Source organism: Rhinoraja longicauda, chromosome 32, assembly GCF_053455715.1.
Source record: "Rhinoraja longicauda isolate Sanriku21f chromosome 32, sRhiLon1.1, whole genome shotgun sequence".
Lineage (NCBI taxonomy): Eukaryota > Metazoa > Chordata > Chondrichthyes > Rajiformes > Arhynchobatidae > Rhinoraja > Rhinoraja longicauda.
Genome location: NC_135984.1, coordinates 17,049,075 through 17,337,432, shown reverse-complemented (window position 1 = coordinate 17,337,432; position 288,358 = coordinate 17,049,075). Strand labels below are relative to the sequence as shown.

At 41.7% G+C, this 288,358-nt stretch overlaps 3 protein-coding genes and 1 long non-coding RNA gene across 11 annotated transcripts in view; 3 read left to right on the top strand and 1 right to left on the bottom strand.

Annotated features, from left to right (window-relative positions):
• The window catches only part of LOC144608834 (opioid-binding protein/cell adhesion molecule-like), a 1,854,101-nt gene extending 1,820,988 nt beyond the window's left edge, over positions 1 to 33,113 (top strand). For 4 of the 7 annotated variants that reach the window (XM_078427009.1, XM_078427010.1, XM_078427011.1 and 1 more), the window contains 2 exons: positions 27,515 to 27,550; positions 32,007 to 33,113. In XM_078427009.1, the coding sequence (XP_078283135.1) occupies positions 27,515 to 27,550; positions 32,007 to 32,110 (140 nt within the window). In that variant the 3' untranslated portion in view covers positions 32,111 to 33,113. Of the gene's footprint in view, positions 1 to 9,320; positions 9,357 to 27,514; positions 27,551 to 32,006 lie in introns of all 7 variants that reach the window. The other 3 variants (XM_078427012.1, XM_078427007.1, XM_078427008.1) reach the window with 3 other exon arrangements.
• A 46,002-nt stretch (positions 33,114 to 79,115) lies between these two features.
• LOC144608728 (uncharacterized) lies at positions 79,116 to 206,317 on the bottom strand. Its single transcript, XR_013549230.1, has 3 exons — positions 206,198 to 206,317; positions 168,310 to 168,453; positions 79,116 to 79,211 (listed from the first exon to the last, which is right to left on the bottom strand). It is a non-coding gene; the product is annotated as an uncharacterized LOC144608728 (long non-coding RNA).
• On the top strand, positions 97,766 to 175,341 carry LOC144608726 (otoancorin-like). Its single transcript, XM_078426757.1, has 25 exons — positions 97,766 to 97,804; positions 109,868 to 109,970; positions 113,164 to 113,198; positions 118,893 to 119,059; positions 119,397 to 119,563; positions 122,090 to 122,220; positions 122,839 to 122,975; positions 124,325 to 124,436; positions 125,301 to 125,516; positions 129,523 to 129,690; positions 133,001 to 133,144; positions 133,642 to 133,697; positions 134,742 to 134,847; positions 135,261 to 135,379; positions 143,909 to 144,047; positions 156,464 to 156,657; positions 156,765 to 156,858; positions 158,531 to 158,675; positions 159,748 to 159,929; positions 164,412 to 164,564; positions 166,001 to 166,149; positions 167,705 to 167,844; positions 168,332 to 168,429; positions 169,551 to 169,692; positions 172,934 to 175,341. Exons 2-25 carry the CDS (start codon positions 109,907 to 109,909, stop codon positions 173,002 to 173,004), a joined length of 3,129 nt encoding a protein of 1,042 aa, XP_078282883.1. The 5' UTR covers positions 97,766 to 97,804; positions 109,868 to 109,906; the 3' UTR covers positions 173,005 to 175,341.
• A 19,182-nt stretch (positions 206,318 to 225,499) lies between the features above and the next one.
• LOC144608712 (uncharacterized) lies at positions 225,500 to 268,433 on the top strand. Of its 2 annotated transcripts, XM_078426735.1 has the most exons (7): positions 225,500 to 226,157; positions 247,292 to 247,358; positions 248,125 to 248,203; positions 251,341 to 251,634; positions 260,514 to 260,558; positions 262,954 to 263,045; positions 265,696 to 268,433. In XM_078426735.1, the coding sequence occupies exons 3-6, from the start codon at positions 248,137 to 248,139 to the stop codon at positions 263,016 to 263,018; spliced, it is 471 nt and encodes a 156-aa protein (XP_078282861.1). In that variant the 5' UTR covers positions 225,500 to 226,157; positions 247,292 to 247,358; positions 248,125 to 248,136; the 3' UTR covers positions 263,019 to 263,045; positions 265,696 to 268,433. The 2 variants fall into 2 exon arrangements, with proteins under 2 accessions (XP_078282861.1, XP_078282860.1); XM_078426734.1 differs by having other exon boundaries at positions 225,502 to 226,157; positions 262,954 to 268,433.
• Positions 268,434 to 288,358: the final 19,925 nt, after the last annotated feature.

The following is a 288,358-nucleotide window of genomic DNA, read 5'->3' as shown; positions in this document are numbered from 1 at the left end:
CTGAACAGTTTCACTTGTGCATAACCAAATCCTTTTGATCAAAGTAGAAACCAGATTCATTTTTACATTAGCAGTGAGTTAACTGATTTCACCTTCAGCACTCACGACTCGCACTTAATATCCTTTTCCCAGGGACTCTTAATAACCTTTTGAGGGGAATTCAACTTGATGTTTGCTGTTCTGAACATTAGTCAGCAATCCTTCCTAACAGTGATTGAGTCCTACACACACTTTGACTGCAGACAAAACCTTGGTTTTTCCAAGATTTTCCTGCTAACATTAGCTATAAGGCTTACACATACATAATTGTCCCTCAGCCAATTTGTGGTGAGATTGGAACAATGCCCAGCAAAGAAGGCTACTTAAAGAAAGGTAGAATGAAAATGATCAAGAAAATTAATAAAAAGAAAATCCTTAGCATTAAATTCTACTTTGCTGGTATTTTTTCCCTGCTTTGTGAAAAGCAAGTTATATGTAAGTGACCTGACCTGGTTTTCATTCTCAAGCCACACACAGATTGCATGGTATTGATGTTAGCCTCATGTAGTAGATACTGGATGGGAACATGGCTGGATACAGATTAGCATTATCAATAGATCAATCGTTTTAAGTGACGTCATTTTTTTGGTTGGTCTTTCATAGCCAAACACCAAACCAACAGTCAAACATTGACAACAATACAAGAGAATAAACCCACTTCTGGTCAATAATTATTTTGCCATTATTATGTCCTTGACAGAAAGGTCATTTTAATCACTCTGAACATTATACATTTCCTGCCTTTTATTATAAGCCACTGATCCCCTAAATTATCAGCCCTTCATATTTCCATGGTTATTCTTTTGAATATTAAATAGATGTTATTTTTGATGATTTTGTAAATATTACATTGCCCTAATTATGTTGATTTTAATCACTTAGTCTATTAATATTACAATTTTTAAAAAACAGAATATTTCTGCGTTACTCAGTGTGTCAAGAAACATCTTGGGAGAGAGAGAGTTAACATTTAAGATCAGTGACTTTATCAGAACTGAGAAAAAATCAAATTCAAGCCAGTTTTACCTTGTAGAGGAAGAGAAGGGGTGGAGAGAGTAGAAGGAAGGATTGTGATTCTGTGTAGAGAAGGAGGATTTGAATAAAGTGCATGGTGTTCAGATGTGATACTGTGATTATCACAAGAATGGATACCAAGTTAAGTGGATGTCTACTTCAGATAACGTCCTGTACAGACATACAATGCTCCAATAGTTCATTATGTTTGACATGGAAATCTCCAAAATCCCACGACATTTTGAATCACGCAAATTCGATTAGTAGAAAAAAATCCATCGGATGGAATTTCATGGTGCTAGGGGTGTCATAGTTGCTGGAAAATACATCAGCCATTTAATCCTATCTCATGCAGGAATTAATTGTGACCTTGCTAATTAGTACGGTGGACTTCCAGATCACAGGATAACTAGTTTTGTCAGAGTAATTTTGAACAGCAGTTAAGTTTTCTGTTGTGAAATTCTGTCCTGTTTCTTAGTACTTGGAATTCACTCTGCCATAGATATTTGCACCAGGCATGTAGTCAATAGTTGGGTTTTTTGTTGTTGAATAAAACGTTTAAATATAAAGTTAAAGGTGATCTAAATTAACCCACCAAATCACCTTGTCTAAATATTAATTATCGTTGAAATAATTCTCTGAGTGGCAAGGAGTGCTGAGGTGAGGGAACAGCTTGTGATATTGGCTTGAGCAGCTCAGTGAGATACAAATGAACCTTCTGCCTGCTACACCGTTAAATTCTGCAGAGGAAAATTGGAGACCAACGTCAGGTGATAGTTATTTAGAATTGAAAATATTTCCACGTGCCATTCAGTATAAAAAATGGAGCACGCAATGATAGCAAGCGGAATCCTGATAACTAAGGGTTGAAATGCAAACATTCAGGATGTCTTTGATTTAAATTTAATATTTAATACCACCGGCTGCAGTGAGAGTGATGGAAACTGCCCCATGTTCTGAGCAGGTGGGAAAATTGATGAGGTATGCTACAGACTTTGTCTGCATTAGGAACAAAATCCTGCTTCAGTGCCTGTGGTGTTCGAAGCACCAAAGCTCAGTAGGCTTGGAATTAATTTTGTTAGCTGTCAACAGTAATATTGCTGATCAATTAAAATGCAATGTTTTCGGCTGAACTTCTACGCAAAATTGCTTTTCATAATCGGATTGACATGCTTCAAACCCAAGGTTTCCTGGCTTGGCGATCTTCAACACAGTCACTGGTTCTCAGTTCAACTTTATTCTCGAACTTGATCATTCTATCACTCTTTAGAAATATTTCAGTTGAAAAGGTCATAGCAGGAAGCTGGGCACAGTACGTGCTTCACTGACATTTCTCGTAACTGCTCGGAAGCTGTTGCTTTTAATTGCTCATCACCCCAGGAGGACAGAACTCTCCACCTAACACCTGGTATCTTCCAAGATCACTTGTTTCAACTTACCGACATGGTAAATTAGTCACACAGTGTAGAAAAGTACTCTAAACACCATTGAGTCCATGCCAGCCATCAAGCACCCATTTACACCAATCCCACACTAATCCCATTTAATTCTCCCCACATTTTCAAGATCTCAAAATAGATCATGTTTAATGATGGCCATTTGTTTTATTTCTAACATGTCATTTAGATTTTAATTGAACTTCCATCCTTACATCTATTATTAAACAAATCTACAGAAGGGTCACGAACCACGAAACGTCACTTATTCCTTTTCTCCAGAGACGCTGCCTGACCTGCTGAGTTACTCCAGTATTTTGTGTCTATCTGCAATATAAACCAGCATCTGCAGCTCCATCCTACACATTAAAAAGGAACATTTATCCGTGATAGGATTAACTCAGTGTTTCTATTCCTCAATATGGAGTTGGGCTTACTTGAAAGGATAGGCCTTATTCCCTGGCTCAACACTGATGGCACAGGAAGTTATCATTCTCTTTTTACATTTTACTGTCAACTTTTCAGCAAATCTCAAACTGATACTCCTTCTGCTTCTTGTGATGGATTCCTGCCTCTATTTTCAATACAAGGAACAATTTGGGCAAAATAAATCCACCATTTTGAACCTTGTTGAGCTCCTGTGCTTGGGGAGGGGGGGCACAGCATTTCAGATGTTAAATGGGAACATTAACAACCTTCGTTTTATTTTCATCAGGCAGCAAACACTCTCAACCTTCTGCCCTCCCATCCTGAAGAAATACTAACGAAAGTATTGTCCTTCACTATGTTCATTCAGATGTCATCAATCAAACAGCTCCCTTCCTAACAGGTCCACCCTTCCTTGGTCAATAGACAATAGACAATAGGTGCAGGAGTAGGCCATTCAGCCCTTCGAGCCAGCACCGCCATTCAATGCGATCATGGCTGATCACTCTCAATCAGTACCCCATTCCTGCCTTCTCCCCATACCCCCTCACTCCGCTATCCTTAAGAGCTCTATCCAGCTCTCTCTTGAAAGATCATCTATTGCTAGCCCTGATTTGTTCTGGCCTTTTCCTATCTCCAGTTCCTTCCCCTCTACTTTCAGTCTGAAGAAGGGTCCCGACCCGAAAGGTCACCCATCCTTTTTCTTCACGGATGCTGCCTTGACCCGCTGAGTTCCTCCAGCACTTTGTGTCTATCCCCTCCCAACAATATTGATTTTTGCCAGATATGGTGAATTATCCTCCAGAGCATCGGGTTATGGAAATCGTGTGATCTTACACCTCTGACCTGAGGTCAATTGTGATACCCTTATTATTTCTATTTCTCTATATTCTTAATATTTCACATCTCATCCCATAAATTAATCCTTATGTAGGAACAGGCCATTCAGCCCTTTTAGCTATTCTGCTGTTAAATAATGACTAAGCTTCGTCATTTTTCCCTTTGCACTATAAATGGGGACGCAAGACACTGCAGAGACTTGAACATAGAGCAAAAAACAAACTGGTGGAGAAGCTCAGCAGGTAGACAGTATCTATGAAGGGAAATTATAGATGATGTTTTGGGTCAGGACCCTTCTTCAAAACTCAAGAAGGGTCCTGACCTAAAATGTCATCTAACATTTCCCTCCACAGATGTTGTCTGAACCACTGAGTTCTACCAGCAGTTTGCTTTCTGCTCCAAGAATTTAAAATTTAAAAAATTGTAAATTGTAAATTGTAAAAAACCTTTATTGTCACTACACAAAGTACAGCGAAATTAAAGCAGTCCAGATGATGCAATCACACACAGCAGACAGTACAAAGGATAAACCTTTATCCATAACAAGCTAAACCTAATCTACTGAATTAAACAAACCGACCTCTAATACAATATAGACAAAACAATTACAATACGGTCGAGGCAGTGTACAGTGCAATCAAGACAGCAAGTTATTGCACAGCAATGAGAGCTAACATATTGCAAGTGTAGGTGTAGCAATTGACAATGCAACCTCATGGAAAAGCATAGCTCTTTGTGGAAAAGTATTCCAAACTTCTACCACCCTCTGTGTAAATTTCTACCACCCTCAACTTAATAATTTGAAGTCCAGTTCCAGTTTAGACTCGCTCCAAGATCCAGCTTCCCCATTGAACTGAAGTAGTTTCTCTCTATCCATTTTATCAGTTCCTCTTAACACTTTGAAAACTCATCAAATTAGTTCATATTTGAGTCAATTCAAGAGAATCTACCCTGTTGCCCTATAAGCCAACTCCTGAAATACAGATATTTTCTAATGGATTTTTATTAAAATCTTGTCAAGATCAATATGTTCGTGTAAAAATGCAGTGCTCTCAATGCTCAAGGTATAATCAGAACAGAACATTGTGTAGGTCTAACATAACTTCTCACCTTTCCTTTCAGGACTCTTGATATAATGTCCAGCATTTTCTGAACCATTTTAATTATTGTCCATAAGGGTTCATGATCCATGTTCTCTTTGAAACCCCATTCATTTTTACTAAACAACATTTAGAAAACTCTTAGTTCATCTTTGTTAAATCAAGTGTGGATGACCATTGATAAAATCCATGACCATAACTTTGCCCACTCACTCAACCCATGAATTGTCTCTTTGTAATCATTTCTTCTTGTTCAGCTCTTAATGTGTCCTCAGGAGAACCATTCTCCTTGTGTTAAATGTTATGTCTGTTTTAGATTCTCATCATCCCACAGCGCCATCCCCTTACCATAAGGATGAATGGCCTGCCCTCTCCCAGGTTCTAGCCTGTTTTCCATATTGCCAGGAGTAATCATGAGATGCATACGAGTGATTGTTGTGACTAAAGCAGCACAATTTCAGCCTCTATGTAGGATAGCTCAACTATCTCTTCATAACGTTGCAGTTAAGGTGAAAAATTATAGGGGGGGCTGCAGCCACAACCCTATTTTCTAACACATCATTTTATAGCTCTGTGCTGATCAATAGGTATTTCAATGATTGCCTTTGAGTCTCAAGCCTATGGAAAAGGTTCTGTATACAGCACCTCAATCTTGATGATAAGGTGATCCATAAGTTTAGTTTAATCTAGTTTAGTTTCATTTAGTTTAGAGATACAGCATGGAAACAGGCCCATCGGCCTACTGAGTCCACACCGACCATTGACTACTCTTTCTATGATATCCCACTTTCACGTCCTATATACTAAGGGCAATTTACAGAAGCCAATTAACCTACAAACTTCCACGTCCTTTGAATATGGGAGGAACCCAAAGCACGCAGTCTGAGGGAAAATGCACAACCTCCACACAGGCAACACCCAAGCTTAGGATCGAACCTGCTGTGAAGCTGTACCACTGCGGCAGCCAGAAGTAAACCTAGACCTGCAGTTCTGGTGCAATTTGTAAATGCAAGTTCTTCTCATCCCCACTACCCCCAGAGTAATATTTTTCCGTTTTCCGTCTTTTAATCTAATGTCCTAGATTCCACAGCCGAGGTAAGTGAGTCTGAATGTCAAACAGCCTGTAATAAGTACTAGCAACCCTGTCTGTGGGAATGCTAACTGCTGAAAGCTTGAACCACTAAGGCACCCTGAGGAATAATACTAATCAAAATTGTTATTTCCAGTATCCTGAAAGAATTTGTCAAGGGATTCTTCGAGACCAATGCGTCAAAACCATGAATTAATGATTACAATGTACAGTAAATGTACCGCTGAATTGCATTTCATTGTACATCTGACACAGAAATTTTGAAGGGTAATGTCTTCATGAAAAAGTGATTGCAAACCTTTCATTTGTTTCCATACACAAATTGTATTGCAACATGTGTTATTTAGATCCAAGGGCAAGATGATGAAATGATACAGGGATTGTCTGGCATTTCTCATTCTTAAAAAGAAAAATACAATCACCAAGGCTTTTTCATAAAGATTGCTGCTCTCAATCAACAACAACAAAAATCTATCTCATCATATTCTGTTGACCTTGGTTTGAGGGAAGCATAGCTTTGTAATTGAAATTTCTGCCATGCAAGGCAGTCAGAATATGTAAAACATCTGGGGCTGCAGTCTCCAAATCAGCTCAATAGCACCTCAGCTGGAGAAAGCAGACAATGCTGTTAACACTCAGGCAGCATCTGCAGAGCAGAAACGAAGTACTGGACCAGAAATGTTAACTATGGAGAATCATTGGGTGACGTCACCACCATTGTCCCACTGAGTTACTCCAGCTATTTGTGTCTATCTTTGGTTTAAACCAGCATCTGCAGTTCCTTCCTACAGCTAAAATGTTAACTGTTTCCTTTTCCACATCTGCTATCTGATCTGCTGAGTGTTTCCAGTATTTAAACAGATTTTGAGCATCAGCAATGCTTTTGAATTTCACCTCAGTTGGATCTAGGCTGATATTGAGCTTGTCCACCACAAGGCTGGATAAGTTGCTGGCGGACACACCAATTGCATGTTTGCCTCAAGCAACATGTGATCTCAAGACCACAACTCAGTTAGCAACATTTACTGATGAACAAGAGATGCATCATCACAGTGGTCGTCAGTTGGAAGGGTGGGCACGGATGACGTTGTCTCTTTTGGAAGGATCACCTTCCAGTGGAGACAACACAACGTTAAATTCACGTACCATTGCTTGCTGCCACTTGAGCCCTTCCTTTCTCCAACCCTACTCCCAGCCTCTTCTCCCATTCCAGGAAAAAGGACCATTTGAAAACAATTCAGCCAACTGATGGTCTTCAGCTGGTCTTTTCAAATACATCCAGCACATCAAATACATATATACATGGATTCGGTTGCAGTCATATTTCTAGGCCATCTAGGCCTCACCTTCCTGAGTGTGCCCCATTTATCTTTGGATGCAAACTGAACCTGCACTATTACAATTGATGACTATCCTTCACTTTTTTGTTCAATATGTAGGTCTCACTGTTCAAGCCAGGAAGAATAGGTACTTAGGAAACCCTTTCCTGCCCAGTTTAGTTTAGTTTAGTTTAGCAATAGTTTACATTGTCAAGTTCATGATGACCTCCCTTAAACTTTGTGACCACATCATTCCGACAGCCAAAACATTGTTAAAACAGAATCCTCCGGACCTGTTTGCTGTTGTCAAGTGATTGAGTCACTTCATTTTCTTTTCAAAGTGTCTGTTTCTTTTTTTGTATTCATTTACGATACGATACGATACAATATAACTTTATTTATCCCAGGAGGGAAATTGATCTGCCGACAGTCATAAAAGCACAAAATACACAAAACACAAAATACGTGAAACATGAAATTAAAGTGATGAGTGGAAAGGCTTGGGGAATGTGCAAAGATTGGGTGGGGTGGGGGTCGGTCTCAGTCTCAGTCTACCCCACAACAGAAGGGGGAGGAGTTTTAAAGTTTGACAGCCAAAGGGAAGAAGGATCTCCTGTGGCATTCTGTCCTGCATCTTGGTGGAACCAGTCTATGCTCATGAGGTCAACTTCATCATAAAATAAATCAAAGCAAATTTAATCAGGTGGTGTTATGGTGGAACACACCGTAACCTGAACCCAGTGTTAAGATAAAAAGGCTAGTTGGGTTCATGAAAAAAATGTAACCATAGATTTCTTGCCACCTTTCAAATCTGTAACATCATCATATCCCTAAAGCAGACATGAATAAAATAGTAAAAAGACAGAATTTACTGGAAATTCATAGTGGCTGCAGTCTGACTTATATTGCTCTCATAATAAATAAATAAATATATTTATTGTATTACAAATGTTATCCTGTTGTGCTATTAAATCTTGCTTTTTGCAAAAATCAGCGTAATCGGCAACAATTTCCACCTTCTGCAGATTATTAGTACAGAAACAGCAGGGGGTACCGGAGCTAAAAATAGTTAGTGAATAAACCTGTTTGTTTGCAGCTTGCTAATGCTTTAGGTACTGATGAGATTAAGTCTGAGAAATAAAATTTTAACATTTATCCTTCACTTGGAATTTAAAATATTAACTCGTAAGCAAAACTCTGAAAGTGTCTATGCTGCCCTTTATAACGATGTCTTTGTGCAATTATCGTTTGCTGGTATATCGAATAGTTATCTAAGTTGTGCAGCTTTTTTGGGTGTGAATGGGTAAAAGCACCCTTGGAATGATTTGCAGATATTTTGTTCCCTTTCAGGAAAAAAAATGTGCATTTGTGTGTCCTGATGAATTTTCACTTCAAAAATGTGCAATCCATGACACCTCTGGTATTCAGCAAAATGCAGTGGAAACTAATGGTACTGCAAAAACCTCAGCCAGTATCAACCTGGGGCGCTGGATGCTGGGGCCAAAAACAACACATACTGTTGCCTCCATTCACAACCAGTATGTCACTGGCACCCTCCAAGCAAAGCAGGGAAGGCAGTCCTGATTAAATTTCCAGGTCATTGTTGCTCAATATTCAATTGGCATACTGTGGATTGAAATACTAATTGTGAAGACAAATGGGTGGGATATGGACTCATGCACGAGCACCTCTCCAAAGAGAAATGCTTGCCTGTGAAATGGTGTGATATGGATGGCATATTGTTGTTGAACCGAAGGTGTTAACTCTTTGCTGCTAATTGGAGTTATGATTTTTTTTTCCCAGTTCAGATCCATGATGCACCTTCATGAGCAATCTGTAATCTTCATTATGTTTCAGGTTCATTTTATTGCATGTGTGTTGCCATTAGTATCACTTTGCTGCTCAGTTCCATGACTAAGGATATGTAAACTGTATTTTGTGGATTTCTTTTCCTCCCTCCTTCCCTTCCTTCCTTCCTTCAATTCTTCCCCCTACTTCCTCACCCTTCCTCTCCCCGCCCCTCCTCCAACCACCTCACCATTTTCTCCGGTTATAGAAGTAAATGAGCCCACAAGCTCGACCCAGATTCAAGGTCAGTACGGAGCACTCTCATTTCTGTGGCTGCATCTTCTCCACTTTTGTTCTCTATTGCATGAGGGGACGGGGGGGGGGGGGCTCTTTCAGCACTGCCAGGGGTTTCATGCAGTCAGCAAAGAAATATATAAAGTTACCTTGGAAGCAAAGAATCAACAACAACTCATAATTTGACCGGGATATTTTCTTCAGAATATTTTCCTTACTACTTGCAACAAGAGGAGTGGAATAATGGTTCTTAACCCATAAAAGTCATACCCCTTTACAATAGCTGTAAATATGGTTCAGATTTAACTGTTCTACAACTTATTGTGTGTGTGTGTGTGTTTAAAATTTAAACCGTATGAAACATCAATATATTTTCATCTTGTACCAAGGACTGCTGTATAATCAAGGTTCTACGGGTGTTAGGGACTGATGTGTTAAGCAAAACTCTTTGGCTGACTACCATTGTTTTCAGATGGCCAGCATTAGATGGCAATGGAGACCCTCACAATAGAATGTTTCTCCGTTGTCTGTTTAAGGCTCCATCCTGACTGCTTGAGCCGAACCTCCATTTTTGCCACTTATTAAAAAAATCGCCTACTATTAATCAGAATTTATTGGGACTTTAGTAATTTTTCATGTGGGAAGTGAGAAGGCACAGAAGCTGAGCAGAGGGTTTCTATAAGCCTTATGCAAAATTCACTGATGCCTTGAGATTCATGTCCTGCATAACATAGTAAAATCCACTCCGATTATCTGTGCAATTGTACAAAAATACAATAAAAACAAACCTATAGTGATGGCTGTGTGATTCTGGCTAACATGACACTTGCTGTGCTAGCAAGGAGCTTAAAGGACTCTGTCCCTGACTGCCACTGTTGAGCAGCAAAAATGACCATCATGGAAGTAGGGGAAAATGCAACGGGTGGCTAGAGATGGTGCATAGTGACCTCCTGTGCATCTGGCAACCCCCCTGCCCCCCTCTATTAGTGATCTAAGCTGATCAACTCCAGGAGTTGTCAGAGGTGGCCCCCAAGCCACGACACATTGGTGATCGCAGCAACACAGAAAATAGGTGCAGGCGTAGGCCATTCGGCCCTTTGAGCCAGCACCGCCATACAATAGACAATAGACAATAGGTGCAGGAGTAGGCCATTTGGTCCTTCGAGCCAGCACCGCCATTCACCGTGATCATGGCTGATCATCCAGAATCGGTACCCCGTTCCTGCCTTCTCCCCATATCCCTTGACTCCGCTATCATTAAGAGCTCTATCTAACTCTCACTTGAAAGCATCCAGAGAATTGGCCTCCACTACCTTCTGAGGCAGAGAATTCCACAGCTTCACAACTCTGAGTGAAAAAGTTTGTCCTCATCTCCGTTCTAAATGGCCTACCCCTTATTCTTAAACTGTGGCCCCTGGTTTGGGAATCCCCCAACATCGGGAACATGTTTCCTGCCTCTAGTGTGTCCAATCCCTTAATAATCTTATATGTTTCAATAAGATCCCCTCTCATCCTTTTAAATTCCAGAGTATACAAGCCAGTATTCAATATGATCATGGCTGATCATCTAAAGTCAGTACCCTGTTCCTGCTTTCCCCCCATATCCCTTGATTCCATTAGCCCTAAGAGCTATATCTAACTCAACACAACAGCACAACTATTGCTCTGGTGCAGTTTCAGTATTCCTGACCATTGCTGTGACATTGCTTATTAATGTCAGAACGGAGAGCCATTAGCTGGTGTCATTATGCCCATTCCTGCATGATGAGGAATCAGCAATCGGTGTTGTTTACCTCCAAAAGTTCCAAGTACTGCAAGCTGAGGAGGAAATGTGCATCTATCAATCCCTCACTTCAGTTGATATGTGCCTTATGCTAGCCAAGCATCAGCCATGCTGTGTGAGTTGAGCACTGATTTCCCAAGGACTTTAGTTCACATGGATGTGACCAACTATTGTGATGAACTGCTATGGTGTTGTAATTGTGCACATGGATCCACTTTCTCGCGTAGAATTCCAATTTGATAGCAAGTCAAAAACCATTCTAAGAGGCCGTCAGGGCAAACATAACTCTTACCAAAAGGAACTAAAACAACAGAACTATTTATTATGAGAAGCAAAAATTACTTTAATAAATGAACATGATATCAAAACTTCTGATGAAATGAGTGTATCTAAAAGATCTTATAGAATAAAATTCTCAGTGGCATGCTGTGTATTATATTTCCTTTCCAAAATTCAGTTCCATTAACTTTAGCGGAGTCAGATTTTGGATGCAGAATCATTTGCAGATCCTCTGCTCTATTACTTGTGTTGTGTCTGTAACCATGGACAGGTTTCCACCTCTATCCTACACTGGAAATTCTTGCTGTTTAAGGATAATACGTTGAAAGAAAATAATACTTCCCTTCACAGACCATATGCATGCAATCAACTTTATCATTCATTTTATCCAACTCATTTGTTTAACTGTGGAAAGTGCTCTAACCAAAATTTTTACTGGCCCTAAACAGAAGACATTGACCAAACTTCCACAACTTTTATCCATCACATCCAGTTTCATCACTTTTGTTTTCCTTATCATTACAGTCGTATGAGAAAACATCAATTAAAAATTTAGAGAACAATCAGACTCGGTGACACCCTCAACGCTGCTGCAAATGTTTGATTAATTCAGTTTCCACAAGTCAGCAGAGTATGAATTGTGTGTAGAATTATCGCATATCCAGCAAAAACAGTCTGAAGAAGGGTTTTGACCCGAAACATCATCCATTCCTTCTCTCCAGAGATGCTGCCTAACCCACTGAGTTACTCCAGCATTTTGTGTCTACCAGCAAAATAGCATCATACTTGCACTTTCACATTCAGCAAGTCATTAATGCAATAGCTTAGAAATATAGTGGCCTCTGTTTTCCAATAGATTTCACAAACTACTTTGTTTGGACATCAATGGTCTACGTGGAAGTGCTTCAAAGCAAAGCGCCATTGTCCCCAAACCACAATCAAAAACTTGCAGAAGGCTAATGCTAAACCTAAAGCTCAAAGTTACATCACTTTAACAGTTGGAGTGATTTGGGATTCCCTTCACAGACCCTAAAACATTCCCATCACTTAATAAAACCTCATGATATGAATTCATAAGTGTTATGCATTGCACTGATGCATCCGGTGATCTGACTAAAACTTACATGAATGAAGCAAATGACCAGAATACAATTTGGGTACGGCAGTAAAATCCAATGCATAAGTTGAACCAATGTTTCATTGGTTTCAGCGAGGACTTCACTTGTAGGAAATGTTTGGTTTGAAATAGTGTCGTTTTGTTAAAGTCAATAATTGAAAGAAAATGTTGTGAAATTCTTTTTATTCCACCAAGAGACCCAATATTATGGCTTCCATTTACAGTTCAAGTCAGATTTGAAAATGTCAATAGAAAAATGTTACATTCTACCACAACTAATTTTATTAGATCAACACACTGATGTGCCAAGTCTGACCTTGCTCTCCACATTCTTTTATTTCAACTCTTTCTATAAATACTTTGCACATGGGCTTGTAGACCAGGCTTCAGTGTGGCTCCTTTCCCCCTGTCCCCTTCTTTTGGTTGTGAGTTGTGTAACTAAGTAATTCATGAACTAAAGGTTGCCACAGTGGCACAACAGATAACACAGTTCCGGAGACGTGGGTTTGATCCTGCCCTTTAGTGCTGTTTTTGTAGAGTCATAGAAACATAGAAACATAGAAAATAGGTGCAGGAGTTGGCCATTCGGCCCTTCGAGCCTGCACCGCCATTCAATATGATCATGGCTGATCATCCAGATGAGCAACCTGTACCTGCCTTCTCTCCATACCCCCTGATCCCTTTAGTCACAAGGGCCATATCTAACTCCCTCCTAAATATAGCCAATGAACTGGCCTCAACTACCTTCTGTGGCAGAGAATTCCACAGATTCACCACTCTTTGTGTGAAGAAATGTTTTCTCATCTCGGTCCTAAAAGACTTCCCCCTTATCCTTAAGCTGTGACCCCTGGTTCTGGACTCCCCCAACATCGGGAACAATCTTCCCGCATCTAGCCTCTCCAACCCCTTAAGAATTTTATATGTTTCTATAAGATCCCCCCTCATTTTCCTTCTCATGACTGCATGGCTTTCCTCTAGGTGCTCTGGTTTCCACCCACATGTTGAAGGTGTGCAGGTTGGTAGATTAATTGGCCTTTGTAAATTGCCCCGATGTGGGGGCAGGGCTGGCGGACAAATGGGTGTTTACGGGAAAGTGCAAGAGAATAGATTATGGGAAATAAGTAGGGGAATGAGGCAAATGGGAATGTTCTGAGAGCTGTCAGCACAGACCTGTTGGACAAATGCCACCCTCCTAGCTTGTTAGGAAAAAACAAAGTCTGGGAATTTCAACTGGGGATGAATTTTGATCAATTTGTCCATGCTTGGAGAAGGAGTTCAACTATTAACCTTATCTCTCCTCCTCAAATCTGCATACGTTGATCAGGACACTCCTCACACTCTTCCACTCCTTGGGGAATCATATTCATCATGTCCAGTCTTTCCTGCTTACTAAAATGCTCCAACCCAGGGAACATCCAGGTGAATCTATTCTGTAATCTCTCTCATAGAAACATAGAAAATAGGTGCAGGAGTAGGCCATTCGGCCCTTAGAGCCTGCACCGCCATTCAATATGATGATGGCTGATCATCCAGCTCAGTAGCCTGTACCTGCCTTCTCTCCAAACCCCCTGATCCCTTTAGCAAAAAGGGCCACATCTAACTCCCTCTTAAATATAGCCAATGAACTGGCCTCAACTACCTTCTGTGGCAGAGAATTCCACAGACTCACCACTTTCTGTGTGAAGAAATGTTTTCTCATCTCGGTCCTAAAAGACTTCCCCCTTATCCTTAAGCTGTGACCCCTGGTTCTGGACTCCCCCAACATCGGGAACAATCTTCCCGCATCTAGCCTCTCCAACCCCTTAAGAATTTTATATGTTTCTATAAGATCCCCCCTCAGTCTTCTAAATTCCAGCGAGTACAAGCCCAGTCTATCCAGTCTTTCCTCATATGAAAGTCCCGCCATCCCAGGGATCAATCTGGTGAACCTTCTCTGTACTCCCTCTAAGGCAAGAACGTCTTTCCTCAGGTTAGGAGACCAAAACTGCACACAATACTCCAGGTGCGGTCTCACCAAGGCCCTTTACAACTGCAGCAGAACCTCCCTGCTCCTAAACTCAAATCCTCTTGCTATGAATGCCAACATACCATTCGCTCTCCTGCAGATACATTGTATGGCGAGACAACCTTTGGCTGTCGGATAATTGTTTTCTCGTTACTTTCCCAGTGTAGAACCATCCTTTTAAAATATAAGAGCAGTCAATAGGTTCATCATTCCATTGGTATCAATGGCCCTACTGCTCTTCACACGTCCCATATGTAGGAGACATGAGTGTGGGAGGCGTTGTCTCGTTCTTGCTGGCACACGTTTTCCAGACAGGTGTCATTGTAAAGTTGACAGGAGCAGCAATTCAAGACATTTTTTATTTTACCTCACTCAACCCAGGAATGTTAAGGTCAATGGGAGCACACTCACCTTCAAAGAATTGAGAATTTAATTTGGATCTGTTATTTTGGTGTTCAGCTTCAGATGAGAATAAATGAGTCAAGAACGAATGATATTTAGGGTTAACAAATGATACCTTGTAAATATTGAACAAATGTAAGATTATCAAAAGGTTTTATGTCTGCGTACAAACCTTACCTCAGTGTTTACACTTGTTTCAAGTATCTCGAAAGACCAGTGCTGGAGCCAAAGCTATGAATGTCTTAGTTGAAAGGACCAATGTTACAGAGTTGTGTGAGAAAAGTTGATGTGAGAAATAAGAGGACTGCAATGGAACCTAACCGTGTAACTGAGCAAGTAGGAAGGGTTGGCAGATGAAATGCTGGGCTGGTAATAACTCCAATGAGAGAAGTGCTTCTGTAGGGAATGGCTATGCATCTGCATTTTGATATTCAGCGCACCTTTGCCTAATGGGTCCATACATTGTATGACACAAGTTGGAGACATGTTGGAAAATGTAGGCTAGTGGCTCGGACCTCTCAATGCATCACTTGGCGCTCAATGGCACCCAGTAATGGTACCTGAATTTCTCACGCCTGGGGGCTGGATGCACTTCACACCTGCCCCCTCAGTTTATGTCAGGTTCCCATTTGGATTGAGTCAGAAATCACCTTTAAAAAAGTACTCTCGGGTTAATTCTTTACTTTTATGTTTTTAATTTCACTTCATATTTTTGTTTTAAATGAAAGTATTTTTTCTATTCTTTAATTATCTTAGTCAGTTTAAATGCCTCTGGACATCAGACATTTATAAATAGTCAACGTGCCTTTGATAGCAACCTGCTCACAAGGGCACTCGGTGTAAATTATGTCGGAGTGGGGTCTTAGGTTCTGCCAGATCTCCACCTGTGGTCCTCTTCATCTTTGGAGGAGTGAAGTCATCAGCGTATCATATTTTACAGGAGCCAAGTGTAGTCGTAGGGTCATAGAGTCATACAGGGTGGAAACAGGCCCTTTGGCCCAACTTACACACGCCGACCAACATGCCCCATGTTCACTGGTCCCACCTGGCCTATAACCCTCTAAACCTGCCTTGTCATTGTGCCTGTCCAAATGACTCTTAAATATCATGATAGTACCTGCCTCAACTACCTCCTCCGGCAGCTCGTTCCATACACCCACCACCCTTTGTGTAAAAAGATTAACACAAACATGACCTAGCCCATATTGAATTTTAGTCTGAAGAATTCAAAAGAGAATATGTTTTAAATGGCAAAAAACTGTTGAATTTTGTTACTCAAGCAGGTCTACGTGATTTTGTGCAGGAAAGCAAACTTGCAAGTGGAGAAAATAATCAGGAAGGTGTGTTTGAAGGGAATAGATAACAAAGAGTAAATAAATTTGGCCTTCAACATAGTGCAATAAGAAGCCACTAAATTGGTTCCCAGCAAAAGTCAAGTTGAATTTATTATCATAGGCACAAGGATGGTGAGATGCAGGCACAATGGAAATATTGTTTACAGCAGCATCACAGGTATATAAACTCAACACACAAAAACATAATTAATACATGAATTTTTCAAGGACAGTGAAAAGCCAAAGACTGCAAAAGACTTTAGTGCAAAAACACTGTTAGAAGACAAGTCCATGATAGTGCAAGAGGAGGTCCATAGCATTCCATTGTCAAGATTGGATGAGAGTTGTGCAGATTGGTTCAAGACCTGTTGGTTGTAGGAATGTATTGGAAAGAACTGCAGATGCTGGTTTAAATCGAAGGTAGACACAAAATGCTGGAGCAACTCAGCGGGTCAGGCAGCATCTCGGGAGAGAAGGAATGGGTGACGTTTTGGGTCGAGACCCTTCTTCAGACTGAAGAAGGGTCTCGACCCGAAACATCATGGATTCCTTCTCTCCTGAGATGCTGCCTGACCTGCTGAGTTACTCCAGCAGGTTGTAGGAATGTAACCGTTCTTGAACATGGCGGTTTAGAACTTCAGGCTACTGGATGTTCCAATCCGATGGTAATCCCATAAAGGTTGTCCTACGAGGGGAGATCGAGCAAGATGAGCCTGTTGTGTTCAGAGCCATGATTGTACCTGGATGATTCTCTTAGCCAGCCTAAGGAGTTGGTCATTTTGGAGAGAAATATATTTGCCCTGTTTGTGAATCTTTGGACTTCACCATCCCTGAGGGCTGTGTGTGCTTTAGGCTGAGACTGGAATACATTTATTCACTTAGGGAATAGAAGGACTTGAAGATCAGGTCATCAGACTGACTCGTGGCTTTCTCCGATTCCTATTTTTGTGTTGATATTCTTGTCTTCTCATTCACTACTTCCAAATTGGAATGGGCAGGAGCATTCCAGGTCATAACTAACCAAAATGACATTTATACTGCCAGCAGATGCTAGTAGATGTAACTGTTCAGTGCAGAATAGTGTTCTGTACCTCTTGAGAAGTGAAGGCATGTCTTCCAAATGCTAAGAATTTAAATCTTTACACAAAAAAAGTGATAACGGAATCTTTGATCACCAACATGTTCAGAAGATACCTGGAGGTTTTACCAACCTTGACACTGCATTGACTTTGCACTTCACACAGTATTGATTAAAATGTCCTTTTATCAACTCCTCCTCCATTTCTGCCTACTTCATAAGTACCAAACATATTATTTTCCAAATATGCAGAAATGCATAACAGGAACTGAAGCGTGCGAGTTAAAATAAATCCTATCAACGTTATTCACAATATTTAAACTTGATTAATTTAATCGGGATTATGAATTCAACATACTATTTTGGATAATATTTTGGATAAACCATTCCACTGCAAGTTCATTCTGTTGGAACTGCGCTCCAATATCAGAGTAACTTTCAATCTATTTAATGCTTCATTTACCTTGTGCATTGGGCTCTGTGAAGAAAAGCAGAAATTATGTTTTAATTGTAATTTCTAGTTGAAAATTAATCCCTAAAGCTTCATTTATTATGTCAACTACATTCTAGCATGTCATATTTTTCAAAGACATATTGTCCCAAGATTTAAACACAAGATATAAAGTTATTTTGGAATAACGTGAAATAAATAATTTTTCAAATCATTTGAATAGGTGAATAATTAGCTAAATCAATAATCTCAAGGACTGAGATCACCTGTGAATGCAACACCGCTGATTGATCCTTGCTTATTAGATTTAATCATGTTACAACTCCTGACCAAACATTTATCATTTGAAATTCATATTTACAGCTTTAAGAAAATAATTTTAATCAAAAATACAGAGAAGCATCTTTTAAAATAATCCAGTATTAAAGAAAAAGCATCAAACTTAGTTTGGACATTTGGACAGGTTCATGGATAGGATAGCTTTAGAAGGATATGGGTCAAACACAGGCAAGTGGGACTGGTGTGGATGGCATGTTGTTCGAAATGGGCAAATTGGGCCAAAGGGCCTGTTTCCACACGGTCTGACCTAAAAATATGCATTATCTTCTAAACCATGTGTGTATTTGACTAGAAGGCTTGGAAATCAGAAAATTAGGAGTTTGCATGTCCTCCGGGTGCTCTGGCTTCCTCTCACATCCCAACGACGTGCAGACATGTAGGTTAATTGGCCTCCGTAAATTGTCCCTAATCTGCAGGGAGTGGATGCAAAAGTGGTGTAACATAGAACTAGTGCGATCGAGTGATCAATGGTTGGTTTGGACTCAGTGAACAGAAGCCCGTATTTCCATGCTATATCTTTAAACTAAACCAAACTTATCATTTAGAATAATATAACAAGTTTTTCAGAACTAACATCAGGGATGGCACATGACACTAAATTAATATATCTTAACATTTTCATCATCTTTACCATCAGAAAAATTGTTGTCTGATGTGATGGCGGTCGTTATTTTCCCCCATTTTACTCAAAATTCCAGTTTATACACAAACATCTTGCTTGTTTGAAATAATATGCCTTTGGCAATTACTAAATTTGGCAGGAAGACCATTTAAAATGGTCCAATAAAGACCTGTTTAATTCAATCTCTCAATTAAAGCCTTTGTTAAAGAAAGTTGAAAGGAGAGTAATTCATCATAGTTCATTGGTGTAAATCTGAAGAAGGGTCTTGACCCGAAACGTCACCCATTCCTTCTCTCCAGAGAAGCTGCCTGTCCTGCTGAGTTACTCCAGCTTTTTGTATCTATCTTCAGTTTAAACCAGCATCTGTCATTCCTTTTTGCACACTCATTGGTGTTAATGTCAGTTTAAGTTTCACCTGCATATATTTGGTCAATTAAAGTGAAAAGCAAAAAAGTTATCTGTCTTTGATTCAGGTTTGAATTTACCATGCAGTTAAGTTAAGAAAAATGTGAGGTTTACATTTTGGGAGGTCTAACGTGGGTACACAGTGAATGATAGGGCTCTGGGTAGTGTTGGAGAGCAGAGGGATCTAGGAGTGCAGGTGCATTGTTCCCTGAAGGTAGAATCGTAGGTAGATCGGGTGGTCAAAAAGGCTTTTGGCACGTTGGCCGTCATCAGCCAGAGTATTGAGTACAGAAGTTGGGAATTCACGTGGCAGTTGTATAAGACATTGATGAGGCCACATTTAAAGTATTGTGTTCAGTTCCGAGCACCATATTATAGGAAAGATGTTGTCAAGCTGGAATGGGTACAGTTAAGATTTATGAGGATGTTGCCAGGACTAGAGGGTCTGAGCTATAGGCAGAGGTTGAGTAGGCTGCGACTCTATTCCTTGGAGCTCAGGAGGAGGAGGGGTGACCTTATTGAGGTGTATAAAATTATGAGAGGAATAGATTGGGTAGATGCACAGAGTTTCTTGCCCAGAGTAGGTGATTCGAGGACTAGAGGTCATAGGTTTAAGTTGAATGGAAAAGATTTAATACGAATCTTTTTCACACAAAGGGTGGTGGGTGTATGGAACAAGCTGCCAGAGGAGGTAGTTGAGAAATGTCTTAACATTTAAGAAACAGTTAGACAGATACATGGGTAGGACAGGTTTGGAGGGATATGGACCAAACGTGGGCAGATGGAACTAGTGTAGCTGGGACATGTTGGCCGGTGTGGGCATGTTGGGCCAGAGGGCCTGTTTCCACAATGTTTCCTCAGTGAATCTTAGTTATGAGAAATGCATCCAATTCACCAGTTTTCTTTTGTGGAAATGGAAGCAGATGTTTGGACTTATGTGAGCTAAAACTTAATGTCCATTCGGTGCATTATATAGTCTCATCAGCACAGTGTACTGCATTTCATTTCCAAGTTCATTCTATTGAAGTCAATAGGATAAAACTCAAAGGCAGAGTGTAATACAGTGACCTGACTATATTGTGTAATTAACACTACCAACAAAATATGGATTTCAAAGTAGTAATATTTAAGAACACAGAAATCAAATGAGAAAAAATACCATTCATATCAAATTCCCTTCCTTGCTATTTTAGCAGAGTCCATTATATGTAACAGACAAAATAATTCATATGGGTGTATCAAGTCTTCATACCTTAATATGTTACACACAATTCCATTATTTCACCTCATGTTTTGCTGAACTTTCGTGATATAGCATACTCTGAAGTATTTTTAAGACTCTGATAAGGCCAATAGTATACAGAACTTTATTGTCATTCGGTACAGATACCGAACGAAATTACAGCAGTCACAGAACACAACAAAAAAGAAAAGAACACAGGACACACGACCCCAACACAAACATCCATCACAGTGACTCCAAACACCCCCTCACTGTGATGGAAGGCAACAAAACTTCCACTCTCTTCCCCCCACGCCCACGGACAGGCAGCTCGACCCCTACCGAGGCGACCGACACGCACAGCCCCCGCAAGGGGATGGAAGGCCCCGCGGCCGAGTCGCACCGGGCACTGAAACGTCCCGCGGCCGAGCCGCGCCGGCGATGTTAAGTCCAGCGGCCGAGCCGCGTCGGGCGATGGAAGGCCCCGCGGCCGAGCCGCACCGGGTGCTGTTAAGTCCCGTGGCCGAGCCGTGCCGGTGATGTTAAGTCCAGCGGCCGAGCCGCGCCGGGCGATGGAAGGCCCCGCGGCCGAGCCGCACCGAGCACTGAAACGTCCCACAGCCGTACCGGGCGATGGAAGGCCCCGCGGCCGAGCCGGGCACTGTTAGGTCCCGCGGCCGAGCCGCGCCGGCGATGTTAAGTTCAATATTGAACTAGTTGCTGGGAAATAGGTTGCCATGACATGATTTAACTTACATTTATCATCTTTCTTCACTGGGAGACAATTTTACCATCAGTTTATGTATAAAACCTAATCTAGTTGCACAACATTGTACATGGGTCCAGTGTTATGTCATTTCACCCCATTGCATAGGGAAACTTTGCTCTATAAAGAAACAATTTGCTTCTGAACAAAAAAATATCAAGCTATTTCAGTTCACTCAGCTATATTACGGCTATTTATTGCGGCAGAAATATTTGCTTAGCATTTGCAGTAATGATACCCTGTCAGTGAAGAAAGTGGTACCTTAGGTGGTGTCGTTTTTGCTATTCAACTAACCTGTTATTTTGTTCCATTTCTGTCTGTCCACTCAATCTCATGGGGCCTGGGAGCATTCTGCTTTTTAATCTTTCATTTTCATCATGTGAGTAATCATATAACCATTTTGTCCCTTTGTAATTCCATTCCATTCCCTAGACCCGAAAACGGATAACTTGCAGGCACGCAACCTTTGACTTGTTAAAGAATAATTGTATTCAATTTTTCTCCTAGTTGGAGTATACCTTTAGCTTACATTAATGGCTAATTCGGCGAATAAAATAATAACATATTTACCTCCGGACTTATGAACCCAGGCTTCTTTACCTGATAATTTTTTGTTTTTAGGATTACTTTCTTTGATGAAAACTATTGGACTTCTGCTTTTATTTTGTTCACTAAAAAGAGACAGTACTGCCTATTCATTGATCCCTGGGATATCAAATTCTCTATTTAATAAATAAATTCAATTTTTCAGATGTGGTATTTCTAACAATAAGAAAATGCATTCTAATTATCATTAACTTGTCAATTATCTTAGAATTATATTATTCAGGTTGGGATTGTTCAGCTAAAAATATAAATAACTGCATTTTAAGTAAACTAAAAGTGTACTTTTTTTCCCCTTCGGACATGTGGAAAGAATAGTAATGAAAGGAGGGCTGTCTCTTTAAGATTGGTTTCTATGGCAGTTTGCTGACATGAATTGGCTCCTAAATGTTCTAGCTAGTGAATATAATGTCATGTTGTTAACCTGCTTTTCTTCCCACTCCTCTTAAAAGTAACACATTGTGTACTGCTGAGAGATGGAAGGAAATGGCTGACACTTCAAGTGAAATGGCTAACAACCTGTAATCAGACTGAGACCTCAAGTTCCATTTAGATCTAACATGGCTGAATAATTGTTAGGTGGGGGCTGCACATTACAAATGCAGAATTGTAGTTCATTGACACAACCATTGACACACCAAAATTCAATGCCCATTCAGTGAGCTACTCTGATACATCAGGTGTAGAGAAAAACATAGATCAAAGAAAGCCAAACAAAATCAAACGGTTCATAACTCTTCTTAGGCCCCCCTCGGTCATGGCTGACCATGGGTGATGCATCCTAATTGGCTGCTTGCTCCACACCTCGGCTAGAGCAGTGTGGCTGAAGAGAACAATGCAGGAGTGACAGTCTCTGTTGCAAAGGTCACATTTGTGTGTGTATAGCTCAGATGTTTAAACAATGTGGATGAACCCATTTGTGGAAACATAACATTACTAATTTCATAAAGAAGCAAGTAAGAACCTGCACATGGTGAAAAATATGGCTCTGGTTAAATATTCAAATATTTTATGTTTGCCTATGTTTGATTGCTCTATTGGAGATGTATAATAAGAATAATCTATGGATTTCATGGCAGCGAGAAAAAAAACCCACAGCATTTCCCGATGTATTCTTTAGTCATCTTATGTTCAATTTTTTAATATCATGCTTGCTCTTTCAATCTAAATTCATAGACTTGCAACCATAATTTCAGAAAATGCAATAATGATATACAGGCCATGTGTATCACACATTTTGAAGCTGTTTTAGCCCATTTCCTTTCATCGTTGCACTTTATTTGCAACCCTTGATATATATTCTGTACTAACACATTACCAATTGTTGAAATCATCATTCTGGTCTCAAATCATTTGATTTGACATTCCAAAGACAGTGACCTAATGTTTATGCTGCCCTCTGTTAGCCATCTTAGTTCTATAAACATCTCCCATCAATATTCCTGTTCGTTGTCATCATTGAAAAGATTGTTTCTTATTTCCTGTCCCTGAGCTAAAATCAAGTAAGCTATATTTCATAATGATGCATCATTTTCAGCACCTGAATGTGCCATGCTCCCATATCAGCCTACATCATGCATAAAAATAAGTTTTAGCATAGGAAGAACAGTCAATTTTGTTGGTAAATTGAAAAAAGGATTATCAGGGGATCACACATGTATTGTGCTTGTGTGTGTTTTTTTCCCCCCTGATTCCAAAGTTGTCTATTACGTTTTCATTCACAATCAAAGATCGCAACACACTACCCAAACAAAATCCCCATTGTTCCCAGGGAATATCTGGAAATTCCACTGGGATCCTGCAAATATTAGTAAAATGTTCACAATAATGCATTTTTCTCCTTTTTTTAACCTATGTTTTCACCTCAGAATTTCAATGGAAAAGTAGTCAACAGAATATCTACTGAAATAGCATCACTTGGGATCAACCTGACCTTGGCCTGACCACACGATATGTCTTAAATTCCACATCATTCGCTTAATTTAGCATCAATAAATGTCCAATAAATCACTTCAATAACTCCATATGCCCAGTATAAATTCAACTGAATGAACCAACTCATTGTTCTGTTCCTGTAAAACTTGTGATGTAGCAACATATGGAGGTTCAACTCCACCTGTGACATTCAGCTGTCTTGAGTTTAAAGTCAGTGAACTTAAAGGGTAAGTTCACTTGCCTACATAAATCATAACATGATTAAATCATAACAATCAAAACATAAAACATTGGATACATTTCTAGCATCAGTCAGCATCAGATCCTTACTGTTTGTCATATACATTAACACATTGAATATGAATGTAGGAGAAATTATTGGTATATTTGCAGATGTCACAAAAACTGGTGGTATTGTTGATAGTGAGGAGGAAAGTCTTGAGTTACGGAAATATGTTGACCAGCTGAGAGCAGTGACAATTCAATTGTTCAATGGTACATTATTGCCACTCCTGATAAGTGCAAGATGCGCATTTTGCTTTTTGCATTTTGACAGGTCTAATATATCCCACAAATGTGGGACAAAGGAGAATAAAGAGTAACAAGTCCATAAATCTGTGAAAAGGACAGAAAGTCAGGTCACATGCACGTATGATGAGGTACAGTAACAAGGAAAATCTTGCTTGATGCCGCATCACAGGCACATAGAAAAACATTTAAAAAAACACAAATTATATATAAATTACACATAAATTCTGCAAAATGGTGAAAAGTAAAAGACTGCAAAAACTAAAAATAGTGCAAAAATGACTACAAATACCATTGGTCTTCATGGACATGGTGGGCCAAAGGTTCTGTTTCTGAGCTTTATCTCTATGTCCCTTTCATTAGTGGTTTAGTTTCTTCATTCTTTGAAGACAGCTAAGCATTCTCCCCCACTCCCTCTGCACCCCTGTGACCAGGAACATCAGAGCGATACATAGAACAGCTTCCGATTAGCAACTTGGTCAAAAACGAACATGTCGAAAATATCACACGATTAATTGATGATGTGAATTCTCAGCCTTCTGAATTAAAGTCAGCGGTTTAAAGTAATAGACAACTCTTTAATCACATTCTAATGTTAATGTGGTTTTATTAAATATACTTATCACAATTTAAAACTATGTGTTGCAAAAGATTCTAAATTTGACAGTTTGTGTTTAAGTTTTTATTAGCAAGATTGTCTTAAAGCTATCAGAAAGCATCTTACATTTTGGTACATGATGTAATCTTTGAAGGTCCACTTCTGCCACTTAATTACTATGTATATTGATTTAATTTACAAAAAATCTTATTGAATTGCATCCATTTCATTCATAACTGTGCTTGGACAGCTGAAGGATATTTAAATAAATGGCCACGTTTATTGGATCTGAGCTAGTCAGGAACAACATAATTTCCTTTAGTATTTTCACTAACTCAACAGTAAACGTAATATTTGAATTTTAAAAATATTTCAAAGCTAAATTTTAAATGAAAAGCAAATTTACCTTTTACTGATGATTCATGTTGTCTGAAAAATTGTTTGGGATGCAATGACAGTGCCGATCTTTAGTTTGTCCACTTTGTTGGAGGGACCCAGTTCTTAAAATCTGATTAAAATCTCTGCACCACCTCCAGTAGGTTACGATTCTGTATGTTTGTCCCCGAGAAGATAAGAAGAGTCTCGACCCAAAACGTCACCCATTTCTTCTCTCCAAAGATGCTGCCTGTCCCGCTGAGTTACTCCAGTATTTTGTGTCTACCTTATATCTTTCAATACAGTTTTTTAAAAACGCGTCCTAGCATGGACATTGATTTGTGCCATTTCTGATATTATTCTCTTAGTGTGCACAGCAGCATGGAAATGATTCTTATAAATTATTTAATGCAGATAACACTTCGGTATCCTTGATGAGGTGGAATTTTGTTTTGTGTTCTTGAGTTACCACGAACTTAGCTGAAACTTGCCCAAAATAATGCAATTTATAGCAGCCTGTGTCTAAAACGAAACGCATCTCATTTAGTTTAGTCTGCAGTTTCCAATGGTGAAAGCAAACATGCCATCCTTTAATAGCACATTGTTCTTATGGTGTACTGGACACTATTTCTTAACAGCTATTCACTTTAAAAATATCTAACATGTTGAGAAAAGGAACCTGTAAAATCTAACAGATATCAATCAAATTCTGGCCTTGGTAAAGATTTGTATTGCAAGTCCAGGAGTGTAGCATCATTACATCTAGAGAGCAGCAGGTATCCTACATAACCTGTCCCATATTTTAACCATAATAGTGGTTCACGCTACAGGAGCCCATGGAAGAATAGAGGTTGCATTGATTTAGGATGGAATGGGTGCAGGATGCAGGGAAAAAAAAGATGTGTTTTATATCTATGGCAAGGATCCAATTCAATTTTATGTAGAGAGAAATTCCTGTTGTTTAGGTAAGTGTTTCATTTAACCATTCATCTGTGTTTTTCCATTAAAGAAAATGAAAGTTGGTGCAAACTGAGATTAATAGCACCTGCAGAGCAGTTTGCTCAGAGTTAAATCAACAATTTTGGTGACGAAAGGTTGAAGCTGTCAATGGTGACATTTGGAAGCTAACTACATGCTGTTTGGAGTGGGGAAGTTAATACGAATAAAGAATCAGACATTTTAAGTAACAATTTTTGCCAACACATCTATTAATTCAAACTTTGCTTATATTTGCATAATTTGCATTGATATTGTTGCGAACATCCATTTAAAAAAAATGATTTGTCATAGTTAAAAGAATATAGATACTTCATTACAATCAATCTTTCAATGAACGTTTTATAACAATTTTGAATAAATTTGCAATCAACTTTTTCTATTGACAAATCTCCATTCTGCCTGCAACCTGAAGTAATACATGCTTCTTGAATTGAATATCCAGTTCTTTAAATGTCATTGTAAGAGTCCGGAATCACTATGTAACAGAAGACCTCACTGAGCTTTCCACAGCCTACATGTTTTTTTCAAGCAATAGCAAACAGCTATTTGTTCCTGATAACAGTTTGATAGAACAGCCCCTCCACAAGAAAGGGAACCCTCGAGAGCCCACAGGTTGAATAATTAACAGAGACGTTTTTTAAGCATTACCCCTTAAAATGCCCATCTATTATTGAGTGAGTGACGTAATCAGGATGTTGGCACCACTCCTTCTGCTAAAGACATGGGAAGCAGTCTTAACCAGACACTTCAAAAAGGGAGAAGAGATCCTTCTCTGGTGTTCAGTTAGCCCTCAATTAATTACTTCGCTAACTTTGTGCTAAACCGAATCCTATCATTTTCTGCGGTATGGTAAAAGGTAAATGTTGCTGGGGTATACAATACCAAGGCATATTCTGAGATACATTCTAATATGTCAGACTTATAGCTAGGCTGTTCTCTCACTTAAGATAAGCAGAAAATCAGGATGCCTCCAATTGTTGGAATCTTCACCCAGAAATAGGTTTAACATCTAGGTGGGTTAATGCCCAGATATTAGCTGTTGTTTCATTTTGGGTTGCCATTATTGGTAAGGAAGAATGGGATTGATTGCTCTTGTTTTGTCTACAACACATAAAATAATTAATTTGGGTTTCTCAAAAGTGCCTTTCCAAGCACTGGACTTTCGATTTTTGAATGCATGTATTTAGTTCTGGATTTTATCATCCGATGCATCATATGACTAATACTGAAATCCTGTATTGAAGTTTCCTCCACACTCTTGTTGCAACTTAGTTTACATTTAAATTGTTTATCATAAGCTTTTTGCTTTCTTCAATTTTTTTTTTAGAAGAGAAAACTTCTGCAATTCTTGCAAATTGGAAAGGTTTGTAAAATGAAAGAAGTTAAAAAATGCATGAAACAAATTATAACTGCACTACAACTTAACAGTCTCTGTGAGTTCTAAGAATGCTAAACTAGATGCTGGTGATCAAGCAAATAAATTAACATATTAACAAAATAAATTGGTCTTCAGTACCTATACTGTTGTTGCCTCTTTAAAGCTTCTAAGTAAATTTGCTCCATTAATTAATTCCCAATATTCAAATCCCTTTAAAATGTCTGTTGCTTTGTAGTGTTTCAATCATCTAGTCCAATTAGCACAGTTGTAGTGACCTGGTTTAGTCATTTAGTTTGATGTGCTGAATGCATTGTAAACATGTGCATGTATGTGTTTAAAGTTTTCATCAGTAGCAATGGATCATTTCGGATTGTGAATGAAATTATTCGAAATTATCATTTTGACATATTGCTTTTTTTTTAAATTGTGTTTTAAAACATTTTTCATGGAAAGTATTTACAGCCAAATCCCCTGGTAAGATCAACCAAGAATTTTTAATGATTTAGGAGAGGATTGATCTTGCTGGGCATGGTTTGGTTATTGATAATTTATTTTTACCAATGTTGTATTATAGCATATCTTTAATGTTACTCGGTTGCCGGTTTTCGTAGGTTAATTTAAAATATATTAGATATATAACAACATGTAATAGGGTTTATGGTTGAGAAATTGCTGGAGAAACAATGGCTTGTTTAAGATATCCCCCCCCCCAATATTGTTTTAGAGTTTAGAGACACAGCGCGGAAACAGGCTCAATTGGCCTACTGGGTCCGCGCCGACCAACGATCCCCGCACATTAACACTATCCTATACCCACTAGGGACAATTTTTTTTTACATTTACCAAGCCAATTAACCTAAAAACCTGTACGTCTTTGGAGTGTGGGAGGAAACCAAAGATCATGGAGAAAACCCACGCAGGTCACGAGGAGAACATACAAACTCCATACAGACAGCACTCGTAGTCAGCACGCGGGTCACCAGTGCTGCATTCCCTGTAAGCCAGCAACTCTGCCGCTGCGCCACCGCGCCACCGACATATCTCCCAGTCATCTCCCACTCCTAGTTGTGTACATGAAGGAATGTGTCCTGAATTGCAAACCACCACAAGCTGCTGGTTAATTTTTGCTGCTCCATCACTTGCAATACAGATCCTTAATGTCTATCTCAATAGAGTGTGCAGAAATAGGTGCTTTGGGAGTATTTTTTAATCTCTTATTTCTTTTTTGTGTCTTTTTTTCCCTCCGTCTCAACAGCTTCCCTTTCATTGCCTTCGATTTAATTTCTCTCCGCACTCTGTTTAGCTCTATTTCCTTCATTTTCTGGGTCATGCCACCTGTCCCCCACTGTCACATTGCATTGAACAAGGTTACAGGCCGCTGGATCCAATGTTCAAGAGGTCCCAGATGTGCCTTTGACCTTGCTGTAATGTTGTCGAGTTGCATTTCCCAGCAGCTTGCAGTGCAAATGTGCAGTGACTCTAAGGCCGAGATAAGCATTTTCCAATTCACTGTGCCTGGCCAAGTCAAACTGCTCCAGCAATAGCTGAACCATTGTGGAAGAAGAGTCGCTAGCTTTGAAATTGAACAGTGGGGTAATAGGCCCAAATGCTTAATTGATTCTCCTTTGACAATCAAAGCTAAAACAAATATTGAAAGTTAAATTACTTGTTTCATTTAAACACTTTGATATCTCTGCTGCAACAGCAGAACAGGGAATTTTAGATCAACCCCATATGCATTTGTACCCATTGTTGCCACAGCGTAATTTGTGTCCTTACGATTATCACTTACTGTTAAATTATCTTGACATTGTCAGACATGCCTCTATTTTGTGGCATGAGGTAACTCATGTTACTTTTTCCCTTCATTGCCTATCACTAAAACAGAGAGACTTCTTTCATTCTGCGTTTTAAGGATAGTACACGAAGGTAAAACATAAGGCTGAAAGTGCCATTTAGTCTGTCAATCCGCAAAGCACCTTGTTAAATTGCTATCATTCTGATGCTACGGTAAGAATGGATTTTATATAGTAACATTGTAAATTGTGTTTCTACCAAGAATTCTCATAATCCTTCAATATTGACATCAAAATGTAGTCACTGAAAGGCTTCTGAGGGTGCATTTAAATTTTCAGAGGGACAGGATGCACTCAGTCATCAAAAGCCCAAATTGGCCACTGGTGCACACAACATTTCCCCCGTGCCCTTCATTATTCCAGCTGCCGCTACATATAATAATCATACTTTTCCTTTCAGATCTTCTCTGATAAAATTCCACAAATGTCCCTGAAAAAAATGACCTAATTGTTTGGACTCTGAGTTGGTATCGAAGAGGAAGTCCCATTCATTGAACAATGTCTGCTAAAGATTAGTATTTAATGCCATTGGCTGCCTGTGCCTGTTATTGGATTGGAGATGATTTACCACCTATTACATAGTAAGCATCTAAGCAAAAGTAAGAGGAGGCTTTCTGGGATCTTCAAGTAAGGTTTCTGAAAAAACTGTGAGTGCCCTATACTTAATTAACAGATATTTCAAACTGAATTTGTTAACATTTCATTTTGAAATGTCCCGGAGTGTGATAGAATCAGTGAAAACAACTTTTGACAGCAGCAAGATGTCAGAGACCATCAGAGTAGTACTGTGTCAAAGAGTCACAGAGTCTTACAGTGTGGAAACAGGCCCTTCGACCGTACTTGCCCACACCAGTCAACATGCCCAACCTACTTGCGTTTGTCCCATATCTCTCTAAACCTGTCCTATCCATGTACTTGTCCAACTGTTCCTTAAATGTTGCGATAGTACCTGCCTCAACTACGTCCTCTGGCAGCTCGCTCCATACACCTACCACCCTTTGTGTAAAAAAATTACCCCTCAGGTTCCTGTTGAATCTTTCTCCCCTCACCTTAACCTATGTCCTCTGGTTCTCGATTCCCCTGCTCTGGGCAAGAGGCTCTGTGTGTCAACCCGATCTATTCCTCTCATGATTTTGTACGCCTCCATAAGATCACTCCTCATTCTCCTGTACTCCAAGGAATAGAGTCCTAGCCTGCTCAACCTCCCCCTATAACTCAGGCCCTTGGGTTCTGGCAACATGCACCCTTTCCAGCTTGACAACATCTTTCCAATTACATGCACCTGTGGTATTGGCTTAAGGGTGTGGATGGGATCCAGCCGAATTGGCCCACCACATCAGTTATTTTTCAGAAGAACTCCTGTAAAGAAATATCCATCAAGAGTCAAAGGAAATCTGACCACGCACATCATTTTGTTCAAGTCTTCAAACTCTTCTATCATGCATCTTAATAGTCCAACCGAAATTGTCATGTGATTTTATCCATTAGTCAGCTATCTAGAGCTATCTTTTACCCCTAATGTATTTCAAGTGTGTCCCATGAGAATCTTAGCTGTCCACACTTAGCAGACAGGATTATTGAGGTGGGGAGTTTAACGGGTGCCTTTTTTGTGTGATTTCTTACCATGTTGATTAATTTTATTGCAACACAGAATGAGACTCGAATAGATGGAGAAAGTGAGAAAGACATACTAGATCAGATTGCAACTCATCTGTATGGTTTGAAACTTCGAACATAGAATAAACTATTGCTTCCTACCTTAACATATTAAGGAAGTGGAACTAAAATTTGCTAACAAAAGCCCACACACAAAATGCAGTAACATTTTAAATACCTAAGTTTGATGCAGCTGAGAGTTGAATTTATGACCCCAATTTGATTTAATTTAGGATTTTCACAGTGAAATGTAAAACGTCAAGTATTATTCCAGAGGTGAAGGGAATCCAATAGATTGACTTTCTGGACAGTATTGAGATACAAATTTCATTGCCAAACACATGTTTTAAGCTGCTATTTTTGCTGCGTGTGTGTTGAACTGGTGTTGTTGAAGCAGAGTTCAACATGTGTCACCTCATCATGCATTTTGGTTTAGGTTAATTAATGTCACACGTACCGAGGAACAGTGAAGAGTTTTGTTTTGCATGCTGTCCAATCAGATTAGATAATACTATACATAAATACAATCACATCAAACTCAACTTCAATAGAGAGAGCAAAGGGGAAGATACAGAGTGCAGAATATAGTTCTCAGCATTGTAGTACACCAGTCCCATAAACAAAGTCCAATGTCCGCAATGGGGCAGTGGTGAATTGGACAGTACCCCAGCTAATGGAAGGACTGTTCAGCAGCCTGATAACAGGGGGAGGAAGCTGTTCCTGAGTCTGGTAGTGCACGTTTTCAAGCTTCAGTGATTAATGACGAATTTCTGTCCCACGATGTTCCTCAACATGCAATGATTTCAAAGCTTGTAAGCACCTCTCAGAAGCAATTCGGGGGGTCAGGCTGAGTTGCAATGTGCATCACAGTGAGCTGCAAACGATAGCGCATGTCATTAAGCTGGTAATATGTGCTTGTCAATCCACAGGTCCCGGCACAGTGCTTGACGGGAATAACCGTGCTTCCGCAGGAATGACTCCGTCACTATGGCTACTGGTGATACTCTTCGTCCACTTCCTCTTCAAATTTTGACGTGACGTGCCCCCACTGAACAGCGCACTGCCTCTAACCCGAACAGAACAAATAAACTTTGCCCATCACAGACTGTGCACAGGCTACAAAACATCGCATATAGGTTCTGTGCTGACAAGTATTTGTTTTTTTTGTGAGTCCATACTGATATTTCCCCTCTGTTGGCTGCAGGGCGCTGGTGCATAATTGCTGTCGAACTGTTAGTTCGGTTACTGTTGATTTTCCAATTTTTAATCCTCCACATTTTAGCTGATGTAGTGTTTACATATTTTATGCTTTTAATGATGTTTATTTATGCAGGTACCTTTCCCTCACGTACGTAAAGCTGTCTGTGGTTTTACTGGGTGGATAATATAATTTACCTGTATACTATTTGTAGACTACCAGTAAATAATGTAATATGCCTGTAGACCATTGGCTAATTAACAGGTGGACTATAGCCCATTGGCAAGCTGAGCAAATGTTTAGCAGATAAGCTGCACACTTATAACAAAAGGGGCAGTTTTACATTAAAGTTTAAGGATCTTTATCTTAGAGCAATTCTATTTCAGAAATATATCTCACTAACGTTTAGGCCCATATCGACTATCACCATAATATATAAATTGTGGAAACTAATACAATTGTATCCGTCATGTACGTTAAAGTAAATATATAACTCCTCAGTTTCCATTTGATTGTGTATTATGTGTGCACATAACCATATTTCTGCACTGGATCCAATATACTTACAACATTTGCTGAAGGCTTTTCCAGTGCAGCAGTGGAATTTGACCAGAATTGATAACCAACCACAAGGTAATGCGAATGACCATTTGAAAATGCATCCTGGCAAAGCCTTTTCAGCATCCTGTACTATTGGTGTCTCCAAGTTTCTGTGTTACTAGTTTATAAAAAGGGAAGCCATGTGATTGCTTAAAGCTGCAGTATCCCTTTTATTTTGTTGGCATGATGCATTTCAATGCAAAATTAAATGTAAACAATGGTACCCGTTTAAAAACTACTTCTGGCTACGTGAGATTTTGTTCTGATTTATTTGTTGCAGAAGATGGTTGGAATAATCTTGGAGGTAATGTTAGACATCTTGCACTTCAAATGTTTGCAGTTATTTTAATCGAGCTGTTATTGTTCACTTTTCATTTATTTAAAGTTGAGATATCTCAATTTGAGGGGTAGACAGTATGATCAATTGCTGTTCTCAGTAGCCTCAGGCAGCAGATTATGGTGTGCTTGTATCACATGGTACACATGTTGACCCTGTCACTAGCACCAAACACGTCACAGAGCAGTTCTACTTTCATGTGAAATTCTGTTTCAATCAACAAAGCCAAATTTTGAAAGCAGAGTACAATGTACAACTTCTACTGTGTCACTCGGTTAGTGCTACTTTTTATTTTGGGATGGAGATGAGGAGAAATTTCTTTAGTCAGAGGGTGGTGATTCTGTGGAATTCTTTGCCATAGAAGGCTGTGGAGGCCAGGTCATTAGATATTTTTAAGGCAGAGATAGATAGATTCTTGATTAGTAGAGGTGTCAGAGATTATGGAGAGAAGGCAGGAGAATGGGGTTAGGAGGGAGAGATAGATCACCCATGATTCAATGGCCTAATTCTACTATCCCTTATGACCTTACTGAGATGATGATTTTCTGGGCCGTATATATCCCCCCACAATATGCCTGTACAAATCCAAGCTAAGTGGAGTATGTTACATTAAACGTTTGTTCCTTCGAAGTGCTAGTCTGAGCAAATTCCAGACCTGGCGAGAAATAATTTGTTTCCAGAGGTAAGAGATGTGGCATTAGGTAGGTAACAGGGTCCTGTTAATATTATCCAGGAGCTGCCTTAGTGCAGCAGCATCCTTTCCATTTTAAATGATATCAAAACTGTTCAATTGTGTAGGATTTAAACATTCAAGTATTCAAATACACACTTGAGAAAAACACAGTAACCTCTTGCAGACTTCCGGGAAGTAATGCAATAGCTGAGAACAAGTAAAATCACTCAAAGTTCAGACTGTGTCTCTGAAATTTATTCCTGGAACTGCTGACACGTTATGAACCAGGCCCTGTCTTGAACTGCGCTGCAAATCATCCCAATTTTAAAATGTTAGGTGCAAAATCGAGAGTTCGCTTTCAATGTCAAATACTAATATGTGCTATAAATTGCATCAACGAATTCTGAAAGTAATAATAAATTCTACACACTAGCTTAAACTTTCTGAACCATATTTTAACCCCTTACATACCTTTTTTTGAGCTGATTGGTGAACAGATAGAAAGTATGGTCCCACAGAATCCCACAGAATTAAAAACAACGATGTAGATTTGACTAATTTACTTACTTCAGACCCATGTAAAAACCTTGAATCATAAAGTAGTTATTAATGAAACTCTAATCCATCATATGAGTTGGCCTATTCTATGTTATTATTCATTTCAGTTCTGAAGATGAAAGATTTTCTTTGACTTTATGACCACTGTCCTGTTTTTGTCACATATTAAAAGTGGCTGTTTGCAGCAAGGGAACAGGGCACAATGCTGAACATTGTGAACTTCAATCGGATCAAAGCACATGTGGCAAAATTGTGCCTGCAGAGTGGAGCGAAGGAAGTCATAAATAAAATGAGCGGCGTTTCCTTTTGTGGTAAGTTAATGCGGATTTTCTGCTCTTCCTGTTTTCAAAGTCACCCCACACTAAACCCACCTTTCCTCGCAAAGACCACAACTTGAATGCCAACTCCTCAGATACTTCAGAACAACTTTGCAATGAATGAGATTTGTACTGGCTGAGTACAGAGAGTTGCTTGTTGCCTCTCAACATTGCCCAGTATGGTAGGATTTCAAACCTCTCCATTTAAAGAGGTATAGATGGAGATGTGTCACACGCCATGACACCTTTGGCATCATCCTAGTATTTAACCTCTGAATAATTTCAACACTGAACAGTTAGCTCATTGTTTACCCCAAAGCAATTGGTGCTGCTCCGTTTTCAGATTCCTAATGCAGGATATTTTCTTTGCCTCCACAATGCCTGTTGTGACACGATGATATACATTCTGCAAAAAGGTGGTTCAAAAATCCCTACTCATTGGGACAGATGTGAGATTGAAGTGAAGTGAAGTGATGAATTGATGTTAGGGATAACGCAGGAACTATCTTTATATCAGAACGTAAATACCTTTTATAGAACTTGCTATGCTCTTGTTGTTGACATAGTTTCAGTAGCTGTAAATTCCTCACATTTTTGTATAATGTTCTTTGAGGAGCGATGTAATTTGAGTAGCCCATTACTTTTTCTCAAATATGACACTTTTCAATGCACATCCTACCAACTATAGTTTTAAAGTCATGCAAGGCTCCTTGCTTTTGTCGAGAATAAATATTTAGTTATCATTATTGGTCATTTTCAGAACTGCTTTCATCAACGGTCTTTAAATTTACATACAAGCATAAGAAGACTAATTACAATTCTAAAAACTGCCAGATTCTTTATGTGCATTAGAACGAGAGAACAGCTTCATTTATTTGACATTTAGCTGGATGGATGTTGCAATTTTCTTTCCAGATGGCATGCTCTGACCTGGTTGAGGTTTATCCTCATTTTTACTTGGAACAGCTAACAAGATGTCACTGAGAAGGAAAATCTAAGCTTACTTAGTTATTGTTTTAGTTATAAGCAAACTAGGCAAAAAAAAATCAACCTGATTTATCTCCCCCACTGGGGGAGATATCCTTGGGTTTAGCAATCTCAAACTGATGTATCAGTGAGATAGTTGGGATCCATAACCAAACCAATGTATAATTGCAAACACTTTATATTTTGTATTTTGCTGAAGTGCAATGGCAGGCTGCTAACAGCTATTCTGCAACTTACATCATGAATAAGTTACACAGAAAATGATAAAAAAAGATCCAACTTCATAGAATGCTCACACCACAGATCGCTTCAATGCAAGAGGAATCTTGGTCGAGTGCACAGACCTACCTTCGCCCCACAGGCCTACAAATTCTTTCGACTCGGATACCTAGCCACCTTCTTAAATGCTACAGTTGCCTCCACTGCTAGTGGTGCAATGCATTTTTAGACTGTAGTTATCATCTAGAATCATCTTCATTCTCTATCCCTTGGTTCTTGATCTCTGTTTCTCTCCCCCTGCACCCACATGTACCCTTTATGATTTTAAATACCTTTAACAAATCCTCCTGAAACATTGTCAGTTCCATATGTAACAGCCCCAGTCCATCTACACAACTAAGTCCCACATCCCTGGAATCAGTTTAACAAATTTCCTCTGCACACTCTAAATTCTTTACATCTTTCTGACTAGTAGCACCCACAACCAGTTGTGGCTTGACCTCTGTTGTATAAAGGTCCAAGATGACACCTGATTATGTCGCTCTCACATGCTATCCCCCTATTTATAGAGTCGAGGATCCCCTTTGTTTTTGAAACAATTTCTCGACTTGCCCTGTCACATGCAGTGAACTCTACAGATATGGTCCAGATCTCTCAAGTCTTATATCCCTTTCAAAACAGTGACCTCTAATTTATATTACCTCATTCTTTCAATCAAAATTCAACAGCATTGTGACAGATCACAGCATTACTTGGCATTTTTCATATATTCACGTAGACGGCCGTATCTATATCGCACTGAAGGCTTTTATTCTCATCCTCGCACTTCACTGTGCCTCCAGGCCAGAAGGGCAGACATGCCTTCGTCTCTGCTTCTTTGTCCAACCTTAACCAGGGCAGCAATTTGACTCCATACAATTGAGAGGGAAACGTAAAAAGCAATCATTCTTCATCATTTTTATGCAGCAACCTCTGCACCAAATTTGTACGTTGTGACCACAGAATCAAGGTATCTAGGAAGTTCCTTCATTGAGTAGTTTGCTTACAAATTGCCTCTGTGCAGGTGAGGGACAGTGGCTCTTGTGCTGGTGGAGATGTACCACGGGAGAGCTTATGAACCTTCAGCAGAGGAGGAGTGAAAACTATTGCAGGGGATGAAGGAGATGGGTGTCGATGTGCGGAAACTCTGTAAAAAGAATCTTCAGTTGGACAATGGAAATTCTGGTCTTTTTTATTATTTGAATGGCCAAATATTTCAATGCCCACTTGACATGACTACATGGAAGTTTCCAATAGTCTTTGGAAACTTAAATATTATTTCTGAAAATATTGTAATTTAATCATTTTTCGGGCAGTTCTTCCATGCATGAGGTGCAGTTTGGTGAACACAATCTCTCACTTTAGTGTGTGGGTCAAGCAAGTTATTTGTGTGTCTAGAAAGGGCCAGCAAACTGATTTGGCAGCCAGAATGACTGGCCATGGATGGTGGGTCCTTCTCAACATATGGCGTTGGCCTCAGTTGGCCCAGAACCAGCTTTTAACTGCACATGAAGTTGCTATAGCTCTACCGCCAAACCAGCAGAGAAATATGTAGGGCCGAAAGGCATGAGTACATCAGCCACTTCTTTTCCTTGTGGGTTAAGGAGGAACAACAACATTGTGCAGATCACACAAGGAAAGATTAAGCAACGTGGACACACCCCATTCTTCCAATTGCACAATGATTACTGGCAACCAAACTTGCTGTTGAATATCTCAGTGAAACTACCTCCCCAGAATGGGTGGTAGTCAAGTCAGGTACTTGAGATTAAAAGTAATCCTTAGACTTATTTCTGGAACAGTGAGTGTGTTTTTTTTAGCTCACTCCCATGATACCCATAAACATGACAGGGCATTCCAGTTGGGGTAATTTCCTTGTTGGACTGTCCATTGGGAACGGATGGATGGGGCCAGGTGCTCTCCTACAAATGCAAGGAAATTAGAGAATGAGCCAGTGCAGGCTGTTTACTCTCAGTGCTTTTACTCAAGTTTATGAACTTCATTTGAACTTTAGAGAGACTCACTGTCCATTTTTACTTAGCGGGGGCTGAGTATATGGAATGAGCTGCCGGACGAGGTAGTTGCGGCAGGTACTATAACAATATTTAAGACACTTGAACAGATGTATAGTAGGCAAGGTTTAACGGGATACAGAGAAAATGCAGGCAAATGGGGCTTGCTTAGATGGGACATCTTAGTTGGCTTGGACGAGTTGGGCTGAAGAGGCTGTTTCCATGCTGTGTGACTTTATGTGCAAAGAATCAGAAAGGACATTGGATATCACCCAAATTCAGATGATTGGCTTTCATATATTTCTCCAGTTTTTCTCTCCCTAATTCAGAACTGCAATTTCACCTCCAGATTTCTTAAACAAGATTCTCAAACAAAGTAAATACCCAAAATTGATCAAGATATTGAGAGCTGCAGTTTACAATCAGGTAAAGACTTGCTCTGCTTTGAGAATGCACTGACCTCATAAATGCTGTAAAGTTTATCCGCACTTCAGGATGCCCCTTTGAACTTTATGTAATGGAAAGGATGACTGGGCTTACTGAAAGAAAATTCACATAAATCACGTTTTAAATGAGCGTTGGTGTCTATAGAAACATACAAGTTGGGAAAGACTCGATCCTAAAATCAAAGCAGGCACATTTAATTCATGGCCAGTCTAAGTGAAGCCATGTCAGTTGCTTTACGCTGCAAACAAAATGGCAGCATGGGAAATCTTGGCAATAGTAGGAATATCTCGCTGGTATGTAGTTGGAATTGTATCATTTTTGTTCAGATTCTAACCATTGACATTTCACTCCACAGCTCAATTTATTTTGTATCCTTGTGCTCATTTACAAGCTGCTACAACCTTTTTGATGTTTACTAATGTAGGGAATGGTTGTGCAATGATAATGAGGGTAAATTCCCTCGGAGTTTCTGAGTCTTTCTGCTAATGATACAGCATGCAGGTTAAGAAAATGGTATGGAAATTCACCCATAACTGCAGGCTGGTCAAAAACTGGATAGGATAGTGCTGAGCAGTATAAGTTCAAGCAGCTCACTGCAACCGCCAGGCTTAATGCTATAAAACTCCCTGTGGTGTTGAACACACTGATAAAAGATGTTCATACACTTGATTTATTTAATGCCTAACATGGAACAGTTCATATTATACACTTTGTAAAAATTGTAGATTGTGGCTGGGAGTTTGACAGGACTGCTGCACAACCACCAATACATTTTTGTATCCCATCAACAGCATGTCTGAATGTTTATTTGAGATTAGTTTAGAGATACAGCGTGGAAACAGGCCCCTCAGCCCACCGAGTCCACGCCGACTCTGGGGGCAATTTACCGAAGCACGTTTTTTGGAAAGTGGGAAGAAGCCGGAGCACCCGGAGGAAACCCACGCGGTCACAGGGAGAAGAGACAAACTCCGTACAGGCAGCACCCATAGTCAAGATCAGACCTGGGTCTCTGGCACTGTAATGGCAGCAACTCTACCCCTGCGCCACTCGGCCGCCCACAGTGATTATACATAAGTCTGGCTGAGCAATAGATATGTACACCTGGCAGATGGTGAACTTTATTAGAATACATATGTGCTCTCTCGCTTGATCCATCTTTTAAATCCTGATGCTCTCAATTGTCATAAAGATCTACACCAACACCCAGTAGAAGCTGTCGTGAAAAAGATAAAGACCCTTCCATAAGTTTGCTTAAATCCATTTCCAGGTATTAATTCTATCTTTCCACAGAACAAACCTGATACTGAAATAATATCAAGCTGAAAATATCCTCTGTACCCGATTTGCAGATTGATTGGTTTGAGATATTCTCTCAGGTAAAGCCATTTTTTGAACTAATAATATCTGTGTCTCGTTGCAAGAAGACTCCACTGTACTATAACTCAACTCATTAATTACATAAACATAAAGAATCCCAGTACTGAGCCCATTCTTGTTAGCTATTAAATGTGTTCTTCATGCAGTCTATAGCACATGGTCACCATCACAAGATTAGCTATGACATTTGCTCGTGTGCCCACTCTGATTCACATGCACTTAACTTGCAAAGCAGTCAGTTGAGGTGAATCACAAAACATAGTGAGGGTGTAAAGAACCATATACATGCTCAAGTGGCATTTGAATCAGCTCCTGTTCTAAAAGTTCAAGCTTTAGTTTAAATGAGTCCAATGCTCTTAACAAATCTATAAAGTGCAGGGAGCATATTTGAACAGCAAGGGTCAAATCTCCACTCATTTTGATCATGGTTAATAAAAGGTAACAAGCAAAATGAAATATCCCTCCCACTTTAATCTGGATATCCAACATTAAATTGGGGCACATAAAAACAATTGAACAGATAATAAGGCCAGAAAATAACATCAACTGATATTCCATAGAAAGCAAAGCTAAACACAGGTCTCAAGGCCTGGCATCGCCACTGTAAGAGTAATGAGCGATTGACCTATGCATTTTGTTGCAGATCCATTTCATCACATCTCTGGGGTGTGCCCTCAATCCCACAGCTGCATATTCCAGAAAGCGAGATCAGGAGAGATAGGTGGAAGTGATCACCAGGTAACAATTACAACCTCTCCAAATGGAGTTTAAACCTGGGAAAGTTTATGATCATCATGTTATTCTAGAGGAAAGCTTGTTGCCATCATTATTCTTCAGGATCTTGGTGCTGTCCAGTGAAATCAAAGTCTTTTTGTTGATCAGTGTCAAGATCAATTTCCATGATCAGCTGTAGAATTGATAATGTCATGGTGGTGCTACGAGCTATGATGCAATCATAGTCCACTTAATAATTGTGACCAGGAAATGTGAGCATATTGTTCAATTTGGCTAGAACTACATTTATTTTGTATTTGGTTCAGATTGTAATTTATTTCTGAATTATTAATATTTGACAAAAATATTGACAACGTAAATTCATCGACTTTTGATATCTGCCAAGAATTAGTAATAACATTGATAATAGCTGCATTTTAAAACTCGGGTGTAGTCATCTCTATTTTTGCTCCTCTAGATTTTTTTTGTTTTAAAATAATAACTACAATGTGCTCCCAAATGTTTTTGTTTGTTTATTCCTATCTCAAGAGGGTCTCATTTGGTTCACTCAGGCAAATTTTTGTCCCATTTTCCCGCCCACAAAGTGTATAATGGGAACGCCCCGCCATATGGTACTGCATGGATTTTGTAAACAATCAAGGCTGTTAGGCCATGCTAAAGGATATTGAGAATATTATTTCCCAATTAGCCAGTCATTTCTCGAATCCCATCATATTCCTCGATCTGATGCCACATGTCAGTTTATAGAATAAATTGCAGTCATCATCAGTCCTAGAGAATACCACTTAAAGAAACTACATAAGTTCATAATTGATAGGAGCAGAATTAGGCCATTCAGCCTATCAAGTCCACTCCGCCATTCAATCATGGCTGATCTATTTTTCCCTCTTAACCTCATTCTCCTGCCTTCAAACTCACATTATTGTTAACATTATTATGCTTTAAATAACAATTTCAGGCCAGTTCTATAAGTAAAAAGGATTATTAAAACATTTTTAGTTTTAACTGTTGCTTAGGACTTTTCCGGAACTCCATGATGTTTTGTATCCAATTTCCTTCACATAAATCATATTTAATCGTGAATTATGTCACCAATCCCCCTCCCTGTGTGTCATGGCTGATGCCACCATCAATGACTGAATTGGTCACTCACTTAATTCTGGCTCAGGTAATATTTATATTCAAGTTCCACTGCAGAGACCTGAACACAGAAATTGAGAGTGATTGCAGTGCAGTACCAGGAGTGCTTTGTGTAAGAAGGAACTGCAGATGCTGGTTTACACCGAAGATAGACACAAAATGCAGGAGTAACTCAGCGGGACAGGCGGCATCTCTGGAGAGAAGGAATGGGTGACGTTTTGGGTTCCCCTGCCACCCATTCCTTCTATCCAGAGATGCAGCTTGTCTCGCTGAGTTGCTCCAAAAGTACTTTGTTGTATTACGGGTATCTTTCAGATGAAATATTACAACATGACCCTTGTCTCACTATTATTTTGAAGAAGAGCCATTCTATCCTTAATTAACAGTATGAAAGGTGAAATATTATCAGGTCTTTATCTCAATGGTGTAATTCAGAGGAATTCCAACAACCAACTTCTGTCTGCATTGAGTTGCACGTTCTCCTGTTGCCCATGTGAATTTACTACAGTGCTCCGGTTTCCTCCCACCTCCCAAAGTCGTACAGGTCGTAATTGCCCATAATGTGTTGGGGAGAGGTAGAATCTAGGGGAAGTAAAATGGGATTAATGTAGGATTAATATCAATGCACAGTTGATGGTCAGTGTGGACTTGTTGGGCCACAGGTCCAGTTTCCTTGCTCTATCATTCCACGACTCCACAAACAATGACTATGTAAAATAAAATACATCTCTAGCTGGAAACTACGTTCTTTGGTCCTCAACTCTCACAGCCAGACAGTTCTTGGGGTTTTCATTCTCAGTCATCACCCTGAAGGTAGAGAAGTTATTTTTAAAATGTACAGATATGCATCTGATGTATTTTGTAGTCATTGACTCATTGTATTTCGTTGTCACCTCTGTTTTGAATATCATTTGAGCAAATCGATCATTGCATTACCCTGTTCTGCTTGTGGAAACACAGACATGAGCTAGGAAATGGAGTTTCAGCACATTATATTACTGGAATTTTAAGTCTGCCCAAAGTTTTGGGGATTAACTAAAAATCAAAGTTCTGCGGTTGTTGGAACTCTAAAATTAAAGATGCCATGCACTGTAATACTTTGCATCTGTGGAGAGAGAACACAATCAAGGGTCATTGACCTGAAATATTTAACTCTATGTTTTCTGTCCAGAGTTGCTGTTTGACCTGCTGGGTATTTCCAGCACAGTCTTTCTTTGTGTAGAAAGGAACTGCAGATGCTGGTACATACCGTCTGTCTTTGGTCATCTAGTGGGTGTGGGCAAGTTGGCCCAATCGACCTGTTTCCACGCTGTATGACTTTATGACTCTTGCTGGCTTATAGTGAATTGTACTCTTTTGAAGTGGTTGCCCACTCCCAAAACACAAAGTCTATGATTTGACTTCATTTCTGCAATGGATTCGGTTGCTTGCAGAAATTTACTTGCCTTTGATGCAATTCTACAGATGTGACAAGGAAGTAAAATTTAAAACAAATGTGCAGAAAGGATTACTTCATTCAGATTTTGGTCACTGTTATTTATTTGCTGCTTATGCTGAACAGAGGCTTTAGTTGGTGTTTGTTTTAACAATGAATTAAATCAAAAGTGTCCAAATGGTTTCAGAACAAATGCAAATCAACGTATGCTGACTATGACTGTGGGAGATAGTTTTGAGTCATCTGCACTTGGCTTGGTGCTGCCTTAGATTATTTGCAGAGCAGACTTCGAGTGCAAGACAGAGCACAAAGAAAAGGACCTGCAATGTCACCGATTTAATAGTGCTAATTATTTAATTTCACATTATCCACACCAGAAGTAATTCCACCACAACTAATTAACACATATGCAAAGAAATACTTTGGGAGAAATTATACTTCGATTTTAGAATTAGTTTTACATATCTTGTTTTTTGCTTAATCAATAATTGTGGCATTAATTGTGACAATAATTGGGATAGGAAAGGTTTAGAGGGATATGGGGCAAACGCAGGCAAATGGGATGAGTTTAGGTAGGGCATTGTAATGGCTGTTTCTATACCATCTCAAAGTACCACTTCGATAGCCATTACTGCTCGGGGATGAAATGTAGGTATAGCTTACGCACATGTCGCACGTAGCCATAACACAATGACAATAACTGAATTAAGCATAAATGGCTCCTACAGGCATCTTGGTTGACATGGACAAGTTGGGTTGAAGTGCCTGTTTCCTTGTTGTATGACTGACAGAAATGGCACATCAGAGACATCTTTGTGCAGATATCATAAATAAGTTTACAAAGTACTGTTTAGAAATGTTCCCCCCATTTTTCGTGAGCAAATCATACATACAATTGTGCATAACCAAGGATAGTTTGCACGAGCTATCATTTTCGGGTGAAATTGTGTAGGTTAGGAAATTGACCTGATCACTTAGGCATGCTATTCTTCATTACATGTCTGTTTTGTGAGGCAAGATTTTTTCACACCGAGAGTGGTAGATGCCTGTTACACACTACCTGGGGAGGTGATGAAAGAAGATATGATAGCATTATCTAAGAGACATTCAGACAAATACATGAACAGGCAGGGATAGAGGGATACAGACAGAATGCACACAGATGGGATGAGTTGGATTGCCATAATGTTGGGTAGAAGAAACTGTTCCTGTCTCTACTATTCAATATCCTATGACTGTTGAGGTAATTTAGCGGGTTAGGCAATATCGCAAAAGAAAATGGCTGGGTGACATTTTGGGTTGTGACCTGAAAAGTCACCTATCCATGTTTTCCAGAGATTCTGCCCAACCCACTGAGTTCTTGAGTAACTTTTTGCCTTTTTTTAGAAAACACACAGTTCCTGCTTGAGGCATGAAAGCCACTCTCCCTCATCTATTTGAGCATATTTTTGGTCAATTTTGTTTTGTTGTTATGAAGGACTCTGATGCTAAAAACGTTACAGATTTCACACCAAATCGGTGAGTGTACATGTTTGCTCTTTTGCTGCACATTGTACATAAAGGAACTCCAGCCCCGAGGTTTGCCAGCGTTGCATACATTTTGAAAACAAACTGCATGTCAAAGACACTGTGCCCACTAAGTCATGAAGAGTAATATTTCCTGAAGACATACGTTCACTGTCACAGAGAAGCATTCGCAACGAAGCGCTCCCAGACAAGTTAGTGGATAGCTTCAGTTGAAGACCCATTTGTAAATCCCGCAATTTTAATCTTCCAACAGAACTGAGGAATTCATCTCTGTGCTAATACACATCACCTCTCCAGCAGTAATGAGAATAGAGTAGATTAATTTGTGTTCAGTTGCGCTGTTGACTGGTAATGTAATTAATTGTTTCATAAAGGAGAGAGAAAAGTTTATTAAGTACTACTTGTTGCAATTTCCTGTTTAAAGCATGCCATCCCATTTTGGAAGGTAATACAAATGGAACTATGGGTTTTGTAGGCTGTTTTGATGGTGAAAATAGCAGAAAAAGAGTTAGACAAGGCTGCAATGAGGAAATTAAGGAAGGAGACGTTAAATTGAAATTAAAAAATTAGTTTCATTTGTGATTTTTTTTAAAGTATTACTTTAGCTGTATTCCAACCATTATATCGCAAAAATATTGGTACCTTGGGTGAAATGAGTGGGTGAAAATAATATTGAGCAGATGAAACTAAGTAGGGGAGGTTTTTTCCCAGCAGGTTATCAGATGCAGTGCAAGCAACACCTTCTCTCTGTCCACCTGATGTATTTAGTTATCCTCGTTGAAAGTTGGGAATATTAAAATGCATTGAATTCCTGGCAATATTCTTGGTCACTTGGGCAGCTCGACAACTGAGGGGGCAAAACATTCAACAAGGCATCTAAAATTGACGGGCATTTTGGCACAAGCAACAAGAGGAAGGAAAGAAATACGGTGTACAGAGATGGTGGTGCAGCGGGCAGCAAGGTGGCACAGCGGCAGAGTTGCTGCCTTACAACGCCAGAGACCCGGGTTCGATCCCGACTACAGGTGCAGTCTGTACGGAGTTTGTCCATTCTCCCTGTGATTGCGTGGGGTTTTCTCCAAGATCAGTTTCCGAAAACGTACAGGTTTTATAGTTTGTAGGTTAATTGGCTTGAGTTTGTATACTCGGTCCCTAGTTTGTCTGGGCTTGTGTTAATCTGCGGGAATCGCTGGTCAGTGCAGACTTGATGTGCCGATCAGCTCTAAAACCCTTCTTGGGTTACGGAAAATCTGACTTTAGATAAATCCTCGGATAAAGTACAGAATGCAAAGATGACCCACTGAAAAAGTCAGTGCTCCCCCCAAACTCTCCTTCAGGTATAAAAATAATATTACGAACCCCCAGCCATCTCTTGCGAATACAAACTTTATTAACCTGCCGCTAGTCTTTTTGCTGATCAGCAAATCAGCTCCTCCCTCCATCACGGCTGCATTGAGACAAACATTTGCCACAGTTCTCTGGCTGGTAACAACTTATTCCACCTGTACTGATCTACGATTTGCATATCGATACCGAAGGCTAAAGATTTCATATTGCGATTTTGGGGGAAGTTGTTTGATTTTGTCACAGAAAATTCAGTTTATGGACAGTTCTCGGGAACAAAGCCCTCGCGTATCCCGAGGACCCCCTGTATTTGAAGCTGAAGAATACAGCCAGTTGCAGTTGGGAAAAGTGCCTGATCTGCACACATTTCCCTTTCTGTGATTAGTACTCCCTTTAGCTCCCTCTGAAATTATCTGCTTTGCAACTCTGAGGTAAAAATGATATTAGGGTGTTAACCGTATCAACTGAAACTTATTTTGCATTCATTCCTGTTTACATGTACCAATTTGAATGGTGAGCTGGGTATGGGTCAAGAGATGATCCAGATGGGTCAATTCTCCGTGAGATTTTGTTCCTCTGCGCCTCAGTTTTTAGGTATAAATAAGGAGGTGGCTAGATGAAAATTGAACTCAATATATTTCTGCTGGTCTAAAATTTGGAACTAGTGTCATTGAGAATGATAGAAATTTAACATCAATCAGAAAAAATATAAAAGTCAAGAAGACTTTTTTTTTTATAGATACTTGTATTGTTTTATTTGTGCGTTTATCTGCAGCTCTTCCAGTATTTTGTTTTAGGATAATATCGAGTTACTGAAAAGTGGAAGCCCCACTTAAGATGATCTATCATTCTTTGATGAGTTTTGACAAGTGTACTCAGCTTCCATTCACGTTTAAGCATCAAACGTGTACCACCCACTGCATTAATGCCTTCACAATTAAGTTGCATATAAATTTTGCTTCTGAAATAAGTTTAAAATCCACAAAACTCACAACTCTGCTATATTAGCAACTGGAATTTAGAAAACAAAGGCATCCATACCCTTGATGACTCATTATATCTTATGCATTTCAGCTTTCAAATGGTCTTGTTTGTAAAAAGTAGAATGAACTACTTTTCACTTAAAACACCAAGTGTGTTGAGTTTGGTGCTAAACAGGTGTGAAAGTATCAATCACTCAAATCCCTATAAATTTGGTTCTATAAAGCAAAATGTAATTGGTAACTGATATTATTACACCTGTTTATCACTCGTGACTGTAGATGTAATTTCTGCCTTTACCCCACCACTGAATGCTTGGTGTCACTGAAAATGGCAACTGACATACATACTGGAAATGGGACAAGATAAAAGACCCTGTCATGGGATTATCATTCAACTCAGACCATGACTAACTTTTATTGAAGGTTAAATCAATCATGGCAACAGGGGTAGATTTGAATTTTCTTTGCAATCACAGCTGACACCAGTCCAGGGTCAATAGGGGCCATCCATCTACCATCATGTAATCTCCTAACCTGCCTCCCTCTTACAAGCTGAACAGCACGCCTCATCAGCTGCTACTGTTCATCCTGCAAAGTACATTAACAGGCTGCAAAGACCCCTTTGATCACTTAGAATCTAAAGCAATAAGATATACCTTCGAGTGCAGAATTACTATCCACATTCCAGTACTTGCCTCTTCACACATCTCAATGGCCGTATGTTTACACCTCCATCTACTTAACTACACTGTACATAATAGGACGGTGCTACCCACGCAGGGAAGCTCACTTGTAGTGTATACTATGTATTTTTTGAGTTCCCAAGGAGAGTAAAAGCAGCAGCATATCACAACTAATTAATCATCTAAACACTTTTTAATTGCATGCTAATTATGATATAGATATTTTTAAAGATTATATATGGTGATATGTGTTAGCTTGCTCAAAGACTGATAATTTAAAATTTAACTTGTTCAACCTGAAGAAAAAGCCACGCAAGCTTTAAATGAAAATGGTTTCAGTGCACATTTTATTCCGGCTGACATGAAATATAACCACAAAAGAACAGTGTTCTGTTACTTAAGATGAGGGGTTCTTTTGTGACAATGTTTTTAGATATGGTTAACTGCAACGACTAGGTTCAGAAGGGAGTCACGGTAATATTCTTAACTGCAAAGGTTTAGAGGTGGATTATTGCAACATATTGAAGTTCTATCTACAATAATGTCAGCTGCTTCTACTTGGTTTACAGTTGTTCGCAGAGCAGTCTTACCATTGCCAATGGATACATCGCCAAAATGTTAAATTTCATAATCAGAAAGCTAAGTTTTCAACCTGAAATTCACTATTATCACTGATAAATTAGCTCAAACCTGATGTGTTTTACGATACTGTCTTTGAACAAAATTCCATTGTGTCACAATATAATTGTCCAAATTTGCTATTGTGGTTATATTTTGTATATTATATTAATGTCATTGCAGTTCTGTATTGGGCACAAATTAATACAATAATCCTGTGTTATACAGTGGAATTTTTACTGAGATTTGAGACGGTCTTCTTGTAATGTATCTAAAAAGTTTAATGTTTTCTGATTGCTGAAGTATGCTATACAAAACCTCTCCTCTGTAAAATAATGCTTCATTGTTTCCCGTGTGACAGATGTACTGCTGTTAATACTACCATAGTCGTGTTAGTGTATGTTTTAATGAGGATGCAGTGTAATTGTCATACAATAACCAACCCTCTAATAAATATGTCATTTTCTGATGTTCTTTTTATCCTTTTCTTTATCTTAATTTTTGTTGTTGTAAAACTCAGGATGTTCATGTAAGACTAACCACTCTCGTAGGGGGAGCACCATTCTGCAAAGGGAAGGGGTTACTCTATGTAAAAAAAAAATTAAAAATGTGGCAAGGATAGCCCTTCACTGAGGTGCACCAGCTCCTATGATGCTGCACGAGTTAATTTTTTTTAATAATGCACTCAGTTTTGGACTGCGACAATTTTCAGTGGCTGCTTCTGTGCATCGTACCTCTTAGGCAACTCTGTGTTAAGTGGATCGTGATTGGTGGCTGTGTCGTTCTTTCTATGGAGAAGTAAAAACTGGGTGTGTTATGAGAATTCTGTGCAACAGGTCTCGAAAAAGGACGTTGCATACTTTCACATATATCACTGTCTATGACCTAGTGCAATCTTTTAAGACGATTTACTGCATCTCACTCATTGCTAAGGTTAGCTAAGGAAAATTCAACTTATCTATGTATCTTTCTTTCTCCCCCTTGTGACTGCTATATTATAGTTACTGCTAATGTATGAAATGAGATGTGTATAAATTTTGAAAAATGTACGAAATAAAATGGAAAATATCTTCATGACATTTACAAAGTTTGGTGTGCGTATTTATTCGTGATGCCCATGGTAAGTGGGTGACTCCTTCTGATGTGTTCACACTTACAATAGACAATAGGTGCAGGAGGAGGCCATTCCGCCCTTCGAGCCAGCACCGCCATTCAATGTGATCATGGCTGATCATTCTCAATCAGTACCCCATTCCTGCCTTCTCCCCATACCCCCTGACTCCGCTATCCTTAAGAGCTCTATCTAGCTCTCTCTTGAATGCTTTCAGAGAATTGGCCTCCACTGCCTTCTGAGGCAGAGAATTCCACAGATTCACAACTCGCTGACTGAAAAAGTTTTTCCTCATCTCAGTTCTAAATGGCCTACCCCTTATTCTTAAACTGTGGCCCCTTGTTCTGGACTCCCCCAACATTGGGAACATGTTTCCTGCCTCTAACGTGTACAACCCCTTAATACTCTTATACGTTTCGATAGGATTCCAATTAGCTTCCAATTAGCTTTGCAGTGCAGTTAGTCCAGTTGCATGGATGTGCAATAAAATCGCAAAACTAACTACTGCAAAATGTTAACAATAGGCTGAGTCCACCTCAATTTCTGAGCAGCTGTACCTGAGCATGTGGACAAGATTCTTTATAAACTTTACTTTACATCCTTAAACTTTATTACCAGCCTGGAATCTTTGGTGCCAACACCAAACCTTTTGGTGCTTGGGGAAAAAACTCACACTTTGTTTCTGGTTCCAGCACTGAAGTCACCAGAGGTAACCAATCTCAATGATATACTTGCAAGATCGCTAAAGAGAAGGGCCCCAACCTGAAACATCACTTGTCCATTCCTTCCACAGATGCTGCCAGACCTGCTGAGTTACTCCAGCACTTTGCGTTTTACTGATCAGTATGATTGGTTTATGAATTAAATAATTCATGGAAAGAACCAACAGCATGGATACTCAGTAAAGTAAACCATTTTAAACCATTGCAATAATTTGCTGGCAATTTAAAATGAATGATATCAATAAAAATATATACTCTTTTAACAGATCTAAAGTTCTATGAGTTTGTGCAGCAACTAGATATAAACAATAACATGTAAATGTTTTGCTAAACCACAGATTCTGTTGCCATAGCAGTAACAATCTTATTACCAAAATTAGATTGAAATGTGTTCTTACTCTGGATTATTAGGAGTATTGAAAAATAATTGCCCAAACGTCATTGAATAAATTCTAATTCACAATTTATGTTTGATGAGACTTGAATGTAGACTTGAGATTGCCAGTCAGAGCCATAAGGCTGCATTAACCAATATATTCTTTGATACCATTGATGCAGACACACTTCTGTTTACTTACCCGAGTGACCCTTCTTCATTTGATAGATAAAGTCAGCAGGTCCCTGTTCATTTCTTGATACCTGTATGGACTTTCCATGACCAGCATCTGACTAGTTATAACAACTATGAAGCAGAATAAAATGTTCTGAATTTGACACTTCATTGGCAATTTCATGCAGTGGTTATTATCCATAAAGGGTAAGACGGTGGAGCGATTACAATGAACCCAAGTTATGTTGTTCATGTCTATCTGACACTTGGCTGTGATCTCAGCCATAAGAAAGCAAACACGATAAGTGTACTAATTGCCGGGGTAGGTCAAGCCTTTTAAAATTGCCACTGAAAAGTTATAGGCCAAGCATTTGTTTAAATTACTTAAATCTGTTTTTAGATGCCTCAGTCACGGTTACAAAACAGTCTGGAATTATTTAATTGCACTGTGCAATTGAAACTTGGCTGAAAGCCAATGTTAGAACACAGAACATGGAAGAGTACAGCACAAGAACAGGCCCTCGTAAACCACCTCTGGACCCTGTCCAATGCCAGCACAGCCTTTCTCAGATATGGGGCCCAAATCTGCTCACAATATTCCAAATGCGGTCTGACCAGTGCCTTGAAAAGCCACAACATTACATCCCTGTTTTGTATTCTAGCCCTTTTTAAATAAATGCCAGCCAGAATCACCATGCAGTCCTTTTTAACGTTCCATTTTAGATGATCTTTAAGTTCTGTCCTCTCGTGCCCTGAGCGAGGACACAATGTGCTGGAGGCAACATCTCTGGAGAACATGGATAAATGACCCTGGGTTGAGACCCTTCTTCAGACGATGTTGACCCGAAATTCTTGCTATTGAGGGCGTGCAGCGTAGGTTTACTAGGTTAATTCCTGGAATGGCGGGACTGTCATATGTTGAAAGACTGGAGTGACTAGGCTTGTATACACTGGAATTTAGAAGGATGAGAGGGGATCTTATCGAAACGTATAAAATTATTAAGGGGTTGGACACGTTAGAGGCAGGAAACATGTTCCCAATGTTGGGGGAGTCCAGAACCAGGGTCCACAGTTTAAGAATAAGGGGTAGGCCATTTAGAACAGAGATGAGGAAAAACTTTTTTAGTCAGAGAGTTGTGAATCTGTGGAATTCTCTGCCTCAGAGGGCAGTGGAGGCCAATTCTCTGAATACATTCAAGAGAGAGCTAGATAGAGCTCTTAAGGATAGCGAAGTCAGGGGGTATGGGGAGAAGGCAGGAACGGGGTACTGATTGAGAATGATCAGCCATGATCACATTGAATGGCGGTGCTGGCTCGAAGGGCCGAATGGCATTCTCCTGCACCTATTTTCTATTGTCTATTTTCTATTGTCTATTGAAATATCACCTATCCATGTTCTCCCGAGATGTTGCCTGACCTGCTGAGTTACTCCAGCACTTTATGTAGTTTTGGGTATTAACCAGCATCTGCAGTTCGTTGTTTACCTGAGAGAGGTTACGTAATGTTTCGCCTGGGCAGCTTGCAGCCCAGTGGTATGAACATCGACCTCCAACTTTAGATAGTTTATCTGTCCCTCTCTTCCCCTCCCCCTCCCCAGATCTCCCTCTATCTTCCTGTCTCCACCTATATCCCTCCTTTGTCCCGCCCCCCTGACATCAGTCTGAAGAAGGGTCTCGGCCCGAAACGTCACCCATTCCTTCTCTCGTGAGATGCTGCCTGACCTGCTGAGTTACTCCAGCATTTTGTGAATAAATACTTTCGATTTGTACCAGAATCTGCAGTTATTTTCTTATACGTAATGTAAATGTCGGTTCCAAGTGTCCATCCTCCATGTAACTATGCTGGAAATAGCCTGAAGCAAATTAGGAGACTTTCCTATCTGATTGGCTATATATATATCATATCATCATATCATATATATACAGCCGGAAACAGGCCTTTTCGGCCCACCAAGTCCGTGCCGCCCAGTGATCCCCGTACATTAACACTATCCTACACCCACTAGGGACAATTTTTTAATTTTTTTTTTTTTTAACATTTTACCCAGCCAATTAACCTACATACCTGTACGTCTTTGGAGTGTGGGAGGAAACCGAAGATCTCGGAGAAAACCCACGCAGGTCACGGGGAGAACGTACAAACTCCTTACAGTGCAGCACCCGTAGTCAGGATCGAACCTGAGTCTCCGGCGCTGCATTCGCTGTAAAGCAGCAACTCTACTGCTGCGCTACCGTGCCGCTATAAACTTGGAATATTTAATATGAAGCATGAGCTGGGAAGAATTAGTAGGATTTTTCTTTCCATACAAAATATAATGAAAAGGCAAATATTTAAAAAGTAAGTTGAAACATTAAAGCATTGAGCTGGGAAAAATTAGTAGGATCTTTCTTTCCATACAAAATATAATGAAAAGGCAAATATTTAAAAAGTAAGTTGAAACATTAAATCATTGAGGTCATGTACAATACATTTCCTGAAAACGACGGTTGAAATAACATCCTCAAAAGAACATCATTGTGCAAGAAAACTATTTGATGTTTATGCAATAATATTATTAGTGATGAGATAGTATGCTTGAACATTTCAGGTGCAATCTCTGATTCAAATTATTTGAAAAAGCTTTTGAAATATTTTCAAAGGTGCTGTTATTTTTCGATGTTAGCACTTCCATGGTTTCAGTACAAGTTTATTAAGTATTTTACCACCAGCGATAGAGTAAATAGTACAGTGGAATTAATCAATTAATAAAGGAAATTAAGGAAATGGTAGAAAGGTGGAAAGAAGGCCGATAACAAAATCTGAGAAGCTACACGATGTGGGACTGAACCCAGAGTCAACATTATTGTAAAGCCCAACTCCCATTATTGCTGAAGCCACAATGCAATTAAATAATGTGTTTGAAAAGTACCTGAAGTAAATTAAAAAGGAATGTTTGAACATCCATAGTGGGACCTGTTTTTGAACAGGTTTTGAACAGAACAAATATTCACTTCAACCAAACCGTGAGCTGAATTTTCAGCGATGGCTTTAGACCAGTCAAATGTTTTAAGGCAAAATGCTTTTCAAATTCCTCAACACATTGACAAAAAACATTTCCATGCCAATATAATCTGTTCTACACCTGATGTTGAATAACAACTGCCATAAAACTCAAATCAGGCCACCAGGAAGAATTCACATTTTCATTCTTTTAACTCAGTGATCAATCTGCTTTGTTTCAGACTAAACCTGCCACAGTTATTGGTTGAGGAATTGTTGGAGTCAGATTTGTGAATCTCGATGGTGCATCTGCTTTGGTTTGCTGTTGTTTTTGCTTGTGTTTATTTTTGAGTTTATTTTCCTTGAAAGAGCAGCACATTGGTAATTGGAAGGGTGGAAGAGACCCAAGATAATTACAAGGACGTGGGCAGGTCAGATTAGCATAGATGGGGCATCTTGGTTGGCATAGACAAGTAGGGCCGAAGGGTCTTTGTCCATGGTTTATTACCACTGAGGAAGTTTATTACCACTGATCACATGGTTGGAGCTGTGAACTTATTAGTAGTTTCTGGGTCGTCATGGACTTCATCTAAAGTTCTTAAAAGAACTTGCCAGTGCAAAAGTTGATGTGTTGGCATTTGTCTTCTAAAATTGCATAGATCCGGATGTTTCTGTTTGATTTCAAAATAGCAAATATAAATCCTTCACTCAAAAATCAAAGAAGGCAGAAAGGAGGACGCTACAGGCCTGTTAGTTTAACAACTGTCATTGGGAAAAGGTTAGAAGCAATTATTATTGTCGCTTTAGCAGAGTGTTCAGAAAAATTCAAGGCAAAAGGGTAAAGTCAACATGGTTTTGCGAAGGGAAATCATGTTAACCAAGATACTGGATTTCTTTGAAGAAGTAACGAGTTATGCGTAAAAAGGGATGTGTTGTTGGGAACTAATCCATTTTTGAAACATGACAGGCATGTTGTTTTGATCAAGGTAAGTTAATTTATTGGCACTTAAGTTCCTGTATCATTATTGTCCTTGCTGCATTTAGTGATATTATTAACCATTATGCATTCACCTAAGTTTATATGTGCCTTAGAATTGTTGGCCCTTTAATAAATTGAAACCTACAATTAGTCTGTAAAGTTACTATAGCTCTTGTCTAGAATCTACATTCTTCTGCAATTCCACTTTATTCAATTGAACATTGTTCCTAATCCGCACAGTACATAAAATATCAAGTTTCGGTATCGTCCATTAAAATGAGTGGATGGAAACCTAATTAGTTTCCAGAGCTTTAAAACAGATATTTCTGGGACTAGATTTATGGATAAGAGTGACGTTGGGAATTAGTTTATAGATAAGGATGATGTTATAATGTCTTCAGTTAATTTGGCTTGGTTTATAATTAATCAAAACTCACTGGATGATTGCTTATTCTCATCAAATGGCACAGTGGTAGAGTTGCTCTCCTACAGCGCCAAAGTCCTGGGTTTGATTCTGACTATGGGTACTTTCCATACGGAGTTTTTACGTTCTCCTTTTGACCACATGGGTTTTCTCCAGGTGCTCCAATTTCCTCCCACACCCAAAAGAAATACAGGTTTGTAGGTTAATTGGCTTTGGTAAAATTGTCAACTGCCGCTAGTGTAGGATAGTGCTAGTGTATGGGGATCACTGGTCGGCGTGGACTCAGTGGGCCACAGGGCCTGTATCTCTAAAGTCAACGGTGGCGCAGCGGTAGAGTTGCTGCCTTACAGCGAATGCAGCGCCGGAGACTCGATCCGGACTACGGACGCCGTCTGTACCGAGTTTGTACGTTCTCCCCATGACCTGCGTGGGTTTTCTCCGAGATCTTCGGTTTCCTCCCACACTCCAAAGACGTACAGGTATGTAGGTTAATTGACTGGGTAAATGTAACAAAAAATTGTCCCTAGTGTGTGCAGGATAGTGTTAATGTGCGGGGATCGCTGGGCGGCGCGGACTTGGAGGGCCAAAGGGCCTGTTTCCGCGCTGTATCTCTAAAGAAAAGTCAAAGTCTTTGTGCTGTTTAAACCAGTAATCACCTCCACCATTGAGACACTTCCTTCAGAGTGCCTTCAGAGTGTTTTATGCTCTTTAACAACAGGCAGTCTAAACATCTAGAAAGGCATCTCTATTGCCACCTCCCATCCAACCAACAAGATCTCCACGCTGTACAACTTTGAACAATTCCCAATTCAGTCAAGATGAATCACTTTATTGGCAGCTTTCAGAAGTACACTGAAGGTAATTATTTCTACATCTCCTGAAGCTACCATAACTTGCACAGCTTTGTCGTGGGTAAGCTAGAATTATTGTGCATTGGCAAAATCCAAGCTCTTAAATATCTTGTCTCCATTCATCCATTTAATATTTCAGTAAGCAATTTACTGCCATCAAGGGAATTGTTGTACATTGGGCTTTGCTAATTCAGAGCAAAAGGGAACAAAATCATGAGCTTCACATGGAACAGGATGGATTTGTTACCAGAAAATGGCAAGTTTCTTGCACAAGAAGAGGATGCTGCACAAAATGCATAGCATGGTATGGACCAGATGAACACAGAAAATCAGGTTGGCTCACGTGCAGCTGGTAGCAGCTGCTGCTGCCTCACTTTGTCAGAAGCCTAGGTTTGACCCTGACTTCATGAGCAGTCTGTGTGGAGTTTGCACGTTCTCCCAGTGACCATCTGGGTTTCCTCTGGGCACTCTGGTTTCCTCCCCACACCCTAGAGACGTGCAGGTTTGTAGTTTGACTGTAAATTGCCCCTAGTGTGTAAGGAGTGGATGAGAAAGTGGGATAACATAGAACTGGTGTGAACAGGTGATCGATGGTCAGCCTGTATCCATGCTAAACTAAAACAAAGTAAATTAAACTAAACTAAATACTATCCACAATAAAAGATCAAAAGCTGCGAGTTCATGCTTTGCATTTTCGAAGTTCTTCACAGGGTACAAGTTCAACCCACGCTGTTGGGATTGTGGAGGAGGTTTGGAAATTGAAGAGGAACAGCTTTGACCCGCATATGTAAGCATTTATGTTAGCAGAATAATGCCACCGGATTTGAACACATTTGTTTTACTCTCTAAGGTAAAATAATTTGTGCGGTTTAAACATTGTCTGCTCATTCTAGGTTATTCCACGGCTTTCATGGTACAACTCTGGTTTAAAGTACCTCTATTTCAGCTCCAGCTGTGGATTTTTAGTTTATAAGCTGCAAAGAAGAAATTGCTGGTGACCAAACCACTTAGCATTAATCAAATGATTCCCACCTGTTAAGAATAATTAATGACTGTGAGAAAGAAGCAAGTCGAAACAGTTGCTTTTTTTATTTCTGTTTTCCACCATTTGAGATCACTAATCTTGAACGTTTTCACCCCAGTTGTGATCACGGTATTTGTCATCCCATGAGAATGATTCTGATGATTATTCAATAAATCACTATCGTACAGCTTAATTGCAAATAGGGTCAGAGGATTGCAGAATATGCAGTCCTCCTGCAATGCAGCCTGCAGCCTGCACTGTAACTTTGATGGCCCCATGTAGGTAGGGTTCAGGGCTGCTGGAAGTGTAGTTAGCAAGGGAGGCAGGCAAACAGGTCAAAGCAGCCAATGTTTCAAATCATTCATCTATCACAGTGCTCGAGGTGGTTGCAGTCAGTGGCAACAATTGCCGTCGTTCTTCACTGATTATCAGAATAAGTATTCATTTATTCACATACGATGTTCCCTCCAAAACTCCCTGGTTCCTTCCCACCCAAACCACACCCTCCCCAAGTACTTTCCCCTGTAACTGCAGGAGGTGCAACACCTGTCCCCTTTCCTCCCCCCTCGACTCCATCCAAGGACCCAAACAGTCTTTGCAGGTGAGGCAGAGATTCACTTGCAACCTCCTCCAACTTCATCTACTGTATCCGCTGTTCCAGGTGTCAACTTCTCTACACCAGCGAGACCAAACGCAGGCTCAGAGATTGTTTTGTTGAACACCTCCGCTCAGTCCGTCTTAACCTACCTGATCTCCCGGTGGCTCAGCACTTCAACTCTTCCTCCCATTCCCAATCTGACCTTTCTGTCCTGGGTCTCCTCCGTTGTCAGAGTGAGGCCCAGCACAAATTGGAGGAGCAGCACCTCATATTTCACTTGGGTAGTTTACATCCCAGCAGTATGAACACTGACTTCTCTAACTTCAGACAGCCCTTGCTTTCTCTCTCCATCCCCTCCCCCTTCCCAGTTCTCCCACTAATCATACTGTCTCCAACTACATTCTATCTTTGTCCTGCCCACTCCCCTGACATCAGTCTGAGGAAGGGTCTTGACCCGAAACGTTACCCATTTCTTCTCTCCAGAGATGCTGTCTGGCCCATTGAGTTACTCCAGCATTTTGTGTCTATCTTCAGAGACATTCTTCAGAGTGGTTTAAGAGCAGGATATAAGTCTGAGAATCAGAACGTCTGTGAGTTGTCGAAGATGCTTCATCCATAATGTTGCAATAATATTCACTCAGCTAAAGTATATGACCAGTGGCAGTATAACTCCCTGATGGCCTCAATTCTATTACCATGTGTTCCACCCAGTGAAAATAGCATCATCAGCCACTTTGCTTAATTTTGAATTATTGATACTTTCTCCACCCTGAAAGGATTGCTGTCAGCACCTCCTGTTTAAACTTGTCAGTGTGCATTGTGGTGTGTGTATATGGCTGATCCATCATGTGCCTCGGCATCAATTTTCTTTGTTTCCTACAATTTGAAACTCGGTGCCTATATTTTTGATCCTGGTTCTTGATGTGTGGCTTCGAAGCAAAGAGACAATTGAATGAACATATTAGCCCTGCCACCCGTACAGCACATTTCCATACAACGAAGAAAACCATTCGGTCCATTGGGATGATGCCAACACCCAGAACAAGTCAAGTCAAGTCAAATTTATTTGTCACATACACATACACGATGTGCAGTGAAATGAAAGTGGCAATGCCTGCGGGTTGTGCATAAAAAGAATTACAGTTACAGCATATAAATAAAGTTAATAAGTTACTATTAGTGTCGACAAAAATTTAGTCTCTGGGGTTATAAAAGTTGACAGTCCTGATGGCCTGTGGGAAGAAGCTCCGTCTCATCCTCTCCGTTTTCACAGCGTGACAGCGGAGGCGTTTGCCTGATCGTAGCATCTGGAACAGTCCGTTACTGGGGTGGCAGGGGTCCCTCATGATCTTACTTGCTCTGGATCTGCACCTCCTGATGTATAGGTCCTGCAGGGGGATGAGTGTAGTTCCCATGGTGCGTTCTGCCGAACGCACTACTCTCTGCAGGGCCATCCTGTCCTGGGCAGAGCTGTTCCCAAACCAGAATGTAATGTTGCCGGACAGGATGCTCTCTACAGCCCCAGAGTAGAAGCAATGAAGGATCTTCAGAGACACTGAATTTCCTCAGTTGTCTAAGGTGGTAAAGGCGCTGCTTAGCCTTACCCACCAGTGCGGCAATGTGCGTTGCCCACGTCAGATCCTCTGCGATGCGGACTCCCAAGTATTTAAAACTGCTCACCCTATCCACAATCGACCCATTTATCTCCATTGGCATGTACGTCCTTGGATGTTTAGCCCTTCTGAAGTCCACAATCAGCTCCTTTGTTTTAGTGACATTCAAGGGGAGGCTATTGTCCTGACACCAGAGTGCCAGATCAGCCACCTCCTCCCGGTAGGCCTTCTCATCGTTGTCGGAGATCCGGCCCACCACCACAGTGTCATCAGCAAACTTGATGATGGAGTTTGAGCTGAACCTGGCCCCACAGTCATGTGTGTACAGTAGGGGGCTAAGGACGCAGCCCTGGGGGGATCCTATGTTCAGGATGAGGGAGCTAGATGTGTGTTCCCCCATCCTGACCACTTGGGGCCTGGCAGTGAGAATGTCCAGGACCCAGGCACACAGAGGGGTGCTAAGCCCCAGTTCCAGCAGCTTCTCAACCAGTCTGCTGGGGACTATTGTGTTGAATGCTGAACTAAAGTCAATGAACAGCATCCTCACATAGCCCCCCTGGCTGTCCAGATGAGAGAGAGCGGTGTGTAGAACCTGGGAGACCGCATCATCCGTGGACCTGTTCGGACGGTATGCAAACTGTAGTGGGTCCATGTTGCGAGGAAGGAGGGCGCAGATGTGCTTCTTGACTAGCCTCTCAAAGCATTTCATGACAACCGAGGTGAGGGCCACCGGTCGGTAGTCATTTAAACACGCTGGAGAGGCATTCTTTGGCACCGGTACAATGGTGGATCTTTTGAAGCATGCAGGGACCACGGACTTTGCCAAGGAGAGGTTAAATATTGTGGTGAGCACTGGAGCAAGCTGAGTAGCACAAGACTTTAGTACTCGCCCAGATACCATCTGGGCCTCCAGCTTTCCTCGTGTTCACATGCGTCAGAGCCCACCTCACCTCATGCTCGGACCGAGAATGTGTGCACATCCCCGGCGGTGGATCCCCCTCCAGCCTCGCTAGCCAGCGCCCCTTCGGTGCTGTTTTAGACGGCGAGCTGGTGGTGTTACCCGTCTCAAACCGTGCATAAAAAGAGTTCAGGTCATCAGCTAAGGAGGAGCCGGCACTTCCGGTTGAGGGGTTGCTGGACCTGTAGCTAGTTATAGTCCGTAGCCCCTGCCAAAGGCGCCTGGTGTCCTGCTGCTCCATCTGTGACTCCATCTTGTCCCGGTACCTCCTTTTTGCATCCTTCACTGCCCCTCGCTGTCGGTAGGACTCTCCCTTGTAGTGGTCCATGTTGCCGGATGCCAGGCCGGAGTTGTAAGCAGCGGTGCGAGCATTCAAGGCCACGCGAATAGACCTGTCCACCCAGGGTTTTTGGTTAGGGAAGATACTGACCCTTACCGTGGGGATGATGGTATCGGCTATTGTGGCAATGAAGTCCATAACCGCTTCCGCAAACTCATTTACGTCTCTGGAACTTGCTTGGAACATGTTCCAGTCGACTTTGCTCAGTGCATCCTGCAGCATGGCCTCTGAATGGTCAGCCCACCGCTTTACGTCCCTCGTCACTGTCGCTTCCCGTACTATCCGTTGTTTGTACACATCCATCAATTTCATTCTCCCACACTTAACTTGCAAGAAGAGATACAACAGCAATATTTATGAGGCGATCAGAGAGATGCGACCATGCACAAGAACATACAATTAGTTTAATTTGCCATCATGATCTGTGCAGACATTTCGGGCTGACGAGCCTGTTCCTGGATTCTACTTTTTCTCTTCTGTAATTCATTCTCTCCCACACACCCATCAACTCCCCCTGATTTTCTTTTTGGCACCCAACTATAGTGGGTGCAATTTACAGCTGCCAATTAATCTACCATCATACCTTTGTGATACGGGAGGAAAATGGAGCAGACAGTGAAATCATACAAACCCTGCCCAGATAGCACCTGAGGGAGGAATCACATCTGGGCCGCAGGAACTGTGCAGAACAATACTGGCTGGAACTAAGCATGGTGTGTCTGCAATATTGTTGACTTGGAATTCTAAAACGGACACCTAAGTTATAGTGTATTAGGGGGCGGGGGTGGGGGGGGGGTGGGGGAGGGGGGACATCATCCTTGCATCCAGCTTACCAAACCATAGAGGAATCTTATAACTACAGAACGTATACTTTGTCTACTCACCCCCTCTCCCTCTGGCAAAACTGTCATCTCTTGAACTAGTTTAGTGAATCTTTGCTGTACTCCCTCATCCTTTTTAGGTATGAAAGCCAAACATGTACACCATACTCCAGGTGTGGCCTCACCAAGGCCCTGTATGCAGTGCGTGTGAACTAATTTTAAAATTGACTCCAGACGTTCAGGGCGATTCCATCCTAAATCCATCTGTGTTTCCCTCAGTCAAGCATTTTTGTTTTTTTGTTCCAGCGCAGCTAATGAAGGAATTCCATTCCTGGACTCAGAACATTCAACAACACTGCACAGAAACGGGTCCTTCAGCTCATGATGTCTGTGCCAAACACAACGCCAAGATAAAGTAACCTCATGTGCCTGCATGCGATCCATATCCCTCCATTCCCTGCATATCCATGTGCCTATATAAAAATCTATTAAATGCCACTATCATATCTACCTCTACCACCACCCTGGCAGTGCATCCCACCACACTCTGTGTAAAAAAAAAAACTTGCCTTGCACGTCCCCTTTAAACTTTGTCCTTGTGCCCATTTCACCCCTATGCCCTCTCCTCTTTAACATTTCCTCCCTGAGGAAAAATGGTCTTGAGTGTCTTGATGAATGAAAATGAATTACAGATCAATGAATAAACGACTAACCTGTACAAATTTGAACTGCAGAACAATGAATGCGTTGTCTGCCAATGGTCATTTTTAATGTTTCTGTGATTCGTTTATAAGTTATGATGCCATACCATTACAGCTTGCTGCAATCTACGTGGGTGGAACATTACTCACTCTGATCGTACAGGTGTTTATCTTCTCTGGATCTTTCTGCACTTTATTGATCACGGTAAATGAATCTGTGTGATGACAAATGGAAACCACACCCGCACATCAGGATGAACAACAACCATAGCGTGCCGTGCCGTGCCTGCATGGCACGAAGCATGATCATGTGTGCAGGAAGGAGCTGCAGATGCTGGTTTAAACCGAAGATAGACACAAAAAGCTGGAGTAACTCAGTGGGACAGACAGCATCTCTGGAGAAAGGGAATAGGTGACATTTTGTGTCGAGACCTTTCTTCAGACTGAAGAAGGGTCTTGACCCGTTGCATCACCTATTCCCTTTCTCCAGAGATGCTGTCTGACCCACTGAGTTACTCCAGCTTTTTATGTCGATCTTCAAAGCATGATCATGCCGAGAATGAAAATGTAGATTCATTTCACAACAGAAATTTTTACTGTTTACTTTTGATGTGCTGTGCAGAAGCTGATTGAAGCTTAATGCTTAGAAGATACCACTGTCAGAGGCCATTGGTTGCATGCTACCCTGATTGTCTTCACTGAGGGTCACAATATTTACTCTCTGCCCTCTGATAGCATGAAGTTTCTCCCTGTCACAACATGCCGCACAGAATGGCTCGTGAAGAGGAAACTGGGCTAACTGTCCCTTGAAATTATGCCTCTGATCAGGATTTTCTGGAACTACCACATCGGTTCATGATAAAGACAAAGAAAGAAATGCTTGGATTATGTGGCTGCTTATAATAACACAAATCTGGGCTTGCAATACTGTGACAGTCAAGTCAAGTCAAGTCAAGTCAATTTTATTTGTATAGCACATTTAAAAACAACCCACGTTGACCAAAGTGCTGTACATCTGATTAGGTTCCAATGGAAAAAAAATGAAACATACAGTAGCACGCAAACAGTTCACAGCGCCTCCTCAATGATCCTCAAACGCTAGGGAGTAGAAATAGGTTTTGAGCCTGGACTTAAAGGAGTCGATGGAGGGGGCAGTTCTGATGGGGAGAGGGATGCTGTTCCACAGTCTAGGAGCTGCAACCGCAAAAGCGCGGTCACCCCTGAGCTTAAGCCTAGACCACGGGATAGTGAGTAGCCCCAAGTCGGCCGACCTGAGGGACCTGGAGTTAGAGAGGGGGGTTAGAAGATTTTTGATGTAGAGGGGGGAGTGTCCATTTAGGGCTTTATACGTGAATAGGAGGAGCTTGAAGTTGATTCTGTACCGTACAGGGAGCCAGTGGAGAGAGGTCAGAATCGGGGTGATGTGGTCCCTTTTACGGGTACCCGTCAGGAGTCTCGCTGCGGCGTTTTGGACCAGTTGCAGGCGGGACAGGGAAGATTGGCTGATCCCAGTGTATAGGGAGTTGCAGTAGTCTAGGCGGGAGGAAAAGAAAGCGTGAATGATTTTTTCTGTGTCGTCGAATTGGAGGAAAGATTTGATTTTAGCTATGGTTCGAAGTTGGAAGAAGCTGGCTTTTACCACAGCGTTGACTTGCTTATCAAATTTTAATGCAGAGTCAAATATCATGCCGAGGTTTTTGACATGCGGTTTGACTAGGCAGGATAGACTTCCAAGACTGCCTGTTATCAATTTGATGGAGTCGGGGGGGGGGGGGGGGCGAATAGGATGACCTCAGACTTGCTCTCATTTAATTGGAGGAAGTTCTGTGCCATCCAACATTTTATGTCCTCAAGGCAGAGTAAGAGGCTGTTTAAATTTGACTGGTTGTTGGATTTCAGGGAGAGGTAAAGCTGAGTGTCATCGGCATAGCAGTGGAAAGAAATGCCGTGCCTTGAATGATTTGGCCAAGGGGGAGCATGTATAGAGAGAAGAGAATGGGGCCTAGGATGGAGCCTTGTGGAACTCCGCAGGAGAGGCTAGCTGGAGCAGAGGAATAACTGCCTATGTTGATGGCGAAACTCCTATCTTTGAGGTACGAAGCGAACCAGCTCAGGGCAGTGCCATCAATGCCAACCGCGTACCGGAGACGGTCAATAAGGTCGTTGTGTACCTTCAACAAGGCAGACTCTGTGCTGTGGTGGGCTCTGAAACCTGACTGGAAACTTTCCAGGATGGTGTTTTGGTGCAGGTAGGGCACTAATTGGTTTAGAATAGCCTTTTCAAGGACTTTTGACAGGAATGGCAGTTTGGAAATGGGTCTGTAGTTGCTAGGCAAGGTGGGGTCTAGGTTAGGTTTTTTCAGTAGGGGCTGGACCACCGCGTGCTTGAAACTGGTTGGAACAGTGCCAGTGGCCAGAGAACTGTTGATAATAGAGAGGATGCTGGGACCGGCTATTGCAATGACATCCTTCAGAAGGGCAGTGGGGGAAGGATCAAGGGGGCAGGTTGCAGGTTTCATAGCGGAGACAAGCTTTGCAAGGGAGGATAGAGTGACGGGTTGGAAGCAGTCCAATTTAGATGAACAGACTAGTGAGACAGCTAGGTCACGGGTGGGAGGGGAAATGTTCATTCTAATGTTCTCAACTTTGTTGGTGAAAAATTTAGCGAAATCTTCGCACTTAGCAGGGGACCCAACTAAGCGGGTACTGGGGGCGGGACATATGACAAAGGTAATTGTTCTAAATAGGACCTTGGAGTTATGAGAGTTTTTGGAAATAAGGTCGGAGAAGTATTGTGCTCTAGCAGATTTTACTGCTTCCTGGTATTTGAGAAGATTGTTTCTCAGAATTTCGAAGGAAATTTGAAGCTTGTCACATTTCCACCTCCTTTCTGATTTTCTGCACTCCCTTCTTAGGGCTTTGGTGGAGTCATTGAGCCACGGCCGACCTTTGGGCTTAGGCTTTTTCATTTTAAGGGGAGCGATAGAATCCAGGATGGAAGAGCAAGTGATATTAAATAAAGAGGCGAGATCCTCAGTGCTGAGATGGGGGGGAGAGGCCTCAATAGTGCAGATGTTGGGGGCAGCTGTGAGAGCCTCGGAGAACTTACTGGCAGTCAATGAATTTATGTCGCGGGAGTAGCGAACAGGGAGATGAGATTTTGCGGGAGATAAAGGCAGAGATGCGTCAAAAATTATAGCGCTGTGGCCCGATAGACAGGCTTCAGTAGTTTCAATGTTGTTGATTGGGAATCCGGACGATAACACTAGGTCGAGAGTATGGCCTAACTTGTGAGTGGGTCCCGTGGTGTGAAGAGTCAGATTGAAGGACTCAACCAGGTGCATAAATTCACTCACAAGAGGCTTAGTGGGACAGCAAACATGAATATTAAAGTCACCAAGAATCATGATCCGGTCAAATTTGGGCAAAATGCTAGAAATCAGATCAGCAAATTGGGTGATGAAGTCCTTATGCATTTTTGGTGGGCGATACACAAGAACAATTAAGAGGGGATAGGCTAGGCCTACTTTAATTAGTTGCACCTCGAAACTGGAGAAATGATCAGCGTTCAGGAGGCGGCAGTTGAAATGTTTCTTAAACACAGTGGCTAAGCCCCCACCGCGTCCGGAGAGCCTAGGCGAGGTGAAGAAGTTACAGTTATCAGGACAGAGTTCCACGAGTGGAGCAAGCTCACCAGGGTTAAGCCAGGATTCTGTGAGCAGTAAGAAGTCCAATCCACGGGTGATGAAGAAGTCGTTGAGGATGAAGGTCTTGTTCTGTAGGGATCTTGCGTTGATCAGGACCACTTTAGCAGGGACAGCAGGGACAGCAGGTGAGCTTGCTGGGAGCCCACGGGCCGGCAGTCCAGGGCCCGGGATGATCGGTCGAAGAGCGGCATACCTGAGCTCGAGGGAGCGCCGGTGGATGGAGCTGTAAGGTCGACCAGGTCCGACTTCGCAGCGCTGGGCGAGGTAGGCCGCTGTTGGATGAGCGCGGGCGAGGTTTTTTAAATTTTCGAATGTTTACCCTTTACTTGGACTAGGAAGGAGTGCATGGCACTGTTTTAAAGAACAGGGGAGTTTTATCCTGTGCTGTGGCCATAATTTGTCTAGCATTTCTGTGGGATTGGAGTGAAAAAGACCCAAAGTGCTGGAGTAACTCAGCAGGTCAGGCAACTTCTCCAGAGAACAAGGATAGGCCATGTTTTGGGTCGGGACCCATCTTCAGACTCGGGGTGTGAGTAAATGGGTGCCTAATGTTCAACATGAACTTGGTGAGCCTGCTGGCCTGTTTCCATGCTGTATGACTCCCAGACTCTAAGATAACCTGAGACACTTGGAAGAAGTGGTTGCCTGGTCATTGTCACATTGCTGTTTGCGAGAGTTTGAAAAGTACAAATTGCCGACTGTGCATCCTGGATTTGAACACTTCAAATACACTTATGAACGATAATGTAGTTTGGGACTTTTTGAATTCATGATGGGATGAATTTAGCTGTAAATTTTTATCAAAATCTAAATACCGATGTTGGAATTCTAAAAATAAAATAGAAAATAATGGAAACATTCAAGAGGTCAGGCAGCATCTGTGGAAAGAGAAACAAAGTCAGTGCTTCAGATTCAAGATTCTTTGACAAAACAGTTCTGTCAAAGGACTTCTGACCGGAAGTGTTGACTAGTTCTCTTTCTTCAGATACTGCCTGACCTGCTGAGTTCTCCTGGCATGTAGGTGGGTACTGATGGCATAGTGGCTCGGCTAATTGAATGCTGCTTCGCAACGCCAGAGATATAGGTTTGATCCTATCTGCGGGCAGTCTCTCTGCGACTGCGTGGGTTTGTCCAGGTTCTCCAGATTCACTCTGCATCACAATGACGTGGGTTGGTAGGATAATTGCCATCTGTAAATTGCCACTAATGGACGAATGTGTGGGTGTTGGTGAGTAAGTGAGGAAATCCGTGCGGCATTTATTCTATTAGTTTATGTTTTTATTTTAAATGTAAACCTTCCTTGTTTTGAAACCAAAAATTCACAGTGCATTAGAATGCACCTTATTTCAGTGCAATAATTACTCCAAATCAACACTATCTTGAAATAAAGATACACAACACTTCATTTAAATTTAAATGCATTTTCACTGCTAAGCTCCTTCACTGGTACCTGAGCAGCTTTATTCAATATAATAGTGGGTGAGTTTGAAAGCTTATTTGTAAATTGATTATTTCAGTCAGTCACTTGGCAAGTTCATTTTTCAACAGGAGATCTAAACGCTAACAACATTTTTTAGGTGTATTTCTAAAGTGACAATTGATTTTTTTTTTGTATGAACAATCGTGGGACCTGTACAATGGCTCACAATTGAAAACAAAAATTGCAAAGATCATCAGAGTAGAGATTGATCTATCTTTGTGTTATTCATATGTTGTTTGTCAGCCTTTTGTCAATTGTCGCTCCCTCCATACCGTTGACTGATACCCTGTCTTCACCTGTGAAAGCCAGCACATGAACTACAGAACAAAAAGAGACTAAGAAACAAATCTTACAAAAGGCTAGGGTTATGACTGACTACACTTCTAACATGTCCCGTTTAATAGGTATCATGTTTCTTTGTAGAGATAGCTGGTCATTATTTTGAACATCCTGACGTCGGAAAATGCAACAAACTTTATCTGGGATAAGTTCAGACCCATTAATTCTCATTTGAAACTAGAGCTCATTTGTCTTCTTTCTGACCCTCTCAAGGAGAAGTTCACCTTTTGTTTTCAGCTCAATTTAAAGTTGCAGCAGAGTTGAACATCAGGAGGCAAGTTCCACCAATGGTCAATATTATTCCACACACTCCTCATCAATCTTCTTCTTCTTGCGTTTGAGGCAGCAGAAATTATGTAACGCCCTCTAGGCGCTGTAGCCAGTGCAATGTGCTGTTGTCAAGACCGTGAGATCTACCCCTCCACCAGGTCGAGATTACACCGTCTTCGGAAACATTGCGAAATTCCCATGCTGTCAATGCTTCTCCGGCGTCCTAATTTTTGCTGAAATCACTGACAAGTCGGTAAGTACTTGAGAATTTTGAACTATAACATCTTGTATGGGTTACTTAAAAACCAAGCTTCACTGTAACAAGGCATAAACTGGATTTACTTCCAGTTTACTAATAGCTGTATCAAAAAAAAGATTTTTTTTAAGTGGTTAAGTGGATTTTTGTGAAAGGTGTGTGGCATTCTTTGAAAATGTACGGGAGATGCATATCTGGTTTCTGGGTTGCATATCTGGGTTGGAGCCCTCTTTAAATGTAATGGCTGAGGCCATAAACATCGCAAAAATTCCCACGCTTACCTGACCGTCAAACTGTCGCCTCCAATCTACCTGTCAAATGTCCTGGCGGTAAATAAAGTGGTTAAACACAAGCAGTTTATGGTATTTTGAAATGACTTTACCTATTTTAATATTATGTGCTTCTAAATGCATCTAAGAAAACCTATCAAACTTGGGGACAGCATGCTACAGCGCCCGCAATAAGCAACGATACCTGGCGACAAGCCAGCTGTCGCCGAGAAATTTCACTCCGGATGATTTCTCAGCGACGCGCTGAGATCCACTAGGATTTTTGGAAGACTCCTCACGATCATGCCTGCGACACCCTGGCGAACTGTCGGCGACAGCCTAGTCGTCGGCAGTCGCCTTAAAATCGCCTAAATGGGACAGGCCTTTTAGTTTAGTTTAGTTTAGTTTAGTTTAGTTTAGATTAGTTTAGTTTAGTTTAGTTTAGTTTAGTTATACAGCATGGAAACTGGCCCTTTGTCCATGCTAGTTCTGTGTTAACCCACTTTCTCATCCATTCCCTACACTCTAGGGACAATTTACAGAGGCCCAATTAACCTACAAACCCGTATGTCTTTGGGATGTGGGAGGTAACCCATGCGGTCACAGGGAGAATGTGCAAACTCGACAGCAACTCAAGATCAGGATCGAATCCAGGACTCAGGCGCTGTGCGGCATCAGCTTTTGTGTGCCGCCCATTTTGTGGATGGCTTTGAAAACATTTTTCTAGATTCAGCCTTCTGCACAATCCAGTTGATTCCACAATCGTAAAATTTCCCCTGAAAATACAAGATACCTGGAAATGTGAACAGGAATGCAGAACAGAGCAATCTACTGCCAGAGGGAGTGGTATAATTGTAGAAAAGGTCATCTGCAGAAGACTACATGGGCCAATGTGTTCAGGAATTAATTCAACCTGAACCTCAGCAAGGAATTCAACGTACAAGGAACTGTACTCATGAACAACTGTGGGGTAAAATCGCCACCAAGAAAGCTACGGTTCTTAAGGATAGCGGAGTCAGGGGGTATGGGGAGAAGGCAGGAATGGGGTACTGATTGAGAACGATCAGCCATGATCACATTGAATGGCGGTGCTGGCTCGAAGGGCCGAATGGCCTACGCCTGAACCTATTGTCTATTGTCTATCAATTGACTACATGGTGCACACTGACCAAAAGCAAAAATATTACACTCTAATAGAGAAGGAGGTATAAGTGATTATCTTCAGCGTTGCAAGGTTTCATTCAACATCACTCAACATCAGGGTGGCATAGTGGCACAGCTGGTAGAATTGCTGCCTCTCAGTGCCAGAGACCAGGGTTGATCCTGACCTTGGATGCTGTCTCTGCTGAGTTATGAACTTATGGTCAAAAAGGTTTTTATCACAATGGCCTTTATCAGTGCGAGTGTTGAAAATAGAAGTTGGGAGGTCAATTTGCAGTTATATAAAACGTTGGCGAGGTCACATTTAGAGTATTGTGTTGAGTTTTGGGCAAGCACCATGTTATTGGAAAGATATTGTCAAGCTGGAAAGAGTGCAGAGAAGATTTATCAGGATGTTGTCAGGATTCGAGGGTCTGAGCAGGCTAGGACTCTATTCCTTGGAGTGAAGGAGGATGAGGTGTGATCTCATAGAGGTGCACAAAATCGTGAGAGGAATAGATTGGGTGAATGCACAGTCTCTTGCCCAGAGCAGGGGAATCAAGAACCAGAGGACATAGGTTTAAAGTGAGGGGGGCAAGATTCAATAGGAACCTGAGGAGTCTTTTTTTCACACAGAGGTGGTCGGTGTATGGAACGAGCTGCCGGAAGAGGTAGTTTAGGCAGGTACTATCGCAACGTTTAAGTAACATTTAGACAGGTACATAAATAGGATATGTTTATAGGGATATGTGTCAAATGCAGGCAGGTGGGACTAGTTTAAGTGGGAGATGTTGGTCAGTGTGGGCAATTTGGGCTGAAGGGCCTATTTCCACACTGTATGACTTTGACAGGCCAGACCTACTGCCGCCACCTCTGGCCCACACAGCTTTCTTGGCCACTTCCTGGCTGTGCCTGCCACTGCCACTGACTTTCGCCTGCACTCTGGCCGCCCGCAGACCGCAACCAAGGACTCTCCTGATCCACGACTCACCTCACCTGGATTGCAAGCCAAGTTCCAGAATGAGTGTCTGAAGAAGAATCCCGACCCAAAACATCACCTATCCACGTTTTCCAGAGTTGCTGTCTGACCCGGTGAGTTAATCCAGCACTTTCTGCCCTTTTGTGTATTAACCAGCATCTGCAGTTCTATGTTTTTACTACTTACACAAGGATACTCCCTTAATCGGTAACCCCTTATTTGGTTATAGTGGACAATCAGGAATAACGGAGACCAGAAGACATGGGTTTAAGGTGAGGGAGGAAAGATCTAATAAGAACCTGAGGGGAAACTTTTTTTCCACAAAGGGTGGTAGGTAGATGGACGAGCTGCCAGAGGACATAGTTGAGGCAGGTACTATCACAACATTTATGAAACATTTGGACAGGTAGATGGATAGGAAAGGTTTAGAGTGATATGGGCCAAATACAGTCAGGTGGGACTATGTAGATGAAGCACATTGGTCGGCATGGGTAACTTGGGCCAAATGGCTCTGTATGACTCTATGACAACATTTAGACATTGAAAACACTTTTTGTTTTTGGATAGATGTTTCAGAATTTTAGATTTGTGAAAACAAAAAAATGCATCTTTGATCCTCTTTGCATTAATATTCTTTAATTATTTAACAAATTTCTGACCATTTACTCTTGGAGAGTAAGGGACATCAATTGAGCTCCAAATCAGAATTAAATTTCCAATTAATCTGTTTATTCAACACCTGCATCTATTTTAGACCCTTTGCCCTATCACTGCTCAGAATTGTATTTTAACCTGACAAGCTTGTTAGATGAGAAGTTTAATATTCTAAAATGCTGTTGTTCACCAGTGGGATAATGTTAAATCTCAGACGGTATGTTTCTCAGAATATCTGTTACAATAGCCTAAAATTAATCAGCCAGACCAGGTCTTTGATCACACATTTCCCCAACCAAATTAATATGAGAAAAGGCCAAAGTAGATGTTAACTGACCTGTATATATCAATTTACATGCAGAATAATCCCACATCATCTTTTAGATTAACAAATTCAATTAAATTTAATGGTGTGGTTGAGATGGTTACTGAGAACAGTTCTCTTCTCCAAATGTTGCCAGAACTCTGGAGTGTGGATAATGACAGGATGTATGAACATGGCAACTTCTAACCTGGCAGAACACCTCACCTGTACCTCCTGGCAGGCAACATTGCCCAAGTGCTGAATCGAATTATCAGCGTAATATGTACAGTCTGATCCTGGAAATTGATCCACAATCTCTTGATTTCATGCGTTCCCATTACTTGCATTTAACATTGATGGTCAGATCTTTGAGGGCCCATATGCATATGCTCCCAGTGTTTGTTAGTATTTGATTTATGTTGTATGATGAGTTAATATTTGCTGGATTAAGTCAGTGTTGACATAAACAATTATGCTTTCCTACCTGATTCCAGCTACTCATAGCCTGGACCAGGTTCGGTTCAGATTAATATCATTCATTTGTTAGAGTTGCTGCCTTCCAGTGTTTTCAACGCTAGAGACCCTGGTTTGATTCTGGCCTCGAGTGCTGTCTGTATGGAGTTCGTACGTTCTCCCTGTGACCGCGTGGGTTTTGTCCGAGATCTTCGGTTTCCTCCCACACGCCAAAAACGTACAGGTTAATAGGCTGATTGCCTTGGTATATGTGTAAATTGTCCCTAGTACGTGTAGATAGTGGTCGGTGTGGACTCGGTGGGTCGAAGGGCCTGTTTCCTTGCTGTATCTCTAAACTAAACTAAACTAAAATATCATTAACGGCAGGAGTCTCAGTCCAAAATGGAGAGGGAAAAGCTCGTGTCTCCTCTGATGATAGAAAAATAAAGGCATGCTGAACTGTTGGATGAAGAGCACCAGTGTGTACAGTCCTGTAAATGGTTAAGACTCCCATGGTTAATTTAACTCAGTGAATGTATTTCAAAGATCAGTGTATTGTATTTATTCACAAAATGCTGGAGTAACTCAGCAGGTCAGGCAGCATCTCAGGAGAGAAGGAATGGGCAACGTTTCGGGTCGAGACCAGCATCTGCAGTTATTTTCTTACACTGCCCAGTGTATTGTATTTGCTCATCAATGCTGATCCCCCCTCCCATCAGCATTTATTTAGCCTGGGCAAGGATTAAACATACCCTGGTACCTTATTTGTTTCCAATGCACGTGATGATATTCAGAGTTTGGAATTTTCAGCTAATCCTCTCGCAGATGCACTCTACCAAACATCTGTACATAAACCACGGGGCTTATGTTATTTGTCACTCCAGAGACGTGCATTGTCATTTCAATGAGGAAAGTAAAGAATCCGTCAATTCCCACTTGTGTTGACAACCACAGTTGGGGAATTAACAGACTGATAACAAACAGGAATTACTGCATATTTCCTTCAGATTGAAATGCAATGAAAATATGGTTGTTGACATAATGATCTCTGGTATTAAGTTTAATTGGAAATTCAGTGTTGTCAACACTAATAAGCTGCAAGAGAGTCTCCTGTCTTTTTTATGGAAGAATAGCAAAACCCCCAGCAGATTAACTTTCTAACGATAAATGAAAAAATAAACTATTCCCCGCGTCGGCCTTTCTTTGTCGTAATTGAAAGTTCCAAAATGCAGAGCTCTCATTTACTTTGGGCCCCATGTCTTCTGCTTAAATTCCAATGGCCTGTTCTTACTCTCCTTTCCATAAGCATGAGGCCCTACATTTTTTTTTTGTGGCCCATATCCATCTAAACCTTTCATAGAAACATAGAAACGTAGAAAATAGGTGCAGGCGTAGGCCATTCGGCCCTTCGAGCCTGCACCGCCATTCAATATGATCATGGCTGATCATCCAATTCAGTATCCCGTACCTGCCTTCTCTCCATACCCCCTGATCCCTTTAGCCACAAGGGCCACATCTAACTCCCTCTTAAATATAGCCAATGAACTGGCCTCAACTACCTTCTGTGGCAGAGAATTCCACAGATTCATCACTCTCTGTGTGAAAAAAAACTTTCTCATCTTGAGATTATCCATGTACATGTCAAAATGTCTTTTAAATGGTGTTAGAGAACCTGCTTCAACTCCTCCACTGGCAGCTCGTTCTGTATACCTACCACCCTCTGTGTGAAAAAGTTGCCCAACAGGTTCCTATTAAATCTCTCTCCTCTCACCTTAAATCTATATGGTTCTTGATTCCCCTACTCCAGGTAAAAGGCTGTGCGTTTACCCTATCTATTCACCTGATGAAGTTATACACCTCTGTAAGATCACACCTCATACTCTAAGAAATAAAGTCCTAGCCTGCCCAACCTCTCCTAATAGCTCAGGCCCTCAAACCCTGGCAACATCCCCGTAAATCTTCTAAAGTAGATGGCCAGTGTACAAAAAGCTCCCAGTTACATGTATTTCAATTCCCCGTCCCATACGCACACTGACCTGTCTATCTTCCACCTTCTCCACTGCCAAGATGAGATCCAACACAAACTGGAGGAATAGCATCTCATGTTCTGACTGAGTAGACTGCAGCCCCCATCCAAGGTATGAACATTGAATTGTCCAATTTTGGATAACTCTTCCCTCTAGTGTATAGTGTATGAGAAGGGATCAAATTGCAGAATACAAGAAATACAAAAAAAAAGAAAGCATTATCACATGACTAACATGATGCAGATCCAAAAGTTACATTCAAGATTCATTTTACAGTAAGTAGCACTTCGTACAAAGAATGGTCAGAACCTGGATATTTTTTGATTTAGAGATACAGCGCGGAAACAGGCCCTTCGGCCCACCGGGTCCGCGCCGCCCAGCGATTCCCGCACATTAACACTATCCTACACACACTAGGGACAATTTTTACATTTTTACATTTGCCCAGCCAATTAACCTACATACCTGTACGTCTTTGGAGTGTGGGAGAAAATTGAAGATCTCGGAGAAAACCCACGCAGGTCACGGGGAGAACGTACAAACTCCGTACAGACGGCGCCCGTAGTCAGGATCGAACCTGAGTCTCCGGCGCTGCATTCGCTGTAAGGCAGCAACTCTACCCTGCACCACCGTGCCGCTTTGTTGGTGAAGCTATAGCAAAACTGTGGAAAAATTCGAACCAGAATTTGAGCCAGAACCAGAGTTTTCCATTGAAGAATGAGTTAGAAATCCTGGATGGCCTAACACACATCAGTAATTGTTTTAATGGTTTAGTTTGTCCATAAACAATGTGTCCCTTGGTTACCCGGGAATATTCATTCCAGCAATTTAATAACCTCCTTTATGTCAGGTAATGAAACAACTGACATTCCATTTGCCTCAGTCACTTCAGTCATAACAACTGTAATATGAAGCACTAATGAGTTCATAATGAATGCTGCAATCATGCATTATAACTTTTGCTATAGAACTTACCATGATCTGCAATTGCGATTATAACTACTGCATATCTCTCATGAAACCTGAAGTGCAATGAGTGCCGTTATTCTCCAAGGTATTGAAAATGACAGATTACCCAGTGTTATGGAAGTCACAGTTGAATGATCACATTACAGTCCATTATGAAAGTGGCATCATCCCTAAGGGTTGAAAACAAAGACAGACTTTATCACACTACAGATTCTCATCGCTCAGTATTTTCATTTCAGACCAGGGCTCAGGATCGACAACAAGGAATTATTATCTTTTCCGATCACTTTGGACATGATAAGATAATTAGGGGATTGGACACATTAGAGGCAGGAAACATGTTCCCAATGTTGGGGGAGTCCAGAACAAGGGGCCACAGTTTAAGAATAAGGGGTAGGCCATTTAGAACGGAGATGAGGAAGAACTTTTTCAGTCAGAGAGTGGTGAAGGTGTGGAATTCTCTGCCTCAGAAGGCAGTGGAGGCCAGGTCGTTGGATGCTTTCAAGAGAGAGCTGGATAGAGCTCTTAAGGATAGCGGAGTGAGGGGGTATGGGGAGAAGGCAGGAACGGGGTACTGATTGAGAGTGATAAGCCATGATCGCATTGAATGGCGGTGCTGGCTCGAAGGGCTGAATGGCCTACTCCTGCACCTATTGTCTATTGTCTATTGTCTATTGATGGTCCCAATGGTTTCACTTGATCATACATTTCTGTGCATTTGTAAGGGGCATTAACACAGGTTCATTCAGATCATTTCATTGCAATCATTAGCTCGTGGTTATAATCACTGCATCATCCAAAAGCTTTCGAACTATTCAATAGCGCTTCAGATCAGCTGCCATTTTGTTGTCATTAATTTTGCCGCCTTTGCAACATTCCTCAAAAGAAAATCACAATATTTTTCTGACCATTCAGTGCGAGGACTGCCAGGGCACTTGATTTAGTGGGGTTTGTAACAAAGAAAAAAGGCAGGATGTATTTAATTTTTGTCAGAGATAGGTATACATTTTTCTCATGTTTACGTCGAATGGGCAGAAACATATAGTATATTTGCAGCTTACAACCCATGCATCTCCCCTCTGGCCCCCCCACCCAAGTCATTGTTCTCATTGTAACTCGTTTTTCACCTGGTCCACAGCTAACAATGACCTGTTTCCTTTATCATTGTTACTTTTTTTTACATATCTTTCACTATCTTTTACATATCAATCCAATTCTCTGGATGCTTTCAAGAGAGAGCTGGATAGAGCTCTTAATGATAGCGGAGTCAGGGGGTATGGGGAGAGGGCAGGAACAGGGTACTGATTGTGGATGATCAGCCCTGATCACATTGAATAGCAGTGCTGGCTCGAACGGCCGAATGGCCTACTCTTACACCTATTGTCTATTGTCTATTTATCTCTCTATATCACCGTATATATCTCTTGTTTCCCTTTACCCCGACTCTCAGTCTGAAGAAGGATCTTGAACCAAAATGCCGCCCGTTCCTTTTCACCACAGATGCTGTCTGACCCACTGAGTAACTCCAGCCTTTTGTGTCTATTTTAGGATATTTGTTCATTAGTTTCAGAGAACATATAACATCTAGCATAAATAGGCCCTTTGGCCCACAATGCCCATGCCAAACATGATACCAAGTTAAACTAATGTCCCGTGCCTGCACATGATCCATATCCCCCCATGCCCTGTTCACCCATGTGCCTATCTAGAAGCACTTTAGACACCACTGCAGGCACCTTACACTTTAGATATGCATACTTGATATCCTCATTTTTAGAATAGTGCGCTTGCCTAAATACGACTAAAGTTTCATTTACCTGCTCCTGTTTGCGGAATAACGCACTCAAGTTTATGCCTGGCACCTTATGGCGGCGTGGTCGCGTCTGTTGCCTGGCATATGTTTGCTTTACGTGCTTTTTGATTTACACGCTCCTTTCCAAGCTTATAACCCCTGTGTAAAACACAAGGTGCCTATTTCACATCTGCCTCCATTACTGCTCCTGGCAACACGTTCCAGGCACCCACCGCTCTCTGTCTAAAATATCTTGGCCTTAATATCTTTTTTATGAAATTGGCTCCTCTCACCTTAAATGACCACTGGTTGGCAAATATTGTTCTACATTACTGCAGGGGAACTTTGGAATCTGCTTACCGAGCACAATTTCAGCCCATGGATGTTCATCCTTGTTAATCTCACCACCATAGTTAGGCGATAGTTTGCTCTCTGACCAAACATATCACTTTCCCACTAATAAGCATTATACTCTCATTCTATCCTCCTAACTTAATTTCTTGTTTTACCTCTTTACATCTTTTCCTCTGTACCTCCTTTCAACTTCTTTCATTCAGTTAATTTTCTCTCAATCTTTTCACTGTGATGTACCAAATTGCTCCATAATTTTAACCTAAATTTAGTCTTTTGAATCCCAGATGTCTATAAGTTTTCAGGAAACCACCCTCATCTGTGTCCACCTATTACCTTCCAGTCGATTTGTCCTGCCTCTCCTCTCTCCCAGCTTTCTTCCCCCTCCCTCCCCCCCCCCCCCCCTTATAATCAGTCTGATGAAAGATCCCGACCTGAAACGTAACCGATCCATGTTCTCCAGGGATGCTGCCTGACCCATTGAGTTACTCCAGCACATTGTGTCCTTTTGTGTAAATTATGAGGAGCTCGATAAGTAAGAGCCAACTACCCTGACCTGTGCTTCAAAAGAACTCACTACCCCAAAACGTTAGAGACTCCTCCACACTCACCACATTCAAAACATCGCTGAAGTCTCACCTGTTCAGTACTGCCTTCAACCACTGAAGGTCACCTCACCTTCTGTCTCCTTTCTCTGTTCGTTTATTTATTTACTTATTTATCTATTTATTCATTTCCCTATGTTCTCTAAATCTCTGTAAAGCGTCTTTGAGTATATGAAAAGCGCTATATAAATAAAATACATTATTATTATTATTATTATTAAATACAAATATGAGTGTAAAAGGGGAATTGAATTGTTTAACAGTTTGAGTTGGCAAGAATGATTATCATGTCATAAGGAGATTTCTGTTCCATTTTCCAACTGATATTTTTGTTTTGTAATACCAAATGTAGTGCAGATGCTGCAAGAACTTCAAACATTGAGCAATTTCTGAACTCCATTTATGGAAGTGCATCATGTTAAGGAGAACTTACCCAATACCCAATATCAGGGTTTTACTGTCCCAGCTCACACTGACAACACATTAGAAAGGCATGAGGCAAGAAAAACAGAAAGTGTTGGAAATACTGAGCAGGTCAGGTAGCACCCACACAGTTAGAAACAGAATGATGGTATGGTAGTTTATTTGTCACATGTACCGAGGTACAGTGAAATTCATTTTTGTATACAGTTCAGTACGTATCACCAGACAGAAGCACTTAGATACATATTACATCGCAGATACAGTACAAGTGTATAGCAGTAGCACACTGAGACAGTATACAGAGAGAAGAAGGATCTCGACCCGAAACGTCACCCATTCCTTCTCTCCAGAGATACTGCCTGTCCCACTGAGTTACTCCAGCATTTTGTGCCTATCGTCAATTGAAACCAGCAAAAGCAGTTCCGTCCAACACAGTGTACTGATTTGTCAATTTGGTTCCATTTTGAAGTCCCAGTTGCTGTAAGTGCAGGCGTCTTGGCCTGACCATGAAGTCCTGTTATCCAGGTGGCGCTGCAGGGTTGGCCTGGCTAAGTCTCGCCATTGGTGTACTCCGCCGCTGCTCCACCGCTCCAGGCCGCTGTAGACCGCATGCAGTCCATGTGCTCGGCCTCTTGGATCGGTGCCAGGTCCAGCCGAGCCCCAGGCTGCTGCAGGGCCTCCAGTGGCCTACCCCACCATCGAGGCACTGCACACCCTCATTACCGGCCCCAGCGTCCAACTCCTTCCACTCTAGGCAGGAGAGCCGGGACTTCCAGGTGGGTTCCCGGTCTGTGGGGCGGGTCCTCGATCCACGGCGGGAGCGCCATGCCTTGCAGGTGGGTTCTGGTGTGCGTTGGGCAAGTCAGGTGGGTCCTCCGTTGGCGGCGGCGAGTACCCGGACTCTGCCAGGCGAGCTGGACCTTCCAGGCGGGACCTCGGTTTGCTGGACGCGGTTTGCCGGTAATTAATTTTCAACTATCTGCCAACCAAAAACTCCTTGCACCTTTACCCACCTATCACTTGCCGGACTTTGTCCCATCCCCATCTCGTTTCCATCTTTCTACTTACGATCGATCTGAAGAAAAGTCACAACCCGAAACATCGCCGAGTGATATTCTCCATTGTTGCTTCCTGACCCGCTGAGTTACTCGGGCAGTTTGTATCTTCTTTAACGGTTTCAGTTTGATGATCTTGCATTTTTAGAAGGGAAGAATTGCTGCAGTTCAGAGGAGAATAAATAGTGAAAATGCTGACTACGTTGATATATACATTTCATTAAATGATATCTCTGTTCCAATATTTCTATGTTCCAAAATCACATCACCAGGTGACACAAGGAATTACAGGCGTTGGAAACTTGAGCAAAGCACCAAGTGCTGGAGTAAGTCACCGGTTTTGTATCGGTGGCAGTATCTGTGAAGGGAATGGATGTGCAACGTTTCGGGTGGGGGACCCTTCTTCAGTCTGAACAAAGATCCTGATCCAAAATGGGGCTTATCCATTCCCTCCACAGATGTTACCTGATCTGCTGAGTTATTCCAGCACTTCGTATTCTGCTCACATTACTTGGCGGTCAAAGGTTCATTGTGCCTGTGGCCAACTTTGCTAAAGGGGTACTCATTTACTTAAAGATGACAAATATCTTAGGTTGTGTCAGTGTTCTTGGATATGTTCCAGCTCACTAAATTAGGGTGGCATGGTGGCGCAGCGATAGAGTTGCGGCCTTACAGCATCAGAGACCAGGGTTCGATCCCGACTATGGGTGCTGTGTGTACCATGTTTGTACGTACTCCTTGTGACCACCTTAGACAATAGGTGCAGGAGGAGGCCATTCGGCCCTTGGTTTTCTCCAGGTGCTCTGGTTTCCTCCCACACTCCAAAGGGGTACAGGTTTGTTGGTTAATTGGCTTTGGTAAAATTATAAATTGTTCCTCGTGTGCAGGAGAGTGCTAGTGTACTAGATCACTGTTCGGTGCAGAGTCAGTGGGCCGAAGGGCCTTTTTCCATGCTGTATCTCTGGTCTAAAAGTTTAAAGTCACATTCATATTGGCAGGCTTCAGTTTCACTATACAGAAAATATTTATCAGAGTGGTTCCAGAAATAAGGCACTGCGGCCCAGTATAGTGCATTAGGAAGAGCCGGAAAGGTTCTCCCCGGAACAGTGATTGAGAGGATATTTGATAAAAGTGTAAAAGATTAAGGATTATTCAAAGAATGAATAGAAAGTGTTCCTATTTATAGAAGATTCAAGGACTAGGTGACACAAATTTAAAGCAATGGCCAAAAAGGAACATGAGGAATGTTTATTCTGTGCAGAAAGTGATAGAGTTAGAAATCACTGCCTACAAGGTTGATGGAAACAGTTAAACAAGGACTCAAAGACAGACACAAACAGCTGGAGCAACTCAGCGGGACAGGCAGCATCTTTAGAGAAGGTATGGGTGACGTTTCAGGTTGAGACCCTTCTTCAGACTAGTCAGGGAAAAGAGAAACCAGAGATATAGATGATGATGTGGAGAGATAAAGAACAGTGAGTGAAAGATGTGCAAAAAAGTAATGATGATAAAGGAAACAGGCCATTGTTTGCTGTTTGTTGGGTGAAAACGAGAAGCTGGTGCGACTTGGGTGGGGGAGGGATAGAGAGAGAGGGGAATGCCGGGGTTAGTTGAAGTTAGAGAAATCGATGTTCATACCAAACAAGGACTCGCGCCATAGAAGAAGTGGATTGTCATGAGAGCAAATTATTTGCATGGCTATATCGAAAACAGAATTACTTTATTAATTTGCTCTTCAAGGATTAATTGTTCTCTCTTTTTCTCTGCTTCAGTCTTAAAGTCAAATTTAATAATGCCTAAATCACATTAAGCATAGGGTCTGATGGCTTTTGGAATTGAGGCATCAATTTGTTTTTAAATAAAGGAGATATTATTTTAGAATGGAAAATATGCAAACACATTTCTCATAAGCTTTAGAGTTGGATGAACTCAGTACAGGTGCTCTTACTTCATTAGTCAGGAATCATGGAATAAAACTGCACAGAGGGAGGCCATTAGGACTGTGCTGAATCTTTGTAAACAACAGACCAGTTAGATAAAATCTCGACTTTTTTCCCCAAAGTCTCCGTAATTTCCCTTCCTCCCAGTGCCCATCCAGAGAAATTGTGAAGAGTTAGCACAGAGAACTATTTCACGTGGTTGGCAGCTCTGTGTAGGAATCTTTGTCCAAACGTTGAAACGCAGCCCAACAGGTTAAAGTTTGAAAATATTCCAGAGAGTGTACATTTATAGAAGTTGGTACTGCAATTCTCTTCAGCAAATGGTAACTGGATATGCCATTTTGTTTTTAATTTGCTTCTGAGATTGGTAGATTTTATTATTCAAATGCATTATCTGCATTAACAACAGCAGGTGTGTATGGAATTAGATCACTGAGTAGCCATTTATTCACAAAATGCTGGAGTAACTCAGCAGGTCAGGCAGCATCTCACCTGCTGAGTTACTCCAGCATTTTGTGAATAAATACCTTCGATTTGTACCAGCATCTGCAGTTATTTTCTTATACTGAGCAGCCATGGTCTCTTTGATGACACTGAAGTCCAGAAGGCTCAATGGTTTATTCAAATGTTTCCAAGTCCTAAACTGTGTTTTCTATAAATTTAACATGGATTTTGTGGTTTTATATTTAGTGTGCTGACACCTACAATTCAAGATTCAACATGTTGTAATATCTGCTCTGTTAATTTGGCCTGCCACCTTCACAATGTTTGTGCAAGAATAGCTTTTTGTTACCTCTTTCAAATAGTATCATCTATTTTGTATTGTCTCTCCTCAACTAATGGAATGTATCACCCCACACTTTATTGTGTGAATTACATATCCATCTCCTCCCATTGCTCCATCCTATGCTTCTCATGTTTTACAGTTAATACTGCACAGGTATCTTGTCTGGTGTCAAACATCCTACTTTTACCACGTGACAACGATGGCTTTGGCTGTTTTGTGTTTGCTAATGTATGTTTGGTGATTTGATACATTAATGTACTGGCTGATTGAAGGGATTTAACGTTCAATTGATTTCATTGTCAACTTCAGTTAACTTTGGGGTAAACATGGTTTGCCAGGAAATGGAATGCCTCTTGCCTTATTTTTCACGCCGAAGAAAATGTGACAGAAGACTTTTCAGACTGAAGAAGGGTCCCGACCTAAATGACACCTACGGTAAGAGATACTATCTGTCCCGCGTAGTTACTCCAGCACTATGTGCTTTTTCTTGTAAACTGACAGTTTAGAAAACAAGCAGTTAAATTTAGTTTAGTTTAGAGATACAGCAAGTAAACAGGCCCTTCGGCCCACCATTTCAATGCTGACCATTGACCACCAGTTCACTCTAGTTCTATGTTATCCCATTTATGCATCTACTCCCCACACACTAGGAACAATTTACACAGGCCACGCGTTACACAGACCGGAGTACCCAGAGGAAACCCACTTGATCACAGGAAGAATGCTCACACAGACAGTCACCCAAGGCCAGGATCAAACCCGGGGCTCGGGCACCGTGATGCAGCAACTCTACAAGCTGTGCCTCTATGCTGACCCACGGTTCCTTGTGTCTACCATTAGCTTTGTCCTGCCCCCATCTTTCTTCCAGCATTCTCCCCCCAATGACAATCAATCTGAAGAAGAGTCCTGACCTAAACATCACCTATCCCACGTCATCCGGAGATGCTGCCTGTCCCGCTGAGTTACACCAGCACGTTGTGTCTTCTGAGGCATTTGCACTGGATAGGGGACAACTTACTTCGGTGGCATAGCGATGCAATGGGCAGAGCTGCTGCCTCACTGCCTGAGACCCAGATTCAATCCTGACCTCTGGTGCTGTCTGTGTAGAATTTGCACGTTCTCCCTGAAACCCACATGGGTTTCCTCTGGGTGCTCCTGTTTCTTCACACGCCCCAAAGACATGAGGGTTTATAGATTAATTGGCCTCTGTAAATTGCCACCAGTGTGTAGGGAGTGGATGAGAAAGCGAGATAACATAGAACTCATGTGAATGGGTAATCGATGTTCAATGTGGACTTGATGGGCCTGTTTCCATGCTGTATCGCCAAATTACTTCCACTCTGGTTTTGTCAATTCTGATGTGGCTGATCAGGCTTTGTGAGCCTCTGGGTAAATAACACTGAATTGTCCCTCGTAACAAATTATTCCTGGATTACCGTCGAGGTAAGAGATTTTAAAAGGAACTCGTAACAAATTATTCCTGGATGAAATTTTCAGATGTCAATGATACTTTGAGATTGATGGCAAACCATCATTTAGTGTGTGGCATCTATGAGGCATCGTTACTTGACACAAGATAACACTATTCAAAACTAGGGTTAACTTTGCAGTTTATAGAGCAGGTTCTTCAGCTAAAGCGTCTTTGTGGTGGATGGGACCATAATTTGCCTACAAAAGTCATTTAAAGTCATTTATGGTCCACAATGTCTGCCGTTTCAATCAGTGGCTTCCAACCCAATTAGACAAACCTATTTGCATACCGTTGATCTACAACACCTTTTTATGATGATTTAATTGCTCAGCACAATGCATTATTACTCTTGGTCCCTATTTATTTTGCCCTAATTATATGATGGATGAAAAACAATTATCTCTTCAATATCTCCTGAATGGAACTCATTTCCATCTTAATGAGGCTCCGCTGGCTGCAGATTGAAAGGCACAGGCCTATAATTGATAAGTTTAGTTTACTATTGGTGCTCGTACGGAGGTACAGTGAAAAGCTTTTGTTTGCATGCTATCAAATCAAAGAAAAGACAATACATGAATACAATCAATTATACCGGCCGCACTGCACAGATAAGGGATATAGGTGCACCATTTAGTGCAAGAAATAACACTGAAGTCTGATAAAGTCCTATCAAAGATAGATCATAGATCTCCATGGAGGTAAATGAAAGGTTCAAAGGGTATTTTATTGTCACATGCACCAATTAAGGTACAGTGAAACTCGATTTACCACACAGTCATACGATAAAAAGCAACAAAACACACAACTACATAAAAGTTAACATAAACATCCACCACAGCGGATTTCCCACATTCCTCACTGCGATGGAAGGCAATAAAGTCCTAATCCTCTTCACTCTTTATTCTCCCGCTTACGGGGCAGTTGAACCATTCGCAGTCGGGGTGATCTACGCTCCCACAGTCAGAGATCGAAGCCCCCACATCGGGGCGGTGGAAGCTCCCGCGATCAGGGCGGTCGAAGCTCCTGCGGTGTGGAGCTCCCGAAGATGATCCCACACTAACTAGCGAGCTCCACGATGTTAATGTCCACAGGCTGCCGCGGTTGGAGCTCCAAGATCGATCTCCGACAGGGACCGCCAGCTCCACGATGTTAATGTCTACAGACTCCCGCGGTTGGAGCTCCCAAAGTCAATCCCCAACAAGAGGCCGCCAACTCCTCGATGTTAGGCCACAGTACGGACGGAGATACGATACCGAAAAAAATCGCATCTCCGTCGAGGTAAGAGATTTTAAAGGTTTTCCCCCAACTCCCCCCCCCCCCACATAAAACAAAGCTAACATCATTTTGTCTACTTTGTCTCATTTCTGACTCCCATTCTCCCCTATTGTCACTCTCTTGTCTCCTTTTCATCTCTAGCCTTTGTCCATCGCCCCTCAACTATATCTGCCTGTCACTTACCAGGTGTTGTCCTGCTCCCATCTCTTTTCCAGTTTTCTCCCCGTGACCACAATCAGTCTGAAGAAGGGTCTCAACCTGACACATCACCTATCCCTGTCCTCCAGAGTTGCTGCCTGAACCATTGAGTTACTCCAGAACTTTGTTCTTCACCAAATTCCAGCATCTGCAGTTTCTTGTGTCTCCAGAAGTTACTCATATGATTTGCCCTCAACCATGAATTGGTTTTGCACAAGTATTTCGAATGGTCTAATCAGAGAACCACAGAATTGCGCTGGTCGTTAGGATTCAATAAAAACATAGCACGAAGACCACGATTGGAAGTTAATAAACAAGGTGTGGCATTAATTTAAAATCTACTGTGAGTTCTTGCTCTCCTGTCTAATTTTCCAGAGACCTTGCTGAGGATGTTTTGACCTGATTGATAGATTGTATTGATTGAAAGATAAAGCATGGAAACAGGCCCTTCGGCACACAGATTCCACATGGTTATCCCTCTGGGTAGTTGGTCCTGATCATAGCTGGAGCAGAGATGAGGAAGCACACGTATGTTTCCTCAGAAGGGAAAGGATGCATCAGCTCCTCTGATGACATACCTCACCATCAAAAGCCAAACTGCACAAAATTGAGTTCCTTGCCTTTGATGGTTGGGTATCAAGAGGTAAATTGCATCAGGCTGTTGTTCATCGAGAACAGTTCAGCATTCAACAAATCACACACATGGGGTGCCAATGAAAATTCAGCAGAATGTGTCGACTCTGATCGGTTTGATTCAATCCCTTAATGTCGTGTCATACAAGGTTTGTTGTTTCATTGCTTAATGTTGCATTCATATATCATATCATATCATCATATATCTACAGCCGGAAACAGGCCTTTTCGGCCCTCCAAGTCCGTGCCGCCCAGTGATCCCCGTACATTAACACTATCCTACACCCACTAGCGACAATTTTTACATTTACCCAGCCAATTAACCTACATACCCTTGTTTCCTTCCAAGGGCCTCACATTACTTGAGAGGCACCAAACAATGAAGAGTTCCATGTGTAGGACTGGAGTGCAGATGCTGGTTTGCTCCGAAGATAAGACACAAAAAGCTGGAGTAGCTCAGCGGGTCAGGCAGCATCACTGGAGAAAAGGAATAGGTGACATTTTGGGTTGAGACCCTTCTTCAGACTGAGAGTCAAAGGAAAGGGAAAAGAGAGATATAGAAGGTAAATGAAGGATTCTAAATCATTTTTAAATATATACAACGCAGGTGCAAACAATGAATCGAGTATTTGCTAAATCACAGAGCTAGGAACTATCTTGCAACAATGTTCACATTGCTGTAAACTGTTCAGATTTACAGCTTGCTCTCAGTAAGAAGGCTGTGAGTTTGAGTTCTACTCCAGAGACCTAAGCATGTAATCCCTGATGACACTCGAAAGTAGTATTGAGTGCTCCGTCATCGGGGTGCTCCGTGTTCAGGGTGTGCCATTTAAAATGAGGCCTTATTTGCTGTCAAGCAGTGGGGAGAAAGACTTCCTTTGTATTTGTTGAGGAGTTCTGTTTTCCCCAGTAGATTGGGCTGTATTTTTCCCTCAATTAATGTTCCCAGAAAACTCAGATCATCTGATTATTAGCTTATTGTCATTGATAAGGGTGTGATGCCTCTAGAGTTTTCTTCATCAGAAGGATGAACAGGCTCGAAAAGTTCTTCATTGATCGCAAGGCCGTGAAAAGCACTTAATCAACCCTCTTCCCTTCTCTCCATCCCTCCCTTGTCACAGTTCCCCAGGTGATGGTGACACAGGAGATGTACTCGCATGTGACATAAATAAAATATCATTTACCATGTTCTTGAACTCTTTGTTTCCTGTTGGGTGGGGCTTTATGTTTTTGAAAGGAAGAACAGCCTGTGGCTTAAAGGTTCCTTCACAGTTACATTGCATCACCAAGATTCAGAAGGTTCTTATTTTCCCACGGCAGGTAGTGTATTGTCATTGGTTTTTCTGTGCTGTGTCTGGATAATTTAGCTTGATTACAATGAGGATACTTTTTTGAGAGAAACGTCCTGGTTTTTATAACAGAATGTGAGTGCGTTAGTTGTTCAATGAAATATTGCCGTAAGTACGAGAGTGAGTTGTCTCCAGTTTTACCTGAATTGCTGATATGACTTTGATTGAGAGACTAAACCTATTGAACAGATGAAAAGGTTCTTGTCATTTATCTTTTGGCCAGTTCGTCAGAGAAGTTACACCCTTAAACAGCTATACAGTTTCAACCTGTGTTTACCGTTGTTGCTATGTTTCTTAACTTCAAGCAACTTTTGAGCAGAGCTCCCTAGATTGACATGGGAGAAGGTCACATCAGACATAATTCTTTCCCCCATTCTTCTCAGCTCGTAACACTGTGCCTAAATAACTAATTTACTTTACCTTCGACTTTAGCGTGGAAACAAACCCTTCAACCTACTGAGTCCGGGCCAACCCACCCCATACGTGAGCACTATCCTACACACCAGCGACGATTTACAATTTACAGAAGCCAATTGACTTCTTTGGAATGTGGGAGGAAACTGAAGCACCTGGAGAAAACCCACGTGGTCTCAGGGAGAAAGCATAAACTCCGTGCAGACAGCACCCATAGTAAGGATTGAGTAGGGGTCTCTGGTGCTGTAAGGCAGCAACGCTATCGCTGTGCCAGTGTGCCATTAACTAAATAGGATGGTCATGCAAGTCTTACACTTCACAGTATCTATCTTAAATTCTGGAACAGCAAATCCAGCGTTCAATGTTGATCAGTGTGAGAAGACTCTGCTGAGAGGTGGGACCGCCCACATTTCAGAAACCAAATGAGAACATCTTCCATGCATATAGAGACGAACCATAAAATAATCCAACCATTGAATGTGTCTGATCAGATACCTTATCAGAGACTTCAAAAAAGAAGTGCATGTGTATTGATCTGCAGTTAGCTTACACTTATTGAATGTGATGCAACCAGCTCATCAAATCCATCACACCTTCACCTGGCCAACACTGGACCTACCAGGCAACGCCCAGCCTGAGGTAATTTGTGGCTGGCCCTGTCTATCCTGGTCTTTTCTCATCTCCAGCTCTTCACCTCCTCCCCCTCCTTCACTCCCCACCCCCTACTTTTAGTCTGAGGAACGGTCCGACCCAATTTATCACCAATCCTTTCCCTCCAGAGATACTGCCTGTCCCGCAACGTTACTCCAGCATATTGTGTCTCTCAAATTCACCTGAGTTTGGAGGTTTAGATTGATGCAGATCCCAGCCCAGACCTGCTCATCAGTTAACTATAGCTAGTCTCTACTTCTTTGAGGCTGCAGGGGATGGTGGAAGATTTAACAATGGCTACCTGTCATGGAATAAATGGGGCTAGGTTTTCAGTGCTGCACTGGCATTCTTGGATGAGATAATCGCACATAGGAAAGAGGTTTTGTATTCTTAGGGGTCAGGGAAAACAGATATCAGGACACGAAGCAGCAGAAGAGATAATGGCCACGGTAGATGTCAGATTGAGTTTAGTTTAGAAATGGAGCGCGGAAAAAGGCCCTTCGGCCCACCGTATCCAGGCCGACCAGTGAACACCGCACATTAACACTATCCTACACACACGAGGAATGATTTACACTTACTCCAATCAATTGACCTATAAACCTGTACAGCTTTGGTGTGTGGGAGGGAGCAGAAGATTTTGGTGAAAACCTACACGGTCACGCGAAGACCGTACAAACTACGTACAGACAGCACCCGGAGTCGAGATCGAGCCCGGGTCTCTGGCGCTACAAGTGCTGCAAGGCAGCAACTCTACCGCTGCTCCACCGTGCCGCCCGATGGTTGCAAAATGGTGCCAGAACATGGCGACTCTTTTCATGCTGGTCCCACAGGAGGGTCTACTGACATCCACCACAAGTTGGAAGTAACACAAAAAAAAGTTCAATGTTCTTGCTCATCATGGTCACTAATTCTGTGTCAAATACCATTGTTTACGAACTGCACCACAAATCTCTCTACCGCAGCTCAACGCATAAAGAGCTTTTCCCTGCTCCATCAATCATATTTTGACATGACCATAAATATGCTAAACCTAGTCTTCACCTGCATAGCACGTCTGGGCCTTTTGAGTCACCTATGTTGTTTACAAATTCAGGAGTGTGGTTGTCAGAAGCCCCTTAGTTTGAGAGCGATGAAGGAGTCTGGGCCCCCTGAACTATTGGGGATGGAGGACAAGGTCCCTTCGATGGCAAGGTGGTCAATACCTGTGATGGACCGGCAACATGCACCATGTTCTCCTTCTATCTTGGGCATTCATAGTTAATAAACCAGGCCAGGATGCAACCACTCAGCCTGCTCTCCATTGTCCACTGTATACTGTACACTTGGAGAAGTGTGAAACCACCAGATTCAGGGACAGTTTCTTCCCAGCTGTTATCAGTCAATTGAATCATCCTACCGCAACCAGAGAGCAGTGCTGAACTACTATCTACCTCTTTGGTGGTGCTTGGACTATCCATGATCGGACATTGCTGGCTTTACCTTGCACTATTATTCCTTATCATGTATCTATACGCTGTGAATGAATCGATTGTAATCATGTATTGTCTTTCTGCTGACTGGTTAGCACGCAACAAAAGCTTTTCACTGTACACGTGACAATAAACTAAACTGTATTCATTGTATCCAACTGTGTACTCTGCAACATGTCAGATTTCCTAAAACATGAGGAAATGGAGCCGTTGGTAAACTGCTGGAACACTGGAATCAGAGATCTGCATGCCTGAAAGCTTGAAGCTGTTCACTCTCTCCATCCCCATCCCACCAGTGACGACAGGTTCATGGACCCATGCCTTTCCCTTCCTGAGGTCAACAGTCAGCTCCTTAGTCTTGCTAACTTTGAGCATGGGATTGTTGCTCTGGCACCAATCGATCAGATTATCGATCTCCCTCCTATCCCTCCCCTTCATAAGTTAAATGGTAGTGATGCTTTTGTTTGCCTGATATTCATCTAATGTCAGCTTTTATATTAGCGTTGTGATCAATCAGAGATCAGACCTGCTTTTAAATAGGGAATCAATAATTTAATCTGATGAATTGTCAGCTTGGTCAGAGAAGGGCTCCAATGTCACCTCCTACACTTTTCTTTGCAAGTGTAAGACGTGATTGAGGGACTGTATAGTGCAGAGCCGATGACACAGCAATGTCTAAGGTCCATTCTGCAGACCAAAGCCGAGATCCTGCCTCAGTCGATGCTTGAGCAGGCCATTTGCTTGTTCATTCAGGCCACCATGGTATCACGGCGTACATTACGCTCACACTGCCATGTCCACATAAGCTGTCTTACAGAGACGAGACCTAAACTGTCAGCAGGTAACCACTCCCTTTGGCTGAGGGCCTAAATGCTGATGGGACTGCAGATATCAGCACAATAAAGATACATTGACTGCTGTCAGGATACTGAGTGATGCAGGATTATCCAGAGATGTTTACCAAACCCTTAAATTGTATAGAGATCGCACTGGCAGTATTTATTTTATGACTTGAAATACCTGCTATATATAGTCCGCAATATACATTCTCCCCGTGACCAGTGTGAGTTATCCTCCCACACTCCAAAGACGTACAGGTTTGTAAGTTAATAGGCTCGATATAAAATGTAAGATTTGTCCCTGGTGCAGTGTTAATGTGCGGGGATCGCTGGTCGGTGCGGTCTCGGTGGGCCGAAGAGCCAGTTTCCATGCTGTATCTCCAGAACTAATACTAAAAACGAAATGATGGAGCCTTGCACGGCACTAGTCTGCACAGAGATCGCTATGTCTTGCATGCCAAAGGAACGCTAACAGTAAATGGAGATAAATTTCTGCAGGCAGACAACTTTGAGGTGAGTGCTTGTTGTGCTGACCGTATAATAACAGAAACCTTACACCTGGATAATGATCCATAGACTTTATTAACTACATAGCAAGCACGACCTCACGCCTGCACGTTCCACTTACACTAACCCGAATCTCACAAGCAGTGGTCACTCAAAAGCTAAAGGGGCGTAACTACAAAAGCATGACACATAACATGAGTGACACCATTACACTAATCTACAGTGCTCCACTGTCTCTTCCCACCAACATCTCCAAATGTTCTTTTGGTTGACGTGCAAATCAGAGTGAAAAAAACAAACAACACTGGAAGGTGTAATCTGCAAAGAAGTAGTAGTGAAGGGTCTCTCCGTAGGGTTCCTGCTCCTAACAAAATGTTTGCAACGTGGTCTTCTCATAATCAATACTGTTTTATCAGAGAGAGAGAATCACAATATCATTTGGCCTCATTGCCAGCCCACAAACTGGCACCAGTTACATTACCTTATTCACTGATCAAGGGACTACAGGAGTGTTTGTCTCATCTTGTTGTGGCGAGAACTAATGTTTGTTGGTCTGATCACTACATAATTCACTCTGTAATCTCCCTCGACATGCCCCCAGATACCTACAACAACAGCAAACACTGTCACAGAAAAATCATTCTGGGACAGTGAAAGCGTTGGTATTTATCTGTGACATTGGTGTCGTTTTGTCAGGCCACGTGGAGAATGGTGATGAGTGCCTGACAACTTTTGCATCAAGCTCTCCTTCCAAGGCAGAGTGATGCTAATTATGATTAGACAAAGAAGGACAGACACAAAAAGCTGGATTAACTCAGCGGGACAGGCAGCTTCCCTGGAGAGAAGGAATGGGTGACGTTTCGGGTCGAGACCCTTCTTCAGACAGTGTCTATCTTCGGTTTAAAACCAGCATCTGCAGTTCTTACACATTAGACAAAGAAAACTTGGTTATCACCTAAGGAGTGACAATCTTAAGAGTAAATGTAAGGCTGGAACTTTTTAGGGACAGGTATCTGCAGGGTATTTTAGGTGAATACAATCAGAAACCTAATGTGGTGCATGGAGAATGCATTGTTCAGCATTGACATTGGCTGAATGTGATTATTGTTTGTAAGACCAGAATGGTCAGTGCAAAGGGTGCGGCACAATGGTGCTGCAGTAGAGTTGCTGTTTTACAGCACCAGAGACCCGGGTGTGATCTTGACTACGGGGGCTTGTCTATACGGAGTTTGTACGTTCTCCCCGTGACTTGCGTGCATTTTCTCTGGGATCTCCAGTTCCCTCCCACACTCCAAAGACATGCAGGTTTGTAGGATAATTGGCTTGGTATAATTGTAAATTGTCCCTACAGTGTGTAGATAACATTAATGTGCGGGGATCGCTGGTCGGTGCAGACTCGGTGGTCCGAAGGGCATGTTTCCACTCTGTGTCTCTAAACTAAACTAATTAGAATGTGGATGCCTGGGGGGAGACTTCAGTGGTTGTAACTCCAAGTGCGATACTGCTGGATGAGATTGTGGCAATGACCAGATACATGGACAATGTGGCATCAAATTGAAGTGATCCAAACCTCTAGCGGAATTACAAATGCATCCAGTGTGGAAGGGAAAGGCAATGTGAAGATAATATACTATCACTGGATTAGGTTCTTTGAAGATCCAGTAAAGCAGTCACAAATGTCAAGATCCCTGTGAGAATCGAGCAAAAGTTCCTCAGAAAATTTGACCATGGCCAAAAAACAATTGATTGAAAATTCACATGTATTTTCAGGTTCACTTATGGGGGTAACATTGATCATGATTGTCATAGCTGCATATTCAAAATGGATAAAAATATTTCCGAAGGACACTTTTATATCATAAGCGGATTAAATCAAATTTGAGAATTGCTTTTTCTACTCATGGCCCTGGAGAGATGCCTGTGACCAGCAATGGAAGCATGTTCACTTCTATTGATTTTTCCCAAATTCTTCAGAAGGAATGGAGTCTGTACCATTGGTTTGGTAGAAACGATTGTGTGAAAAACAGACAGCAAAAGATGATAAGAGGTGAAATTGAGACAAGATTATCTTTCCACCAGAATACATCCTTGTAACAACAGAAGATAGAACCGAAGAGTTACTGTTGAGCAAATAGAAACATAGGAAATAGGTGCAGGTGAAGGCCATTTGGCCCCTTCGAGCCAGCACCACCATTCAATATGATCATGGCTGATCATCCAAAATCAGTACCCCGTTCTGGCTTTTCCCCCATATCCCTTGATTCCCTTAGCCCTAGGAGCTAAATCTAACTCTCTCAAACATCCTGTGAATTGGCCTCCACTGCCTTCCATGGCAGAGAATTCCACAGATTCACAACTCTCTGGGTGAAAAAGTTTTTCCTCATCTCAGTCCTAAATGGCCTACCCCTTATTCTTAAACTGTGATCCCTGGTTCTGGACTCCCCCAAATCAGGAACAATTTCCCTGCATCTCCCTTGTCCAATCCTCTAAGAATTTTATGTTTCAATAAGATCCCCTCTCATCCTTCTAAATTCCAGCCAATACAAGCCCAGTCGACTCATTCTTTCATAATACGTCAGTACCGCCATCCCGGGAATTAACCTGATGAACCTACGTTGCACTCCCTCATTAACAATAGTTCCTTCCTCAAATTAAGAAACCAAAATTGCACACAATACTCCAGGTGCGGTCACACCAGGGCCCTGAACAACTGCAGTAGGACCTCCTTGCTCCTAAACTCAAATCCTCTCACAATGAAGGCCAATATGCCATTGGCTTTCTTCACTGCCTGCTGTACCTGCATGCTTACTGATGTACAAGCACACTAAGGTTTCATTGCACCTCCCCTTCTAATCTGACACCATTCTTGTTCTTGCCACCAAAGTGGACAACCTCACATTTATCCACATTATACTGCATCTGCCATACTTGTTCCCACTCACCCAACCTATCCAAGTCACCGTGCAGCCTCCTAGCATCCTCCTTGCAGCTCACACTGCCATGCAGCTTTCCATCATCCATAAACTTAGAGATGCTACATTTAATTCCCTCGTCTAAATCGTTAATATATATTGTAAACAACTGTGGTCCCAGCACTGAGCTTTGCGGCACCCCACTAGTCATCGCCTGCCATTCTGAAAAGGACACATTAATTCCTACTCTTTGCTTCCTGTCTGCCAACCATTTCTCTATCCATGTCAATACCCTACCCCCAACACCAGGTGCTCTAATTTTGCACACTCTTGTGTGGGACCTTGTCAAAGGCTTTTTGAAAGTCCAGATACACCCCATCCACTGGCTCTCCCTTATCCATTCTACTTGTTACATCCTCAAAAAATTCCAAAAGATTAGTCAAGCACGATTTCCCCATCATAAGTCCATGCTGACTTTGACCGATCCCGTCACTGCTTTCCAAATGCGCTGCCATAACATCTTTAATAATCGACTCCAGCATTTTTCCCACCACCGAAGGAAGGCTAACTGGTTTATACTTCCCTGTTTGCTCTCTCCCTCCTTTTTTAAAAAGTGGAATTACATTGGCTACCCTCCAGTCCACAGGAACTGACCCAGTCGAGAAAACTTTGCAAAATGATCACCAATGCATCCACGATTTCTAGGGCCACCTCTTTGCGTACTCTGCGATGCAGGCCATCAGGCCCTGGGGATTCATCTGCCTTCAGTCCTAACAGTTTGCCCAACACCATTTTCTGACTAATGTGGATTCCCTTCAGTTCCTCCCTCCCACTAGATCCTCAGTCCCTTAGTATTCCTGGGAGATTGTGTCTTCCTGTGCGAAGACAGAACCAAAGTACTCATTTAACTGTTCTACCATTTCCGTGTTTTCCATTATAAGTTCACCAGTCTCTGACTGTAAGGGGTCTACATTCAGCTTCACTAATCGTTTCTTTTTTACATACCTAAAGAAACTTTTACAGTCAGCTTTTATATTTCCTGCAAACTTTCTTTCATGCTCTTTTTTTCCCCACTCTTAATTAACTCCTTTGTCGTCCTCTGTTCAGTTCTAAATCTCTCCCAGTCCTCTGGTTTGCCGCTTCTTCTGCCCAATTTATATCCCTCTTCCTTGGCTTTAACACTATCCTTGACTTCCCTCGTCAGCCACGGTTGAGCCGCCTTCCCAGTTTTATTTTTTTCACCAGGCAGGGATGAACAATTTCTGGAGTTCATCCATGCGTTCAACATGTGTTTTCTGCCCTTGGCTATTTTGCGGTTCTACCCATACAGATTCTACCCATACAGCATCCAAGGTAATGTCTCTCCTTGCTATTGCATGAATCTCCTCTTTAACCTGCAATGCCACCCCACCTCCTCTTCCTTTCTGTCTACCCTTCCGGAATGGCGGGACTGTCATATGTTGAAAGATTGGAGCGACTAGGTTTGTATACACTGGAATTTAGAAGGATGAGAGGGGATCTTATCGAAACGTATAAAAATTATTGAGGGGTTGGACACGTTAGAGGCAGGAAACATGTTCCCAATGTTGGGGGAGTCCAGAACCAGGGGTCCACAGTTTAAGAATAAGGGGTAGGCCATTTAGAACAGAGATGAGGAAAAACTTTTTTAGTCAGAGAGTTGTGTATCTGTGGAATTCTCTGCCTCAGAGGGCAGTGGAGGCCAATTCTCTGAATACATTCAAGAGAGAGCTAGATAGAGCTCTTAAGGATAGCGGAGTCAGGGGGTATGGGGAGAAGGCAGGAATGGGGTACTGATTGAGAATGATCAGCCATGATCACATTGAATGGCGGTGCTGGCTCGAAGGGCCGAATGGTCTTCTCCTGCACCTATTTTCTATTGTCTATTGTCTAATATCCAATACCCCTGCATGTTTAGCTCCCAGCCTTGGTCACCCTGGAGCCATGTCTCCGTAATTCCAACTATATCATATCCCTTAACTGCTAATTGCACATTCAATTCATCCACCTTATTTCGAATGCTCCTTGCATTAAGGCACAAAGCTTTCTGGTTAGTTTTTCTTATCTCCCTTCTACCTTTTGCTTCTGTCCTCCTTTTATGGCCCTCTGTCGCCTTGCATTGGGTCCCATCCACCTGCCCTGTTAGTTTAGTGATCTTTACTACACTCTCTTTCCCGTTAGCTGCACGGATACACATCCATGGTGTTGACTCTAACCCCCCACTTTTTTGTTTAAACCCACCCATGTAGCACTAGCAAACCTGCCTGCCAGAATGTCGGCCCCTTTCCAATTAAGGTGCAACCCGTTCCCTTTGAACAGGTCACCCCTGCCCCAGACGAGATTCCAGTGATCTAGAAATCCAAATCCCTGCCCCCTGCCCCAAATTCTCAGCCATGCATTCAGATCCCCTATCTCCCTGTCCCTACCCTCGCCAGCACGATGTACTGGAAACAACCCAGAGATAACCACTCTAGAAGTCCTGTTTTTCAGCCTCCTATCTAGTTCTCTATACTCACGCTGCAGAACTTCCTCTTCTTACCCACGTCATTTTTGCCTACATGCACAACTACTTCCAGTTGCTCACTTTCCCTCTCCAGGATGTTCTTAGTTTAGTTTAGAGATACAGCGCGGAAACAGGCCCTTTCGGCCAACTGGGTCTGCGTCGACCAGTGATTCCCACACATTAACACCATCCTATTCCCATGAGGGACAATTTTTACATTTACCAAGCCAATTAACCTACAAAGCTGCACGTCTTTGGAGTGTGGGCGGAAACCGAAGATCTCGGAGATAACCCACGCAGGTCATGGGGAGAACGTACAAACTCCGTACAGACTGCTCCCGTAGTCGGGATCGAACCCGTGTCTCCGGCGCTGCATTCGCTGTAAGGCAGCAACTCTACCGCTGCGCCACCGTGCCTGAGGTCGGTCAGAATGTATTTGGATCTTGTGAGGCCAGACTGTGTGTCCACAAAAGCAATTCAGAAGTTTCAATACGACATTGGAGTTTGTGATTTACACTTTGAAGTAGATGATCTTCTACTTGCTTTCAATGTCACATACGGAATCTGGTTTCCAGGAAGGATTACTGATTGGACTGGAAAGTTGTGACTTGTGGTCATCTCACAAGATGAAGTGTTGTTAATACAACACGTAACATTCATTACACGTAGCCGGCGTTGTCTCAACACGATGATTTTGTGCTGAAACTAGAGGTCTCCTCAATTTCTGCTGTGAATGAATGCAGATGTGGAGATGGTCGAGTGCTATTTGAGTTATCACTACTCTCGCGGCAATCTGAGCTGAACTGCTCTTAATGGGCAAAACAAATCACCAGAAACATTGAGTTAGTAAATCAGGAAGTATTCGTTTTAAAAATTTTATATTGAACATCTGATAACTCAACTGCAAAGCTTAGCTTTGGGTACCTAAGACCCTGAGCTACATTGATCTTGATAGTTGGATCTCTGAAAAGAAAAATGGAAAATCAAGAATAGAAGGCAAATACTAATTACTGAATTTCTGTTAAGTATTGCGTTATATTTCCAAAATTTTACCGAGAGAAAATATATTGATTTGTCCCAAGACAGGCAACATTTAATTTTTGCCTTCAAACAGAAGCCCCAGAAGTGGGCAGGAAGGAACTGCAGATGCTGGCTTAAACCGAAGATAGATGCAAAATGCTGGAGTAACTCAGCGGGACAGGGAGCATCTCTGGAGGTGAGGAATGGGTGACGTTTCGGGCCGAGACCCTTCTTCAGACACTTCCGCAGAAGTGGGCTTGCATTAGAACATGATGTCGGGTCTTGACAGCACAGTCTGAGGTGCAAATGGAAAGCTCACCCCTGCCACTGCAGAGGAGGTGGAAAGCTGCCAGTCAGGTCATTTTTTACAGCATCAGGTGAGTGCACTGAGAAACAAGACTGGGCTGTTCAAAAGTAAACAGGTGGGGAATGAAGGTTTCTTTGTCCCCCACCTCGGCAAAGGAATGGAGCAACAGAAACTGCACGGTCTGTCACAGCGTTGCACAACTTCAGACCTGTCTTTTGTGCAGGTTAACGTCATGCTTTGAAAGTTGTATAAATGGGAGGTGTTTAAGGATGATGATTTGACCAAGTGTATTTGCAAATCAGACAAACTGTGCGAGAATATAAAGCTCTCTTCTCATCACCACACCCTATCTCCTGGCAGGTAGGTGCAAGTAAACGCTGATCTGCCATCAGCAAGCCTGAAACAGAGAGGATTGAACCAGCTCTGAAAATTCACTCTCACCACAACCACCACAGGAGGTAAGTCGAACATTGCAGCTTTTACTTAGATAAAAAATAAAATTATTATTAAAGTTGAGATGTACTCTGAATACGCAAATTCAATAATGTGGCAATTGCAGTAAAAAAGATAAGACAAACAGACACAGACTCCACAAAAGGAGTTATTTACAGAAGGCACTGTCTGGGTTGAATGAATGTAGCCATTATTTTATGACTGATTAGCTTAATATAGGTCCTTCAGGTTGTTTGTGTTGAACTCACCACTTAGATTCAGTGGGGGCTTGTTCCAAAAGTTATTCACAAGGGGCATTAATCGAAAAGCATCCAGTTTTTTTACACAATGGATTCTTAATGTCTGACATACACTGTCTGACATACTGGTGGAAGTAACTTCAACAAAACCATGCTCTTGGAAGGTGATCAAAAAAAAATTCAGGTAGGCAGATGCAGGAGTTTTTAAATGTAATGGCTTTTAGATGCAAATGTTAAAACAAAGCATAATCATAAGTGCATATACATGTGTTGTTAAGATATTTAACAATATTGAGGGAAGGAATGCTAAACTGCACAACCCCCCTGTTTTCACGGTTAAAGAGAAAGAGACTAATTGAGTAATTGAAGAACTGCTGTGTAATTCTATTCGTGTATATACATATTTTTATTTAAATATATATTTTACTGCATCACCCAATGCAACAGCATGTTTTTATAATTTGTTGAACAAGCTTGAGGGAAAGTTTAATTTTAAAAATATATATATATTCTGTACCTTAATCTGGCTGCAGAAAGACAAAAGGACTTGGCTTCTCTTTGTACATAAGATGTACCTGACATCACCCACTTTAATGTAAGGGTGGGGAGCGGGTGCCGAAAATCATGAGTTGTGCAAGACTTTTAGTTCATTGTGAAACGTTGCCCAGTACTTCATTCTGTTCAAAGAGATATTAGTGTATTGTTACTCTCTGATTCGTCATAAGCAGTGATCACAGAGAGCTTGTGATTCTCTCAACAGCACTTTAAGTTCAAAATTTAAATTTCACATAACAATACCGGCCAATGTGCCTTGGTCATTAAACAGTATGTGATGCACTGAAATCCATTGAAAATGGTGAAAAACTGGATTGGTTTGCACTTGTTTTGCACTTTTCTCACTATATAGGAGGCCATTCAGCCCAACGAGTCTCTGCCAGCTCTGGGCAATCCCATCAAACTTATCCCCCCACTTATTACCCTGTAACCTGTTCATTCTCACCCATCATCTCCATCCTGATTCTCCTGTCCCCATCTACATTGCAAGTAATTTACAGTGACTAATTAACTTGCTCACCAGCACATCTTCAGTTCAGTTCAGCTTAGTTTTTGGTCACGTGCACCGAGGTACAGTGAAAAGCTTTTGTTGCGTGCTAACCAGCCTGCGGAAAGACAACACCTAAAGGGATCAGGGGGTATGGAGAGAAGGCAGGTACGGGTTACTGAGCTGGATGATCAGCCATGATCATATTGAATGGCGGTGCAGGCTCGAAGGGCCGAATGGCCTACTCCTGCACCTATTTTCTATGTTTCTATGTTTCTATGATGGAGGGGGTGAGCTGTATTGTCCAAGATGCTCTGCAGTTTGAGGAACATCCTCCACTCCAAGACCACCTCCCATCGATCCAACTCCGCCCCCAGGACGGAGCCAGCCTTCCTGGTGAGTTTGCTAATCCTGTTGCCATCCATGGCCTTCGCCCTGCTGCCCCAGCACACCACAGCAAAAGAGATGGCACTGGCTACCACCAATTGGTAGAACATCTGCATCATCTTACTACATTAGAAAGGAACAAATAAGTTGCAAAGTAGGTGGTTGTATTTAAACCCTGGTCTTGAATTCTTTCCTGTGTTTTATTCAGTGGGTTTCTTTTAGCTGAGCAATAATTAATCCACAGATTACTTTAACACTTTGGTCACTGCTGATGAGAGATGTTTATTTCAAGATTATATTCTGCTTTATCGTTTCACTGTACGTCTGGGTACGCGAGACAATAAACAAAACTGAAACTTAAGAGGCAGCTCAATAGCTGCAGAAACATGCAATGATCGATCCTGAAAGTGTAGTTGGTATCAGCAATGGTCATCGTGTGTTTTGGCGACCATTAATGGCTGGCCGCATATTTTCTGATGAGACTCTCTGGCATACTTTGTTTGCTCAGATTCAACTTCAAATGCACATGCCGTGAGTCCTGTCTGAGGCCACAGGAAGAGGTAATGGAAGGTTGTCAGTCTATTGATTCTGGAAATTGTTGAAAAGTTTGCCGGTGAAACTCAACTTTTCCTGTTTGTTTCCATAGAAACATGGCAAGTCTACCATTTGGGGCCAATTGGCTTTCAATTAGTTGAAACCCCTATTGTTTGATTATTTCCGCCCTTCCATTACCACTAAGGAAAGCAGTCCTGTGACCAAGCCGCCATGATTTGCATCAGTGGTTTATTGAACTCGGACAAAGGCTGCCCTCGAGCAAGGTTCTCTTCTGATCCGGGAGACGGATATGAATAGCAAGGGTTGCTGACTGATAATTGGGAGTGGCTATTGTAGCCTATGGGAGCTGAGATTGTTTGTACCCTGCTGTTGTCAGTGAACCTCCAGCCCCCAACACTACACGAATCAGAAAACACAGACATAGGAGCAGGATTAGGCCATTCGGCCCATCGAGTCTGCTCTGCTAAACGCTCCTTGATAATAAAAGATAAATTAAAACTGTAGAAATTGATATGAATATTTTTAAAACCATAATTGTTACTAAAAATCTAAAATAACTTAATTTTAAAACTTAATTAATTAAACATATTATATAGTGAAATAAATAGCAAGAGTTTTATGATGAAGGCTGATAATCTTTTGTGCGCTGGTACTTTTGAAGGCTGGCACTTTTTTTAACATTGTTGGTGACTCTTTTATGTGCTTTGTATGTAAAAACAAAGAATTTCACTGAACCTAGGTACAAGTGACCATAAAATATAAAGTATCATCATTACAATCACTTTTAAATTGGAGCCACACAAGGCCAACCAGGACGAATGTGAACCCAAGGGTCCAGATAAGATATACATCTTTGGCTCACCAACTCATTGAGTGAAAGAATGCCTCTGGATTCAAAGTGGGGAGTTGGTGGTTAAAGAAAAAGAACAGTTGATATATGTTAATATGGAAAATATGTACAGTGCTACTTTTTAATGTTAAAATGAAAATTAATTTTGCCGTTCAGTGCGATTCAATAAAATCAAAGACATTCCTAAATCAGTTGTTATGGTGACTCCCCTCTAGACTGGATGCTAACATCACAAACTACAACCTGGGAGCTGGCCCAAGTTTTAATGTTGCAGGCTTTAAGTTTTAAAAGGAAATGTCAACCACTCACAATAGCTTGAGGCCGGGGCAGGTGCAAAGTTGTGAACCCTTTGACAAGTAAATCATCAAGAACACCTCAACTTATGTAGCCTCACAAGTCAGATTATGTATTGAACTCCTTTAGACTTTAAAGATAGAGCACAGAAATAAGCCCTTCAGCGCCAACGAACGATCACCCCATTCACCAGCACTATCCTGCACACTGGAGACAATAGACAATTTTACTGAAGCCAATTGACTACAAACCAGTATGTCTTTGGAGTGTGGGGAAAAAATACTTGGTTATGGAGCTAACCCTTGTTAGCCAATGTGATGCCATTCCAAGTGGGCAGATCAATGACAGACAACAAATAAACCTCGAGGCCTCTAAATGTTTCTAATGGCGCAATAGCAACATTTAGAAGGCATTTTGAGAGACACATGAACAGACAGGGGTTGGAGAGATACAGACAATGTGCAGGTAAATGTGCAGTTTAAATTGACATCTGGATCAATCGCCAAAGATATCTCGGGCTGAAGGGCCTGTTCTTCTGCTATGCTGTTGTATTGTTACTGAGAGCCATGGAAATGGCTCAATAAATCATAGTCATTACATGACCGAGGATGTGGTTAAGATACTGCGAAATAAGAGTTCCTCATGTCATGGTCTGTCAGGGTATTGCAAAAGTGTTTGTTCATTTAATTATATTTTTTCGCTGAAATCATCAGCACCTTGTGAAAGTACATTTTTCACATTAGAATTAACAAACAGGACATCCCTACAAATGCATTAATGAGACTCTTCTTCACAGACTGCAGCTGACCTGAGCTTTTTTTGCCAGGCAAATACAGGAGCTATAATCCATTGCTTACTCATGACTGTGAGAGAGTGTGAATTTGTTTTCAAGTCGATAATAAATGACCGTAGTGAGATCTCCACACTCTCATTCAGAAGCCTGGATGAAGGATGCAAACACAAGAGTTTATTTTTCACCACAGTAAGTTCTGTTCAATAAATAAAACAGAATTTCTGAGCAGACAGAGCAGTATGAAGAATAGCTCCGTACTTTGTGCAAAAGCGCGCACAAGTTCGGCTGAGAAGGAGTGAGGTGGACAGTTTCGTGCAAAAATCCCAAATGGAGAATGAAGTACTTGATGCATAGATAGGCACGCCAGTAAACCATCAAGGTCAAGAACAGCTCTATTCATGAACCGGGCTTTACCAAGAGCTTGCAGCCTGTCCTTTCTTGCTTGGTCAAGTGAGCTGGTCTGCTCAGCATACCTATGGGATTCAATCATCTAGTGGCATCATTTGGAGGCCGGGCCAGAGACCTGGGTTCAATCCTGACCTTGAATGTCCTTGACCTGTTTGTATTCTCCCTGTGACCACATGGTTTCCTCCATGTGCTCTCGTTTCCTTCCACATCCCAAAGACATGCAGGTTTGTAATTGGCCTCCTTCAATTGTTCTTGTTGTGTAGGGAGTGGATAAGAAATTGGGATTACACAGAACAGGTTTGAAGGGGTGATCGATGGTCGGCGTGGACTCACAGGGTCAAAGAGCCTGTTTTGATGCTGTTTCTCTAAACTAAAGAGGGGATCTTATAGAAATATATAACAATTTTAAGGGATTGGACAGGCTAGATGCAGGAAAAATGTTCCCCATGTTGGGAGAGCCCAGAACCAGGGGTCACGGTTTAAGAATAAGGGATAGGACATTTTAGACTGAGATGAGGAAACACTTTTTTACCCAGAGAGTTGTGAATCTGTGGAATCAGCCATGATCATATTGAATGGCGGTGCTGGCTCAAAGGGCTGAATGGCCTACTCCTGCACCTATATTCTATGTTTCTATGTTTCTACAATCAGGGCGGTGGGTGTATGGAATGAGCTGCCAGAGGAAGTAGTTGAGGCAGGGACTATCGCAACACTTAAGAAGCTATTAGACAGGAACATTGACAGGACAGGTTTAGAATGATGTGGGCCAAATCCAGGGACTACTGTAGCTGGGACATTTGGTCGGTGTGGTCAAGTTGGGCCAAAGGGTCTGTTTCCACGCTGTATATCTCTACGACACTATGACTCTGTAAAACCAATTTTCCCCATTAACATCGCTCAGGACTTAAAAGGGACTCCAATAGGGGCAAGAGACTGACCGTGTTCCTGTAGCGGTAATCAGCCACCATCCGTGTTGCGAAAGTTCCATCAATCTATTGGCAGCAATTCCGTCTCCTCTCTTCAGATGTCAGACACCTCACCAGTATTCATGCTCCTGACAGCCAGCCAGCTGAGATGCTGCCTTTGGGGCTACAAGGTTGGAGTATATGGGTGGGCTCTCTTAATTCAGAGGGGTTTGAAGACACTCTTCCCCTCTTCCATGGAATGACAACTGCCTTTCCCAACCCTAAATCAACCACCCAGGTGGTACTGCTAGAAACCGAGGAAAAAGGCCAGCACTAAGAGAAGTGAGGTTTAAAGTTGTTTGCCACATAAATATTTGTTTTAACGATGTGGTCAGGCATTTACCGTACATTCTGAAAATAGGGAAGGAAACAGGATACTAGTGGTGAATGGGGAACTAGGCATTGTATACATTGGTGGTGCAAGCTGATGTTTTGGTCAGAGAAGATCAGAAAGCTGCTTTTGATGTTGTGCTCTCCCCTTCATCTTTCTCCTGTACCTTCTATTCCACAGTTGCTCTGCCTTTACTTACTGCCTGGGGCTGAATCTCTAGGATTTCTAAATTCACCATCTCACTTTGGGACAGAGCAAATCCTAAAGACTACTCCTTTGGTTACTGCAGAGACTCTCGAGCTTCCTTGTCCAGAGCCCACAGTTCGAACTCCTGAAACAGACCATCAAAACCTCTAATTTCTAGATTGTTTCCTTTATTAAGAATTTACATTATAATCCCCTTTTTTTTAACCAGAATGTTGCCTGGATTAGGGGCTATTAGCTGCAGGGAGTGGTTAGACTGACTTAGTTTGTTTTCTCTGGAATACCAAATGCAATGGGGAGACTGGATAGAAGTATGTAAAATTATGAGCGGCATAGATAGGGTAGACAGTCAGAACCAAAGATACTAGAGGAGCAAGATAGACCACTCGACCCTCGTCATGGCACCATTTTAGTAGGCAGAAACTTGCAGAAACATTTTTAAAGAAACATAACCAAAATCTGTGAATTGATAGATGAGATATATTCTGCATTTTAATGGTATCATCACACATACTGTTCCCCCAAAACACTGATTACACTGCGAGAGGCAGAGCGAACGATGGGTTTTACCTACTAAAATGGCGGACGTTACACTCCTTTGCGTAATACATTTCAGTACAGGCGATTTCAACGGAGTGGTCCATCTTGTTCCTCTAGTATCTTTGGTCAGAACCTTTTTCCCAGGTTGGAAAAATCAAATATGAGAGGGCATGGGCTTAAGGTGAATGGGGCAAAGTTTAAAGGAGATGCGTGAGTCAATTTTCTTTTACACAGACAGTGTTTGAAGCAGATACAATAGTGGCATTTAAGAGGATTTTGGACAGGTCTATGGTTCTATAAGGATATGGATTATAGACGGGTAGATAAGAGATCTTCTTGGCACCATATTCAGCATGGATATTGTGGGCTGAGGGGCCTGCTCTTGTGCTGTACTGTTCCATATTCTATATTCCCTTATCAAGAGTTTACATTCCTCAACAAACAAGCTAATGGCATTGTACGTGTTCACTCTTCAGTCATTACTAAGGTAATGCTGTAGTCACTCGTACTAATATGCATATCAGTACCATGCCTTCCAGGTTTTGTAACCTGAGAATGGTTGGTTCTACCATGACCAGATGTGGCTGTTTAATTGATATCTGACCATGTTGTGATCAATTGCAAGTCAAGTCAAGTCAAGTCAATTTTATTTGTATAGCACATTTAAAAACAACCCACGTTGACCAAAGTGCTGTACATCTGATTAGGTTCCAATGGAAAAAAAATGAAACATACAGTAGCACGCAAACAGTTCACAGCGCCTCCTCAATGAGCCTCAAACGCTAGGGAGTAGAAATAGGTTTTGAGCCTGGACTTAAAGGAGTCGATGGAGTGGGCAGTTCTGATGGGGAGAGGGATGCTGTTCCACAGTCTAGGAGCTGCAACCGCAAAAGCGCGGTCACCCCTGAGCTTAAGCCTAGACCGCGGGATAGTGAGTAGCCCCAAGTCGGCCGACCTGAGGGACCTGGAGTTAGAGAGGGGGGTTAGAAGATTTTTGATGTAGGGGGGGAATGTCCATTTAGGGCTTTATACGTGAATAGGAGGAGCTTGAAGTTGATTCTGTACCGTACAGGGAGCCAGTGGAGAGAGGCCAGAATCGGGGTGATGTGGTCTCTTTTACGGGTACCCGTCAGGAGTCTCGCTGCGGCGTTTTGGACCAGTTGCAGGCGGGACAGGGAAGATTGGCTGATCCCAGTGTATAGGGAGTTGCAGTAGTCTAGGCGGGAGGAAACGAAAGCGTGAATGATTTTTTCTGTGTCGTCGAATTGGAGGAAAGGTTTGATTTTAGCTATGGTATGAAGTTGGAAGAAGCTGGCTTTTACCACAGCGTTGACTTGCTTATCAAATTTTAATGCAGAGTCAAATATCATGCCGAGGTTTTTGACATGCGGTTTGACTAGGCAGGATAGGCTTCCAAGACTGCCTGTTATCGATTTGATGGAGTCGGGGGGGGGGGGGGGGGGGGGGGGGGGGGGGGGGGGGGGGAATAGGATGACCTCAGACTTGCTCTCATTTAATTGGAGGAAGTTCTGTGCCATCCAACATTTTATGTCCTCAAGGCAGTGTAAGAGGCTGTTTAAATTTGACTGGTTGTTGGGTTTCAGGGGGAGGTAAAGCTGAGTGTCATCGGCATAGCAGTGGAAAGAAATGCCGTGCCTTTGAATGATTTGGCCAAGGCGGAGCATGTATAGAGAGAAGAGAATGGGGCCTAGGATGGAGCCTTGTGGAACTCCGCAGGAGAGGCTAGCTGGAGCAGAGGAATAAATGCCTATGTTGATGGCGAAACTCCTATCTTTGAGGTACGAAGCGAACCAGCTCAGGGCAGTGCCATCAATGCCAACCGCGTACCGGAGACGGTCAATAAGGATGGTGTGGTCCACTGTATCGAACGCTGCGCTGAGGTCGAGAAGGAGCAGGATTGCACAGTCGCCGGTGTCGATGGCGAGAAGCAGGTCGTTGTGTACCTTCAACAAGGCAGACTCTGTGCTGTGGTGGGCTCTGAAACCTGACTGGAAACTTTCCAGGATGGTGTTTTGGTGCAGGTAGGGCACTAATTGGTTTAGAATTGCCTTTTCAAGGACTTTTGACAGGAATGGCAGTTTGGAAATGGGTCTGTAGTTGCTAGGCAAGGTGGGGTCTAGGTTAGGTTTTTTCAGTAGGTGCTGGACCACCGTGTGCTTGAAACAGGTTGGAACAGTGCCAGTGGCCAGAGAACTGTTGATAATAGAGAGGATGCTGGGACCGGCTATTGCAATGACATCCTTCAGAAGGGCAGTGGGGGCAGGATCAAGGGGGCAGGTTGCAGGTTTCATAGCGGGTTTCATGTAAGGATATGGATTATAGACGGGTAGATAAGAGATCTTCTTGACATCATATTCAGCATGGATATTGTGGGCTGAGGGGCCTGCTCTTGTGCTGTACTGTTCCATATTCTATATTCCCTTATCAAGAGTTTACATTCCTCAACAAACAAGCTAATGGCATTGTACGTGTTCACTCTTCAGTCATTACTAAGGTAATGCTGTAGTCACTCGTACTAATATGCATGTCAGTACCATGCCTTCCAGGTTTTGTAACCTGAGAATGGTTGGTTCTACCATGACCAGATGTGGCTGTTTAATTGATATCTGACCATGTTGTGATCAATTGCAGCACAGAGAGTTGCTTTTGTAGGCTCCTTATAAACTGGGTGAGTTTTATTTGCATTGCAAAGACACCTACTCCTGCAAATCACATGAATTACAGTTAAAAAAGTCCTAACATGCAACAGAGGAGTCCCATTGTTCAATCAGGTCTCACAGAGTAGATCAGGGAACAGAAGTGCTGTACGATCCAGCCACTGGCCTTCTTGATGCTGAATGGTTAATTACTTGGAGGAAACACGAGGAATTTAGTGCACCATTGAGCTTCAAACTTCTTGCACTGTTGTTAGATCAATATCTGCCTGTATTTTCTCCAAATCCCCAGGCCCGAATCCCCATCAAATGAATGGGAACCTCCATCCAATGCCTGTCCAAGATCACCTAGACACATTCCCAAGTGTGTGATGTTCTGTGATGGAGTGGGGTGACACACAGACGCACATATCACCTGGCTTGTCTTAAATACACGGCTTAAATCTGTGACTCACTTAACTGGGATACCCGTGACTCAGTGCGGAAATGTGAGGCTTAGTCAGGACATTTCAATCCAAGGGGTTGCAAATCTCACAAATCTCTCTCCAAACTTCGCGATTCTTACTCCTGGTGACCTTGCTTTGAACAAGGGTGTGTTGTTATCATTTTCAGGGAGGGCCTTGATTCTGTTGTAGTCATCTCAGATCTCAGTGAGACTTTCATGCTTTTCCCCTGGACAAATATCACACGAACCATTTAAACAAAGTTCCAAAATGCAGCATAATGATGCTGATGTCGAGGTGATATATTAAACTCTCTCCCACTCAGCTGTGTTTATAATTAATTATGATGGCAACTTTGAAAAGTTGCATTAATCTCAGTCTATTGTATTTCCTTTATTTTTGTAATGTTTATAATACTATATATTAGTCCTATGGTTACTATTATATGATTACTAGTTAGGTTATTATTATATCAGATAGACACAAAAAGCTGGAGTAACTCAGCGGGGCAGGCAGCATCTCTGGAGAGAAGAAATGGATGATGTTTCGGGTCAAGATCCTTCTTCAGACTTCTCCCATTCACTCTTCCCTCATTCTTTTTTTTCTTTTTTTTAGATTTTTAGATTTAGAGATACAGCGCAGAAACAGGCCCTTCGGCCCACCAAGTCCGTGCCGCCCAGCGATCCCCGCACATTAACACTATCCTACACACACTAGGGACAATTTTTACATTTTACCCAGTCAATTAACCTACAAACCTGTACGTCTTTGGAGTGTGGGAGGAAACCGAAGATCTCGGAGAAAACCCACGCACAAACTCCGTACAGACGGCGCCCGTAGTCAGAATCGAACCTGAGTCTTCGGCGCTGCATTCGCTGTAAGGCAGCAACTCTACCGCTGCGCCACCGTGCCACATTTTCTCCAGAAATGCTGTCTGTCCTGCTGAGTTACTCCGGCTTTTTGGGTCTATCTTCGGTTTAAACCAGCATCTGCAGTTCCTTCCTACACATTATTATATAAGATTTTGGTTAGTCAGTCACACCCCACTTTAATTTTAGTTCCTAACTGCAATTGTTATATTGGGGACGTATTTTGTGTAGCACAGAATGTCCCCTGGAGGACATGTGGACACTGCATGTTGAGTTACCTGCTACCGTGATTGCCTGTGACTAAAGCAAAGTAAAAAACCCAACCTGTAGCTCGATTATTACCCACACTCCAGAGTGACTGGTGTGATCAACACCAAAAACATACGGTTACAATCAGATTAGAAAATGCTCAACAGATCAGAAGGCATGTGTGCAAGGGGAAACAGGGGGAAGAGAGGCAAGAACTGAAGAAGGGTCTCTCCCCGAAATGTCACCCATTTTGAGATGTCAAGAAGACTCACCATGTTATCAGCAAATTGCGTAATAATTCAAAGTGGGTTAAAGAGTGGATATAAATTAAGTTGCTTCCTTAGCTTTCCAAATGCAGTCCGAGGCACATACAAATGAGACGAGTGTCTGTTTAATACACAATTGCGTTGATTTATTAAAGAAGTGACTGTGGCTTTAAATTGAAGGCTACATTTTTTTACTTTTCGAAGTAAAATTTAAATGAGTAACACCATTTAGAGAAAATACTTGCAAGGCAATTGATATTTTTTATAGACTGGCTGTGGAATTTGCAGAATTGCTCATGCATCAACACAAGAAATATGTCATTCCAAAAAACCGGGGAGATTTCAGCCTTTGCCCTCTGAAAATACCTCACTTTATTCTTAGCTCCTATACCTGTCTTCCATGCAGTAATATTATATGACAAATACAATTCAATTTTCCCACCTGACAAGTAATCTCTTGCAATTCGAATTATTTTGTTGGTTTTGTGTAACATTGTGTTATTAGATTAAAAAATTTCAAACCATTGTTTTATTTTCATGTTATATTTCATTTCATCGGCGTAAATATCGAATGCCTGCAAAATGCATTGCTACTATTATTTTTGATTTGCTGAAATTATCTTTCATTTAGCAAAAATGGGGCTCAAACAAAAACTAACAAGTCTGGCCAAATAGTGGTTTACATCGGAAATTAGTGCTGGAACAGCACTAATTTATTATTAGTCTTGCGATTGATATTTAGTACTAGCAGCTCAAAGGAAAATCGCTCTATGTCACAGATATGCCACTATTACTTCTATTATTATTAAGCTTTTATATTAAATATATATATTGATTTGAAGTTCAATGTATGTGACTTCCTCATAAATATTTTAATTACTTATTGAAAACATATGCCAAGTTACTGTTTCTGATTAATTTTATTTGTGTTTGCTTTGTCATCCTTTATTCGATCAAGGTTTCGCTGTTACCGTCAAAGTTTGGAGTGTCTACAAAAATGGGATTGAAATCTCATGTCGTTGTCTTCACTTTCTGCTTGTGCTTGATCAGTCTATCAACAGGTAGGACATGGTATTCATCTGGCGGAGTGTTGAAGATTTATAATATAATTCAGTTCTGGCAGCACTGTTGTAGAGTGTTGATCTTTCCAAAATATTTTATTATGTCTCTCATTCCAAACTCTATTCAGCTTAACTCAAATTCATCTCAACTTTGAAACCAACTGTTCAGGGTTTGTTCACTTCCCCTGTGAGGGGATGTGTGCATGTGTTTCCCTTGGGATTCCGCTGGTTAGAAGGTTAATTGGCAACTATAATTTATCCCCAGGTAGGTTAAGTTCAGAGAACCAAGGTGGTAGGAAAAATGGGTGAGGAAATTGAATTGATGGGATTGCTCTGAGATGGGTACAGACCTGAAGGGCCAAATGTTTTCCATCTATGTAATGAGAAATTATAAAAATTTGCATTTGATATCCCTTTTCTATTATGTTTATGTGGCTGATTTTGGGTGAGCTAGGTCCAATAAATCAGCAGCACCTAACAATCCCCTCACATATTGTATTTGTTTTCTCTCTCACTGCCTCTCTCTCCCTCTGCCTCTCTCCCTTGTCGCCTCTCTCTATCTCTCCCCACCTCTCTCTCTCCGCCTCTCACTGACTCCCCACCTCTCTCTCTGCCTCTCTTTCTCTCTCTTTCTTTCTCTCTCTCTCTCTCTCTCTCTCTCTCTCTCTCTCTCTCTCTCTCTCTCTCTCTCTCTCTCTCTCTCTCTCTCTCTCTCTCTCTCCTCTCTCTCTCTCTCTCTCTCTTTTTTTTTCTTTTTTTTTAAATGTTTCGGGCAAACAACACATACAGAATTTCACAGTAGGTGGAATGACTAATGACTCTCCTCTACTTCTTAACCTTATTTTTCTTCTTCCAATTCTGTAAAAAATGTCTGCTTTTAGTGTTGCCAATAGACCACATGAGAAATTCTTTACGCATGCTGACAGTCTGCGATTATTGGATTGTGAACAGCCAGCCATTAGTGATAGGACTCTCTCTCTCTCTCTCTCTCTCTCTCTCTCTCTCTCTCTCTCTCTCTCTCTCTCTCTCTCTCTCTCTCTCTCTCCCCCTGCCTCTCTCTCCCCTGCCTCTCTCTCCCCTGCCTCTCTCTCCCCCTGCCTCTCTCTCCCCTGCCTCTCTCTCTCCCCTGCCTCTCTCTCCCCCTGCCTCTCTCCCCCTGCCTCTCTCTCCCCCTGCCTCTCTCTCCCCCTGCCTCTCTCCCCCTGCCACTCTCTCCCCCTGCCTCTCTCTCCCCCTGCCTCTCTCCCCCCCTGCCTCTCTCTCCCCCTGCCTCTCTCTCCCCCTGCCTCTCTCTCCCCCTGCCTCTCTCTCCCCCTGCCTCTCTCTCCCCCTGCCTCTCTCTCCCCCTGCCTCTCTCTCTCCCCGGCCTCTCTTTCTTTTTCGGAATATCTTACGCTTATATTTTTTATATAAAGGCCATGCTCTCACCAAGGCCTTTTGGATAAATAGTAGCCTCTTAAGCTGGTTTAATTTTGTGGTTGAGCTTAACCAATAGGGTTTGGGAAAGGAAACTTAACCATCATCCCTTTGCCTGATCATCATGAGGGAACCTCTGCTAATTTGCGCCATTCTTGAGGAAAGAATCCAATTTGGTGATGCGCATTGTCTGGGTGTTGCATGGGCCAAGTCAGGGACGAAACCCAAGTGAGGACGTCTTTAATATATGGAATTTAAATGATTTCCAAAAACAGCCTTCAAGAAACAGATCACCCCAAAAATCATGCAATTAGCTTGGTAATTCCTCCATTTAAATAAGTCTCAGTCAACCAAAGTAACTCAGAAATATCCAAAGCCAAATAAAATATTTGTTTAAATGCTCATCAGCTAAAATTCTCTGTGTAGGAAGGAACTGCAGATGCCGGTTTAAATTCTTGACCTTAAACTTCATCTGTAGTTAGTAACATAAGATGTGCTATATTATCATACTATCATGTTGGACTTTGCCTCAGAAATTCATTCCTTTAAAGTCATAAAGACTGAATTATGAGTGAATGCAACACACTAATATATGGCCATGTAACACCTTTCAAAAGAAGGAGAAGGTTTTCAGCATCTGTACTTAAGATATGGTCACTTTATTAAGCCCAAGCACAAGTGACCCTCCTAGAATCACAAATAATTTCATACAATTTTCTTGTTTTAATGCACGAGTTTTACCCCAGACGCATCAGATGTCTGCATGGTAACTCTTCAATTTAATGTAACTACCCTACACAGCCACAGAGATAGGGAATGTACAGAAAAGCGTGGAAATAATTATTTTCCTATTTTATGGAATGGGAAAGTTCAGCGAGTGGAGAAGTCAGTTAAATGAACCTATTGGATAAGAGAACTGGGAGGAAAAAGAAAGCAATGTGAACAAATGCACAACTACATCTTTCTTAGAGGGCTTTCTCTACAACCATCATAGTTATCATGCCAGATGTGTTCATCTGTTGATCTTCCATTATGATCAGCCAAAATTATTTTTGAAACATTCTATTTAAAGTTGTATTTTTAGTGCAATGAGGTAACATTAACACAAAAAAAAGGGTTATTTTAAAAGTCGCAGAAGTCCACTGGAAACCTAAATGCTTACTTGGATCGGGGGCACTCCAGTTCTTACAACATGTGGATCAGATTTTGGTCTTTGGTCTTTTTCTTTTCCTTTGAAAATGGCGCCAAAATATGATGACTACGTTTGTTGGTTGTGCAAAATAATTTCTGGGTGCACTGTGTTGTGCATACGTGACAATAAAGAACCATTGGACCATTTATTCGTGTTCATATGTCAGTCTGTGGTTCATATTAAATCAATAACATATAGGAAGTACTCGGATGTGCAAGCTGAAATGAATTTTTCACCGGTCCAGATCTCTGAACAGTCTTCCTTTGCTTTGTAAATATCTGTTTTGACTGTAGTTGATGTTATTATTGACATTTGTTTCTGGAGGTAAAATGCAGGTAACTGGAATAATATACCAACTTTGGCCCACTTCTTCAGGCAGTGTGTTATCATCCATCACATTGTCACTGAATACTGTAGTTGTTACTTACTCTATATAGATTAGAAGATTAGAGGACCTCTGAATCTTTTCAGCATGTAATTCTGCAGACATGTTTATGTATTACTAATACATCATTGAACAACAGTATGTGAATAACAACTGCTTTGAGATTTTTCTCACATCCGTATCTTGTTTGACATTCACAGTGGTTTCTGGAAAACGTGGCAAAGGCCCAAGAGAGGTAAAACAATTTACTCTAATTTTACGATAAAAGGAATACTTGAAAAGGAATGCTGCATTTAATCTAATGCATTCCAAGTGTCATCTCCCGAGATGCTTGCCTTGGTTTTTACATGTGTAAAAGCTGGCTCAATAAAAAGGAATCATTTGATTGTCAACAATACTGTACCACTCAGTCATGTTTGTTTTGCAAGCAGAATTGAGAAAGGTTCCCTTTGTATCCCGACTCGTTGACATCAAGCCACAGGCAAGCACGGCAAATATATTATGTAGGTACTTCATTTCCAATCGGAGGTCCACCATTCCTGGATGACTTCAGGAATGAAAGGCACCTTTAATGTGACAAGATGCTCTGAGGATCTTCATGGGAATTAACTGGTAAAATAAAAGTCACTACATACAGTTAACAGAACAATTGAAAGCTGTGGCAAGCACTCTAAGGGTTGATTATTGATGATACCTGGAACTGCTGGTATTTTAACAATAGTCATGCACTTTGCCTGTCAAATTGTGTTGATTATAATGTAATGATTGCAGTTTTGTAACAGTGAATAATCACTTGGTAATTACAGTGCTCATAAAGCCTGGAAAACTGCCTGCAAGCCTAATAAGATAATAACAGCGTGCAATTCAAATCAGCAATAGATGTGTTAAAATGGGTGTGAAGTTTTAGTATACAGAAAGCGTAGCTCGATAGCTAACTGATGGCCATCACCTTTCCTTTAAAGAAATAATTGTTTGAGAGCCCTGAACTTCAGGCTACATTCTCACCAACATATTTAGGTTGCACAGCGTTTCACTTCAATGCTTGTTACTCAACAAAATGAATTCTTGTAGCTTTTCAAAGATTTCATTAAATGTTCAGAAGCCAGTTTCCTTGGTGACAGAGTTGGTAAGTAGACTTCCTTTCTGAGCGAAGACGGGGGATCTGACTGCAGAGAAATCCTTTGAAACATTCAATTTTTTTAAGTTGGTGTCTGGTTTTTACCGTGCAGAATGCATTGTGAATTTCCACCTTTTAAGAAGGTACCTAGTTTAATTTCCACTCAGCGCTGTGTGCTGAGCTAGATGAGTGGTCGAACCGCCTTTATAATGATTCCACAATGATACTAGGTAATAATTAGGCTCGGGCATTATGGCTGAATCCTGTGTATCCAGGTTACTCAAGCCTGGAAGATGATCTGCACAACTTGCATAAGAAACTGTTGTAAATCACGTTAATACAATATTAACCAAATCTGCATGATTCTGGGAGTGATAACACCCAGAAACGTAAAATTGGGTAACTCAGCAGGTCAGGCAGCATCTCAGGAGAGAAGGAATGTGTGATGTTTCGGGTCGAGACCCTTCTTCAGTCTGAAGAAGGGTCTCGACCCAAAACGTCATACATTCCTTCTCTCCTGAGATACTGCCTGACCTGCTGAGTTACTCCAGTATTGTGTGAAATAAATACTTTCGATTTGTACCAGCATCTGCAGTTATTTTCTTACACTGTAAAATTGGGTAATACAATACAATACAATACAATACAATACAATACAAACTTTATTGTCATTGTGCAGTGTACAAGTACAGAGACAACGAAATGCAGTTAGCATCTTAACCAGAGTGCATGTGATGGAATAGTAAAACATATAATATATACATATATGCACAGTAGTGGTAGTGGAAATTTCGGTGAGCGAGATCAGTCATTGATTGTATTTACAAGTATCTTTTGCAAATTGCGCAGATCAATTTATATAAATTCTCTCAATGTTTTTTTCTGGCACCCAACTCGTGCACTTTATCAACAGCAGTGCAAAATCCAAAATTCGTTTCCGGCAAGAATCGCATTGATTTGAATGATGTTCGCTCACCAAAGAATATACTTTTAATAACGTTGAAGACTCAAACCAAATGTTTTGTTTCAAGACAGTGACACATCTTTCCGATAGTATTCTCCAGAGTTCTGCACAATTCCCTGCCTTAATTTTCATTTGAAATGATTGAAACTGGCTTCCTAGTGACAACACCACCAGCTGGTTTCATGAGGAATCTTCAGTTTAAATGGCAGACAGACCGAGCCACCTTCCAGGATGTTGATATTGAAAGACAGAAAGAAAGAGTTTCAGGCAGGCCAGTACTCCTTCAGATTTAAGTTGCACAAACACTAAAAAAAACTTGCAAAAAAAACCCCAAATGGTTCCAAGTTCATCACATCAGAAGTGAGCGCAACAAATAAAGGAGAAAGACACCAAAGAAATAACATCCAAAACCTCTTCATGTTTCCTCACAGCTCTGATCTCGAGAAGGAGCCCTGATAAGATCACTTCACAATACAGCCTGGGTGGGGTTTTTTTTACACTTCCTGAGAAGTGTTGACAAGGAATGGGTTGGTGCCACAATGTTGGAGAAGATGGTGGCAGAGTCCTTCCGGGAGACAGGGGTGCTTGCACAAGCTTTTTAAAAACAATTCACAAAGAGTTTAATTGATAGAGATAGATAGATTCTTGATTGGTACAGGTGTCAGAGGTTATGGGGAGAAGGCAGGAGAATTGGGGTTAGGAGGGAGAGATAGATCAGCCATGATTGAATGGCGGAGTAGACTTGATGGGCCGAATGGCCTAATTCTACTCCTATTCCTTATGACCTTATGACCTAACTTCCATATGTAAATGGTATTTATCAAGTCAATTTGAGTTTGTAGCGGCCAGCTTCTCGTCTAACTCAATTAGCTCCCAAGCTGCCACTTGCATAGACCGGGTCAGCGATAAGCGTAATAACTCGAACAACTAATAACAGAAATCCTCCCAGACGTTTAATAGTTAGTCTTCTTTATTTGAAGGTGCAATAAACATATTGGCATATCTCTTGTCATCGACTGGTTATTAATTGCTAGGTAAAATTCCATATCTTACCACAGTCTATGCGATCGTTACGAATTGCCAGATATAACTTCGACACAGTTTGTATTAATCTTCTAGTTAATAAAACTTACAGGCGATTACATCATGGCTGACAAATCTTTTGGCGGAGCTTCTAGCTGACCCTCTGTCAGCACCTCCCAGCTCACCCACTCTCCCAGCACGTACCCAACTGCCCGTACTCTGGCTCCGCCCAGCCCCTACGTAAGCATTGTATTAACTCTATAGTGTCCAGACTACAGCAGAATGCAAGGTAATGATATTAATAAGCAAAAATAACTAATAACTGCAAAATGGCTCCTACAGAGTTGATTGTCCCATGTGCAAGTAAGGTGAGGTGGAGGTACAATGAGAATCAGTAAGTTACCAGGAAGACCTGTTGAAAGTGCGAATGCAATCATCGCATTCATTGTTATCAAGGGATCCTTACTTGAGCTCATTTTGACTTTGGCAAGGCAGGCGAGAGCAGCAAAGTATCAAAATCCATCATGGTCTCCCGAACCTCAATAGTTGGGTGTAGCATGCACATGTGGGGCTGAACTGAAGCCATCATGCGCTCATTCCATGACATTTATGACAATGACTGCCTCATGCTCAATCACCATGCAAGAATTTTTGTTTTTTCATACATTACTCTGCTCTGCAATGATAAAATGTCACGATGAGATCCTAGAAGAATGTGCACCATTTTTTGTATCCTGTGAGCTAATTTTCGAAAATGGCAGAAATAGATGCTGAAAGTCACCACTGATTTCAATGCACCAGTTGAGGAAAAGGCTATTTGAAGATCAAGATCTCAGACTTGGCACAAAACTCTTAATCCACCAGTTATCAGTAATCTTTGGGCTCTATGCTTCCAGGATTTGGACTACCTTTAGTGGATACTTTGGAAAAGTACCACTATTACCACTCTCCACAAAATCCTCTGAATTCACTGTTCAAGCAAATGACAAGCAAATTAATGTCCTTTTTCAGGCCATCATCCACCTAGCCCTCAATTAGACTCAGCCATTAATATTCAGTAGGACTTGTAGACACATGGAATTCAAGATGCCAGTTTACGAAAAGTGCAGTTTGAAGAAGGCTCCCGACCTGAAACATCACCTATCCATGTTCTCCAGAGATGCTGCCAGACCCCATTGATTTACTCCAGCACTTTGTCTTTTTGAATAGATCTTCTTGATGATCTGCCTGAGTTCATGAAACAGGCATTATATTCTAGGTGTAAGAAGGAACTGCAGATGCTGGTTGAAACCCGAAGAAAGACACAAAAACCTGGAGTAACTCAGCAGGACAGGCAGCATCTCTGGAGAGAAGGAATGGGTGACGTTTCGGGCCGAGACCCTTCTTCAGACATTATATTCTAGCTCCGTTGTGAGAAGAGACAGAGGAAAAGATCCTATTTTGTGTTCAAACCTCCTTGAAGAAATGCAACCATCTTCACTGACTCCTCTGAATCTCTGGCTACTGAACATTAGTTTGGAGAAGGAACATGCAGCACCTTCATGTTCATGCATCAGGAGCACATGACATCCCATTAAAAGCAAGAGAAGGAGCACACCACTTCACCAGCTCCACAACTGTCTGCACCTCCTGACCCATCTGTGGAAGAATTCACAGGGAACAAAATGGCCTCATTTGACAACACAGAATCCTCAAAATGGGAACCATTTGTCTTCAATCCTGAGGGAGGTCTAAACGAAAGATATCAAGAGAGGTTGTCCACAAGGTTCCTCGGGCAAGGTTTCTGAGAGTGAAGGTGATTCTGTTGTTGACATTGAAAACCGTAAACACATTTGTGTTTGTTCACTATTTGGGATTCAACAGGCAGGCTAATTGTATCCTGACATGACTGTTTAAGGGCTAGTTCGTGAGGTCAGAAAGATGAGGAAAGATATTAATAATGTGTGAAATTTGACTCCTATGCCCGGTGTTCCTAAAATGTTACAGAAGCCCACCAGCACTGTTCCAAAACTGGTTTCAGGAAATTTCATGGTTTAATTTCAGTGCTGTTTAAAACAGTATCAAGTAAATTGTTAAAATTATGTTAGCATCAGAAAACTGATACAGGTGAATGTCCATGCCTCAGATATGCCCAATTCCCTTGACCTGACAGCACACATGCAATTGTAACTAAGAGTGGGTAACTTTGAGAAGTTAAAAACTGAGGGCATCATTAAGGTGGCGCAGCGGTAGAGTTGCTGCCTTACAACGAATGCAGCGCCGGAGACCTGGGTTCGATCCTGACTACGGGTGCTATCTGTACGGAGTTTGTACGTTCTACCCGTGACCTGCATGGGTTTTCTCCAAGATCTTCAGTTTCCTCCCACACTCCAAAAATGTACAGGTATGTAGGTAAATTGGCTTGGTAAATGTAAAAATTGTCCCTAGTGGATATAGGATAGTGTTAATGTGTGTGGATCGCTGGTCGGCGTGGACCCGGTGGGCCGAAAGGGCCTGTTTCCGCGCTGTATCTCTAAACTAAAATCATATTTGTGCAACCTAGCACTGTTAACTGCTAATTAAATGGAATAATATACTGTGGGATGAATTTCCTCTGGGGTCTCCCTGCTTCAGATTTGTTAGAGATCTGAACAAAATGGCATTTGTGGCAACATTAGCAAAATCTAATTAAGGTGGTTGGGGTACCTCTAGTAATCACTTGGGTAGTAGGTGCAGCGAGGAAAAGACAAAAACACAACTATTGCAATTATGCATTTGCCTACCTATGAATTTCCAAGGATATTTGAAACATTTCTATTTAACAATTTGTGCATTCTAAAATGTAGAGGTCAGGCCGATGTCGTGGATGGGAAGAGGATCTAAGAAACAACCTCACTGTTCCAGGAAATATCAGCAATTTTCTTGAAAGCTTCAATGGCCCCATAAGCGCTCTGAGTCCGGGCTGTGTCAAATCATTCAGTCTGAATGTTAGTTACTACAACCTGATGAAACTGTAAGTATAGCAGGCAGGTCTGCCTGCAATAAAATGCTTTCAAATGTAGGGCAACCCATTATGTTAAAAATTTGTATTTTCATCTTATTGTTATTTTGGACTTTTGTTTTCAATCGTTCCTCAAACCCATGTGTAACTGGTTCCTGCATCATCACTGAATGACCGGTTAAACCATTCATCAATCATCAATGTGTAAGGAACTTGATCTTCCTTAAGTATCTTCACCAATGACACATTAATTTGTTTAATATTTTGAGCTATTGCCTTCTTAAATAAAGTGGATTAATATGTTTTTACTGTGTTGTTGTATTGCTCACTCATTACTGTTTCATTGCAGAATGATGGTCTTAAATGAAGAATATGATGACCTTATTCCTGGTACCAGGAAGCAGATTTATAAGTGGGTGGAAGATATTTACACAAAATCATCAGGACCGGAAGGAATGAACACCATGGACCCATCCGGTGGTGAAGGTTCAAAGCCTAATGGAGGCAAAGATAAAGGTAATAAAGCAACAAACATGGACTGGATCAATAGAATGATTGAATGAACACCCACATATAAAATTCCTAAAATGGTGCCCATCTCTCAACATTACCCAAAGGCTTCACATTTGAAATGTCACGCTTAAAATATCGCACTTCAACTGAGCAAGTAGGAAAGAGGAAAAAGGCAATTATTTTCTCTGTCTTTTTTCATCCTGCGTGTTTGGCTGTCGTCACAGGCAGAATGTGTGGGATTAATACATGAAGATTACGCACAGCAATCACTTTCTAATTGACCTCATGATGTGATAATTCCAGGCACTTTCTCACCAGAAATTTCATCCAAATAGAAAAAAATCAGTTTCACTTTAGCAACAAAGCATTACAAAAGTGCTTCTGAGTGCAGTGAGGATTAGTTTAATTTACAACTTTATATTGCGAATTATATATCTTTCTTGAAATCTTCATGCATTGTCACGTTTATAATGTAACAGTAATTATAATCTTTATACAGACTGAAGTCTTTCACGTAACTAACAACACTTGTTGTTGCTGTCATTCCCGTTTGTTGCTTATTATGCTCAGCTTTTTGGGAATTACTTTTCATTTATATAAATAACTTTTAAATTTGAGTAAAACACAGTGCTGGAGGATCTCCAACAGCCCTCTCTCCTGTAGTATTCTGCAGTTTGTTTCCATTATGTTTATCATTTCAAGATCAGCAACTTCACAGTTTCCCATTTTATTACCCACGTGCCAACATTTTTCCCAATCAATTAATTTATAAACATCTTTTTGTAATTTACTTGTTTCCATCTTGCAAATAGCCTTCCTACCTATTTTTATCTCATTCGTCAGTTTGGTGACTATATCTTTGTTTCGTCCCTCTGTCATTAATACATGCCACTATTGTATTTGCCTCCACCACGCGCTCTAGAACCCTGCCATTTTCTGTGTAAGCAAACAACTTGCCCCACCCAACTCCTTTAAACTTTGCCCTTCTCACCTTAAAACTATGCCCTCTAGTCTTTGACGTTTCCACCCTGTGACCCTATCTATCCATCTCATAACTTTATATCCTTCTCTCAGGTCTCCCTCTAACCTTCGGCATTCCAGAGAAAGCTATCCATGTTTGCCCAACCTCTCCTCTTAGCTAATATACAGTACCTTGGTCACTTTTTGTGTGTAAAGACCATGATGGAGTTAGTAAGGAACTCGAGTAGTACACACTTCGTGTCATGTGTGTAGGACAGAGCTTTGTGGTTCAGGAAGGCCTGTAGTGGAAGGGAGGAAGAGTCTGACCATCAGCAGCTGCCGGGTGGGGTAGGACCTGATGTTTTCAAGGAATTACTTGGCCTCAAGTAATGGAGATCTGCAGAGAAGGGAAAGGGATAGAGCAAGTTCAAATTCCAAAGCGGCCTACCTACAAGTTACCCATTTGTGCCACATGCCTCTAACTTGCAGAGAAGTCGGTGTAAACACACTGCTGCATTAATGGTTCTTCATGGGCCTTGAGTCAGCAAAGGAACTATAAGCAAGGGGCATTATAATTCTAGCTACTTTTGTACATGGGCACCTACACACAGTCCACAGGCTGAGATACACAACAAAGTACAAATAAGCATGTGATTTACCATGAGAAAATTTAAGGGAAAATAGAAAATTCCCAATTTCCTTGCGAATATGTCCTGTTCACTTGTTACTAAACTAAATTCAAGGTATTTATTCACAAAATGCTGGAGTAACTCAGCAGGTCAGGCATCATCTCGGGAGAGAAGGAATGGGTGACGTTTCGGCAGAAAGGTCTCGACCCGAAACGTCACCCATTCCTTCTCTCCCGAGATGCTGCCTGACCTGCTGAGTTCATATCATATCATATATATACAGCGCGGAAACAGGCCTTTTCGGCCCATCAAGTCCGCGCCGCCCAGCGATCCCCGTACACTAACACTATCCTACACCCACTAGGGCCAATTTTTACATTTACCCAGCCAATTAACCTACAAACCTGTACGTCTTTGGAGTGTGGGAGGAAACCGAAGATCTCGGAGAAAACCCACGCAGGTCACGGGGAGAACGTACAAACTCCTTACAGTGCAGCACCCGTAGTCAGGATCGAACCTGAGTCTCCGGCGCTGCATTCGCTGTAAAGCAGCAACTCTACCGCTGCGCTACCGTGCCGCCGTTGCTCCAGCATTTTGTGAATAAATACCTTCGATTTGTTCCAGCATCTGCAGTTATTTTCTTAAACTAAATTCAAGAATCTTCTGTGTTTCCTGCTCTCCTTTGCAGCTTGCTAAACAGAATGAAGCAGTGATTGTGGCCTGCTTAACTTGCAAATGCACTTCCAATATCATAACTTGGTTCTGAAATGCTTTGAAATGTGCTTACGAAATAAATTAAAAAAAAATACGAGTGATATCTGCTACATTTTGAAGAAGGACAAGGTGTTATTAAAAAGTTGATAAATCAATCTCCATTCTGTCATTTTTAAGCCTGTTGCAGTAATCATAATCATGACTATTTCTCTCTGCTTCTTCTCAGGTAAAGGGAAGGGTAAGGGTAAGGGTAAAGGTAGTTGGATCACCCTCGATGTGTTGAAAATACTTGGTCGATTCATTGTCCAAGCACCTACTTCCACTTTCAAGGGCATTGCACGAGGTGAAACTAGCACGGTAAGAATATTTTCAAAATAACTAGACTCGGATTTTAAATGTTTGGAGTATTCAGAAACTAGATTTTCAATATTGAGTAAAACACAAAGATTTTGAAGAATTCAGCAGATCAGGAAAAATCTGGGGGGGGGGGGGGGAGATAGGATAGACAATATTTTGGGTTGAGACCCATCTTCAAACTCAAGGGCGGCCATGATGGCGCAGCGGTAGAATTGCTGCCTTACAGCGCTTGCAACGCCAGAGACCTCAGTTTGATCCCGACTATGGGTGCTGTCTGTACGGAGTTTGTACATTCTCCCAATGACCGCATGGGTTTTCTCCGAGATCTTCGGTTTCCTCCCACACTCCAAAGACTTACAGGTTTGTAGGTTAATTGGCTTGGTGTATGTGTAAATTGTCCCTAGTGTATGTAGGAGAGTGTTAATGTGCAGGGATCGCTGGTCGGTGCCGACTCGGTGGGCCGAAGGGCCTGTTTCGGTGCTGTATCTCAAAAACTAAAGCTGAAAAACTAAAACTCAAGTCCCGATGTTCAACTGAAAGCATCGTCTGACCACTCCTCAACCCGAAACGTCATCTGATCAAATTTGTCTAATCCATGTAAAATATGACTGTTTACAGATATGTCAGCTTTTCAACTCTTCATCTGACCTTTTGGACAAGCTCTTTGATCTCAAACCAGTGCAAGCTCGCATTCTCTTCGAAGGACTTAATGCATGTGGCAACGTTAACATCAGTGAAGATGCAACAATTGCTAAGTAAGAGTATATTACGTTTGTCAATTTATAACTTTATCAGGCAGTAATTTTTTTTACTTTTACCAGACCTGGGTATTTAAAGGGGCATTGACAATGAATAATTCATTGGGACAATTTTGTTCCATTTTAAATCTGAGTCTTTTTCCATTTACTAGCTGTAAAAGGTACAAGATGATACCAGCGCATATTAAGGCAGTAAATTCTCTTGAAAGTTATTATCACCTTACTATTATGTGATCTGATCATGATATGAAGGTTCCATGTCTTTTATTGTAGAAAAAAAGAACTGCAGATGATGGTTAATACACAAAAGAACACAAAGTGCTGGAGTAACGATGAACAGTCTCAAGATGGGTCTCCACCCAAACCCTCGCCTATCCATATTTTCCAGAAATGCTGTCTGACCTGCTGAGTTACTCCAGCACTTTGTGTCCTTTCCTGTTTTTTATATAAGTTCTGCTTTCACAAAAATCCTTAATGCAGCGGTAGAGTTGCTGCTTTACAGCGAATGCAGCGCCGGAGACTCAGGTTCGATCCTGACTACGGGTGCTGCACTGTAAGGAGTTTGTATGTTCTCCCCGTGACCTGCGTGGGTTTTCTCCGAGATCTTCGGTTTCCTCCCACACTACAAAGACGTACAGGTATGTAGGTTGATTGGCTGGGTAAATGTAAAAATTGTCCCTAGTGGGTGTAGGATAGTGTTAATGTACGGGGATCGCTGGGCGGCACGGACTTGGAGGGCCGAAAAGGCCTGTTTCCGGCTGTATATATATGATATGATATGATATGATATGAAAGCAGTATCCCACATAACAATAAATCCATCTGTGTCAGATGTTGGAGTCAGGTGTCAAATATAGTATATTACTTAAATAATGTGTACTTAATGGTAAGAAATAACATGCTAAGCATAAGAATTATCCTCATAATTTATCGTTTTATAAAATAACCACATACCATATGCCCTGCTAGGCATCATAATGTCTTCCACAATGAGCTGAGGCATAGGACCTAACGAGCTTCTACCCTAAGTTATGCCTCCTTGCCCAAATGCTGATTCCTTCCTGCTATACTTTCAGAGCTGTTGCATTTGGGTGCATTGCAGAACTCTGTGTAAGTGAACAATTTGAGAAATTCAAACTCCAATAATTTTTGCTGTGAAATCTGCATGAATTTTCAAAATAACTTTCTGAATATTAATCCAATAATTAATTTGATTAAAAAGGGTTCTAGTCCATTAGGGAAATTGCTCTAATGTTCGCCTATAGGACAGATTTTATTTTTTGTGTCTTTATGTCTAAATCACATTCTGAGAGTAACCCAATTTTTTTTGTCTCCTTTATCGCCAGGCTTGGTCAACTGACATGTTTCTACCCTGCCAAGCAACTGAATATGCTTAATATGATGGCATTAAAGAGTTTGCAGACCAAATTGCTCAACTGTACAAAGAACTTAAAGGAGGTGAATGCGTTATGTGTGATGTATTGGTAATAGACAATAGACAATAGACAATAGGTGCAGGAGTAGGCCATTCAGCCCTTCGAGCCAGCACCGCCATTCAATGCGATCATGGCTGATCACTCTCAATCAGTACCCCGTTCCTGCCTTCCCCCCATACCCCCTCACTTCGCTATCCTTAAGAGCTCTATCCAGCTCTCTCTTGAAAGCATCCAACGAACTGGCCTCCACTGCCTTCTGAGGCAGAGAATTCCACACCTTCACCACTCTCTGACTGAAAAAGTTCTTCCTCATCTCTGTTCTAAATGGCCTACCCCTTATTCTTAAACTGTGGCCCCTTGTTCTGGACTCCCCCAACATTGGGAACATGTTTCCTGCCTCTAATGTGTCCAATCCCCTAATTATCTTATATGTTTCAATAAGATCCCCCCTCATCCTTCTAAATTCCAGTGTATACAAGCCTAATTGCTCCAGCCTTTCAACATACGACAGTCCCGCCATTCCGGGAATTAACCTAGTGAACCTACACTGCACGCCCTCAATAGCAAGAATATCCTTCCTCAAATTTGGAGACCAAAACTGCACACAGTACTCCAGGTGCGGTCTCACCAGGGCCCGGTACAACTGTAGAAGGACGTCTTTGCTGCTATACTCAACTCCTCTTGTTATGAAGGCCAACATTCCATTGGCTTTCTTCACTGTAATGAATGAGATATCACCAACAGTTTATTTTCATTCCAAGTGTCCAATCCTAACTTGAATGAGGGCCATGTTACATTTCAAAGCCAATCTAGTTTTTAGATTTCTGTCAAGAGAACGTGTAGTGTATTTTCTGATGAGTTATCCAATATCAATGTGTTTCTACAGATCTATCAAATGCTTGTGGCGAATGTTAATGCCAATGATTTGACTGCTGAGAAAGTTAAAGAACTGGGAGCTTCAGTGATTGGATTGAAAATCAGTCAAGTGTCCAATATCTCCAACGAAGCCATTGCAGGTGCACTTAGTCAACTGAAGGATATCAAGGGGTGGTCCAAAGGTCAAATCAAGGTTCTTGTCAAAAAGTACAACAAAATAACAGAAGTGAGTATGAGTTGTTAAATAACTGTCCTTACTGTGTATGTAATTCCACTTCATTGCTCTTGAACATAACATAAGAAAAATCGGGAGTAGGAGAAAACTAATTGGCCCTTCAAGTCTGTTCTGCCATTAATTAAGATTAGGACTGATTCGATCCCGGTCAAAATGCTACTTTTCCATGTTCCATACAACCCTCTTGCCCCCTCTCTTGTATCTGTCTATTGCCATCTTGAATATATTTAATGATCTTACCTTTATAGCTCTTGGGGTGAAAAAAAATCTAAAGAATCGTGACCTCCTGAGGGAAGAAATTCAGGATGCCTTATTATGAGAATAGGTCCCTTGGTTCTAGATATTCCTCAAAGGAAATACCCTGTCACCATCCATTTTGACATTTCCCTTCACAGCCGAATATGTTTCCATTCAATCACTTCTCACTCTTTTCAACTGGAGGAAGCTCAGATCCAAACTGTTCAACCTTCTTTCATCTGACAGTCTTTTAATTCCAGAAATCAACTCAATTACTTTGTTCTGCACTGCTTCCGATGCAAGTAGATGTTTCCATCATTGCCAGTACATATTACTCCAGGTGTAATCTCACCAGTGCTGTGTAGAATTCATCAAAACATCCTGATTTTTATCCTCCATATTCCGTACAATAAAGACTAAGAATCCATGAACTTTGTTGAATATCTGAAGTTCCAATGTGTCAACCGTTTTAAGGTATTTAAAGTACTGCGATCCCGAGACACCCTTTATAGCCTCATGAAATAATAATGGGTTTTTTTTCATTCTACCTTCCATGGTGAATAACTTCACACTTTCCTCCATCACTCTGCACTTGATAACGTCAGGCCCACTCACTCAATGGGTTTGTAGCCTTTTGCTGCCATTTTGTGCCCTGGGAAATTCTCATGCTATTTTCCTTTCATATACCAGGCTGGTTCTACTTGTTTGCCTTACGATTTTCAAACACATTGGCTATGGATTCCAGCATTTTCTCAAAAACCAATATTAGATTTATAATTTATAATATTACATTTATAATGTCTTCCTTCTTATTGTTCGACTCGTTTCTCACTCTCAAATTAACTTTGAAATTCTCGCCTACTATGATCACTATTCCCCAAGGGTTGCTTTTTATGAGATTGTTACTTAATTCTCTCTCATTGCACAGTGTGAAACCTGGAATAATCTGCTCCCCGGTTGCACTGCTCTGGTAACCGCCCCATGTATGGTCAATATCCTCGAGGCTGCCTTCACCATTGTGTTTCATTTATTCTGCATGATAATTAGATCAAAACACAAATATTTTTTTTTTTAACAAGCCACCATTATTTTTTGATTAACAGTCTCCCCTAGAGGGTAGACACAAAATGGTGGAGCAACTCAGCAGGTTAGGCAGCATGTCTGGAGAAAATAAATGCATAACAATTTGGGGCGGATCCGTCCTTCCCACAAAATGCTGGAGTAACTCAGCCGGTCAGGGTATCTCCATTCAGAAATGGAGGGAAGCTCCATTTGGGTTCTCATATGCTCCTCTTACCCTTACTATTTTTTTATTTCCATCCAAACTGATTCGATGCTTTAGGCTTCTGAGCCAAAGTCATTCTTCAATACAATACAATACAATATATCTTTATTGTCATTGTACAGGAGTACAACGAGATTGGGAATGCGCCTCCCATACGATGCAATAAATTAATTAGCTAGTCAGTGTTACTTTAAACAACCCAATGAAACAAATGAGAACAGTTTTAAAACAGAATAAAGTGCAAGTAGATCTGTGCCGGTTCACTGTGCGATGTGACCATCCGGCTCAGCAGGACCGGTTCATAACAGCTATGGCCCTGGGGATGAAGCTGTTCCTGAGTCTGGAGGTGCGGGCGTAGAAGGCCGTGTAGCGTCTGCCCGATGGTAGAAGTTCGAACCGACTGTTGCAGGGGTGTGAAGAGTCTTTGTGGATACTGGTGGCTTTTCTGAGGCATCGTGTGTTGTAGATGCCCTCCAATGCTGGTAGCTGTGTTCCGATAGTCCTCTGAGCTTTGTTCAACTCTGCTTTGTTATCATCCTTGTCAATAGAGATACCTCACCGCCTTTTCCTCCCTGTCTGTCAGAATATGCAGTCCGTGGCTGTGAACTCTCCTGCTTAACCTCTGCCTAACAGACTATTTAGCAGCCTAGCATGGATAAAGTTTAAGAAAGCCAAGTGTGAGGACTTACCAGCTGCTCATCGATGCTCCCTTTTTCCTTTGACCACCACCTTTTGACAACTGACATCTCTGTTCCAATATTCGATCAGCCCTGGGTTGGACTGACCACCTTGCTGCTCCTCCCAGGTCTACTGTTTAGTTGCACCTGTAGACCCTGCTCACCGTCACCCCTACCTCACCAAAGTCCCCGCACTCACCAAACCTGCGCTCCAATAACTCTTACAACCAAACTGCGGGGTGTGACAAACTTCGCTCATCAAGGTAAAATAAAACGCGAAACTCTGAAAACTTTCTCTATGTTGATCGCATTTGAAAGATTGATTCGTTGTTCAGGTCTAATCAAACTTTGAGTAAGAGATGATGATCAATACATTAGGAGTACTAGAAATTCAACCCCAGTCAGTACCACAAAACTGAATAAAGGTTGCTCAGCTATAATGCAATGGTCACGTTCCAGAGAAAGCTTGTGTTGTAGAAAACAACATTGTAAAGACAATTGTGTCAATGGGGGAAAAGGTGTTACAGACTTGTAATAACAAAGTTATTTTTCCACAGGATTTTCAAAGATAAAGGTATTTTCAGTAGCAACAAATGTATTATTGTTACTGCAAGCTAAAAATACTAATGCCTGTAGGTTCAACGGAAGTGAATGCTTGTCATTTTCTCTGTCCACTTGCAGTTGAAGTAGTAGCTGTGTTCTTCAGAGGCAATGGTGTCTGGTTACTGCAGGGTGCTTACATGGAAACACGTTTTTTCCCCTATACTGTTTAAATCCAAGACAGGTTTTTTTTCTGCCTGTCAATTTCCAAAGTAACTTTTAAATGGTTCCCCAGTTCCTGATTGAAATTGTGTTATAACCAATTCGGCCTGGATAATGCAAATAATATTCCTTAATTCATCACTCACATTGTGTCCAACTCATGCCAAGGAAACATGCATTGTAGCAGGACAACCTGTGTGTAGTAGCTGCACTATTCTGCTGACAAAATTCATCGCATTGAAATAAAAAGAATGAACTTCAGAGGCAGAACATAATGCTCAGCTATCATTGTATAACATGCAAACCGCTCTCAATAAGTTTATAGATGTGATTTTATTTCTGGCAGAGTTTCATACTTCAGGAAATTCCTTTGTGTACGCTGATTATTACCATACAATAATTCTGCAGAATAGTGCAAAAGCTGAAAATTGGAGATTGAACCAGAAAATAATGGAAATGCTGAGCAGATCAGACGCTTCCAAAGTTATAAAACTGCATAGACTACAGTGAACTTTTATCTATCATGAAGTTGTAAAACGCACCATATAAATGCAAGTCTTCCTTACTTCAGTGATCATCCACAATTGAAAACAATCAGCTATCATACATTTAATCAATGGAATTGTTTAAACATGGCTTGACTCTCCCTTCAGCCATTTCAAACTAGCCAAAACAATGAAGAAACTGGCAGATTATCTTAACGTATTTCATCTGAGCAGGTGGACAGGTCAAAGAAGGTGCTCCCAGATATTCTAACGTGAATATATCCCAAAAGAAATACAATTTCAAATTATTCATTGGATGGTGCATTACCTTTAATATAATTCCTTTTGGAAAAAAAACAGTGTGTGAGAGAATGAGGTGCATGGAAAACATTGCAAAAATGAAAATCAGTGACATAAATAGTTTCATCCTGGACTCCATTTGAATAATTCATAGCTTTGCCGTTCCATTCCAGTATATCATTTTATTTTTTTCTTCTCAGTTTGAGCAACATACTTAAAAAAATAATATTGATGTCTTTTCTCTCCTGCAGATCACAGTTAAACAATTGCAAAATCTAGGTGTTCTCGCCTCTGGTCTTAGCGCAAAATCATTTGGCAAGTTCAGAGGTCGGGAACTTCTAGATGCTTTTTCTCAAGAGGACGTGGCAGAGTCTTCAAAGGTCATGTTGCCGGTGCAGAAGAAGACAATCATTAAAGCGGCAAGTCTTTCTTTGGATTTGGCAGCTGAGGGGCTGTGTCTCGTGGAGTGGGTTTGATCTGCAATGCGGGAGATTGAACTTGTTAAGAATAGGGCGGGACGGTGGTACAGCGGTAGAGCTACTGCCTTACAGCAGTAGCTTACAGCAGACCCAGGTTCGATCCTGTCCGTACGGAGTTTGTACGTTCTCCCCGTGACCTGCGTGGGTTCTCTCCGAGATCTTCGCTTTCCTCCCACACTCCAAAGAGGTATAGGTTTGTCGGTTAATTGGCTTGGTATAAATGTAAATTGCCGATAGTGTGTGTAGGATAGTGTTAATGTGCGGGGATCGCTGGTCGTTGCAGACTCGATGGGCAGAAAGGTCTGTTTCCATGCTGTATCTCTAAATTAAACTAAATGTACTAAACTAATAATACACATTGATGAGCTTGCAGCAAATGAGTTCCAATAACCAAATTAACGTGAACTTGCTTATTATAATGAAAACCAATATATAATTTGTTTCTTTAAAGAAATATTATTTCTTTATCTGCTTTCTATTTTTGAAGAGATAATGTAGTTAAGGTTGCCTATCTGTTGGCCTTCTGTCTCTCACTTTCCATCATAAACAATTGAAACACAAAGTGCTGAAGTAATTCAGTGAGTCAGGCAGCCTCTGTGGAGGGAATGAATAGGAGACATTTCGGGTCAAGACCCCTAAACATAAGATGCTGGAGTAACTCAGCAGATCAGACAGCATCTGTGGAAGGAATCGATAGGTGACATTTTGGGTCAGGACCCTAGAAACAAAAGGTGCTGGAGTAACTTAAGAGGTCAGACAGCATCTATGGAGGAAATGTATAGATGACATTTCGGATCAGGATATTTCTAGCGTGCATCCATTCCCTCCACAGATGCTTCCTGATCTATTATGTTACTTCAGCACTGCACAAGATTCCAGCAAATGGCAGTTCATTATATCTCCATTAAACCATTGAAACCCGCACTGGAGCAGAGATCAATTTATTTTATGAGTTTGTCATTAGTATACCAAAAACTAATCTCATACTCCCTCTTCTCAACGAATTAGCTCCATGGTGCAAGGGGAACCAAGACTTTGTCTTTTTCCATTGCTTCAAATAATTAAATGTTTTCTCTTAAAAGATCAAAACAGTCCTGGCTCCTCTCGCACCATGGAGCTAGTTAATTCCACTCACTACTGTGTGTAAATACATTTCTCAAACCATTGCTCCTCAATTTAGTATCAATGTTCATGTAATCCAACCTCACCACGAAACGGAAATAGTCTTCAGCAACGATATCAAATGCTCAGTTGAAAATATGTGGGAAGGAACTGCAGATGTTGGTTTAAGCTGAAGATAGACACAAAAAGCTGGTCAGACACCATCTCTAGAGAAAAGGAATAGGTGATATTTCGGGTTGAGACCTGAAGAAGGCAATCGACTCGAAATGTCACCTATTTCTTTTCTCCAGAGATGCTGTCTGACCCACTGAATTACTCCAGCTTTTTGTATCTATGCTCAGTTGAAAACGTTTGATTAAATCATCTTTCCCCCTGATTAAACAGATCCCAAGCTGAAACGTCACCTATCCATGTTCTCCAGAGATGCTGCCTGACCTGCTGAATTGCTCCAGCACTTTGTGTCCTTTTGTGTACTAACCAGGACTTGTCGTTCCTTGTTTCTACTAATTTCTCATATTACTTTCTATGATATATAATTTTCCAATCTGTCGCCAATATCCTGGAAGGAACATGAGAACCTTCCTGATCAAACATCAACACTCAACGATCCAGGTTTAGGATGGGCTGACCCATAATCTGTGCTTGTGCATGTCCCCTGCGGTTATCCCAAGGCCGCACTTTGTGTGGCTCTGTGGGTCCAATTGTCCTGGAGATCTGGTGGCTGCAACCACCCCCTGAGATGAAGCAACTGGGCCTCAGTCAGAGCTCTAAATTTATTGTAAATATTAAGATCAAGTAAATTAAAAGAAATAAACCCTTTACCAACATTGCATTTACTATGTAGGTCGGTGCTTTCTTTCTAATACTAATACAGCACGGAAACTGGCCCTTCAGCCTAACTTGCCCAAACTGACCAAGATGCCCCATCTAGTCACATGTCCCTCTAAACCTTTCCTATCTGTGTATCTGTCCAAATCTTTTTTTTTAAATGTTAATATAGTACCTGCTTCAACTACCTCTTCTGGCAGGTCATTCCATATACCCATGATCTTCTGTGTGAACCAAGTGGCCTCTCGAGTTCCTATTAAATCTGGATGATTTTGCTACATGGTTGGCACAAAACTAAGACATCAAATGCATCCAGCTTCTTGGTTCAGGTCTGGATGGTTGCAATGTGCAGGCTCAGAAATCAGGAACAAGCTGACCCATGCACAGAGTTACCAATGGGTTTCTCTGGAAACTGGTGGCCCAGTGCTTTGGCAGCCTCAGTAATACCTTGAAGAACTTTGATTTTGTTTCTTATCTTTGGCACTCAAATCTTTGGCATTTTCTTGTCCTTTTTGTGAATGTATTTGCGGGCATCTAGTATGTTTAGGGAATGTTAACATTTGAACTTTTAAGGTTCATCTGTCACTTATTTGCCCATTTTATTAATTCTGCCTTTGAAAATTATGTTGCATGCACTTCTTCCTTTTGCTTTAATAAATATTCTACTTGGGCATTACCAGTAAATTTTAAGACTGTAGAAAATGCCCTATTGCATAGTATCATATTCCAGGAACTAAAATGCTCCTTGCACTGACCCGTGGGGAACATTCCATCCAAATCGTCTCCTGTCAGAGTAACATAATTACCCCCTCCCGCCCCCTCCCCTGGCATCAGTCTGAAGAAGGGTCTCGACCCGAAAAGTCACCCATTCCTTCTCTCCCGAGATGCTGCCTGACCCGCTGAGTTACTCCAGCATTTTGTGTCTACATAATTACCTCCAATGTGTTGTTTCCTGTCCATGAATAAAATACCTCCTCGCAAGGTTATGTTGCCTTTTCTATCACCCACCTATTTCTTTTCCTGATGAGTGCTTTGGCCTAGAAATCTGTGTTCATCCAACATATGGGAAAGCATTTTGGCAACCAAAGATTGCTGCAGCAATCCTGGTGACCAAGGTAACCAAGCAAGGTTAGCCATTTTGTGCCACTGGGTTTCCAATTGCATATTGGACATTCATCTGTGGTAAAGGTCTCATAGCCAGGAAACCTGAAAAACTGCATCTGACGGATAATTCATCCATATATAGTCAACTCGCCTTTCACCGAAACATGAACTAATTGGACCTCTTTTCTTTGTACAGATCTTGGACTCAGTGCAAATTGATTCTGTTCTGGGATCACTTCCCGAATCACTGGTGCCACAGATTCCAACAGACAATTTGAACCAGGCTGGCAACATCAATCTAGAATTCTTGAGCCAAGACAAGCCTTGGAACTTGGGTCAGGTAAGACAATGCATCGGATGGGAAAAATTGCAGCAAGGGGAAAGGGATATCAGGTTGAACTCAATACACAACACAGATACGATGTTGACTCCAAAGAACCATTAAACTGCCCAAAACTCAATTTTAGAGTTTTGGAACACATACTTCCCCATTCACAAGGGAAACTTGAAGTGGTAGTGTAGTCAATTGGGAAAGCTCACCATCCTTTGAATTTATGACATTTAAATTGTATGTTTAAAATGCTGCTTGGGATTGACACCATCTCTCCAACCCCTTTCAATTATAGGTTTCCTTCTCTTTACTATATTGAGAAAAAATGTAAGTGTTCCATTAGAAATTGTTACACATTCACGGTGTTATCCTGGATGATGCCCAGAGGTATCCTGCCTCTGAATTATTTTACGATTAAGGATTGCAGTGGTGTTTTCATTTCTGAATGAAAATTGTATCTCTCCGATTCTCCTGAAGCTAACTTGCCTTCTTTCTTTTTCCCCTAGTCTGTTTTATTAATTAATCATGTTAAAAGCCAACTCAACAAGCCCCAAGATATCAGGTAAACCAAACAAAGCTCCTCTGGCTTGTCAATGATGTTTATCATTTCGACAGATGGGGTTCAAGAAATGACTAGTTTTTAGAACTTTTGCCGCTTGGTAAAAATTTTTTATTTCACAGTTGATTGATAATATTTGCTTTAAGAACACAACATTCAGAGAAGTAAGACTGAACAATATGTTTGCATTTTAATTGAAGCATTTTAAAAAGGGTAAATTACCATACAGTTTATTGACTTCTACTGTATGTGCATGGCAAGGTCCCAAGAATAATAACATAATGAATAATCGGGGCGTGTCAGAGCTGAAGGAGCCATCCTTCACGCTAATTATTCCAGGGAAGTTTTGAATGCCTTTTGCAACCACAGGAGCAGGGAAACAAGGCAATATCTCAAAACAGAAGCTGAGGTATAGCAGCTCACCCAGCAGAGCATTCCCTCAGTCTGACATCAGTTTATCAAGATGGACACAAAAAGCTGGAGTAACTCAACGGGCATCTCTGGAGAGAAGGAATGGGTGATGTTTCAGGTCGAGACCCTTCTTCAGACCTGTCTCTCTTTGATTGTGGCCCAGGGATGGTGAAAGTCAAACATGTTGTGATAATAATTAAAGAAGTGTTATTCCATATGGGTTTTGCCAAGGTACTCTGGCTTTCACACATCCAAAAGATGGCATGTCAATTGGCCTCTGTAAATTGTCGCTGGTGTGCGAGTGAGTGGTAGAATCTGGGGACCATTGACAGGAATGTGGGGAGAAGTTTAAAAAGGGAATAATGTGGTCTTAGAGTGAATGGGTGTTTGATGGTCAGTGTGGACTCAGTGGGGTGAAGGGCCTATGTGAATGATATATGACTGACTCTGATGTCTCCAGGATCCTGTGTGCATGATGCATCTGCAGGAAATTTGCACCAGATTTCAATTCTGCTTTGGTTTTCCTTGAAATGGGATCACGTCAAAACATAGCACAGTGCGATCCAATTTCTCGGTATTGGCTTCCAGTGTCCTTTGTTGTTCTGACTAAAAGTATTTTTATCTTTCATGTAAAAGTAAACTGAAGACTGCTGCCAAAGGTATTCCTTGTGCTCTCATTAACTCACTGAAACCTGATGTGTTGAATGCCCTGGCAAATAACCCACATGTTTCCATTAATCAGGTAATTTTATGTCTCTAATTTGGAATTAAGTTGCTGTTTTCATATTCAATTGTAAAACAGCGTGGAAGCAGGCTAAACAGACTGGTGTATGCTGACTTTTTTGTTCCGGCATGACATGGAAAGAGGCCATTTTAACCATCTAGTCTGTTAGGAAGGGAGGAAGAATACACAACGACCTGAAATTGGCTTGTAACAGTGGAAAATATTGCTTTTGTATAACATTCCTGGTGTTCCCCCTTTAAACGAACAAAAATCCTTAGCTTGAGATTGCAACGTTTAATATTTGAATAAGTTACAATATTTTTAATATTGTGGCAAAGTTTCACATTTTGCAATGTAACAGATCATCTCAGCAATAATTATGTTTGCAACACCTCTAATGCATATTGTGACACTCTGTGTGTAATTTACAGATTCGCTGTGCTGCCAGCAAGTTCTTTATGGAGAAGAAGATCAGTCAATCAAATTACTTCAGGTCCCTCACAAGGGAAGGCATTAATGAGATCCTGGCCTCATACTTGATTTTTGAGCCGTAAGTAATCCGTACATTCTTTCCTCGAACTCACCTTTCTTGTCAAATAAATAGAAAAGCAATAAGACACTTGACATCCCTTTTTTGTGGCTTGGCCAACCTGATTTAAAGATTACACTTCATTCTCGAACACCATAATTTCTTGCACCTTAACTTTCATTTGAAGGTCCAAAGTACATAAACGCTTTCAAAACTGATATGAACACGTTTCCCCATTCTCTCCCTTTCTATAGTTCCATCAAATTGGTGACCTGCTGTTTTGGCTTCTCTTCATGATCCAGCCTCTCAATAAACCCAGAGAAGATTCATTAGATTGATTCCTGAATTGAAGGGAAGACAAATGAGAAGTTGATCAGGCTGGGCCATAGCTCAATGGATTTTAGATGAAGGAGAAGTGATCTTACTGAGGCACATAAGATTCTGAGAGAGATTGACAGATTGGATGGTGTGTGAGAAATATGAACAGAAAATGCCGGGGAACACTCAGCGGGCCAGGCAACATACATGAAAAGAGAAACAGACTTTACAATTCAGGTGCAAGACACCTAGTCAGAATTGGGGAGACGAGAAAACAAATTAGTTGTGTGTGCATGCGATGAGCCGGACAAAAGGAATAACTCTCGTCGAGTTGCTTGGGGATAAGTTTCAAGGTTGTCTGCTCAATGGCCAATCAGAAAGAGAAAATTATCAAAATCTATGAAATAAGGGTAGTTGGTAGTGAGAATGCCAGCACAGTCACGTGAATGTTGTAAAATGCAGAGCATGCCCATTGGGCCAGGTTGTGCTAACTGGGAGACAAAAAAAATATGGGAATGCCATGTTGTGGTTAAGGTTGAATGAGACATGATCTAGATCAAAGGCCAAGCAAACCTGAGGGTCCAAACAGCCTATCCCCCCTGCTCCATGTCCATGCATCAATGCTTTCATGTCTCCAATTGTTGCGAGCAAGGCAGCACCTTCTATTCCCAAACTGCTTGGGACTCATGTTTAAATGAGTCTGAAATGTATAAAGTGATACCAATCATCTCTATTTGCAAAGAGCAATGTGTCATGGAATTTCTCAAACTGGTTAGTTTAGGTTTAACTCATTGGATTTGCTTCAATCTCCTGGGCACTCGCTTTGTCTTAAATCGTAATGTCGTCAAGATTTGGCTGCATTATAGCTTTGGTACATGAGTCGAAGTGTGACAAGCAACTCACAGCAGGTGGCCCCATGTGATTAGGAGAGTGCCAAGAATGCAAAAAAATGGCATAGATGCCAGAGAATGGCAGCTACATTGAAAGCCAAATTCAATAGCATTAATAGAATCAAGGGGATATGGGGAGAAAGCAGGAATGGGGGTACTGATTTTGGATGATCAGCCATGATCATATTGAATGGCGGTGCTGGCTCGAAGGGCCGAATGGCCTACTCCTGCACCTATTTTCTATGTTTTTATGTTTCTGTGTATTGCACGAATCAAGGGATATGGGGCAGAGCAGAAAAATGTGTTTGCAGTAAAAAAAAACAGCCATGTTTATGCTGAATGGTGGAACAAGCTTGCTTGGAAAAATAACCTTTGCCTGCACATTTTACTTATGTTTAATCACAAAGATTAAAACATTTGCAAACTTAATTTACCATCAGCAAGCCCATGGAATTAATTGCCAGTTTCACAAGAATTCAACTGTGGTGTAAGCAGAAAAAAAATCAGCACAATGCTTCAAGCAAATTGGTAGCATCCACTTCCAAAAATAAAGATCTTTATTTATCCTGAAACTTAATGTATAAATTATTGGCTGTGTAATGATCTTGTTGATGATCATCAGGTTAAAAGGCTGTTTTAGCTCCTAAAAGATGTTGCCTGTAACGTGATTGGTGGGAGGTTGGGGACCATGGGTGACTGCCACTGCTCACAGACCAACTGGAATGCATTTCAACAGGTCCAAAGTGGCAGCATGTTTCTAAATGCTTCATGCTGCTCTATTGCGAGAAGGGGGGGGGCAAGTGAAGCTACTTACGCAGGGTTCTCCGTGCTGGCCTGACAACTATTTGGGGAGCAGTGCTGTTAAAACAAAGCTGTTATTCATGGGAAGACCACCTCAGTCTGCAGTACCTCTCAGGACATGCAGTTCAGTGAATTACGTCATTCCACCCTGAACTGAGGCAGATTTGCCATTATCAATGAAAATGCAGAAATCATTAGTGAGTGGCGGTCCCTGGTGGTGAGCCACGCGTGGTGCAAACCCTCGGCTCGGTGGGGGTGGGGTCACGCAACTTGGAATGGGGAGGAGTGGCAGTTGGTAGTAGAGTTCCAGGAGGAGTTGAACTGGTTGGAAGTTTGGGGAGCTGTATGGTGCTTGAGGAATAAAGAAAACTTTGCTTGACACTCGTGTCCCGCTTCATTGGCTTTGCTTGACACTCGTGTCCCGCTTCAAGTGCAAGATAATTGACAGCCAGAATCATGGTCAAATTTCCAGTCATGTCATTTGATTTGGAAATCTGCCCCATTACATAAGAGAACCAAAACAGTACAGAAAGCATGCTGATAAAACAGCATCATCCTATGTGGAAACTCACGTTGATATAGTTACAGGAGCTCCCAAATTTAATTGATGCAATTTGGAATTTTGCATTAATACTTTGGAAGGATATGCATAAACATTTATAAACCCTGTAAACAGGATTCTGGAGACATCCATCCAGCCAAAGATACAATGTTAAAGGGGAAGTTTCAATAAAACAAAGAAGCAATGATAGTAGATGTATTAACATTCTTTAAATCATTTTGGGTGCAGAGAGAGATGATTGACAAAGACTAGGATGCAGTCGCTGTAAATGTCAGCAGAGGAAACCAATCTAAATTGTGTCACCCATCAGTTGCAGAGCCTGATGAAAAAGTACAAGGAATTCTGCCTCTGGTAAATATGATTAACATGAACTTGTAGCGCAGTAGTTAGAAAACAACCTGAATATGCAGTGAGCCAGATCATGTAGATAACTTCCAGAGGTGGGCAGGAGGTGGGCAGGAGGTGGGCGAGGGAGGGGATGGAATAATTGTAGCTCCAGGGTGTTAGTGACGCGGAAGTCAAATCAGGGAGGAGGCGAGTTTAATGCAAGACCAGATTTTAACACTCCTTTAACTAGACTGGTTTTCCAGATCCAGTCTGGAATAGTGCTAATTCCATAAAAACAAATCAATCTTGCAGTGGGATCTTCAAATAGGGCACAGTTTATTTGCAAATGATGAGTGACTATCTGTTGCTTTAGCCATGCAATACTTTGTATACCATATTGAGGATTTTGTAAACTGCACAGCATCTTGAATGCTGGTGCAAAAATCCAATTTTTTTGGTCAATTTATTTATTCTGTCAATTATATTTTTGTTCTTGTTGTCATATCTGTGCATATGCACAGTGAAATCCCATCTCTGTTTTCAACAACTGAAAACTTAAAATAAGTTTCTCTCTACCTGGTGTTAAATACCAATCAGGCACATCTCCATGCAACCGGACACCAAGACCAGCTTTCTTTGGCTAGTTTAGTTTAGTTTAGAAATACGGAGCGGAATTAGGCCCTTTGGCCCACCAAGTCCGCGCCGACCAGCAAGACCGCCCCGTAGACTAACTCTATCCTACAGACACGAGGGACAATTTACAATTTTACCAAGCCAATTAACCTACAAATCTGTACGTCTTGGTGTGTGAAAGGAAACTGGAGCACCCGGGGAAAACCCACGGGGAGAAGGTACAAACTGTACAGATAAGCACCCATAGTCAGGATTGAACCCGGATCTCTGGTGCTGTAGGGCAGCAACTCTATCGCTGCGCCACCGTGCAGCCGTAGAATTCAAACCAATGCACTTCACACTACTCATCAATCGTACTGTTCAAAATCAGATACCATCATTATAAGAACAATACTTATTTTCATTCTGTAAAATACATCACAGACATTTATTGATTTATTGCACAATAATAATTGACTATTTTCTAATGTGATAAACAGCGAGGAACACTTAAACACATGAAAATTCTCCTGCTAAAATATGTGAAACATCCTATCCATGAAGCATTTCCACATTATACTGGTGCATGAAGCATTTCCACATCATAGTGGTGTGGCTTATGATAGATTTGTTTGGTTTTGATTCATGCTACAAAAGAAATTTGCCTTAGGACCTCCAAAATGAATCAGTGTTTGCTTTGAGAATTAGAATGCACCAGCCTAATGTAGCATCACTGAAGTATGATAGGGTGCATTGTTCAATTAATATTGAACTGCATCATCTCCATCAATTTTATTTTGCCCCCGATGGCATTAAAGGTGAATCAATTTAAACCTTGAATTTACATCGGTACTAAGTTGCACAGAATGTCACTAAAAATGTTTCCATGGTAACTAAGGATAAAAACAATGTGGAGTTAGTTGATAAAATGATGGAACAACATACCATTCAATTGTGCCCACTCAACACCTAATGGAGGCAGAAAGCACCATGGAATTTCAGTGATTTTGGTGCAGGAGAGCAGTTAGCAAGCTGATGGTTGATAAAATCCAGCAGGCAGACTTTGTATGCGTTATTTCCAATTTATTTTTGGAACCAACAGTAGATTCCAATTTTAAAATATGTCAATTACACTGACGCCTTGAAATTAGGCCACCGTAAAGGTCATTGTTCCCACGTTTGTGAGAATAGACAAGTTTTTTAAAAATGACAAAAAAAAGGTAAAACATCTTAACATTGCACAGTTATGAGTTAAATTGAACTCTTCATTACGCTTAAGAGTTGTCAGGATATTAAAAGCTGATTGATCCCTCCCTGTTATTCTTACAGGGGATCAAAATATGCAGAAGACCTATGTAAATGTGAACTCAGATGATGTAGAGGTGAAATTGCTCGAGGACAGTGATACAGAGCACGCAACGTTAAATCTACCGCTCTTTGTCACAATAAAAGTCAAAACTAGATTAATGACTTGGCTGAAATAGCAGGAAGAAATTCCAGGAAAGTGTATGTCATACATCTTCAATATTACTCCTCAATAATAATTTCAAGGCCAAAGAATATGTACGAGTGAGACCGGTAGGTTTAAGATGAAGGCTAGAAATTCCTTTGACAACAAACATGGTGATGCAGTTGAAAATTGTTTTAATCCAGAGCAGATTGTTAGTTATGTGTAGGAAGGAACTGCAGATGCTGGTTTAAATCAAAGATAGACACAAAAATCTGGAACAACTCAGCGGGTCAGACAGCATCTCCGGAGAAAAGGAATAGGTGACGTTTCGGGTCGAGACCCTTCTTCAGACTGGAGAAGTGTCTCAAACCGAAACGTCACCTATTCCTTTTCTCCAGCAATGTTTTCTGACCCGCTGAGTTGATCCAGCTTTTTGGGTCTATCTGCAGAATGTTATTTAGTATATTTCTGGCCGCCTTAACACCTACCGAGGAATTATGTATGATATTTCAGCAATATTTCTATTTGTCCCTGCAACTCTTTTCAGGCATGAAACTTCCCAAATAATTGCAACGCTAGCGTAGTATGCAAATGTAATTTCCAATGAGATGTTTAGCCTTGTTGGTCTCAAAGACTAACAGATTTCACCGGCTCCATTTCTTGTGAAGGGGTGCTATTTGAAGGGCCAATCCTTAAACTGCTCTCTTCATTCCCATTGGCATCCGTGACTTCGTATTCAGCCTAACCTAGGCAAGTACATTGATAAATGTACCTGGGGAGGTGAAGGTCAGTAACTTAGACAGCATTCCTGATCATCGTCCCTATTCTATATCGACTACACTTGGTCTTCTAAACGTGGAAATCATTTCCCAATTATTCCGTGAACTTCAAACTTAGTTGGCAGTTTCTAACGGGGACTTTATTAATGCCTTCTGAAATCCATGTTTATAATACAATATGTATCCTTATTTCTCTGTCCATTTCCACAGATGCCTTTTCAAAAGGTTGAACTAAATTTATCACCCATGACTTAGTCATTGCAACTCCATGCTGGAATTCACTGATCAACCATAAATATTGATATCTCTCTTTTAATTATTGAATATTGTAATTGGTTAACAATGAATATTAGACTTAACCGATGTATAATTCTTTGGTGTACTGTTCTCAGTTAAGTGACAGGCATAAACTTGCCAATTCAAAGGAATGCACCAAACTCATAGAAACCTTTAATTTTCCAATTTCAGGTAACCAACAGCTCATTTTTTCCTCTCTCGCAGTCACTCACATGCTTTCTTTCTATTTTGTTCATTTTCCTGTCCCCTCACCCACTTCCACTTTATTTCACCTGTCCCCATTTGTTTCCACAATGATCATTTACCAGTCTCTGTCCCACCCTGCCCTTGTACTGCTGTACACTGGCATTAATAGACCTGATGCATGTCCCCACCTGAAATGTCGTCATATATCTTTTGCCCCATAGACATTGACCGACCTGCTATTCTTCCAGCATTCTATTTTGTGTTCACAGATATTTTAGATGATTTTTGTAACTTGTACAATATCTCTCACGTGTTTGTACACTCTTGGTTGGAAACCATCTGGTCATAGGTATTTGGCTGTTGTAAATATCATTATTATCCTTTGCTATTAATTTGCTTATCATATCATATCATATATATACAGCCGGAAACAGGCCTTTTCGGCCCTCCAAGTCCGTGCCGCCCAGTGATCCCCGTACATTAACACTATCCTACACCCACTAGGGACAATTTTTACATTTTACCCAGCCAATTAACCTACATACCTGTACGTCTTTGGAGTGTGGGAGGAAACCGAAGATCTCGGAGAAAACCCACGCAGGTCACGGGGAGAACGTACAAACTCCTTACAGTGCAGCACCCGTAGTCAGGATCGAACCTGAGTCTCCGGCGCTGCATTCGCTGTAAAGCAGCAACTCTACCGCTGCGCTACCGTGCCGCCCTGATGATTTCCAACCAAGAGTGTACAAACACATGAGAGCATTGTCGGTCAAACCATGGAAGTTTGTCGGTCAAACCATCGAGGTTTGTCAGGCATGGTGCCCCATCTTTGGCTTTAAAATAACTGGGTCAGTGTTTGTTTTGTTGTGACTGGTACCTCTGTCCTCCCACTCTCCCGCTCAGCCCCTGGCCTCACCATTGAGTCCATTTGGAGATCCTCAACCTGAGCTGAGGGTCCAGGCTTGGCTTGGCGTACAAGCAGCAGCCCCTTTCATTTGACCCGAACTCACTAACCTTCATAAACAAGACAAATGTGGAAGGCACAGTGGTGCAGCAGGTAGTGTGGTTGACCCACAGATCCACCAACCCTTTGTGCTTTATCTGCCGTTTGCAGTAGCTCATAAATTTCCTGATCCAAAGCAAGTCAAACAAATATTGAGAATTTAAAAAACCTGTTATTTCTTCCTTCAAAAAATATTGTTACCCTTCTATTTTAATCTGTTTTCACAACACAGTTGTAGCTTCGTTTTAATAACAAATGCTTGAGGTGGCAGTCAATGTGGAAATAAACTAACCTTCCCCTGGCTCAAATGTTCTCAAAGGACGATAATATTTAATTAAAGAAACATGAAAGGATGTTATGAAATCAGATACTATTACACAAACTCTTTCTTTTTTTTATATTGTATGCAATTATTTCAACCATACATTTTCCTTTTGTATACTCCAACAAGGAGACACAAATTGTAGCATAAAATAATGCTTATACTGTGATAGTTAAAATTAAACAATGCAATGGGAAACGTGGTTTGTTTTCTATAAGTTTGATGCAAAATAATATTGATGGGACTTCAAAAAAAAATTTAAATGTTTATTTGAACCATTTATAATATGCATAAAGTGTTGAAGTAACTCAGCAGGTCAGGCAGCATCTGTGGAGGGAATGGATAGGTCACATTTCACTTTGGAACGGATCCGAAACGTTGCCTATCCATTCGCTCGAGAGATGCTGCCTGACCCGCTGAGTTACTCCAGCACTTTATGTTTTACCCAAGGTTCCAGCATCCGTATTTCCTTGAAATTCCAACATCTTAGCCAATCCACATGTTCTGATACTGTCTTGGTGAATACATATCCTTTTTTTGAGAACTTTTCCAGCTTTTTAGAAAGCGCCACGATGTGCTCATTCACACTGGTCCATTAAAACTCAAACCTCTTGTAGTCCTCCTTAACTTTGAAACCCACACAGCTGTGTTTGTACTTAGTCAGTTTGTACTTGTGCTCAGTCCTTAACCGTTTCAGCTCTTTGCCTCTTTTCACAACTTTCACAGTCACCTCTTAGATTCTCTGCCTTCTTCCCCACTTAGGGCAGTCCTTGTGATTGAGGATGATTTGATTTAACTTCAGTTCTGTAGGTTCTGAGGTGGAGAATTAGGCCAACGTTAACAATAGTAGATTTGTGGATGCCACAAATTGGACGCTTGCTCGTCACCTAACCCAATACTTCCTTCCTATTGTCTAATATTTCCTATTGCAACTTTCCCCAACTGCAAAAGTGTAATATAAATACTGCCTACAATTGTGACATCCATAAATTATTTGTTTCAGGCCTGTTCCAGAACTGAGGGATATTCCAATGTCTCTGTGCTCCAATATCGTTGACCTGATCAGCCAGACCAATATATCAGTGTTGCCCCTAAAGTCAGAGAGACGTAGAGACCTTTTCAACTATGCCATGAAATGCCTGGTAAGTGTGAGCAGAGTTATGAGATACAAACAAAACCATTGCTGCAAATATGTTGTGGTAAAACTATAACAATAATTGGAAATTGGATGGTGTTCATCCAAACAATAATCATGTGATTTGTAAATTGCACTGAGTGTGTAGGATGTGTAACCGGAATAACATAGAACTAGTGTATGGGGGATCGTTGGTCGGTGTAAACCCACTGGGGCAAAGGGCTTATTTCCATGCTTTATCGCTAAACTAAAAAAAACGTATCTATTGGTTTATGGAAGAAATTCTGGCTAAACATTTGAAATTAACAGAATGGTGTTGGAGCTAATTGAAAAGTAGATTCCAACAGTGTCACTTACTTATGTCTAAGAAAATGGCAAATGTTAATGTGAAGCACAGAACGACCCATATCAAAATCTGTGGATAAGTCTGTTTTAGGTATTCCCTCTGGTTTGAGAACAGATTCATTAAATACATCCTTGCCCCGTTTAACTGTAAATATATCATCCCATTCTAATCTATACTTGTGAATGGACCATAAAATGTCACTGCTTTTAGATAGAGAAGCAAGATTGATGCAAAAGACTGAATCATGCTACGGAGATATTCTTTAGCCTATTGTTAAACCTGAAAGGGTACCTCTAGTCTGAGAAGTAACCATGGATTTGAAGATGCGGTACTTTGCGAATTAGTTAAGGCAAAACTGGATTAACATAGTGGACCACAAATGATCCATTGACTTTACATTAAAAAATGATGCTACACTGAATAAAATAAGCATCGAGTAATGATATTTGAAAAGTCAACATGTGCCACTTTAGTCAGAACTGTTTTTGAATTCTGGTTCCTTCCAGGACGATTGTTGAGATGTGAAATAGTGACCACGTGGCAGACATACTACTTCTGCTCACAAATCAGAAAGCATTTGAAAAGATGAATTAGCGGATGTGTTTGAATGCTTTTCATATCATATCATATCATATATATATACAGCCGGAAACAGGCCCTTTCGGCCCACCAAGTCCGTGCCGCCCAGCGATCCCCGTACATTAACACTATCCTACACCCACTAGGGACAATTTTTTACATTTACCCAGCCAATTAACCTACATACCTGTACGTCTTTTGCTAGATTTGATTCTGTAATGCCACTGCATATCAGAACCGTAATGTAGTGCAATGTTTGAAGTATAACCCAAAGCTTTAATTCTGAAATGCTAAAGACAGATGGATCATTTGGGGCAGAGCGTGTTCCAACTAAACAAGGAAAATAGTGTCCATCTGGAGGTGTTTCAGTTCCCAGTATTGGATTTGATGGCTTTTAGACTGCACCACTTGCGGTAAATATTCTGTAAAAAGCCTGTCAGTTTATGTATTTCATTATCATCAAATTTGGCATCACCTGATTTGGAACTATAACAGTGTAGTCAAACAATGTTCAATAAGGTATGATCATTGGAACGAAAAGTCGAGCATGGGTTGAATCAACCAGATGGGTTCATTCAATTCTAGATAGACAAGAATGAGGAAATCAAGGAGATGAGAAATTTATTCCTGTTTCTGAGACATATTTTATTTTCATCATCTGGGATAAAACAAATATTAATCAGCTACTTTTTAAATGATCTGTGAATCTTCCTTCTTCATTTTTGCTCCTTTGCACATGCAAGCAATGCTGATCATTGCTGATCACTGGAGAATGACAGGTTCTCAATTAGTAAGGGTGTCAGGGGTTATGGGGAGACGGCAGAATTGGGGTTGAGAGGGAAAGATAGATCGGCCAAGGTTGATGGGCCAAATGGCCTAAATTCTGCCCCTAGAACTTATGAGCTTATCATCTAGGACACAAATGGGACACTTATGAGGTTACATGTGGTCACTTAATCTTTTCTCCTTTTTATGGTTCTGTGTAGATTTTGAGCAACTTTTAGTACCTTGGCTTATTTTTGTCATTCCTTGGCATGAAGGAATATGGGTTGATGACAATCTGCTCCTACCTCCTGGCCATATTTGATTTTACTCAGGGCAATATGTTTGAGTGCTTTGATTCTAATTAGACAATAGACAATAGACAATAGGTGCAGGAGTAGGCCATTCGGCCCTTTGAGCCAGCACCGCCATTCAATGTGATCATGTCTGATTATTCACAATCAGTACCCCGTTCCTGCCCCTTCCCCATACCCTCTGACTCCGCTATCATTAATTGTCTAAACTGCAACTGGAAAAAGAAAGTGATAGTCAAAGAAAACAGAATTCATTAAGTAATCTCATGACTATTTGTATTTTTAACAAGTGATTCAAATGTTTTTTAAAATACTTAAAGACATTACGAAAGAACAAATTCAGGGAGAGAAAATTAATCTCAGCGAATTAATAATTCACGGTTGGCATCTGAAGACAATGAAAGTGAGTGAGAATCGGTGGTCCTGAATAAATACCTTAATTAGTGTCCTCTTACTGAATCACTAATTAAAGCACTAATTAGAAGATGCAGTTACTGGGTTTTGTACTGAAAATAGGTAAACTCAAAACCAAGCAGGTTTGCTGATGCAAAAACATCTAGACTCTAAAAGATGTTTAATTGTGTGATAACTCCTTGCACCATAAATGTTTTTTCTTGGTTTATTTTAACATGTTAACATGTTAGTTCTACCTGGTGACTAAGGTACCATTATGATGCCTAAGGCTGGAATGATAGAGGCCTGTGAACAGAAAATCAGTGCATATTTAATGCTGGGGATATGCCAAGAGATATTTATTCAGGGTTATGGTTCCTTGATGTTCTGCATAATGGAGTACTGATTTAGCCAACGTTCTGAAAAATAGCGAAACAAGGAACTGCAGATACTGGTTTTCAAAAGAAGACACAAAGTGCTGGAGTAGCACAGTGGATCAGGCAACATCTCAGGAGAACATGGATAGGCGATGTTTAATGTCGGGACCCTTCTTCAGACTGATTTGCCATCATTCTGAAGAAGAGTCCCGACCCAAATCATTGCCCACCCATGTTCTCCAGAGGTGCTGACTGACCCACTGAGCTACTCCAGCACTTCGTGTCTTCTTCTGAAAAACAGAACTGATGTATGACAGGAGGACACAAGTTTTGAAATAAGAGCAGCATCATGCTTGACTGCAATATCCTGTATTGTCAAAAAGCCTGATAATAAACCTGAGATTATTACCTGATGGGATGGATGCTTTCATTTCATGCCATTTTGAATAATCATGCCATGTTTGAACAACAGCTTGCAAAGATATCAATCTCTTTGCAAGCTGTTGGAGTGAATCCTGTGAAGTTTGATGGTTTCCTTGTAAACCACTGGTACCGAGAAGTTGTGTGTACAATAGACAATAGACAATAGGTGCAGGAGTAGGCCATTCAGCCCTTCGAGCCAGCACCGCCATTCAATGCGATCATGGCTGATCACTCTCAATCAGTACCCCGTTCCTGCCTTCTCCCCATACCCCCTCCGCTATCCTTAAGAGCTCTATCCAGCTCTCTCTTGAAAGCATCCAACGAACTGGCCTCCACTGCCTTCTGAGGCAGAGAATTCCACACCTTCACCACTCTCTGACTGAAAAAGTTCTTCCTCATCTCCGTTCTAAATGGCCTACCCCTTATTCTTAAACTGTGGCCCCTTGTTCTGGACTCCCCCAACATTGGGAACATGTTTCCTGCCTCTAATGTGTCCAATCCACTAATTATCTTATACGTTTCAATAAGATCCCCCCTCATCCTTCTAAATTCCAGTGTATACAAGCCTAATTGCTCCAGCCTTTCAACATACGACAGTCCCGCCATTCCGGGAATCAACCTAGTGAACCTACGCTGCACACCCTCAATAGCAAGAATATCCTTCCTCAAATTTGGAGACCAAAACTGCACACAGTACTCCAGGTGCGGTCTCACCAGGGCCCGGTACAACTGTAGAAGGACCTCTTTGCTCCTATACACAACTCCTCTTGTTACGAAGGCCAACATTCCATTGGCTTTCTTCACTGCCTGCTGTACCTGCATGCTTCCTTTCAGTGACTGATGCACTAGGACACCCAGATCTCGTTGAACATCCCCTCTTCCTAACTTGACACCATTCAGATAATAATCTCACACTTATCTACATTAAACTGCATCTGCCATGTATCCGCCCACTCACACAACCTGTCCAAGTCACCCTGCAGCCTTATTGCATCTTCCTCACAATTCACACTACCCCCCAGCTTAGTATCATCTGCAAATTTGCTAATGGTACTTTTAATCCCTTCATCTAAGTCATTAATGTATATCGTAAATAGCTGGGGTCCCAGCACCGAACCTTGCGGTACCCCACTGGTCACTGCCTGCCATTCCGAAAGGGACCCATTTATCCCCACTCTTTGCTTTCTGTCTGTCAACCAATTTTCTATCCATGTCAGTACCCTACCCCCAATACCATGTGCTCTAATTTTGCCCACTAATCTCCTATGTGGGACCTTGTCGAAGGCTTTCTGAAAGTCGAGGTACACCACATCCACTGACTCTCCCCTGTCAATTTTCCTAGTTACATCCTCAAAAAATTCCAGTAGATTTGTCAAGCATGATTTCCCCTTCGTAAATCCATGCTGACTCGGAATGATCCTGTTACTGCTATCCAAATGCTCAGCAATTTCGTCTTTTATAATTGACTCCAGCATCTTCCCCACCACTGATGTCAGACTAACTGGTCTATAATTACCCGTTTTCTCTCTCCCTCCTTTCTTAAAAAGTGGGATAACATTTGCTATCCTCCAATCCACAGGAACTGATCCTGAATCTATAGATCATTGAAAAATGATCTCCAATGCTTCCACTATTTCTAGAGCCACCTCCTTAAGTACCCTGGGATGCAGACCATCAGGCCCTGGGGATTTATCAGCCTTCAGTCCCATCAGTCTACCCAAAACCATTTCCTGCCTAATGTGGATTTCCTTCAGTTCCTCCATCACCCTAGGTTCTCCGGCCCCTAGAACATTTGGGAGATTGTGTGTATCTTCCTCAGTGAAGACAGATCCAAAGTAACGGTTTAACTCGTCTGCCATTTCTTTGTTCCCCATAATAAATTCCCCTGCTTCTGTCTTCAAGGGACCCACATTTGCCTTGACTATTTTTTTCCTCTTCACGTACCTAAAAAAACTTTTGCTATCCTCCTTTATATTATTGGCTAGTTTACCCTCGTACCTCATCTTTTCTCCCCGTATTGCCTTTTTAGTTAACTTTTGGTGCTCTTTAAAAGAGTCCCAATCCTCTGTCTTCCCACTCTTCTTTGCTATGTTATACTTCCTCTCCTTAATTTTTATGCTGTCCTTGACTTCCCTCGTCAGCCACAGGTGTCTTTTACTCCCCTTAGAGTCTTTCCGCCTCTTTGGGATAAATTGATCCTGCAACCTCTGCATTATTCCCAGGAATACCTGCCATTGCTGTTCTACCGTCTTCCCTGTTAGGGCCTCCTTCCAGTCAATTTTGGTCAGCTCCTGCCTCATGCCTCTGTAATCCCCTTTGCTATACTGTAATACCGACACTTCCGATTTTTCCTTCTGCCTTTCCATTTGCAGAGTAAAACTTATCATGTTGTGATCACTGCCTCCTAATGGCTCTTTTACCTCTAGTCCCCTTATCAGATCAGGATCATTACACAATGTAAGAAGGAACTGCAGATGCTGATTTAAACCGAAAATAGACACACCAAGCTGGAATAACTCAGTGGGACAGGCAGCATCTCTGGAGAGAGGAATGGGTGACATTTTGGGTCAAGACCCTTCTTCAGACTGGTTAGGGATAAGGGAAACGAGAGATATAGATGGTGATGTGGAGAGATAAAGAACAATGAATGAAAGATATGCAAAAACGTAACGATGATTAAAAAAAAACAAGCTATTGTTAGCTGTTTGTAGGGTGAAAATGAGAAGAATGAGAAAATGTTGTCACTGAAATAGTACAATTGCATCTGAGATCTTGTAGATTTCAATTCATGGGCTGGAGATTAGGCAGCAAAGGAGGGGGCAAATGTTTTTTCTTTATTACCTTGCTTCCGATTAATATTTAAAATTATTTCTAGGTAACTTTCTGTGTCTGATTAACAGTTTTTAATTTTTAAATCATGTGATTATCTACAATTTTTATTATCACCAATTTATTTGATAATTTACATTTTTTAAATTAATTTCAGTTTTAATTGTTACTGAAGTTTATGCATGTCAGAAACGTTCAAGAACAATTAAAATGCCTCATGGCTTTAACGGGGAATAGATGTTGCTTCACTGATGTTGACGGATGTTGGAGAATTTTACAGAGGCGTGGCATGTGCGCCATCCACAAATTGGTTGTCAGCCAGAACTTGCTGCCTTAACCTGAGGCTAAGGGCAGCCAGTGAAATCAGCTCACCATATGCAGCCTGGGGAGGTGAGGGGACTCCCGGTTAGGTCAAACATGAACCAGTCAGCAATCCACGTACAAGCAAATCAGAGACAGCACAACAAGGATCTCAGCACTGCTTGATTTAATTAACAACTCTTAGTTAACAGCTTTAATGATTCTTGGTTGAGGGGCAGGGATTTAATTAACAATTCACTCCAACCTCATCTATTGTTCACCTGCACCTCCTCCAACCTCATCTATTGTATCCGCTGTTCCAGATGTTAACTTCTCTACATCGGCGAGACCAAACGCAGGCTCGGCGATCGTTTCGCTCAACACCTTCGCTCAGTCAATAGACAATAGGTGCAGGAGGAGGCCATTCGGCCCTTCGAACCAGCACCGCCATTCAATGTGATCATGGCTGATCATTCTCAATCAGTACCCCATTCCTGCCTTCTCCCCATACCCTCTGACTCCGCTATCCTTAAGAGCTCTATCCAGCTCTCTCTTGAATGCATTCAGAGAATTGGCCTCCACTGCCTTCTGAGGCAGAGAATTCCACAGATTCACAACTCTCTGACTAAAAAAGTTTTTCCTCATCTCAGTTCTAAATGGCCTACCCCTTATTCTTAAACTGTGGCCCCTTGTTCTGGACTCCCCCAACATTGGGAACATGTTTCCTGCCTCTAACGTGTCCAACCCCTTAATAATCTTATACGTTTCGATAAGATCTCCTCTCATCCTTCTAAATTCCAGTGTGAACAAGCCTAGTTGCTCCAGTCTTTGAACATATGACAGTCCTGCCATTCCGGGAATTAACCTAGTAAACTTACGCCGCGCGCCCTCAATAGCAAGAATATCCTTCCTCAAGTTTGGAGACCAAAACTGCACACAGTGTTCCAGTCCGCCTTAACCAACCTGATCTCAACACTTCAACTCCCACTCCCACTCTGACCTTTCTGTCATGGGCCTCCTCCACTGTCATAGTGAGGGAGGCCCAGCGCAAATTGGAGGAACAGCATCTCATATTTCGCTTGGACAGTTTACAACCCAGCTGTATGAACATTGACTTCTCTAACTTCAGATAGTTCCTCTGTCCCTCTCATTCCCCTCCCCCTTTCCCAGATCTCCCACTGTCTTCCTGTCTCCTATGACATCCTATCTTTGTCCCGCCCCCTCCCCTGACATCAGTCTGAAGAAGGGTCTCGACCCGAATCGTCACCCATTCCTTCTCTCCTGAGATGCTGCCTGACCCGCTGAGTTACTTCAACATTTTGTGCCTACCTTCGATTTAAACCAACATCTGCAGTTATTTTCCTACACATCAACATTCAAAGTAGTCTTGTGAGTCTCGTTGTCTGTAACTCGTTTTCACCTAGCCCACAGCTAACAATGGCCTATTTCCTTTATCATCGTTACTTTTTAGCATATCTTTCATTCATTTGTTCTATATCACTGTCTACATCTCTTGTTTCCCTTTCCCCCGACTCTTAGTCTGAAGAATGGTCTTGTCCTGAAACATCACCTATTTCATTTCTCCAGAGATGCTGTCTGACCCGATGAGTTACTCCAGCTTTTTGTGTCCATCTTCAGTTTAAAACCAGAATCTGCAGTCCTTTCCCATACGTCCTAAAATTTGTTTCAGTTATTTGTACAGGTGGTTCTGCTGTAGGCGTGTTTGTAAATAACCATGCACTACAGAAAACCACATTCTCAGAACAATAGTGTCAATGGGGAAAAGGGAGTTAGGAGCTAAAATGCTTTGGGCTCACAATATATATTTTTAAATTACGGTCTTTCTAATAACAATATGCTTATTTTATAACCATATAACATATAACCATATAACAACTACAGCATGGAAACAGGCCTGTCCGGCCCTACCAGTCCACGCCGACCATTCTCCCTGACCTAGTCTCATCTACCTGCACTCAGACCATAACCCTCTAATCCCCTCCTATCCATATACCTATCCAATTTACTCTTAAATAATAAAATCGAGCCAGCCTCCACCACTTCCACCGGAAGCTCATTCCATACAGCCACCACCCTCTGAGTAAAGAAGTTCCCCCTCATGTTACCCCTAAACCTTTGTCCCTCAATTCTGAAGCTATGTCCCCTTGTTGGAATCTTCCCCACTCTCAAAGGGAAAAGCCTACCCACGTCAACTCTGTCCGTCCCTCTCAAAATTTTAAAAACCTCTATCAAGTCCCCCCTCAACCTTCTACGCTCCAAAGAATAAAGACCCAACCTGTTCAACCTCTCTCTGTAGCCTAAGTGCTGAAACCCAGGCAACATTCTAGTAAATCTCCTCTGTACCCTCTCCATTATACTGCACGTTAAAGGTACTAAAGACTGTATGTTACATTGTTTAATAGAATATCAGGCACACATGTCAATAGAAGCAACTGCTTTGATACTGGCAGTCTGTTTTCTGAAAAGACAATGATTCCTGATTATTGTAGGAAGGTTATGTGGAGACAGTTTGTTTTTTTCCAACACAGACATTTTTTCAGATGGTCAATCTCCAAAGCAGGTCTCCAGTGTTTGTCTAGTTCTTGATTGAAATCATGTTAAAACCAACTTGATCTATTTAATACCAATAGTGTTCCATGATTCATCAATCTTATCTCGTCCAATTCATGTTGGAGAAACACACCTTATGGCGGAACTGTACGTACTATTACTTGAAATGAAACAATTTGCTACTGTGAACCAATTGAGGCGCCTTTTTTGTTCCTTAGTAAACAGAGTTAAATTGTCTACTGTGAAAATGCTTCAGGTATTTATGTACTATTTAAAAGACATTTGGACAGGTTCATGGATAGAAAAAGTTTAGAGGGTTATGGCAAAAATGCGCACAGATGGGACTGGTGCAGATGAGGTTGATGTGGGCAGGTTGGGCTGAAGGGCCTATATCCGTGTTCTACTGCTCTATGACTCTATGCTTGGGAATTCCATGGATTAATCTGGATAACTGCTTTGATATTCACAAAGATTTATAAATTGGACAAAGGTTCTGGCATTTTCATGACAAAGATGGGCCAAATGGCCACCATCTACCTTGCGTCGTACCGTGATAAAATGGCAATCAAAGAGGAAATAACACTGCTTTCTGTCATACTGACAGCATTATATTTGAAGGTTATGCCATTGAATACCACAGAGGAAACTAACACATGGTGTAGTAGAAATTTAACTTGGGTGGGAACACAATTTTCAAATGGAATCAAAATGGAAGTAGATGTAAATTATGTTTCTGGGTCTGGGATTTTGCCACCCAATTTGGGCAACCATCCTACCCTTAGAATCTGTTATCTGATACCTCAATATATATAGTCAACATTTATCCAAAGGACAGCACGGACACTTTGGCAGAGAATCACAGTTAGCAGAGATCAATATTAAAATATCTCACCAATTCATGTCTGTGATAAGTTCATAGACAAATTAGTGACTTGCCAAACATGGAAAGTACAATTAGCTTTAACAAGGTAAAGATTTTCACACTGCTGAGAATAATTTATTCCCTTTAAAAAATTTAACTAATTGCACTAATTCAGTATGGGGTGTTTGTAAACCTTCAATGTGTAATCAGTCATTGCAAATCTTTTATTTATGCAGCATAGGATTGAGCCAGCACAAATGTTTTAATTTGTGACAGTAACCCTACATATTTGAATAAATATAAATTAAAAGTCAATTTTTAGATGGAAGTTGGACCAATAACACATTCACTTCATTTATGAGGTTGGCTTACATGATTTATTTGTGACTTTACAATGAATATTGTATCACCTTTGTTCCCACACCTTAATTAACTCTGTGGGCATTATTAATGGTTCCATTGCTCGGAATCTGATTTAAATTTAAAATTATGTTTAATTGCAGCAAATTATTACCATGTTTTGGATCCCACGTTGCAAAAGCCATTAATAAATCATGCTGATTTTTGGAAAACAAAATAGAAAACTGATAATATCCATGGTATGCAAGACTTGTGCTCATTTATAAGGACAATAATTAACTAAACATCATAAACACAGCTGTCATGATTTTTTGGACTTGTTGAGTTCATCCTAAAACTGAAAAGGAAAGGGTATTTACTGAAGTAATGTGATGAAGCAAGGACTGAACCGTGTTTCAGCAAATGTTGTTCCAGCAATGCAGGTTCGAACATACATAGAACAGTGCAGCACAGGGACAGGCCCTTTGCTCCACAATGTTTGTGCCGATCATGACGCTGTGAGACTGATCTCATCTACCTGTACATTATCTATATCCCTCTATTTCCTGCACTTCCATGTTGCAATCTAAAGCCTCTTAAATGATATTATCTTATCTGCCTCCACCATCACTCCTAGAAGTGGGCTCCAGACCTTGTATTCTTCATGACTCTATAACTAGTGGGCTTGGGGTTACTTTAAACTATGGCGGCACAGTGGTGCAGCGGTAGAGTTGATGCCTTACAGTGCCAGAGACCCAGGTTCGATCCTGACTATGGGTTCAGTCTGCATGGAATTTGTATGATCACCCTGTGACTGTGTGGATTTTCTTCGGGTGCTCCGGTTTCCTCCCACATTCCAAAGACATACAGGTTTGTAGGTTAATTGGCTTCTTTAAATTGTCTCTGGTGTGTACGATAGAACTAGTGTACTGGTGATTATTGGTTGGCATGGACCTGGTGGGCCGAAGGGCCTGTTTCCACGCTGTATCTCTAAACTAAACTAAACTAAACTAAACTAAACTAAAACACAGGTTGCTGGATGAACCTAATGTGTCAGGCTAAGCCGTTAAGTTCCTCCAGTACTTGGTGCTTTGCTCATCCTTCCCAGCATCTGGAGTTTGTAAATCTTACTAGTTTGGTAACTTTGCCAAATGATGTCTTCATTTGATTTTCATTTAGTCTTATCACCAAAATGGATCATAATATTTTCATTGCATTTAGTTCATAATAAGACTGTATTTCTCACTAGAAATAATGACCATTCAATGGATGAAAGCAAGAGAGACCATTTTCAGAAGAGATCTGATATGGAAAGGCCATTTGTAACTAATTTCTGGCACAAATTGTCCCTGTGATGCATTGCACTCAATTCTGTGTTTGCCAGCAGTCTGTGAGGGATTTAAGTAACCTTTGAATTGTTCCCAATTGGGAGCCGGATAATGTACTAAATCCCCTCAGTTCAGTTCCTCACAAATCGTGGAAACAATCACAGCATGACAAATCCCTCGGGATAGTCAAAACCTGTCCAAAAGGATGAAAAATATTGATTTCAAAGTAGGAAATGAAATTCGATTTTCTGATTTGGCTTTATCTGCTGTAAAGTCAAAACTAGGGCTGAAACTGAGTGAATTTTAATCGGACTTGCTATATAGATGGTCCTCAAAATGTAAAGTCCAGCTTCTGGTGTGCTATCACACATCATTCAGCTCCTGATCTATGTAACCTGTCCCTCTTGAACCCGGTCCGTATCCTTCAGGTACCAGTATCATGGCCTCACTTGCTTCCCTCCTAACTCTCAATGCTCAGTCAACATGTCTCAACATTACAGTTTTAACATGAAAGAAGGACAGCACAGTGGCGCAGCGGTAGAGTTGCTGCCTCACACGCCAGTGACCCAGGTTCGACCTTGACTACAGGTGCTCTCAGTGTGCAGTTTGTACATTCTCCCTGTGACCGTGTGTTTGTTTTCCCGTGATGCTACAGTTTCCTCCCACATTCCAAAGGCATGCAGGTTTGCAGGTTAATTGGCCTTTGTAAATTCCCTCTGCTGTGTAGAACGTAGAACAAGTGTGCGGGTGATCAATAGTGGGCCGAAGGGCCCGTTTCCACCCTGTACCTCTAAAACTAAAACTAAGGGAACATACTGTAAGTACCATAACTGTGAGCCCGAAGCTTAATATAAGAGTTGTAATGAATCAGTGGTAGAGCCACAATGGCGGCACAATGGTGCAGTTAAAACAGATGTTGCTTCACAGCAACAAAAAAATCTTGGTTGAATAACTTGCCATTTGTCTTATTTACTGATTTTATTTTCTTGTTTGTTAACAGAATCTGACTGCTTCCTCATTGACTGAAGACCAAGGTACCAGCTTGGGATCCTTAGTCTGTGAATTCAATGCTAAAGAAATTAAAACCTTGAATAAAACTGTCTTCCTTGCACTAATTCCTCAACTCCGTGAATGTGGGCGGTTCACTAAAGAGCAACAAAGAGCTCTCAGAGAAATGATCGTGTTAGCCTTTCCGTAAGCAAAATTATTTTCTTAGTTTGTTAAGATATTGTTAGAGTTTGCCAAGCTATTTGTTCGTGATCACTTTGAGTGTGATGCCAATATACTTTTTTTAAATCTAGGCCTCTCTCAGACTGGACAGTGGATGAATTGATTCTGTTGGATGTCTTGCTGACGGTTCTAACACACAATGATTTTAAATCCATCCCCAGTAATGTGAGTAGGCTCTACTACTGGCCTCGCCATAATTAAATGACACCTAAAACCTATATGGTACATATAGCCACATGTATTGAGTGCAAAGATCTTAAGTATCAAGTGTCAAACAAGTTCCAAGAAGCTCCCAGGGGCAGCATGGTGGTGCAGAGGTAGAGTTGCCGCCTTACAGCGCCAGAGACCTGGGTTCGATCCCGACTATGGGTGCTTGTCTGTACGGAGTTTGTACGTTCTCCCCGTGACTTGCGTGGGTTTTCTCCGAGTTCTTCGGTTTCCTCCCACACTCCAAAGACGTACAGGTTTGTGGGTTAATTGGCTTGGTATAATTATAAATTGTCCCTAGTGTGTCGAGGAGAGTGTTAGTCTGCAGAGAGTGCTGTCGGCGCGGACTCGGTGGGCCGAAGGGCCTGTTTCCGTGCTGTATTGCTAAGCTAAACTAAACTAAAGTGTGAAAAGCCAAATGTGATTACAGCCCTAGACTGTTGAATCACCGGGAATGGGTTTGAGTGGGAAAGATAGACCAGCCATGATTGAATGGTGGAGTGGACTTGATGGGCCGAATGGCCTAACTCTGCTCCTAGAACTTATGAAACGTCCCCCCTTGGCCAGGATGACATCTATGTCAGCAGGGAGAAGAGCCATTCACATGTGTCGAGTCCAACGATGAGAACATTTGAGAAAATGTATCATTGGTTCTCAAACTTGTGATCTGAAAACAATATTTTGTAATTCTATAATGATTTTAGTGTAGAGAGAGAGATTCCAAGATACAAACTCAAACAAAAGAAGAAAGAAAAACAGATAGCAAACCATTAAAATTAAAAGCACAAAAAAAAACCCAATAGCTTGTTCAAACACATGCCAATCGTACGGGTGAGAAGGGCATTGTGGTCTCACACATGGTAAAGGTACCTATCATTGAAAAAGAGTCAGGAAATGGTGTGTAGTTTTGTAATAAAGGTTCTACTATCCATGACATTTCCTGAAAATATAAGAGAGCTTCGGACTTATATTATGAAAGGATGCATCAGATAGCATCATCGAGTTTCCTCCTTGACTAATATATGGAATTGTTGTTGCTGCAATTCCCTGACTCTTCTCAGCCTTGTTTTATTTTGTTTGTTTCTTACTTACTAAAATTAGTGCAGCGTTTTCCACATAATCTAACCAAAGATTTATGAAGATTCCACATTACATGGACATTTTTATAATTGATTGAAAGATACAGCATGGAAACAGTCCCTTTGGCCCACTGAGTGCACGCTCACCATGGATCCATCCACATTATGTTGTCCCATTTACACATCCACTCCCTATACATTTGCGACCATTTACAGAGGCCATCTAACCTACTAACCTACATACCTTTGGAACGGGGGGAAACCAGGGCACCTGGAGGAAGCCCACGCAGTCGCAGGGAAAAACATTCAATCTACACACAGACAGCACCCGAGGTCAAGATGGAACCTGGGTCTCTGGTGCTGCGAGCCATCAGCTTCTCCAGCATTCTCCCTGAATATCTTACAGGCTTTATCTATTTTCTAATGATGTCCAGTCATTGTATCCACATGACTGTGATATTTTTGTAATATGTAATATTTTGAGGTGCAGTCAATTATCAATTATTTATTGTAATATGCATTTTAATTGTAATTGTTTGCATTTTCCCAAGGATGACATCAAAATAGCTCTTGAGCAAATCCTTTCTTCTCACAAGCCTGGTCTTGATAAGTGGATCAATTCCTCTTCACTTTATTGGAAGTTCTTCGATATCCTGACTAAGAAAACAGCGTCTAACCGGAAAAAACGGGCATCAGGTGTGTATCACGTTGTGAGCAGAAACTTCATGGAGAAGGACAGCAAGGAAGCACCAGTTTCGATTTAGTTGCAGCATGGAAACAGGATATTTGGTCCGCGCCGACCAGCTCGGGGCAACTCTCTGATCCAAGCAGCATTCTGGTGAACCTCTTCCGCACTCTCTCCAAAGCCTCTACATTTTGCCTGCAATGGAGCAATCAGAACTGCATGCAATACTCCAAATGCGGCTTAATTAAAGTTCAATAGAGATCAACTCCTCGATATGTTTCTATTTCCCAGTCTCTGCTGTTACAGTGAGTTAAAAAGCCCCAGCATATTAATTAGAAGCAGAGTCGCCACAGTATATGTGCAACTCACTGAAGAATGTTCAAATCACTAAATCCTTTGGAGAGGAAACCCACCACCCTCATTACCTGGCTTACACATGGCTCCAGCTGTCAATTAAAGATGGGCAACAAATGCTGGCCTTTCTATCAACACCCAGGCCCCAAATTGATGCCCAGACAGATACTTAGGGGGACATTGTCTCCCTTTGAACATACTTATGGAATCTCTGAATAGTCTATTTTACTTTAGCTTCCAAGGATATCGTGTGTGTTCTTTTTGCTCTCCTGACCTATGCCTTAAATGGATGCAAAGGAAGATTAGGGTTCTATTTTGTGGTGCTCTATGCATTGTCAAACAAGCCTACATTTCATCATATCATTATATACATACAGCCAGAAACAGGCCTTTTCGGCCCTCCAAGTCCGTGCCGCCCAGCGATCCCCGTACATTAACACTATCCTACACCCACTAGGGACAATTTTTACATTTACCCAGCCAATTAACCTACATACCTGTACGTCTTTGGAGAAATAAGCCATAACAAACCACCTCTACAATGCCTTGAGAACTTGCCTTGTACCTGACTTCTGGTGAAGCTGATGGTTAGATGCTGGGTCAATGTGTCTGAGATCCTGCTTTACATTTTCAAGAATTGAGAATTTAGTATAGGATATTTTCAGAAAAAAGAATCCTGCAAGGTTGGTTACTGTCTTCTTTCTCTAACTGTATTTATTTGACTTCCAGACTGTACAGTGACCCCAACCTTAATGCAAATTGAAGCTCTCCGTGAAGCAAACAGTATGTGGAATGTGGAGCAGTTGGGTTGCATTTCAGTTGAAGACTTTATAAATTCTCTGGACACACTGACTGAGGTCACAAGCTTCAGCACTGAACAGCTGAAAGCTTTAAAAGCAAAGGCCATGCAGGTGCGTAATTGGATAATCCACAGGTCTTGGTTGGATGTCCTAGGTTGGATCTACATGATAATTGTGAAGATATTTGGAAGGCCTTGGCCACATGGAGTCCTACAGTGTGGAAACTAGCCCTGCTGCCCAACTCTTCCATGCTGATCAAGATGTCCCATCTACACTCATTCCACCTGCCTGCATTTGGCCCATATCCCTCTAAACATTTCCCAGCCATTTACTTGTCCAATTGTTTTCTGAATGTTGTTATATCATATCATATCATATATATACAGCCGGAAACAGGCCTTTTCGGCCCACCAAGTCCGTGCCGCCCAGCGATCCCCGTACATTAACATTATCCTACACCCACTAGGGACAATTTTTACATTTACCCAGCCAATTAACCTACATACCTGTACGTCTTTGGAGTGTGGGAGGAAACCGAAGATCTCGGAGAAAACCCACGCAGGTCACGGGGAGAACGTACAAACTCCTTACAGTGCAGCACCCGTAGTCAGGGTCGAACCTGAGTCTCCGGCGCTGCATTCGCTGTAAAGCAGCAACTCTACCGCTGCGCTACCGTGCCGCCTCAACTACCTCCTCTGGCAGCTCCATCACCCTCTGTGTGAAAAAGCTACCCCTTAGCTTCCTATTAAATCTTTCCCCTCTCACCTTAAACCTGTGTCCTCTGGTTCTTGATCCCTCCACCCTGAGAAAAAGATTCTTTGCACTCACCCCGTTAATTCCCCTCACGGTTTTAACCAACTGCACAAATACATGACTTGTCATCTGTGCCAATGTGGGTTTTTATGAATTTGAAGGCCACCTTGGTGGAAATGGGATAGTCTTTTCATCAAAATGGTGCCAACAGTGAGAGAAAACTCGGACACATGAACTCACTATCACATACTTGGACTTTGTGTCCCCTTCTTTTAAAATTATCATCTTCAAGCATGGCTTAGTGTCATCTTTGAACACCAGGTCTTCCACAAAAAGTAAATCAAAAGCACGGGTTCTGAAGCCCAGAAAGGCTCCAGTGCAGAAAGAGTGATCGAGGATTCCTGATGCTGTTGCAAATTCCAAAGCTCTGCCAACATAAATGCACCTCCTCAATCAACTCACTTACTTATGTGACAAACACAACAGTTACTATTCTCGTATCTCACCAAGGCTGAAGCCATCAATCAGGTTATACACATTCTGCCCTACTTCAGTTAACATCTACCTTTTCCCACTGAATAATCCTGGACAGAAAATGAAAGAGAAATTGTCAATTCCGTGCCTTTCAGATGGCATTTTTATGAGAGTTGCTGAGATATTAAAGCAGTTCAGAGTGACAAGAGGAGATAGAAATGAATAATGAGGTGCCGATGCAGTTTAGAGCAGAAAACATCAATGAAGCGACTGAAAAAATAACTGGTAGCCCTGGGCAATAATTTGTAGCTAATTGAGTATGTGATTTAGATTGGCTATTAAGTTTGTAAGTCTGATTATGATGATATAAAACGATTGCTGCAATAAAGCAACCTGATTTGAATGGCAATGGGGGTAGTTTTATAAAAAAATCACAGAGATCAGTGTCAGTCGATGAGAACCTCCCTTTTTGTACCAAAGGTGCTTGTTTTAAAAATGAGGCTAATTTAACGCTATATAACTAATTGTACTTTTATCAAAAAGAAAAGCACAGTCAATACTCTAATATTTCTTATGATGGAATAGATGATAGCATGTTAATTAAAGTATGAGGCATGAGACAAGAATTTAATTCAAATTCCTACTGTGTAGTTCATCACAATTCCAATGAGTGAATTCAGGAGACTCATTTCACCATTTATTTTGTATTATGTCAGGCGAGCTCAGTGCAGAGAAACTCATGGACAGGAACATAGGAAAAAAGAAGAGGCTATTCACTCCTTTAATCTGTCCCACCATTTCATTAGTTCACATGTACCTTGGATTTATATTTCTTGGTACCCCTATCCAATTTTTAAAAACCTGCTGGATGTCAATGCCGAATGACCTACTTAATCAACATTGACGTTGTGTTTTTGGGAGGGAGTTCCGTGTTTGCAGACTTCTTTGGGTGAGAAAGTCCTTTCAATTTGAGAATGTACTTTATTTTTTCTCTTTCGAATAGCCTTGATCTAATGTCGAGTGCGTTCAATTCTTTTGAAATTACCAAAACCAGATGAAATATTATCTTCATACCTGATCTGAGTAATATTTGAATTTTGAATGCCTCAGTCCAATCACCAATCAACTTACCAAATGGAAACATGACTGAATTTATAACTCTCTTCATCAATTAGCAAGTTTAGTTTTGGTAACTGAGGTTTGGCTGAAGTTGAGCCAATACAGTATATCCTTCCTATGGCACAGGAAACACCCATTCCTCCCCTCCCCTTCTACTTACATTCTTTCCTCTAGCGTCACAATTTGCAACTCTTCAATCATTTTGTCTCACAACCTCTGTCTGTTCATCACTAGCCTTTGTCTGCGTAACAAAAAACCCATCACCTGTATCAACCTATTACCTGTCAGGCTTTGTCCTGCCACTCCTCTCTTCCAGCTTTCTTTCTCGCCCACCACAAACAGTCTGAAGAAGGCTCCCGACCCAAAACGTCACCTATCCATCTTTTCCAGAGATGCTGCCTGACCTGCTGAGTTGCTCCAGCACTTTTTTCTCTTTTTGTGAAGACCAGCATCTGCAGTTCCTTGTATCCAACTATGTGTTGATTTGTATGTACTCTGTAAAACTGCCTATTGTAAAAATTGAGCGGCACGGTGGCGCAGCGGTAGAGTTGCTGCCTTACAGCACCAGAACCCGGATTCGATCCCGACTATGGGTGCTGTCTGTACGGAGTTTGTACGCTCTCCCCATGACCTGTGTAGGTTTTCTCCAAGATCTTTGATTTCCTCCCACACTCCAAAGATGGACAGGTTTGTAGGTTAATTGGCATGATATAAATGTAAATTATCCCTACTGACTGTAGGATAGTGTCAATGTGTGAGGATTGTTGGTTGGTACAGACTCGGTGAGCCAAAGGGTTTGTTTCCACACTGTATCTCTAAACTAAAACGAAACAAAAATGTATTAATATGAACTGCAGTAGTGGAGTGGTTATAGGACTGGAGAATCCTGAATTAATGAAGTGGAGAGAGTTCAAATCCCACCGTGGTAGCCAGGTAATTTAAATTCAGTTAATTAAGTAAATCTGGAATAGAAAGAGAGCATCAGGAGTGGTGATTATGAAAGTACTGATTGCCATAAATACCCATTTGATTTTACGATGACCTTTCCAGAAAGAAATGTGCCATCTTACCCAGTAGAGCAATTACACCTTGGGTCTTAGGAACTGCATTAGGTAATAGAAATGTGCACTTTAACAAAAGTATGATGCATTATGCAGTGAAATAGTGCTGTTGAAAAAGGGAGAAGAATGTTGTGAAATTTATCTGTGACAGTGGAGAATATAAAGGGGTTAATGAATTGCAAACCTGCTTCACAATAAATAGAAGCAAATGTAAGTCATTTAAGAGAGTCAAGAGTGCTATATATACCGCCATTGGAACATTGGCATTCTCACTGCAGCAGCGTAACATCCCATACATACTGATACATTTAATAAACAAGAAAAATCAAGAGATAAATAACCATAATACTAGTGCAAAAAAAAAGGAAGATCATAGTGCAACCAAAGACATAGTCCACAGAAGTTCATTGTTGCTGAGGGTGGTGTGATGTAATGTTCAAGAGCCTGATGGTTGGTGTCTAGTTATTCTTGAAACTGGCTGTTCATTCATGGTAACTAAGTCTGATCTTTCAACTCATTTGTCACTTCCCTGTGCAAACCCCATATCACTTGATTTCCCCATATATCCAAAAATGTTGTCTCTTACCTTGAATATAATCAGCAGCTGAGCTCCATGGCTCTCTTGATCCGTGCAGTAAAGATTTTTACAAAAGACTCTCCAAATCTCTCCAAAGACTTGATAGATGCAAGTAACTGCATATTATGGTTTACAAATAAAGACACAAAGTGCTGGATAACTCAATGGGTCAGGCAGCATCAGGTCAGCATCAAGCACTTTGTGTCCTCCAAAGATTTGATGTCTTCCGCATAAAGATATTCCTTATTTTCAATCCCGAATGGCCACCGTCTTATTTTGAACTTTCTTATTGTGGACGAGAATAAAGCTCGCCAAATCTATCCGCTAATCTCTTAAGAATGTGTATGTTCCAGTGAATGATCATTTCTCATTCTTCTAAACTCAAGAGAATATAGAAATAAAAACAGAAAATGCTGGAAACATTCCGTGTATCAGGCAGCTGCTGTGGAAAGAAAGTGTTGATGATCAGTCTGAAGAAGGGTCTCGACCCGAAACATCACCCATTCCTTCTCTCCTGAGATGCTGCCTGACCCGCTGAGTTACTCCAGCATTTTGTGTCTACCTTCCTTCTGTTGTGTTTATAAATACTTCTGACTCTTGTTTCTTCAGGCCTATGGCATGAATATCAGCAGTGAACAGCTTGCTTCACTGGAGAAGATCACACTTGGATTTAGTGATGAGGAAGTCAAGAAATATTTCACTGACCCCGACATTGATACCATCGGTGCAATCTCAAATTACATGGAGTGGGCCAAGAGTGAGGTTAGTGTCATCTTCTCATTCTTCATTCGTCACTTTGGTCATGGAATTTTAATGTTTTCTTTTGGACAACGGCCATATTTAGAAATAACACAGAGTTGCAATCTGAATTTAAATTGGTCAGAAACATAGGAACATAGAAAATAGGTGCAGGAGTAGGTCATTTGGCCCTTCAAGCCAACTCAAGCCATTCAATATGATCATGGCTGATCATCCAAAATCAATAGCCCATTCCTGCTTTCTCCCCATATCCCCTGATTCTGTTAGCCCTAAGAGCTATATCTAATTCTCTCTTGAAAACATTCAGTGAATTGGCCTCCACTGCTTTCTGTGGCAGAGAATTCCACAGATTAACAACTCCCTGGGTGAAAAAGGTTTTTCCTCATCTCAGTCCTAAATGGCCTGCCCCTTATTCTTAATTGCAATGGGAAAGGTTAAAAGTAATGAACCTCGTTACATGTTTTGCTTTGGTTACTAACGAGCAACAGACAACATAATTTTTTCAATGTTACTCAACCAAAACAAATTACCAAAAGACACTGCTGTTGAGATCAGGGAAATTTGGGTCTTAGTTGCCTCTGGGCTAAGATGCTGCATTGGAACCCTCCACCTGTTATAGATCATGCCTGATATTATCCCATTCTTTTGCAAAAGGGGGAAAAAAAATAATTTGGTGGGATCCACAGTCACTCGTTACTCCAAGAATACACCCGCAAAGTTCAGAGGCATATCGTGCAGGGATATATCTGGGTAAAATTGGTTTAAGAGGAGAAATTGAGTGATCAGGTGTGCTTATTAAACATCAACCTTCACTGCCATGAAGGGGAAGGTACCTGCCATCCATGGTTAGTGAAGTAAAGGGCAGTAAACTGAAACAAATTAAGCCCCACTCCCACTTTCCTGCAACTTAAATCTAACTTCACTGTGTCCTGATGAAAGGTCATTGACCTCAAACATTACACCAGCCTTATTTCCCTCTGCATGATCTGTACTTCCAGCATTAACTGGGCTATTTTATTTAGGGCCCATTCAAAATACTGATGACTTTGTTATCAGCGAGAGTCCATTTTTTTTAGAATTACAAACAAATGTAAAAATTGAATAAGGGGTAGGCGATTTAGGACTGAGACGAGGAAAAACTTTTTCACTCAGAGTTGTGAATCAATGGAATTCTCTGCCACGGCAGGCAGTGGAGGCCAATTCACTGGATGTTTTCAAGGGAGAGTTAGATATAGCTAATGGAAAATGGGGAAAAAGCAGGAACAGGGTAATAATTTTAGCTGATCAGCCATGGTCATATTGAATGGCGGTGCTGGCTCGATGGGCCGAATGGCCTCTTCCTGCAATTATTTTCTATGTTTCTATGTCCTGTTTATAGGTTTGTATTCAAAGTCTTAGATGAATGGAGTGATGATTTACAGAGCTTTTATTTCTTTCAGTTTTCCTCACGGGCCAACACAATTGTGAAGAACTTTGTGAGTGGTCGTGCATACAGTAATCTCAGCAGCACGGAACTGGTTGGACTGGGTTACTTCATTTGCACCATTAGTCCAGATCAGATCAAGACCATTTCCATTCCGGCCTACAGGTAAAAACAACTCCACAACCACCAGCCCTCTGAGCTAGTCATTAAATGTATTAACAATAAATCTGCTTGAGTATTAGATACATGGATCAGACTCCCACCGAAGCGTTCAGTGTGACGTTAGGGATTTTTTTAGTTAAAAGAGCTGTTTGCCTATTGTCAGTTTGAAAGTTGAATGAACGAATGAATGAATGAATAAGTTTATTGGCCAAGTATGTGCATATACAAGGAATGTGCCTTGGCGCTCTGCTCACAAATGACAACACAAACATACAGTTGTTGGAGGAAGTGCAGGGTACTTTCAATCAGGATCAAATCTGATCAATTTTGATGCAATTAACAGCAGAAAATAAACCATCTAATCTGCAGAAAATATAAATACATGAGCAAGAAGCAGGCTTTTTAGCCCCCTTGAGTCTAATCTATCACATAAAGAGATGATGACCAATCTACCGTTCCTTTAGACAATAGACAATAGGTGCAGGAGGAGGCCATTCGGCCCTTCGAGCCACTGTGATCATGGCTGATCATTCTCAATCAGTACCCCGTTCCTGCCTTCTCCCCATACCCCCTGACTCCGCTATCCTTAAGAGCTCTATCTAGCTCTCTCTTGAATGCATTCAGAGAATTGGCCTCCACTGCATTCTGAGGCAGAGAATTCCACAGATTCACAACTCTCTGACTGAAAAAGTTTTTCCTCATCTCAGTTCTAAATGGCCTACCCCTTATTCTTAAACTGTTGCCCAGTTGATCTCCCACATCAGTTGATTCCTTGACTTTCAAAATTATTTAAAATCTTGGGTCTTAAAGATATTCAACAACTTCTTTGCTATAATGTTTAGGATTACTTCACCACGATTGTGGTAGTGATTTAATTGCTCAGTTCATTGTCATCTTCTCAAGATTGTCATCTTCTCAAGATTCAAGATTCAAGATTCAATTTATTGTCACACGTACCAATTAAGGTACAGTGAAGTTTGAATTACCTGGGCAGCAAGGAGACAATAATGTAGAGACATCAGTTGTGAAGAAGGGTCCTGACCTGAAAACATACCTGTCCATGTTCTCCAGGGATGCTGCCTGACCCGCTGAGTTCCTGTAGCACTTTGTGATGTTTTTAAAGACTTCTAAGTCCCATGAGAGAATGAAATAGCACAGACCTCCTTGGATACAAACTACAATGAAATTCAGAGCCGACTTTCTGCTTCACCAGTGTATCTCTGTGCTAGATGATTCAGTGTTACAAGACCAGTTATATTAGTACAGAACTGAATTAGTCGCAAGAATGGCACCCAGCTCCAGCGTTTTTATACTCTAGACCATCGTAAATAAATGAGAAAAGTTTTTTAAAAAGAAAAATGTTTTAAGATTAATGGAACTCATTAATTTCATTTGCACATTCACATCACACCAATGAAATTATGTGTTGGATTTATTTATATTTTTAGAATTGCCGAGCGTAGGTTTTGCTTAACTACTTCCCTTAATGAAAATCATCTGTATCGACCGTGGCAGACAAAAACATACTCTCACAGATTGTTTTTCTTGTATTCCACAGATTTGCAGCCAGGGATATTGGGAACAAAATGTGTCCGAAAGTAGAGACACTCACTGCTTTGAAGGTCAAAGCAGTCGAGGCATTTTCCAATATAAAAAGCTGGACTGGGGCACAGCTACAGGAGATAGGAATTGTAGCAGGTAATAACTATGTCAAAGATGATATGGTTAATTATAAAGAAATGGAGTGTTTGGTCCAACAGTTCCTTTTCCATGAGCTCCACCCTCTGACAAGTAAATGTTTCTGATCAGCCTTACTGATCCAACTCAGACATCCTCAAAGCCATTTTTCTATCTTCCACCTTTCCAGTTTAATCTTCAGTACTGACAGTTCCTGTCGCTTCCACTAACTATGGACATTAATTCTACGGCCTCGTACCTCTTGTTCACTGGAGCTTCACTTTTGGCCAGGGAGTAATTTCAGAGAACTGGCAGGAACGATTAAGCTTCCAGCACTCCAGTAAAAGTTAGCTGGGGAATTAGTCGATAGATAGCTTCCCTACCTCACAAAACAAGTGACCCATCATTCTATGAACTGTGGAAGTGGGTAAGCTGCAGCACTGCAAAAATACTGAAAGTAATTGAATTATCAGATCATGAGCAAACCTTGTTCCTCTTCTCTTCGTAGCTGGGTTGACTGCAGAAGAAGTACCCAAGCTGAACCCATCTGCTGTTTCGTTCCTGACACCAGGCGCTGTCTCCGACTTCCCTCCTAAAGTTTTTTCGGCAAGTATCTTCATCATATCCTTTCTATGGGAAACGGGATAATTGAAAAATTTAAACAAATAGGAAGTGTGTGACAATGTGACTGTCTCTAATCAAGGTTGAGAAACACTTTACTTTTAGTTGCTTTGAAACACACTGGGATCTATTTTATGGAACTGACTGGCAGGTTAGTCGACCATTGAGGTATGGGAGAGACCCGACCATTTCAAGATCTTGGGCCTTGATGAAATCATGGAGTTGAGTTGTGGAGTAGCAAGTGGACATCCTGGACGACTCAATGTTTGAGGCCTCAAGACAGTCCGGGACAACCACATGAAAGTGAACTTGTGTGGGAAGGAGTTACAAATTGCGTGATTTATTTTCTTTTGCTAGGGTTCCTTGGTTCCATTGACCAGGGAAATACCGATGGCCCTCATTTTGCCAATTCCAACCCAATAACCATCTAAAATGGCATCCAAGATCCCATTTACCTCTTAATGTAATGGCAGAAACCAATAAAACTTAGCGAGATTAATAGGTCGCCAATTCACGAATGCACAATTTTTACCTTCGCTGAGGTGAAATTTCTGTCCTTTTATTTATAAATAGAAGTATTCTTAGAGATGCCATCGTACGGTGTTGCCTGCCATTTTTTTGTCTATTATGATATAGGGGACCTCTTAATTCACCACCCACTCCACTCCACCTCTAAAGCCATTGATCCCCACCTCTTCCCAAAGAACTAAGGTAGTGCTGTTGCAATGAAGAAAAAAATGCATAGGGCGGTAATGAAGAAACATGCAGTCAATCCTTTCCTCAAAGTGTTTTTCCATATGTTCCACCTAAATTAATGAAATAAATCAAGTGCAGGAAATCTTATCTCACTGGGTCTTTTCTTTGGTTGGCAATGACAAAGGTACCCAGGCTTTTCCACAAAGTAACAGTAACTGAAACTCTCCTGCTAAGGTGTGAAATAGGTCAAGGTACTGTTCAAGCTTGCATTTTGCAATAGTAATATTTTGCAAGATGTTTATTACAAATGGGGACATATTAGTCCAAAGTTGTCTTTACCAACTCAACTATAGATTGAAAACGTTGCTCTGATTTTACTGATGGAAATGTCTGTTCTCCCAACCAACCAGGCTATGACTTCTGGGCAGTTGAGGAACTTGGGGCCAGAAAATTATGGTGCTGTAACTGAAGCACAGAAAGCAGCGTTGTCAGAGATGCAATTGAATGCCTTGAATGAAAATATTGGCACCACACGAACCACGGGTGGTGCAGGTGAGCACTGGAATATGAATTGTCTCAATGTTTTGAAAAGCTTTTGCATTTGCAAGGAGCAGAGTTTGATTATAAATCCCAATTGGTCTCTTCCCAAAATTGGTCTTTTCTGAACAGCACTGCAATGAAATTATGGACTGAACTTGCATTACTTCTGAGATGAGGTGAAAAAAAGCAAGCCTTCCAACCCTACATTATTTGGTTTAGTTCAGTTTAGAGATACAGTGCGGAAACAGACCCTACAACGCACCAAGAGCGCACCGACCAGTGATCCCCGTACACTAGCATTATCCTACACACACGAGAGACAATTTTCAATTTATACAAGCCATTTTGCCTACAAACCTGTATGTCTTTGGAGTGTGGGAGAAAACCGGAGCTCCCAGAGAAAACAGGTCACGGGAGAACATACAAACTCCATACAGGCAAGCACTCATAGTCAGGATTGAGCCCGGGTGTCTGGCGCTGTAAGGCAGCAACTCTACCGCTGTGCCACCATGCCGCCCACTACGCTGCCTTGCCACCCACTGTTTATCAAAGTAACAATACTCCAAGAGCCTTGTCTGACTAATAGTCCATTCACTTTGCAGCTGTGCCTTTCAGTACAGATTTATGCATTTGTATTTCTTGACAGCCGCTTGTAAATATTGCAGAGTACTAGGATGCTGCAGCAAAGTAGCCATGTTTAAAGAGTTGTCTCTAAATATCAAAACCTTTAAGTGCCTGAGAATGTAAATGGGCAGGATAGATTTGAGTTGAAAGCTAGCATTAGGTAACACTTTGCTCACTGTGCATTTTGATGTCCATGCAGTTCTGGTGGCCATTATGATCGTTAATCCTTCATTAAAATGAATGACTAAAAAGCTTCACGTTATGAATGTTTCATTAAATAAGAGACAGTTTTTTTTTAAAGCTGCACATGCTCTTTAAGGCACTTTGAAGTCTTTGAGTATTCCTTTGAGTGTGTCAGCTGCCCTTAGTCCGAACATATTAATGCACATTTTCTAGACTTCAGTCATCAAGCTCCAGTTGAGGGAAGACGCTTGTGAAGCTAATGTTTGGAAGGCAAGCAGCAAGTTATCATTGATTGTAATGCAGGGATCCAAACAATTTACAGGCCAACCCTTTCTGGGTAAAATGTGGGTTGTAGCGATGCCCCTCGAAAAGCAGAGACAGACTTTGCTTCGTCCTGTTTCTTTAATGAAAATATGCGGAGCTGGAGATGGGATTTCAATCATTGAACTGCCACCTCTGCCCACGCATCTAATGTGATCTGATTGCAATTGAAAGAAAGAGACAAGGCAAGAGCAACTTGTGCTTACTTCACCCATTACTGAGCCATCATTAAAGGAATGCACATGCACATCAGAACTGAACTCAGCCCATGTAAGAAAAGGAAAGCCTTCTTTTTTGAAGTTCAGCCGTTTTTTTCATATGAAATAACAGCTGAATTATGTTGACATTTTATAACAAAACTTTTCATTTTTGTAAATTGCATTGCCGATTTTAAATTCAAAACTGCTTCATTCGTAATATTAAATACAATTGGTAAATGGGGAGAAGGCAGGAACGGGGTACTGATTGAGAATGATCAGCCATGATCACGGCACGGTAGCGCAGCGGTAGAGTTGCTGCTTTACAGCGAATGCAGAGCCGGAGACTCAGGTTCGATCCTGACTACGGGTGCTGCACTGTAAGGAGTTTGTACGTTCTCCCCGTGACCTGCGTGGGTTTTCTCCGAGATCTTCGGTTTCCTCCCACACTCCAAAGACGTACAGGTATGTAGGTTAATTGGCTGGGTAAATGTAAAAATTGTCCCTAGTGGGTGTAGGATAGTGTTAATGTACGGGGATCACTGGGCAGCACGGACTTGGAGGGCCGAAAAGGCCTGTTTCCGGCTGTATATATATGATATGATATATCACATTGAATGGTGGTGCTGGCTCGAAGGGCCGAATGGCCTACTCCTGCACCTATTGTCTATTGTCTATTGTCTACCTTTCCCTATATTCATCCATTCTCTAACAATGTGTCAATGCCACTCATGTTCCCACCTTAAAAAATCAACCCATGAAGCTTTTGAGGGGTTTTACCACAAGGCCCAGCCATCAGTTTACAGTGGCTGCAAGACTCTCCCCTGTGGTCCTTCCCCACAGAGCATTTGCATTGCCCACCACTTTGGCATTGTTATAATGTAAGCCATTAAGTAATCCAACACAAATTAAAGCTTTATTCTTCTAAGGTTGCCATGTCCCACCTTGCTTGTCCTTTCTGCTCACGTTACAATAAAGGTTGATGAATGATTGCAGAATATACATAATTGTTTTGGAATTTGTGCCCAATTGGCATTGCTAAACCGCAATATGATTGCAGCAGTACTTGGCATTGTATCCAAAATGTACATCTTTTGAGCTCAATGGAACTGAATTTTGGAGCAGGACTCTGAATGCTGTCAGTGGCAGGCAACATGCCCACTGCTACAGTACCAACCATGCAATAATTTCCATGCAAAACTATTTTTAGAATTGGAGTTATTAATACTTTGGGGGTTTTTTCCCCCCGAAAAAAATGTGCATAGTGATGTGTAGCAAAGGACTGCAAATGCTGGTTTAAACCAAAGATAGACACAAAATGCTGGAGTAACTCAGCGGGACAGGCAGCATCCCCGGAGAGAAGGAATGGGTGATGTTTCGGGTCGAGACCCTTCTTCAGACTGATGTCAGGGGAGTGGGCGGTACACAGATAAAGTGTAGTCGGAAAGTGTGCATAGAGATGCATTTCCATTGTTTATTTTTTACACTCTTATGTTTTCATGTGACATTTGTAGTGTCATTTTATTTCAGAGCTACTTTTGCTGTGCAAATCTCATCCACAATCTCCACATCGAGTAATAAATGCAATTCTGACAAGTGTTAATATCACAAATTCTCCAAATACCAAACATAAATTAGATCCTCACATTGCAATGATTGTCCACAAGATTAATCTGCCCTTCATACTTGTATAAAGCCATTTACCTTTCCTTGTTTATTTTTAAATTAATATCCCAGTTAGTCGAATGGAAACAGATTGTGGTGGTATCAGGCAGGATAATAAAGTCAGTCACCTTATTTGCAACAAAATGGAAATTGATTGGTCTGGTTTGTTCTGCAAATATTAAGTATTAAAATGTTATTACAGACTAGCCCACGCTTTTCCTTCAAACTTAATGCTCTGGTTTTTTTTTGTTGTTTCCGATCAGGCGCTATTTACTGGAATCCTGTGATCATGTTGACCCTTCTGGTTCTCAGCTTGACCGTGGCACTCCATTAACTTGTGAATTGAAGATACTGGAAAAGTCTCAGTCGCTCGGCAATGCATCAAGAAAAACAACATACAATCACCCATTGAAATTTCAGGTTAAATTTACAAACTGCGAGATAATTGGATCACCTTGAAAAAATGTTGCAGGGCAAGAGATGGAATTTCTCCTGTAATCTACCAAAAATGAAAATATTGAACAGCACAGCCTGTGAGCAACACCGAATTAATTCTAAACGGCTCTGCTCAAACCATGCTGGAAAGGACCTTGGACAAATAAGAAAGAAATGAAAACTATTGAAAGGGAAATGGTGCATTCCAGTTAATGCATTCAACATGCAATATGCAGGATATTTTTTATTTGCAAGTGCATTATAATCAGTGGATATTAAAATAAAAACCTTGTAGTTCATGGTCATTGTTGGACAAAGATTGCATTTAAAATAGGAAATGAATGCTATTTAATCCGTGTGAATTCCTCAACAATTTTTTTATTGCCTGAAGGATTTGAATAACCATTTCTTTCACCCTGATGTTTTTTTCCCCCCACTAATTGGCTAGATGTTTTTATCCTCTCTGTTTTGATTTTTTTTCAAGAGAAAACACAACAGTGTTGTGATGGGGTGGGGATAAAGTTGTGTGTGCTGGGGGAAAGGGAGTGGGTGTGGCTGATGGGGGAAACACTGATGTCTAATCAGAATGTCCAATCTATAATGGACACAAAAAGCTGGAGTAACTCAGCGGGACAGGCGGCATCTCTGGAGAGAAGGAATGGGTGACGTGTCGGGGCGAGACCCTTCTTGATCTGCCGCCTATGTCTACTCTATAGATCGTGCATCTAGAGAAAACCTGGTAGATCACCTGTCCATTGTTACCCTGAATTTTGTGGCAATCTAAAACTATCAGAATGTTTAAAAAAAATAATTATATGAGGTTAGCCTGTGTATGCATGTATGGTGAAGGCGGACTTTCTCCATTGATTAAATGAAAATAAATCTGACCCTTATGAAGCTTGGATTGCGTGATTCAGATAAAAGACGTTTGATAGGCTGACGGGAAAATAAATGTAGATTTAGTAACTTTAGTTCTTCACTCGACCTGCCGACCAAAGAAGTCCAGTCTAACCATTGGCTATGCCACCTGTGTGCCATTTATTCCACTTTAATGTCCAGAGCATTCTCAACAGAATAGAAAATATCATCTATCTTGTGCAGTCTAGCAAGTCCTGTTACCATGAGTAGTAAATGTATGGTGAATTTGTATAATGACATGCTATCTGGTATTTGGCACATATTAGCCTAATTAAAATATCCGGTGAAAACCTCTATCAAAATACCGGACAAAGGATTGATATATAAAACATTTGATGTTCAGTCATCTAGCCACTCACCAACCATCATTATGTTGCCAAATAATGAAAATCCAGATTAATGTTTATACCGTTAATTATAATGCAAAATGACAACATTGATTAGAGCAGATTGCACCAGGATAATCTTTTGTTAAAACAATGTAGACTCTGCTTTCAATGTAGATTTAGGTAAGGAGCACAATTCACAAGTGATTACTTCTAAGGGCTAAATAAATTTGTATATTGATTTTCACTTATGCTGCATTTGTGTTTGCAGAATGTGTTTTATGCCAAGACAGAGGACAATGTTTTCTCTCCGTTATTTTTAAATGGCCTCAGTAGAATGTTTATTTAGTTTGATATTTGTGTTAAAAAAAATGACCAAAGGCCCAGTGTCTGCTCAAAAATGGATTCACATGTTTAAGCCTTCAGTCTGAGGAAGTAATTGTTTACCTTGACCTTTGAAGTAGAGTCACTTTTGGCCTTTTGTCTGCTTAATGCTTTTAGAGAAAAATAATTTCAAAAGACAGGAAAATATTGAATTGGATTTTTCCAGGTCATATATTTTGTGACATCAGGAAAGTATTCAAGCATAGTCACTGAAGACTGTTGGCTACTTTCATCAGTAATAATGATTAGAAAGTGATTGTGGCCAAATGAGAGAATGTTTAAATACAGCATGTGGCCTTAACAAACTGTTTGCATCAAATGCTTGTCGTTCATCTGAATGGATTGGATATACTTCTTTATGCTGATAAATCTGAATAAATGCAGAGGCAAGTTAAATCATATAAAATATAAAGAAAAAAACGATCAGACAAATCCTAACCAGAAAATATTTCAACGTGACCATATTATTTCATATACTTACGCAGAAGTTCTTTATTGTATATGTGCCACTCCTTTGTCATAGTATTGTTTAATAATAATAATTGAGATTAAAAATTCTGTTGACCAAATTATGAGATATTATTGCATAAAATGTTTCAACTATTAATTTCATGGGCCACACACATTGTTTAATGTTTTTATTCAATTGTGATCAAAAGTACATTTGTGTCTTCTAAAAAAATAAAGATTTGGACATGAAGATTATAATTATCCTCTGCTGTAATTATTACTGGTATAACAGTTATTCAATTTGCTTGCTCAATCAATACTGAAGTGACTGTTAATGAATTAGTTCCTCTTGACCTTGTTGCTTTGCTGTTTGTTCATTATTTGCAGGTTTTCTAATTGTCATCCAATTGATTTTGTTTTTTTATTGGATTCTCAGAGATCAAAGTTGTGTTCTTATAAACTTTCAGCCATAATAAAGGCAAGAGCAGTCCGAAGTGCAATTGTGAGATGCCAAGGAAGAAGTGCATTGAAGTTTTGGTAGAATTTGAATGGCTCTGGATGGCATTGTGATGGAGTTCCTGTCTCACAGCACCAGAAACCCGGGTTCAATCCTGACCTCTGGTGCTGTCCGTGTGGAGGTTACACGTTCTTCCTGTGATCGTATGGGTTTCCTCAGGGTGCTCCGGTTTCCTCCCCTATTCCAAAGACGTATGGGTTCGGAGGTTAATTGCCCCTCTGTAAATTGCACCCTAGGATGTAGGATAGAACTGGTGTATGAGCGATCACTGGTCGACCTGGACTCGGTGGGCAGAAGGGCCTGTTTCCACGCTGTATCTCTAAACTAAACTAAACTCTGTGCCGGTTGAAGATTTGGAAAGAGCTGTTGACTTTAAAATGATAGCCCCCTTTTATATCTTTTATCTTTCACTTAAGTTGTTGTTGACAATATGATTATGTGAGTGGGAAGGAGATTGGCAAGAATAAATTATGAATATGAATTAGTAGAATGTGTGGGAGTAGTGTGTTCTGTGTCTGAACATTAGCATGAATTACACAGAGGTTCGGTGAAATACAGTCAGTGAAAGAGAACATAATTATGAATAATTTAAATGGGAGAGTGAACCATTACATCACCACAAATGGATCAAAGAGAAATTTTAGCAGCTGGGACTACAAGCAAGTGATGGTCACCTACGGCTTCTAAAGTGAGAATATCAGATAAATCGGGTGCCTTCCTTGTTGCTGAATGCTTTACCTGCTTTCTCGCACTTTAGATAAAGAAAAGAAAGCTTAAGAGTAAAGCTCGTTATGGAAAATGAAACCACATTCCTTGCAAATCAAAGAAACTGCAGATGCTGAAAATTTGAAAAACAATCCCAAGGAAATCTCTCCACAGATCGGGCAGCATGTGTGGAAAGAGAACAGTGAACATAGAACGGTGCAGCACAGGAGGTATGTAACTGTTAATGTTTCATGCAAAGGAATTTTCAGAATTTTGGAGGAGAGAAAATAAGGTTTTGTTTAGTTTAGGAGAAAACGGAAGATGCTGGTTTAAATCGAAGGTAGACACAAAATGCTGGAGTAAATCAGTGGGACAGGCAGCATCTCTGGAGAGAAGGAATGGGTGACGTTACGGGTCAAGACCCTTTTTCAGACATTTTGTGTCAACCTTTAGTTTAGTTTAGTTAAGAGATACAGTGCACAGACAGGTCCTTTGGCCCACCAAGTCTGCACTGACCAGCGATCCCCACACATCAACACTATCCTACACACAGTTGGGACAATTTACACTTATACCAAGCCAATTAACCTACAAACCTGTACGTCTTTGGAGTGTGGGAGGAAACCGAAGATATCAGAGAAAATCCACGTGGTCACGGAGTTGGATATGTACTCCGTACAGACAGCACCCTTAGTCGGGATCGAACCCGGGTCTCCAGTGCTGCAAGGGCTGTAAGGCAGCAACTCTACCACTGTGCTTCTCAAGCGGCGTGATGCGCACACCTATGGAAGGTAGGGTCTACAAGAGTGTGGAAGACAAGAGAGATTACACATTAAAGGGTTGTCTTATCGAAACGTATAAGATTATTAAGGGGTTGGACACGTTAGAGGCAGGAAACATGTTCCTAATGTTGGGGGAGTCCAGAACAAGGGGCCACAGTTTAAGAATAAGGGGTAGGCCATTTAGAACTGAGATGAGGAAAAACGTTTTCAGTCAGAGAGTTGTGAATCTGTGGAATTCTCTGCCTCAGAAGGCAGTGGAGGCCAATTCTCTGAATGCATTCAAGAGAGAGCTAGATAGAGCTCTTAAGGATAGCGGAGTCAGGGGGTATGGGGAGAAGGCAGGAACGGGGTACTGATTGAGAATGATCAGCCATGATCACATTGAATGGTAGTGCTGGCTCGAAGGGCCGAATGTCCTCCTCCTGCACCTATTGTCTATTGTCTATTGTCAGGACCTGCTGAAAGCAGGTGACAAAAATGTTACTGAGCAACAAAGAATAGCGTTGGAAGAAGTATAAATAGGAGAATGCACAGAAATGTGCAATCACCAGCAGAAGTGAGAAGGGGGAAGGAATTCTGTACGGATAATGGTGAGGCAAGAGAGATGAAGAGCCTCACAGAGGCCTTTTCATTCCTGATCCTCTGAATTCCTCAGGTTTCCTAACAGCTGTGTACTTCAGTAATAATAGCACCATGGTGTTTGGTTTCATCGTCCATCAGCTACCTCTTTCACAGAGCCTCATACTCCTTCATATAAAGGGTCACAGGTTTCATCCTGTATTAGATATTGCTGCAGCACCCGTGAAAAATCCTTAAATCATTTGCAGACATCATTGTCTGTATTCTTTGGTTATAAAACAGAAATTGGAGTAAAATATTTTTCTAGAACATAGAACACGGTAGCGCAGCGGTAGAGTTGCTGTTTTACAGCGAATGCAGCGCCGGAGACTCAGGTTCGATCCTGACTACGGGTGCTGCACTGTAAGGAGTTTGTACGTTCTCCCCGTGACCTGCGTGGGTTTTCTCCGAGATCTTCGGTTTCCTCCCACACTCCAAAGACGTACAGGTATGTAGGTTAATTGGCTGGGTAAATGTAAAAATTGTCCCTAGTGGGTGTAGGATAGTGTTAATGTACGGGGATCACTGGGCGGCATGGACTTGGAGGGCCGAAAAGGCCTGTTTCCGGCTGTAGATATATGATGATATGATATGAACAGGGACAGGCACTTCTGCTCACAATGTCTATGCCGCACATAATGCCATTTTTTTCTCATCCCTTCCTGTTGCAGATGATCCATCTCCCCCTGTTCCCTGCATATCCACGTGCCTATCTGAACGTCTCTTTCACTATTTTCCATGCTTCACCACCTCACCTGGTAGCTCGTTCCATGCATTTACCACTCTCTCCATTAAAAACACTTGTCCCGCAAATTACCTCAATTTACCCCCCTCTCTACATTTCTGTCCACTAATTGGCTCCGTTAACTCTCTCTATGCCTCTCTTCTCCTCAAGGTATTTGCAGTTGGCTGGGACAGTTCTGCAGACACTTGGTACTTTCCATAACTTCCCCCCTGGCCATTATTCTTGTGCATGGCCTGACAGTAAACTGTCAGTACGCTATTCAACCGTGGAGAAGCATCACTACTGAGGCAGCATTTGTCGTCAGTCAATGTCTGCACATGCACGCTGTGGCTGTGATGAGGAATGAAATATCAATGCTGAAGTGGAATGAATGAGTTATTGACTACGTCAGTGGCCATAGAACTCGCATCACATGGATCCTGTTCAACAGAAGGTTTATGTGATGGAACTGTTCCCCACATACACATATCTCTAAATGACTCATACTGCAAACTCCCAAATCAGGTGTATTGCAGCAGATGGTAGAATTGAAGTCATCTAATGCCACACCTTCAATCTTTGTTAATATTAGTATTGCACAAACGCTTTGTATATCAAAAACAGAATAATTGACATCAATATGATACTAGGATTTCATTATAAGAATGCTTCTGGATTCAACCTTACAATATTTGATACCTTATCAAGTAAACAAGTTGACAAATTTTGCACTTGGTTTCCTTCTGATGTTTTTTTTTGGAAGCAGTTCTCTTTAACGAGAAGGTCCAACTCAAGCTGACAGCAAAGGCATTGCAGAAAGGCCCCAAAATACATCTCCTCATCTTTTTATAAAGGGAATTGGAATTTTGCCATGAATTGTCCATCATAGTGTCCAGCAGTTTAAGCTAACTCAAAATAAAGTAAATTTAAACATCCTCCGCTGCTCCAGAACCCCTTTTAGTTTAGTATAGTTTAGAGATACAGCGCAGAAACAGGCCTTTCGGCCCACCGAGTCCGCACCGACCAGCGATCACTGCACACACACACGAGGGACAATTCACAATTTTACCAAGCCAATTAGCTGACAAACCTGTACGTCTTTGGAGTGTGGGAGAATCTTAGCTCCCGGGGAAAACCCAGAAGATCAAGGGGAGAAAGCACAAACTCCATACAGGCAGCACAGAGTTTTCTTAATCGAACCCAGGCGTCTGGCACTATAAGGCAGCAACTCTACCCCTGCACCACCGTCCCGCCCTTGTGAGCTTTAGTTCATGTTCAAACAAGTCCTTCCAGGCATCTTTCAAATTGGAACACACAAGAATAATTTGCATCTGTTTGGTTACTGCTGTAGCAGGTTCAAAAAACATGGTGATTGCTTTTGATACTTAGGGTGACTTAGGCAGAGCATGTCCTTACACCTGTGGGGATAGATTAAGGTATTTGCCTGAGGCATGAAGACTTTGACAATGGGGCTATTTCCAATTATTTAATCCTTGGGCTCCACCATTTCTTTGCCTCACATCCTTCTCACAACTACCCCACCCAAATCCACTAACCTTATTGTAAACAAAACACGTCACCCTTTAAACTGAAGACACATACCAGAAAGCCATTCGTTTCAGTTCAAATTGCATCATTTCAGGTCAATTTATTTGTCTAGGCCTGAAAATGCTTTGTAGCTTGCATCTTCCATAATTAAATGTGTAGGATAAAAAACTGTTGTGATATTGTTGGGACTACTTTGTGTATCCAATAACTACTTTGTATGGCTGTGTATATAAGTGATGGGTGTGATTAGGCGGTCACTCTGGATTCAGGCGGCCTTGGAATAAACAGCCTGGAGTTAAGCTCCACCATGATAACATCTTAAACATGTGTACTCGTGGTCCTTCCAGAGTCACAACAAAGGTACAACAAGTACCGGACCACGAAGTACAACATGGTGGCAGCGGCTTGGTGTTTCGCCTAGGGAGGGAATGAAGCATGCCCGAGCAGAAAAGGTTAAAAAATAAAAAAATTAAAATTTAAAAAAAGAGCCCTGAAGGGAAACAAAACGAAAGAAAAGTTTCCAGCTCGGTACGGGACGTTTGGAGTGCATCCCGACAGGGCCAGTGTGAGTTGGTATAGTTACCTGCTCAGTAGTCGGCGCCGAGTTGCCGACGTGACGCTGCAAGCTGCTGGGGGAGGTACGTGTAGGCTCACGTCGCGCCCCAGCACCTGTGTAGGCCCGAGATTAGAAGCCTGCGACTGCTTCGCGGGGGAGAGACCGGGAGAGCCGACACACACGGAGATGTGCGGTGACCGGGGAAGACCGACACCCATGGAGGTGTGCGGCAACAGGGGAAGACCGGGAGACCGGACACACACGGAGATGTGCGGTGACCGGGGAAGACCGGGAGACCGACACACACGGAGATGTGCGGTGACCGGGGAAGACCGACACCCATGGAGGTATGCGGCAACCGGAGGAGACCGGTAGACCCGACACCCACGGAGGTGTGCGGTGACCGGGGAAGACCGACACCCACGGAGGTGTGCGGCGACCGGTAAGACCGACACCTATGGAGGTGTGCGGTGACCGGGGGAGGCTGACACCCACGGAGGTGTGCGGCAACCGGAGGAGACCGGGAGACCCGACACCCACGGAGGTGTGCGGTGACCGGGGAAGACCGACACCCATGGAGGTGTGCGGCGACCGGTAAGACCGACACCCACGGAGGTGTGCGGCAACCGGGAGAGCCCCGGAGGAGACCGACACCCACGGAGGTGTGCGGCGACCGGAGGGGGTCGGCGACCGGAGGGACCGACCACCCGCGGAGGTGCGGCGGCCGGTAAGGCTGAGGCACTAAATACTCACCCAGGCGCGTCAACCGTAGTCGGGACGGCCCTGGGCCCGAGGCAGCGGCAGCGCGTTGGAATTGCGCGGCAGCTGCCGGGAGCACCTGTGAGTGGAGCCGGGGAGCACCTGTGGGCGGGGCCAGCGGCAGCGCGTTCGAAAAGTTGAGCGACAGCTGCCGGGGAGCACCTGTGGGCGGGGCCAGAGCGCACTGCAGCGGAGGCGCGATCGCACCGCGATTACAGCAGTGCCAGCCCAGCAGTGCCAACCCAGCAGTGGGAACCCAGCAGTGGGAACCCAGCAGTGGGAGCCCAGCAGTGGGAACCCAGCAGTGGGAGCCCAGCAGTGGGAGGCCAGCAGTGCCAGCCCAGCAGTGCCAGCCCAGCCGTGGGAGCCCAGCAGTGCCAACCCAGTAGTGGGAGCCCAGCAGTGGGAGCCCAGCAGTGCCAACCCAGCAGTGGGAGCCCAGCAGTGCCAGCCCAGCAGTGGGAGGCCAGCAGTGGCAGGCAAATCATGGTGGTGGAGCATCTAGAGCCTACACTACGTTTGATCTACACAGCACGTCTTCTTGAGGGGAAGATATGGAACAAAATGAATATTTTGTGTTTAATGACCTGTGTAGTGATCTGTGTAATGAAAGCTTAACGTATTATATTTGATGCTTTTGTATAAATGTATATATCTGTGGAGTGACCACACGGAGTGAGTGACCACACGGAGTGAGTGACCACCCGGAGATGAGTGACCACCCGGAGATGAGTGACCACCCGGAGATGAGTGACCACACGGAGATGAGTGACCACCCGGCGATGAGTGAAATTCTGCAGAGGAGTGACCACCATGATGGCGAAAAAAAGCAATTGTGTTTAATTGTGTTTAGTTGTGTTATTGGTTTTGTTTGCAAAAAGCAATGGTGTTTTGGTTTTGTTTGTTAAATATATTTTAGCCCTCGAATGGTAAAGAAAACAATTTTATATAAGACAAGGGGGATGTTGTAATATATAAGACAAGGGGGATGTTGTGATATTGCTGGGACTACTTTGTGTATCCAAGAACTACTTTGTATGGCTGTGTATATAAGTGATGGGTGTGATTAGGCGGTCACTCTGGATGCAGGTGGCCACGGAATAAACAGCCTGGAGTTGACCTCCAGCAATGTAACCTTTTTACACAAGTGTACTTGTGGTGGTCCTTCCAGAGTCACCAAAGGTACCGGACCACGAAGTACAACAAACTGCAGATGCTGGTTTAAATCGAAGGTAGGCACAAAATGCTGGAGTAACTCAGCGGGACAGGCAGCATCTCTGGAAAGAAGGATGAGACCCTTCTTCAGAGTCTCAAGAAGGATCTCGACCAGAGACGTCACCCATTCCTTCTCTCCAGTGATGCTGTCTGTCCCGCTGAGTTACTCCAGCATTTTGTGTTTACCTTCCATAATTAAATACTGAGTGGAGGAAGACACGAGAGTGGGAGGAAAATGGATCACAATTGCCTGGAGAAAATGTGCTCATTAAAGAAATACAATTACGAGCGATCTCCTTCCAGGTTCCACAGTGAAAAATCAGTGAGCAACAAAGAGTTCCCCTGTGGGGTTTTCTTAATGTAATAGAGGAAGTATTTTCATACCGAATCAAACAAAATCTATTTCTTTTTAGCAGTTGAAAGAATTTTTTTCATCAACAAACAGGATTATTTATGTGAAAGGTTGACATGGTGACGCCAATCGGGTGCTGTGCTAATGTGGCTCAACTGCTTGAAGGTTTGGTTTTAAACTCATAATTTTAAACCTGATTTTGTGGTTTTCTGGTATTTTAAACTTGCCTTAAAATAATAAAACAGATGCGGCACGGTAGCGCAGCGGTAGAGTTGCTGCTTTACCGCGAATGCAGCGCCGGAGACTCAGGTTCGATCCTGACTACTGGTGCTGCACTGTAAGGAGTTTGTACGTCCTCCCTGTGACCTGCGTGGGTTTTCTCCGAGATCTTCGGTTTCCTCCCACACTCAAAAGACGTACAGGTATGTAGGTTAATTGACTGGGTAAATGTAAAAAATTGTCCCTAGTGGGTGTAGGATAGTGTTAGTGTGCGGGGATCGCTGGGCGGCGCGGACTTGGTGGGCCGAAAAGGCCTGTTTCTGCGCTGTATATATATGATATGATGATATGATATGATATGATATGTCGATAAGGCTAGCCATTAACTTTCCCAGGAATGATGGTGCAAGTACCCTGCACACACAACATGCATTTGTGCACGCGCGCGCACACACGCACACATACCCATGCGCCAACGCATGTCCACATTCACATGCGCTCACACATGCCCCACACCAGCACACGCCCGCACACAGCACAAACCCATGCACGCGTGACACACGTGCATGCGTGGGCATTCTCACGACACGTACATGCACGAACAACACTCTTCCACTGTAGGTACTGATACGTTACGTCCTCTCTAAATGCCACTCTGATCCCAATCACTGGCAGACAGTACATACAGTGGAAGAGTGTTGTTCGTGCATGTAAGGTTGAATCCAGAAGCATTCTTTATTAAGGTGATATCTTATCCGAAAAGTGGTCCAAATCAATACTGGAATTCAAGACCTGATCTTGGAGATTTGATAACACTTCAAGTACCTGGAAGAGGTTTCGCCCAGACGATTTCAAATCTTGAAATGTAATGCTGCAGTGAAGTTAAGTCTGCATGTGACAGAGAATTAGTCAGGTCGAGCGAGATCTCTGAGTGGACCTTTATTGCCATGTAAAGGCCTGGCTGTAAACACCAGTGAAAATAAGAGCTCTGAATGAGACGTCCTCGAAAACAAATGCTGGGTGAAATTTAGTTTAACACGAACTGAATGGAAGTAATGGAAAACTCACCTCGAGGAATGCAACCTGCCGTAGACGTTAAGTCGTGCTGCCCTTTATGATTAAATCCGGAGACAAATGAAAGTTACCATCAGGATTCCACAGGCATTGTAAGCGGAATAAATTTTGATGTACAGTTTAATTTAAGGTGAAGGTGTTATTATTGCAATTGAATATTCTCCTTTTCCATAATGGTCCCCGAAGAAGATGTGGGAGAGAAAAATAAATTAATGTACTGCATTTGTGAAATGGCACCTTCACTGCTTGAAACGTTTGGTTCATGTCTTCTGAAAGTATATTTTTAACTTTTATCCAGGCGGGAATTGCAGGCAGAGATCAAATGATAAATAATGAAAACCGACAAAGTTTCGTGAAGAGACTACGAACAGAACAAATCAGAAACTTTTTTTAGCATGGGCAGCTCATAATTTCAATAACCCAGGTTCACTCCTGACCTTGAGTGTTGGTCGTGTGATGTTTCCACATTCTCCGTGTGATCCTCCACGTTTCTGCTGGTTGCCCAAGTACCAAAGGCATGCAGGTTGGTAGGCTATTGTAAATTAGCCGTCATGCAATGGGTACCAGGAAAATCATTGGGGAGGGTTGATGAGGTTGTGAGAGGAAAAGAAAGCGGATAAGTGCAGATGGGTGCTTGGTGGTTGGCACAGATACAATGGGGTGAACTAAGTGACCCTGCACTATATTACTGTTAGTCTGTGACTGTTTATTTGATATTTGTTGAAAAATGGGTCAGAGTTACAAATGAAACAAAGGCACATGAGTTGGGCCCAACAAAACAGTTTTTAAAATCAAAAGAGCTGAGAGTTTTGTTCAAATTATGGGATATAAAACAAATTAGAAATCTGAAATAAAACAGAAAATGCTGGATGTTATTAGTAGGTAAGTAACATGTGTGGAGGAAGAAAGATAATTTGTTCCAATGAAGATATTTTACCTGATATATTCTCTTTTTGTCTTTCCAGAGAAGATGCCGGACCTGAAAATGATTTAATGTTTTGTCTTCTTCTATTATAAAAACCATGTGAATTTTCACAAGCTAATCTAATGGTACCAAGTCTTAAAATCGCTTCAGTTATGAATCAAGCCTGCAGAAAATTATTATTGTTCTGGTTATCTCTCAGAGTCCTCCTTGCCGTGGTAACCATGTGATTGTGACAAATTCAAAATGAATACTTTCAACAAAAATATTTGCCGTTTGCTAATCTCCAAATGAGCTGCATGGCGGTGCAGCAGTTAGTGCGGCTGTCTTACAGCTCCAGGGACCTGGCTTAGATTCTGATCTGGAGTTTCTCAGTGACCATGTGGGGTACTGCTTATTGTTCTAGTCTCCCCCCCCACTTCATGAAGGCAGTTCTCATATTCACATCCAAAAAGCTCAGTTGACCCATTGCGTTTATTCTGGCAATTCCATTCTGTCACTTGTTTCCTTGTAACCTCTTTTCACTCACATATCCATCAAACAATCCCCCACTATCCAATTCTCCTGCAATTCACCTATACAGGGATAATTTGCACTGGCCAATTACCTACTACCGAGCAAATATTTGGGACTGTGAGACAGCTGCAATGCCTACTATGCCACCCATGTTAATTGGCATAGGTAACTTTTTTCTTAATGTTCGAAGAGGCAAAGGGGAGTTGCTGGGCATTGAAGGTTTACGTTCTTCTCAATTTCCAATACGTTGCTGGGCTAATTGAGAAAGATTTCATGGGAATCTAGGGGACAAAATGTTTCACACAGTGGAGTGAGTATATAGAACTAACTGCCAAAGGAAACAGTTAAGGCCCCCCTGACATCAGTCTGAAGAAGGGTCTCGACCCGAAAAACGTCACCCATTCCTTCTCTCCTGAGATGCTGCCTGACCTGCTGAGTTACTCCAGCATTTTGTGAAACAGTTAAGGCAGGTACAATAACACCATTTAAAATACATTTGGCTAATTACAAGGATAGGGGTGAATTTGAGGGATATGGGGTAAACAAGAGACTAGCTTAGATGAGGCATCATGGTTGGCATGGACATGTTGGGCCAAATGGACTGTTTCTTTTAAAAAAAATTAATTTAATTTTTTTTTAGAGATATAGCGCAGAAACAGGCCCTTCGGCTAACCGGGTCCGCGCCGCCCAGCGATCCCCGCACACTAACACTATCCTACACCCACTAGGGACATTTTTTACATTTGGCCAGTCAATTAACCTACAAACCTGTACGTCGTTGGAGTGTGGGAGGAAACCGAAGATCTCGGAAAAATCCCACGCAGGTCATGGGGAGGACGTACAAACTCCGTACAGACGGCGCCCGTAGTCAGGATCGAACCTGAGTCTCCGGCGCTGCATTCACTATAAGGCAGCAACTCTACCGCTGCGCCACCGTGCCGCCCTTCCATGCTGTATGACTCTATGACTCTCCAGGAATGGGGCAGATTTCTCTGCTGTGAGGTGTTTATGAACTTTTGGGTCAAAAGGTCTCCTTTTGTGTCATAATAAAGAAGTTAATAAAAATTCTAATCAGGGGCTTATGTGGTGAGTCAAAATTATGAAAGATTGTCTTTGTCGCTTCAGGAGAATGTGTTTACTTTGGGGGAGCAGAGCAACATAAATTTTGCAATAATCAATTATTTTCTGTCTCTTTCAAATTACTCACAAAGGTTAATAATGAATTATCTGACTAAGGTTCAGGCACAATCAATAATTCAAATATAGATGGAGACAAACCAGAGAGAGATTTCAGGGTAAGAAGAATGGTTAAACTATCACCACTATAATGAAAGTTTGAATGAAGAAGTACACAAAAATATAAAAATAAAAATTGCAGAGAAATGTGCTGTCCATTAAGGAAGAAACTTTAAATAGGATTAATTAGATGTGGGGGAACACAAGACTGCAGATGCTGGAATCTGCAGCAAGAAACAAACTGCAGGAGGAAATCAACGCCTCGTGCCGCATCTGTAAGGGAAATGGACATTTATTTTTGGTTCGAAACCCTTCCTCTGTCTATTTCTCTTCCCTGTTCTGCTGAGCTTTTTACAGCTATATATTTTTTGCTCTAAATAAGATGACACAGATGGACTAGAGAAGCTGGAGTTGTTCTTTCTGAAATGGAGGAGGTCAAGAGAAGGGCCTGATCGAGGTATTTAAAATCGTGAATGGCCTGGACAGAATAGATGGAAGGAAATCTGTTCTCTTTGCTGAAGAGGCCAAGAAACGGAGGACAAAGATTGAAATTGATTGGCAAAGAAAATGGACTTGAGAAATTATGGTTTTATGCATTGGGATCCGGAATGCATTGCTAAAGTTAGTAACAGATAGAGTTTCAACGATGATATTGAAAGAAGATGGAGAAACACTTGAACGGAAAGAATCTTCAGGGCTAGGGTGAGAAGGCAGGGGAGTGGAAGCAGCTGGGTTGCTTTTACACATGGATATGATGGGCAATAGGATATGGATTCAATCAGTTGCATGTGTAGCACTTAACTTCAGGAAAGTGCCAGAACAAGCAACACAGCCCCATGTAATCACGTAGATGGAATTGACACATGGCTCCAGTGCGGTAACCCTGGAGATTTTCTCATATTAAGCCCTTTGTGTGTGCAACTTGTTATTCTTACCTATGATTGGAATGCTAATCTGCCATTTGCAGAGGCTCGGTGAGAAAGCAAAAAGTAATGCACGGATAACACACAAAGGCTGGCGAGATGGGGAGGAAAGCAAGTTTCCAGGCAAATTGTAAATTAAACTAACGTCAACAGAATTATTTCTCTCTCCAGCATTACAGAAAAAAAAATCGACCTGAGAATATCAATATTAATCCCAATTAACAACTTTTTAAAATCTGATGCTGAACATTGTAACTGGATACTGGAATTTCAATAAAGCAAAACCAAGAAAGCATGTGTGATTTTGAGAGCAGAATCCAATTATACTTTTGTGCCTGAGAAAATATGTGATGAGTTTTTAAAAAAAAGGAAATGTTAACTGCTTTCTTTGAATTGCACGAATCATTTCAAAGGGAAATAATGAGCCTTAATGGACGAGTTGACTTTTGCAGCAATTGTTTGAAATAAATCTTTTTTAAATGTTATTGTTTTACTAATAATCAACCATCAAACATCAAGCAGGAGATACATAAGGAGACAATGAAATTTAAAAAGAATTCTCAGTATGGACAAATAGATTCACAACTTTTATACAATAATGATTTAAGTCAGTGTTAAAGGAAAACAGTTGTCAGCTGCCAGTGACAAATGGCACTGCAGTAAGCACACGGCAGAACACTGATGCTGTGATCTGTGGCACATCAATTTGACATTGTCATTCTCTAAATAAACTCAAATAAAATCGCATGAAACGGAAACTAAAAAAATTAACAAGGCCAAAACAAGAATAGTGAAACTTAAATTACTTTGGTTGATTAAAATTGACCTGGTATGTGAATGATGAAACTCAGACCAAGGCTGAGTTCCACCCTTGAGATATAGTCTTAACCTAATGAAAGTTTTCAGGGCAATTAGTTCTCTTTGTGAAAGGATTAAGAAATGATTAGGAACAATTAGAATGTGTTTTGGGTTCAGCTCCTCGATGACATTTGATTATCTGGAAAAATATCAATATTGGCAGCTTTGATTAAAAATAACGTGCTCTTCGAAGAATGTTCATGTCTCTGGGTCTTTCTCTCGCAGTACCTGTTGCTCCAAGCGTAATGCCTCCTCTTTAGAGGAGAATCTGGAAGGTTATCTTTTGGAGTAAGGACTAATGCAAGAACATCGAACTTCAGTATGACAGACTTAAAGCTAAATGTTGAAAGGTTACACCTTGGATGTATGGTGGATGGTTGAGACATGAATGGCTTGGAAAACTAAACGTCTGAAGAAGAATTCTAAGCCAATACACTCCCTCCACAGATGCTGCTTGGACCGTCGTGCACCTCCAATAGTTTGTTTTTGGTTCAGTAAAGCACATCTGGGTTTGGGTACTAATCTTCTTGAGCTGCTGCAGCGCGAACATGAAGATATTCAAATAAGGTACTACATAATTTTAGCCCAGAAGCAACAAAGAATCTCTGATATATGTAACTCGGGAGTATTTATGCTGGAGTAACTCAGCAGGTCAGGCAGCATCTCAGGAGAGAAGGAATGGGTGACGTTTCGGTTCGAACTCGGGAGATGTGTTTCCTGGAGATAAACTTGTTTGTAGGGAAGGACCATGATTTTGTTGCCATGTCCTTGCATGTGGTAGGAAATGTTTTTAAGAACTTGATGCAGCTAAAGAAATGTTGGATAGTCATTATAATACATTTTGTAGGTTGTCCACATTTCAACACCAGTGATGGATGGTGTCTCAGTAAGATGTCTGCTCAATGCTGTATGATATGAAGATTTAAATGTCAATCAATCAGAATAGTGGTCCTGACTTGTTCTTGACTTGCGCTCTCTTTGTGGAAAGCTTTGGGAAGTCAAGAGATGAAAAGTCTCTGTACTTGCGACTATACTGATTCTGTATTTCATCAAGCTAAGTGTCTGCATCAAAAGAAGACCATAAGACATGGGAGAATTAGGCCACGCTGCCCGTCAAGTCTGCACTGCCATTCAATCATGGCTGATCTATTTTTCCCTCTCGACCCCATTCTCCAGCTTTCTCCCCATAGCCTTCGATGCTCTTTCTAATCAAGAACCTATTCAACCTCTGCTTTAAAAATACCTAATGACCTGGCCTACACGGCCGTCTGTGGCAATGAATTCCACAGATACACCACACTCTGGCTGAAGAAATTCCTCCTCATCTCCATTCTAAAGGTATGTTCTTTTATTCTGAGGTTGTGCCCTCTGGTCCTAGACTAGAAACATCCCCTCCACAGTTAGTAATGCCCAGGATGTAGATGATGGGGAACTGGGCATTGGTAATGCCATTGAATTTTGATGGGCAGTGGCTAGACAATCACTTATTAGTGCCAATCAGATGCAAAGGTTATTTGCCATTTATCAGCCCAAGCCTGAATATTGTTGAGATCTTATCTTATTCAGATGGAAGTCATTTCATTCTCTCAGGCACGTTGATGACACTCATCTCCTTACTGGGCTAATGGTGATAAATCCGCCCCTTAATGCACAAACCACCCTTGACTCCACCCTTGATGTGTTGGACTCTGCTCATTATTGCCAAAGGCCACGTGGCAAATTGTTAAATTGCATGCAGCTTAGCACATGTCCATCTTTTGCATGTATTGGAAAGTAAGGGCATGGTGGCGTGGGGATAGAACTGCTGCCTTACAGGGCCAGAGACCTGGGTTCAATCCCGACTGCTGATGCTGTCTGTACAGAGTTTGTACGTTCTCCCCGCGACCTGCGTGTGTTTTCTCTGGGAACTCTGGTTTCCTCCCACATTCCAAAGATGGACAGGTTTGTAGGTTAATTGGCTTTTGTAAAATTGTAAAATGTCCCTCGTGATTGTAGGACAGTGTAAGTATGCGGGGATCACTGGTCGACGCGGGGTCGAAGGGCCGAAGGGACTGTTTCCACACTGTATCTCTAAACTAAACAAAACTAATGCCAAACAAGTTGGATATTCAAAACTTGGGTTGAGCATATTGATTGAGCATTCTACCATTATATATTTTTGCTGAAGTTAGGGTTTCAGTCTAGGAGCATTCAATTCTTATTGTTACAGCCTAGGCTAGAGCTAGGAGACAGTAATTCAGGGGAATGGCTTGCTCCCCCAGTTGCAAACTATTGGTAATAAGAATGTGGCAGGAACCCCCATAAAAACATATATTTGATCTGATTTCATGGCCATGGTATAGGACCTGACCTTTTCCTTGAATGGATTTTTTCCATTGTTCATTTGAAAGATGTGCAGCAAAAACTTATTTTTAAATCACCTTTACTGGAGATCTTGTTCACAAAATGCTGCAGTAACTCAGCAGGTCAGGCAGCATCTCAGGAGAGAAGGAATGGGTGACGTTTTGGGTCGAGACCCTTCTTCAGACTGATGTCAGGGGGGCGGGACAAAGGAAGGATATAGGTGGAGACAGGAAAACAGTGGGAGATCTGGGAAGGGGGAGAGGAGAGAGGGACAGAGGAACTATCTAAAGTTGGAGAAGTCAATGTTCATACCACTGGGCTGCAAGCTGCCGAGGCGAACAGACCCTCCCTTTACTGGAGATCTTGTGCCTTACTACATAGACCTCAGTAGTTGACGTTGCTTCTGAGCCTGTCTAGAAGGAAAATCCAGGCATAAAATCAAAACTAATACAAAAATATACCGTATAATGTCATATAGATCTTGGAGCACTTCTAGTTAACTGAAATAATGAAGGGCTGAGACAGCAGCTCTTTCAGGAAGTAATGATGCATGTAAGTATAATGATTAAATTGAGAAACTATGCAGGGCTAAATCTTTAAATCCTATTATCATCAAAGCAAGGTTTAGTTGAGGAATGTGATACTCATTACACTTATGGACTGTGCAAGATTTAATTGTAGATGATCACACATTTGTTTTATGGTTTCCTTTCTTTCATTACTATTGTTGATGAAAAACCATATGCAGTTAACAAGAATTGTGGCAACATATCATGAGGGTACAGTTTTATTTATTTGTAAATGTTTTGAATACCAAGATTGTATTAACCCTTTACTGCACGTCAACATTATTTTATGCGGTATATCAAAATTCTATTAGTTGAGCTGACGAAAGATTGCTCTCGTTATCACTTATTTGATCGCAGCCATGCAACATAATGATGTGAATTAAAATAAAGTAAACAATCTTCAGTTATATCATACTTGATAAGAATGGCTGTCACCAAAGTGATATTCTTGCTTATATATAACTAGGAAATGAGGCAGTCTCTACATAAAAATTACATTGAGTTACATCTCATATATAATGCTAAGACAAGTAATTAGGAAAGAGATGATTCATACCAGACTTTATAACTCACCTGCTGTTTGCCTCCACTGATAATGGCAGTATATGGAGCTGCTGCCTCACGGTGCCAGAGACCCGGGTTTAATCCTGATCTTGGGTGCTGTCTGTGAGGAGTTTGCCTGCTCTCGCTGTGATTCCATGGGTTTCCTTAAGGTATGCCAGTTCCCTCCAACGTCAAAATAGGGTGTGGATTGACTGGCTAAATGGTCTCTGTAAACTGCCCAGAAGGCATAGGTGAGTGAAGGAATCTGGGGAATGTTGGCGAGAATGTGAGGAAGAATTCAAAGTAGGATGAATGTAGCATTAGAGTCAATGGATGTTTGGTCTGAGCAGAAGGTCCTGTTTCCATGCTATATCACCCTGTGACTCCATCACTCTGCTGCACATTATGGAGAAGCATTCAAATTCTGAAGCAACCTCTGAATTTCTCATAGATTTGTTGTTGACACTACTTTATTAATAACTTCTCAGCAGTCACATGATCGATTTTCTCTTTTTTTCTCCATAGAACATAGAACAGTACAGCACAAGAGCAGGCCCTTCAGCCACAATGTCTGTGCCCAGACCTTCACTTATCTATCTGCTTATAACCCATATACATTAATTCCCTGCTTATCCATGTGCCTTTCCAAAATCCTTTTAAATACCACTAATGTATCTGCTTCAGCTACCACCACTGGCAATGCATTCCAAGCACTCACCACCCCCTGTGTAACAAAAAATCTGGTCTCCTTTAAATTTTGCCCCTCTCACCTTAAAGCTATGCCCTCTGGTATTTGATTTTTTTTCCATTTTGGGAAACAGATTCTGACTGCCTATCTTATCTATGACTCTTTACATGCTTCTATCAGGTCATCTTGAAACCTCTGGCATTCTAGAGAAAACAATTCAAGTGTGTTCCTCAGCTAACAGCCCAAATCCAGCCAATTAAGGGAAGGTTGGTCATTTGTATATCCTTTTCTACAACTGTTGTTATCCTTTTCTCTGTCGAAAGACTTCATGCCTTTCGATTGACAATAAAATGCAGTTAGTCCCATCTTCGTACATTCTAAGTATATTAACATTGTGACCATTTTACAACCAGTTATGTAAACAAAAACATAGATAATAATCATAATAAAGGGACTGTAGTGGAGAGAACAACGGTGACTAAAACAATAGGAAATTATAATGCAAACGTGTACTATTAGGTGGACACACAAATTCCTCCTTACGCTCGAGAGTAATGCAAGTTTGATACCTTGCTGTCAAAGATAACGATCATGATATATAAAGAAAATTGCCACCATTTTACTTAGAGAATAGCTCAGAGCAACCATATTGATGAAATATGCAGAGCAAGTGTATTGATGAAAACTAAACGGAACGGTTACTGTATTGCACAGAAAGTTCAAAGTTTATTCATTTCCAATTAACAGTAGAAGTGCAGATGCCATTAATTACTGAGGCATTTGCAGCTGAAGAGGAGAAAGCCATTGCCTGAGGTTGATTGGTGTAACTGGGAAGATAACCTTGCAGAATTGTAGCACAATAAACTAAAAATACATTACATGGCTTGAAGGGGCGTATTAATAATCAAAATAGGGGATTTTCATAACATTCGAATGGCATGAAATTGAAGTTTTTTTTAACTCATGGCTTCATTTAACTGGAAATCTTGTCTAGAATGTATTAATAATTTTGCTGTTCCCAAGTTTGCACAAACTCTTGTCTCTCTTGGAACTCAGTCAGGTGGCCTTTATTGAGGCTTTGTTCATTGCTGCTCTCAACTTCAATACACCAACATCACCCGTTGGGATTTTTCTTCTAAAAAGACTTAGCCGTCTGAGATTATACCCTGTGGGCAACTAGGGGGAGTCCAAGTTCCAAACTTCATCAACTTCCAGTCAAACAAATAAACTGCCTTCAGCTACGTTTCTCAGATGTAAAAGAAAATAATTCCAGCAACTGTTCACAAGACGCTGCCTAGGACATTTGGAGTGCTGTGTTCAGTTACAGGAAAGATGTCCTTAAGCTGGAAAGAGTGCAGAGAAGATATGCAAGGATGTTGTCAGGACGAGGCTCAAAGGTATAGGGAGAGGTTGGGCAAGGCAAGACTTTATTCCGTGGAGCGTAGGAGGAATAGGGGAGTATAATACCATGAAGGGAAAAGATAGGGTAGATGCACAGAATCTTTCACCCAGTGTAGGGTAATCAAGAACCAGAGGACAAAGGTTTAAAATGCAAGGGGAGAGATTTAATAGAAACCTGGGGGGCAACTTTTCCACATAGAGGGTGGCAGGTATATGGAACGATCTGCCAAAGGAAGTAGTTGAGGCAGTTACTATAACAAAACTTAAAAGATATTTGGATAGATACATGGATAGAAAATGATTGGAGGGATATGGGCCAAATGTGAGCAGGTGGACTAGCATGGATGTGGCATGTTGGTCACTATGGGCATGCTGGGCCAAAGGGCTGGTTTCCACGCTGTATAATTCTATCACATCTTGGATACATTGGTATGTTTCACAATGGGGATGACATAGATGCAAAGATTCCACTTGATCTTGCTTTCTTATATGTGCTTTTTCAGGATAACGGAGATTGCACAACTATAGATCTCAGCTCCCTCGTGAATGGGTAATTCAAAGGCATCAATCTCCTGAAACTAGACAAATGGTTTGTGCAAGCATAAAAGCAACACTGACACTAAACCGAAGCATTAGACCCCAATAAACTCAGCATTTTTTGGAAAATCAAGTTGCTAGGAATTCGTTCAATTGCTGTTGCAGCTAATATCAATCTCTGTGGTTAAACTCCAGCATGATCTGAAAGTAATTAAAATCTCTAATAATTGCTTGCTGTTCACCTTGCCCGCCGTGCCTGTGTCTAGCCCTTCACACCAATTCAATCTTCCCTTCAGGCTGTGAGAAATCAAAAACCCAAACAATGAGATTAATAAGCAGCTGGAACTAGGGATCAAGACCATCACCTTTTTGATGAGCCATTTCATCTTAACCATCAGAGCTGCACCTTTGAAGTTTGATGCGAGTGTTTTTAACCTGTGCACGAGCCTCTCAGAAAATGCACTTCTATAAATTATTTTGATGTGTGATTAAAAGACTTAAATTGCCAGCCACTAATGACGGTGAACCTCTTTTTCATTGTCAGCATAGCTCTGAGGCAGCAATATATTTAAGCACGGACTAGGAGCAGCTTGGGTAGTTGCAATCCAAGAGACACCTACTGCTCATTCCCCCTGAATATGGATTCGGGCAACATTTTAAAACATACTATAACCGAATCCTGCTGAAGCAATCTCCGTTCAATTTGCATTTTACTCATTTTCTTTTCAGCAATGCAATCCAGCGGTAACACTGCCTCCTTTCCTCGGTCATTGCTATTCTGCCTCCGTCCAATTTAATTTCAGATTAATTGTCTGACACTTTCTCTAGCAGTTTATCTGGATTTGCATTGGGATATGCCTGTGATTATGATTATGGATACAAGTCAGCTGCAGCCTGCTGGCACCAGGGATAAGACACTTTGCCACTTTCAGTTTTACTTCATCATTCGCCCACCTGTAATTCGCATTGTTTACCATGGAGATAATAACATGAATAGATGTGATCATAGCTAAAAACGTGCTTCATTTATTTGTAATGAGAAAATATATTTTTTCCTACCAGATAGAGATTCCAAGTCCTCTTCAATGGCTTCCGTTTTCCAGGCCCCCACTCCCTCATCTTTACTATTGATGTCCAGTTACTCTACACCTCCATCCCACCAGGAAGGTCTTAAAGCCCTCCGTTTCTTCCTCGACCACAGAACCAGCCAATTTCCGTCTACTAACACTCTCCTCCGCCTAGCAGAGCTGGTCCTTACCCTCAACAACTTCTCCTTCGACTCCTCCCACTTCCTCCAAGGCTATGGACACTGGCATGGGCCCTAGCTATGTCTGCCTCCTTATAGGGTATGTTGAACAATCACTGTTCCAGATGTACACTGGCCCTAAACCCGAACTCCACCTCCGCTACATTGACGACTGCATCGCTGCTACCTCCTGCACCCATGCAGAACTCACTGACTTCATCAACATCATGACCAATTTCCATCCTGCACTCACATTCACTTGGACCACCTCTGACATCTCCCTACCGTTTCTATATCTCACCGTTTTCATCACAGGTGACAGACTATTGACCGACATCTACTACAAACCCACTGACTCCCATAGCTATCTAGACTACACTTCTTCCCACCCTGTTTCCTGTAAAGACTCTATTCCCAACTCCCAATTCCTCCGTCTACACCGCATCTGCGCCCAGGATGAGGTGTTTCATACTAGGGCATCGGAGATGGCCTCATTATTTAGGAAACGGGGGTTCCCCTCTTCCATTGGTCCGCCTTAACCTACCTGATCTCCTGGTTGCTCAGCACTTTAACTCCCCCTCCCATTCCCAATATGAACTTTCTGTCCTGGACATCCTCCGTTGTCAGAGTGAGGCCCAGCGCAAATTGGAGGAACAGCACCTCATATTTCGCTTGGGTAGTTTACACCCCAGTGATATGAACATTGATTTCTCGAACTTGTTTTCCCTCTCTCTCCATGCCCTCCCCTTCCCAGTTCCCCTTCCAGTTTTACTGTTTCCGACTACATTCTGCTGTATCTCTGTGCCACGCACTCCCCTGACATCAGTCTGAAGAAGGGTCTTGACCCAAAACGTCACCCATTCCTTCTCTCCAGAGATGCTGCCCGACCCGCTGAGTTTCTCCAGCATTTTGAGTCTACCAGAGATTCCACGTAGTTCAGTATTAGCACGGAAAAGTACAGTACCTTCAGGGAGCTGGACCCTTGTCCCACAATGTCGCATTGGACATGATGCCAAGCCAAACTAATCACCTCTGCCTGCACTTGATCCATATCCCACCATTCCCAGCATTTCCATGTGCCAAACGCAGGCTGGTGGGCCGTGTAGATAGTGTGTCTTGGTTGGGATGGGCAAGTTGGGCCGAAAGGCCTGTTAGCGTGCTATATGGCTCAATGACAATTGATCTTGACTTCAAGTGGTGAATCTACTGGTCATTGATGTACAGCTATTCATAGAGGAGCCTCAGTCACTTACTGAACCCTGCCGCTGATTACGAGAAACATGTGTTTTTTTGCAATTGTACCAGAGGAAGGTGAATGTCAACAATCAGGTCCATTTGTCACGTAACTTCATGCTGACTCAGTTTATTTAGTTTAGTTTAGTTTAGAGATATCGTGTGGAAACAGGCCATTCGACCCACCGAGTCTGTGCCAACCAGCGACCCCTGCACATTAACACTGTCTGACACACCAAGGGACAATTACATTTATACCAAGCCAGTCAACCTCCAAAATTGTACGTCTTTGGAGTGTGGGAAGAAACCGTAGACCCCGGAGAAAACCCACGCAGGTCGCGGGAAGAACGTTCAAACTCCGTACAGGCAGCACCCAGAGTCAGAATCAAACCTGGGTCTCTGGCGATGGAAAGTGGCGACTTCGTGGCGACTTCGTGGCCATTGCTGAGTCATTTGGCCTCTCTGCCAGGGATACCTATAGCCAAGCAGCGTTCCCGATAACAAGAAATAAAAATAGAAAATGCTCAAATTTCAATGGGTCATGTGGTATAGGTGGAAAAAGAAACATAGAGTTTCATGTCAAAGACTCTTCAGCCGAATCGGAAAAGAGAAAACGGTTGAGATTTTGGCTAAACTTTCTCAGCACATATTCATGTGGTGACTTTGGTCAAGAGAGATGGCGAAGGCAGGGATGGGATTTTACAAGGAATAATTGCAGAGCCTTTCCATTATAGCTGTTGATAGACACAAAATGCTGGATTAGCTCAGTGCGACAGGCTGAAGAAGGATCTTGAGCCAAAACATCACCCATTCCTTCTCTCCAGGGATGCTGCCTGTCCCGCTGAGTTACTCCAGCATTTTGAGTCTATCGTTGGTTTAAACCTCCTACACCATTATAGCTGTTATACTGTTCAAAACCTTATAAAAAGTTATGGGTGTTCAAAAGAAAGTCAGCCCGAGGATTTTCAATTGCCCAAAATCCCACAACCGTACTTTATGGAAAATACAGTATAATATTTATTCTATATTCTGATCAATGGCACTCATCCAAGATCACACAGATGGAAAAAATGGTTTGAGACCACAGTTGTAGTCGTGTGCACATCCAGCAGAGGGAGCTTCAGTCCAGGTGATAACATTGCTTATTTGAGGACGAAAAACAAACACTGCAGACGCTGGATGTTTGAAATAACAGAAAATGCTGGAAGTACTCAGCGTTCATCAGAAAGATCATCAACCGGAAATTATTACTCTCTCCACAAACAGAGCTGCCTGAGCTGATGAATATTTTTAGCATTTTCCAAAGCAATTTTCCAATGCTATTATGAGCATCTCCAGAAAGTTGATAATTGCAATGATTACAGCATCCAAAATCATGGCTATTATATGTTATATTCCTCTCATGATTCTGCACACCTCTTTAAGATTACCCCTCACATTTTGTGTGTTGTTGAAGATTGCAATTAGTCTCCTGAAAGTATTGCAGGCATCAAATGGCACCTTGATGTCTGGAAAAAAACCCAATGGCACTTTTGTTCTTTTTCTGTTACAGGCAGAATAGAATGCAGTCGATAAAGAAATTAATCCTCAATGGCAGGCACAAAATGGGCAAAATCAGAGCAGGGCTTAGCTTAGGTTAGGTTAGGTTAGGGGCAGGAGATTTAGATAAGATTAAGGAGGAAATCTTTTTACATCAGAGTGGTTTGGTTTAGTTTAGTTCAGTTTATTGTCACGTGCACTGAGGAACAGTGAAAAAGCTTTTGTTGTGTGCTATTCAGTCAGCAGAAAGATGATACACAATTACAATCAAGTCGTCCACAGTGTACTGATACAGGGAATAACGTTTAGTGCACGATGAAGTCCAGTGAAGTCCGATTTAAAGGTAATCAGAATTCACTGGACATTATCTTGCACTATACATTCGCTTTACCCTGTATCTGTACACCGTGCACGGCTTAATTGTAATCATGTAGAGAGTCTTTCTACTGACTGGACAGCGTGAAAAAATAACGGTTGGAACCTGAAGCATGATGCCTAAAGGAGAAGTGGAGTCAGAAACTCTCACAATATTTATAAAGTACTAGACCCAAGTGGACCCGTTGGGCCCAAACCTCTCCTGCATTGGTGCAGCACCCTCTCCTCCCCCTCCCCCATTTCCCTTCCTCCCTCCCCCTCCCCCATTTCTCCTTCCCCCTTCCTCTCCCCCCACTCCATCCCCCTCAACCCCCTTATCCTCCCTCCACCCCCCCCCCTACCTCCCTAGGAGATAGATTTAAACTTTAAAATGTGAATAACTTAAAAAATATAACACCGATTTCAATAAAACTTCTTCCATTAGCACCAAAGGGACGACGGTGAGAAAGGTAGGCCTAAAATTGTCGCGCTATCGTGTACCGTTTTGGCTGTAGTTCAGGAACAAATAAACCAGAGTTTTAGTACGTAGATTTAGATAGAATGTGAAATATCAAGGCACACGATGTTTACAGACTAGATATTGGAAAATGGGTTTAGTGCCAGAAGGTACATGATGGCTAATACAGTCAGTGAGCCAGAGGGCATGTTTCCTTGCTATGTGACTCGATGATATAATGAGTGTCTTCTGAAAGCAGAGTGCACTTCCGGCTTCAACAATTACCACAATGTATTCTCAGCCCTCTGCAGCAACTACACAACTGTTGTTGTGCATCTCTCCATGGGAAATGCCTGTCAGTTCCCACTGGCTCAGATGGTGCTGGCCACTCCCAGCCTTAAGGGGACAATTATCAGTAGTAAGCACGGTAAGGCCACAGTTTAAGAATAAGGGGTGGGAGATGAGGAAAAACTTTTTCACTCAGAGAGTTGTAAATCTGTGGAATTCTCTACCTCAGAAGGCAGTGGAGACCAATTCTCTGGATGCTTTCAAGAGAGAGTTAGATAGAACTCTTAATGATAGCGGAGTCAGGGCGTATGGGGAAAGGGCAGGAACGAGGTACTGATTGTGGATGATCAGTCATGGTCACATTGAATGGCGGTGCTGGCTCGAAAGACTGAATGGCTTACTCCTGCACCTATTGTCTATTGTCTTTGGTCTAAAACCAGGGCAATTAATGCTGACCGGTTATTCCATGCACTTGAATGCTTCCTCAAGCCTGCAGTCAATGCATGGTCTGTCCCACACACACACACACTTATCCAGACCACCCTCTCAGTTTCTGGACTTGCACTTTCCTGCAGCTTTATTCTTTGCTGGATGAAGTAGATTTTTCATTGAAGAGCTACTCTGATAAATTGGTCACAATACAAAGGCTGCCGTTCACACCATAATTGTGTCAGCAGCACTCAAGATGAAATAATTGCCCTTTGGATAAAAGTAACATGGCAATTATCCTTCACCTTTTGACAGAAAGTTCCCAATGCCAAGCTGAATGTTTCTTCTTCACTTTGAGTCAAGAGGACTAATGACTAAAGAGGACTAATAACAATTTGGTGGAATGCTGCGATCGTGAGCATCCATTAATATTTTCCTTTGTCGGTATCTTGCCATGATAGAGATTGGTCTGACAAAACCTATTTTGAGAGTTTTGCTTTGTGAGTGTAAGTCAACTGAGTTTAATGACAGTTTCGTTGCTCTGGGAACCAATCATATTAAATTAGAGAACCTGCTGTGCCTTATAACACTTCAAGAACAACAGAATACTGTAGGATAATATGAATTGAGAGTAAGAAGATAACCTTATGGAAAATATATTTCATGTTGATTTTATGTAAACCATACTGCATAATGTGCAAATTTTACAGTGGATTAATTCAGCACTTTTGTTTTACCAAGGTGAGATCACCTCATTGTGAAACTCCCTGAGCAGTCATTTATAATTAGATTTCCCATTTTGCTGCCATTGTGAGATTCTCTAGAGCAATTTTGAGTGTAGTATTTTTTCAGGACAGTCATAAATTTGAAACTGCTGGGAAAGTGAACCAATGAAAAAGTAGTGTATGGGAAAGAACTGCAGATGCTGGTTTAAATCGAAGGTAGACACAAAACGTTGGAGTAACTCAGCGGGACAGGCAGCATCTCTGGAGAAAAGGAATGGACGACGTTTCGTGTCGAGACCTTTCTTCAGACAATGATAAAGTAAAGCTGTTTAAAAAAAAACTCTGCCGACTGTCAAATTTCGACAATCAATAGAGCATCATGTCACATTATAACTTAGCTAACATACTTAAAAATAATGTTAAATTATTTATCTTAAAAATTACATCCCAGCGGTATGAACATTGACTTCTCTAACTTTAGATAGTTCCTCTGTCCCTCTCTTCCCCTCTCCCTTCCCAGTTCTCCCACTGTCTTCCTGTCTCCACCTATATCCTTTCTTTGGCCCGCCCCCCTGACATCAGTCTGAAGAAGGGTTTCGACCCGAAACGTCACCCATTCCTTCTCTCCTAGATGCTACCTGACCTGCTGAGTTACTCCAGCATTTTGTGATACCTTCTACTTAAAAATAATATAGGGCAAAGAAACATAAAAGCCATCCCTTCATGTTCTTTTCATCCCATCTGATACCCTTTTATCTCCTTTTCATCTCTAGCCTTTGTCACCTATTCCAACCATTTGCCAATCAACCCCCTTCTCACCTGTATCCATCTATCACTTGCCAGATTTTGTACCTCTCCCACCTCTTTTCCAGTTTTCTTCCCTCTAGTACAATCAGCCGGAAGGGTCCGGACCAGAAATGTCAGCTATCCATTTCCTCCAGTGATTGAGAGTGACCCGTTGAGTTACTCCAGCACTTTGTGTTTTGCCCCTCCTATTGATTCTCTCCTGCAATCTGGAAAAAGGTACAAAACCAGCAGGATAAGTGGTGTATAGGTGTGCATTCATTTTACTTGAGAAGCAAAAGCCTGCAGATGTTAGAAATCTGAAATAAGGCATGACGTTACTGGAAGATGCAGATCAAACAGCATCTAGAATGGGAGAAATAGGGTTAATATTTCAGTGAATTTCTCATCACAAGAAGACAAAGTTAGGAAGTAAGAGTAGTTTAAGTTGTCACGAAGGGAACGGGCTGAAGAGTTTCAGAGTGCAATAACGTGGTGCAAATAATGGTGAGGGAGGGCAGTGAAGGTTTGTTAGGGGAAGATATAAATAAAGGAGATGAATAAGAATGGAGAACAGCGTTTAAAAAAAAAAATCAATGCTAGAACAACCAAATGCAGAACAGAGAAGTTGCTGGAAATTCAGAATAAAGGAGAATTCTGAAAATACACAATAGGTTAGGCAGCATCTGTGGAGAGAGGAGAAAAAATGAGATGGCCATGCCTGATGAAATCATTGACCTACAATATAAATTCTCTTTCCACAGACGCTGCCTAATCCAATAATGTTCCTGTTCAGATTGGACTTTGAGAGTGTTGAATTCAAAATGGATTACAAGCATTAATGTGCCAGCCTGTAAGTTTAAATTCAACCTTTGCATGAAGTGAAATTATATTCCATACCTCAGACTTTCAGTGAATGGAGGGAGATGTAACTAAAACAAAAAATATTGAATTTTTAACTGACTTTTTGAACCCAATTTGAAATTAGTGAAAATATTTTGTCCAACATAATTTTTATACTTTTATTTCATTGTTGAGATAAATTAAAAAATGTCTTTCTAGTGTTCACAGAAAGTATTCTTTAAAATATCTAGTGTTCTTCACAGGAACTAAATCAACCTGAAATTGATATCAACCACAAGTCATAGAATCAGAGACACACAGCGCAGAAACAGGCCCTTCGGCCCACCATGAAGAAACTGGGCGTCAAATGGCCATCAATACTAATCGTATTCACTGGCACTTGCTTTGCAGCATTCTATGCCTGGATGATTCTAATACTTGTCTAGGTACTTCCTAAATTGCATAAAGCTATCTGCCTTCACTCAGGCAGTGTGGTCCAGATTCCAACACCCTTTCAGGCAAATAAATTCTCCTCCGATCCCATCAAACCTCTTACCCTTAATTCTCAACATATAATTTCAGACAGTTCCATTCTGAGGAAATGGTTCCTAGCATCTATGCTCCATTTGTCCCTTGTAATATTGCATACCCTTATTTAATCCCCTCCTCAGTCTCCTCTGCTCCAAGGAAAACAAACCCAGCATATCCATTCCCTAATGGGGAAAACTTCTCAAATGTAACAGAAACAATGATCAGTACTGGAGCACCTCCTTTAACTTCCCTCCATGAATCACTTGAATGAAAATTTTGGAAGATATTACCAAAACTAATACAGTACGTATGATACGCACACAAGTTCTTTTTGCGGAAAAAGAAGCAGGCAAACTGAATGTGCTTGTTCCAGCAGAATTTTGTTCTAACCAGGAGATGGCACCATTACGAAGGATGAGTCCACAATTTTTCAGAGTACAATATCACCATCTACTGGAGAACATATATTATAACATTTTTAATGGAATTTTTCCTTGGTATTTTTTGTTTCGCAAGAAATCTGAAGAATTGTACCTTTCTTGCATTTGTAGTTTGAATGAATATTTTACTTTGATATTGTTCCATGCACAATGCTGCTAGGTTTAGTGGCAATGCGAGAGGACATAGATTGATTGATTGATTGAAACACACAGCATGGAAACTGCCCCTTTGGCCCACTGAGTCCATGCCGACCATCGATCACCCATTCACACGACCTCTATGTTATCCCATTTTTGCATCTAGTTCCTACACATTAGGAACAATTTACAAGGGCCAATTAACCTACAAATCTTCACATCTTTGGGTTGTGGGAGGAAACTAGGGCACCCGGAAAAAACCCCACGTCATCATGAGGAGAACATGCAAACTCCACACAGACATCACCTGAGATCAGGATCGAACCCGTGTCTCTGCTGCTGTGAGGCAGCAGCTCTACCAGTTGCACCACACTGCTGCCCTTATATTTCCAAGGGCAAAGTTTAAAGAAGATGTGCGGGAGAAGCATTTTCATTCAGAGGGTGATGGGCGCTAGGAACGCGCAACCAAAGTGGTGATGGATGCAGATACGAGAGGGGCGTAGAAGAGTCTTTTGGATAGGCACATGGATATGAAGGGAATGGAGGGATATGGATGATGTGCAGGCAGACAAGAGTTGATCGGCACAGACATTGTGAGCTGAAGGGCCTGTTCCTGTGCTGTACTGTTCTATGTTCTCATGCAAAAGGTTAGATGATCTCATTCATATGATCAAAGTGAAAGCTTTGCACACCGTGTTCACCTACTTGCAATCCCTATCAGTCCAAGGCATATATTCAACACACGCACCACAACACCTGGGCACATTGGACTCTGCGGCTTGCTCCGTGCTCACATCCAATAGCTTTCATGAGCTATTCACATCCAAGGCTGGTGCAGCATCAACCACTCAAGCCACAGACACACTTCCCTTTTGCTAGAGAATCAACTAGCAACAACAGCTGACCAGCAAACTCATTTGTCTCTCTCAGCTTGTCTGGTGCTGTGTGCTGTCAAATGTTTGTCAGAACCTGTTTTCCCCAGGATGGAAGTGTCAAAGACTGGAAGGCATAGGTTTTAAGGAGAGAAGGGCAAAGTTTAAAGGAGATGTGTGGGGGAAGTTTATTTACATCGAGCGTGGTAGGTACCTGAAACAGGATGTCTGAGACAGTGGTGGAGGCAGATACAATAGTGACGTTTAAGACTTTTGAATAGGAACATGGATATGCAGAGAATGGAGGGATCTGATCGTGTAGATGTGAGCACGGAGCAAGCCGCAGAGTCCAATGTGCCCAGGTGTTGTGGTGCGTGTGTTGAATATATGCCCTGGACTGATAGGGATTTCAAGTAGGTGAACACAGTGTGCAAAGCTTTCACTTTGACCATATCAATGGGATCATCTAACCTTTTGCATGAGAACATAGAACAGTACAGCACAGGAAAAGGCCCTTCAGCTCACAATGTCTATGCCGATCAACTCTTGTCTGCCTGCACACCATCCATGGTGCAGCTACAATGAAGGAATGCTTGCTGGACAGCTGATGCTAAGAGCTAAACTCTCTGGATACAAGTAGTACATGCAGGAAAAAAAGCATGAATTTTGTGATCCACTCTGCCACTCTCCAAGAGGTCCGGAGATTTTTTTTTAAATGACAGATAATTCATGTTGTTCAGTAGTTATCTTTCAGTTGTGGAAGGTATGGTGTGTCAAAGGATGAAATGAAATATGTTTATTTGAGGCTGCAATGAGGTATCACAAAATGCTGGAGTAACTCAGCGGATCAGGCAGCATCTCTGGAGAGAAGGAATGGGTGACGTTTCGGGTCGAGACCCTTCTTCAGATATTACGGTAATCAGTTTGTCAATGATTTCATGCAGAGTGATTTCCAGTGAATGATGAGTTCCCTTCTCTGGCTTAATTCCTGTCTCTGCTCCTCTGCTGACTAGTTGCTGTTATTTATTTTATTTTAGAAAATACTTTATTCAGAAAAATATACGCATGTCTTGAACGCACATGGTGCAAGGATGGCACACTGACGCAGCGGTACAGATGCTGCCTTACAGCGCCAGAGTCCCACGTTTGATCCTGACTAAGGGGGCTGCATGTGTGGAGTTTGTGCGTTCTCCCACTGATCGCATGGGTTTTCTCCGGGTGCTCCAGTTTCCTCTCACATTCCAAAGACGTGCAGGTTTGTAGATTAATTAGCTTCTGTAGAATTTTCCCAATGTGAGTAGGTAAGAACTAGTATGATCGGGTGATCACTGGTTGGCGCAGACCCAGTGGGCCAAAGGGCCTGTTTCCTCATTGTATCTCAAAACTAAAATACTAAATACACAGCACTAAACACACATTGGGAATGCAAAGTCAAAATGAGTTCTTTATGATCAAGCATACACCCACCAGAACCTGCCACACCCCTGAGCTTGATATTTGTCATGTAAATCATTAAAAATACCTGTTTCACCTGTTAGATGAGGCTGGGATAATACTGTAAGTCAGTAAGAAGGGCCCAGACCTGGAACGCCACCTATCCATGTTCTCCGAAGATGCTGCATGACACGCTGTTACTCCATCATTTTGTGTCCTTAAAAGTAAATGACATTAGCGAGTAAATTATTTCCAATAATGTTTGACACAAAGCAGTGACATGATGCATCTGTGTAAGCATAGACTGCTCTCTCGATCAAAATCCTCAATATGTACGTGTTATAACAACTTCACGATGGGGCCAGGACACATCTTTATGTGTGTGCGAATCTGTAGATAGCAAATAAGGGGATAATAAGATCTGAGTGTATTCAACAGAGATTGGAAGAATTGCAGGAAATTGTTGGTAAACAGTCTCGTTCTTTGTTGGACCTTGTATAACAATGGTGTTGGTGGTTAGTATTGTAATTGATGTGCAAATGCCTACTTATGAATCAGAAAATATGCAATGCAACTAAGGACCACTTCCACAGATGCCTCTGGAGTCCATGTGGGTAGATTTTATTTCTGTTACTTATCACTTGGGCCTTTCATCGGAAGGACGTTTCATCGCCAGAACGTTTAAATCCAGAGCAATAAAGTTATCTTGCGATAACAGTACTGCAGTGCTTTTCACAATCATGTTGAAATCAAATATATAAACTTTTCTTTGTCATTTTTGATCAAAGTTTTGGACTTGGCCACTCTGTGCGCATAATAGATGTAGAAGTTCAACAAGGTAGACACAAAATGCTGGAATAACTCAGCGGGACTGGCAGCATCTCTGGAGAGAAGGAATGGGTGACGTCTCGGGTCGAGATCCTTCTTGAGACTCTGAAGAAGGGTCTCGACCCGAAACGTCACCCATTCCTTCTCTCCAGAGATGGTGCCTGTCCCGCTGAGTTACTCCAGCATTTTGTGTCCACCTTCAATTTAAACCAGCATCTGCAGTTCTTTCCGAGAGGTTCAACAACTTGGGTCACTGCCATGTTCTCAAGGAGAATGATGGATGGGCAATAATTACTTTCCTTCTTATATATGTTTACAAAATAAAATAGAATGACTTCAAAATAACCTACAGATTTATTGTGGAAAAGATAACTCTTGGCCTCTACTTGGCTCTAATATACAATATGCTGGCGGTTGAGAGGAGATCTGACAAAGTTTATTAAATTATGAGAGGCATAGATAGGGTAGAGAGTCAGAGCATTTTGTGCATGGTGAAAATGTCACATATTACAGGGCATAACTATGAGGTGAAAGGGACAAAGATTAAAGGAGATGGGGGGGAGGGGAAGATTTTAACACAGAGGGTGGTGAGCGCCTGTCGCACTGCTGGATTAGAGGTGGAGGCAGATACAATAGTGACATGTAATATTCATGTCAGCACATGGATATGCAGGAAATGGATTATGTGCAGGCAGAGATTAATTTAACTTGGCACAGGCATTGTGGACTGAAGGGCCTGATCCTGTGCTGGACTGTGAGATGCTCAGTAAAGTCCCAAAACATATGCAGATCAGATAAGTGAAACTTTTTGCTTTGCTTTTTCCTTGATTGTAAGGCAGATTCCACCAATCGCGTGAACAATGTAATAAATTATTCAACTGTAAGTTACAATATCTTTAAATAGAATGGAAGAAAAAATCACTGCAACATTTACCAGAGACTCTGGGGAATTAGTAAGCGACCTATTAAGGAGATTTGTTCCGCATTTAGAACTGCGATTCTTTTAAGATCTAGATGAGATGTTTCTTCCCTCAGAGGTAGCGAATCTTTGAAATGTTGCGATCAAGAGGGCTGTTGAAGTCCAATTACTGATTTTGTTCAAAAGTGAGACCAATATATATTTTTGATATTAAGTTTCCCCACCACTATAATCAGTCTAAAGAAGAGTCCCGACCCAAAACGTTGTCTATCCATGTTCTCCAGAGATGCTGCCTGACCCACTGAGTTGACCCTTGTGGGTTTTTTTGTAAACCAGCATCTGCAATTCCTTGTGTTAACATAGGTTTAGTGTTGGAAAATAGGATGGAGTTAAAGGATCAGCCAATATGTCAACTTCTCTACATCGGCGAGACCAAACGCAGGCTCGGCGATCATTTCGCTCAACACCTTCGCTCAGTCCGCCTTAATCAAGAGAGAGCTGGATAGAGCTCTTAAGGATAGCGGAGTGAGGGGGTATGGGGAGAAGGCAGGAACGGGGTACTGATTGAGAGTGATCAGCCATGATCGCATTGAATGGCGGTGCTGGCTCGAAGGGCTGAATGGCCTACTCCTGCACCTATTGTCTATTGTCTATTGATCTCCCGGTGGCTCAACACTTCAACTCCCCCTCCCACTCCCAGTCTGACCTTTCTGCCATGGGCCTCCTCCATTGTCATAGTGAGGCCCACCGCATATTGGAGAAACAGCATCTCATATTTCGCTTGGGCAGCTTAAACCCCAGCAGCATGAACATTGATTTTTCTAACTTCAGATAGTTCCTCTGTCCATCTCTTTCCCCTCCCCCTTCCCAGTTCTCCCTCTGCCTTCCTGTCTCCAACTACATCCTATCTTTGTCCCGCCCCCTCCCCTGACATCTTTCTGAAGAAGGGTCTCGACCCGAAATGTCACCCATTCCTTCTCTCCTAAGATGCTACCTGACCCGCTGAGTTACTCCAGCATTTTCAGCTACCTTCGATTTGTACCAGCATCTGCAGTTATTTTCCTACACAACTAGCCAATATCTTAATGGTTGGTGGGTAGGTGTAAGGGGCCAGATAGTCCACTCTGCTTGTCTTTCTTATAATCTGATGATTAGAACCACAAACAAACGTCCAGTCATCTCTTCTTGTTCCTGTATTCGATCAATAGAATTTATTTATTTTCCAGCTGCAACATTTCTAAATGTTATAAGGCAGTCCTGAAAACCTTCAGTTTGGATATTGGCATTCCAAATATCCAAGTGAAAGACAGGTTTATCCCACTCAGGAAAGGTGATCCTCCAGCCAACCCCTAAAAGGGCAAGTAGTCTAACCTGAGCCTGTGCGAGACAGCAGAAAGCAACCAGACATCTTTTCGGGTTGATTGTTCAATGTTCCAACAATGCATCGGAAAGGCTCGTATTTTTGTCACATCTTTCCGCATCTTGGGACATTCCAAACCAATTTCCTATCAAAGAAGTGCAGAGCACATTTGGGGGGTTTCTAATAATCTCAAAACTTCTCCATTTGAACATGTCTCAGCAGTTTAGTTTGGAGAAGCTGAAAGAGAGAAGACATCTGTCTGCATGTATCGGCTGCCGAGCTGATTTACAGAAATAACACTGTCTGTATTGTCATTCTGGATTAAATTAAACTATCAATGGAAATATATGTAGAAGTAGACATATTTGATGAGAAATCTCTAACCAAATAGGGTGATATTGTATTTATTGGCATAGGAATAATGCTGCATAATTCATAGATTGTTTTCAAATGAACAGGACTCACATTAATGTCATTTATGGTCTCTCAAATCCAGAATGCATCAGTGTATCAATGCAATGCTGCTTTCAGTGATAAGATTAGCAACAAGGAGAAATCGAACAAAGAAAATGTCACACTGCATCAAATGCATATTCTGGTTCATTGTGCAAATGCCTGTGGGCACTTTGCAGTATTCTTTTTTTAATTCATCCAAATATTTATTCTCTCACATTGTATAGAAAAACAATTGTATGCATGCTGGACATCAGCCTTTATGTTAAACTTAGGCTAATTTATTCTGTGAAAATTTCTGATTGTTACACCAGCATGTTTCCCGGAAAAATACACCAAACGGTATTCTTCTGGAAAGAAAATACGGGAATTTTCCAAGAGCACAAACAAGCCCAGAGGTGAGGCCACAAGTCTCATTATAGTTAAAAACAAGCGTCCTCTGGGTACCTACCTGCTGATCTTGAATGCAATATTCATGTTGCTTGCATATTGTAATATTTCAGGTGTGTGCGCAGCATTTGCTGCATTATTTAGAGGCTTTGGGGAATGTCACATAAACATGACTTGCACTTCTTAAGGGGGGAGATTAGACGGTAGGGCAAAGGACTCTTACATTTACGGGAAAGAAATGGCCAAGTTATAATACTCCATTATTCAGTGCTATTTTGGTGACAGTAGGTGCTGGTATGGGCAACTGACACCTTGAAAAAGTTAAAGACTCAATTTTCACATCTTTTTTTATTTCCTAGAGATTACTAAAGTTAAAAAAAATAAAATGTATTAATTAATTTAGGAGGTCAGGCCCTTAAACAGTTTAAGCATCATAGCCAGCAGCAGCAAGGTATGAAGTGCGTCGCACCACCATTTTAGCTGCAAGTAAAGCACAGCCATTATTTGACTTCAATTATTTTACAATACATTTACTATTCTGTTATTCGTTAAGTTGAATAAAAGGCCTTACAATTCATGTAGCTAAGCATTGAATTGAGGATCAAAGGCTGATATTGATTTTCCTATCTTGATTAACGTAAATTCCTTTCAGAAGTTTAGAACATCCAATAATTTAGACAATAGATTTTGACAATTTGTCCACTTTAATAATCTTACCATTTACACTGAATCGTAAAGTTTTTTCATATCTGTGTAAGTAGGTGAACCCTCTTGATAGCATAATTCCTGAATTTAGCCTGAATCGTTTGGTCTCTCGCTATCAGAGATATTCCCTTTGATCCATCCATCCACTTTCTAAATGACTGAAAACGGACTTGATTTTTTTTCTTACCCTATTCTGAGAAAGAGTTCCAACCCGAAACATTATCTGTTTCTCTTTCCACAAATGCTGCCTGACCTGCTGGATAAATTTGGGATTTTATAATTTTTGTCTTAATTTTGAATTTCTAGCATCTGCAATTTAAAAATAATTTTCAGTCTAGAATGTTTGTGCAGTCTGCAAGAAATATGAAATTCTACATACCTAAACGAAGTTGGAGTTGGGAGGTAAACTGAAGAGTTCAAGACTGTGAGTAGTAGATTTTTGTGATGTAAGGGTCTTGGGGAACATGCTTTAACAGTGAATAGATTGAACTAAGATTCAGATCATCTGCGATTTCTAAAAGCAGAATACTTTTTATGGGTGAATTATCCTCCTTCAATTCTTATGGTTGGATTGAGAATTTCTCCTTATTTTAACATTGGTGACATCAGAACCAGACCAGACATTAACAAGGATGTATGGAAAGAGGAGCAGGAGTAGGCCACCAACCCCGTCAAACCTGCTGAATATGATGCCACAGAAGCCTGTGGAGACCGTCACTGAGTATTTTTAAGGTGCAGATTGACAGATTCTTGATTAGTACAGATTTTCGGGGTTATAGGGAAAAGGCAGGAGAATGGATTTGAGAGGGAACGATAGATTGATTAGCTGAGTAGACTATGGGCCAAGTGGCCTAATTCTATCCTATAACTTTTGAACTTATGACAAGTTACACAAATCTTGGTCTGCATGTGGGCAGATGATGAATGGACAAACCCAGTTTTCAACAACCAACACCCTTATTCGAAACTGCCTGCACTTGTGAAATATCTTTCTAATGATCAGCAATTCCAGTGATGGGAATCTTTGAGACAAGCTGTTGCTTGTAGACGAGTGAAAAGAAAACGAAATGCATTTTAAATCGGAACCATGTGAAGGGATTTTTTCAAATCTCTTCATTTCTTTTGTACGTTGTGCATTTACATGCATTTTGTCACGTTGTAACTAAAAATGTTCCCAGCATTATTCGCCGCAGAAGTTGCACAATAAAGCATTGGCACGTAATAATAATAATAATAATAATAATAATATTCATTTATTGTCATTGCAACGAGTACAACGAAATTAAAAAATAGCCAATCCTGACGGTGCGTACAAACATATATGCAATAAATGCAAAAACAAATAAATACATAAATACAATTAAATACAATTATATTAAGTACAAGATTTTTTAACGGTGTTGCCTAGTGCAAAGGTAGTGTTCAGTTCTCGTATGGCCCTGGGGTAAAAACTGTTCTTAAGTCTGTTTGTTCGGGATTTGATCGACCTGAAACGTCGACCAGAGGGCAGATGAACAAACAGACGGTGGCCGGGGTGGGATGGATCTTTTATTATTTTGCCTGCAGGTAAAAAGAACAAAAGGCAAGTACGATCATTGTTTCTGATGTTGTTTATTAACATTGTTGGAAAATGTAATGTGGCTGGCAGAATAAGATAAGATCAAAGATACAAACAACAGTGATGCTCTGAACTGGAACTGTCAATGGAATTCATTGCTCGTGACTGCACCGATATAATATCCTGAATTATTTCCACACCTTAAGGATCAAATGTGTCTGGTGGAAATTGGATGGAGAAAGTGGAAGGGACAATGAGATAAAATAGAACACGGAACTTCGTATTTTTCTTACGTTTAACAGCTGTACAGAATCAGGGTGAAGAGTGACACTGTGTAAGTTTGTTTTTTTGCTAATAAATATCTCCCTTGCCACTCTATTTACCCCTCCCCTGCTAAACAAGCCATGTTTTTAAAAAAGACCTCAAATAAAATGGTAGGATGGAGTAACACTAACCTTCTGGGAGGCCCGAGAATCTTGCTAGCCAATGTATTAAGTCAGTCTCATCATTGTATTCTGGAATATGACATAAGTCACTGACGCTGAAAAAATTAGGTAAATCTTCACCTATTGCAGCAGTCTATACTTACTTCCGTAAGTATGGTGCACACCGTGCAGCAATAGTTAAACACATAAACATTTTCTTAAATTAACTATTACACCATTAAACTTAGAGAATGCTCACATTTCACACTGCTGGTTCTAAACATGTGATCAACAGGATATAGCAGTTGGCCATATTGACATTTATAGTAACAGGTTTCAACATACTCGTAGATGTTCCTATTCTCTGTAACCTTCATAATAGTCCTCACCTTCCACCCCATCAGCCAGCGTATACAACAAATTATCCTCCAACATTTCCGTCACCTCCAACGGGAACCCACCACTGCCCACATCTTCCCACCTCCTCCCCTTTCTGCTTTCCGCAGAGACCGTTCCCTCCGTAACTCCCTGGTCCACTCGTCCCTTCCTACCCAAACTACCCCATCCCCGGGCACTTTCCCCTGCAACCGCACGAGATGCAACACCTGTCCCTTTACCACCCCCCTCGACTCCATCCTAGGACCCAAACAATCGTTCCAGGTGAGGCAGAGGTTCACCTGCACCTCCTTCAACCTCATCTATTGTATCCGCTGTTCCAGATGTCAACTTCTCTACATCGGCGAGACCAAACGCAGGCTCGGCGATCGTTTCGCTCAACACCTTCGCTCAGTCTGCCTTAATCAACCTGATCTCCCGGTGGCTCAGCAACTCCCCCTCCCACTCTCAGTCTGACCTTTCTGTCATGGGCCTCCTGCAGTGTCATAGTGAGGCCCACCGCAAATTGGAGGAACAGCACCTCATATTTCGCTTGGGCAGCTTACAGCCCAGTGGTATGAATATTGATTTCTCTAACTTCAGATAGTTCCTTTGTCTCTCTCTTTCCCCTCCCCCTTCCCAGTTCTCCCTCTGTCTTCCTGTCTCCAACTACATCCTATCTTTGTCCCACCCCCCACCCCCCCCCCCCCCCCCCGACATCAGTCTGAAGAAGGGTCTCGACCCGAAACATCACCCATTCCTTCTCTCCTGAAATGCTGCGTGACCCACAGAGTTACTCCAGCATTTTGTGATACCTTCATAATAGTTCTGATAAGTTTGGTGCTTCTTGGATAACCAATGATATTAATTTCACAAAATGCTGGAGTAACTCAGCAGGTCAGGCAGCATCCCTGGAGAACATGGATAGGTGACATTTTGGGTCGAAAACCTTCTTCAGACTTTAGGTGCTGTTTTGCGTCGAGACACTTCAGTTACAACTATTGATGCAGTATCCTGATGCAGGGTGTTGACCTGAAATGTCAGCCATCCCTTTGCCTCCTCAGATGCTTCTTGACCCACTGAGCTCACTTAGCAATTTTTTTTTTTTAGCTCCAAATTCCAGCAACTGTAATTTCTTGTGTGTCCAACCTTAGTGCAATGGAAGGATATCAAACATCTCTGCCAAACCCTCCAAATGCATTTGTAGTCTAAGCAAATCAATTTGGTATCCTCTTCCACCCCAACATTCCCAGCATTGAGACCTGTATTACAGTCAGTCAGCTCAATTGCACAGACAACATTGTTTACAGACTCCGAGTGAAAGCACTCTATTCCGAGCTCTGGTACGGTGAGTGATTATTCCGTTGAACAGAAGAAAGGATTCAAAGACATTCTCAAAGCCTCCTTGAGAAAATGTAGCATCTCCATTGGCTCATGGGAATCTTTAGCCCAAGAATGCTCAAAATGGAGAAGCCGTTCATGGATGGCATTGAAACCTCAAGTCCATGCGTTAAAAGCACACAGAGTTTAACATACATTAGAGTGGGACAGTGGCTGAGTTACTGCGTCGCAGTGAAAGAGACTAGGGTTCGATCCTATGGGTGCTCTCTGTGTGGAGTTTGAACGTTCCTCCTGTGACCATATTGGTTTTCTCGAGGTGCTCCGGTTTCCTACCACATTCCAAAGAAGTGCAGGCTTGTCCGTTAAATGGCTTCTGTAAATTGCCCCTAATGTGTAGGATGTAAAAGTGCAATGACAGAGAACTAGCGTTCAGGTGATCAATGGCCGGCATGGAGTCAGTGGGCTGAAAGGCCTGCTTCCACGTCGTATGTCTAAAAACTAAAACTAAAGACAAAGCAATTGAAAGAGCACACAGTCTCTGAAACTACCTACTGTATCTGTTTTCCCCATGAGCACAATATAGCATATGACCTTCAAACTGGTTGTGGTACATGTATATCAATTTATTTTTCAACTAGACCCCTCTAAGTAGTAACATTATGTGAAATGTCAGGAACTTCTATTATCAAATATGGACAGTTACACTTTGGACCAAAGATGGAAATCCATCTGGGAAATTGGTCTGACTTACAAATGATAAATGTTGCTGCTTTTGTTCTGCTTGGCTTTTTCTCATAGAAACAGAAAATAGGTGGCCATTTGGCCCTTCGAGCCAGCACCGCCATTCATTGTGATCATGGCTGATCGTCCACAATCAATAAACCATGCTTGCTTTATCCCCGTATCATATCATATCATATCATATCCTTGATTCCACTAGCCCCTAGAGCTCTATCTAACTCTTTCATTGATCAATCCAGTGATTTGGCCTCCACTGCCCTCTGTGGCAGAGAATTCTACAAATTCACAACTCTCTGGGTGAAAAAGTTCCTTCTCACCTCAGTTTTAAATGGCCTACCCTGTATTCTAAGACTGCGGTCCCTGGTTCTGGACTCCCCCAACATTGGGAACATTTTTCCTGCATCTAGCTTGTCCAGTCATTTTATAATTTTATATGTTTCTGTAAGATCCCCTCTCATCCTTCTAAACTCCAGTGAATACATGCCTCGCCTTTTCAATCTTTCCTCATATGACAGTCCCGCCATCCCAGGGATCAATCTCGTGAACATAAGCTGCACTGCCTCAATTACAAGGATGACCTCCCTCAAATTAGGAGTCCAAAACGGTACCCAATACTCCAGATGTGGTCTTACCAGGGCCCTATACAACTGCAGAAGAACCCCTTTACTCCTATACTGAAATCCTCTTGTTATGAAGGCCAACATGCCATTACTTTCTTCACTGCCTGCTGTACCTGCAGCCAACTTTCAGTGACTGCTGTACAAGGACACACAGGTCTCGCTGCACCTCCCCCTTACCTAACCTGACACGATTGACATAATAATCCGCCTCCTTGTTTTTGCCGCCAAAGTGGATAACCTCATATTTATCTATATTATACTGCATCTGCCACGCATCTGCCCATTCACTCAACCTGTCCAGGTCACCCTGCATCCTCCTAACATCCTCGACGTGACTCACACAGAGTCAGTCTGATATGTAAGGTTTAGCCAACACTGAGCAAATACATTAAACAGTCAAGAACTGTACCCTAATTTCTCAAGAAAAACAAGGTATGAGGTTCCACTTTTCATTTAGTAATTGTATATTTGTTTAGAAAACCACCCACGCCAGATGCTTTATCATTTAAAGCACCAGAGTAATTTATCATTGCTTTATTGTCTTTAATTATCGTGCAGTCAGGATTTGCAGAATCAGGATCTGCAGGTTATTGTAGTTGTAACAATTATGTCAAGTCAGGACATGTGCAGTTCACGTAAGTTATTTGCATGTGGACTACTTTGCACTTAAATATAAACAGAAACCAGGGAATAGGCACATAATGTCCTTGTTTACCACACCACATAAAAGTAGATAGATTCCTCTAAAGTGAATTACAAAAATCTTGCTGGATTTGGATATGAAGTTGCATATTTGGTGCAGTTTTCGAGCTTTGTTGGCGATGTGTGATTCGTGATGGTTTTGTACCTTCTATCCTCAGACAAGCTGCAGCATGCAAGACTACATTTCCTGGAAGACTATTTTGATTATCCAAAGTTTTTCATTTTTCTTTCTTTGAGTCAGAGAGCATGGATACTCACCCTTCAGCCCAACTTATTCATGCCGACCAAGATGCCCCATCTAAGTCTAATTTAATTGTTTAGTTTATTGTCTTGTGTACCGAGGTACAGTGAAAAGCTTTTGATGCATGCTAACCAATCAGCGGAAAGACTATACATGATTACAATTGTGCCATCCACAGTGTACAGATACCCGATGAAGGGATAACGTTTGATGCAAGATAATGTCCAGTAAAGTCCGATTAAAGATAGTCCAGGGATCTCCAATGAGGGAGATAATAGCTCAGGACCGCTCTCTAGTTCTTGACAGGATGGTTCAATTGCCTGATAACAGCTGGGAACACATTGTCCCTTCATCTGGAGGTGTGCATTTTCACACTTCTGTACATCTTGCCTGATAAGCAGAGGGGAGAAGAGGGAGTGACCAGGGTGAGACTCATCGTTCATTATGCTGGTGGCCTTGCCGAGGCAGCATGAAGTGTAATGGAATCAATCGAAGGCAGATTGGTTTGCATGATGGTCTGCGCTGCATCCACAATTTCCTGCAATTTCTTGCGGTCTTGGATGGAGCTGTTCCCAAACCATACTGCGATGCATCCCAATGAAATGCTTTCTAAGGCGCATCTGTAGAAGTTGGTGAGAGTTGTTGCGGACAAGCTGGTCCATGTTTGGCCCATATCCCACTAACCCTTTCTTACAGTATCTGTGCTGCATGGCTCTACGACTCTATTTTCATATTCAAATCAAAAAATGAGTTCAAGTTTAGAATGATAAATGAGCTAAGGAGGGAAAGGGTGGAGGGGATTGGGGATGACGAAGGGGAGAAATAGGGAGAGAAAGATATCGGAGTCATCAATAGAGGAAGGAGAGAAAGGGGGAAAAAAAAGGAATGAAGAGGCGATTACCAATAAAGGAATGACTGACGTGGTCAGGACCACATACAAGGAGGGAGAAGTGACCAGCGGGAGAAGTGAAGGGCAGAATGGGAAGATTGTGATATTGAAATATGACTGTTCAAATGAAGGACAGATTTTACAAAGCAGATAGAAACCGATGTTGTAATGCACAAATGTTTACTTGACTTATGGTAAATTAGATCTGTTTATGCATCGACAAAATGTTTCCACAAGGCTCAGGCACTGTGGCGTCATGCTGTTTGTTTTTAAGATCTCTGAGCAAAGGTAAATTGTTTTTTTCTCAAAATATAAAACAAATTTTGGAAAAAAACAGATGAAGCAAGATTATGTGTTAAACTTGGATGATATCTAAGTTTCAAAATGATCTGTCATAACTCTGTATTTACACTTCATACAAACCTTTCTGTATCAAGGATGTTTTACACCCCTTCATAGCAAAGTATCTAATAACCCAGTTTTGCTTGCTTGTTTGCTCCTCTGTTTAAATTTGCTTTGGGAGCACTTTGCACTTGAAAGATTAGAACACAATGTAAACCGGTTCCTGGGAACAAGTTATATAATACTCTTGTACACGTAGCCACACAAAAACCGGATGGATTCCTCTAACATCTAAATTTCATCTTATAACTGTGCAGCCTTAAATCCAATTTTTTGTCTGAAGTGTTTGCTTTATCCTCATAAGCAGGTTCTCTCATAAGCTACAATGTGGAAGACCAATGTGAAAGATGATCTGTCATGACTTTTGTATGGCCATACCTCCGAATGGCCTAATTCTGCTCATATATCTATCTTATGGTCTTATGACTACATATCACATGACCACACATTATTCTTTACTCTTTCTTACATTGTTTATACATTTTACTTTGGACTTATACTCGTTAAATGTTTTCATGTATTTGTCCCCCAACCCCCCTGGGCACTAATTTGTTTTGGAAGCGTTCTCTTGAAGAGGAAGAATTCTCTTGAAAGATATCTTTCCTTTCAAGAAAATGTATCAGTGGCCTATTAGTCCAAGGACCTGGATCAATTTACAAAGAATAAAGGGCATATTTTAGACTTATTTTCACATTATTTTTGTTAAAAGTGATTTGAACAGACAATAAATCACACCTGTTAGCTTTAAAATAAAATTACGCTATGTTCTGAATTAATATTAATTATTAAGTCGACTAACAGAGGTTATATAGCAATCAAGACTAGGGAATATGGGTGATGTTATTTTGACTCCCCTGGTTCACAGTACTAAAAATAAGTGTAGCATTATTGTCTCGGTTGAGGCAAAGGTGTGCCTGGCCATACAAACTCAAGTTATATATTTCTCATCATGCATTTGGAGAGCATGAGAATGATGACTAAACAGGGTTTATTGTAATGAATGTTTATTTTACTGCTTAGAGGTGTCGATGGATAACATTAGATTGTCATGCTCAGCAAAACATGAGTAATTCTGCATTCAGTCCAAACAAATGTTGGGAATTTCCTGTTCCACTATCTGGAATTTCCCAAATCCCTAAGCGATTTTTGCTGGAGAAATCCAGACTCCAATCTTGCTACTCTATCATTATGGATTTCATAATTTCCTGTACCTCATGTTTTCCATGAATAAGATTGCCAATCAGTATTAAATTTTAGAGTCCATTCCAACTTCAGAAATTTGCCACTGCCTTTCGACCCTCAGTCTCCATACAAGTTCTCCAAGAGCATTTGAAGACGTTGTCTCATCCTCCTTAATTCTTCGCAATCCAGTATGTGCTTTCAAAGGCATTACTCACAATCTGTACTTCCAAAGGTTGAGGGGATTTTAGCTGGAGCAGTCATGCCGGAAGCATATCCAATCCGCGAAACGCAGACGAAGGAAGCAACCTGCACAGTGTGGGTTCCAAGTGATCCTGCCACTGAATAGGAAGCCTTGCTGGAGGAAGGGACAAAGGAGAAATGCCCTGTATTTACAAAGATAACATCAATAAAGTAATTCACTTTAACCTGTTGATGGAAGCAGCAGTAGGCCACAGTCATACAACATGGAAATGGTCCTCTCGGCCCATCATGTCCTCACCAAGGAATGGGCACCCATCCGCATTAATCTTCCATCTTCCATCATTTGGCCCATAGTCTTCTGTATATCGGCAATTTAAGTGCCTATCTAGATTTTGTTTTACATGCTGTCAGATGTTCTACTTCCACCAATCCCTCCCGTAGATTATTCGAGGCACTTACCACTCTCTGGGTAAAACAATACCCTCAGATCCCCTGTAAATATCTAACCTATCCCCCAAATCCATGACTTTAAGTTTTATTTATTTACAATGAGGGGAATATTTCCTTCTGTCAACCCTACATCCACCCTTTGTAGTTTTCTATACACCAATCTCATCCCCTCTCAACCTGCTCCACTTCAGGGAAAAACAGACTTTGTCTCTCTCCTCAGAACGGAAAAAAATTCCTTCTCAGACAAAGTCCTGGCACATTTCCTCTGCACTCTCTCCAGCGCTATCATGCTGTGGTGACCAGAACTGCACACAGTTCTCCAAATTATATCTGACCTATGCTTTATAAAGCTGGAGCACAATCTTGGGACTCTGAGGAGAGAACATCTCCACAAGCACAACTAGAGAATGAGGAGAATTAAGGAAGGAGATGGGGTCTTTGAAGAAAGTTGGGTCTGGTAACTTGGAAACAGTCCATGTCACAAGTAGGTTCACAAAGTCTGTCTCAGTTCCCATCACATTCTAGAGATGGTGTGGAATCCCGAGAAATCATCTCATTCCAAGAAGGCTCAAGAGTGGGTGGATGGACTAACAGTGTAGAGCGTGTTAGATGGATGATTTTTTTTGTTTAGAAATACAGCATGTAAACAGGCCCTTCGGCCCATTCAGGCCGACCATCGATCACCCATTCACACTATTTCTGTGTTATTCTGCTTTCTCATCCTCTTGGATTTCAACTTCGTAAATCCATGCTGACTTGGACCGATCCTGTTACTACTATCCAAATGTGCCGCTATTACATCCTCCAATCCACAGAAACTGATCCCGAATCTATAGAACATTGGAAAATTATCACCAATGCGTCCACGAATTCTAGAGCCACCTCCTTGAGTACCCAGAGATGCAGACCATTAGGCCCTGGGGATTAATCAGCCTTTAGTCCCATCAGTCTACCCAACATGATTTCCTGACTAATGCGAATTTCCATCAATTCTTCCGTCACCCAAGGTGCTCTGTCCCCTAGTACATCTGGGAGATTGTTTGTGTCTTCTTTTGTGAAGAACCAAAGTACCTGTTCAACTCGTCTGCCATTTCCTTGTTCCCCATAATAAATTCACCTGTTTCTGTCTTCAAGGGACCCACATTTGTCTTAACTATTTTTTTCCTCTTCACATACCTAAAGATGCTTTTAATATCCTCCTTTATATTCTTGGGTAGCTTATCTTCGTACTTCATCTTTTCTCCCCATATTGCCTTTTTAGTTACCTTTATCTTTATCTTTAAAAGTTACCTAATCCCCTGGCTTCTCACTCATCTTTGCAATATTTTTTGTCTTCTCTTTTATTTTTATACTGTCCTTGACTTCCCTTGTCAGTCATGGTTGCCTCATACTCCCCTTAGAATCTTTCTTCCTCTTTGGAATGAAATGATCCTGCATCTTCTGGATTATTCCCAAAAATACCTACCATTGCTGTTCCACCATCATCCCTGCTAGGGTCTCTTTCAAGTCAACTTTGGTCAACTCCTCCCTCATGACTCCATAGTCCCCTTCATTCAACTGCAATACTGACACTTCTGATTTTACCTTCTCCCTTTCAAATTGCAGATTTAAACTTATCATATTATGGTCACTACCTCCTAATGGTTCCTTTACCTTGAGTTCCCTTATCAAATCCGGTTCATTACACAGCAGTAAATCCAGAATTGCCTTCTCCCTGGTAGGCTCCAGTACAAGCTGCTCTAAGAATCCAACTCGGAGGCAATCTACAAACTCCCTTTCTTGGGGTCCAGTACCAACCTGATTTTCCCAGTCTACCAGCATGTTGAAATCTCCTATAACCACCGTAGTATTACCTTTGTAACATGGTATGGCTACTTTGAAGATGTTCTCCTCCTCTCTCAGACGAGAGTTCTGCAACACCCTCTCTGGCTGTTCCCCCTCTGTGATGCCCCCTGCACTCCGACTCAAAGATACTAGAGGAGCAAGATAGACCACTCGACTCTAAAAACCGTAATAGGTCATGGGTAAATTTCAGCGCCATTTTTGTAGGCAGATACTGTGTGCTCGACTGGGTAGTGTTCACAACACTCTGCGATTTCCTTGTATATAAAATGTTTGTAAACAATTATTTTTGTTCATCGTCTTGGATAAGTTGATAGTTGACATTTATAACTATTTCTTGAAGAGTTGCTGCTTCGTGATCTTTAAACCTTGGATGTTACTGATTGAATATTTGCACTCGAGATCCACTCTGTCTGTATCAGGCCAATTGATTATATTTTTAATGAACTTTTGCGCACTACTCTTCAGTGTACGCGATTTCAACCAAAGATACTAGAGGAAGTATCACAAAATGCTGGAGTAACTCAGCGGGTCAGGCAGCATCTCAGGAGAGAAGGAATGGGTGACATTTCGGGTCGAGACCCTTCTTCAGACTGATGTCAGGGATATATTGGAAGATACCAGAGGAGCAAGATGGGCCACTCCATCGAAATCGCCCATACTGAAGTGTAATACTGTAGTGCCATTTTGGATCCTTACCAAGTCACCCACATTAACAACCTTGAGAAGGTCCAGATGAGAGCTGCCAGAGTTGTAACCGGTGACTATAGAAAGACCAGTAGTGTCACAGAAATGCTTCATGAACTCAAATGGGACACCCTCCAAAGACGCCGTATAATATCCAGGCTTACTGCAGTCTACAAAGAAACCCACTCATTAGCTCCATCCAACATGGCCCATCTTTCATACAGTCAGAACAATAGACCAGGAACTCGACTAAACCAATCCTTGAATTATATAACCATCAAGACCAACAAAGACTGTTTCCACTACTCGCTGTACCCCAGAACCATCCCTGTTTGGAATCCTTTGCCACCGCATATAAAATCTGCTGCTGATAGGAAATCTTTTAAACTAGTTACTTGCAAACACAAAATTTTAAATCTGCAACTGCATGCATGAAGGACTGCACGTTTATAGCCCAACAGCCCCATACTGTACTCCCTGTACACACATGACTGTGTGGCCAGGTTCAGCTCAAACTCCATCATCAAGTTTGCTGATGACACTGTGGTGGGCCGGATCTCCGACAACGATGAGAAGGCCTACTGGGAGGAGGTGGCTGATCTGGCACTCTGGTGTCGGGACAATAGCCTCCTCTTGAATGTCAAAAAAACTAAGGAGCTGATTGTGGACTTTAGAAGGGCTCAACATCCAAGGACGTACACGCCACTGGAAATAAATGGGTCTACTGTGGATAGGGTGAGCAGCTTTAAATACCTGGGAGTCCACATCAAAGAGGATCTGACATGGACAACACACATTGCTGCACTGGTGGGTAATGCAAAGCAGTGCCTTTACCACCTTAGACAGCTGAGGAAATTCAGAGTGTCTCTGAGGATCCATCAATGTTTCTACTCTGGGGCTGTATCTCTGATGATCCTTCAATGCTTCTACTCTGGGGCTGTAGAGAGCATCCTGTCTGGCAACATCACAGTCTGGTTTGGGAACAGCTCTGCCCTGGACAGGAAGGCCCTGCAGAGTAGTGCGTTTGGCAGAACGCACCATGGGAACTACACTCGCCCCCCTGCAGGACCTATACATCAGGAGGTGCAGATCAAGAGCAGGCAAGATTATGAGGGACCCATACCACCCCAGCAACGGACTGTTCCAGATGCTACGGTCAGGCAAACGCCTCCACTGTCACGCTGTGAAAACGGAGAGGATGAGACGGAGTTTCTTCCCACAGGCCATCAGGACTGTCAACTATTATAACTCCAGGGACTACATTTTCTTTTCTGTATTAATTTTAATTTAGATGCTATAATTGTGACTTTTTTTGCACAATCCGCAGGCATTGCCACTTTCATTTCACTGCACATCGTGTATGTGGCAAATAAAAACTTGACTTGAGTGTCAACAAAAGGCAAGTGCGCAACGCCCGCCATTTTAGTAAGCAAAACCTGCCGCTCGCTCTGCCTCTCTCAGTGTAATCAGTGTTTTGGGGGAAACAGTGTGCGTGATGATACCATAAAGATCCAGAATATATCTCATCTGTCCATTCACAGGTTTTTGTTCATTTTTCTTTTAAAATGTTTCTGCAAGTATCTGCTTACTAAAATGGCGCCGTGACGCAGTACGGTTTTCAGGGTCGAGCGGGTCTACCGTGTTCTGCTCTGTTATCTTTGATTTCGACGGATTGCGAATGTGTGTGGGTAGTCCGTGATTAAATCATCCCCCCTCCCTCCCTCTCCCCCCTCCTCCCTCTCCCCCCTCCTCCCTCTCCCCCCTCCTCCCTCTCCCCCCTCCTCCCTCTCCCCCCTCCTCCCTCTCCCCCCTCCTCCCTCTCCCCCCTCCTCCCTCTCCCCCCTCCTCCCTCTCCCCCCCTCCTCCCTCTCCTCTCCCCCCCCCTCTCCCTCTCCCTCTCCCCCCCTCCTCCCTCTTCCTCTCCCTCTCCCTCTCCCTCTCCCCCCCTCCTCCCTCTCCCCCCCCCCCCCTCATTGACCCCATCGTCCACAGTGTCATGGTCGAGGCAGCAGCAGGCGCAGGCAAGAAGAAGCTGCCGCCATCAGAGGACATCAGTCTGAAGAAGGGTCTCGACCCGAAACGTCACCCCATCCCCTCTCTCCTACCTCGATGCCGCCTGACCCGCTGAGTTACTCCAGCATTTTGTGATGCCTCAGTCAGTCAGTCAGTCAGTCAGTCAGTGGACATCCTGGCCGGTTGCCCGCTTTCTTCGCATCGACCGTTGAAATTTGAAAGCTTGCAATTTGCTGCCTGACCCGCGCTGAGTTGCTCCCGCATTTTGTGCTTTGATTTCGACGGAGTTGGTCCATCTTTGATCCTCTGGTATCTCTACTACTCGTTGACTGTCTCTCTTCATGCCTCCAGTTTCCCCGTCTCCCCTGATTCTCAGCCTGAAGAAGGTTCTCGACCCGATCCGTTACCCATCCATTTCTTCTCTCCAGAGATGGTGCCCCTGACCAGCTGAGTTACTCCAGCGTTGTGTGTGCTGTGCTCTGCTCTATTATCTTCGACTGTGTGTCTTCTTACAAGTTGCCCAGGGCTCCTGGAACCCGCATCTTTGTTTTCTTCTGTGTGCAGGGCGCCGGGGCGACACTTTAATGCCGTCTGTCTGGGTGCACACTCCAACAAATGATCATCCTAGACAGTGTGGTCCCATGGACAACCGCCCCATCACACAATCCCGTTATCAAAATAAGAATGATCATGGCAAGACTGCAGGTGCTGGTACAAATCGAAGGTATCACTAAATGCCGGAGTAACTCAGCGGGTCAGGCAGTGACTGTCAAGAGAGAAAGGATGACTTAATCGTCAGCACATAACATTTGGGGATCCATACTTTCCAATGAAATACACCTCCTCTTATATTCCCAGTGCACAAACATGCATTAATCTTGAACTACTGGAGGATGCTGTAGCATTGTGCTGTAGCACAAACGTGCATTAATCTTGCACTACTGGAGGATGTTGTAGCATTGTGCTGTAGCACAAACGTGCATTAATCTTGCACTACTGGATGATGCTGTAGCATTGTGCTGTAGCACAAACGTGCATTAATCTTGCACTACTGGAGGATGCTGTAGCATTGTGCTATAGCACAAACGTGCATTAATCTTGCACTACTGGAGGATGCTGTAGCATTGTGCTGTAGCACAAACGTGCATTAATCTTGAACTACTGGATGATGCTGTAGCACAAACGTGCATTAATCTTGCACTACTGGAGGATGCTGTAGCATTGTGCTGTAGCACAAACGTGCATTAATCTTGAACTACTGGAGGATGCTGTAGCATTGTGCTGTAGCACAAACGTGCATTAATCTTGCACTACTGGATGATGCTATAGCATTGTGTTGTAGCACAAACGTGCATTAATCTTGCACTACTGGAGGATGCTATAGCATTGTGTTGTAGCACAAACGTGCATTAATCTTGCACTACCGGAGAATGCTGTTTCATGTTTTTTTCCCCCATGATTTTGCAATCAGCCGTGGGGCGGCAGCAGGAAGTAGACTTGCTTCGTTGCAGAAATCTCATGGCTGTGATTGAATCCCCCTGGACACACTGATGCGAAAGCCTGAACGTTTCATTGAGCAGCAGTGTAGACTCCGCCCGTGCTAGCAGTCAAGAAACTGACAGCAAAGGAGGAAATCCTGGCCGGTTGCCCACTTCTCCGTGCATTGAAACAGCTGCTTGCAATTGCACTTGCACCAACAAGCGGCCGTGGGCTCGGCCTGCCCTTGCTGTTCGGTAGGTTTCTCGCTCCTTGTTCGGTTTTATTGTCAATGCATTCTGTTTTTTTGTTTTTTTTTGGCTGATGCGACTGAAAACAAAGAAAGTTGGACACAAAATGCTGGAGTAACTCAGCGGGACGGGCAACATCACTCTGGAGAGAAGGTGACGTTTAGGGTCGAGGCTCCTCTTCTATCCAGAGATGGTGCCTGACCCGCTGAGTTACTCCAGCATTTTGTGTCTATCTTCGTTTTAAACCAGGTCCTTTCTACACAAAGAAAGTTGATGCGGTTCGTCGAGGAGAATCTGTGTGTTTTGTCTTTTCAACGTGACTATTTTGTCAGCACGGACCACGGTTTCTCCACCCCATTAACCCTATCCCTACCCTCTAATTCCCTCTATACTTTCCCAAATTCCTTTTAGTTTTCCCCATCCCCTCCCTGTTGTTTTTCTCTCTACCAGACCCCCCACCCCGTTCTCCCCTCTTGTCTCAAACCTGCCGTCGCTCTTTTGCTTCTAACTGCCTCACGCCTTTTCTCGTCGGGACTCCAACATCTTTCTCATTGTGTAGCTTAAACCGAAGATGGACACAAGATGCTGGAGTAACTCAGCGAGACAGGCAGCATCTCTGGAGAGAAGGAATGGGTGATGTTTCGGGTCCAGACACTTCTTCAGACCGGTCACCCATTCCTTCTCTCCAGAGATGCTGCCTGTCCCACTGAGTTTCTCCAGCATTTTGTGTCTATCTTTCTCTCATTCCCATCCGAACACGAGCACCATCTGCTCACTTCCCTACAATGCCCTCTCTTTCCCAACAACGATCCCTCTCTCTCTCTCTCTCTCTCTCTGCCTTTAAACATCTTCACGGTTCTTCCATGGGATACACAATTTGCGTTATAATCCTCTGCTGCCTCCTTGCCTTTGAATTTGTCATTTCTAAATCTTCAAACATTGTTCATATTGCTTTTTGATCTATTTGTTTTTCATTTCTAATTGTAAGCCCCTGCCTCTGATGCTAAGCGATATGTTTTTCAGTTGGCCATGGGGGTAACTGTTGTGCTAACTTCCATCGCTAATGCCAAGTTATGTGTTTTTGAATGTGGGTTTTTGACACTATGTGCAATTCCATTGTGCTAATAGCAATGAATGCCACAAAGGATCGAAATGTGTCTGAAAGAAGCTGGAGCCTTAAATAATTTATTAAATGTGGGGTTTTTTTAAAACTCTTTGTGATGGTGACGTCTCGGAGTGCCAGTTTTGTGTTACAGTCCTGGTTGGGATGGGAGGTCACCAGAAGGGACATGACCTCAGTACTTGAACTTGTCTTGCAGTTCCCGCAGAACAATCTGTTACATGGCACCTCATTTGTTTGCCAACAAACAGAATGTAATATGCAGCCATAAGGACGAGTCGTGGCACAGTGGTGTACCTGGTTGAGCCGCTGCCTCGGTCCCAGAGACCCAGGTTCAATCCTGACCTCGGTCGCTGTCTGTGTTGATTTTGTATGTTCTCACTGTCACCATGCAAGTTTTCTCTGAGTGCTTCAGTTTCCTCTTGCATCCCAAAGATGTGTGGGTTTGTAGGTTAATTGGTAACTGTAAATTATCCCCAGTGTGTAGGGGAGTGGATGCGAAAGTGAGATAACATAGAATTAATATGAATAACTACTACTATTAGTCGGCATGGACTTGGTGTATACTGTATTTCTAAACTAAAGCTCTCCGACTTCACCAGTGGGGTGAACATTGCCATTAGAATGATTATCAGGACAGAGGAGAAATGGATAGCTCAGCAAGACATAACACCATCTCTGTATCCAGTCTGAAGAAGGGTCTCGACACGAAACGTCACCCACTTCTTCACTCCAGAGATGCTGCCAGTCCCGCTGAGTTACTCCAGCATTTTGTGTCTATATCTAAGTCAGCTGTCTAGAGCAGATGAGATAAAGTGAGGTTACGCTATGTCACATGAGACTAGGCAGTGCTGCAAGAGGCAGACCACATGCAAACTTCTCAACTGCACAAGGATGACTTTGCACCTTATCTGTAAAGGAAAATATTTTTTTTAATGGATGGGCACAAGAAAATTAATATTAAAATCAAATGTGATAAGAATGACTTAAAGGGGAAAAGAGAGGTAGAGAGTTAGTGCAGGTAGAAAATTTCAGTGTTCAGGAGCTTGTCATAGGAAGACTTGAGTGCTTGTGAACACTTTAAATTTGAAATGATCAAGGTCAGATGAGAGCAGAGATATCACAAAAGTTTGTTGGGATCAACCTGATCTTGCAAATGGGATGAGAATGTTAAATCATAGCAAAAGTAGATTATCCACAGAGGTGATGGTTTGGGTAATACAAAGGTTATAATACAAAGGTATAACCATAAGTTAGGTTATTGTCTGACACCCCATTGCGGACATTGGACTTTGTCAATAGAGCTGGTGCTCTACAATGCTGAGAATTATATTCTACACTCTGTATCATCCCTTTTGCTCTCTCTTTGTACTTGAGTCGAAAGGGTAACTCGGTTGAAAATAGGCACCATAAGAATCAATGTGGTCATCTACAGTATGTGTGAACCACAGAAGATAGATGAGGTCTTAAATGAATATTTCTCACCATAATTATTGTGGAGAAGATCATGGAAGTTATGAGGAAATGAATAGTGATGTCTTTGAATATATCTACATTACAAAAGAGGAGGTGCTGGGTGTATTAAAGTTTATTAAGGTGGATAAATCCCCCCCCCTCCCCCAAAAGTATATCCTACAACATTGTGGTAAGTCCAGGAAGAAATTGTAGGAGCCCTAATAGAGATATGTGTATCATCTTCAACCATATATGAGGACCAAATAATGGCAAATGGAATTTAACTCTGACAAGTGCAAAGTGTTGCACTTGGGTAAGTTAACCCAGGACAGGACATACTCAGTAAATGATAGGGCCCTGGAGCGTGTTGTTGAACAAAGAGACCTGGGGGTAACAGGTACATAGTTTCCTGAAAGTGGAAACCATAGTTAGATTAGCATGCTTTTGGGATGCTTGCCTTCATCCGTCACAGCACTGAGCACAGGAATTGGGAAGTCATTTCTGCTCATCCAGCAAGAGGAAGAATGTCATTAAGCTGGAGCCAAAAATATTCATGGGGATGTTACCCAAGATGTTGGACAACTTGACAGAATAGGCTGGGACTATTTTCCTGGAGTGTAGAAGAGCTGAGGGAGTGATATGATAGAGGTATATAAAATGTATATATAGAGGTATGAGTGCCTTCAATAAAGAACATAGTACAAGGTGAGGGGAAAGGTTTAAAAGGGAGGGAACTTCATGGAATGAACTGCCAGAGGAAACTCTGGAGGGGATACAATTGCAAAGTTTCTAAGACATTTAAACAGGTACATGGGTAGGAATAGTTTAAAGGGTTATGGAGTGAACGTTGACAAATGGGACAAACTAAGGTAGACAACTTGGTCTGCATGAATGAGTTGAGCTGGAGGACCTGTTTCTGTGCTGTATAACTCCATGACTCGGTGAGTAAATCATTGATATTGTGTAAGTCAATTCATTCTGTCCCCAGAGAAATTCATGGAGTCAGTGGTTTTTACAATGGAATTTGTGGTGGTGGAACACGACAATAAATCCTAATTGGTAATATATTGGGAATAACGTCTATGTATTTAATACTCAGTGCAGATAAGGAGTCTGCAGAACTGAGCCCAGAACCCAGGCCACAAAATGATGGCGTGGGAGTGGGATGGTGGGAGTGGGATGTTGCAGGTAATGGAAACTTCAGGTCACCCCTGTGGACTGAATGCAGGCGTTCCATAAAGTGATCACCCAATCTCCATTCTGGTTTCACATTGAGGAGGAATACACTGGACTGGAAGAAGTGTAAGTAATTTGGAAAGCTGGTTTGTGTCTCTGGATGGTGGAAAGGGAAGCGGTGACAGGACAAGTGTTGCTTGACTATCATCATAAGGGGAAGTACTTTAAGGTCAGGGTTATAGGTGGGAATGGAACAGTAGAACAGTCCCTCCAACATGCTGAGAGGGGAAGGTGTGTCCGGTGCGAGTGTAGCCTTTGCAGTTTCTCTGTCGTTGAGCACCATTCCCGAAGCTTAGATATTTGGAAGGTCATGACTCGGGCTTCTGCAGGTTCAGTCCTTGCATCCCTCAGTGACCTAGGATGTATTTGGCTTGGGGGATTTATCCATCAGAAGCAGAGCAAGCCTTTTCAATAGCTCCACTTTGCCATCCAAAATTCCTCCACCACAAACCCCATTGCCAAAACTATTGACCCCATCTGGATTTAACCTATCCTGAATTATAATTTCACCCTCCTCTCCTGTATACCCTCATGCTTGGGATATTCCAATGTCAAGCACTCTGTATCTTGGCCATGTCCTTTGCCTCTATGAGTAAATTTCCTTTTTGCTCTCCAATTTGCCCCACTTCTCCTTTTACAACTCTTTCCCTGTTAAAACTCCAAAAATTATATTTTTGGATTCCATTTTTATGCTTGTTCCCAATCTTTTCTCTCTGCGTCTTATTTCATTTTCCATCAGCTCTGTGAAATGTCATTTATCATCGATTAGAAGTTTGAAGTTTCAACATGTCACTGAATATTCAGACAAACTTGTACAGATGCACTGGAGAAAGTATCTTGACTAAGTATCCTACACACAGGAGGCAGCAGATAGTGGTGGACTCAGCCCAGTCTATCAAGGACACTGAACTCCCCACCATTGAAAGTATGAGGTGTTGCCTCAAGAAGGCAGGATCTATTAGCGAGGATTCCCCACCATCTTGGCCATGCCCTCTTCTCACTGCAATCATTGGACAATGGTGTTTTATTGTTACATGTGCAAATGCATGGTGAAATTCCTTTTTGTTTCTACGTGCAGTTCAGTAAAGTATTGCCATACCCCAATCCCCAATTAGCAAAGTGTACAGAAATAGTCCACTGAGACTGCATGCAAGTGGTGCCAGATTTTGGTGCCTTTCCAACTCTGTGCACTTTGTCTTGTGGAGTGGAGCCCAATCCAAGCAAGTCCCAAGCTGCTGCGGGTCTCCAGCCATCTCCTTTGTCTGATCGCCTAGCGAACCGATGTCCTTCTCCTCGCCAGTCCACCGGGGGTGCCTCCCGCAGCCCACCTTGAGGGCGTGGAAGACAAGACCCCAGTTCACATTCCAACCGGCCTTGCTTCTCACATCCTTCATCGTCAGCTCCCTCTGGGCTGAAACCAGTTTCAGGAACAGCTACTCTGCTACAGTTATCAGGTTCTTGAACTGACCTGCACACCCCTAACCCTACCTCAGTGGATGGACCATTCCTTGCATTACCGTGGACTTGATTGCTCGATGTGTATTTTTGTACAAATGTCTTGTTTTTGCTGTCTTTTTCTCTTTGCTGTGTTATAAACATTGTGTAATATATGTACACGTTAGGTTTTAGAGTGTAATCTGAGTTCAATTGCCTGTGATTTTCAAGCAAGATTTTGACTGTGTCTGTACATCACTGTACTTGTGCTAATGATAAACTTGACTTCATCGACTTGCCTTGACTCGACTTGAATCTCGTGTTTATAGCTTGGCATCGGTGGTGTGCCTTTTTTTCTGCTTAGTTTTAGTTATTTATTGTGCTCTGGGTTTAATTTCTGATGAGGCATTGGACTATGGCCTCGACAGTAGTATTTAAAGTAAAATAATGGCAACTTTTGCCCATGCTTATATTTAGTGCATAGCAAAAGCAAGCTCCCTTTTAAAAACTACCTCTTATGTTTTCATGTTTTATGCTTTATTCTTAATTATTTACTCTACGTTCGTGTTGTTACTTGCGAGCGGAGAACCAAGGCACATTCCTTGTATGTTTACATACTTGGCCAATAAACTTATTCAATTTAATTCAATAATAAGTTCAGGCTGTCCGAGGACTGCGAAATGCACCATTTCATTGTTTCTTTTTCATAATACTCTGCTTTAAAAAGCTAAGCAGCGAAACTTAGGTTTAACAAGTCATGGCATTGGAATCAATACCTATTCAAGTGGGGCACTCATTTTTACTGTTTACTTTCTTTTTGGTACATTTTTTTGAAGATGCAGAAGAGTAATGGGTCATGATGCATCCAAACTCTAAAACAGAGAAAATGTTTGAATCTGTCAGACTTTCTCAAGAACTTATGCCCATTTGTGAGTTGGTCAGTAACTGTTCCAAGTGAAATATTTTTTTGTCTCATTCGCATCCCTGATATAATTGGATTGATCGTAGCTGGAATTATTTCAAATAAACATTGCAGGGTTGAAATTCTATTTATAACTAGTGAGGTTTTGCTCTCCTCTCTTGAGTTCCTCTCAATTCTTGTCATTGTCTTTGGACCTCGTGTACATTTGTCGACATATTTTCTTGAATAGATAACTTGGAAAATAATTGACTTCGAAGCCACATGAAGGAAAACCACCATGAGTTGTCTCAAGATTTGGGGCTGTAGGTTTTCTGTGCAATTAATTTATTTTGCCAATACTCTACAAGTTATTCACTGTGTTGCATTGATCTTTTGAAATATTTGTTTAAAGAAGCAATCTTCGTTGTATTTCAAAAAACACCCGCTTGGGGATAGGGAACATAAATGGAAAATTGGCACAGAAGCACCTACTGTTTCTATCCTTTGCTAATATGATAATTGTGTAGGCTATGCATTCGATGCGGTATTAAATTCTGTGGCTTCCCTTTAGATTAAGACACAGTGTACAGTTTGTGCTTTATTGCTACCTGATAAAACCATGTCCTTAGCAATCAGCTTAGGGAGTTTATGATGGGAATTTCCAACCTATTAATATAGAAGGCAGTAAAACTATCTCTTCAACTTTCAGGATGAATAATCTTGTTTCCCAAAGGAAGTTTAAAACGGATATAACTTATGTCCAAAAAATTCCAAATGAAAGTGAAGCATTAACTCCACACTCCAAAAACGGTTCTCTCTGGCGCTGCATTCGCTGTAAGGCAGCAACTCTACCGCTGCGCCACTGTGCCGCCCTAAACTTGGCACATAGGGACTCAACTGTTTAAAATAATCTGCCATACCAGAAGATAGACACAAAATGCCAGAGTAACTGAGTGGGTCAGGCAGCATCTCTGGAGAAAAGGAATATGTGATGTTTTGGGGAGAGGAAAACTAGAGGTATGGAAATGTTCAGAAAAAATCAGAGCCAGCACCAATGAACAAGGAAAGGTGGAGCCCGCAATGGTCCATTGTTGGCTGCGGAAGAGGTGATAACGAAGGGTTGTATGGATGCAAACAGTGGAACTAGCAGGATGACTAGGGTGGGGAAAGGGAGGAGGGGAGGAAGGAAGGAATGCAAGGGTTACTTGAAATTAGAAATATTGATTCTCTAATGGTGTAAACTAGCATCTGTAGTTCCTTCTTACACAATCTGCCATTCCAGTCTTGCATTTCCAAATTTCCAGTATTCAGTTAATCATAATTTTTCTCACTCCTACTCTTGCATTACTCGTATATCTCTTCCCACCTTTATCTCCACCAGACATACTTTCACCACCCACTCCCCACCAACACTTGGCCCATTTAATGTCTGTTGCTCTCTGCCCTAACAGACATTCCCTTGATCTCTCACCATGACTCAATCCTTGCACAAAGGAAGATGGGTGTGGATGTTGGAAGTCAACCATCCTCACCTGAAGATTCACACAGAGCAATTTCTCAGACTCAACCATCTTCAACCGCTTCTTCAAACTGACCTGCTGCCCTCCGACTGCGGGGCTTAAAGCAGCCAGATTAAGACTGCGGTTCAGTTTGCTACTGGATTGTAATTAGTAGGAATACGACATTCACACCAGACCTTGCAATACAATTCCCATCCACCACAGCCGGCAACTCCTGATACACCCGAGTTCCAGACCAAGCCAGAAAACCCAGTGCCTCTCAGGAACTCCTATGTAACTGCTGGCACATGGCTCAATCGATCCAGTCACTAGTTTTGACCTCTAAATTGCCTGGTGCTAATGAAGATTTCCATCACCCCGAGCATTTATATCTCACAAGAACATCTCACTCGCCGTCCAGAATGAACCCTTGTGGAATTTAATATTTTATCTTCACATGCGGGGGGGAAGGCGTTCATAACCTTGAATATGGTAATTACATTAAAAACCAGTTGCGTTTCACACAGATAGTATGTCCTCATTTGCCAATGACCCTGCCTGATAATGTGGTTTTTGTTCCTGTGGAAAACATGACACATCATCACACAGTACAAAGCGAATTTACAGAAAACTCTGCTTTAAGTGTCGAATAGGGAGATTTAAAGTGAAATTACTTTGTTCATTATTCTTGGTTAAGATGAGGAAGAGGCGCCTAATTTTGCATTCCACGCATAAACAGTGCATCTCATTGAATAAAGCAAATGTTAATAACTCTATGAATACCATTTCTTATCATAAAATGATAGATATTGTATGAAGAGTGTCAGCAGTGTATAATTATTGTGTACCAACAACAGCTGGTTGCTGCCTGTAAACACAATAACACACAGATAAGTATAAAATAGTAATACAATAAATTAATAACCATAATACTGTGAGAGGAACCATAAGATGCAAAACTGAAGTTCGTACCAAAGATACAGCCCACAGAAGATTATAGTTGTAAAGGTTAGTGTTATGTAGTGTTCAAGAGCCTGATGGTTGTTGGGAAGAAGTTGTTCATTAACTGAGTGATCAGTGTTTTAGGGTTCCTGTTCTTTCTTCCCGATGGTCAGAGCAAGATGAGAGTCTTCAACTTCCTGGTTGTGTATATCTCTGTAGGTCTGCTCTGGATCCAGCACATCGATGTAATTTCAAATAAAGGAAAGCTCATCAACGCCTCTACTTGGAAGATTGAGGAGCTTTGCATTGAGGAATACTCTATTGAATTTCTGAAGTGTACTGATTGGTAGACAATGCCTGGTCCATCGCAGATATTGATTTCCACCAGAATAATGTGTGTCCCAAAGTCCCAACATCCACTGTCTTACACACTCACTCCTCTGGTCATTCTCCTGTGCAAGGTGGTGAGTAAATGCTTCCTACACTAGAATCATAGTCACACAGCACATAAACAGGAACAGACCCTTGGGTACAACCTGTCCATGCCAACCAAGATTCCCATCTACTCTAGTCCTACCTACCCGCATTTGGCTTATATTCTTCTAAATCTTGCTATCCATGTACCTGCCCAAATTTATTTGAAATGTTGTTGTAATACCTGTCTCAACTACCTCCTCCGGAAGTTCATTCCGTATACCCACCACCTAGTGTGTGCAAAGGTTTCCCTTCGGGTTCCTATTAACTTTTTCCCTTCTTGCCTTAAACCTGTGTCCTCTGGTTCTTGGTTCTGCTGGGTAAAAACAAACCGTGCATTCATCCTGTCTATTCCCCTCATGTGTTATGTGGGGGGTGGTTGGGGGAAACTTTAAAAAAATTCTTACCTCGACGGAGATGCAATTTTTTCTGTATCGTATCTCTGTCCGCGCTGCGGCCGAACATCGAGGAACTGGCGGCCTCTTGCTGGGGATCGACCTTGCGAGCTCCAACCCCGGGAGCCTGCGGATTTAACATCGTGGAGCTGGCGGTCCCTTTGTCAGGGATCGGCATCGGGAGCTCCAACCGCGGGAGCTTCGACCGCCCCGATCCCGGGAGCTTCGACCGCCCCGACGCGGATGGTTCGACTGCCCACTTCGCGGGAGAATGAGGAAAGAAGATAAGACTTTATTGCCTTCCATCATAGTGAGGAATGTGGGGGAGCCGCTGTGGTGGATGTTTATGGCAATTTTTATGCAGTTGTGTGTCGTTGCTTTTTTTCTGGTATGACTGTGGGTAAATCAAATTTCACTGTACCTTAAATGGTACACGTGTCAATAAAGGATAATAAAGGATAAAGGATAATTGAATCATATGCAGTAAATGGCTTTGAATATATTTTGAAACAGTTTACCATACATTTATGATGTAGAATCAGAAGATGTAGAATCAGTATGGATAGAAATGAGGAATTGTAAGGGTAAAAAGACCCTAATGGGAGTTATCTACGGGCCCCCAAACAGTAGCCTTGACATGGGGTGTAAGTTGAATCAAGAGCTAAAATTGGCATGCCGCAAATGTAATGCTACGGTGGTTTTGGGAGATTTCAACATGCAGGTAGACTGGGAAAATCAGGTTGGTAATGGACCCCAGGAAAGAGAGTTTGTGGAGTGCCTCCGAGATGGATTCTTAGAACAGCTTGACTGGAGCCTACCAGGGAGAAGGCAATTCCGGACATAGTGTTGTGTAATGAACCTGATCTTATAAGGGGACTCGAGGTAAAAGAGCCATTAGGAGGCAGTGATCACAATATGATAAGTTTTACTCTACAAATTGAGAGGGAGAAGGGAAAATCGGAAGTGTCAGTATTACAGTATAGCAAAGGGAATTGCAGAGGCACGAGGCAGGAGCTGGCCAGAATTGACTGGAAGGAGGCCCTAGCAGTGAAGACGGTGGAACAGCAATGGCAGGTATTCCTGGGTAGAATGCAGGAAGTTGCAGGATCATTTTATCCCAAAGAGGAGGAAAGATTCTAAGGGGAGTAAGAGGCACCCGTGGCTGACAAGGGAAGTCAAGGACAGCATAAAAATAAAAGAGAAGAAGTACAACATAGCAAAGAAGAGTGGGAAGCCAGAGGATTGGGACTCTTTTAAAGAGCAACAGAAGATAACTAAAAAGGCAATACAGGGAGAAAAGATGAGGTACGAGGGTAAGCTAGCCAATAATATAAAGGAGGATAGTAAAAGCTTTTTTAGGTATGTGAAGAGGAAAAAAATAGTCAAGACAAATGTGGGTCCCTTGAAGACAGAAGCAGGGGAATTTACTATGGGGAACAAGGAAATGGCAGACGAGTTGAACCGGTACTTTGGATCTGTCTTCACCAAGGAAGATACAAACAATCTCCCAGATGTTCCAGTGGCCAGAGATCCTAGTGTGACGGAGGAACTGAAGGAGATCCACATTAGGCAGGAAATGGTGTTGTGTAGACTGATGGGACTTAAGGCTGATAAATCCCCAGGGCCTGATGGTCGGCATCCCAGGGTACTTAAGGAGGTGGCTCTAGAAATTGTGGACGCATTGGTGATCATTTTCCAATGTTCTATAGATTCAGGATCAGTTCCGGTGGATTGGAGTGTAGCTAATGTTATCCCACTTTTTAAGAAAGGAGGGATAGAGAAAACAGGAAATTATAGACTAGTTAGTCTGACATCAGTGGTGGGGAAGATGCTGGAGTCAATGATAAACGACAAAATTGCGGAGCATTTGGATAGCAGTAACAGGATCGTTCCGAGTCAGCATGGATTTATGAAGGGGAAATCATGCTTGACTAATCTTCTGGAATTTTTTGAGGATGTAACTCGGAAAAATTGACAGGGGAGTGCCGGTGGATGTGGTGTACCTCGACTTTCAGAAAGCCTTCGACAAGGTCCCACATAGGAGATTAGTGGCAAAATTAGAGCACGGTATTGGAGATAGGGCAATGACATGGCTAGAAAATTGGTTGACAGGCAGAAAGCAAAGAGTGGGGATAAATGGGTCCCTTTCAGAATGGCAGGCAGTGACTAGTAGGGTACCGCAAGGCTCTGTGCTGGGACCGCAGCTATTTACAATATACATTAATGACTTGGATGAAGGGATTAAAAGTACCATTAGCAAATTTGCAGATGATACAAAGCTGGGTGGCAGTGTGAACTGTGAGGAAGATGCTATGAGGTTGCAGGATGACTTGGACAGGTTGTGTGAGTGGGCGGATGCATGGCAGATTGAGTTTAATGTGGATAAGTGTGAGGTTATCCACTTTGGTGGTAAGAATAGGAAGGCAGATTATTATCTGAATGGTGTCAAGTTAGGAAAAGGGGACGTACAACAAGATCTGGGTGTCCTAGTACATCAGTCACTGAAAGGAAGCATGCAGGTACAACAGGCAGTGAAGAAAGCCAATGGAATGTTGGCCTTCATAACAAGAGGAGTTGAGTATAGGAGCAAAGAGGTACTTCTGCAGTTGTACAGGGCCCTAGTGAGACCGCATGTGGAGTAATGTATGCAGTTTTGGTCTCCAAATTTGAAGAAGGATATTCTTGCTATTGAGGGCATGCAGCGTAGGTTTACTAGGTTAATTCCCGGAATGGTGGGACTGTCGTATGTTGAAAGACTGGAGCGACTAGGCTTGTATACACTGGAATTTAGAAGGATGAGAGGGGATGAGAGGGGATCTCATTAAAGAGAGAGCTAGATAGAGCTCTTAAGGATAGCGGAGTCAGGGGGTATGGGGAGAAGGCTGGGACAGGGTACTGATTGAGAATGATCAGCCATGATCACATTGAACGGTGATGGTGCTGGCTCGAAGGGCCGAATGGCCTACTCCTGCACCTATTGTCTATTGTCTACTTGAATAACTATAATTTCCAAGGCTGCTGCTTCAAACCCGCATTCACTGTGTGTTGTCTGGTTAACGCTTGTGAAAAGTAAAGGTCAATGAATGGTAATCACATCTAAGTATTCCGTTGTGATGAAGGTAACACCCAACTTTGAATTTATAAGTCACACCAGATTGTTGCCAGCATTAAACAACATTTTCTCTGGGCTGTTCCGAAGCAAAAGGCAAACAAACTGAAAGAACAGCACCCATATTCCACACTGGTGCGCATACACTTCTCCTGCCTTCTTCCAGCATCCAAGTCATCCTGCTCCTTTCCCTTTTCTACATGCCCATCTCCAATCCACGAGTCCCATATTTCCTGTTTACCCCCGTCTTTGCACTCCTCCCTGCCCCATTCCATCCATGTCCTTTTCTCTGGTATTAAATTTCACACCCCCTCTTCTTTCCTAATCTGACACCCTTTTGGATTTTTTCTTTTCACCTCTCGACTGTCACCATCTCCGTATATCTGCAAATCACACCCCTCCCTCCCCTGTATCCGGCTGTCACTCACTGAGTCTTGCCCCACCCACGCCTCTCTTTACCAGCTCTCTCCTCCCCAGTCCATCAGAGTGGAGAAGAGTCCCGACCCAAAGAATTGTCTGCCTATTTCCTTCTCCAGATGCTGCCTGACCCACTGAGTCCCTCCAGCATTTTCCTTTTTGCTCAGGTACCAATGTAACTTTTGTGATTCTTGTCATATTTCTGTTTATATACTTGCATTATATCTTTCATCAGTATTCATTCTCAGAATACTCAGAATGTCTTTAACCTTTATGGTTCATAGCAAGAGTATCTCATTCAGCTCATTCTATCACCTGCGTAGATCTTAACCGATCTGTACGACCACAACTTTTTTCCATTTCACTGACAAACCTTGCCTTCTTCCCTCTGCTGCAGCTTTGCAGAGAGCTTTTGATCTAATATTTCTTGCTTTGGACAAACTATCATACAACTTGAGAACTTTTGGTCGGAAAGGGGCAACCCGCTCAGCCCCCTCTCACTCTCCTCCTCCCTACCCCCCTCCCTCACTCCCCCATCCCTCTCTCCCTCCACCTCCACTACATTTGAAAAAAGACTATTTATCCATTGTGCCCACAGTTTTCCATTATCATACTGGTGTATATTTACTGAAAGCATTACCCTGTTATTAGTAAAAACATCATATGAAGGAGTTTACTTTGTGGATCACCTGGCTGGGTTTCAGATTCCAACCTCTTGCTGTGGGAAAAAGTTTTTCCTTAGTTACTCTTAATTCTCATCTTATTTATTTTAAACCTGTGACCTTTAATCCTTCACCACTTCAGGGCAAAGGGGACAGCTTCCGACTATCCACTCTGACTGGATCCTTTGACATTTTATTCACTTTGATCAAATCTTCTCTCGTCTTTCTCTGTAGATGTATCCAATTGATCCTCATAATTGTCAATTTGTCCCAGGAACATTCTCGTGAAACTTCTCCGGATCCTCTCCACAGCCCTCGCGTTCTTCCGATAATGAAGATTTTAAACCCAGACCTCCAGTTGAGGCCAAGTCAGTGTCTTCTCGAGGTTCAGAATTAACCTCTGCTTTTATACTCTCTTCATGAGGCTCAGAATTGGGAATGCATTTATAAACCAATCTTTTGACATTCAGTGGAGACACGAGAGATTGCACTGGCTGGAATCTTAAGCAAAAAAAACAAACTGCTGGAGGAACTCAGCAGGTGATAAACATTCTGCCAAGGATCCTCCAGCAGTTTGTTTTGTTACTTTCACTTTCAACGACTTGTACACCCAGAGATCTTTGTTGCCCCACTCTTATCAGAACAGTATATTTTATTCTATTTGGCTTTTCTCATTCCCCCTAGACTCCCGTATACATAGGCAGTTGATCTTTTCTCATTCATTCTTTTTACCCCTCTTATTTTTCAGTACCCTTATGATTTTTTGCAGTTATTGTAGCTTAATACTTGTATAAGCACCTTTCTTCTTGGTTTGTCTTTCTGTGTATGCCTTCACACCCAAGAAACTGCCTCACTGCACCTGCACTTTCTTCCCCTTAAAGCCAATCATTGCTTGGTTCTAGTTTAGCTCGTAATATTTAACTCAAATATATCCTTTGACATCCAAGTGAAATTGGTCTTCCTCGAATTTAAAAAAAAATATTTGGATTACAGCTTCTCCTTTTGTGTGACTAAGTAAATCTAATGAAGCCATGATCACTATCACTTAAATATTCTTCTCCCAAGACCTGGTATTGAAGTTTACAAACCGGGAACTGGAGATGCTGGTTTAGAAATGAAGACACAGAAGGCTGGAGTAGGTCAGCAGGTCAGGCAACATCTCAGGAGAACAGGAAAGTCTATCTATGTTCTCTTGAAATGCTGTCTGGCCCGCTGAATAACGCCAGCACTCTGTCTCTTCTCTGATATTAAAGTTCCTGGCTGGCAGTGTTTTTGAGTTTGTCCAAAAAACATGTTCAGAAATGTCAAGGGTTCTGTGTGGGCTGGGAGATGGAGAAGATTGGGGGGGTGGGGGAGGGGGTTGGGAGGGTTGGTAGGCAGATGGTAAGAGCTTAGCAGTGATGAGGGCTAGTGCAAAATTCCAGAGCATTGGAGAACAGTGGAGGATGGCGCATCTGGTGGAGTTGCTGCCTCACAGTGCCACAGACCCAGGTTCGATTCAGACCACAGTTGCTGTCTGAGTGAAGTTTTGCACATTCTCCTTGTGACTATGTGTGCTTCTTCCAGATGCTCCGGTTTCTTCCTCCGTCCCAAAGACGTGCAGGTTTGTTGATTAATTGGCATTGGTAAAATTGACTCTAATGCGTGGGAGTGAACGAGAAAGGGAGATAATATGGAAACTAGTGTGAACAGGTGCTCAATGGTTGATGTGGACTTGCTGGGCTAAAGGGCCTTTTGTCCATGCTTGAATAACTAAATTTCCTGGCTCCCTTGGACGTTGTTTGAAGAAGTTCAGCTAATAAAAGCTGATATCAAGTTTTTGCTGCCTACCTCTCAGCATTTTTATTTGCCAGCATATAATAGGCATTCTAGTCCTCTTCATGTATCAACAGTGAGGATGAACTTTAGACCTCATTTTATGATTAACTTGCAAAAATTAACTATCAAAAATACTCAAGAATACGAGTTTCTCCATCAACATAGGCAATTATTCCTTTTCCCCAGCTAGCCTCTCCTGCGGGGTTCCACAAGGCTCCATCCTAGGCCCCATTCTCTTCTCTCTGTACATGCTCCCCCTCGGCCAAATCATTCAAAGGCACGGCATTTCTTTGTCACGGCATTGCGGATGACACACAGCTTTATCTCCCCCTGAAACCCAACAACCGGTCAAATTTAATCATCCTCATGCACTGCCTTGAGACATAAAATGTTGGATGGCACAGAACTTCCTTCAATTAAACGAGAGCAAGTCTGAGGTCATCCTATTCGCCCTCCCCCAACCCCCCCCCCCTCCCCCCCCCCCCGCCCCCTCAAACCGCATGTCAAAAACCTTGCCGTGATATTTGACTCTGCATTAAAGTTTGACAAGCAAGTCAACGCTGTGGTAAAAGCCAGCTTCTTCCAACTTCGTACCATAGTTAAAATCAAACCATTCCTCCAATTTGACGACATTGAAAAAATCATCCACGCATTCATCTCCTCTCATCTAGACTACTGCAGCTCCCTATACACTGGGATCAGCCAATCATCCCTGTCCCACCTGCAATTGGTCCAAAACGCCGCAGCGAGACTCCTGACGGGTACCCGTAAAAGGGACCACATCACCCCGATTCTGGCCTTTCTCCACTGGCTCCCAGTACAGAATCCACTTCAAGCTCCTCCTATTCACATACAAAGCCCTAAACGGGCTTGCCTGCCCCCCCCCCCCTCCACCCCATATCAAAAATCTTCTAACCCACCACTCTATCTCCAGGTCCCTCAGATCAGCCAACTTGGGGCTACTGACTATCCCGTGGTCTAGGCTTAAGCTCAGGGGTGACCGCGCTTTTGCATCCCTCTCCCCGTCAGAACTGCCCCCTCCATCAACTCCTTTAAGTCCAGGCTCAAAACCTATTTCTACTCCCTAGCGTTTGAGGCCCTCTGAGGGGGCGCTGTGAACTGTTTATATATGTGCTGTTATGTTTGTATGCCCTTGTATGTTCGTTCTTAGTATCTGAACTGATGTACAGCACTTTGGTCTACGTGGGTTGTTTTTAAATGTGCTATAGAAATAAAATTGACTTGATCAAACATCAACTGAAGCATTTCCTTTGATACAGAAAGTCCCACAGCACATGCAATCTCAAATATTTCTGAACAGTAAGCTGCTGCTGCGTGCATTATAACACCTCTTTATCAGTGGGATCTGAGGCGCATTTTTTAGCAAAAAAGATATTTCCGAGCCTGCGACCGCAGGAGATGCAACACCTGTCTCTTTATCTCCCCCCTCGATTCCATCCAAGGACCCAAACAGTCTTTCCAGGTGAGGCAGAGGTTCACCTGCACCTCCTCCAACCTCATCTACTGTATCCGCTGTTCCAGATGTCAACTTCTCTACATCGGCGAGACTAAACGCATGCTCGGCGATTGTTTAGCTCAATAAAAAAAAAAAAATTGTTAAAACAAAATATCTTCGAACTCCTGAAATAGAGCATTTGTTTGGTTAATTGTTGCTGAGGAATATGATATTGATCTTCTATGCATGCGAGCATGACTTCTAATTCGAGTAACTAGAAAACAAACTGAAAAATAAGGTCAGACTTCTTGCAAGAGGTGTTAATGGTGGGGGAAGTTGTACATTCAAAGAGCTTCATTGTGTTACGGTTTGCCTTTATTTGGATTTTTAGCATCAGAGATCTCATCATCTTGAACAGCTGGGCATTGTTCACATTAACTGTTCCTCCTGACTGTATTCCTCCTGACTCCCTCCTTGTGGCTCCTGCTGAAATTAGCTTTCACCCATGTTTCTGGCACCAGCTCAGAACTCTTTTAATTCCTTGCCATCATCCATGTTCACATTAATGAAAGATTGCACTCTGCAAAAATTGCATAGAGCCAGCCAAGACAGGCAAGTCCAGAACTAAAGGCATGGGTTCAATGCTGAGAAGGGGGACATTTGCAATAACAACATTTGAAAGACAAATGGATAGAAAAGCTTAAGAGCTGGGGTTCCCAACCTTTTTCGTCCTGTTTACCCGTGGAAACTTTTCGAAAGTAAATTTACCTGTTTTGTTCAGTAATTTGAGTTTACACTAAAACAGCTTTTTTCCCTGAGTATTAGTTCTCAATAACCAAAGTGTGTAGTCTCATTTTTGCTCTGGTTTATTTTCACCCACATGTTTAGACCATAATGTTGTATCCTTAATGTTTTGATGTATTTAAGCTTTATTCTTAACTGTTAACGGTATGTTTGTGTTGTCATTTGTGAGCGGAGCACCAAGGCACATTCCTTGTATATGCACATACTTGGCCAATAAACTTATTCATTCATTCATTCACTTCTACCATAATAAAGCAACCAACAATGGGGAAATTTTAAAATACTGTTTTAAACATTATTATTTTAAGTTCAAATAACAATAATAATAGCACATAACAATGTTATTTCACTTATTTATGAACAACTAATGTTGAAGGGATACCATATACCAGAACCAAACACTGTCAGTCAATGAGAACACATCAAACAACATTTCTAACTCTGAACTAAATACATTTAAAAAAAAATTGTAATTGAAAAAAAAAAGTACAAATCCAGAATCAACATATTTACCCCTTGGGTAGACGAAATTTACCCCCTGGGGGTAATTTACCCCAGGTTGGGAACCCTTGCTTTAGAGGGACATGGATCAAATGGGCCGAGCTGAGATGGGATATCTTAGTTGCACGGATGAGTTGGGCTGAAGGGCCTGTTTCTATCCTGTCTGACTATCATTTAAAGGAGCCCAATGTTAGCCAGCAGTGTTACTCCCCATCTCCAATGTTGTCAATTTACTGTACACATCTTTGTAGAATTCTTCTAAGTTCATGGTGTTCTGGGGATACTGGCAGATCCTCTTCTATGATATGAAAAATGAATATTGTACTTTTGAGAGAAGAGTGTACATTCTTCTTGAGATTTGTCACAACAACATTACAATAGTTGGTAGATTTTTTGCAGAGAGCTATTGTGGATTAATATGTCTCTTTTAAACTTAAGAACTGAGCTTTCTTTCCTTGCTGTTGTCTCGTTTGTAAACCTTGACATTATTGCATCTTCTTCATCCCCAGTCTTCCTGAGATGTCACTGATTACATTCAGTACTTTCCGAAACAACCTGCAGTATCTCAGCACTTTCTGACCACATTCCCAATACTCAGTTTCCCCAGAGACATCATATCCTGCAGACATTCATCACTACTCAGAAGCTGACAGCTTTCCTGACTATTTACCAACCTGTTCATGGCCAGGATGGTGTTGGACAAAGTCTCGGGCTATGGCGTGGCAAAACAGCACGAGCAATGTCCATCGACTCTAGGGTGGCGCAGCGGTAGAGCTACTGCTTTATAGCGGCAGAGACCCGGGTTCGATCCTGACTACAGGTACTGTCTGTATGGAGTTTGTAAGTTCTCCCCATGACCTGCATGGGTTTTCTTCGAGATTTTTGGTTTCCTCCCACGCTCCAAAGACGTACAGGTTTGTAGGTTAATTGTCCTTGGTGTGTGTAGGACAGTGTTAACATGTGGGGGTCGGTGCGGACTCGGTGGGCCAAAGGGCCTGTTTCCGCGCTGTACCACTAAACTAAACTCTAACGTTTCTCTCGGCATAACCACTCGCCTGGTGGAACTGTTGCAATGATTACTTGTCTCATTCACCAGTGAGTTAGTCTCTTTCAATGCATTTGCACGATGCTTCACCGCATCCTGTGCAAGGTGCTCCCATCTGTGGCAGGTATGCTCTATATCTCTGTGTGACTCTTAAGACTCAAATGTACAACATTTTTGAAAGCTTGAAATGGCCGATGGCCATGCAAAACGTTTTCCCAGAAATGATCTCCAACTTGAATTGCAAATTAAAATCTTGGAATGGTCCCAATTGGAATGAGTAATGTGTATATTAAATCATGGACGGAAGCAGGTGGCTGGCAATGTCAAATTGTGTTTCCTCTGTACGATTTTTAACCCTTTACAGTATGGAGTGCTGAGGCAGTTGATGTCACCATGTTTTGCGTAGTATGTGTTTCAGTCCCGTTTTGTGCAACGTGGCATATTGTGACAGTCACCACATTTACTGTTATCCAGTTGTGTCGTTCAGCTCCCATCTCTTGCCATCATTCTACTGTTGCTCCCTCTCTCTGGAACTAACCATGGGGCCTCACAATTCTAGTTTGGTGCCTTAACCTTTCAAATTCTTCAAAGGTTTTTAATCCAAGATTATAGCACCAGGTTAGACCTATGATCTTTTGAACCACTTAGCTTCCTGCCTGTTGGTGAACAAGAAGATGTGGACCTGCCAATCTTATCTGGCCTTCTACCAGTCAAGTAACAGATTACAGCCACATCAGGGTTTAATGAACAAAAGGACACAGTGCTGTAGAAAAAAGAAATACAGATGCTGGTTAATACACAAAAGGACACAATGTGCTGGAGTAACACAGTGGGTCAGGCAGTATCTTTAGAGAACATGAATAGGCGACATTTTTGGTCGAGACCTTTCTTGGCAGCACTTTGCTTTTGTGTATTAACCAGCGTCTGCACTTCTTTGTTTCCACATTTTGAATACACATTTTGGCTGCAAGTCTGGATTCAAGTTCACATATCCCATCAAGTTCCCATTGCTCCCCAATCCCTCCCCCATTTCATTTTCTGTACTTTTACCCTTCCATGGGTTTTATCTAATTTGGGAAAATAGCAGGAAATGACAGATTAACTGTAAAAGTGGACAACTCAGAATCGAGCCTGTTTGCACATAGGAATAATGAAAGTGAAACATAATGCACACTTCCTATGATCTGAACTGTGATTAAATTGGTTGCATTTTGGTTGTAGGACTTAAGTATTTGAAATTGAATTTTGCAGTGGTTGTAATATATGAAAATACTGTCAGGAGAATTATGGGCAGTGCAGTGGTAGAGTTGCTGCCTTACAGCGCCAGAGACCCGGGTTCGATCCTGACTACGGGTGCTGGCTGTACAGAGTTTGTAAATTCTCCCCGTGACCTGCGTGGGTTTTCTCCTGGTGCTCCGGTTTCCTCCCACAGGTTTGTCGGTTAATTGGCTTCGGCAAAATTGTGAATTGTCCCTAGTGTATGTAGGACAGTGTTAGTGTGCGGGGGTAACTGATCGGTGTGGATTCGGTGGGCCGAAGGTTCTGTTTCTGCGCTGCATCTCTAAACTAAACAAAAAATTCCAAAAATACTCAGCAGATCAGATCGTAACTGGAGAGAGAATGAAACAGACTTAATATGTTGGAACAATCGTTAGATGACCTTTCATTCTCGACTCGCATGCAACCCAACCTGAGCACATATTGCACTGAAAATGTGTTGATGCTCCGTTGATGATTGGACTCCGACTGCACACTGAACGTTCTTTTTACTTTGTTAATACTTATCCTCCATGCATTTTTAATGAATATTCTGGAATTTAAGGTGTCTGAAGCACAGTTATTTCTACACTGAAGTTTTTGTCTATCCTGCAGAAGTTGGAAAGGATGCGAGTCGACCTCCTGCCGTGAGCTCGGAGCTGTCCACTCGCTCAAAAGCCAGGTGAGGACTTTTCCCGATTGATGTTCACCCAACAGTAAATAAGTTAGCTTTTGTGGAGACATTTCAAAAAGGGCAGAGGGATAACAAAGCAAAGAGTTGAGGCAACAATGAAGAACTGAAAATACTGGAAAAAGATTGCTTTCATTATAATTTTGCTATCCAAATTTTAGACTAAATGTGGAAAGAATACCAAATCAAGTCTCTAATCTGGCATCCTGTGATCTGGCAACACCCACCGTTCAAAAAGATCAAAATGCAGCTAATGATACCGAGTGCAGAATATAGTTCCCAGCATTGAAAATAGAACAGTGCAGCACAGGAATGGGCTCTTTGCCTCTTTATGTTTGTGCCAAGCATGATACCAAGTTAAACTGATCTCATCTGCCTGTACATGATCCATATCACTCTATTTCCTGCACTTCCATGTGCCTAACGAAAAGCGTCTTAAACACTGCTATCATATCTGCCCCCATCACCACCCCTGGCAATGCATTTTAGACCCCCACTACTCTCTGTGTAAATACTAAACTGTACTTTCCCCTTCCACTGAACCTCCTGAAGTGGAACACCTCATACTTACTTACTCAGGTTAAATTTCATCTGCCATTTCTGCAGCTGATCTATATCCCTCTGTATCTTCTGACAGTTCCTTCCTACACATTGTTCCCACATTGTTGATAGTTGAATTTCAGCCACTATTTCTACAGAATATGGAACGGGAACCTGATGCATTTTTTAATTGTTTAACCATTCCCTTTCTTTGCAGGTTTCCACAAAAATGGTTATATTACCAAGCATCATCCATGTTATCTTATTAACATTCATACTGGAAGTAAATTCTGAGAGTAAGTACTGAATTGATGCAACTAATGAATCAAAGTGGACTGGTAAATATTCTTAATTTAAGTTGTTTTACCGACAGTCACATGTAATCATTTCAGAGCTATACAATTATGAGGCTGTAGAAACACGGAACCACAGATTCCGGTTTACCAAGGAAAGACACACAATGCTGGATTAACTCAGCCGGTCAGGCAACATCCTTGGAGAACATGGATAAGTGCCCTTTTGGGTCGAGACCCTTCTTCCAAGACATCGCCTATCCATGTTCTCCAGGAAACCTGCCTGACATGCCTAGTTATTCTGGCATATTATTTCTTTCTTCAGTTATGAGGCTGGTTGCTTACATACTCAACATATCTTTGCTGTGTCAAAATTCTAGCTAAATCCTTATTTTTAAAAAATCCATTAAATGAGGAACCAACACAAACAATATCTGATGTTTCCACAGCAGAGCAGTAGCTTGGCTTGCCTCTGGTCAGTTACCATGGTTTGGAATTCCCCTCCCCGTATCATCTAAATTAACGCTTCAGTGCAAGAGATGCTCGATTTCAGCTCTGAATCTCTGAACCTGCACCATGACAACAGATTAAACAGCCTCTGTCATGCGCCCTTTGATGTTAGGAGCAAACTGGGTACTAAATTTTCCCGCTTTGGAGCAATTGCAGGATTTGAAATAAGTAGTGAAATTGTTTTAAGATGTGTGGAAGGCCACAATAGGGCAGCAGTAAGCACCCGGATAATTTTAAATAAAATACCTCTCCGGCACCCGTTGTGATCCAATGCTATTTGTTGCATTGATGACAGGAAGAGGAATATGCCAATGAGATAGTTTCTCACAGTTTGTGTGCCCACAACATCATCTGCGTCAATGCAATGTAATACTTGCTTGTTGTGAATCTGTCCCTGTATATTTGGGTAGAATTATTGTTTTATGTTAGAAACATAGAAACATAGAAAATAGGTGCAGGAGGAGGCCATTCGGCCCTTCGAGCCAGCACCGCCATTCATTGTGATCATGGCTGATCGTCCCCAATCAATAACCCGTGCCTGCCTTCTCCCCATATCCCTTGATTCCACTAGCCCCTAGAGCTCTATCTAGCTCGCTCTTAAATCCATCCTGTGATTTGGCATCCACTGCCCTCCGTGGCAGAGAATCCACAAATTCACAACTCTTTGGGTGAAAAAGTTTTTTCTCACCTCAGTTTTAAATGGCCTCCCCTTTATTCTAAGACTGTGGCCCCTGGTTCTGGACTGGATGTTGGGAACATTTTTCCTGCATCTAGCTAGTCCAGTCCTTTTATAATTTTATATGTTTCTATAAGATCCCCTCTCATCCTTCAAAACTCCAGTGAATACAAGCCTAGTCTTTTCAATCTTTCCTCATATGTCAGTCCCGCCATCCCAGGGATCAATCTTGTGAACCTACGCTACACTGGCTCAATTACAAAGATGTCCTTCCTCAAATTAGGAGACCAAAACTGTACACAATACTCCAGATGTGGTCTTACCAGGGCCCTATACAACTGCAGAAGAACCTCTTTACTCCAATGATTATGAAAAATATTACGTTGGATAACCATGCGATTATAGTTGCAAATGGGTTATTTCAGTGTAAGATGTTAACGTAACGATATTTGATATTTTAGAAAATTATTATTTTTATTGCTAAATGAAGGAGGTTATTGTGGTATAATTTTAAAAAATCTCTCGGGAAATATATATGAAAATGCAACATTTCTATTTTAGGTTTCAAAGGGAGAACTGCATTTGTTGGGTTCCTGGAATTTGCTCAGTTTACAAACTAAATGATGGGAACTTGGTTACACTTACCAGCATGCAATCATTTTATTTAATTTGCTATTTGTGGGAACAGAAGAACATTCAGATTATTGCAAAATATTTAAAGTAATTGAGTAGAAATTTGAAATGAAAGTCAAAGGAACAGAATTATTGGAGCAGTTCTTTGCAAATATGTTCGTGTTTGCGCATTTTACATGTGAAAGAGAGGGCAGTTTTCTATCCCAATATGTTGAAGTTAAATTATTTTAAAATTCATTGTTGTGTTTGGCGTAAGAGAGAGAATGGATTACTTCCAGTTCTAATTTCATACAGTTCCATCCAAACTATTTTATACCACGTTCAATACAGAGTGAAGTCCAACAAAATGACACAGGCTCAGCATTGGAAACCATCAGAGATTTGTTCTGGAATAAATGTGGGCACAATTTGGCAATAACATATTTGCAAGGAACTGTGCTCCAGTAATTCATTTCCATTGGCTCCCATTGGAAATTTATAAATGTGTTTGTATTTCAGTATGTGGTTAACTTGAATCTAGTTCTAATCATTCTTTTAATTATAATTTTTCACGACAAAACCCAGCTCCTCTGTTGTCTGACTGTCTCTATCTCTCACACTCTTTTTGCATCCTTCCTTGTGCCCTCTCTCATTCTATCATTCCCCCAAACTCTCACACTTCCTGCTTTTCCTCTCTTGTCAATCTCCTCCTATTCTCTCTCTCCCTCTCCGCTTGCTCTCACTGGCTAGCTTTCTCCTGGCCTACCCGGTTCTTTCATTTTTCTCCTATCTAGAAATTGCTGAGCATTTGATTAAAGTGACTGAAGGTCAGCATGCGACCAGCCACAATTAACTTACCTTAATCAATTCAATTACACGATTTGATGTCACAGAATTTGACCTCGTGGTTCTAAGTTCTAAGTGAAAGCATGCATAAACCATTGCTGTACTGGAGACCTAGTGTTATCCAAGGTATAAAGCCATGATTACTTTGCGCAAGAATTGATTGGATTATTTCTCCTGTCTCATCTTAGTTGCACAAAGTGACTCCACAACCCAGTTTTTCCAAAGCTTGTGAGAACACAAATCCATCTTAGCTGAACTACAGCAAGAAATGCTGCTCCAGTTTCCTAATTGGTAGGGTGAAACCGGAATTGGGTGCATTCATTTTGCAACCTGCCCAAAGCACAATTTTAACAAATTTGGACTAATAATAACTGATGGACATAAAATTCCAACTTTCATTCTTTATACACTAGTTGGTAGATAGATCAAGACGTAAATGAAATATGGGCGTTTTCAAAATGCTGAATATTTTATTTTTGTATTTGTTTTTAAACAGGCATTAAACAGTTAAAAGTCACCCTGAAATCCGGCAGACGGGGATCGCTGATGTGTCCTCACTCATTAAACATCAAAGATAAAAGTTATATTTCGTACTGGCAAAAAGAAGATAAAACAATTTGCTATGTGAATATCAAAGTAAAGTGTGCTGGATTTCATCTTGATGTGGATAAAAAAGAAATTACCTTAACTATTCCAGAAGTGAAATCCTCAGATTCTGGAAACTACACTGGCTACTTGTACACAAAAGATGAAAATTTTGAATGCAAAGTTAACTTGCTTGTAGGACAAGGTAGGTGTTTTAAAAATTGGTGTGGCTTTGAGGTACTTTCAAGTCAAATATTATGACAAAATCAATTCATAGGTTGGGATTTATATGTGATGGTAAATCCATTTTATGTATCATCTATGCATTGGCTGGAGTAAAGCTGGATTCCTGGACTGAAAAGTTTGTGCTAATGTTTCCTCAAAGTTGCAGACTAACTTGATGCCGAGCTTCACATGAGTAACATAGCATAAGCTAGAATGACAGTGATGTTTCTGTTCCTTAAATATGTAACATGGGAGCACAGAGGGTACTGTTGCTTTGCAATATCGATCGTGACCTATAACATGGAAGAGTATAGCACAAGAATAGGCCATTCAGCCCACAATGTCTGTGCCGAACATGATGCCAAGGCCATCTTTTATCTACCTACACATGATCTATATCCCTCCATTCTCTGCATATCTATATGTCTATCCAAAAGTCTCTTAAATGCCACAAACGAATATCTGCCTCAACCGCTAACCCCAGCAGTGTGCTCCAGGCACTCACCACCCTCTGTGTAAAGACAAAAACGTGCCCCATACATCTCCTTTAAACTTTGCGCTCTCTAGTATTTGATTTTTTGATCTTGGGAAAAAGATTTTTAGCTGTATCGCTATGTACACCTTTACAGCTATGCCCTCTAGTGTTGGGCATTTCCACCCTGGGGGGAGAAGGTTCTGACTGTCTACCCGATCTATGCCTCTCATAATTTTATATACTTCTGTTCTCCCCGCAACCTCTGGTGCTCCAGAGAAAACAATCCAAGACTGTCCAATCCGAGTCCCCTGTAGCTAATACTGCCTAATTCAGGTAAACCTCCTCTGCAGCCTTTCCAAACCCTCCACATCCTTCTTGTATTGGGGCAACTAAAACTGCAGACTATACTCCAAATGCAGCCTAACTAAAGTCATACAAAGCTGCGCCATGACTTCCTGGCTCTTGTACTCAAGGGTATACTCCCCTGACACCAACTCTGTGGCATTTCAATCTCGCACTGTATGACCTTTCCCCAAGTGCTTCTGTTTTCTGGGCAGCACAAAGATGTGCTGGAGAGTCAATTGGCCACCATAAATTTCTGCTGGTGTAAGAGGGGAAGTAGTAGTGGCAGTGAGGAGGGAAAACACCTGAGCGAGAACAGACTGCAAGGAAACAAATGGGGAGGAAATGGAACCAACAGTATTGCTGGCTGCCATTGACTTGATGGGCTGAAAGTCCTCTGTATTGTCAGGAAGGTTGAAGGAGAACTCAAAATATTTACAAGGTCTAAAATTACACAACCTTTAGCACGGTGGTGGCACAGCAGTAAAACTACTGGACTAGCATCTCTAAAGCGAAAGACCCATACTAACTGGTGTAATCCTGGAAATATTAAGACGCTTTCTCGTTCCTGCTCGCCGGACCTGGAACATCTAACTATCTCATGCCGACCATTCTACCTACCCCGGGAGTTCAGCTCGGTGATCATCACAGCCGTCTATATCCCACCGCATGCGGACACCGACGTGGCACTGTCCACCCTACACGATGTGTTGTGTCAACACCAAAACAAGAACCCTGATGCGGCTGTGCTGGTGGCTGGAGACTTCAATAGGGGAAATCTCAAAAAGGTAATGCCCAACTTCTACCAACACATCACGTGTGTCACCAGGGGGGAAAGAACTTTGGACCACTGCTACACGCCGTTCAGGAAAGGCTACAAGGCCGTTTCTCTCCCTCCTTTTGGGAAATCTAACCACGCTGCCATTTTCCTGCTGCCGGAGTACAAACAACGGATAGTACGGGAAGCGACAGTGACGAGGGACGTAAAGCGGTGGGCTGATCATTCAGAGGCCATGCTGCATGATGCACTGAGCGAAGTCGACTGGAACATGTTCCAAGCAAGTTCCAGAGACGTAAATGAGTTTGCGGAAGCGGTTACGGACTTCATTGCCACAATAGCCGATACCATCATCCCCACGGTAAGGGTCAGTATCTTCCCTAACCAAAAACCCTGGGTGAACAGGTCTATTCGCGTGGCCTTGAATGCTCGCACCGCTGCTTACAACTACGGCCTGGCATCCGGCAACATGGATGACTACAAGGGAGAGTCCTACCGACAGCGAGGGGCAGTGAAGGATGCAAAAAGGAGGTACCGGGACAAGATGGAGTCACAGATGGACCAGCAGGACACCAGGCGCCTTTGGCAGGGGCTACGGACTATAACTAGCTACAGGTCCAGCACCCCCTCAACCGGAAGTGCCGGCTCCTCCTTAGCTGATGACCTGAACTCTTTTTATGCACGGTTTGAGACGGGTAACACCACCAGCTCGCCGTCTAAAAACAGCACCGAAGGGGCGCTGGCTAGCGAGGCTGGAGGGGGATCCACCGCGGGGGATGTGCACACATTCTCGGTGTCCGAGCATGAGGTGAGGTGAGGTGGGCTCTGACGCGTGTGAACACGAGGAAAGCTGGAGGCCCAGATGGTATATCTGGGCGAGTACTAAAGTCTTGTGCTACTCAGCTTGCTCCAGTGCTCACCACAATATTCAACCTCTCCTTGGCAAAGTCCGTGGTCCCTGCATGCTTCAAAAGATCCATCATTGTACCGGTGCCAAAGAATGCCTCTCCAGCGTGTTTAAATGACTACCGACCGGTGGCCCTCACCTCGGTTGTCATGAAATGCTTTGAGAGGCTAGTCAAGAAGCACATCTGCGCCCTCCTTCCTCGCAACATGGACCCACTACAGTTTGCATACCGTCCGAACAGGTCCACGGATGATGCGGTCTCCCAGGTTCTACACACCGCTCTCTCTCATCTGGACAGCCAGGGGGGCTATGTGAGGATGCTGTTCATTGACTTTAGTTCAGCATTCAACACAATAATCCCCAGCAGACTGGTTGAGAAGCTGCTGGAACTGGGGCTTAGCACCCCTCTGTGTGCCTGGGTCCTGGACTTTCTCACTGCCAGGCCCCAAGTGGTCAGGATGGGGAACACACATCTAGCTCCCTCACCCTGAACATAGGATCCCCCCAGGGCTGCGTCCTTAGCCCCCTACTGTACTCCCTGTACACACATGACTGTGGGGCCAGGTTCAGCTCAAACTCCATCATCAAGTTTGCTGATGACACTGTGGTGGTGGGCCGGATCTCCAACAACGATGAGAAGGCCTACCGGGAGGAGGTGGCTGATCTGGCACTCTGGTGTCAGGACAATAGCCTCCTCTTGAATGTCACTAAAACAAAGGAGCTGATTGTGGACTTCAGAAGGGCTAAACATCCAAGGACGTACACGCCACTGGAGATAAATGGGTCTATTGTGGATAGGGTGAGCAGTTTTAAATACTTGGGAGTCCGCATCGCAGAGGATCTGACGTGGGCAACGCACATTGCCGCACTGGTGGGTAAGGCTAAGCAGCGCCTTTACCACCTTAGACAACTGAGGAAATTCAGAGTGTCTCTGAGGATCCTTCATTGCTTCTACTCTGGGGCTGTAGAGAGCATCCTGTCCGGCAACATTACAGTCTGGTTTGGGAACAGCTCTGCCCAGGACAGGATGGCCCTGCAGAGAGTAGTGCGTTCGGCAGAACGCACCATGGGAACTACACTCGTCCCCCTGCAGGACCTATACACCAGGAGGTGCAGATCCAGAGCAAGCAAGATCATGAGGGACCCCTGCCACCCCAGTAACGGACTGTTCCAGATGCTACGATCAGGCAAACGCCTCTGCTGTCACGCTGTGAAAACGGAGAGGATGAGACGGAGCTTCTTCCCACAGGCCATCAGGACTGTCAACTTTTATAACCCCAGAGACTAAATTTTTGTCGACACTAATAGTAACTTATTAACTTTATTTGTATGCTGTAACTGTAATTCTTTTTGTGCACAACCCGCAGGCATTGCCACTTTCATTTCACTGCACATCGTGTATGTGTATGTGACAAATAAATTTGACTTGACTTGACTTGACTAATTAATTGAGAGAGGGAGTTAAAATCCCACCAGGGCAGCTGTGTGATTTTAAATTTAGTTAACGGAGCATTTTAAAAGAACTAGTCAGTAGCAACAATGGCCATAAAATTATTGGATTGGCCTACAAAAGTCTGATTTCCTGATGCTATTCAATGGAGGAAATCCAACCCTTCTCTGACTCCAGTCACACAACTCCAGGCAAACATCCACTCTATTGTGCGTCAACCCTACCGAGGTTGAATGAGAGAAACTATAAAATTAAATGGAGCGTTGACTTAGGTTCCGAGTTCTGACATGGTCTTGTTGCCCCCCAATCCACTCAAGAAGAACTTGACAAAATATCTGGGGGACCAGCGTCTAAACTGAGAGAACAGTCTTGCAAACCCGTTAAGCAATGGGTCTGACACATTACGCACAGAATTGTACCTGACAGACAATGTCTTCCATCACATCCTCTGGCAGGACTGACTGACTGACCCATCAGAGTTGGAGTGTCTGGAGTGCATAGTGTTATGTGTTAACCCTGGGGGGCCTCAACATTCACTCCAGATTCCATGCAGTCTCGTGGCATTCGGTTAACCAGGTGCAAGAAAACCTGATTATCAGATTCTGCCCTCCTTTAACGATGAATCAGTGCTCCTCCATTTTGAGATGTGCTGAAAATACTTAGGGCACAGAATGCTGTCTGCATGGGTTCTTTAATGTCTGTGTCACTGACCAAGCCCTAAAGAGCACATCTGCTAGATTGGGTTTAGTTTAATTTTAGCTTAGTTTAGAGGTACAACATGACAACAGGCCCTTTAGCCCACCGAGTCTATGCCAACGATCAATCACCCGATCACGCTAGTTCATCAGTTCATCACTTGTAGGAGCAGAATTAGGCCATTCAGCCCATCAAGCATACTCTGCCATTCAATCATGGATGATCTATCTGTCCCACTCAACCCCATTCTCCTGCCTTCTCTCCATAGCCCCTGACACCTGTACTAATCGAGAATCTGCCATTTTCCACCTTAAAAATCTCCATTGTTGGCCTCCACAGCCTTCTGTGGCTATAAATTCAACCGATTCACCACACTCTGACTAAAGAAATTCCTCCTCATCTTTCAAAAGTTATGTAAACTCTCCCACTAGTGGAAACATCCTCTCTACATCCTCTCTATCCAGGCCTTCACTATTTGGTAAGTTTCAATGAGGTCCCCATTCATCCTTCTAAACTCCAGCGAGTACAGGCCCACTGCCAGCAAACATTGATCATATGTTAACCCAATCATTCCTGGGATCATTCTCGAAATCCACCTCTAGACCCTTCCCAGCGCCACCACATCTTTCCACAGATATGGAGCCCATATACTGTATCTATGTTCTCTGCTATCCCACTAGTTCTATGTTATCCCACTTTCTCATCCACTTCATACACACGAGGGGAAAATCCACACAGTCATGGGGAGAGAGTGTAAGCTCCACACTGACAGTACCCGTCAGGTTTGAACCCAGGTCTCCGGCACTATGAAGCGGCAGCTCTACCAGCTTTGCCCAGTTTAAAAAACAATCTGCTGCAGATAAAAGTGAGTGATTAAAGAGTTATATATAGGTATTTATTCACAAAATGCTGGAGTAACTCAGCAGGTCAGGCAGCATCTCAGGAGAGAAGGAATGGGTGACGTTTCGGGTCGAGACCCTTCTTCAGACTCACTGTCTCGACCCGAAATGTCGCCCATTCCTTCTCTCCTGAGATGCTGCCTGACCTGGTGAGTTACTCCAGCATTTTGTGAATAAATACCTTCGATTTGTACCAGCACCTGCAGTTATTTTCTTACAAAGAGTTAAATATAGTACATTAAACTTTGTTTTTACGGAAAGATGTTTCTCGTGAAATTCATCATGTAGAAATCAACTGATATTCATGTGAATCTGTGACAGTACATTCAGCGAGACCACAGGGGGGGTTGTATTTACGGTTTACTTCCTTGATCTTTGTGCCAGGAAGTAAATATGCAGAGACCATCACCTGCTTTATATCTACAATTACACATTTTTTTGAGGTAGCACTTCTATCTCACCACGATTTAAATGGCCACCGGTCCAAAGTGGACAGTTTTCTTTGTTGTTCAGTGTATAATCCTCAAGTTATTTAAAACACCGGCATCTCTGTGCAATTATGTACTTTGGAGTTGTGTTTAAGATTGATTTGCCTAATGTGCAAATTTGGATTAGAGTGCCTGGACTATAAAGAGAGGGTGGATGAACTTGAATTGATTTCCCTGGAGTGTTGGAGGCTGAGGGGGAACCTGATAGAAGTGTATAAATTTATGAAAAGCCTTGCTTGGGTAGACAGCCAGAACATGCTTTCAGTGGAAATGTCAAAGCCTGGAGAGCATAGTGTTGTGAGTGAGGCAAGAATTAAAAGAGAAGTGTGGGGCAAGTATTATTACACAGAGAGTGGTGGGTGTCCCTAATACGCTGCCATGGGTGGTGGTGGAGACTGATATAATAGTGGCGTTTAAGAGGGTTTTAGCTAGGCATATGGATATGCAGGGTATGGATCACGTGGACAAAGAGAAGATTAGTTTAAGTTGGCATCATGTTCGGCACAGATACATAAAAACATGGAAACGTAGAAAATAGATGCAGGTGTAGGCCATTCGGCCCTTCGAGCTATCACCGTCATTCAATATGATCAAGGTTGATCATCCAAAATCAGTACCCCATTCCTGCTTTTTCCCCTTATCCATTGATGCCTTTAGTCCTGAGCTAAATCTCTTTTGAAAAATGGGCATTGTAGGCCAAATGGCAAGGTCCTGTGCTGAACTGTTCTAATTTTTTAATATCTCATTTTACAATCTGCACAAGATCAGATGAAGTGTATGGTGAAGCCTTATCACTAACTATCAATATCAATGGCTGATATTTCTGCTCCAAGTGGCAACCTTCTGATGCTGTGGCCTATTGTCAAGATTTGGCCTGTATCGCACTCATGAAGATTCACCTACAGTTCCAAATTGGAGGTTAATCTTCGTTTATATCTGAAAGTTTATATTCTTCCCCACCCACCAAATCCCATAACCAGACATGTGGGACGGAGCTGCAGATGCTGGTGTACACCAAATATAGGCACAAAATGTTGGAGTAACTCAGCGGGTCAGGCAGCATCTCTGGGGAAAAGGAATAGGTGACATTTCGTGTTGAGACCGTTCTTCATACCCTTTGCATAGTGGTAAATGCGAGAGATGGTAATAAACAGAATATAACTTTAACCTCCAGAAAAATGCAAGAAGAACTTGTTAGGATCATGATAAATAGAACATTTGTATTACTAATTTGCTACTCAGTCTTGATTTGACCCAAAATAAATCTCTTGCAATACTTGCTTCCTGCAATTCATATTTTTTCAAACAGAAAGAGACTGAGAAATAATTATTCCGATAACTCATAACTTCTAATCATAGTTGGCATCCATTATATTCATTATGAATTAAAACCATCCTGAGTTGCAAGAGATGAGTCCAATGCCTAATTGTTTTGTAAGGATAAGCAATTGATTTTAGTTTGACTAGCTTTTGTAGATTTTGTAACGTTAAATTGAGGAAGTTTTTGGAAACTGAAATCTGTCTCTGCCTTCCTGTTTCTTTTAAATTTAAACTCCGATAATACAGTTTCAGTTTGCGAAAATGCACTCTTGAAAACCATTTATTTAGTCAGTCATGGTTTATATTTCACATTTTACTTTGAACATCAATGTGGTAAAAGAAGGGGGCTCATTGCGTACACTTCCCAGTGCTGAGAGGAGTCGTTACTGCTAACTGGATCAAGTAAAGCACACGAGTCCCATGACCGCAGTCAGCAAAATTCTATAATTGTTTGAGATCACATTTCTGATGTTAAAAATTACTGGAGGCAGAAGAGATGCCCTCTGATACCCTCTTGCCCTGCACATCTTTAAACTTTGTCCCAGTCACCTTAAAACAATGCCCACTGGCTTTAATGTTTCCACTCTGGGGGAAAAAGGCTCTGACTGTCTACCCTTTCTGTGCCTCTCGTAATTTTATATACGTCTATCAGGTCTCCTGTCAACTTCTGATGCGCTAAAACTAGGGAGTAATGTTGAGTGATTCTTCTCCAGATTTAGTTTAGATGCATGTTAATGCTTTGGAGTAAAGCACAAAAACCTCTGCTGCCCAGAAAGATTTTTCCACTCCTACCCAGAGTGAAGAGAGGGAGGAGGAATGTATAAAGCTGGAGTGCTCTGAAGTGGAGCTTGTGGACACTTGATGGGCCCAATAGCCGCCTCCTGTGACCATCATCATAGCCTCATCACAGCTTTGGCCCAAACATGGAAGAATGAGACTTGAGTGAATGTCCTCTACATCAGGACAGCGTTTTCGCTGAGTGTGGCATCGGATGACTCAATAAAACTAACACCCTTGAATTTCAAAGGGAAGATACTTGCAGGGTTGATGTCAGAACTTCTCACTTAACCCATGAAACGCTGGAACGATTGTGCTGTGTTCCATAAGCCAAACGGCATCCGTAGAAATGCTGAGTTACTCCAGCATTTTGTGTCCATTTTAAGAAGACTAATTTCTCCACCACCTACATGTATTTCCAGCTCTCTGCATAATCTATTTTCTGCTGAATCAATCAAAATATTATATTTTCATTCTGCTATGAAAGGATATTTTGAAAAGCAAAAACTGCCAATTGCACTGGGTTGTAACAGATTTCAAAAAGCTCAAGGCGATTGAAAGGCACAATTTTGCTTAGTAAGGGCTGTGATGGACTTTTCTGCCAACATAAATAATGCATTTCATACTTTAGTGTTCCTTTTATGAAATCTGAACTGCTGTTTTTTTTCAATTCAAGTGATGTCTTTCAAGTGATCCTGTCTGATTGATGTCTTCCATTTTATTACAGATAGCAGAATGTTGCATGGTTCTCATGGCATTTGTACAACAGCAGGTATGAATGCAAGGGCTAAGCTAATCTTTCAACACACAAAAAAAGCATTGTTAAATGTGGGAAATTACACATTCCTTTGATGTAATTCAAACTCCAGAACCCTCGCCTCCTCTCAGAGTATTGTGGAATCATGGAAAGGTGCAGCACAGATGTTGGCCCTTCTAGCCTACCCTGTCCACACCAACCATTTTGCTCTGCTAACCCATTTGCCTGCATTAGGCTCGTATCCCTTCATATGTTTCCTACCCAAGTATCTATCCAAACGCCTTTTCAACACTGTAATTGCATCGATCTCCATTACCTATCCTGGCAGCTCTTCCATATTTTCAGCACTACTGTGAAAAACCTCCCCCTCAGATCTCATTTAAAGTTCTCACTGTAAACCTGTGCCCTCTAGTTGAAGGCTCCGCTGGGTTAAACTTTCCGATTATCTATCGTATCTGTGCCCCTCATAATTGTATAATTCTTACTAAGGTCATGTCTCAACCTCATGTAATAATTTCAGTAATAATAAACCCAGCCTATCTAATGCCTCCATATAACAACAGAACTCCATTCCAAGAAATGCTAATGAATCCCTTCTGTGCTCCCTTCACAGCTATTACATCTTCCCTGCCAAATGCTCACCAGAACTGTACACTCTTATTGCAATCTAACCAATATTTTGTCTTTCCACCATCTGGAACCCACAAGTCAAGATTTTGATGGAACACAACTAATTTGCCTGAACACAACTCCACCTGTCCAATGATATTCAAGACAAATTAGGCTGCTGGATTGGCATGCGCACGTTCTTTCCCTTCACCAAAACGGAAACATATGTGATTCACAGATGCACTGCAATCCTCACCAAGGTTCTGTCAACACTTGCCCTCATCAAAAAAAAAAAAAATAGAGGGCAACAGGCCATGGTGGACACTACCACCCATGGATTCATAGAACAGTGCAAGACAGGCCCTTCAGTCTGCAATGTCTGTGCTGAACATAGTGCCAAGACCAACCCTTATCTGCCTGCACATCATCTGTATCCCTCCATATCCATGAGTTTATTCAAAAGTCTCTTTAATGCCACTATTAATCTGCATCTATCATCATCCCTGGCAGTGTGTTCCAGGCATTCACTACCCTCTTTGTGTAAAAAGCAACTTGCCTAGCACATCTCCTTTAAACTGCCCCTCACCTTAGAGCTATGCCCTCTAGTGTTTGCTAGTTTCATTCTACGTCAAGCAGCAAAATTGACGTGGAAATATTTCACAGTGGCTTTGTCATCGAAGATTGAATTCCTGGAGATTCCTGAACAATTCCTGAAAGTAAGCATGCAGGTACAACAGGCAGTGGAAAGCTAATGACATGTTGGCCTTCATAACGAGAGGAGTTGAGTATAGGAACAAAGAGGTCCTTCTGCAGTTGTACAGGGCTCTGGTGAGACCACACCTGGAGTATTGTGTATAGTTTTGGTCTCCTAATTTGAGGAAGGACATTCTTGCTATTAAGGGAGTGCAGCGTAGGTTCACGAGATTAATTCCCGGGATGGCGGGACTGTCATATGAAAGAATGGGCTTGTATTCACAGGAATTTAGAAGGATGAGAGGGGATCTTATAGAAACATATAAAATTATTAAGGGATTGGACAAGCTAGATGCAGGAAACATCTTCCCAATGTTGGGGGAGTCCAGAACCAGGGGCCACAGTTTAAGAATAAGGAGTTGGCCATTTAGAACTGAGATGAGGAAAACCTTTTCACCCAGAGAGTTGTGAATTTGTGGAATTCTCTGCCTCAGAAGACAGTGGAGGCTGGTTCACTGGATACATTCAGAAGAGAGTTAGATAGAGCTCTTAGGGCTAGCAGAATCAAGGGATATGGGGAGAAGGCAGGAACGGGGTACTGATTGTGGATGATCAGCCATGAACACATTGAATAGCGGCACTGGCTCGAAGGACCTACTCCTGCACCTATTGTCTATGTATCTATGTGATTCCATTCACAAGAAGGATTGCAATAATTCTATTGTGGGAAAGAACTGCAGATGCTGATTTAAATCGAAGATAGACACAAAATGCTGGAGTAACTCAGCAGGGCAGGCATCATCTCTGGATCCTGAAAGGCAAATGGGTGGACATTGAATAACAGTGATGTCCACGTCACATAAATAAATGATTAATAATGCAATTCAAGGCTGAATCTCCAGGCACCTCCTGTTCCAGGAATGATTATTATTCATTAATTGCCCAACATTCTCTGAAAATGCCTTGATTGAATTTGTCCAGGGTTCTCATTAAGGCGATGATGAAATTGGAAAGAATTCTACCATCAGATTCATTTGTATCATTGACGTGCTTTAGATGTTTTAAAAAATCATTTGTGTAATTCATGCCAAACTTCTATTCTTTTCAGGTCCGTTCTTGCTACTACTCCCACTTGCTGTGGTCATTTGGAATTTTCCATTCCTATTGCTGTAGAACAGGAAATGTTGCCGCATACCTGAGGTCTGAAAATCTGCAGTTCTCAAAAGATAATTTACCATTCAAGTAATGTGCAACATAAAGAGGATATTTGCAAAACATGCAAAATATCAATTAAAATCACCTGAGGGACAATCCTGAAAAGTTGCAATAATACATACCACTTTCAGCTTGTATGCATGACATTTTGGGCCAAAAATGGAACTGTTACATTCCTGACTATTTTGTCTATTGTGATATGAGGGCATTTCAGCAGGATATGAATTGTGATTTAATAATAATAATTCATTTATTTTATATAGCGCCTTATCGGATGCTCAAAGCGCTTTACAAAAACAATTAACATAGAAACAAACAGACAAACTATCCTGACGGAAAAGCGGCGAATACACAACGCCAGCGTCCTCTCACGTCAGGGTCCGGCAGTAGACATCAAAAAGCACAAGACACACAGATATAATTTTTACACAAACAGCCATCACAGTGATTGCTCTAGGCACACCCTCACTGTGATGGAAGGCAAAGTCTTATCTCCTCCTCATTCTTCTCCCGTGGTGCCACGAGGTGATCGAGGCTCCGAACTTTTTGAAGCCCCCACCGGGCGATGGAAAGTCCCAGGGCCGAGCCGAGCAGGCCGATGAAGGTCCTGAGCCCCCACCGGGCGATGGAAAGTGCCGTGGCCAGGCCACGCAGGGTGATGAAGGGCCTGCGGGCGGGTCGATCGTACCTCGCGCTTCGGGGCGGTCGAAGCTGCTACGGCTGGAGCTCCCAAAAGCCGGTCGCCAGCCAGGGACCTGCGAACTCCAGATGTTGCGGTCTGCAGGGCCCACGGCCGAAGCCTCCGAGATGGTAAGTCCAGGCCCTGCGACCGGAGTCTTTGAGGTCGATCCCAGCTGGAGGCCGCCGACTCCACGATGTTAGGCCGTAGCGCGAACGGAGATACGACACGGTAAAGGTCGCATCTCCGTTGAGGAGGAGATTTGAAAAAAAGGTTTCCCCCAACCCCCCCACCACCCCCCCACATACACAGAGTTAAAAATAAAACAAAACGTACATTTAACGACGACAATGACAAAAAAACAACAAAAAAAACAGAGAGACTGCCGGTGAGCCGCAGCTGCAGAACACAGCCACGCCCCTTGTACTTGGTACTGTGCATTTCCTTAAGGTAAGCATTCATGACAACCTAAAGGTGCAAGCCATATCCTGTGGCCGTGTTTTGGCATATTATTCCGCATTAACTACATAGATTTATTTTTACATTATCAAATAATTTAATTGTCTTTTAAAATACTTTGATTTTGTGAGGCTTCATTGGGCAATATATAAATGCAGGACTGGATATAAAAATGCAAATTACAAAACAATGGTTAGTGACAACAGTGGTATTTGTCATTTATAAAGTCCTTCCAAGCCTCCAGACTGAAAGTGTTTTTTGGTTTTAAATGCCAATACAGCAAGATTTAATTTAAGGTAAACTACTTCCCTTACTTTCCCTTGAGGCGAACTTTGCTTTTTGACATTCTGTTTTAAAAGTTAAAACTGTAATTAGTAAAATGAATTTCATTACTTTTAACAAAGCAGGTAAAACTTAAAACTAAAAATGTTGACTCGTTGAACTCGCAAGTCCGAGGTATGTTGCAAGTTTGGAGAAGGGAAATTAGGGACACAACCCCTTCTCTCTGCTTCAATAATGTGCTGCGATTCCGGCGTATACGTTTATCCAATCACAACGAGGAAACTTGAAGTCCTTTGAGTGTCCTTCCAAAATTTGAAGTCCTGAAGACAGATCTGTTTGACATTTATTCAAACAGTACAGAACCAAAATCATTTAGATCATTTCTAATTTGGAATTGACGTTATTTCCTGTCCATCATTCTAAATATACGAATGAAAATATTTTTGTGAACTAAACTCAGTAATTTTTGCTCTTGGATTGAGTGCATCTGTGCGAACTGTGAGAGAAAAGCTTGCTGGCCAATAACTATGGGATACTGGGAATGGGGCTGAACTAGCAAGTTATGGTGATGTTAGTAATCTTCTGTAAAGGTTGATAGTTTGCTCACATCCAACATTTGTACTCATCAAATCATGTGATGGAATTGAAGTGCAGATCTGACTGTTATTTAAAATTAAAAGCTCATACAAATGAATCTGCGGTTCAACATCATTTAACTAATCAACATTTTACAAGCCCACCATTGAATTGGAGTACCTAGTCTAATGATCGCATTCCCAGTTGCAGCAAACAATCATTCTAAACTGGGGACGATCTATTTATACACTACACCAACAGAAAATAAGTTTGAAAAATAGTCTTATCTCATCTTGCTGGAGATAAGTGATGGATAATTCACGTCAGAGGTTCTGACGTTTTAATCTCCGATTCTAATTGTGACAGTAATAACAATATTTGTGACATCATTTTACGTATATGTCCGTTTCTGTGTCTTGTGAATTGTGCATTTGCCACAGGTGAATTTAAGAATAGTTCTAATGTCGTGCTGCATGTAAAGTTCCCTGTGACAGATGCTTGAGGATATGTACATTTTGATTTTTGGGATCTCATCACTTCTGTTACATTCTCAACATGTAATCAAAATATTTTCAGAAGCTGAACAGACTGTTGCAATAATATTTCAAATCTGTGGAATTACGGTTTTATGTGATAAAGTTCCAGGTCAATTTAAATAGCGGGGTAGATCACTCGGCGCGGGGGAGCTGAGATCCCCCCCCCCCCCGATGCAGGAGCTTGATTGCACCGACGAGGAAGGCCCACCGCCGGCTAAGGGAGTCAAGATCGTCTCATCAACGGAAGGAGAAAGGCCCCCGACTGCTGGAGGACAAAGAAGGGAGAGAGTGAACGTTTTTTCACCTTCCATCACACTGAGGAATGCGGAGGAATGACTGTGGTGGATGTTCATGTTAAAATGTATTTCGTGTGTTCTGTTGCTTTTTATTGGTATGACTGTATGGCAAATGAAATTCCTTGTATGTTGTGATCCACTACGAATAGCTTTGAAACCAAATACCCTGAGGACTTGTTCATCATGGTTTGGGCTGGACCAGGCCGATCTCAAGAGTATGCTCCCAAGATACTATCAGCACGTCTCCAGTCCCACCAGAGGCTCAAACACCCTCGACCACTGTGACACAACTATCAAAGACATCTATCACTCCATCTGACTTTCAGACTCTGCTCCTCCTTCCTGCTTACAAGAAGAAACTAAATCAATAGGAGTTGGTATTGAAAGTCAATTCTTCACATGTTTAATGTTTTATTCTTAATGTTTAATGTTTTATTCTTAATTGTTTATTGTATGTTGTGTTACTTGCGAGCAAAGCACCATGGCAAATTCCTTGTATGTATACATACTTGGCTTATAAAATTTATTCAATTCAATTCAATTATTCAATTCAATTCAAGTCGAACAGTATTTGACTGAATAAACATGAGCTCCTACGTTGCTGTTTTGAGTCTGTCTAGGTCCATGTTCAAAGACTCGCCCCTAAGTGGGTGTTGTCACAGGGTTCATTAATAAGTGTGTAAAGGACTGCATGCCAAAGATGTCAAATTGAGTGTTCCCCAACTGGAAACTGGATGAACTGTGAGATACATTGCCAAGTAAGGATCAAGTCTGAGATGTTCAAGTCGTGTGACCCCGATGTGTATAAGAAATCTAGGTACCACCATCACAAAGAGATCAGGAATGCCAAGAGACAATTCCAGACAGACCACAAAGAACCTGTTGATTCTGGCAAACCTTGCACGCTATAATGGACTACATGCTGAGTCAGACAGAATCACTAGCAAGGGCATTCACCTTCCAGACGAGCTCATAAATTCTATGCTCATTTCGAACACCAGATCAGTGGAATTATGTCACCCACCCCCTTGGGTGTTCATGTACCACACCCAGCAGATTGGCAGCTGGGCAGAAGATACAAAAGTTTTAAAGTATGTATCACCAGAAAAAGCTTCTCTGATTTTATCAGACTCTTGAAAGGACCTGTAAGGATGAAATCCCACTCTTCCAATCTACCTTGTTGCAGCTCATGTACATTCTTTAATCTGCAATTTCTCTGCAGTTGTAACACAATGTACACCACTCAGTTTATTTTCACTTTTGCATTACCTGATGTGCTCATGTATAGTGTGATTTGCCTAGATAGCACCAAATCAAAGATCTTTACTGTACCTTGGTACACATGACATTAATAAACCAATGTCATTGGAAATATCAAGTCAGACAGCCTTTTTTATTTCAGCAGAAATTTCTAGTAACTTTGCCCTGACCAAATTATGAATGTTGCTTTTTTGCTTAAAGTATTGTGATGGTTTATAAACAGATGTGCACATTCCTTTTGCCCGGCAGTCAGATTGACAATCTGAATCAAAATCCACATCTGGTGAATAAAAATTATTTAAATTATATCAATACAATACAATACAATATATCTTTATTGTCATTGTACCCAGGGGTACAACGAGATTGGGAATGCGCCTCCCATACGATGCAATAATTTAAGTAATTTAGACAACAGCAACCCAACGAAACGAAACAATTGTAACAGTTTTAGACAGGGTAAAGTGCAAGTTGATCTATGCGTTGTGGCCATCCGGCTCAGCAGGACCGGTTCATAGCAGCTATGGCCCTGGGGATGAAGCTGAGTCTGGAGGTGCGGGCGTAGAAGGCCTTGTATCGTCTGTCCGATGGAAGGAGTTCGAACAGACTGTTGCAGGGGTGTGAAGAGTCTTTGTAGATGCTGGTGGCTTTTCTGAGGCATCGTGTGTTGTAGATGCCCTCCAAGTCTGGTAGCTGTGTTCCGATGGCCCTCTGAGCTCTATGTACTACCCGCTGTAGAGCTTTCCTTTCTGCCTCCGTGCAGCTGAGGTACCACACAGGGATGCCATGCGTTAGGATGCTCTCTATGGTGCAGCGGTAGAAGGTCGTCAGCAGCTGTTGGGGTAGACCAGACTTTTTCAGTGTTCTTAAGTAGAACAGTCTTTGTTGTGCCTTCTTGACCAGCGCAGCAGTGTTATTGGACCATGTTAGGTCCTCCGAAATGTGAGTGCCCAGAAACTTGAAGCTGGACACGCTCTCCACACTGTCCCCGTTGACCAGATGTGGATTTTTTGTTTCTTTCATTAGCACAAAGAGACAGACTGGTACCAAAACAAGCTTTGGTTTTGTACCAGATGCAATTTTTTATTCTTTCCTAGTGTCTGTTCTTCAAATTTAAAATTATAAATTAGAAAATTAATCTTTTATTCTCCAGTTTTTCAAAAAAGTATAATATATGTATTTAAATAAATACTTGTATTTTACTTATTACAGTTAAAATCTGTAAACAATTTGCATGTTTTGAACATCTTTGTTGATATAAACTTTCATGCTTTGAAACTTAAACATTTGAGAGCTAATATGAATTGTTTCAGGCGATGCAGTGGTATGATTGAATAAAAATGTGTGTTATGGTTCTTAAAGTATTTCAGCTCACAGCCTTTCCCAGCCAGGAACACCAAGTTATTTGTTTTACTTTTTGACCATACAAACACTGCTGTCATCTTCAACTTTGAAAAACCTGCTGAAGTAAATATGAAGTTGTAAAAGTTCTGCTTATATGGACAGTGCAGTTTTCTATTTGCACATAAGTCGTAAATTTGCACATAAGATCGCAAAAGTAAAATATAACAGAGGCTGAAAAGGTGACTCAATAGTAAAAAAATTGCCGGAGTTTAGTCAATGTCTAAGGTGAGAGGACCTGAGTCGGCATTTCATCTTTTGTTTACCTGTAACTGTTTTTGACCTAAGAATGGACTGCGTGATTTACATTCTATGCACAGTATTTTGCTTTTAATTAATAGAGAATTTGTACACTTGGGAACAATTTGGTATTTAAAATGTCTTGCATCTTATGCCAGGAGTAAACTTTACATTAAAAGACCAGTCGGACCACATGCTAACTGGGTCTCGCCACCATGTTGGAATCTATGGCTGATCAGAGGAATTATATAGACACTGAACTCAACCCACAGGTTTAGTACATTTCTTGCTATTCCTACAGTTTCACATCTGCTCAATCACTACTTTCAATTAAAAATGGAGTACCACAGTCATGTTACAACGTCTTACCTTCTTTGGTCTGAATTGAGTAGCTCTTTGATTGCTCTGAAGAAGGGTTCTAACCCTAAACGTCTCCTATTCCTTTTCTCCCGTGATGCTGCCTGACCCGCTGAGTTACTCCAGCATTTTGTGTCTACGGTATAAACCAACATCTGCAGTTCCTGCCAACACGGGTTATCTTCTAATCCTTGTTAATTTCAATTAAGAATTGTGAAAGATAAAGGAATTAATAACGATTTACTTTTGAATTAGATGGTGATTAAAGTCACATGCAATTATGTGTAATGTTGATGCATCAACCCTTATTAAATGCAGTCCGATGTACTCTTTGTAAAACAACAGTTTACAATTAGTACTTCAATGCCAAGAAATGAGATGTAGTTATTAGTGTGCTGTTTTTGGTATTATGCATTGTACTTAGGCCGACTATGAATCCCCAAAGAATTGCAATTGGTAATGCCTTTTAAGAACTTGGTATTTATGATTTGCACCTATTCATGTTGATAAACTCAATCTGAATCCTTTGTGGTTGAGAACTGGCACCCCATCCATTCTCCACAATCCCTCCAATTCCCTATCATCTCTGTTGTAGTGACAGTCATCACCAAAGTGATCTCTTCACAAGGACTGTGACTGCCATGGAGGTGATAGAGAAATGGTTGAGATTATGGAAAATGGGGTTGGCAGAATGTAGGATATAGAAGGTTCATTGATTTCCCAACTATGGAGTGGGGAAATTGGTGTCTATGTTCACAGTGACCCCGAGCACCTGAGCTCAATGGCAGCACCAAGTCCAGAGATTAGAGCTCTATCATGGTTACCAGTTCACAGACCCCTCAATCTGTTATAGATGATCAATAGGTCACATTATACCATGGACAGTTGACTATTGCATCATGATATATTCCTCATTTTATTGTGTATTCTTCACAAAGATTGTAAGTTATGATCAGAAATGATTTCACGAGTGAGATACATGATGGATGCAATTGAAGTAAATCATGACAGAAAGTGCTAATGGAATGATCCTCAAGAGGAAATGAGAGCAATCTAAAAGAGGTACAAAATGTTTCAAGTACTTCTTGTTTTTTGAAAAGAAAGGCAAAAAGGTTGAATTCCCAGGAACATGTGTTGGATAGTCAGTGGAATGTAATTTTGGAGGGGGGCAAAATAAATGATGCTTTGAAAATAACCACCGCAGCTTTTCCATTATACACACTGTGATGGTTTTCTTGAAAGCAGATAAAGTTCTCAACTTTCTCTGAAAATAATTACCGATGCTCCTCCTTAATGAATATGTTATTTTCTTCTCATATCCCACTGAAGGAAGGGTTTGAAAGGTTTCTTCTGCTGAAATTATGATTAAATTATAATTAATTTTCTTGAAGGATTGTAGTTTTGATTTTGACAGAAAATTGAAAGAAATCTCACGAGTTCTGTATCCCTGTTCATCTGAATGATCATCTGTGCAGTTTAAATTTTGTGATTGAACTGAATGACTGGTATCCGAGCCTTTGCAGTTTGAGCTCACAATGTAGCCCGAAATCTACTGAAAACATCAGATTAGTTAATGAAAATGAATTTCTAAAGTAGAGTGAAATGAATACCTGCTCATTTACTCTATCCAGGCAGGCAATGTTAGTCATTAGTCAAATTAAAGATAAAACACCATTATCCTTTTTGCATTGAATTTCCACAATATTTTATTACTGTTTTCGTAAATTGCTTTCAGTCTGACTGTAAATAGCAGTCTTTAACATTAGTCATTTTCTAAATCTAGCTCGACTAAAAATAAACAGCTAAGATTAGATGGCAATTCACTTGTAGTCCTGGCAAGTGCAATTTCAAATCAATAATCAAGAAATGCTGGAACTACTCAGAATCCAAGACCTCTGTTCCTCCCTCCACAGATGCTGCTGAATGCCGAGTTCATTAATTTGAAACTTTAGTTCAGTTTCTCGGTCTGTGGCTTCTACCTGACCAACTGACCATCTCCAATGTTTTCCATGTTTACTTCAGAATTCCAGCAGCTGCAGTATTTTGCTTTCAAGAAGAATTGCACCTCTAATTCTATGTATCAATAATTACTTATTAATTCAGTCACTTTAGTACTGCAACTCCACGATGTATATTTTCATCAGCTTTACTTATACATCCACAGGAAGTGGTATTCACTGCCAATGGTCAGCGGTGACGCTTGTCACTGAGGCAGCCATATCTGAGCCGTTGAACTGATTGGCTTGCTGGGTCATTTCAGAAGGCAATTCATAGTGAATCATATTGCTATGGGTCGGGAGCTCCATTTGGCCAGACTGTGGAATTCCTCCTCTAAAAGACATTAATGGACCAGTTGTTTTATTTTCTTGTATACCAGAAGGGTGGCACACTGGCGTAACAGTACAGTTGCTATATTACAGCACCAGAGTCCCATGTTTAATCTTGACTATGGGTGCTGTCTGTACGGAGTTTGTATGTTCTCCCTGTGTCCATATGGGTTTTCTCCAAGTGCTCTGGTTTCCTCCTATGCTCCAAAGACATGTAGGTTTGTAGGTTAATTGGCTTCATTAAAAATGTAAATTGACCCTAGTATGTAAGTCGTCGTTGTCGTGGCTATCCCTCGAGGTCGAGGATGATGGTTTATGTTCCGTTGCTTTTATGAACTCTCAGGTGGCTTATGAGTCCAATCCTGGCTTTGAAAGTTCTTCGGCATTCAGGGCAGGTAATTCCAGATGTCAAATCGGGCTTTGGTTGTTGCTGCCTCTCTTTCTGTTTACTTCTCTTTTCTTCTAATTCTGCACATCTGTTAGCTTCGAAGGTCGTTGTTCCTTTTTGGATGTTGGTTCGCCAGAGTTTCCTGTCCTTGGCATTGGTTTCCCAATTGTCGACGTCAATTTCACATTTCTTCATGCTGGCTTTTAAGGCATTTTTGAATCTCTTCTTTTGTCCGCCTCTTTTACGTTTGCCTTCTTGGAGCTGGGAGTAGAAGGTTTGCTTTGGTAGATGCTCGACTTCCATCGAAACAACATGACCGCTCCATCTTAGTTGGTTCTTGATGACGAAGGCTTCGATGCTTGATGTTTTTGCTTCATTCAGCATGCTGATGTTGGTTCTTCTGTTTTCCCAACTGATATTTAAACTGCTTCGAAGACATCGTTGATGGAACTTTTCAAGATGGCGTCTGTATGTTGTCCAGGTTTCTGATGCATACAGGAGTGTTGAAATCACCACTGCTTTGTACACTAACATTTTGATGTCTGTTCGGATGTCACGGTTTTGAAAGACTCTCGTTCGAAGACATCCAAAAGCTGTTCCAGCACACATAGTGTTAGTGTACGGGTGATCGCTGGTTGGCATGGACTCGGTGAGCTGAAGGGCCTATTTCCACATTGTATGAATAAAGTCGGTAGATTTGCTTAATGGTGTTGGAAAGCCAAAAGGAAAATGGCAAAACGGCTCCCAATTTAAAAGAAAGGTCATCCAGATAATCTGAGTAATAAAAGGTTTGCGCAGCTGCAAGGGAAAATTTTCCATACCACAGCAGCAAGCGAATACTGAGCCCGTGACACTGACATAGATAATCAAGAACTCTTTTCTCGTGTAATGGTGTTTATTGCCAAATCTGGCTAAAGATTAGGCTGATCAAGGCAAAAACATTTTATGATCTTTGGCAGATGTAAAAATCCAACCTTCCCAATGTGCCACAGACTTGGGACTTTGATTACCTGCTAAAGTTAATGAAACATGCGTGTAGTCTTGGGTTACACTCCATTACCATAATGCCATGAAAGGGTGATGGTCTACTTCACAAAAGAAATCTCCTTATTCCTATAGGCCTTCTGCATGTTCTGTCTGAAAAAAGGGTGTCGACCTGAAATGTCACCTATCCATGTTCTCCAGAGATGCTACCTGACCTGTTGAGTTACTCCAGCACTTTGTGACCTTTAGCGTATTAACCAGCATCAGCAGTTCCTTGTTTCTACACCTTATTCCAAGCTAACATTCAAGGCAATATCACAGTAAATTAGATTTCACAATTAAGGAAATGCTTCATTTTACATTGCATACATCATGTGGAATATATCATGCTGAAACAAGCCATTCAATCCAATGGTGGCAATGTCATGGTTGACACAAATCATCTCCCACGCTAACACATTCTCTCTCCACAGATGTTTCCTCAACAACTGGCAGTTCGGACATTTTCTCTTGTTATTTTAGAGTTCCATTGCCTGCAGTTTTTATTTAATTATCAGGATGTTAGTAAATATGGGCTATTTCATTAGGGGATTAAAAAGAAACAATAACAATTTGACATTTTGTATTTTGGGAGTTTGTTTTCTATTTTCATAATCCTTTACTCCCTTATCGACAGACTCTGTGCAGATTATTAACAGCACCTCCTCCTCACTGACCTTGAACATAAGGGCACAAGGCTGCCTGCTTAGCCATCTGCTCACCTCTCTTTTCTCCCATGACTGTGTGGTTAAGCACAGCTCCAATGCTATCTACAAATTTGCTGATGACACCCACTGCTGTTGGCTAAATCCCAAGTGCTGACAAAGTCAGAATGCAGGAGATAGAACATTTGGTTGAGTGGTGCTCAACGCCAACTAAAAGAAGAAACTATTCCTTGACTTCAGAAAAGGGAAGTTGGGAGATGACATGGCAGTTTTCATTGCTCGATCAGCAGCAGAGAGAGTTAACAGCTTCACATTCCTGGCTGTTAACGTCTTGGCCCAGCACATGGATACACTCAGTTAATGATGCACATGGATTTCTTCCATGAATGAACCTTGCCATTCAGAGTCGGGGAACTCCAGCAGGAAGATTGTGTTTTTGTGGTTTTTACTGAGCCAGAGGATACAATAGAAAATGAATTGCAGGAAGCTGAAGCACATGAAAAGACTTTTAACTTCATATCCCAGGAGAGAATACTGACACGAGCATCTCTCTTCACATTTGGTTTTATTCAAGGTTGTTAGTTCCAACAGACTTCAATTCATGGAAGGTTTTTGTTTGTCGATATGTTCCTCTGCCACACTCTGATCATTGACTCATTTTTATGCTCTTGACAACTTTCCCAGATCAGAATCATGGCTTGTGAAATCATTGCTTTCATCATCAATACCTTTTGTAAGATATTTAAGATATTGAGGGGAAATGTTTAATACCATTGTGGATTTTCTGCTGAACTATTCACTGAATGTTATGAAGGCTTTTCTTTAAATCAGAGATGGCAAGAAAGGTTGACAGTCCAAACACCATATGATATTGCTGGATAACTACTTGACCTGACTGTGGAAGCAATGAAAAATACTGAATAAGCACCCAATAAGTGGCATCTTGTGAACATGTCCAAACCTCCAGTACTGCAACAAATGAAGAAATGTGCTTTATTTATACCAAACAATTATAACACGCAGAACAACATTTCTTACAGTGGCGTTCTCCGAAGAGGTAAATGTTCCTGTAAGCTGCACACTAAAACAATGCATCAGCATGTAGAGCAGAGTTGGTCATATGCTTTAATTTCCAAAGAGGTACACACTCAATATTACATGTTACAGGTAATGTCCCACGATGTGAATGTTGGTAAGTTAAAATCAAATCTGATATTGTTTTCAGTGAGTTTTGTGGTTTCTAAAACAATGCACATTTATTATAAGTATTTGTTTTGGATATGGGCAAGGTGACATTTACAACCCATCGCTTGTTCCCACAGAGGAGCTTTAAATGTGCTGGATCTACTTTGCTCCATGTTGTGGGGACACAGCTTTATCTCCCCCTGAAACCCAACAACTGGTCAAATTTAATCAGCCTCATGCACTGCCTTGAGGACATAAAATGTTGGATGGCACAGAACTTCCTTCAGTTAAACGAGAGCAAGTCTGAGGTCATCCTATACGCCGCCCCCCCGCCCCCCCCCCCCCCCCCCCCCCGACTCCATCAAAACGATAACAGGCAGCCTTGGAAGCCTATCCTCCCTTGTCAAACTGCATGTCAAAAACCTTGGCATGATATTTGACTCCGCTTTTAAGTTTGAGAAGCAAGTCAACTCTGTGGTAAAAGCCAGTTTCTTCCAGCTTCGTACCATAGTTTAAATCAAACCATTCCTCAAATTTGATGACCTAGAAAAAAATCATCCACGCATTCATTTCCTCCCGCCTAGACTACTGCAACTCCCTATACACTGGGATCAGCCAATCATCCCTGTCCCACCTGCAGTTGGTCCAAAACGATGCAGCGAGACTCCTGACGGGTACCCGTAAAAGGGACCACATCACCCCGATTCTGGCCTCCCTCCACTGGCTCCCAGTACAGTACAGAATCGATTTCAAGCTCCGATTCACATACAAAGCCCTAAACGGGCTTGCCCCCCCTATATCAAAAATCTTCTAACCCACCACTCAATCTCCAGGTCCCTCGGGTCGGCCGACTTGGGGCTACTGACTATCCCGCGGTCTAGGCTTAAGCTCAGGGGTGACCGCGCTTTTGCGGTTGCAGCTCCTAGACTGTGGAACAGCATCCCTCTCCCCAACAGAACTGCCCCCTCCATCGACTCCTTTAAGTCCAGGCTCAAAACCTATTTCTATTCCCTAGCGTTTGAGGCCCTCTGAGGGGGCACTGTAAATTGTTTATGTATGTGTTGTTAGGTTTGTGTGCTATTGTATGTTATTTTTTAGTACCTGCACTGATGTACAGCACTTTGGTCAACGTGGGTTGTGTTTAAATGTGTTATACAAATAAAATTGACTTGACTTGATACTCCCGACAATGTTACTGAATTCAGTTTTGACCAAACTGAAGGCAGTCCAATGTAAAGTAATCTTCTCACCTCAGTCAGTTCCTCAAGATCAGTATGGATTTATCCACTCTGGCTTTGAGGAGAGATGACCAACCTTCAACAAGCACAACATTCTCCATTATATCAGATATGACCACAGCCACAAAAGGATTCTCCTGATCATGTAGTGCCTTATTCTGCCTTTGTGGCCGGAGACGACCATTTTGATGGAAGCCAAACTGAACATAAGTGAGTGAATTATTGGTAAGTACTAGGCATTTAACAATGTTTTAGATGATTTTGTTCGTCACTGCTTTGTAAACTGGTACGGGAATAATTGGCTTTGTTCCTCAGCAACAGCCCACCATCTTCCCTTTGTTTCTAACAGTTTCAGGATAATTAATGTCCTGGAACAGGTCTGTCTGGGACAAACATTGACCTGGAAACAAAGGAAAACCTGGTAAATGTTATGAAGGTTTCTCTTCAACGCAGGAAACAGGCACAGGACGTTGAATGCAAAGGAAGCTTGTTAGCCTTTGTAAACACTTCCAGCCAATGCAAGATAGACCTTATGGAACCATCGTAGTTAGAAGGAGCAGGGGGAGGGAGAGATCAGGAAAATGGTCAACCAAGTATACCAAATGTCAATTTCAGATATCAATGCCTGAATGTCTGTTGCAAGTACTTTTTAGCCAATCTGTGTTAATGACTTCAAACACATGTCAGCTCATTTAGATCCATCACCTCTTGGGACTTTATTGGCTCTTGATATAAAGTTTAAAAAAATCAACTAAAGCTATCCATGAAGAATAGGCCATTGCTTTATTACCTTTCAGCTGAGAGCACAAGCTCATGAGATAATTATTTATTTGTGGGGGACCAGAATATTGGGGTGAATGGAAAAGTTACATTAGCAAAGAAAATTAAACCCACTTGTTAAACAAAAATACTCAGTGCTGGAGCACCCCAGCAGGTCAGGCATCATCACTGGAGAACATGGATAGGCAACATTTTGGGGAAGGACATTTCTCAGATTGCCGAGAAAGAGGTGGGGTTCCAGAGTACATTTGGAACAAAGACTGTTTGATGTAACCAACAAATGGGCAGGCATTGGTGGAGCCCATGCGAGTACCCATGGCGACACCTTTAACTTGAAGAAAGTGCGAGGAGTCAAAGAAGAAGTAATTGAGAGTGGAAAGCTTCTACCAGGTGGAGAGGAATGTTAGTAGAGGGAAACTGAATTGGTCTCAGATTCAAGGAAGAAGTGGAGGGCCATGAGACCTGGTGGGGGATGGATGTGTAAAGAGAAATCCTCTTGTTCCTCAAGAAATACAGACTTATTTTCTCAGGGATGCACCAGGAAATTGGGTTTCTACAAGAGAGCTTAGCAGAAAGATCTAACTGGCCACTGTAAAACGATCATGTGCTCAGCATTTATAAGTAATTATGTTGTCTTTTTGGCTATTAGCATCTTCTGGAGAGTCACTTTTGGCCAATCTGCTTTGGTCCTTGTGTTGCTTCGAATTCCTAATGAGAAAGAAAAATAGCAAAGCTGTGAGGAATAAGTTCCAAAATTCTTCTGTGATGCTCAACTATGAACCACCCAGGAATATGAAGTCCAGAGTGGGAAGGTAATCCAGCTGATCATCTCAGCTTTTTCCTCAAACACACAACCAACTCTGTCATTCCACTTAATCCATTTACTTTTTTTACTAAAAATGCCTTTGGTTATTTTCCCAATTTGAACATCAGTACAAGCAAACTCTACTCAAAGTTTAATGAGTTTTCAACTAAAACGAATGACAAAGACATGCCCGCATTGTATAAGAAAATAACTGCAGATGCTGGTACAAATCGAAGGTATTTATTCACAAAATGCTGGAGTAACTCAGCAGGTCAGCCAGCATCTCAGGAGAGAAGGAATGGGAGACCCTTCTTCAGACTGACCCATATTGTATGATTTATCTCATCCCCTGAAACTTCTTTCAAGTGATTCCTCACAGGATCAATTTTGGACACCCCTCCTCTTTTCCACACTGTGAAGATATCCAGTTAACCTTCCAAGATGTAGAGATGGCACAAATCTCTCACTACCTCCATTTTATCACTCTATTTATTTGTGATGCACTTCTGGCCATGTTACTCCCAGTTTACCTCTGGCTTTCTCAGAGTGACCTAGATGTGTATATAAATGAATCACTGGAAGTTAAATGCAGTTACAAAATGCAATTGGGATCCAACTCTGTATTGGCTTTAATTGCAAGGGAATCTGAGTACAAAGGTAGACACATTTGGTTCCAATTGCATACGAAGCTGGTGGGACTGCATCTGAAATGTTATGTACAGGTCTAGTTTCCCAGTACAAGAAAAGATTTACTTGTGATGGAGAGAGAGAGTAGTTAATTCCTGAAATGGTGGCATTGTCATGTGAGGAGAGATTAAGCAGACTGGGCCCATACCTGTTATATTATATATTGTATGTTGTGATTGCATTGAGGCATTAAAAGTTATTATCATGGGATAGTGTGGATGATGTTTCCCAAGACGAGCATGTTTGGAACCAGCATTTACAGACTCACAATAAGGAAGTCACCATTCTGGACAGGAAGGAGAAGAAATTCCTTCACCTTGAGGATAGAGGTCTTTGGAATTCTTACCTGGGTGGAGGCTTAGTCAGTTGAGAGGGAGATGGGGAGATGTTTTGGATAATAAGGGATATGCAGGAAAGTTGTATTGAGATAAAAGATCAAGTCAATTATCTTATTGAAGAGTTATTTCACAAAATGTTGGAGTAACTCAGCAGGTCAGGCAGCATCTCAGGAGAGAAGGAATGGGTGACATTTCGGGTCGAGACCCTTCTTCAGACTGAAGATTGAAGAGTTGAGCAGTTGCAAGGGACTAATGGCCGGCATCTGTTCTTGTGTGAATTGCAGCTTGAATGTGAATGTTTGTAACTTTTGATACATTTTCTGAACTCCATGTGCTGTCCATCATTAAGACGGTAAAAAATTACTCTCTACCTGCACCTGCCTCTGCTGACCTTAGCCCGTGGTCTGACAAATCTCTCATCTGACTCTTTTTTACTTTCAGATGGGGCTATGGCAACGCCCTCTGTCCAGCCCCATGGTCTTATCTCACCTGTGGTTCAGCCAAACACTGCTGTTAAGCATTTTGTCTTACACTACACCTTATTCCCTTTATCGTGTATCTGTACACTGTGGATGGCTCGCTGGTAATCATGTATTGTCTTTCCGCTCACTAGTTAGCATGCAACAAAAGCTTTTCCTGAGTCTGAGTTTCAAAATTCCTCAAGTCCACACTGCAGATTGTCTCCTTGCTATCGTAAACTTGCTTACTACTTAATGCATATTATTGGAGAAAAAATGTTTGTCCATCATTTATATAAAAAGGATAAAAGGCTTACCTCCACTTGCACAAACAGTCCCGATCTATGCAATAAAAAGAAGGATACATTATTAGGAAAATTCTCCCATACGTCATTTTTTTTCATCTGGAATCTGGCATTTATTCCATAAAAATCTGATTTTAATAATATAGACATTTTGTATTTAATCAATGCTTTGACACATTTATTGATAGTCATAAAACATGGAAACAGGCTCAACCCATCAATGCTGACCAAGATGTCCTGTCAAGGTAGTCCCATTTGCCTGGCCCAGATTCCTCTAAACCTTTCCGACCTTTGTACCTGTTCAAATGTTTTTGAAGTGTTGCAATAAAATGCATTTGGACAAGTGCATGTGTGCTGCTTTTTGTTCACATTGACGCAATAACACCCCAGAATCCTTCACCTCCACAATCCTTCAGACTGCTGCTATTTGTTTGCTGATTATTCCAAATTTTCAAAAGGGAAATTCCATTTAAGAATCCTTCCTCTTAGTGATTTTTCAAATATCAAAGAGGAAACTATTAACCGAAGGTGAGAAAGTTAGGCATGATTTCACATGGAATATTTTGTAGCTCTTATCTTTGTGACCAGAGTAACCTGTTTAGAACTGGACATACCTTTACAACAGACCGATATTGGCTCTTGTCTGCACCATGACTACATTGTAAGATTCCTATTTTACCTTGCCCTTCCAAATCATTACTTGTCAATTTTTATCCACTATTCAATTCCTTATTCCCATGCAAGATCGGTTTGTTGATAATATTTTAATTTCCTTTTTTCAATCATAATTTCCTAGTTTAAAACTCTGCATTTCAAAAATCAACCCATTATCTGCAACTTCCTGCATGGTTCCATATAATATTTAAGTTTGCATCAACCTTTCAAATTATCACTTCATTTGACTCAACTGTTCTGCACTGAGGAGAATGCTCATCCATTATTTTTGTAGCACCATCTCTCTGACTTTTCGATTATTGCATGTTGACACAATCTATTCAACTGTAATAATGGTGCTGACCATCGTATTCCATAGGTATCACACCTTGAATTATTTTGTCATTCCAAATTCTTTTACTTAAATAAATAATCACATCAAGTGGGGAATGTTTAGGAAAGAACTGCAGATGCTGGTTTAAATCGAAGGTAGACACAAAATGCTGGAGTAACTCAGCGGGACAGGCAGCATCTCTGGAGACACCAAATGCTAATGGACAGTCTGAAGAAGGGTCTCGACCCGAAACGTCATCCATTCCATCTCTCCAGAGATGCTGCCTGACCCTCTGAGTTAGTCCAGCATTTTGTGTATACCTAAGTGGGTAATGTTAATAGCTATTAAAACTTCTGCTTCACATTTGTTTGTTTACCAGTTTCCTATCCTGCGGCAATTTACCTTTCCTGCAGCAGAGCAGTAACAAAATCACAGTCATCACGAAGATTGGCACCGTTACAAATCGGACAGGGAAATGACCTGTGAGACAACAAAAAATTGGGTTTCTTATGGTTTGCTTCAGTATAAAAGAAGGCTGGTAAATATCAGTTGAATTGTCTTCCTTGTGTATTGATTCAGTGCAGTATTAATATCATGAATTGCAAAGATATTTCTCACTAATGTTGCTGTAGGTTCTCCAAGCCATTATACGTGAGATGTACCAGCCCATCTAGGTTTAGATTTCTTATTGCCATGTTTACCGAGGTACAGTAAAAGCTTTGTTTTGGATGATATCAAAACAGATTAGATATGCTGCACATAAATACAATCACATCAAACTCAAGTACAATAAATAAAGCAAAGGAGGAGATACAAAGTGCAGAATATAGTTCTCAGCATTGTAGCACATCAGTTTCATAGACAAAGCCCGTGATAGTAAGTTTGCAGATGATATCAAGATTACTGGGGTCACGGACTGTGAAGAAGGCTGCCAAAGTTTACATTGTTTTGGCTGTTTTTCTGAGGCAGCGTGAAGTGTAGATGGAATCAATGGTGGGAAGTCTGGTCTGTATGATGGTCTGGGCTACATCTACTATTCTCTGCAATTTCTTGCGGCCTTGGGCAGAACTGTTCCCAACCCAAGCTGTGTTGCAACCCAACAGCAGGCTTTCTACGGTACGTTTGTGGAAGTTTGTAAGCGTCATTGAATAATATTATATTATAAGAGGCATTGAATTAATACAATTAAAGGCAAGAAATTTGAAGATCAACCATTTCTGCTTCATTGAGGGTGATTTGGGCACTTTTTGCACCACACTTTCAGACATTGATAACTAGCTCACTCATCTTGCGAACATTGAGGGAGAGGTTATTGTCAATATGTATAGACTTCTGTCCATATTGTCCTAACACCATTTTAGTAAGTACTATCTCCTTCCTTTCTTGTCATTGTTCATGATCCAGCCCACCACAGTGGTGTCATCTGCAAATTTGTGGGTGGACTTCGAACTGAATTTGGCCGTATAGTTATTAGTGTATTGGGAGTAGAGTAAGGATAGTCATTAGTGTATTGAGAGTATAGTAAGGGGCTGAGAAAACATCCTTGCAGAGCACTGATATTGACAATTATTGTGGAGGAGGTATTGTCAAATTATGGTCTGGGCAACAGATAATCAAGACTCATTGACAGAATCCAAATGTTATTGATTTACTGCGATCCATTCAAATTGCAGTTAGGACTCGTATACTCATTGTTGTATAATGTTGGCATAAAGTGAGAGGGGGGGTGTTAATGGAGATGTGAGGGGCAAGTGTTTTTTATACAGTGTGGTGGGGGGCTGGAACACACTTCCAGGGTGTGTGGTGGAGGCAGCTACGATAGTGGTGTTTAAGAGGCACATGGATATGCAGGGGATGGAGGGATATGGATCATGTACAGGCAGATGAGATCAGTTTAACTTGACATCATGTTTGGCAAAGACATTGGGCTATACTCCTCTATGTTAATAGCTGACAAATCTGAGCACCTTTGAATATTAATATAAAAAATACCATTAATTGGGTTCTCACTAACACATTATGCTAGAAATGTTAATTTGTGATTTCAATGTTTGATTGTTCTCATTGGCATTAATTCATTCCATCCACAATGTACTTACCCTCTGAAATGTGGATGGTCATATAGATGAATACAATTCAGGCTACGTCATGTATGATTCACATCGGCAAAATCAGGCAACTGAGCCTTCTTACCAACAACTAGAGAGCTGTTCTAAGCTGCTATCTACCTCATTGGAGACCCTTGGACTATCTTTGATTGGACTTTATCTTGCACTAAACATATTCATACTTTCCCTTTATCAGGTGTGGATGGCTCGATTGTAATCATGTATTGTCGTTCTGCTGACTGGAAAGACCGTAGTGTAGAATATCATTGAGTTGGCAGGAGCCATAGTTCTTGCAGGAGCCTGATTCTGTGCATCACCCCTCTTATAAATTAACGAATTAGAAAAATATTCGGATTTTTGGCAGGTATAACGGTACTTACTTTCCCAATCTGATGTCAGGTATACTCTCACGGATGATTCCTTGGAGCCATATGAATTGTAAGCTCTGCAGATATACTTTCCATTGAAGGAATCATCGATCTTCTCTTTCTGCAGAATTGAATGACTTAATCCGATAGTCAATTGTATCCTTTCAGTGTGCTCTCCTGATTTCATCCAGATGACGGTGGATATTGGATTACTGTCTGTGGTACAATTTAGTTGAAGATACGACTGAGGTTCAACATAGATGATGTCTTGGAGCAGCGGCTGCAATTGATCCGCAATAGAATTCCTGTAATGTATTACTAGCTGTGGACCATCTCAATCAGAACAGCGAAAAATAAAGGACATTAGTCACAAGGGCAGCTTCACAAAGCCTTAGACAATAGACAATAGACAATAGATAATAGGTGCAGGAGGAGGCCATTCGGCCCTTCGAGCCAGCACCGCCATTCAATGTGATCATGGCTGATCATTCTCAATCAGTACCCCGTTCCTGCCTTCTCCCCATACCCCCTGACTCCGCTATCCTTAAGAGCTCTATCTAGCTCTCTCTTGAATGCATTCAGAGAATTGGCCTCCACTGCCTTCTGAAGCAGAGAATTCTACAGATTCACAACTCTCTGACTGAAAAAGTTTTTCCTCATCTCAGTTCTAAATGGCCTACCCCTTATTCTTAAACTGTGGCCCCTTGTTCTGGACTCCCCCAACATTGGGAACATGTTTCCTGCCTCTAACGTGTCCAACCCCTTAATAATCTTATACGTTTCGATAAGATCTCCTCTCATCCTTCTAATTTTCAATGTATACAAGCCTAGCCTTGTGGAAGTATAATTGGCATAATACAACTGACAGGGAATTATAGCAGCAATCTTAGATGCATTTTTACTGTATATATTTATACAAGGAACAAAACAATTAGTGCTATCGTATTTCATAAATGCACATATGAAAGGACTAGTTTATAAAATTGAATTCTTGGTTTAGATATTCCAAATAAAATAAATAACTCCGACAATCCATTTCCTGGTTGATTGAGAATACAACAGGTTGACTTAATCTCGGTGTTCTCCTTCCTCCCTCAGTGTTCTGATCTCTCTCTACTGACCACATTGCTATCATGAGCAACATATAGAGGTTCATATATAACATGTAAAGATCAGCCTAAAGAAGGGTTTTGACCCGAAACAGCTTCCATTCCTTCTCTCCAGGTATGCTGCCTGTCCCGCTGAGTTACTACAGCATTTTGTGTCGATCTTTAACATAGTAAGGTGTATGTCTCATCTATTATCTAGTGATCAATTTTTGAGCCTTTGAGTTTTGAAAAAATGATTGGGATAAAGCTCAACCAATCAGGTTCTTTATAATAGATAAAATTCAGTTTCACAAGATTTCTTCTAAAAAGCACGACTTCTTAGATGTGTGTAAGAAGGAACTGCAGATGCTGGTTTAAACCAAAGATAGACACAAAAAGCTGGAGTAACTCAGTGGGACAGGCAGCATCCCTGGAGAGAAGGAAAGGGTGACATTTCGGGTCATGACCCTTCTTCAGACTGGGTAGGGATAAGGGAAACGAGAGATATAGACGGTGATGTGAAGAGATAAAGGACAATGAATGAAAGATATGCAAAAAAGTAACAATGATAAAGCAAACTGGCCATTGTTAGCTGCTTGTAGGGTGAAAATGAGAAGCTGGTGTGACTTGGGTTGGGGAGGGATAGAGAGAGAGGGAATGCCGGGGCTACCTGAAGTGAGAGAAATCAATATACATACCACTGGGCTGTAAGCTGCCCAAGTGAAATATAAGATGCTGGTCCTCCAATTTGCATTTAGCCTCACTCTGACAATGGAGGAGACCTAGGACAGAAAGGTCTGTGTAGGAATGGGAAGGAGAATTAAAGTGTCCAGCAACCGGGAGATATCTCGGTCGCAATTCCTTGCATTTTTCTTCATGCTCCACAGTACCTCCTGTCATCCCTCTGCACTCGTGCCTCATTTTTAACCTGTCAATTGAAATCGATTTTGTATATTTGAAATAACATTTTGATTATCAATACTGAATGTTTTATAAAATTGTGGAGGTTATTTGGCCAATTACTCCAGTGGTGGTATAAAAGAGGAGTCCAAAATTTGCCCATAAATTCCTCCATCACAAGAGTGAGGCCACGTACTAAGCGAAAGAACAGCATCTGATGTTCTGCTTGGGGAGCTTACACCCCAATGGCACGACATTGAATTCTTCAATTCACAGTTATACTTCCCATACGCCCTTTGGCCTAATGGGTGGCTGCAGAACCAACAAGGGCCATGAGAAGTGAATGTGCATCAGACTGGCAATTAATCCAAGAGTGGCCACGGCAGTTCATGAGTTGATGGTTTGTTTGGATCAGTGGTGGTGAGGAAGGCTGCAAGCTTAATAGTTGACTGATACGGTGCAATTGTGTACAGAACTGTGCGAGTTTGTGACATTTTGACATCCCTGTTTTGAATTTAGCAATGTGCAGGTTAATTTTTGATCAATAACTTTTCTCAATTTTCTCTTTCAAAACCCTTCATCAATCAAGAGAATATTCATTCAGGGGCAGATTGGGATTTGTCCAATCTAGTGTACTGGATATGATTATCTCAATTTGGTCTCCACCTCCAGTTTAAATTACATTTGGAATATTTTGGAGGACCAAGAACCAAGAACATTGAAGGAACCAAATGCAGATGTTGTGATAGTTCCTGTGTGGGGATAGCTGGTCGGTACGGACTCGGTGGATCGAAGGGCCTGTTTCCGCGCTGTATTTCCAAACAAAACTAAACAAAAATCTCTCTCCAGCCTCTCCATTTCCAAGGAAGGGGCAATGAATCAAATTATTGTTTCTCTTTCATCTGGACTGGGTGAGTTCTTCCAACCTTTTGGTTCATGTTTCAGGTTCCAACATCTGTAATTTTATACGTTAACTTCCTTAAGTTTCTTCATTCAACTTCGTAAAATTCCAACTTCTTCAATCTTTCCGCAAGAACTGAATTCCAAAATCACTGTAATTATTCAGACAAATGTTTTTTTATCTCTCCTCGAGGCCCTTGCTAAAATGGATGCCTCGAAATGCCCACCGTGTTCCAGATAACTCAACAATTTAAACTAGATTGAGAAAAACATTGTTGAAATTTGTTACCAGTTAGAAGTGTTTGCTATGTGACCCATGGACTATAAATCTTGGCAGGAATCAATAGCAGAGACAGCATGCCTCTTTGGGTGATGTTCTATCCCATTGTCTCCAGCCACGCTGTCTCAGTACATTTACAATATTGGAGTATAGCTATCAGCATGGATTATTCACCAGGTAGGTCCCATTCAAAAAGTCAATTAATTACAGACTGTTAACTCTCAATCATCAGCAATGTCCATGAATAGCAATGTTGGCATTGTTATCCAGGGGAACTTGCTCACTTGCTGCCTACATCCTAATGTTCAGTTTGGATTTTCAGAGAACCACTTCACTTCACACCACATCCTGGCCAAATTGTCTAAGACTACAGGATCCAGAAGACCTTCACCACAGTCAATTGGTGAACCTTGCATTTCAGACTGAAAATTCAAGGTGAGAGGACAGTTTACTGACGTATCCATTTCTGACATTACCTAGTTATATAAAAAGGCTAAAAGTGAAAATACCTAGAACTTAGCCCACCTCTGGTAGATTCATGGTACGTAATTGGAAATTGTAATGAAAGAGCATAAAATGAACATACTTACAATTAACGTTGAGTGTTACATGTTGCATTATCCACTGTTTGCTTGTTGTATGAAGGACCTGGCAAGTACGGACTGTCCCGTGGTCTTGCAAGGTGGGAGTAAAATTAATTTGACTTATTGCGTTAAATGTGCCATCAGAGTTCTTGGAGGGGGTGAGTTTTGTGGTAATATTAGCATCTGATTTTGCAGCTTGAGTGTTGTGAGGATGTTGCCATTGCATTGTGATGTTCTCAGGATAAAATCCCAACGCATGGCAGTACAAAACACATGCCTTCTCTGCTATTAAATCTCCCTGAGTCATTAGAATTTTTGGTGCAGATTCTGGGACTGTAACAAATAACATGAACCAAATTAAATGTTGTGCTGTATACTTACATACTTATCTTTTTGTGCTAAATTTAAAAAAAAACAAAGCATGTTAATTAGCATTATCCACTTAACGTATATAGGTGTGAAGAAGGGTCTTGACCTGAAACGTCACCCATTCCTTCTCTCCAGAAATGCTGCCTGTCTCCCTGTGTTACTTCTGTATTGTGTGTCTATCTTTAATGTAAAAAGCAATTCCACGTCAGTAAGTGTGAATGAGAAATATTATTTTGACCTGGTGATAACAAGTCCAATGTCTTGTAGACCCATATAAAGGCCTTCCCATGAGTGATCATAAATGTATTGTTAATTGTTAACTTGGATGAATTTTGTCAAATCTTGCATGACCCACTATTGTTTTTGATATTATCGATATTAAGCCAAAGACCTCTCAGCACATGTGTAAGAAGGAACTGCAGATGCTGGTTTAAACTGAAGATAGACACAAAAAGCTGGAGTAACTCAACGGGTCAGACAGCATCTCTGGAGAAAAGGAATAGGTGATGTTTCGGGTTGAGACCCTTCTTCAGTCTGAAGAAGTGTCTTGATCTCTCAGGTCATCTTGCCCTCTAGTCACCATTCAGTTGTGAGTACTGAGGGGAGAAGCACCCAGAGCCAAGATCCATTACGTCATGGGTCGGTCAACTGTTCAGGAGAGGGGAAGTAGAGTTAGGGCCAAGGAAGGAATAATTGTCGGGATCTCTTTCGGAAGCAGAACAAATTGACAGATACATTTTTCCAGAACAAGTAATAGAGAGTTGTTACGCAGGAATAGACAAAGAGAGTACAAGTTACACATTTAACCTGTTCAGTGCCACCCCCGAGTATACTCGGGTCATGGCCAAAAGTGGAAAAAAACTTGGCAGTGAACAGGTTAAACAGAGGTGCATTTAACATAAGGTGTGGATTTAACAATTGTTGGTGACCTGAAAGACCAACTGAACACCCAGGCTTAGAATGCGACAAGGAAACCAGAGATATGCCCAAAAACAAAGTGCAACATTCTTGGATGAAGAGGCTGCAGAACGACGAGGAAGGGAAGACAAGAAAGGATGTGGCAGTATTGATGAAGGGGGACAGTGCATTGCAGGAGAGAGAGAATAATCTGCCAAAGAGAAGAGAAAAATGTAAAAACCCCATGGTCATAATCTTTCAAACTTTGTAGATTAAGCAATAATGATTGAGAATTTTGGAGGTGGTTATAGAGTCAGAGTGCTATACAGAATAGAAATAATCCCTTTGGCCCACCTTACCCATTCCCGACCAAGTTAGGATTTGGATCCAGTCCCATTTACCTGCAGCTTACAACCTAAGTGTATGTGCGCATTAACCTACAAACTACTAAATTATTCAGTACATCACTGAATACAAATTTAACCTAAACAAGTATTGAAATATAAACAATCCAAATATTTGGAAGAGTTG

Coding starts and splice junctions, on each gene's coding strand:
- LOC144608726 (XM_078426757.1), top strand. CDS start 109,907: ATGGGATTGAAATCTCATGTCGTTGTCTTCACTTTCTGCTTGTGCTTG. Junction 119,060..119,396: donor TACTACAACCTGATGAAACT/GTAAGTATAGCA, acceptor GTTTCATTGCAG/AATGATGGTCTTAAATGAAG. Junction 164,565..166,000: donor TGGAGTGGGCCAAGAGTGAG/GTTAGTGTCATC, acceptor TATTTCTTTCAG/TTTTCCTCACGGGCCAACAC.
- LOC144608712 (XM_078426735.1), top strand. CDS start 248,137: ATGGTTATATTACCAAGCATCATCCATGTTATCTTATTAACATTCATA. Junction 248,204..251,340: donor ACTGGAAGTAAATTCTGAGA/GTAAGTACTGAA, acceptor GTTTTTAAACAG/GCATTAAACAGTTAAAAGTC. Junction 260,559..262,953: donor TGGCATTTGTACAACAGCAG/GTATGAATGCAA, acceptor TATTCTTTTCAG/GTCCGTTCTTGCTACTACTC.